General features: G+C 51.0%; 19 protein-coding genes and 1 long non-coding RNA gene across 34 annotated transcripts; 6 read left to right on the top strand and 14 right to left on the bottom strand.

Moving 5' to 3' along the window:
- Positions 1-13,153: 13,153 nt before the first annotated feature.
- Positions 13,154-105,280, bottom strand: AHNAK (AHNAK nucleoprotein). 3 transcript variants are annotated; one of them, XM_082659421.1, is made up of 6 exons: positions 96,427-96,563; positions 86,607-86,710; positions 86,184-86,340; positions 85,577-85,764; positions 48,389-48,488; positions 13,154-13,600 (listed from the first exon to the last, which is right to left on the bottom strand). In XM_082659421.1, exons 3-6 carry the CDS (start codon positions 86,338-86,340, stop codon positions 13,593-13,595), a joined length of 453 nt encoding a protein of 150 aa, XP_082515547.1. In that variant the 5' UTR covers positions 86,607-86,710; positions 96,427-96,563; the 3' UTR covers positions 13,154-13,592. The 3 variants fall into 3 exon arrangements, with proteins under 3 accessions (XP_082515547.1, XP_082515546.1, XP_082515545.1); XM_082659420.1 differs by lacking the exons at positions 13,154-13,600; positions 48,389-48,488; positions 96,427-96,563 and adding exons at positions 67,084-84,643; positions 105,263-105,280; XM_082659419.1 differs by lacking the exons at positions 13,154-13,600; positions 48,389-48,488 and adding an exon at positions 67,084-84,643.
- Positions 105,281-106,874: 1,594 nt separating this feature from the next.
- Positions 106,875-116,929, bottom strand: EEF1G (eukaryotic translation elongation factor 1 gamma). Its single transcript, XM_082659426.1, has 10 exons — positions 116,816-116,929; positions 115,555-115,713; positions 114,806-114,869; positions 114,507-114,649; positions 113,854-113,997; positions 112,064-112,193; positions 111,472-111,676; positions 107,570-107,742; positions 107,352-107,476; positions 106,875-107,112 (listed from the first exon to the last, which is right to left on the bottom strand). The coding sequence occupies exons 1-10, from the start codon at positions 116,825-116,827 to the stop codon at positions 106,954-106,956; spliced, it is 1,314 nt and encodes a 437-aa protein (XP_082515552.1). The 5' UTR covers positions 116,828-116,929; the 3' UTR covers positions 106,875-106,953.
- Positions 116,930-117,838: 909 nt separating this feature from the next.
- On the bottom strand, positions 117,839-132,761 carry TUT1 (terminal uridylyl transferase 1, U6 snRNA-specific). Of its 2 annotated transcripts, XM_082659424.1 has the most exons (10): positions 132,606-132,718; positions 131,066-131,473; positions 130,798-130,988; positions 122,514-122,829; positions 122,229-122,329; positions 120,706-121,175; positions 120,029-120,138; positions 119,750-119,860; positions 119,474-119,566; positions 117,839-119,104 (listed from the first exon to the last, which is right to left on the bottom strand). In XM_082659424.1, the coding sequence occupies exons 3-10, from the start codon at positions 130,810-130,812 to the stop codon at positions 117,960-117,962; spliced, it is 2,361 nt and encodes a 786-aa protein (XP_082515550.1). In that variant the 5' UTR covers positions 130,813-130,988; positions 131,066-131,473; positions 132,606-132,718; the 3' UTR covers positions 117,839-117,959. The 2 variants fall into 2 exon arrangements, with proteins under 2 accessions (XP_082515550.1, XP_082515549.1); XM_082659423.1 differs by lacking the exon at positions 131,066-131,473 and having other exon boundaries at positions 117,840-119,104; positions 132,606-132,761.
- Positions 132,762-132,837: 76 nt separating this feature from the next.
- Positions 132,838-138,905, top strand: LOC309825749. Its single transcript, XR_014297059.1, has 3 exons — positions 132,838-132,928; positions 137,468-137,535; positions 138,792-138,905. It is a non-coding gene; the product is annotated as an uncharacterized lncRNA (long non-coding RNA).
- On the bottom strand, positions 134,354-142,760 carry MTA2 (metastasis associated 1 family member 2). Its single transcript, XM_082659425.1, has 18 exons — positions 142,319-142,760; positions 141,499-141,566; positions 140,982-141,075; positions 139,281-139,398; positions 139,084-139,147; positions 138,782-138,899; positions 138,403-138,505; positions 138,122-138,221; positions 137,759-137,947; positions 137,581-137,655; positions 137,403-137,461; positions 137,143-137,240; positions 136,887-137,026; positions 136,391-136,619; positions 136,105-136,194; positions 135,652-135,770; positions 135,409-135,551; positions 134,354-135,180 (listed from the first exon to the last, which is right to left on the bottom strand). The coding sequence occupies exons 1-18, from the start codon at positions 142,344-142,346 to the stop codon at positions 135,015-135,017; spliced, it is 2,001 nt and encodes a 666-aa protein (XP_082515551.1). The 5' UTR covers positions 142,347-142,760; the 3' UTR covers positions 134,354-135,014.
- A 407-nt stretch (positions 142,761-143,167) lies between these two features.
- On the bottom strand, positions 143,168-152,423 carry EML3 (EMAP like 3). The gene is made up of 22 exons (XM_082661217.1): positions 152,141-152,423; positions 151,139-151,310; positions 150,797-151,054; positions 150,585-150,698; positions 149,487-149,554; positions 149,194-149,317; positions 148,806-148,976; positions 148,572-148,641; positions 148,376-148,486; positions 148,039-148,134; positions 147,517-147,672; positions 147,222-147,363; positions 146,654-146,805; positions 146,446-146,571; positions 146,228-146,359; positions 145,709-145,776; positions 145,067-145,155; positions 144,897-144,994; positions 144,690-144,777; positions 144,060-144,158; positions 143,646-143,776; positions 143,168-143,559 (listed from the first exon to the last, which is right to left on the bottom strand). Exons 1-22 carry the CDS (start codon positions 152,160-152,162, stop codon positions 143,356-143,358), a joined length of 2,691 nt encoding a protein of 896 aa, XP_082517343.1. The 5' UTR covers positions 152,163-152,423; the 3' UTR covers positions 143,168-143,355.
- A 133-nt stretch (positions 152,424-152,556) lies between these two features.
- On the top strand, positions 152,557-154,809 carry ROM1 (retinal outer segment membrane protein 1). Its single transcript, XM_082661218.1, has 3 exons — positions 152,557-153,589; positions 153,978-154,224; positions 154,339-154,809. Exons 1-3 carry the CDS (start codon positions 153,000-153,002, stop codon positions 154,555-154,557), a joined length of 1,056 nt encoding a protein of 351 aa, XP_082517344.1. The 5' UTR covers positions 152,557-152,999; the 3' UTR covers positions 154,558-154,809.
- Positions 154,810-155,009: 200 nt separating this feature from the next.
- Positions 155,010-159,506, bottom strand: B3GAT3 (beta-1,3-glucuronyltransferase 3). 3 transcript variants are annotated; one of them, XM_082660459.1, is made up of 5 exons: positions 159,373-159,506; positions 158,068-158,203; positions 156,368-156,728; positions 155,908-156,198; positions 155,010-155,506 (listed from the first exon to the last, which is right to left on the bottom strand). In XM_082660459.1, exons 1-5 carry the CDS (start codon positions 159,452-159,454, stop codon positions 155,408-155,410), a joined length of 969 nt encoding a protein of 322 aa, XP_082516585.1. In that variant the 5' UTR covers positions 159,455-159,506; the 3' UTR covers positions 155,010-155,407. The 3 variants fall into 3 exon arrangements, with proteins under 3 accessions (XP_082516585.1, XP_082516584.1, XP_082516583.1); XM_082660458.1 differs by having other exon boundaries at positions 158,068-158,206; positions 159,373-159,504; XM_082660457.1 differs by having other exon boundaries at positions 158,068-158,242; positions 159,373-159,504.
- Positions 159,507-161,962: 2,456 nt separating this feature from the next.
- GANAB (glucosidase II alpha subunit) lies at positions 161,963-178,836 on the bottom strand. Of its 2 annotated transcripts, XM_082660270.1 has the most exons (25): positions 178,787-178,836; positions 175,336-175,440; positions 175,077-175,185; positions 174,699-174,826; positions 170,829-171,008; positions 170,287-170,352; positions 169,407-169,476; positions 169,145-169,232; positions 168,961-169,057; positions 168,527-168,707; positions 167,788-167,941; positions 167,347-167,582; positions 167,138-167,264; positions 166,955-167,034; positions 166,570-166,713; positions 166,376-166,472; positions 165,995-166,096; positions 165,576-165,819; positions 164,413-164,477; positions 164,142-164,218; positions 163,957-164,031; positions 163,666-163,779; positions 163,430-163,542; positions 163,187-163,287; positions 161,963-163,069 (listed from the first exon to the last, which is right to left on the bottom strand). In XM_082660270.1, the coding sequence occupies exons 1-25, from the start codon at positions 178,822-178,824 to the stop codon at positions 162,960-162,962; spliced, it is 2,901 nt and encodes a 966-aa protein (XP_082516396.1). In that variant the 5' UTR covers positions 178,825-178,836; the 3' UTR covers positions 161,963-162,959. The 2 variants fall into 2 exon arrangements, with proteins under 2 accessions (XP_082516396.1, XP_082516397.1); XM_082660271.1 differs by lacking the exon at positions 170,287-170,352.
- Positions 178,837-179,104: 268 nt separating this feature from the next.
- Positions 179,105-183,710, bottom strand: INTS5 (integrator complex subunit 5). Its single transcript, XM_082660366.1, has 2 exons — positions 183,588-183,710; positions 179,105-182,241 (listed from the first exon to the last, which is right to left on the bottom strand). The coding sequence occupies exons 1-2, from the start codon at positions 183,665-183,667 to the stop codon at positions 179,262-179,264; spliced, it is 3,060 nt and encodes a 1,019-aa protein (XP_082516492.1). The 5' UTR covers positions 183,668-183,710; the 3' UTR covers positions 179,105-179,261.
- A 2,762-nt stretch (positions 183,711-186,472) lies between these two features.
- Positions 186,473-190,141, bottom strand: LOC309825710 (uncharacterized protein C11orf98). Its single transcript, XM_082659353.1, has 4 exons — positions 190,070-190,141; positions 189,793-189,917; positions 187,987-188,084; positions 186,473-187,902 (listed from the first exon to the last, which is right to left on the bottom strand). The coding sequence occupies exons 1-4, from the start codon at positions 190,106-190,108 to the stop codon at positions 187,793-187,795; spliced, it is 372 nt and encodes a 123-aa protein (XP_082515479.1). The 5' UTR covers positions 190,109-190,141; the 3' UTR covers positions 186,473-187,792.
- CSKMT (citrate synthase lysine methyltransferase) lies at positions 189,800-191,719 on the top strand. Of its 2 annotated transcripts, none has more exons than XM_082659351.1 (4): positions 189,800-190,017; positions 190,570-190,657; positions 190,761-190,891; positions 191,055-191,719. In XM_082659351.1, the coding sequence occupies exons 3-4, from the start codon at positions 190,828-190,830 to the stop codon at positions 191,708-191,710; spliced, it is 720 nt and encodes a 239-aa protein (XP_082515477.1). In that variant the 5' UTR covers positions 189,800-190,017; positions 190,570-190,657; positions 190,761-190,827; the 3' UTR covers positions 191,711-191,719. The 2 variants fall into 2 exon arrangements, with proteins under 2 accessions (XP_082515477.1, XP_082515476.1); XM_082659350.1 differs by lacking the exon at positions 189,800-190,017 and adding an exon at positions 190,269-190,278.
- Positions 191,720-194,597: 2,878 nt separating this feature from the next.
- On the top strand, positions 194,598-196,341 carry UQCC3 (ubiquinol-cytochrome c reductase complex assembly factor 3). The gene is made up of 2 exons (XM_082659352.1): positions 194,598-194,898; positions 194,989-196,341. Exons 1-2 carry the CDS (start codon positions 194,671-194,673, stop codon positions 195,136-195,138), a joined length of 378 nt encoding a protein of 125 aa, XP_082515478.1. The 5' UTR covers positions 194,598-194,670; the 3' UTR covers positions 195,139-196,341.
- A 1,149-nt stretch (positions 196,342-197,490) lies between these two features.
- UBXN1 (UBX domain protein 1) lies at positions 197,491-200,059 on the bottom strand. Its single transcript, XM_082660705.1, has 10 exons — positions 199,989-200,059; positions 199,801-199,888; positions 199,608-199,661; positions 199,425-199,519; positions 199,257-199,326; positions 198,904-199,095; positions 198,758-198,809; positions 198,525-198,641; positions 197,801-197,993; positions 197,491-197,627 (listed from the first exon to the last, which is right to left on the bottom strand). Exons 2-10 carry the CDS (start codon positions 199,857-199,859, stop codon positions 197,578-197,580), a joined length of 882 nt encoding a protein of 293 aa, XP_082516831.1. The 5' UTR covers positions 199,860-199,888; positions 199,989-200,059; the 3' UTR covers positions 197,491-197,577.
- A 2,189-nt stretch (positions 200,060-202,248) lies between these two features.
- Positions 202,249-204,881, bottom strand: LRRN4CL (LRRN4 C-terminal like). The gene is made up of 2 exons (XM_082660054.1): positions 204,212-204,881; positions 202,249-203,667 (listed from the first exon to the last, which is right to left on the bottom strand). The coding sequence occupies exon 2, from the start codon at positions 203,660-203,662 to the stop codon at positions 202,970-202,972; it is 693 nt and encodes a 230-aa protein (XP_082516180.1). The 5' UTR covers positions 203,663-203,667; positions 204,212-204,881; the 3' UTR covers positions 202,249-202,969.
- Positions 204,882-205,031: 150 nt separating this feature from the next.
- Positions 205,032-214,675, bottom strand: BSCL2 (BSCL2 lipid droplet biogenesis associated, seipin). 5 transcript variants are annotated; one of them, XM_082659264.1, is made up of 11 exons: positions 214,639-214,675; positions 212,826-213,142; positions 210,900-210,981; positions 207,871-208,014; positions 206,929-207,063; positions 206,642-206,739; positions 206,047-206,188; positions 205,838-205,904; positions 205,578-205,664; positions 205,402-205,482; positions 205,032-205,258 (listed from the first exon to the last, which is right to left on the bottom strand). In XM_082659264.1, the coding sequence occupies exons 2-11, from the start codon at positions 213,035-213,037 to the stop codon at positions 205,116-205,118; spliced, it is 1,191 nt and encodes a 396-aa protein (XP_082515390.1). In that variant the 5' UTR covers positions 213,038-213,142; positions 214,639-214,675; the 3' UTR covers positions 205,032-205,115. The 5 variants fall into 5 exon arrangements, with proteins under 5 accessions (XP_082515390.1, XP_082515391.1, XP_082515388.1 ...); XM_082659265.1 differs by lacking the exon at positions 214,639-214,675 and adding an exon at positions 213,793-213,849 and having other exon boundaries at positions 205,578-205,658; XM_082659262.1 differs by lacking the exon at positions 214,639-214,675 and adding an exon at positions 213,793-213,849.
- On the top strand, positions 214,171-216,366 carry GNG3 (G protein subunit gamma 3; the record flags this gene model as incomplete). Its single annotated transcript, XM_082660055.1, has 4 exons — positions 214,171-214,277; positions 215,264-215,464; positions 215,863-215,962; positions 216,238-216,366. The coding sequence occupies exons 3-4, from the start codon at positions 215,864-215,866 to the stop codon at positions 216,364-216,366; spliced, it is 228 nt and encodes a 75-aa protein (XP_082516181.1). The 5' UTR covers positions 214,171-214,277; positions 215,264-215,464; position 215,863.
- A 5,747-nt stretch (positions 216,367-222,113) lies between these two features.
- HNRNPUL2 (heterogeneous nuclear ribonucleoprotein U like 2) lies at positions 222,114-232,004 on the bottom strand. Its single transcript, XM_082660788.1, has 14 exons — positions 230,966-232,004; positions 228,941-229,076; positions 228,571-228,647; positions 228,241-228,380; positions 227,841-227,931; positions 227,641-227,753; positions 227,156-227,419; positions 226,860-226,982; positions 226,352-226,480; positions 225,485-225,653; positions 223,941-224,141; positions 222,813-222,886; positions 222,441-222,548; positions 222,114-222,322 (listed from the first exon to the last, which is right to left on the bottom strand). Exons 1-14 carry the CDS (start codon positions 231,504-231,506, stop codon positions 222,242-222,244), a joined length of 2,247 nt encoding a protein of 748 aa, XP_082516914.1. The 5' UTR covers positions 231,507-232,004; the 3' UTR covers positions 222,114-222,241.
- Positions 232,005-232,520: 516 nt separating this feature from the next.
- Positions 232,521-239,726, top strand: TTC9C (tetratricopeptide repeat domain 9C). 4 transcript variants are annotated; one of them, XM_082660273.1, is made up of 4 exons: positions 232,521-232,588; positions 233,201-233,493; positions 236,919-237,101; positions 238,035-239,726. In XM_082660273.1, the coding sequence occupies exons 2-4, from the start codon at positions 233,256-233,258 to the stop codon at positions 238,127-238,129; spliced, it is 516 nt and encodes a 171-aa protein (XP_082516399.1). In that variant the 5' UTR covers positions 232,521-232,588; positions 233,201-233,255; the 3' UTR covers positions 238,130-239,726. The 4 variants fall into 4 exon arrangements, with proteins under 4 accessions (XP_082516399.1, XP_082516400.1, XP_082516398.1 ...); XM_082660274.1 differs by adding an exon at positions 237,549-237,645 and having other exon boundaries at positions 232,538-233,493; XM_082660272.1 differs by having other exon boundaries at positions 232,538-233,493.
- A 3,619-nt stretch (positions 239,727-243,345) lies between these two features.
- ZBTB3 (zinc finger and BTB domain containing 3) lies at positions 243,346-245,149 on the bottom strand. The gene has a single exon (XM_082660507.1). The coding sequence runs from the start codon at positions 245,132-245,134 to the stop codon at positions 243,578-243,580; it is 1,557 nt and encodes a 518-aa protein (XP_082516633.1). The 5' UTR covers positions 245,135-245,149; the 3' UTR covers positions 243,346-243,577.
- Positions 245,150-249,075: the final 3,926 nt, after the last annotated feature.

Genomic DNA, 249,075 nt, shown 5'->3' on the forward strand with positions numbered 1-249,075 from the left:
GCCTCCCGATTTGGGGTCAACACACCACTCTGGCAGCCAAAGGGGCTGGAAGGAGCCTCATGGGTTCCAAAGAAACCCAACCCAAGGCAAGGTCTCCCATCCTGCACAGAGAGGAATATTCTAGAAAGGGCTCTTCCCTTTGGGAAACTGCCAACTCAGAACGGAGGTTTCTAAACATTTTCTGTCCTCTGCAAAACAAGGGTTAGGAGTCTCTGAAGAGTTGCAGCTGTCACTGAGAGGAATGGGGGTGGGGTGAATCACACCTCCCCGGAAACCCCCTGATCTCTTGGGAGCTGGGTTACTGAACTGTTTTTTACTCTGTATCAGCCTCTTCTACTCCTTCTACAACAAAAAATTTTAAACAAATTCCCGATAGTTCACTTTCAAAGTTTCCTGACAACCGTGGAGATAAGTTTTATGACCTTGGCGAGACGGGGGAGTTAGTTAGAAAACCGAGACCAAGAGGCAGTGGGAACAACTATGGTGCAGAGATGTCTATTTTAAAGGGGAAATAACATCATTTGGACTGAAACGTATGTTAATTAGAAGATCTCAATGCCAGGTACAGAGGCGGGTGGCTCAGCAAGACAGGACTGAAATATGTTAGGAGGTGGGGCCGGGATGTGTTGGTACGTTCCTGTGGGCGCACATATGATAATACCAATAATAAGGTCTAACATTTATTTAGCCCTTACAATGTGCCCATCACGGTGCTGAACCCCGTTCACAACAACCCTATGAAGTGGGGACATTATCCCCATTTTACAGATGAGAAAACTGAGCTAAAGAAAGATAAAGTAACGTGGCTGGTGACACAGTAAGTTGCAAAGCAGGGATCTAAGTTCTGGAGAGGGTCTGACTTGGAGTGGCCACTTTGAGTGGGGCCTTGGAGCCCAGGCAGGGGAGTTCGCACACCAGGCAGCAAATTCAAGGACGGGGATTTGACACTCAGTAGGAAGATGGGCCAGCAGGGAGTAGGGGATGGTGACTCTCCCCACATTCCTGGGGGCAGGGAGCTAAAAAGGAGCACAACCGGAGGCGGGGTAGGGAGAACTCTGGTGAAGGAAACACGGCGGGGCCAGGAATAGAGGCAGAGACGTGTCTGTGTGTGGATGAGCCCACAAGGCCTGGTGCCCACAGTGGATTCCTCTTCTGGGCCAGGCTCTGGGGCTCATGATTGGCTGGCACAAGTGCCTCTTCCTGCCAGAGCCTGCCTTTGTCACGTGTGGCTCAGACCATCACTAACCAACGGTAAGAGGCATGTTTCCGGTGGGAGCCAAAACCCTCGACGGCCTCTTCCCAGCCCCCGCACGGCACACCAAACAAATGAGATCAGCAGCTTCTAGTCTCAGAGCCCTGCCTAGAACTCTATCAGAAAGAGCCAGTAGCACCTTGCCGCCGCAACCCAGGAAGTACAAGGGAGGCTCCGGCAAGCCACGAAAAGCTGGCCACAGCCCAGAAGGCATCCACATGGCGTCAAAGAGCCGACTGCTTGGAGCGCCACCAGGTCTCCCATTCAAGGCCGTCGACGAAAGGGCCGCTATGTCTTGCTGACAGGCGCAGCTGTGTGCATCTGGGCCAGGCCCAGGCAGGAAGCTGGCCAGTGTAGACAAGGGCCTGGATACACGCGCTCTCTCTTTTCTGTGCTCCAGCAACTACAGAGGTCTGCCTGAACTTTCTACATGTCATCGAAAACCTCTTCATGGGCACGCTTCCCAGCTATGAGGCTGCCCTTGCACCCTTCAGCCCTGAGGAAGACATGAAAAATGCAGGGGCCCAGTTGAAGATGCTGGTGGACACCCTCCCCCAGAAGGCCCAGGACAGCATGACAAAGCTCACGGTACACGGCTCCCTCCACTCCCACTGCCCAGCGGAGGATTTCCCACATCCCTCAGCTGCAGTGTCAACTCCCTTGGGGGACCCTTTTCTAATCCAGAGAGGAGAGTCACAGTGCAAATGTCCCCAGGGAGCAGGCACAGCCATCTTATCTTTTTTTTTGGCTGTGTTGGGTCTTCGTTCCTGTGCGAGGGCTTTCTGTAGTTGTGGCAAGCGGGGACCACTCTTCATCGCGGTGCGGGGGCCTCTCACTATCGCAGCCTCTCTTGTTGCGGAGCACAGGCTCCAGACGCGCAGGCTCAGTAGTTGTGGCTCACGGGCCTAGTTGCTCCGCGGCATGTGGGATCTTTCCAGACCAGGGCTCGAACCCGTGTCCCCTGCATTAGCAGGCAGATTCTCAACCACTGCGCCACGAGGGAAGCCCCATCTTACCTTTTTTATTTTTTATTTTTATTTTTTATTTTTTTTTTTTTGCCGTACGCAGGGCCTCTCACTGTTGTGGCCTCTCCCGTTGCGGAGCACAGGCTCCAGACGCGCAGGCTCAGCGGCCATGGCTCACGGGCCCAGCCGCTCCGCAGCATGTGGGATCTTCCCGGACCAGGGCACGAACCTGTGTCCCCTGCATCGGCTGGTGGACTCTCAACCACCGCGCCACCAGGGAAGCCCTATCTTACCTTTTTTAAAGAAGCTACTGAGAGACTTTCCTGGCGGCCCAGTGGTTAAGACTCGGCGTTTTCACTGCAGGCGGTGTGGGTTCGATCCCTGGTCAGGGAATTAAGATCCTGCATGCCGTGCGGCCAAAAAGTTAAAAAATTAATAAATAAATAAATAAAATAAGAAAATAAAAATAAAGAAGCTTCTGAGAAATAGTCTAAGCTTAGCTCCTCCCAGAAACACCGAACCTCTTAGGTGACATTAAAGTCTCTGGGTCTGACTTTGATGTTCATTCACTATTGTATTGGGTTTTTTGTTTGTTTGCTTTAGGACAAAATAATCCAAAGCCCACACTGTGCTTAGGATTTAGAAGCTGAAGATCTCCACCTGCCGAGACTCCTGCCACTCCCCGGATGTTTCCTTCACTCCGTCCCCACCAGCCCTGCCTGTCTCCCTGCAATAAAGGACAAGCATCACATCTCTGTGTCCCCATCTCTTTTTTATTCACCTGCTAGAGTGAGAAGGTGTGCCGCTGCTGGGGTAGGTTTAGAGCAAAACAAAGCAGTGGCCATGGAAACACATCCCCAAGGGGCCCAGACCCTGTCTCACTTCTGGTCCACAGGTGGCAGACCAGCTTCTAGCATATACTCCCTTCCACGGGCAGACAGCTGGCCTGGAAACGTTCCCAGGGCCTTGCTCAAACTTGACCTATGGGGGAAGGCGGGGGGAGGTTAGACAGGGTGGCAGCTGACCTGAGGCTGACCCCCCTAACACCCATTTAATAATGAAGTTAAGTGTTCTGTTTCTTCCAGACCCTTTGGAATCCCACTCTTGGGTGGAAAAAAATATGTCAGGTGATTATGCTACCCAGACATGCCTGCACACAAAGATGGAGCTTTCCAGAGAGTTCTGTCTCCCAAAGCTAAATGGTGGACGTTTCAAGCATTTTGACAGGGCAGTAGGGTGCTATGAGGGGCTGAGTGGCCCTGTGACAGTCCTGCAAATCACACCCAGCACACGACTGATGCCCTCCACCTACAGAAGGAGCAAATTCCTAAGAAACTTAGGAAACAAAGGCTGGAGGGAGGAACAGACTCGATTCCTTGATTAGGAATCCCGGGTCCTTGGGGCTGATTTCAAGGAGCAATAGACTCTGAGGGGCACTCCCAGAGAAGGCAGGCTGTTTCGTTCACTTCTTATTTGCTACACGAAATTATTTGTCGAACTATTTTTTAAAGCAAAAACCCTCTACTCATGCATTTTCTAGATCCTTTATCAGTCATCATTGTTAGGCCATCCTATTTCCAGGCTGAAATTGCAGAGGCCTACGTGTCAAACTGTCCATTCACGTCAGTCACTGCCCAGAAGAGGAGTCTGGGGGGTGGGTGGGTCGGGACCAGGCTGGTCAGCACCTAATTACTGCCGTCCACCGGCGATGGTGCTCTTGTTAGACCCCGAAGCCCCCCTCGGACCTGCCCCCACCTCCCGCCGTTCCCTGAGTCCCCTCCCAGCCAACTTTCACGCCACCCCCATTTTTTCTTGCGGCAAAGGAGTCTTCGGGCGTGAAATCAATCCCTGGGTATTTACCAGCACTTTCCATGTGTTCATAGTGGTGCTGGGCGCTCTGAGGAACCCGGGAGCAGATTTCATAACCCAACAAATATGCATGAAGCCCTTGCTCGGCGCCAGAACCACACTGAGGCCCAAGTAGAGCGGAGTGAAGAAAACAATGGCCTCTGCTCTCAAGGAGCTGGCAAGCTAGCAGGGAAGATGGTCGGCGCCCTGCAAATCAACAAGGACACAAATAGACAGATGATAGAGCTCTGATTAAAGCATAAAAGAAATGCAGGGAGTGAAGTGACCAAGAGCAGCACGGACAGGCCAGCCCGGGAGTCCCCCCCGCTCAGGGTCTGAGCAGGGATGGGAGGAATTCAACGAGATGGGGGGAGGCGGACAGAGCATTGCAGGCAGAGGGCGAAGCAAGAGGGAAGAGGGGAGGCTGCCTGGGCTTCTTCCCAAGCCCCTGCCCTTCTTGAGGCCCCACTGAGCCCTGCCCTTGGACCCCAGGAGAAAATTCAGAACCTTCTAAAGGGAGTTCCCTGGTTGCCTAGTGGTTAGGGTTCTGGGCTTTCACTGACAGGGCCCAGGTTCAACCCCTGTTGGGGAACTGAGATCCTGCAAGCTGTGTGGTGCAGCGAAAATAAAAATAAAAAAGGAAAGAAAGGGCTTCCCTGGTGGCGCGGTGGTTGAGAGTCCGCCTGCCGATGCAGGGGACACGGGTTCGTGCCCCGGTCCGGGAAGATCCCACGTGCCGCGGAGCGGCTGGGCCCGTGAGCCATGGCCGCTGAGCCTGCGCGTCCGGAGCCTGTGCTCCGCAACGGGAGAGGCCACAAGAGGGAGAGGCCCGTGTACCGCAAAAAAAACAAAACAAAAAGGAAAGAAAGAACTTTACCTCCAGGTTTCTATCACCGCCACCAGAACAGTCCACACCTCTTCCCCTTAGATCCTACCGTCTACCCAGCATCTCAAACTCCTCTTGTCCAACAGAAGTCTGATTCCCCCCCGCCCCACCCCATCTCCTTCCAATCTCTGTAAATTCTATCCCTAGCCGCCCGGTTGCTCTGGCCTGAAGTCCAAGGGGCATCCCCAGCCCTTCCCTCTCCAGCACTGTCACGTCCAGCCAAGCAGGTTACCTCCAAAGCACCTCTGGGAACCGTCTCCGTGTCCACAGAGCCACCCTGGGCCACACTACACATTCCTCTGCCGCACAACCCCGGGGGGGGGAGCCTCCTCCTGGCTCCCAGCTCACACGCTAGCACCCCTGCAGTCCACACGCCACACTGAGGCCAAAGTAGTGTTTTGTTCTGTTTTGTTTTGTTTTTAGCGGTACGCGGGCCTCTCACTGCTGTGGCCTCTCCCCTTGCGGAGCACAGGTTCCCGACACGCAGGCTCAGCGGCCATGGCTCACGGGCCCAGCCGCTCCGCGGCATATGGGATCTTCCCGGACCGGGGCACGAACCTGTGTCCCCTGCATCGGCCGGCGGACTCTCAACCACGGCGCCACCAGGGAAGCCCCAAAGTAGTTTTTATCAAATGAAAACCCCCTTCCTGGGCCACTTCCCCCACCCCAACCGAGTAAAGCCCTTCAAAGCTTCCTAGCACTCTTCTTATAAACTTCAAATGCAGAACGTGCTCATCGCTGGCTCTCATCTCCCACCCTCCTTCCCACTGCTCACTCCATCTCTGCAGTCCACCCCTCCGGCCTTTAGTATTTTTAAGAACCAAGCCACCAAGCCCCTTCCTACCTCAGGGCCTTTACACAGGCCACACAGCATAAGTTGCTCAAAAACTATCGATGATTGCTGTAAAAATTCCCCCTAGGGACTTCCCTGGAGGTCCAGTGGTTAAGACTCTGCGCTTCCAATGAAGGGGGTGCGGGTCGCATCCCTTAGTTCCATCCCCTTAGGGGGAACTAAGATCCCATATGCTTCCTCGTGCGGGGGAGGGGGGGATTCGTCCTAGAGCGAAATGGGCAAAGGCTAGAACTCGTCCTAAAGATGGGTCCCATGTGGATATAAATATCCCCCAAACATCCCCTGTCCCTGTGGCAAATGGTCCCTGTCCAAGCCACACCATCCCGAGCAATTGAATGAAAGTGGAGGACGCGCACAGGGGAAGCGGGAATGGAGAGGGCATAAGCAGAGAGCACGCAAGGTGAGGTCTGAAGAGAGAGAGAAACCTCTTCCGTCCGGATTTTTCCAAGAAGCAACGTGGTCCCACGGGGACGCGCCTTCCCCGCCCTCAGCGGCCGGTGCCGCCGAGGCCACTGGGGGGCAGTGTCGACCAAGGCGTCCAGGAGCGGACGCGCTGGTCCGGCCCTGGAGCTTCTGAGCCCTGCGGCTCCACCCAGTCCGGCTCACTCCGCGGGACAGATGATGAAGCACAGTTCCTTTCTAGGGATCTTTTATCATCTTTGATTGCTTTCATTTGATTTTTCAGGGGGTTTTTCATCAGAATTCTGAGGAAGAGCAAGGGCAGTCACACCAAGTTGCCGCCCGCTGAACGCTGCCAGTGATGTGTCAGCACTTTGGGAATTAGTAATGATTCCATTCCCGAACAATTCCAAGGGCGCGTCCAACGGAATCTACAACGATGGCCCCCGGAGGTACAGAGGACCACGGGGCGCTGGTGGAGCTGACCTTTGACCTCCATCCACTCCATTTTTAAAGTCTCAAGTAACCTAACAATTTCTTTTATTGATCGCTTACTCGCTGGCAGGCATTTTTGCAATTTCTTGTTTATTCCTCACACAACCCGGATTCCAGAGCCCACGCCCCAACCCCTGCCCTACAGAGAGTAGGATCCCAGACGCAGGAATTTCCTGAGCTAATAACTGAAGTGATACTGATGAGAAATGTCCACCCACCAAGTGATACCGATGAGAAATGTCCACCCACCCTGCCCCAAACACACAGGTGTGCGCACGCTTGTGCAGACACACACACACAAACCATAAAGCCATTGCGCCGCTCCCTCATTGTCTGCCACAAAAGAGGGCCTGTGACTGTAAAAATTCCAGTGCAGGTCAGGGGGATTGGCAATTCCAGAAGGTTCTTGGTAGAGGGTGGGGCGCCTCCTGCCTCCCCCTCCTCCCCAACTTCCTCACTGCGGACTCCCCGGGGGCTCCTCTGAGCCATCCACCTAGATGAGTGTTGTTCAAACAGATAAGGATCCAGGGTCATAAAGGTTCAGAATTTTAATTACCTAGTCACAACGGGGGAAATATTTACCTAGGGCAAATACAACAGGTATCTGCGGATAAAAGGGAGTCTCCACCTCAAGGGAGCTGCAGAGGTAGGCGAGCCAAAGAATGTGAGCTGTCAGCACACAGAAATGTACATTTAGTTTTAAAAGAGCAGAAGGCAAGATGAACTGATCACAGCCACAGAAAGAGCACGTATCTGTGTGACGCATGTTGCCAGAAAGCAAAAGGAGATTAGAGAAATGAAGGTATGTCTCTGGGTTCTTTTTTGTCTTTTTTTTTTTTTTTTCCCCCTGGCCTACGTTATAGCACGACTCTGCAAACTATGGCTGGCAGGCCACACTCAAGCCATGGCTTATTTTTGAACAGACCTCAAGCTAAGAATGATTTGTACATTTGAAGAAGGAGGAGGAGGAGAAAAAGCGTGTCCAGCCCTGGATCATATAAATATATAATTATATAATCAGCCTTTTTCACTATGAATCTGCCGAACTCTAGAACACAAGGAGGCCAATGTATGAATATAAGCTTCCTGCATTTGAGAAGTATTACGCACAAACTGTGTAAAGAAAAAAATGTAAAATGCGTCTCAGTAAAGCCAAAAAAAAAAAAGATTAAAAACAAGAAATGTATTTTTAGCACTATATTACTTTTAGCATTTTTTAGCATTCATACCTCTGAGGAGCCCAGGGGAAAGACCACATTTTTTCTTGATCACGTTGTCAATGAAACCGTGAATCTGGGTGAAATTGATCTTTGAAAAGTATATTACTCCCGCAGTCTGCCACCAAAGGGACATTTACTCCTTTTTTTTTAATAAATTATTTATTTAGTTTTATTTGTTTACTTTTGGCTGCACTGGGTCTCCGTTGCTGTACACGGGCTTTCTCTAGTTGCGGCGAACAGGGGCTACTCTTCGTTGCGGCGTGCGGGCTTCTCATTGCGGTGTCTTCTCTTGTCGCAGAGCACGGGCTCTAGGCACGTGGGCTTCAGTAGTTGGGGCACGCAGGCTCAGTAGTTGCGGTTCGCGGGCTCTAGAGTGCAGGCTCAGTAGTTGTGGCACACGGGCTTAGTTGCTCCGCGGCATGTGGGATCTTCCGGGACCAGGGCTCGAACCCGTGTCCCCTGCATTGGCAGGCAGATTCTTAACTGCTGTGCCACCAGGGAAGCCCGGAACGTTTACTCTTGAAGAAAGCTAAAGATATATGTATGCATATAGCTGATTCACTTTGTTATACAGCAGAAACTAACACAACATTGTAAAGCAATTATACTCCAATAAAGATGGTAAAAAAAAAAAAAAGCTAAAGAGGAGTGGTCATTACCAAACACTGCCACCACGTTGCGAAATGCAAACACTCGCCCTTGCTGTGTCAATGCCTAAATTGATGGATCCGTAGGAGAGCTGTAGTTTTACACCCTCAACATGGGGGTGGATTGATGTTAGCCAGGCAGAAAAATCTATAAATGATTCACAGAGCAGGAAGAGGAAGTGAGACCAGCCCTTACCAACTTTATGTAGATGATGTGGATAAAACGATGCCTAGTTTATGGCTAATGCCAGCGTGCTGTTTGCGAATGCCAGGGGATTTGTGGGTAGTAATTCACCGTAGGGTGACTGCTGTTCAGAATGGCTTCAGACGCATGCTAAAGAAAACCTTGATTGATGAGGAAGCGGCCACACAAACAATGCCTTCTGCAACGTGTCATTAGGGAACGTTCCTCCCAGGCACTTACGGAACGCACCAGCGGGCACGTGGAAACAATGTGAGCATGAATCATTAGGAGTTAGCCACCCAACGGATTTCTGTGAGCAAACTAAAATTATAAAGCTGTACTACGTGCAAATATAAATAAATCTGAAAATAGATTCAGCTTAGCATGCACGGTCGCATCAGAATGGATAAACCAGGCGTTTGGAACTCAGATTCGTCCCCCATCAAGTGAACGGATTCCTAGCCTATGACAGTAGCCTAGATAACTCCTAAAATATCTAAAGGTATGTGCCTGCCGCACCCAAGCATCCTGTGTGACTGCGAGACATGGAGCTACAGAGAGTCCTTTAAAATTCCCTCTTATGGCCCTGGTGACACACGTAGATAGTCCTTCAGCTCTGGGACAGGATGGAGATGCTGGTCAGGGACTCCCTGGGAGAAAGAAGATGAGGGCCAGGCCTCAGGGCACTGGGGCCAGAGGAAGGATCTCTTGACCTCTGACCCTATGTGTCCATTGGTCTCTGAGTCCGTCTCTTCTCAGTTTACCTTGAATGTGTCCCCTTCTCCCTACTCTGATTCCAGTAGCAGGGCTTTACCATCTGCGGCCTGGAGTATGGCAAATAGCCTCTAACCTAGTTTCCTATGGCTCCTGTAACTAATCACCACAAACTTAATGGCTTTTTTTTAAAATTCACATTTATTATCTTACAGATCTGGAGGTCAGAAATTCAAAATGATTTCACTGAACTAAAAATCAAAGTGTTGGCAGCCTGTGTTCCTTCCGGAGGCTCTAAGGGAGAGTCTGTTTCCTTGTTTTTTCAGTTTCTAGAGGCCCCCTTCATTCGTTGGCTCGTGGCCCCTTCTCTCACCTTCAAAGTCGGCAGTGCAGCCTCCTCTTCTGCCTCTGGCCTCCTCTTCCGCCTCCTTCTCCCATGCGGAAGGACCCTTGTGACTGCACTGGGCCCACCCCAGTAATCCAAGATGGTCTCAGCATCAGCTGATTAGCAACCTTAATTCCATCTGCAGCCTTCATTTCCCTTTGCTAACAGGCTCCTACAGGATAAATTCCAGACTCTTCGCCTGGCCCAGGAGGCCCTCCTGAGAGCCTGGTCCTCCCCGGCGCTCTGGACTCAAATCCTGCTGCTTCCCCCACCTACGCTGGGGGTACAGCAGTGGACAAGGTTTGGAAATAAGATTGCCCTCCAGGAAATGCAAATCAAAACTACAATGAGGTATCATCTCACACCAGTCAGAATGGCCATCATCAAAAAATCTACAAACAATAAATGCTGGAGAGGGTGTGGAGAAAAGGGAAGCCTCTTGCACTGTTGGTGGGATTATAAATTGATACAGCCACTATGGAGAACAGTATGGAGGTTCCTTAAAAAACTAAAAATAGAACTACCATACGACCCAGCAATCCCACTACTGGGCATATACCCTGAGAAAACCATAATTCAAAGAGAGTCATGTAGGGCTTCCCTGGTGGCGCAGTGGTTGAGAGTCCGCCTGCCGATGCAGGGGACACGGGTTCGTGCCCCGGTCCGGGAAGATCCCACGTGCCGCAGAGCGGCTGGGCCCGTGAGCCATGGCCACTGAGCCTGTGCATCCGGAGCCTGTGCTCCGCAACGGGAGAGGCCACAACAGTGAGAGGCCCGCTAACCGCAAAAAAAAAAAAAAAAAGAGTCACGTACCACAATGTTCATTGCAGCTCCATTTACAATAGCCAGGACATGGAAGCAACCTAAGTGTCCATCAACAGATGAATGGATAAAGAAGATGTGGCACATATATACAAAGGAATATTACTCAGCCATAAAAAGAAACAAAATTGAGTTATTTGTAGTGAGGTGAATGGACCTAGAGTCTGTCATACAGATTGAAGTAAGTCAGAAAGAGAAAAACCAATACCATATGCTAACACATATATATGGAATCTAAAAAAAAAAAAAGGTTCTGAAGAACCTAGGGGCAGGACAGGAATAAAGAAGTAGACGTTGAGAATGGACTTGAGGACACAGGGAGGGTGAAGGGTAAGCGGGAACGAAGTGAGAGAGTGGCGTGGACATATATACACTACCAAATGTAAAATAGATAGCTAGTGGGAAGCAGCCGCATAGCACAGGGAGATCAGCTCGGTGCTTTGTAACCGCCTAGAGGGGTGGGGTAGGGAGGGTGGGAGGGAGGCAAGAAGAAGGAGATATGGGGATATATGTATATGTATAGCTGATTCACTTTGTTATAAAGCAGAAACTAACACACCATTGTAAAGCAATTATACTCCAATAAAGATGTTAAAAAAAAAAGATTGCCCTTCAGGTTAGGCTGGTAAATTCACAGATGGTAGATGGGGTGAGCTATCTATGGGGATGAAACAAGAGGTTGTCTCTAACTAGGAGAAAAGAATGCAGCCACACCCTACACTCCAGCAAGGTGATGAGGGAGGCATCTGGGGGGCAGGACCAGAACCTGAGTGTCGTGTAGGACGTGGAAATCTAACCTGATATCCTGTGCCAAAGAGGAGGGGATGGATAGCAGTGCGAGGGAGGCACAGAGGTCCTGAGCAGGGAGAAAAAGCAATGGAAGAACGCTTACTGGTTCTAAGTCTGTGCTCACTTCCCGACCTTCCTGACGCCCGTCCACAGGGGAGGATACGCCGTCTGGTCCACTAGCCTCTGATTGATTAATCCACCAACGTGCTTCTCATTGAAGCTCTCGGGTGTGGAGGCTCAGTTAGTGTGCAGCCGCCTTCGGGACATGGAGCCCTTCTCATCGTGTCCCTCAGGCAGGTCCTGATGCCACAGAACCACAAGGCAGACCCGGGCAGTGCTATCTAGGGACAACCAGGACCCACTTCTCATCTGTCTCCCGCCAGCCCAGAGAAGGGAGAGCAAAGGGTCAATCTCCTGATGCCACCAGCCCAGAACAGACCATCTTCCTGGCGGGCAGACCTCCTTCCTCGGGTGACACTTCCCTGCATTACCATGAGGCACACACATGAATATTTAAACAGGCAACAAACCCATGCTCTTCCCACCTCCACAGACTATAATGTCTCCCCTTCCCAAAGTCACTTGAAGACCCAAGCTCCATCCTCCGTGCCCTATGCAATGTTTGGGACATAGCTATACCAAAAAAAAAAAAAAAAAATTCATTATTTAACTAAAATTCAAATTTAGGGACTTCCCTGTGGTCCAGCAGTTAAGACTCTGATCTCCCAAGCAGGGGGCCTGGGTTCGATCCCTGGTCAGGGAACTAGATTCCACATCCCACAACTAAAGATCCCGCATGCCACGACGAAGACCCAGTGCAGTCAAATAAATATATATATTTTTAAAAACCTAAAAAAAAAATTCAAATTTAACCTGACATCTTGTATTATCATCTGCTAAATCTGGCAACCTTAAGATTCCTTCAAGACTCAGCTCCTAGGCTCTTCCTCTAGTGGCCAAGTTAAGACCCATCTGGAAACTAAGACAGTAGACTAAGTACATTACGGGACTGGAGAGCCTTTTTATTCCATCTCTACTTCCCGGTGGGACCTGCCATCACTCTCTGGCCAACCCATTGGAGGAAGGCAAGCACTTCATGGGCAGGAAGTTCTAACCAAAGTCAACACTTTCCCAAAAGTTAGAAGCTCATTGTTTCCCATTGCTCCCTTCTTCGTTCTTGTTTCTCATAGAGATGAGATAAGCTTAGGAAACTGGATTCTTTGAAACCACAAATCCATCTGAAATGTATTCGTTTCACGATCAATAAATTTCAAGACCTGATTATTTTGCAATTATATTGATGCTGAAAATGTTAAATATTAACCAGATAACCAAAAATTTATCTTTCGATATCTTACACCACAGACAAGAATTTCAGACTGTACCCCAGTGACCGGAAACTTTGAAAAATCCTTTGCCTGGGAATTCCCTCGCTGTCCAGTAGTTAGACTGCAGGGAGTACGGGTTCCATCCCTGGTTGGGGAAACTTAAGATCCCGCCTGCCATGCGGCGCGGCCAAAAAAAAACAAAAGAAAAGAAAAATCCTTTGCCTAAAGAAGTGTATTGACTGACATGTTGAAAATAGCGGTTTTACTTCTGTAACTAAGGAAGAGAAAGGAGGGAGAGAGGAAGGGGAGGAAGAAAGGAGAGGAAGGAGAGAAGTTGGTGTTCTCTCTGGTACCTCATCATCTGGGGGCAGAAGTCAAACACTGACTCTGAAAAACAGTGTCAGAAAGTCGCTGCCCGTAGCCAACGCTCCCAGTAATTTTAACAACGCCAGGGAAGGGAGTAGTGAAAACCACCAAGACTGACCCAGCACAGATGCTTGATAGATGTTTACTGAGTGAATAAGTGAAGGACCACCACCCGAGCCCCATCGTTGCCAAAGCCCACTCTGGTTACAAACCCGATTCCCTTAGAAGTGAAGAAACGCACCAAAAAGAACTGGTGCAGCAGCCCTTCGTCCAGAGCCGGCCGGGACTCTAAAAGCCACCGCGTGGAAGGTATTCCTTTAATTGCAGGTGTTTGTTTCCTTTGGCACAGTGATATGTAATTTCCCATTTTTAGAACAATGCTCCCAAGAACAGTCACAAAAACAGCCTTCAGAGGGGGCGGATTTCTTCCTGGCCGCGGCTACAGCTCTGTAAAACAACAATAACAAAGGGATTTTTATTCAAAACACTGTTTGCATCTCTCCATAAAATCGGGAGGCCTTTTGTTAACTTTTCACAGGCTGAACAAAAAAGGTCCCCCCACCCCTTGGAAGAGCACCTCAACAAACTCTTACTTTGGGGAGGGGCCTATAGGGAAACGATTCCGCTGTGGGATCTGTTTGGGTTTTGACACGCCTCCCTCTGTGGGTTCCCGTGTGGCAAGGGTGGAAAGGAAGCTTGTAGAAGGCCAGTGTCTGTCCTTCGGGTGCCCTGTGCAAGTCTGAGGCCAGAAGAGGACAGTGTGTTCTTGAGAATGTGCCAATAGCAGGCCGAAGGAGGTGCGGAACCAGGGCGGGATGAGATGCACGCCCTCTGGTCTTAGCCATTAAGGAATCCCTTTCATCATCTCCAAACTGACTTTCTCCCTGCCTCGTAAACTCAGAAGAGTGGCTCCCAGATTTGAGGACTCCTTCACCCTCTTCCCCATCTACCTGCACCTTCCTTCCATCCCACCACCTCCACCCTGAGGTGCACCCAACTCATTTCCACCTGGACCCGCACGTTTCTCTCCTCACTGGCCTCCTGACCGAGTCGATTTCCCTCCCACGTGGGTGTGCACGTCCGGGCTTCCTCGTACACCTCCCTACTCAAAAATGTTCCACGGGGGTTTCCCTGGTGGCGCAGTGGTTGAGAGTCCGCTTGCCGATGCAGGGGACACGGGTTCGTGCCCCGGTCCGGGAGAATCCCACATGCCGCGGAGCGGCTGGGCCCGCGAGCCATGGCCGCTGAGCCTGCGCGTCCGGAGCCTGTGCTCCGCAACGGGAGAGGCCACAGCAGTGAGAGGCCCGCGTACCGCAAAAAAAAAAAAAAAAAAAAAAGAAGGTAGAGGGATTTGAGCTCCTGGAATATCAGGATACACGATGAAGTTCTCTTTAAAATATGGTATCTAAGGCTTCTGTGTTTGGGAGGAGTAGCAGGTGAAACAGAGAGCTTTGATGGTGAACCAAGAATCACTCTGAGGGCTTCCCTGGTGGCGCAGTGGTTGAGTCCGCCTGCCGATGCAGAGGACGCGGGTTCGTGCCCCGGTCCGGGAGGATCCCACATGCCGCGGAGCGGCTGGGCCCGTGAGCCATGGCCGCTGAGCCTGCGCGTCCGGAGCCTGTGCTCCGCAACGGGAGAGGCCACAGCAGTGAGAGGCCCGCGTACCGGAAAAAAAAAAAAAAAAAAAGAATCACGCTGAGGTCCCAAGCCGAGTGGCAAGAGCTTGGATTGTGGAGCTCGAGCCCCGGCCCCGGCACCTACTAGCTGTGAGTCTCAGACAAGCTAGTGAACGTCTCGAAGCCTCAGTTTCCTCACGTGTAAAATGAGAATAATCCCTGGCCGACAGGTGAGCTTGGCTGGATGAAGGGGAATAATCTGTGTAAAGCACCTGGCACATAGGAGGCGTTCAATACATTATTACTGTTGTTATTACTTCACTTGGACATAAGAATCTGCGTCTTTTCATAGAAGGTATTCAATACATTATTACTGTTGTTATTACTTCACTTGGACATAAGAATCTGCGTCTTTTCATAGAAGGTATTCAATACATTATTACTGTTGTTATTACTTCACTTGGACATAAGAATCTGCGTCTTTTCATAGAAGGTATTCAATACATTATTACTGTTGTTATTACTTCACTTGGACATAAGAATCTGCGTCTTTTCATTGTTTTTAATCGAAGCATAACATATATAAAGTACATAAAACTCACTCATCTTAAATGGACAGCTTGATAATTATTTACGTTTATATGCACGTGTATACCCACCACCCCAGTCCAGAGACAGACTATTTCTGCAGCCCAGAAAGTTCCCCCTTGCACATCTCAATCCATATGCCCACCAGCTACGACCATGATTTGACCCATATCTTTGCTTTGCCTCTTCTTGAATTTCATACGAATGGACTCAGACAATGTGTCTTCTGTCATGGTTGTGTGTGTAGCACTCCCTTGTATGAATGTACCACAACCTATGTCCCATCTTCTGTTGATGGGATTTGGAGACAACTCCTTTGAACATTCTTTTTTTTTTTTTTAATCTTTTGTCCACACCACGTGGCATGTAGGATCTTAGGTCCCCGACTAGGGATCGAACCTGTACCCCCTGCCGCGGAAGCACGGAGTCCTAACCACTGGACCGCCAGGGAATTTCTCCTTTGAACACTCTGTACGTATCCTTTTGTCAGCTCAGGCACTGGGTTTGTGTACCTGGGAGTGGAATTACTGGGTTCTAGCCTGGGAAAGGTTTAGCTTTACTAGAATCTGCCCAACAATTTTCCTAAGCGGCTGTGCCGTTCCTACACCCCGCACAGCAATGCGTGAGGGTCCCAGTGGCCCCTTGTCTTCAGTGACGCCTGGGGCTCGCTCTCAGTTTTGCCATTCTGGTGGCTGTGTAGTGGGAGCTTCCTGTGGTTTTAATTTGCATTTTCCTGATGAGTAATGATGTTGAGCACCTTTTCATAGTTTCTTTGACCATCTGGATACGCTCTTTTGTGAGTGTCCGTGAGGTTTTTGCCCAGTTTTTATTGGGTCATTCGCCTTTTTCTTACTGATTTATAGTGGCTCTTCATTTCCTCTGGAAATGACTACTGTGCCAGTTACATGTACTGCAGACATCTTCTTCTGAGACTGAGACTTGCCTTCTCATGTTTTTAATGGTGCCTTTTAAAATTTATTTTTTATTGAAGTATAGTTGATTTACAATGCTGTGTTCGTTTCAGGTGTACAGCAAAGTGATTCAGACACACACACACACACACACACACACACATATACACACATATATATTCTCTTTCAGACTCTTTTCCAGTCTACGTTATTACAAGATATTGAATATAGTTCCCTGTGCTATATAGTAGAGCTTTATTGTTTATCTATTTTATACATAGTAGCGTTTATCTGTCAATCCCAAACTCCTAATTTATCCCTCCCCTCCCTTTCCCCTTTGGTAACCACAAGTGTGTTCTCCATGTCTGTGAGTCTATTTCCATTTTGTAAATAAGTTCGTTTGTATCATTTTTTTAGATTCCACATATGAGCGACATCATATGATGTTTACCTTTCTTTGTCTGACTCACTTCATTTAGTATGATGATCTCTAGGTCCATCCATGTATGTGCAAATGGCATTATTTCATTCTTTTTTATGGCTGAGTAACATTCCATTGTAAATACATGCATATATACCCACATCTTCTTTACCCATTCCTCTGTCGGTGGACATTGAGGTGCTTCCATGTCTTGGCTGTTGCGAATAGTGATGCAATGAACGTTGGGGTGCATGTATCTTTTTGAATTAGCGTTTTCGTCTTTTCATGTTTTTCATGGTACCTTATTATGAAGAGAGCCTCCTAATTTTGATACAGTCCAATGTAGCCATTTTTCTTCTATAGTTAGAAGTGCTTTTGGTGTTCTCTTTTAGAAATGTTTACCTACCCCCGCGGTCATGAATACACTCTATGCTAATTTCTTTTCATCGTGTGTTCGTGGTGTCTTCCTCTCGAGCTGGAGAGAACTGAGTGGTTGTTAGTTCAATGAGGAGCAAAGGTCTCACAGAAAAAATGAAGCATGATAACGCTCACACGGTAACGACTGCCTAAGTCTTCGGACCATCCAACCTGTTACCTTAAAGCCACTCGGTGGCATTAACAGGCACCATTGCTGACTGGCTGCACTGCTGAAATTCCATAGGAGGAGCTGCAGAGGAGCGGCATCTTCCAGAGTGACCAAGGAAGGGGGATGGCAATCCCCCCAGCGCTGGTTTATACTCTCAGGCCAGCAGCTCGCTTTCACAACCCACACCGTGATCACCTTACAAACACATCCTTCTCCACCCTAGCGATGTTTTCTCTCCCCATTTATACACCTTTCTCCCATGCATTTCCTGTGCTCCCTGAATTTTCCCTTTCATCATCATTTGTCTAATCACTTATCATCTCGGGCGCGTTTGTTATACATTTGCCTTTTAAATCATTTCTTTCCTTCTGGCTCTCCTTCCCTAAAGCAGGGTTTCTCAGCCTCAGTACTACTGACATTTTGGACCGGATACTTCTGTGTCGTGGGGGCCGGTGCCTACACTGTAGGATGCACGGCTCTCCCTGTTTCTCTCTTTTCCTTCCTACCTTTCTTCTCAGTGTCAATCAGGAGGCCCGCGGGAAAAGTGAGGGGGTGGCTGAGAGGTGAATCATAGCTTTCTCAAGCTCAAAGGGGCCTCAGATACGATCTAGCGCAACCTCCACTTTTACAGATGAGGAAACGGATTCGAGAGGGGGAGGGAGAGGATGCAACCGAGACGAATATGTGGCGGGCTGGGGGAGGGGAGGACGAGTGCCAGGCCAAACAGGAAAGTAAAATTCCAGGGCCTGAAGCAGTATTTCCAGTCCCACCGAGGAACCTGGGATTGCTTCCCACAGCTCGTTTCTTTCTCCAAGCTGTGAGTCCCATTCCAGAAACAACACGGGGCTGCTCAGATGGAGGTGCAGACCCAGATCCACCACGAGTGCCTGTCCCCGGGAGCCATGCCAGAGCCTCCAGTGGACACAGATGACCACCAGTTCCAACGGGGATGTTTCATGCTGACTAATGCCATGACTGCATCCTAACTTAATCCTATAATCATGAGGTAAATGATGGTCAGGCCACCCGGCCACACCTGTCCCAGTGGAGAAGTTACAGAGCAAGAGACCATGAGAGGGGGAGGGAACCCCAAGACCATGTCAGTCCTGGCCCTGTCTCCAGGAAGACAGGCGATGGGATGCCCAGGGCAGCCGAGAGCCGTCAGCCAGCATCTCTCAAGTCACGGTGGGCGTTAACACTTGTCGAGCCCTTACTGTGCACTGGACGCTGTTCTAAATACCTTGCAAATACATGAATTCAGTCCATCCTCCCCCGGAGACACTGTCATTCTCCCATGTTGGAGATGCGGGTATGGGGCCTGGGGAAACCTTGGTCAAGCAGCAGTTGCTCTCCTGGAGCATCTTTATGGGGTCACAAGTCAACACAAATCACCCTGCTCCTTACTTGTAGCTAATGTCAACCTCACCCCCCTCAGACACGCGTGGACCCCCTGGTGTGTAAAAGCCTGGTGTGTAAAAACCAAGATATATATACAGTGGAATACTCCTCAGCCATAAAGAAAAGAATGAAATAATGCCATTTGAAGCAAAATGGATGGACCTAGAGGTTATCATACTAAGTGAAGTAAGTCAGACAGAGAATGACAAATATATGATATCTCTTACATGTGGAATCTAAAATATGATACAAATGAACTTATTTACAAAACAGAAACAGACTCACAGACATGGAGAACAAACCTATGGTTACCAAAGGGGGGAGGGGGGAGAGGGATAAATTAAGAGTATGGGATTAACAAGTACAAAACAGATATAAAATAGATAAACAACAAGGTCCTACTGTACAGCACAGAAAACTATATTCAATATCCTGTAATAAACCATAATGGAAAAGAATCTGAAAAAGTATATATATATATGTATATATATTTGACAAAGAATCTGAAAAATTATATATATATATATATAACTGAATCACTTTGCTGTACACCAGAAACTAACAGAATACTGTAAATCAACTATATTTCAATTAAAAAATTGTTAAATAAAAATAAATTTCAAAAAGAAAGCCTACACCAAGAACTTACGCAAAGCTCTGGGTGGCAGTCAAAATTTTAGTGGTACATGACGAATATTTTGTTTCGTTGTTTGTCTGGTTTTTTTTGCAGTACACGGGCCTCTCACTGTTGTGGCCTCTTCCGTTGCGGAGCACAGGCTCCGGACGCGCAGGCTCAGCGGCCATGGCTCACGGGCCCAGCCGCTCCGCGGCATGTGGCATCTTCCCGGACCGGGGCACGAACCCGTGTCCCCTGCATCAGCAGGCGGACTCCCAACCACTGCGCCACCAGGGAAGCCCGATGACGAATATTTTTACTTTAACAGTTATGAACTTGTTTCAGTGCTTATTAGAAAAATTCTGGGTTTCATTTATGGTAATTACATAAAGATTTTTTTTTCTAATTAAATGTAAGGTTTTTTTTTTAAGTACGGTTCTTAAAATAAATCTATTTAAAGACAGTTATTAAACAAATAGTATACGATGGCATGTGGATGTGGCAGAAATTGTGATGATGGCACTGGAGTGACTTAAGCTTGGGCAACCCTGCCCTGGTCTTGTCACATCTTGAAGACAGCTGACCCCTGCCCGAGCCCCTGCAGGGCTGTGCCTCCCCCTCCCTCCTCTTACGCTGACCTGCCGTCCTCAGAGCCTCTTTCTCAATAGACTTGAAGATCGTAATCCAGTGGCCCTCCGGCTGTCTCTGCCCCTTTCCACATGTGGGTCAGTCACTTTTGGATTCTCTCTGCTTTCTGGTGATGAAAGAGTAATCCAGCAAGGCCGCTAAATGAACTAAAATCCACAAATAAGAGGCCAAGTGTGATGACAGAGAGGAATGAGGAAACCCCACCCCATTCTTTGGACACAGTCCTCGGCCTTCTGCCCCCAGCTGGCCTTACGAGGCACCAGCTGGGGAAACGCCAGCCCCGGGGTCCTCCGCTGAGGACCCCTCCCAGGCGCTGGTCTGTGGGCTGGACGATGTGCTCGAGGACCCTGCACTCTCCACCTCCCGCTGGGGACACAGTGGCAGGGAGCAACCTCGTGGCTCCAAAATCAAGAGCCCACAGGGAGTCCCATGTGTTCGACGGCCCCCTCTGCTCACTCAGCCTCTGACGGTACTGCCTTCCTGGTGGTACAGGAAGGACTGCTCTTCCTTGTCAAATAGAGAAAGTTTTAAAAGAATACTCGTAAATGAGATTGAGAGGACTCACTCAAAGCCCCCGGGATATAATGATTAATAATAGGCTGGGATTTGAACCAGCCACCAAAACCCGGTGTCCCCAGAGATTCTCAGGAGACGGGAATGAAACGCTACCCGCCTGCGAGTGCCCGGCTGGCTGCTGCCTCCTTCTGGGCGCTGCCTCCCCCAGAGCTTGGCGGGTACCTGGCCAAGGAAGCCTGAGCCTCTGGGGCCATTGTTCTCCCTCAGAAGAGGATCTCAAAAGCAGAAGGAAATCAGAAACAGCCACACAATGAATACCAGATTCTCCTTTCTCCCTGCCTCGGCTGCCAAGAGATTAAGCAGGGCTGGCTGACAGCGCACCCCACCCAGCAGCTGTTCACCCTCCAGGACGTCCTCGCTACAGGAAAGGCTGTTCCCCCGGGCCTCACTGTTCTCTATTGATGTCCACAGTGTCCAATTTTCCTTCTCCAGATAGATGCTGGTTCCTCGAGGGCATAGACGCATCTGGGGTTTCCTTCCCACAGGGCACAACAGGGACAAGTTACAGGCGCTCTGTGTTTGTTGATTGAGTCGCTGATTGCCTCTGGGCACCCTCCTAAACACTTCACAGGTATAAACTCATTGACTCTCCACAGCCATCCCGTGCCGGAGAAACTATCGTTAGTCCCACTTTAGAGATGACGGAGTGGGGTCCAGGCGACCCAGCCAATGCGCAGGACTGATCCAATCATGGCAGCTTTCATGGGATCAAATGATTCTGTTCCTCACTTCTTACCAGCATCAGCCTCCCCCAGCGACTCCGTGAACGTGTGTGGAGCCCAAAGTCCTACCCCCACGGGCTGGTAAAGAGGGTGACCACACGGCAGACATGTCCCCTTCAGAACCCACACCCCGAGGCAGCATGTGATGGGGATGGACAGGAAGGAGATTCTGAAGAGGAGACACACAGAACTAGTGTCAGTCTTACCAACTCAGCATCTGAACATTCCTGCTAAGAATTTTTTCTTAAAAATGCATTCTTTTTTCTGTTGGGGCTATTAGTCACTTCAACATAATATTGTGTGCTATGCCTCCTACGTAAGCAGACACGAGCTTCTGAGGCTGTGGAATATTGAGTTCATGCATCTAGTCAAACTGCTGTTTGCTTTTTGCTGCAGCCATAGCTACGATCTGAGTAAACAGAGGAGAAGGTTTGGCTCCCAGTTCTACGAGCTGGGCGCTGCGCCATCATCCCGTGAAACACAAGGGGAAGGATTTCAGAAGTGACAGGCCAGGGCTAATGGGGAAGAAAGTACCATCCTATTCCAGGGGCTACTGAGCAGGGTCCAAACTCCCCATAGAGGGGCGGTGACGGGGCAAGAAGGCATTCCCTTAATCCCTGTGAGAAGCCAGCACGTTTTATAACTGTGGGCAGCGGAGGGAGGAGACAAGCACCGTAACCCACCCCCCAGCAGATAAGCTCAGGCTTGGAAGATGCCCGCGAACCCCAGCTTGTAAGTGGGGGACCCTGACCTGGCTCCCAAATCCTCTGTGTGCAGCCCAGGACTCTCCCTCTCCGCCCTGCTGCCCGTCGGCTACAGGATCTGGCAGCTCCATGCTGTGTGTGAAGTGACCTCCACCCTCTGGATTGCATCATGCAATAGCCATGCCCCTGACCACATCCTGGGTGGCTGCGTCCATCTGAACAAGAAAACTCAGGGATAGGCTTTGTCCTTGGACCTTCCGGTGTACGACCACAGGAACGTGATCTGTCTCTTTAGAGTCTATTATATCAGATGTTAAAATGATGGGTTGATGGAAAGATCAATATCATGAATTCAATCTCTAAGTGAGCCCATTGTCACATCAAGAAAAATAAGGAATCTCTGTCTCTCCTGGGAGTCTTCACCATCCTCCCCACTTCCCTCCTCCTTCCCCCCAGTCTCAGAAGGCATCTGAGTCTCTTCAGAAAAGCCTCCCCACTTGTTCCAGTAACAGCCACCACCTCTTGTGCACTGATCCCATTCCCATACTTCTTTCAGAGCACAGGAATCAACGACCCCATCTTGCTTCAAAATCCCTACCCTCCCTCTCCTGCTGGCTTCTTTTGCTCCGCCTGTAAACATCTTCAAGTCTGTCCCGGATGAAAAGTCAGACCTCCTGTGTCTGCCTCCTGTGCCCAGAGACCGTCCCATCCCTCCTCTTCGCTTTAACTCCAAACTTCCTGGTAGCCCACTTTCATCTCCTGAGCTTCTCCCAGGGATTCCTAAGCCCCTGCCGGGTGCAGCCCAGCCCGGCTACTCGATGGGAACTGCCTCTCAAGGGCCACAAATAGTCTACAAGCATCGAATCCAGCGGCCACTTCTCAACACCCATCCCATTTGACCTCTCCGTAGCAGTGAAGCCAACGGAAAAGACTCTTCCTTGTGAGATGTACTTGGGGCCAGCACTGCTTGTTGCTGACTCAAAGCCATTTCCCTTCTCCTTCGCTGGCAGAATCCCAGCTTAGTTCAAGGACAGGAAAGAGATTCTTTTATTTCAGCAAGATGGGCACAGCTTCTGGTCCAAGGGCAGCATGGGTCCTTTCTGACCAGCGGGATATAGGGGGAGATAAATGGGGGTCTTCTGGGGACAACCCCTCTACCACCACCCACCCCCACCAATACGAGGGAGCCGTGAGGACAATGTCTGCCCAGGTTGCTCCCTTTTCTGTCTTTGAACTCAGTCGTGTGAGGATGTGATGCCTGAAGCTGAGGGGAGATCAAAAGGACCTCAGTGGCACTGACCGGAGATTTGCTACTGACCATCTCAACCATGAGAAAAAGAATCCCTCTTACTCACAGACACAGAAAACAAACTAATGGTTACCAAAGGGGAAAGGGGGTGGGGGGAAGGATAAATTGAGAGGTTGGGATTAACATATACACACTATGTATAAAATAGATAACCAACAAGGACCTACTGTATAGCATAGGGAACTACACTCAATATTATGTAATAACTTATAAGGGAAAAGAACCTGAAAAAGAATATATATATTCTGAATTGCTGTGCTGTGTACCTGAAACTTACACGATATTGTAAATCAACTATACTTTAATTTTTTAATTTTTAAAAATAATCCCTCTTGTCTACATCACCACTGGACACTTTTGCTGTTACCTGCAGCCAAAAGTATACCCTACCAATGTGGTACTCCTCTCTTTTTACTGACACTACCTCCCTATCCCTTGGTCTCAAGTCCCCTTGACAGCCCCTCTGCCACCCCTTGACTATCAGCGTTCTCCTGGCCCCCTGTGCTCCTTAAGCGCATAGCCCCATCAGCCACCTGTTCATCGATTCAACAAATGCCTGTTGGCACCTTCTCTGTGCCAGGCTGCCCTATAGGCTTGCCACTCCAGTGGGGGAGACAAATGAACAAGATGAACAAGTGAAAATGTCAAGTTGTGAACAGTGAGCGCTCTGAGTGAAATGATTGGCTAAAGAGGACGATGAGGGGCTTCCCTGGTGGCGCAGTGGTTGGGAGTCCGCCTGCCAATGCAGGGGACACGGGTTCGATCCCTGGTCCGGGAGGATCCCACGTGCCTCAGAGCCGCGAAGCCCATGCACCACAACTACTGAGCCTGCGCTCTAGCGCTCTCGAGCCGCAACTGCTGAGCCCACGCGCCTAGAGCCCGTGCTCCGCAACAGGAGGGGCCCCCGCAATGAGAAGCCTGCGCACCACAACGAAGGGTAGCCCCCGCTCGCCGCAACTAGAGAAAGGTCCGCATGCAGCAACGAAGACCCAGCGCTGCCATAAATAAATAAAAATAAATAAAGAGGACGATGAGAAGGATGTTGGGCCTCCTTAGGTCTTGGGCAGTGAGCTGAGAGGGAACACTTAGGCTGAAGTTTGAAGGATGAAAAGAAGCTGGCCATGCAAAGATGAGGCAGAGCATTCCAGACAGTGGGAACCACGATGGACCCAAAGAAGGAACGTCACGGGGACCCCAAGGAAGCCAGTGAGGCCAAAGAAGAGTGATGGGAGGCGGGAAGTCAGATGAAGGTGAGATCCAGGACAGAAAAGTGTGAGCCATGGGATGGTGGTGATTGTCATGCTAAGTACAGTTGGAAATCACTGGGTAAGAGGATGAACAGTCAAATTTGTGTTCCTAAAACAAATGGCTGGAATTTGGAGCCAGAGTGGAAGCAGGAGCCCAATGTGGACTCACAGTCTCCCAGGTGAGAGAGGGTGGTGGCTTGGCCTTGGATGGTGGCAGTAGAGATGGAGAGAGGTGGTATGTTTCCTTTGTGATGTAGTCCCAAGATGCACATGATGGGACTTGCTGGTGAGTGGGATACAAGGGATGGGGAAAAGGGAGGCATGGAGGATGACACTCATATGTTCTACCTTGGACACAAGGGAGAGTAGCGCAATTTACTGAGATGGAGAAAAGAATGTGGGAGTGAGGGAGGCAAGCCATTTTTGGAGTTTCATTTTGGAAATGCTGAGTTTGAAATGCCTCCAGAGACATCCAAGTGAAGGGGGCAAGGCTGGAGCTCAAGGAATTGAGAATTCGGAGATTATCAGCCTAGAAACGGTCTTTAAAGTCACAGGAATTGATGCGATCCATTGAGTAAAGCATAGAAAGAATAGAATAGGGCTTTTCAAGTTAGAAGCATCATTTATTTTTCACTTCCTCTCTTCTCTTCATGTGTTAGAATGCCACATCCTATTAGTTCTAAATTCAGAACACTTCTTAAAGCTGTCCTCTCTCCCTTGCCATGGCTCGTGCCCTTCCAGCCTTCACCGTGCCTCCCCTGGAGATTTTCAACCAACACCTGGCCTTTGGTCCCTCCAGTTCACCCTTCACTCTGTCACCTGTGGGGTCTGCCTCTGCTCAGCTGGAGCAAAACTGAAACCAGAGCGTCCAGGAGGGGACCGCAGAGAAGCAGTCATGGAACGACACCAGGCTGGAATGGCATCACCTAGACCTGAGCTGGAGAGGCACCAGCAACAGAGAGAGAACCAGGTGCCCAGGTCAGTAACCACGGCAACCGGGGAGGGCGCGGCAGATGCTGGCCATACATCCTATTAAGCATCCATCTCTGGCCGGGGTTGGCTTTATTGGCACAGTTCACTCGCACCAGCCAATACCCAGCATGCCAGGGGGCCCTCTCTAAAGCAGACAATAGCAACAGTAACAAAAATAGCAATGGCTAACGTTTATTGAGCACTTACAACGTGCCAGGCACCGTGCCAAACACTTCACGTATGATCCCTCATTTAATAACACAACCCTATCTACAAGGCAAGGGGAAAACTGAGGCTAAGGAAGAACAGCTTGTAGGGGGTGGGGGGGCTGGAACTGGATGCAGGCAGCCCCTCTCTGGAGCCAGAGGTCCTACCCACGATGCTGCACAGCCTGTTCCTTTGCATTGTCTGCAGAAGGGGTTAGTGGATTAAGGGTCTGTTAGATTCCTGTAGTTTCTTGCTAGTTGCTATTATTTGAGGGGTGGGGAAGGTGGGAAGGAACTGGCAGAACAGTCTCCTAGCGACTGCCTCATTAGAACCATCACAGTCCCTGCCATGTTTTTATCTTGGAGACCCAGCTAGTCAATAGCAGAGCCAGAATTTGAACCCAGGACTTGAACTTGGCACTGCACCACTGTCTTCCAAGAAGGTCACAGTCTGGTGTCCACAGGAGGGGAGAGAGCCCTCAGGGGGGTTTCAGCTCACCCAGAGGAGTGGGGACTGGAGGAGACTGGAAGCAGGAGCTGGAGTTTGAATTGTAGGTCCGGATGTAGGGGCGCTGCTCCTGGAACACATCTCAGCAAGAGGACTGTGTCTAAACGCACTGCCATGTGCCCAGTCAGAAGCTCTAAGTTAACTCTGAGGCCACCAAAGGGTTTGGAAAGGATACCATCTTCCACCACCAGGCAGCACCCTCAGAATGACCATGGACAGAGAGACTGTGGAAAACCAAACCATCGAAATGACAACGCGAGGCGTGAATAAGAAGACATCAGGAACTATGCTCAGTATTTAGTAATAAACTATAAGGGAAAAGAATCTGAAAAAAAGAAAAAATATATATATATATATATATCTGAGTCACTTTGCTGTACACCTGAAACTAACACAACATTGTAAGTTAACTATACTTCAATTAGAAAAAGAAAAAAAAAGGACATCTCTGCCACTTTATCCTTTGGCATCAGGGACAAGGGAGCATCCCCGAACCCAGAGGATAAGTGAGCCCTTTACGGCTACCCGACCTCCAGGTCCTGTTCCACCAACCCTATCACTAAGGGCCCTTGAGGACACCAGAGCATCACTTCACCTTAGAATAAGGCTTAGTTTGTAAGCGACAGCAGTGACAGCTGCCCACCAAGAATAAGGACAGGGCTACTTCCTCACCGCCCGGGGCCAGAACATCAGAGCCGCAAGGGGCTTTAGTGATGGTCCCCCTCAGTCCCCTCACCAGAGGGGTCACCCGGTGCAGGGGTGTTTTGAGACAGGAGAGTCTGATGCGAGCCTCAGGCGATGGCCATTTCTGGCAACTAACCCACCCTCTGTGCAGACCCCCTGCCAAAGCATGCCACGTCAGCCCTCATAATGAACAAAGCCAAGCTTTGTAAGCACTGAATGACTTTGGAGGGTGGGAGGAGGGAAAAACATTGGCCAGTACTCACGTTACTCACTTTACAGCTCTGATTTCGTTCCCCTGCGTATCAGAGGGAGTTCTGGCTCTACCTGGCTCCTGCCTGTGTCAGAAGAGCAGGAGCTGACTCTGTCTCCTCCATTTCCCCAAGCCTAGCAGGTGTGGAACCTGAACCACCTGCCCCAGACCCACCTGGGGGCCTGATCACATCAAATTCCTGCCCCCCCCTTCAGATCTACTGACTCAGACCCTCCAGGATGGGGCCCAGGAATCTGTATGTGTCCAGAACCCCAGCTGATTCTGAGACTCACTGCCCTGCTGACTCCTTTATTTAACCGTGGCCCGTCCCACTGGGGAAATCAGCCAGGCCCTGATGGGGACCACAGGGAGGGGAACCAACCACCCTGGTGTGGACTGAGGGGTTTCCTGGGACATGCGACTTCCAGGGCTAAAGCCAGGACAGTCCAGGGCAAGCCGGGATGCCTGGTTATCCTATAGCCCCTTCAAAACCCCACGCAAGGACGCATCTCCAAATCACTCGTACTTGGGATTGGAATGGCGTTGGGATGCTCTCAGAGCCGAACGTGAGCGTGGGTGATATGCTGAGATTTCACAACGCTTCAAAGGAAAAAAGGAAGTCAGAGCATGAGGAACTGACTCAGGGGCTCTAGAAAAGGGCCCATCTTCCCCAGACTGTCCCCTCCCCAAAACCTACCATTGCCACTGTGTGCTGAAAGAAGCAAACACCTACGCTGAGCTGACTGTTCCCTCAGGATCAGAGGGGTCACCCTGGGCAGGAGGAGGTCATGAGAATCATGGGGTTCAGAGGAGAACCAGAACGTCTCCTGGAGATCAGACAGCCCTAGTCCCCCATTTCTCAGATGAGAAAACTAAGGTCCAGAGGACCACATGATTGGCAGGGTCACACAGCTAACAGCCCAAAGGTGACCTCAGTCTTCCTGTTCTCCACACTCCTCCACAAGCCCTTCTGCTGGGCAAAAAAAATGACCCGTGCAGGAAGGGAAACTAGAAATATTAATTGAGGAGGGGGCTGGACGCATAGACTGATCAGAGCGAAAGAGTGTGTGAGGGATCATGGTGCTCTAAACCACGTTACAGATGAGGAAACTGAGGCACACAGAGGTCCAAGGTAGTTCCCACGGTTACATACAGGAAACCTGTCTTGCAGGTCACTTAATGCCTGTCCACAGTGGCTATAGAAGTGGATTCGCCAGCAGATCTTAAGGTTTGCTGTACCTGAAATGAGGGACTCACGTGACAGTGTCCAGCAGAAATGTGGGCTGGACCACAAAGAGCTGGACACTTGGATCCAGAGACCCTGTCCCGAAGCCTTCAGCCTGGGAGAGCTTTCCAGAAAGAGTGCATACCCAGGCCAAGTGGGGCTTACCTTGGAGAGGGCATCGGGGGTGACGCCCACTTTTCCCTTTCAACAGTTTTGAGTTGTCTGAAATAATTGGTAAAAACTTGGCTTTTTTGTCATATCTTTAAAAAATGATCATACAGCCCAGGGAACAGTATTCACTATCTTGTAATAAACTATAATGGAAAAGAATTTTTTTTAATATATATGTGTATATATGTAACCAAATCACTTTGCTGTACACCTGAACCTAACACAGTATTGTAAACCAACTATCCTTCAATAAAAAAAGAAAAAAATGATTCAAGGGAAAATAAGCCTTTCTTTAGTGGATAGAGAAGAGCAGGAAGCTAAGCCCTGAGCTTTGGAAGCAGAGAGGTGAGGACAGTGGGATTTTAAGGTTGAGGATGAGATTACAGAAAGAAGATCAGGGCTTCCCTGGCGGCGCAGTGGCTGAGAATCCGTCTGCCAATGCAAGGGACACGGGTTCGAGCCCTGGTCCGGGAAGATCCCACATGCCGCGGAGCAACTAAGCCCGTGCACCACAACTATTGAGCCTGCGCTCTAGAGCCCGCAGGCCACAACTACTGAGCCAGTGTGCCACAACTACTGAAGCTTGTGCACCTGGACCCCGAGCTCCAAAACAACAGAAGCCACGACAATGAGAAGCCCGCGCACCGCGATGAAGAGTAGCCTCTGCTCACTGCAACTAGAGAAAGCCCACGCACAGCAGTAAAGACGCAACACAGCCAAAAATAAAAAGTAAATAAATAAATAAATTTATTAAAAAAAAAAAAGAAAGAAAGAAGATCAAAGGATCCCCCACTAACTGGAGGGAAGGTGGTTGGGATGTCCTGGAGAGGGGGTGTCTGTATCGCAGTAGGGTTGGAATCTAAATTGCCTTTTAAAGCACATTAAGATTATTTAATCTGGAGAGCATAAGACATTTCCAATTTTCATACTCAAGAGTAAGAGAAGGACAATACCTAAGGATTTTAGAACTAATTTCTAAAAAAGTGTTTTGAGTTCTCCATAATTGAGAATTCAAAAATATTCCCTCCAAGTCCATGACAAAATGGGAACAATCTTCCAGGAATGGACGTCTCTGTGGTTGGCCCAGTAAAACCTTGGCGTTGTGGAACCCTCGGGGAATGAATGAGTCACTTTATAGAGTAGAATTTCCTGAATGGCTGAAGATGAAACCTTTAAGGGATAGACATTTAAACTTTTAAATAGAAGTCTTTCTAAAACGGCCTCTTGGCCTCCTGCATTCTAAAACAGGGTAGCTGGGACCTCGTCTCAGCAACCCCATTGCTAGGTGGCACCCTAGGGCTTAAGAGGGCCTGAAACTACTCCACTTTCATTACATGCAGAACTTTCCCTCTATAACCCTCCTACACTGCTGGTAGGAATGTAAGTTGGTGCAGCCACTATGGAAAACAGTGTGGAGCTTCCTCAGAAAACTAAAAATAGAATTAACATATGATTCAGCAATATTCCCGGACAAAACTATAATTCAAAAAGATACACGCACGCTTATGTTCATAGCAGCACTATTCACAATAGCCAAGACATGGAAACAACCTAAATGTCCATCGACAGATGAATGGATGAAGAAGATGTGGTACATACACACAATGAAATACTACTCAGCCATAAAAAAGAACGAAATAATGCCACTTGCAGCTACATGGATGCAACTAGAGATTATCATGCTAAGTTAAGTAAGTCAGAAAGACAAATACCATATGATATCACTTATATGTGGAATCTAAAACATGGCACAAATGAACCTATCTACAAAACAGAAACAGACTCACAGACATAGAGAACAGACTTGTGGTTGCCAAGGGGGAGGTTGGTGGGGGAGGGAAGTGTGGGATTAGCAGATATAAACTATTATATATAAGATGGATAAAAAACAAGGACCTACTGTATAGCACAGGGAACTATATTCTATATCCTGGGATAAACCATCATGGAAAAGAATATTGAAAAAAGAATGTGTGTGTGTGTATAACTGAGTCACTTTTCTGTACAGCTGAGATTGCCACAACATGGTAAATCAATTATACTTCAATAAAATAATTAACAACAACAACAAAAAAAGAACTTTCCCTCTATAACCACAGACCCCCGCCCAGCCACCGGCTGTTCCTCACTCCCACCACACCTGCCCTCCCCTCTCATTTCATCTCTGGTCTCTAGCCCTACACCTCATCCCTCCTTAGGACTAACAGTTATTGAAAACTCAGCTGCCACGCCCAGCGGGTCAGCAGTTTTCTCTGTCCCTATTTATTAAAGCTACAGAACTGAAAACTACTGAAGAAAGTCATGGAAGTGTGTTATAAATTATCATAGCAACGGCCCATGTTCATTCAACATGGGACACTTTCATTTATAAATTATTATAAATCACTTACACCCCCGAAGTAACCAGCACAGGCAGTTTTAGCCACATTTTTATGGTGAAACTAAGGTCTACAGGTTAGAGGAGCTTCATAAGGTCACCTGACCAATAAATGGCGGGTGGATAACGTGAATCCAGGCCCTCTCACTCCAAATCCATATATTTTGCTACTTTTCGAATCACCAACTCTGAAAATATCTGCTCTCTAAAATCTGCCAAAAGAATGGGCAGAATAAGTAAAAACTGGCAATCCGGCTGAGCTCCTCTGATATGAAGGTCAGTGGAATCAAGCCTGAAAATGACTTTTTACTCCCATGAGTGTTGAATCGTTGCTCGTGCAAATCACTGTAATTGTTAATTGCAAAGAAGTGTTGGGTATAAACAAGCCACCAGCGCATTTCTGCGGATGAACCAAAGGGTGATGTGGTTTTGCACTATAAGTGTGAGCAGTCCCTAATGGGAGAAATCCAAGGTGAGGGTGAAGGTGTCATTCTCTCTGATTTTATCTCCAAGCCCTATAGACCAGGAATGTGTTTCTAATGATGTATCCATCTTTAGCTATTCCAGGACAACACAAAAGTGCCTTACGTTGAAACAAGTTAATTATACAGAATAGTAGCCATCTGGATTTTTGCAACCCTTATCACGCCTCGCCTCACTAGAATGTTCCAAGAAGACAAGGACTTGATTTTGCTCATTGCTATGCCCAGGGTCTGGAACATAATGGGCTTTCAATAAATACTGGTTAGATCAATGAATGAAACAAAAACGTATCAGTTCAAACATGCCGGGACTTCCCTTGTGGCGCAGCGGTTAAGAATCCGCCTGCCAATGCAGGGGACATGGGTCCGAGCCCTGGTCCGGGAAGACCCCACATGCCACGGAGCAGCTAAGCCCGTGCGCTACAACTACTGAGCCTGTGCTCTAAAGCCCGCATGCCGCAAGTACTGAAGCCCGTGCGCCTAGAGTCCGTGCTCCGCAACAAGAGAAGCCACTGCAATGAGAAGCCCGCGCACCGCAACGAAGAGTAGCCCCCGTTCACCGCAACTAGAGAAAGCCCGCACGCAGCAACAAAGACCCAACGCAGCCAAAAATAAATAAAATAAAAAATAAAAAAATTTTAAATATCCCTGATCCAGTATTTGTGATCGTTTAAACAGAGGCTATTAAGCAAATTGATCGTATATCTAAAATGAGGAAGCATTTAAACTATGTGGGATAATAAACTATTTACAAACAACATGCCTGCTAATTATGAATCACTTGTATACTCATTAAGGTCCCCAAGTTTCTCTTCTAAAAGACCTAGTTTACTTGGTGGTTATGCAAAGCCTAGGTCCTTCCTCTCAGCTTAGTTCAATTACACTTAGTACAGTCTTCAAAGTAATATAGTTGCATTTCTTTAAAAGAAAATTCATATTCTAGAATTCAAACTTTTGCAGTGATCTCACCAGAAAGCATATCCTGTAAACATCTTAAATTCTCGATGGCTAGCCCAGCATTCCAAAAATGCATCTTGAAACACTCAAGCCTTTTGACGCTGAGGAATGCATGCTAGCAGCTGTAGTTGGTTGGAAAAAGAAAGATGGACGCGCTCTCAGGCAGTTTCCACGCACCCTGCTAGAACTTGCTGCAGTGTCTTTCTTTCCTCCATGTATATATCGAGTGGCCCAGATCTGCCATTTTCACCATCAAATTGTTGCACACGCTTTACTCTTTTGAAGTTCAGTTCAGCTCAGTAAACATTTCCTGCAGCCTGATCCTGGGTCAGACCCAGCCCCGGTACTGAGGGCTCAAGGATGAGAAAACATGTAGTCCCTCCCCTCCAGAATCTTCTTCCATTGGGGAGAATTATGTGAGTTATATTCCTTATATTGGGATTATATTGACATAACCAGACTATAATGAGAGCTATGGGCTCTCACAGCATAACGGGCTGTGTGGGTACAAGTAAAGGAACAGGTCATTCCACAAGAGGGAGAGGTGTCAGGGACAGAGAAGGTGACACGTGAAACCATTCAAGTTTACAAAGTGGACAACACGGGGAAAGCAGAAAGTACAGCTCATCCACGTATGAGCGCTGGATCATAAACCGAAAATTACACGGAAAAACCCCATAGAGATTAGAAAACACTCCTGTTACTAGGGCTCTGGTTCCTAGCCACCAAAACCACAAAAGTTGAGAAGTTTAAAACTCATCGCATCATCCAATTGCTTTGTCATGCAGCCACGGAGTGAGGCTTGAGTGCTGAGTCAAGGGTCCAATGAGTGGCCATCGCAGGTGGGCAGGTCAATAACTTTGTGAATGACCATTTGCAGCAGATCATCATCTCCTGACAATCTTCAACTCATCTCTGTTCTTTCCGGGTGGGGGAGGGGGGAGCAGTGGGACTTCTAAACAGCCCAGTTATCCACAGTAACCCTGTGCTAACCCAGTTGGTGAATGTCAATTCAATACATAGATAATACGAGATGATGGGTCTGTTGCAACCCCTCGGGCCTAACCCTCCCTGCCACGCCCCAGATGCCGGCTCCACCAGTGGTCTACCACTGCAAGTTAAAGAACTTCTGAGCTTATTTGCACCACTACGGGAGAAGTTGGGCATGAGCGTCAGCCTCCTGCAGCCATAGGGATGAGGACAAAAGGGTCACCATCTGGAACTATGGGGATGCCGGCAGTCCTTGCAGGAGTGCTTTCTGGCTGCAAGCACAGTTCGAGCTACCCTAGAGCAGGACTTCCCTGGTGGTTAAGTGGTCCAGTGGTTAAGACTCCACGCTCCCAATGCAGGGGGCCCAGGTTCGATCAGGGAACTAGATCCCACATGCCGCAACTAAAGATCCTGTGTGCCGCAACTAAGACTCGGTGCAGCCAAATAAATAAATATTTAAAAAAAAAAAAAAAAGCTACCATTGAGCAGAGTGTCTCGAAGCGACATTTCAGACATTTCGTGCTGGGACTTCCCTGGTGGTCCAGTGGGTAAGACTCCGCGCTCCCGATGCAGGGGGCCTGGACCCGGTTTCGATCCCTGGTCGGGAATCTAGATTCCATATGCTACAACTAAGAAGTCCGCATGCTGCAACTACAGACCCCTCGTGCCACAACTAAGACCTGGCGCAGCCAAAATAAAATAAAATAAACATTTTGCGCTGGATAATTCTTCGCTGTCGGAGACGGGTCTGTGCACTGTAGGATGTTTAGCCCCATCCCTTGTGTCTCAGTCGGTTTAGGCTGCTATGACAAACACTGTATATCATAGACGGGGTGGCTTAAACGACAGTAATTTGTCTCACAGCTGTGGAAGCTGAAAGTCTGAGATCAGAGTGCCAGCATGGTAGGGTTCTGGTAAGAACCCTCTTCCCGGTTTGCCGACGACCTCTTAGTCATATGGCTGAGAGAAAGAGAGGCTGAAACCAAGCAGAAGACGTGGCACGGGCTCAGGCTGGCAAGGGGACCACCCACCAGCGCCCACCCTCACTACCCGTGTTATCAGTACACCCTGCGGCTACAAGTCCTCCACCTCCTCTCCGAGTCTGTATTTACGTTACTATGAAAAAAACAAACAGTCGGGGCAAATCACAGCCCCACCAGAAACCTCTGCGTTATGCTGGGTATTGATTGGCCGCTTAATCTGTGCCAAGCACTGTTCTAAGCTCTTGCAGGAATTCTCTCATTTAATCCTTACGACACACCTATGCGATTGGTACTGTAACTATAAATGTCATAAATGGGGAAAGAGAGGTACAGAGATGGAGGGAGACCGGCCCGGGGCCAGGCAACCAATAGGAGGCCAGGCAGACAGCAGCCAGGTCGAGGGGGGGGGGGGTTGGGGGGCGGGAGAGTGCGATGCGTGCGCAGGCGCAGTGTATGCGCGCCTCACCTCCATCCTCCTTAGCAGTTAGGAGAAAGAGAAGCTAAGAAGAAACGGGGAGCCTTCCCTGAACTGACCAGTCCACACAATTGTCCCTCCCGTCCTCCCGCCCTGAGCTCGTAGGCCTTGGTCAACACCCTACCCTAAGCAATGCCTGCCAGAAACCAGCCACTGCCCACCCCAGGGTCCCTCTGACACCATACCGTCACCTCCCGCTTCCTACCTCTCCACCAGCGCTCCCTGACTCATCCCAGCCCTCCCATGCATATAAACTCAGCCAGCAAAGCCTGTGCCAGGAAGGCATTTCCCCTCACCCGCCTCCCAGCCTCGGCCAGAATTCCTCAGAGAGGTCCAGACCCCTACATGAGGATTGCCAGGGGCCCTTGTTTAAAATACTGTGACAGTGAAATAAGCCAGACACAAAAGGACACAGACTACACGATTCCACTTACAGAGGTCCCTAGAGTAGTCAAATTCAGAGACGGAAAGTAGAGCGGAGGTCACCAGGGACTGGGGGAGGGGGAGGGGCGTGGTTGTTTAATGGGGGCAGAGTTTCAGTTTGGGGAGATGAAAAAAGTTCTGGAGATGGTTGGTGGTGATGGTTGCAGAGCCATGCGAATGTACTTAATGCCACTGAACGATACACTCAAAATGGTTAAACGGTAAATTTTCTATTCTGTGTATTTTACCACAGTTTTAAAAAAATGCTATGACAAAATCAGAATCTTGAGTGGTGCGGGGAAACCCACGTTTTTAACCAGCTCCCCAGTGGTTCTTATGCCCCCTCAGCATGAGAGCCGGGAATGTCACGGCCTCTTAGCTGTGTGACCTCAGTCAAGTCACAGAACGTGCGGATCCCAAAGTCCCCTGTCTGGAAATGGACATGAGACTTTCCTCACCTGTTCTTGTGCGGATTACACTAGAGGAGGAATGCAATGTGCCAGGAGTGTGGGAGCTGCCCAACAAACGTGAACTTGACAGTCGGTCCACAAACACTTCCCGAGCAGCCTGGGTACCAAGCTGAGCCGGGACCTGCCCTCCGTCATCCCTCAAGTCCCTGCGCCTGCACACCGCAGGGCTCTCCCTTCCCCCATGCTCAGGCCTCCCAAGAGTTACCTGCCAGAAACAACATCTGGCAATAGGTAAGGAGGGTCCTGACTTCTCAGAGGCCTCGGCTTGGCAGGTCCGGTCCGCACACATATTCCATTCCTCTCAGCAAGAGCCCAGGGGCTGGGAGGGGGGTGGGGCAGGCCCCAAGGCCGCCTCACACCAAAACTCGACCCCTCCGGCCCTGCCAGTGCCCCTCCCAGCCTCCGCCACCGACCCAGGGCCCTTGGTTCAGCTCTCACTCAGGCCATTTCTACCAGCTTCTAGACCTCCGGAGAGCGCTGGTAGGAAAGTGTCTCTTCTTTTCCTTTTTTCTCCTCTTCTACTTTTCCCAAACTGACCACTCTAGCCATGTTTAGAAAAGAAGAAAGTCTACACTAGTACAAAAATAGCTTTAAAATAATACCTCCCAGGCCTTTTGGGATAAAAGTGTTTCACTAATGTGACAGCTAAGATTACAAAGTGCATCTCCTTCAGCACTTACCGTAATAAGATAGTTGGATGTTTTTAATACCTTTATCTTTTTAAAAGAGGTCCACTTACTTGCGTAGTTTGGGGTCTGTAAAGGGGTAAATGTGTTAGGAAGCTACTAAAGAGTCACTTCAGGCTAACACTTTTGTCTTGGGTACCAGGAGGGTCAGAAGGCTGCCAGGCTGCTCGCGACCCCTTTATTAAGGTGTCTCCCCAAGGGCCTGTCACGTACCAAGGAGGACACCCTGGAGAAGGGCCAGGCCTCCAGCCCTCCAACCCAACCCTCCCGCTCCCTTCCTTCCCTCTACGTGAGGCCGTAGCATCAAATCAAAGTCCTCTTTCTAGAACCGGCTCTCCAAGTGGGTCATCCAGCCCTGCGTGCAATCTTGTCCTTTTCCCTGTTTTGCCTAAGAAACTATTCTTGAAAAATTTCCAAAATGGCTTTGGAGAATATTCATATCTCGAATATTTCACTTCAGTGAAGTGTTTTTCACTTTAATAAAAAGCGATGGCAACTTTGGCCGGTGCCTGGGAGCTGGAATCTAGAGAAGAGGGAGGAAGATGCCCGGTGCCCTTGTGGCTCGATTCTGCCGGATCTGTAGAAGGCTGTCACCCGCTCCCTCCCCACTTCCAGCAGGAGGACAGTAGGCAGGGCCTGGAAAGCCTCACCTCGCCCAGACCCCCACCTCCTGCCAGGCGGGCAGCCCTCTGGCCCCCACGGGTGCCCGCTGGGAGAGCAGACTGGACCCAGTGACCTGTCCTGGACCCTGAGAGCCACAGAACCCTCCCCTTTGCCAATCTTGCCTCTCTACTCCTTTCTAGATCCCCCAGTGACTGGTACTCTAAGGGTGGGGGGAAAAAAAGCTCAAGGGTTACATTAAATCATTGGTTGTGACAAAGTGCGTCATTCTAGGTACATCAATTCAGAGGCTAATGGAGCAAACAGGATTAGTGAGAGGAGGGCCTAACGCTTTCTCAGAGGGGTAAGCCTCCAAAGCCTTGATCTCTGGCCCCAAACAGGGCCTTCCTCCCTGAGCTCTCTGCTATGCCAGGAATTCTGCACACAGTAAAAAAAAAAAAAAAAAATCTCCCCTGGATTTACTACTTTCGGATCTGACCAAGTTGGAATGCCTGCGTGGAGAAAGCTCCTGGCCTGGAGAAGGACGACACTGCGACGACACTGCGTAGGAAACCGGGCCTCAGTAAATAACGCCCTTCACAGAAAAGCCCAGAGGCTGTCCCTCATGAAGGACTGGATGTAAGAACAGCGCAGCCTGGGTAGTTGCTGGGCTGACCCTTCACCCTGAGGTAACTTGCACGAGAAGGAAGGTGTTATGGGCTGAATTGTGGCCCCTGCCCCCCAAATTCACATGTAGAAGTACCTCCAGTACCTCAGAAAGTGACTGCATTTGAAGATGGTCTTTAAAGAAGCAGCTAAGTTAAAATCAGATCACTAGGGTGGGCCCTAACCCCATATGACCCCGGTGTGCTTATAACAAGAGGAAATAAGGTCACAGACAGTTACAGAGGGACGACCGCGTGGAGACAGGAAAAGACCGTCATTTATAAGCCAAGGAGAGGGGCCTCGAGAAACCCACCCTGCCACACCTCGATCTTGGACTTCTAGCCTCCAGGTTCGTGAAAAACAAATGTCTGCTGCTCAGCCATCTGGTCCTGGAGGCCCAAGCAAACTCGTACAGAAGATGCAGCTGTAGAAAACCACGTGCCCCGGATGGGAGTGGCACAGATGAAACTTCAGGAAGTTCAGAGAAGAGGTGAGATTTATTACGAACTTGCAGGGAGGGTGGGAGATCCTCAGATATGATGTTTGGCTACAACTGATTCGCTGAGAAAATTTATGCTGCATCTGTGGAAGCCCTTTCAGTCAAATCGCTGAGGAGGGAAAGAGAAGAGTGAAAGAAAAGTGAATCTGCTCTGTATGTGGAATTTCCAGAATTGCCCTCCCTGTGGGGTCCTAGGTTGGGGTGGCCACGAGAAAGGTGTGCAGGACTTGGAGGGTGCAGGGGAAGCGCAGCCCTTTTGTGCTCTGAGGGTGGAGCAGGGCAGACAGATGCAGGGCAGTTCAGGCATACTTCTTAGTGCTGGGGCAGCCACCTGGCCCACTCCTGGGCCAGGTGTGTGCAGCTCTGGGGTGCGGGGCCCCTGCTTGCCCAGAATGTCACTGCATCATGGTGATCTCAGGTGGTGAGAGCCCTTCCGGTCTGTCCCCTGTCTCTCCCACTCTGCATGCATCTTCCCTCCCAAGCTGGCCCAGCTGAGACCAGCATTCTAGGCTCGACCCTCCGGCGCCTCATTCCTGCCTCCGCACCTCCTACCCTCAGACCTACCACTGCCACCAAAAAAACCTCCCCAAACCTCTGCTTCTAGCAAGTCATCCTTCAGCACACTTCAAAGGCTGGGTCCTTCCAGATCAAGTCTAAACCCTCTGACTAGATGCTAAGACCTTTTATAATCTGTTCCCAACTTACTGCCCCGCCGTCTTCCCTGCTGCTCCCCAGTACATGCACTCTGCCGAGTGAGGCCAGTCCCTTCCTCCCTGTTGGGGTCTGCCATGCCCACTCCATCACTCAGATAGGTCCCCACGCTGTCAGACCTTTCCTTCTTCAAGGTCCAGCTCAAGTCTCATCTCCTTCACAAAGCCTCCATCAAGGCCATTAGGTGCAGTATTTAAGGGAAAAGACGCTGGAGCCAGGCTGTCTGGATTCAAATCCTGGCTTTGCACTTCCAGCTCTGTATGACTTTGAACAAATTACTCAGTCTTTCTGTGCCTCAGTTTCCTCCACTGGAAAATGGAGATGAACAGGGTTCGCAGGGTTATTGAGAAGATTAAAAGAGTTCAAGTCACGTAAAACATTTGTATTGTGTCCGACACATAGAAAGCACTTGATAAGGGTTAGTTCTTATTTCATTTTTATTATTACGTGACCATTTCATCCCTCTCCAAGACTCTTTCCCCTGAATTTCTACAGCTGGTATAATAGAGACCACATCACTCAAGTACTTAATTATAGTCAGTCTTGTACTGTTCACTGCAATTTCATGTGTAACAAACAGGAACAAGAACATTTTTTCTGTGATCAGAACATCAATAAGCAATAGCTTATTCATGAACAGAAACTATTCCTCATTCTTTACTTTCAGCATAAGGGGGAGAACTTGCCCTGTTTCTTCCTGGTAGCATTTAACCCCTAAGAGACCCAGGAGGGAAAAGATAGGGATAACATGTCAGGAACAGGAAGACATGAAAATGCCCACAGAATGGTCCTGAAACCCATCCTCCTGGAACATTTGAACACCAAGAAGATGACATTTTGACAGACATGGTTTTCACATCAAGAAGCACTGTCTGGGGGGGTGGTCTGACCAGAGGCAGGGCCCTCAGCCAGTGTCTGCTCCCTGGAAACTGAACAGCACCCAAGTAACAGAAGACCCCGAAGGCCCAGGGCCCAAGGGGCCAGCAGATGGCCATAGTATCAAGGTGGGGTGGGCCCCTGACACTGTGCAGGCTCCCAGCTTTGCTGCCAAGGGCCTTCTGGTTTACCACCCAGACCACTGAAAGCTCATGAATCAGTCCATAGATCAAGACAATACAGGAGTTATGTGGCACTCAGCTGTTTTAGGTCTCCGTTTCTTCCACTTTAAAATGAAGGGATTGGTGGAACCAGAGGATAGCTAACAAACCACCCAGTTCTGCAATTCTGCACAGTGAGTTCTTTGCGCAGTCAGAGCAAGCAAAGGCAGTCAAGGAGGACTCTGAGAGTTTGATTTCCATCAATACTACCCAAAGCACTCTATAGATTCAAAGCAATCCCCATCAAAATTCCAAAGGCATTTTTCACAGAAATAGAAAAAGAAAATCCCAAAATTTTTATGGAATCACAAAAGTCTCCAAATAACCAAAGAAATCTTGAGAAGGAAGAAAGCTGGAGGCACCCCACATCCTGATTTTAAACTATATTACAAAGCTGTAGTAATCAAAACAGTATGGCATTGGCATAAAACAGACACATAGATCAATGGAACAGAATAGAGAGCCCAGAAATTAAACCATGCATTTATGGTTAATTAACTTACAACAAAGGAGCCAAGACTATACAATGGGAAAAAGACAGTCTCTTCAATAAATGAGAGTTTAATTTCCCCTTCCCTGTACACAGAGCTGCACAAAAGAAGGAAAAAAACCGGAGCCACAGAATAGCCCCTCTGTGCTTCATGCATTTGGCACTAGAGCCCTCCTGGCTGAGAGGTGCCAAAGCTAAGGATGAATACAACAAGGTGTGCAACTTACCCAGGTTTAAGTTTCAGCTGTGACACTTACAGGCAAGTTACCTGATTTTTGTGAAGCCTCAGTTTTCTCAGCCAATACACAAGGCTAATAATAATACTTACTTCATGCACTTATTGATTAAAATGTAAAGCACCTTGCACAGGACCCAAAGCAGAGGAGGTGCCCAAATCATTCAGAAAATGTTGATCAGGTACCCAGTAAGGGACAGACACCATTCCAAGGCACTGGAGCACAGTCTTGCACAAAAAAAAAAAAAACTCTCCCTTATAGAGTTTAATTTTAGAAGGAGAAGACAGATAATAAGAAATAACCTTAATAAAGGTCAGATTTCCTCAAAAGCACAGGAGAAGAATATGAAGAAAAATCAACTAGGGTAAAAAGGATAGAGATGGAGGTGGGATTTCTAGGTAGAATCCTCAGCAAAGTCCACTCAGAGAAGACGAGCCTTGAATGGACACCTCAGTAAGTGTCACTATTATCCTCATGGCCAGTCCTGGTGGCGCCAGGGTTTGGTGCCAACAATGTATTTTTCCTGGTGTCCAAATGGGCATTTCTCCCCAACATATCTCACAAAAGAGACTGTCAGGGTTGGAAGAGACTCAGATTCTCTGGTTCATTTTATAGAGGAAGAATGAAACCCACAAAGGTGGGCCAACAAACCCAGGGTCACACGGTTAGTTCAGAGACCGAGATTGGTGCCACCTCCAGTCTCCTGACTCTAAGACCAATATTCTTGCCTCTGCTTCATACCCCGTTGCCCTAGGCTGACTCAGACCCACGTAAAATCGAGGCCTGGAGCCTGGAAGATTTCTAGCCTGGTGTTGTATTTCAGCCTGCACAGTAGCTCAGGGTTATTAGCTGTGCAGTCTGAATACATATCTTTCAGACACATTTACAGGGGAAAAAAAATTATCATGGATTTGCAAGAAGACATTCACGAACCAGCGACCCCAGTTTGAACAAATAAAAATGAAAGACCATCACTTCAGGGCATCCCTGGGCACCAAGAATACCACACACACAAATGCAACCACCCTGGAACCACTCATATGACACTCCTCAGCTGTAAGGCAGTCATCGAAAGACCAAGAATTTGTTGACTTTTTTTCCCTCAGATTGTCATCAAAATGTAAAAACACTATTTGATTTGTGTAGACTCCTTGAGCCCCTGAGAAGATGCCCACAGAGTCCAGTTTGGGGAACTCAGATACGACACAGGTTTGTTTTTTGTTTTGTTTTGGGTTTTTTTGGCACAGGTTTTTGAAGGGCTGTTTGTTATAGGATAAATCCTTGCAGTGATCAGGGGCATTTACAAGAACTACTAAGGCTAAAGGGGGCTGCAAAAAGTGATCAACCCAGTTTGCTTCATTTTGAAGCTGCCCTGGGCCAGAAGGATGAGACTGGAGCCTGGTAGCCATGGGACTTTCATACGTCTGCATGACTCTCAGAGACTAGGAACATCTGTGGGCCGTTAAGGTGGGGACCTCAGAGCACCATCCATCCATTCATTGAACAGATACTAACTGAGCACCTAGTGTGTGCCTGGCACTGTTACAGGCACTGAGGATATGACAGGAAACCAAACAAAGCCCCTGACATCATGAAGCTTACATTCTAGTGAGGAGGAAGGAAAGGAACAGATTAGGGAGGGCGTATGTGTCAGACTGTGATAAGTAAGTGAGTAAAAGGCATGGGTGACGCCTGGAATCAGGAGAGCAAGGGCTTGTTACTTTAAGTTTTCAGAGAAGGGCTCTCTAGAGACGTGACATTGGAAGGCGAAGAGTTTGTCAAGGGAAGAACATTCTAGGCATAGTTCTCCACAAACTCAGAAGCCCTGAGGCGGCACAGCAAGGGGACACTTGTGGCCTGAGCTGATGAGGGAAGGAGAGGTGGGGTCAGATGAGCAGTGAGGGCCAACAGACCTTTGCAAGCACTTAAATTTTGCCTCGAGTGAGATGGGGAGTGAGATGCTGGAATGAGGAATGACATTATTTGACTAATGTTTTTCACGGGTTGAACTTATTGCTGTGCTCAGAAGAGACCAGAGGGGGACCAAGACTGAAACAGGGAGGCCAGTTAGGAAACAATTGTCATAATGCAGACGAGCGGTGTGGTGGCCTGGATCCGGCAGCAATGTTCGGGATGGTGAGAAATGACTCGATTCTGGGTACAGAGGATGGAGCCGATGGGAATTGCTCATTGGCTAAACATGAGTTGTAAGAGAATTCGAGAAGTCCAAGATGACTCGAGTTTTAGCCTGAAGCACCTGAGGGTAGAGTTGACATTGATGGAGATAAAGTCCGTGGGAGGGCCTGGGGTGGGTGGGGGTCGGGGAGAAGGGAGGTAAAGAGAGAATTTTCCCACCAGGTGTTCAAGCTCTGATCTTGATTTATAAAGTCAACCTTGCATAAGAGATGGACCATATGATCCCACAATTCCGCCACAGGGCATAACACTCAAAAGAATTGAAAGCAGGGACTCATACTTGTACACCAATGTTCGCGGCAGTGCCATTCACAATAGCCAAAAAGTGGAAACAACTCAAATGTCCATTGACAGATGACTGGATAAGCAAAATGTGACCTATACATAAAATTCAGCCTATAGAAGAAAGGAGGTTCTGACACATGCTACAGAATGGACGTACCCTGAAGACATTATGCTACGTGAAGTAAGCCAGCCATCAAAGGACAAATGTATGGGGCTTCCCCGGTGGCGCAGTGGTTAAGAATCCGCCTGCCAATGCAGGGGACACGGGTTCAAGCCCTGGTCCGGGAAGATCCCACATGCCGCGGAGCAACTAAGCCCGTGCGCCGCAACTACTGAGCCTGCGCTCTAGAGCCCGCAAGCCACAACTACTGAAGCCTGTGCGCCTAGAGCCCGTGCTCTGCAACAAGAGAAGCCACTGCAATGAGAAGCCCTCACACCGCAACAAAGAGTAGGCCCCACTCTCTGCAACTAGAGAAAGCCCGCGTGCAGCAATGAAGACCCAACGCAGCCAAAACTAATAAATAAATAAATATTTTTTAAAAAGGACAAATGTATGACTCCACCAATATGAGGCACGTTATGTAGTTAAATTCACAGAGACAGAAAACAGAATCGTGGTTGCCAGGAACTGGAGGGAGAAAAGGGGAAGTTATTGTTTAATGGGTACAGAGCTTCTGTTTGGGAAGATGACAGTGTTCTGGGGACAGAGAATGGTGATGAGTGCCCAACAATGTGAATGTACTTAATGCCACTGCACTGTACACCTAAAAATGGTTAAAACGCTAAATCTTATGTATATTTTACAATTAAAAAAAAATTAGATGGCAATCTCACAGGTTAGTCCACTGGCAAGGGCTCTCTAAGGCTTTAGAGGAACTTCCCTGGCGGTCCAGTGGTTAAGACTCCACACTTCCACTGCAGGGGCCACAGGTTTGATCCCTGATCAGGGAACTAAGATCCCGAATGTGCAATAAATAAATAAATAAATAAAGGCTTTAGAGATTTATAAATACAAACTCAAAAAAAAAAACAAAAAAAAATCATCCTAGAGTTTCCCCATGGTTAGTGGTGGTTGCAGGAATATCTGCACGTAATCCGCCAAGAGGGCTTCCACAGAGAGAGACAGAACGCGGGGGGAGGGGCAGAGGTGAAACAGAAGCCTATTCCAGGCAGAAAGAACATATGAAAGAGATACGACTGGGAATTCCCTGGTGGTCCAGCAGTTAGGACTTGGTGCTCTCACTGCCAGGGGCCCAGGTTGGATCCCCGATCAGGGAACTAAGATCCCACAAGCCATGCAGCACAGCCAATAAAAGAGAGAGAGAGAGAGAGAGAGAGAGAGGACTTGAATAAGACGGCCAGAGAAGGAAAGAGGATTGAAACAACGGGAGCAGGGATGCTGTGGACCAGCAAAGGTGGGGAGATCTGATGACGGCTCTGGTGACCCAGAGAAAGTCATTGTGTTTAACATCCTGTGTGGAGCTGATAAAGGGGCATAATTACAAGAGGTCACGTTACTGAGTGCTTACTCTGTGTCTAAGCCCTGCTCGGCTACTAACTGGCTTAATCCTCACAACCACCACACAAGGGAAATACTCTAATCATCCTGATTTCACAAATGGGGAAACAAGAACCTGTCCCATCAGAAGGTTAGAGTAGCAGAAACAGGATTGAAACCCCGGCAGTCCAGTTCCGGAGCGGAGCTCTTAACCACGAGGCTACCCAGCTTTCAATGCCAGACAGTGTGACGTGCAAACATTGTGACTTTGGGGGTGGACATTTATAGATTCAACTTCCCAGCATTTCATCTTTCAAAACCCTCTTAGCCACTTAAGACACCACGTGGCCAGATAGAGGTCTGGAGCAAAAGCCCCACTGGTCTGAACCTCACGGTCTTATCTCAAAGTCCAGCCACGGCTCTCTGATCAAACACACTGATTTTCTGCTTATTTACCAAAATGACTCTTTATGACAACAGCTGACAGCAGTGCTGCTGTGAGAAAGCCGACCCCAAGCTCTGTTCTGTTTTTAACTATTAAGGGACACGGCAGAAACCTCTTGAGAAGCTGAAGTAGAGAAAGCCCGAGGCCAATGGCGGGGGGCAGGAAATGTTCGTTTCAGCTGAAGTCAGGTTTACATGAAATTCCGACTTCAAAGTCCATGAAAGTGAGGGCCGTGAAAGCAGGTTTCAAAGGAAACGTTTGTGATCAGGGAAAAGCCTGTAACCTGGCCAGTAGAGGAGTCCCAGCAAGGACAGCTGTCATCTTTCTCCTGTCGTTGAAAGCAAAGCTCGCGAAGATGAAAAGCCCCAGCGAGTTCTTCTAAGCTCCGCAGACTTTATGTGAATCCCCGTGCCTGGCTGCATGAATTCTACCTCCTTCTGTGCTGGCTGCCGGTAAATGCTTACTGAGTGAATAGATGTGATGCATCCGGTGTATAACAGGTCCTTTGGGGAAAGGGGTCAAATCCCAATCGTCTTTAAATCTTGAGACACTTAATAAATGTTGAAGTACATCGTACTAGAAAAAAGTGCTGCGTTGGAAACGCAAACACTGTGAGAGTCTAAGCTGCTCCCAAAAGGACGAGGAGTATGCAGCCACGTGAGAGCTGGGAAGCCAGTCAGAAGCTCCTGCCGTCATCTCTCTATTGTATGTGCCAGGCATACTGTGCAGGGGACCTTCCCGGGTCCCCAGGGGATGTGAAGTCTAGCAGAAGCCCAGTACTGTGGGAGTTGAAATGGGGGTGCCCGGCACCGCAGGAGGGCACTGAGCCCAGACCCAGAGGCTCAGGGTGTCTGAGGTAGTGACTCAAAGGCCCAGAAAAACGGGGGGCAGAAAGAGTGTTGGGGAGAATTGTGAAGACAGGAGCAGGGACCAACATCATGAATTTGGGTACCAGCAAGCGCTCTGGTATGCGTGGGGCGACAGGTGCACATGGGAAAGCCGTGGGTGCTGAAATGTCAGCAGGTCATGGCAGCCTTGGGTGCTAAGACAAAGACATGAACTTCACCCTGAAAGCCAAGAGGAGCCTCTGAAGAATTATAAGCAGGGGAGTAACATGATCCGATTTTTCTTTTAGACTGGCCTCTACTTAAAGCTCACTCCCTCTGTGGAGGAAAAGGTCTAAGACAGGCGGACCCGTAAATAATGGTGGCAACTGCAGTCAATAATGGAAACCTAAGATGTCAGGGATGTTAAGGAGGGGGGTGCTGGTGTGGCGACCAGATGGTTACAGAGCTGATCAGAGGCAGAGAAAACTCGACGGGGGTCCGGTTGGCAGGGTGAGGGGAGGCGCAGGTGGGCCCAGTGCTGGAAAGCAGGCTTGAGAATCAGCAGCCCCAAGAGGTTGCCCAGAGAGTCCAGAACGAGAAAAATAAAGAGCCCAGGACAGGTCCTCGGGAAATTCTGCCACTTGTGAGCTCGCAGGAAGAGACAAGGCCATAAGGGGCCTGGGAAGGTCGTCCTAACCATGCAGACAGAAGAGAAATCACTAGGGAATTCCCTAGCGGTCCAGTGGTTAGGACTTGGCACTTTCACGGCTGCGGTCTGGGTTCAGTCCCTGGTCGGGGAACTGAGATCCCGCAAGCTGTGCAGTGAGGTCAGAAAAAAAGAAAAAGAGGGCTTCCCTGGTGGCGCAGTGGTTGGGAGTCCGCCTGCCAGTGCAGGGGACACGGGTTTGGGCCCTGGTCCGGGAGGATCCCACATGCCGCGGAGCAACTAGGCCTGTGCGCCACAGCTGCTGAGCCCGCGTGCCACAACTACTGAGCCCGTGTGCCACAACTGCTGAGCCCGCGTGCCACAACTGCTGAGCCCGCGCGCCTAGAGCCCGTGCTCCGCAGCGGGAGGGGCCACCACAGTGAGAGGCCCGAACACGGCGGTGAGGAGGGGCCCCCACTCACTGCAGCTAGAGAGAGTCTGCGTGCAGCAACGAAGACCCAACGCCTCCAAAAAACAAACAAACAAACAAATAAATAAATCTCAAAAAAAATAAGTCTTTTAAAAAAAAAAGAAAGAAAGAAAAAGAAAAAAGAGAGAAATCACTAAGCCAGGGGAGGAGGGGGATTCCAGGAGGGAGAGGACACAGCACCAAATGCCCTGAGACTACCCTGGGCAGAATGAAGGATGAGCAAGAACCCCTCTGGGTGGAGACGGGGGAAGCCCCATAGCAGTGGGTGGGGCACTGGCATGAGTGGGACACGAGGAAGAGGTGATAGAGAAAGCAGGTGACCTTTCCAAGCAGGTTGGCTCTACAAGGACAACACCACAGCAAGGGCGGGAGGGGCTGAAGGAGGGTTGCTTTAAAGGGGGAAGGGCGAGAGCGTATCTATTTGCCGAAAGGAGATGCCAAGATAGAGGTGGGGTGCTGAGGAGAGCAGGGGTGACTGAGGGAGGTGAGGGAAGGGTATGCACAGAACCCCTGGAGGGATAAGGCTAATGCCGGGATGGAGGAGGTGGGGGGGCGGCGTCTGTGGGGGCGAAGGGACAGGAAACCCCAATACTCCCCAGTGACGAACAGTGACTGCTCCAGCTGGTGGTGCCACGTGAGATGCAGGCTCGGTGGCGAGTTTAACATTTCAGGAGAAGCTAGGCTATTCCTCTTGACCACGTTCCCGATTCTCTGGAAATCTCCTGATTTTTAAATGTTCGCAACTACCTCAAATACAGTGAGCCCCAACCCTGACTATGGCCCAAATTAAGATCCCCATGACCAGGATTTCCACTTCCCACAGTTACTTCCTCTCATCTCCCCCTTCACGTGGGCGTCTCCCCTCTGGAGAAAGCATTTCCGTTACAGGATCCAAAATACTTTTTCCTCAACTCTGCGGATCTTCACTAGAAGTAGCTACTAATCCTTAAGTTCTAAGTCTCTGGTCTCTGCCCCGCCCTGAATTCAACAGATACTGTCCTGTAAGCCGTGTGAATGTTCCTCATATGCCACACATGTTAACAGCCTTACATACAAAGAAACCCTTGAGACTCCTTTAGAAGGAGTCAATTATATTCTTCTAATTCTTCTGTGTTTTCCACAGGCTTTTCAAACAGCTGAAAGGAGAGAGGAAGACTTGAATTTCTAGGTCCTAGAGAGGAAGGTGGGGGGGCCCTGGTGCTCCGAGCCAGCTCTCTCCTGAGTGTGGCTTCTGGTCCAGGGAGGCATGGTCATCTGCACAGGCTCCCATGAGCCTCATGTCTGGATGGAGGTATCATTATTACAATTAAAGTTATCATTCTTTCGGGGCCCACGAAACTTCTCTCACCTGTGTTTGGGGTGGAGACTAACTCTGCCCGGGCTTGGCTGGTGGCTTCCTCAAGTTTATTCTGGTCTTTGCATTCCAGGGCTGATGGCTGTGGTGCATTCTAACAACAAGGACAAGGGTTGTTACCAGTAGCACATCAAATCACCCAACCAATTAACGTTTCTCAAATGCCTAATATATAAAAAAAACGAGGAGCCCCACGTTTACGCCCCACCGCATCTCAGTCCAGCCTACCCATCACTAGGAAGCTCTGCCTGTAGGAGAGATAACAGGATCTTAAGAAGGGAGCTGGCATCAGCTGAAAGACATCCTTCTGTGAAAGTCCAGTGACCCTCATAGAAAGGGGACAATGCCATCTCAGGTTCATCAGTACAGCAGACCCAGTCCCTGGCCTCAAGGGTTTGGCGGTGGCAGAAGAAAAGAGATAAGGTGCAATTCAATACTGAGGAACAAGATGTTGTCAAGTGAGGAACGTGTAGAAAGGAGGGTGTGTTACTGTCCACTCTGCATCTTTTCTCTGTACCACAACTGACCCGGATGCCATGCGGCAGGAGCTCTAACCAGTGGATTGAATTCCACTAAGAGTTCCTGAAGCCTATGTGGTAGATCTCCAACGCAAGGGTCACCACCATCTCAGAGTAGGGGGTCCCCTGAGGAAGGAAAGCCTACCTGAGCACGGAATTCCCTGGCCAATGCCAGAATCCTGACTGGCAACAACATGGAAACCAGTTTGTGGAGAACAGAGTTACTATCAGTAGCTTCCACAGGCTGTTCCTTTCAGGTGTTTGCTCAAGTTGAACATCAGCCCAAGAAATTACTCTTTCTTGGGAGAAAGTAACTTGGAGATTGATGAAAGAATGAGTCTGGATCTTCAACTTCAAATTGGTCAATTTTCTTATTCATGCTTTCCTCTTCCAGGTGATCTATCCTCACCATAAGTAACAAGCACATCCCTCATTAGACTTTCCTAAGGGCCGAGACCATGGATTATTTGTCTTTGTATCCCTGTTTATAGAGCCTAGCACATTGTCCCAGGCACTCTGGAAAAGTTTGTGGCTTGAATAGATGACTGACAAAGGAAGGAAGGAAGGAAGGAAGGAAGGAAGGAAGGAAGGAAGGAAGGAAGGAAGGGAGGGAGGGAGGGAGGGAGGGAGGGAGGGAGGGAGGGAGGAGGAAGGAAGGAAGGAATATTTTTTTGACTGAATGATACTTGCATTTCTTTAACAACCACTGACATGAAAACTGAGACACAGAGAGCTTAAGTAACTTGCCCAAGGTCACACAGCTAGGAAGTCGCAGAGCTGGGATTTGAACCCAGGCCACCTGGTTCATGAACCCACACGCAAAACTATTAAACCATCCACTTATGTTTCCCAGCATATACTAGAAAATATGAAAGAAAAACAAAGTCCAAGGCAAAGTGACCAAAATATCCAAAAGAAGAAGTTATCCTGAAGAAAATATGGTTCTTTGCTAATTATATCGATTGCCTCGCACTGTCCTGTTGGCAGAACTCATAGCCTGAACTAGAGCACTTTAGAAACGAGAGAATAATATTACTGCACTGGCAAAACAAAGGTTCTGTGGTAGCTGGACTGGATAAAGGGGTAAAAACCAAATTCGGTCTCAATTGACTTTAGGAAAGGAGATAATCAAATCAGCAAGCAAACGGTTTTCTGATACAAATAGGAAATTAATCTGATACAAATAGGAAATTAACCTGAAACCATCAGAACAAGTCCCCCTGCCTTAAAATCCTATGATCCCTCTAAAAATGTAAGCCTCGGAAGGAAGCCACTATTAAATACAGCCGTACTGAGTGGTGAGTCCAATTCAATCCCCAGAGATTAATATTAAGGCACTAAGTGGTTCTAAGGTGTGTCTTGTTAGTAACAGAGAACAGTGTCCAGAGGAAACTTTCAGGGAGAAAAATCCTTTCACAGCCACCATTTTGGTGTCTTCCTGAGTACAGAGGATGAGAAAAATAGAACAAGGAACCCAAGACATCGAGGTGGAGATGGGGAAGAGAAAGAGTCATGAAATTAAATGGTGTAAAAATTTAAATGCTCTTAAAGCTTTTCCTTTTCAAAGGGACTCTCCGGGCTTCCCTGGTGGCGCAGTGGTTGAGATCCCGCCTGCCGATGCAGGGCACGCGGGTTCTTGCCCCGCTCCGGGAAGATCCCACATGCCGCGGAGCGGCTGGGCCCGTGAGCCATGGCCGCTGAGCCTGCGCGTCCGGAGCCTGTGCTCCACAACGGGAGAGGCTACAACATTGAGAGGCCCGCGTACCGCAAAAAACAAACGAACAAAAACAAACAAACAAAAGGGACTCCCCGGCACTTCCCTGGCGGTCCAGTGGTTAAGACTCCACGCTTCCACTGCAGGGGGCGCAGGGTTCCATCACTGCTCAGAGAACTAAGATCCCGCATGCTGCACAGTGTGGCCAAAACAAATAAAAAATAAATAAAAGGGACTCCTCTGTGGAAAACATTGTACTAGATGACGTGTGAGCTTGGAAAAGATTAAGGCAGGATCCAGCTGGTGGTACAGCTTCTGATGTACCAGAAGATAAGCCTGGCATCATCTAAGTCAAGCAAGGGACAAAACCAACGACTGCTGCTGACGTGTCCCACGCTGATCAAAGGAGAAACCCAGAGGCCGGGAGCAGAGAATGCACTGCTGTGTCAGACCAGACAATTGGCATCATCATTCCAGGGCATGACCACTGTGTGGCAGGAACGGACGTGAAGGAAGGGCAGGCTGTGGCCAAAGAACTCTTTGGAGCCATTCCAGAGAAGAGAGGATGGGGGACTGGGTGGGGCATTCCCCAGAGGCCCTCCAAGACCCCAGACGCTGGCGTTTTACATCTAAAAGGTACAGTGAAGTGTGTGGAGAAAACTGATACATAACGAGATTCCCCTGCAAAAGGGTAGAGACCGGCTTAGTTACTCACTCCCTGTAAAATAGTAACAAAGCACACAGTGGTTAAATAGTGTTATTACTGTACATGTTATTATGTTACTAATGTGAATCGCTCACAGTTTCCTGGCCAGGAAGATTGAACTGAAGTTTTTATTTTAACAAGGAAATCATGTTTTTTTGACCAACACATTGGTAAAAAATAAAAGAGCTCAATAAAAACAAATAAGGGTATAGAGAAAGCAGGGGCTTTCATACCCAGAATGTACATAGATACTGCCTTTTGGGAGGGCGATTGGGAGCAGCTATTAAAATGTTAAATGCATGTGCTCCTTCGCCCAGCAATTCCATTGCTAGGTATCTGAGTGAAATCCTTGTACATGTGCTCAAAATGGCGTGTGCTGGGGTGTTCCTAGACACGGGAAACAACATGCAACATACAATATTTCATCTAGGCTATGCAATATTTCACAACAGTGAAGGAGAATGAAGCAGATCTGTATTTACCTACACAGAACATCTCCAAAACATATTGTTAAGGGGAAAAAAGCAAATTGCAAAACAATACGCTATGGTCTTTTTTTTTTTTTTATGGCTGCGTTGGGTCTTCGTTGCTGCGCGCGTGTCTCTGGGAGAGAAGCTGGGGGGTTGATAAAATATGCCCAGAGGCAGGGTCAGCTCTCCTAGGCCAGGGAAAAAGGAAGAGGTGTCTGCAGTTGGGCAGCTCCAGTGCCACTCCCCAGGCCTTGAGAAGGGATTGAGAACCAAGTACGGAAGGAGGGAAGGGGACAGCCAAGCTCTGGTCTGGCTTCGGAGGCCTGGGTCCTCAGGGCTACCAAGGAGAGTTCCCTTCCTGCACGGGGCCACTTAGAATGATGATGGCTGAGAGCCAACAAGTAGGGTGACAGAGGGACAGAGAGTAAGAGGAAAGTGAGTGGAAGGAAGGAAGATTAGAGAGGAAAGGAGCTCGTGGAGGAGCAGACGTTGCTCCACCTTGGCCAAAAGCGGGGAGCCCGTCTCTCCCTTCAAGTGTCCTCTGGCGCCAGAGCAAGGCCCAGCAGCCCTGACTGTGCTGGGAGCTATGTGAGAGCCTGCCCTTCCTCAGCATCCTCACTTCCCCTCCTTCTGCCCCTCTGTCCCCGACACCAGGGCACCTGATTTCTGCTTTGCTTCCGGTCTGAGCTGAACGGAATAGGGAATAGGACAGGTGAAGTGACTCCAGAGAGGTCTAACCTGAAAAAGCAGCACTGAGACGAAGCTTACCATAGTCATCATTTTACAGTATACACATAGATCAAATCATTACCTTGTACACCTAAAGCTAACGCAACATTACATGTCAATTGCATGTCAATAAAACTGGAAAAAGAAAAAGTGGAACTGAATTTGTGGTTTACTCAAGAGATTAAACATACAGTTTAAGGAGAGAGGGTTAAGGGAATCCTGTAACCCAGAACAGCCTGCCTCCACAGAATGATGGCAAGGAGCGGGCCCTGGGGTACACACAGAGGAATGACTCAATAATAGTGAAATGGCGGACACCCTTAAAAAGCCAGTAAGGGAGAGATTTCAGGCTCGGGCAGCCTCTCCTGAGGCTTTCAGATCATCCCTCAGAGGCCCCAGGGATGCCCCAGCTGACCCTGAGCCAGCCAGCGTCATGTGATGCCAGTTCACACGGGTGCTGGGAGGCAAAGGTAATCTAATTATTCTGGAAAGTCATGTTTGCTAGGGAAGACTGGCTCTGTTAAAGATCAGTGTCAGGTTTGAACCTGTTCTTCCCAGACCCACGTGCTGTACCTCAGAGAGCAAGACAGGGAGAAACGCAGGGCGGTGTGAGCAGCTTTGCAGAGGTCTGATGACTTATAACATCCAAGTGGGTTTAAAACCACCATTGCCCAGTTGATGGACTGGACCTCAAGCTAAAGAATCACCTCCACTTCATTTCTTTTCCACTTTGAACTCAGAGAATCAACGGGGAGATTCCTGACCCACCACTTCACATAGTAAATAATCCTTTCAATAGAGAATGGATAAACAACAAGGTCCTACCGTATAGCACAGGGAACTATATTCAATATCCTGTGATAAACCATAATGGAAAAGAATATGAAAAAGAACGTACATATATGGGGCTTCCCTGGTGGCACAGTGGTTAAGAATCTGCCTGCCAATGCAGGGGACACGGGTTCAAGCCCTGATCTGGGAAGATCCCACATGCCACAGAGCAAATAAGCCCGTGTGCCACAACTACTGAGCCTGAGCTCTAGAGTCTGCGAGCCACAACTACTGAGCCCGTGTGCCACAACTACTGAAGCCCGCGCGCCTAGAGCCTGTGCTCTGCAACAAGAGAAGCCACCGCAATGAGAAGCCCGTGCACCGCAACGAAGAGTAGCCCCCGCTCGCCGCAACTAGAGAAAGGCTGCATGCAGCAATGAAGACCCAATGCAGCCATAAATAAATAAATAAATTTATTTTTTTTAAAAGAATGTGTGTGTATATATATATATATATGTATAACCGAATCACTTTGCTGTACAGCAGAAATTAACACATTGTAAATCAACTATACTTGAATAAAAAAAAATTTTAATTATTAAAATAATAATGCTTTCTTCTCGCTCTCGGCTGGCAAGTCCTTCCCAGCTCAGGAGCCTGCTCTGTGAACAAGGAACCAGCATAAGGCACCTGGGTCAGCTACCATTTGCACAAGTCTGCATGGGGCTGGCAATGGTGTTTCTCTCTTGGCAACTCGAGGTGTACATTGCTTAAACACATGGCATTGCTTTAAAATACACAATTCCCCAGGAGATTTCTGATCTCAATGCCTCCAAATCTTTCTTTTTCTTTCTTTTTTCTTTTTTCAAATCTACTTTCTAGAAGGACTTTGCCCAAACCTGAGAAGATAAACACATTTGGCAAACCCCAGCCTCACTGTCCTCAACAGAGACTTGGAAACGCCCTGAAAGGCGTGGATGTGAGTGCCATGTGCTCAGACACCACATGTGCTCCCCTGCTCACATGTCACTATTTCACAGCCAAGTGCTTCCCAGCAAAATACACAAGGGCTTTGTCTCAATCTGCAACAGTCTGCACTGGCATCGGAGCCACTGTCCCTGTGTCTGTCCAGCTCAGAAAGAACAGCTGGGTGGAGGGTGGCAGTGAGCTGCCATGGAGAGAGGGTCAGCCCCACCTTGCTTCAGGGGGAAAACACAACTCTGCACACCCTGGCTGGGATTTCTGGTCACAAATCTCACTAGGAAGGAAGGGATGGGGGAGAAAAATGACGGTGATTTTTTTTTGTATTGCTCCCTTAATAAAACAAAGCCTAGGGACTTCTCTGGTGGCTCAGTGGTTAAGAATCCTCCTGCCAATGCAGGCGACACAGGTTCGAGCCCTGGTCCAGGAAGATCCCACATGCCACAAAGAAACTAAGCCTGTGTGCCACAACTAACTGAAGCCCGCGCGCCTAGAGCCTGTGCTCCGCAACAAGAGAAGCCACAACAAAGCGTAAACCCCGCTCGACACAACTAGAGAAAGCCCGCGCGCAGCAAGGAAGATGCAATGCAGCCAAATAAATAAATAAATAAATAATAAATAACAAAGCCTGGTCAGGGCATCAGAATCTCACCCGAGGGACTTCCCTGGTGGTCCAATGGTTAAGACTCTGTGCTCCCAGTGCAGGGGGCCCAGGTTCGATCCCTGGTCAGGGAACTAGATCCCTCATGCCACAACTAAAAGAGTCTGAATGCCACAACTAAAGATCCCACTTGCTGTAACAAAGATCCCACGTGCCCCAACTAAGACCCGGTGCAGCCAAATAAATAAATATATTTTTTAAAGATTTATTTATTATTTATTTATTTTTGGTTTTGGCTGTGTCGGGTCTTAGTTGCGGCACGCGGGCACTTCGTTGCAGCGCGCAGGCTTCTCTCTAGTTGTGGCCCACAGGCTCCAGGGCATGTGGGCTCTGTAGTTGTGACGCGCAGGTTCCAGAGTGCGTGGGCCCTATAGTTTGCAGCTCGCAGGCTCTCTAGTTGAGGTGTGCAAGCTCAGTAGTTGTGGCACGCGGGCTTAGTTGTCCTGCGGCATGTGGTATCTTAGTTCCCTGACCAGGGATCAAACTGGCCTCCCCTGCATTGTAAGGCGGATTCTCTACCACCAGACCACCAGGTAAGTCCCTAAATAAATATTAAAAAAAAAAAAAAGAATCGCATCCGAAAGATGCATTTTGTAATACAAACAAAATAATCAATTGGGAACAGAATAATCAAAGGTCACACTTTCCAGACTTAACTGACATTTCAGGTGTCCGTCACCGGTACTGGACCAAACTGACCAGATTTGGGGACCCTCCTCCTCCTTCACACCCCAGCTTTCTTCCCCTCCCCCTTCATCAACTGCAATTCTTGGCCATCAAATCTCTGCTGTAATTCTGGTGGGGGCCATCTCCAACCCACCCGTGACCTACCTGCATCTCCCACCAAAGCCCCACAGGTCTCTTCCCCACTCAGCACCCCCTCTGAAGCAGCCACCCCACATTTCTTAGATCAGTTCTTCACTTTTTCAGTCTCCAAGCCTTTTTTTTTAATTGAAGTATCGTTGATTTATAATGTTGTGTTAGTTTCAGATGTATAGCTAAGTGATTCCATTACATATATAAATATATATATATATACATTTCTTTTTCAGATTCTTTTCCATTATAGGTTATTACAAGATTGAGTCTCCAAGCTTTTGCTTTACCTCCTTTTCCACCCCAACAAGGCAGTCCCACATGCTGGAAAAGTGTGGATTTTGAAGTTTGCTGACTTTCCATCCTTTACTGAAGTTAGGTCAGGCCCATGAACAGCTCAAGGAGAGCAGCTGATTTGCACAACTTGCGTAATAACTTGTTAGGGAATCATTTCTGGTGTTTGTTTCTTTGGTTTGCTTTTGGATTTCATTTTGTTTGTTTTCGTTGGATTGTTTTCACCCAAAGTCTAAGAGAATGCATTGGAGATCAGGGAAATATGCGGTAATGGACAGAAGGAAAATAGGAGTCCGTGTCGCTAAGGGGAAGGGTATTAAGTGATAAGACAGTGACAGGAGGGCTGATGGAGTTTCTGCCACAAGCTGTGCACCATTTGCCTGGCACTGCGCTGGCGATATGATGGTGGATGAGCTGACCGCCTCCCTCCCTCACGGAGCTGACAGTCTGATGCGGAGGCAGCTAGACAAGCAACCAGTTACTGATGATCTAATGTGAACAGTGCTGAGAACAGGAAAGTACAGAGCAACGCGGGTGCACAGACTGTGGGGGGAGGACGGGGGGCGCTGTTTGTGTGTCAGGGGAAGAAGACTTCCAGGAGGAAGTGCTCCCTAAGCTGAAACCCAAAGGATTGCGGAAGAGAAGCTTGTTGAAAGCCAGGGGGCCAGAGAGCAGGAGATGAAAGAGCTGGGTGTGGCTGGAGAGGCCGGCTTGAGGCTGCAGGGGCGGACAAGGACCAGAGTTAAAAAGAGGGGAGTGCCAAACTGGAAATAACCCAAATGTGTTTCAACAGTTTAATGGATAAACAAACTAGGGTACATTCATACAATGGAATAATACTCAGCAATAAAAAGGAATGAATTATCAATATACACAACTTGGATAAAGTTCAAGTTCATTATGCTGAATGAAATAAACCAGTCTTAGGTTACCGACCACATGATCTGTGCGATTCCTTTAATATGACATTCTCAAAAAGACAAAACTATACTGAGGGAGAACAGATTTGTGGTTGCCAGGGAATCGAGGGATGGTGTGACTATAAAGGGAGAGCTAAGGGTTTCAGGGCGTGGGGAGGTTTTCCTGATTGTGGTGGTAATTACGTGAATCGATACAGGTGTTATTGAATAAAATTCATAAAAGTATAAAAAAAATAGGGGAGTGCTCGAGGACTCCCTGGGGCCTTGGGTGGAGCCCGAAAGGCTGAGACACGCCCAGAGCCACCTCCAAGACCTTATCTTCCCTCTGTGAACCTACATGCTGTCTCTATAAAGCATCCCTGGCCAACTCTTCACTCACTTAGTGAGAAGGGGCCCATCCACATCAGAGCAAAGGGAGCGGCAGACACGCCCCACCCCCCGTGTTTTTTCCTGTACTTATTTCAGCCACCAGAAAAGCCCTATCAGTTCTCCACGATTACATAACAAGAACAGGGCAAGCAATCTTTGGGGGACGCACGGATTCCAGACGTTTCCCCTTTAAAAAATCGCAAAACACCGAAAGTGTGTGTGAGCAAAACATGCAGTGCAGGCTGTTTCCCTGGGTTGCTGGCAAGGTCTGGAATCACCATCCAGTGGCAAGAATCCTGTTAGCCCAAGGTGTTTATTTCCTTTTGATAAACAGTAACGTGTAATTTCCCATTTTTAGGGACAATAATTACTTCAAACAAAGGGCAGTTACCAAAGGGCAGTTACATTATTTGGAGGGACTGGTTCTCCTCCGTAAGAGAACTGTAGCTCAGTTTTTTCAAATAATATAATTTTTTTAAACTTTAGCTAAAAGCATTCATTTGTCTCTTAGATAAGATTCAAGAAACAAGTACTTTTTGGAACACAGGGTGTTTAAATAGAAGAAGGAAAGAAAAACACCACCTCTCCCCCTCCAGGCCTCCTGGAGCAGCAGCTCCAACCCCAGCCACGCGTGGCACCGACAGTGCCCACCTGACACTTCTCCCTCCCGCAGCTAAATTCCTAGAATTTATTTTCTAGGAATTTAGTCAATCCACACCGAATGCCTCCACTCTCTCACTTAACATCCCTAATCTGCCTGAAGGGCCCACTTGAAATTCAAGTTGTGAGCGAACTTGCACTCTTACAAGCAGAAAAAGCCCTGGCATTATTCTCTCCCGCCTGTTCACATTCCAGCCCTCCCCACGGCCCGGCCACCGAGCCAGAGGATGGAGGCCAGGATGGTGGCCCTGCGCCCTGGTGGAGACCACACCCCCAGGTAAAACCCCAAACCCAGGCCACAGGGCACTGGCTGGAAAGCCAGGGGGTGTCAAAAGCCTCCTCCCTCACCTGGCCTGGAGTGGGGGACCTTAAGACAGGCAGGGGACGGGAATTCCCTGGCGATCCAGTGGTAAAGACTCTGGACTTCCACTGCAGGGGGCATGGGTTAGATCCCTGGTCGGGGAACTAAGATCCCATAAGCCGCCCAGCGTGGCCATACGAAACAAAAACAAAAAGGCAAGAGTCTGAATGCCGGGCTACAGGCGAGGGGCCATGTCAGGCCCCCAGAGGGGAAAGCAAGGTGGGCACCTACCCATGCTGTTTGTGAGGCTTTGCTGAGAGGCTTTCCAGGCCCAAAATACCAGGGCCGGCCTGCCCAAAGGCCTGAAACAACCACCAGGAGGGACCCACATCTCAGGGCCCCAAAGTCCTCTTTTTAAATGTAAATATCCCAAAGAATTAACATACAGGGCCCCGGCACCCTCCAGCACAGCAGATTCTCAGAGGACAAAGCTGTCGATCGACTAAGGGAAAAGCTCGTGTCCCTGCAAGGCTTAGGACTTAGGGACCCACCGGGGTAAGGTGGCTAGCTCCCGCGGCCGCGCCCTCCCTGGGCGCTGTGAACCTGGCCTCCAGCAACTTCCCGACGCACCACGCCCCTCACCCACACCCACCCCCGGTCTTCCTTCCCCTCTTTCCTCCCCGCTGTGCCCCGCGCCCTACCCCACTCTGCCAAAGCTGGGCTGGTGGCTCGCAGCAGCCCAGAGGTGGATAGAAATTTGCCTGGCAACGAGTCACGGGGACCTGGATGCGGCCTGGCAATTGGCAGTTCGGCCGAACGGGGCGCGGCGTCAGATGCTCCCTAGAGACTGTCCTGTGCGCCCCCCCACCCCACCCCGTCCCTCCCTCCCATGCTGCCTCTCACTTCTCCGGGACCGCGAGTCTCCGGAAGGCTCTCTTACTCCCTGGAAAATGGCGGCCCCATGATTACATTATGGGGGGCTTAAGGGTGTCACCTGGTTTCTGGTTGGAGCGGAAGAACTTGAAGTTGCAAGAATGCTGTTTTATTTAGGTGGTAAATTCATTTGGGGCGCTAGGAGGGACTTAGATAGGGAGCGGGGCTAAAGTCCCCTCAAAGCCCTTCGGCGCAGTCCCTGCTCCCTGGAGGTCCTCTCTTCTTTCCTTCCCTCCGCACCCCCTGACACGCTCCCAGCTGCTCGTTCCAAATCGTCCCCCTTCCTGGGGCTTTGCTCCTCCCCTGCTGCCTTCTCCCTCCCGGCACCGGCCACGCCGCATCCACCTCTGCCCTGTCCCGGGCTCGCTTTTTGGTTTTCCCCATAGATTGCTTTTTACTTCCTTCTTCCCTCGGGCCCCCATAATCTCCGGAGGAAAGAGCCAGTGGTCCAAACTCGTGGAGGCCTCAGTTCCTTCCCCTTGGGCGGGGCGCCGCTGGTGGGTGGGACAGAGCAAGTGCTCCGCTCACAGGGCTCATGGTTAGCGAGTTCTCGCTCCAGCTGGGCTCCAATTAGCCTCAGCTTTGGAGCCCAGGAGGCCTGCAGGCGAAGGGATGAGGGAGACTGTCCACGGTTGGGACCAACTCTCCTGCCCAAAACTCCTCTCTGGAGCCCCCTCACATTCCCAGGTCCTCCCCAAGAGAGGATCCCCAGAGGCCTCAGCTGGCCTGCATTCCGAAGCTGGGGGGCAGCCAGTCCACTGGATGGGGTGGTGGAAGGGGCCTCCAGGCTTCCCGGACAGCCGTCAGGGACAGTGGGTGAGGCAGTTATAATGCACATGCTTTGATTGTCGTTTCTCCCTTGTTTATCATCATCCTGGAAAAGTGAATACTCAGGAGGGGAAAAAACCCAGGGTAACACTGGGGAGGAGGGGCTGGCAGCAGCTGACAAGGTTGAACCTGGGCCAAGGGTTCACTTCACTTGAGGCCTGGAGCCTACCCCTACCCCCCAAATGGGCAAATGAATAAGAGCCTTTTCTAGGCTGGACCAGAAACCAGCCAAGTTGCCGGGGTTTCCAGTTTCTGCTACTTACTAGCTGTGTGACCCTGAACATAATTGCTTAACCTCTCTGAGCCTCAGTTTCTATGTCTGAGGAAAGTAATACCCACCTCATAGGGTTATAGAAATCAAAAGAGATAAAGTGTGTACAATATATATACAATGCCTAACACAAAGTAAGTATTCAATAGAAATGGCTAACACTTCCGGTACTTACTATATGCCAAATACATTATACTGTATGTGTTAACTTACATCCTCCTCACAAAACTGCTATGAGAGAGGTAATGTATCATCACTATTTTATAGATAAGGGAAGTGAGGCACAGAGAGGTTCAATAACTTGCCCAAGATCACACAGCTAGGAAGTGGCAGAACTGATAGCTACCATCATCATTATCATCATCATGATTATTCCCTTATTATTCCCTTACTTATTCCCTTGTAGTCTCCTTGAGGAAACGGGCTTTGCCCATAAGTATTTAATAACTGCTTCAGTTCTCAAAAGGTCAAGGCCTTACAAATTTTGAAAGACAGCTTCCATTTCCTAAAACCTCCACAGAAAAAAATTCCCGGGTTCCTCAGGGAAACAGCAATGGCATCAGGGGAAAGGGGGAAAAATGCTTTTTTAAATTTTAAAAAAATTCTTTTTTTTCTGGACACACCCTGACATGCGGGATCTTAGTTCCCCAACCAAGGATGGAACCCCTGCAGTAGAAGCATGGAGTCCTAACCACTGGACCACCAGAGAAGTCCCAAAATGCTTTTTTTTTAATTAGTAAGCTTGGATTGACCTAGACAGAGTCACCTCTTCCAGCTCTAAGGGTGGAGACGGATTGCTTCACTTCTCTGAACCTCACTTTTCTATAGCCTTCTGGCCAGGGGCCGAGTGAGAACTCAGCATGAGATCTCAAGAGATGGGCACCTTGTGGACCACCAGTCCCTGTCCCGAGAGAAGCTCTTCGTTCTTAACCCTTTCCGATCCTCAGCCCCGCTGCTGGGAGGTTTTCCATTAAGGCCAGGTCTCAAGTTTGTGGTGGAAAATAACAGAGATTTTTAAAGGGAATTGAAACCACTGGCCTCAGCAGAATGTTCCACACACATTTGCTCTGGCCCATTCACGGCAGCACCTCTGCTGGCATCAGTCAGCCTTGGGAAGCTCTAGCAAATGCCTGACTCCACGGGGCGATTCAGAGGCCGGTAAACAGCTCTGGCATTCCCAACCAGTGGCAAGCATTCATGCACTGAATTCTTTGTCCTGATGAGGACGGACAGAGAGCTGCTCTGTGGTGCAAAGCCCAAAGCCAGAACTCCAGTTTCCAAACAGCAGCCGGAAAGCACGCCAAGGCCGAGGCATGCAGGCCAGCAGCCCTTTCAGCCCTATTTTGCTTGCAAAATAAACTTGCCCAAACTTGGACTTCTTTCTTGAAAACTTGGGTTTACTTGTTAATTCCAAAGGGGGAAAAGACTTGGTGCTGTTACAATGGAGAAACTTGGCGATCTCCTCCTTCACCGAGGGCTCCAAGTCATGAGGGTCCTGAGCAGTGACCCCACTCCACTTCTGTGGGATCGCTGCCCCAGAACACATAACCTGAACCCAAGCATGAGGAAATATCCTCAGACAAACCCACACCGAGGGACGTTGCTGCAAAACAACTGGCCCTGTACACTTCAAAAATCTCAGTGTCACAAATGACAACAAAAAGCAAAGGAACTGTTCCAAACTGAAGAAGCTAAAGAGACCATGACAATTAAAGGTCACGTGGGATCACAGGTGGTTGAAGCCTAAATGGGAAAAAAGACATTGCTACAAGGAAATTGTAGTTACTGGGGCAATTGGTAAAATTTAAATATGGGCAATGTGTCAGATAATAATAACAATATTAAGTTTCCTGAATTTGGCTCTTATCTTGTGGTTATATAAGAGAATGTCCATACATGCTGAAGGATTTAGGAGTAAAGGGTCATGATGTTTGCAATTCACTTTCAAATGATTCAGCAGATATAATGATAATTATAACATCGAGAGAGAGAGAGAAAGAGAGAGAGAGAGAGAGAGAGAGATTAAAACCAACAAGGTAAAACTGGGAAATCTAAGTGAAAGTTATATGGTTATTCACTGTGTCATTCTTGCAACTTCTCTGTGGGTCTGAATTCAAAATAAATACACTGTAGGGCTTCCCTGGTGGCGCAGTGGTTGAGAGTCCACCTGCCGATGCAGGGGACGCGGGTTCGTGCCCTGGTCCGGGAAGATCCCACATGCCGCGGAGCGGCTGGGCCCGTGAGCCATGGCCGCTGAGCCTGCGTGTCCGGAGCCTGTGCTCCGCAACAGGAGAGGCCACAGCAGTGAGAGGCCCACGTACCACAAAAATAAATAAATACACTGTCAAAAAAACAGGAACGTCAGTTACAAGCTGAGCAGCATCTCTCACGTCACAGCTAACACGCAATGCCAGAGAGCTAAGATGGGACTTGAGAAATGAGACGCACGTGCCAGCAACGTGCAAAGTCCTGGGGGTGCAGTGCCTTGGCTTTGGGCCACTAGAGACATAGCAGTATTTCAACAGTGCTGTTGCTCAAAACATTTGAGTTGGTTTACCAGCCACATGGGAAAATTAGTTGCGCTACATTATAATCATGCCTTGTTTTTGACCCCAAACAGCCCCATCCACCTAATTAACCAGCCTTGCTTCTGAAAAGATCATAGACTATTGGAACTGGCAAGGGCCTTAGAGAATGCCTGCCTTATCCATGTTACAAATGAGTAAACCGAGGCTCAAAGAGGGGCCTTCACTTGTTCAAGGTCATGGCGAATCCCACTTACTCCCAGGCTAGTGGTCTTTTCAGAGTTTTGTCCTGGGAACCCTGGAGGATCTTCCAGGCCCTTTGGCCATTTGCAGGCCTCAAGAGAGGAAGATTTGTGCTTCCCCAAGGAAATTGTTCCTTTTTTAAATGCACAAGTGATGTTGAGAGCAGTTCCAAAAGAGAGGGGACAAAAATATTCTTAACAGTAAAATTTTCACAGAAGTGTAGCACCTCCCGAGTATAAGTGTGTTTGTTTAAAACAAAAATTGTCGTATTACTTTATGATCATACCTTAGCTACATCCCACGTAACCATGGCTATTTTAAGAAACCTCAATACATAGAAAGTCACACTTGCCAAACAGAAAAATGAGGATGAGGGCATTGTCCCGGTCGTTCTCTATCTCGCCATCCACCCTGAGACCCCTTCTCCGTGCTTCTCTGCCCTGCTCTGTGCCTGCGGAAGGCCGATCCCTCTACCCGCAAGTTCTGGGCTCGGGACTTCCCCGGTGGTGCAGCGAGTAAGACTCAGAATGCAGGGGGCCCGTGTTCGACCCCTGGTCAGGGAACTAGAGCCAACATGCATGCCGCAACTAAGTTCACATGCCACAACTAAGGAGCCCGCCTACCGCAGCTAAGACCCGGCGCAACCAAATAAATAAACTTTTTTTTTAAAAGAAAAGACCTGGGCTCGCTTGCCCTCCAGCGCAAGGCACCATCAGAAGGAAAGGTCAGGAAGCTTCTTCCTGCTTCTCATGGCAGGCAGGCAGTCCTGGCAGATGCTGTGGCCCCTCGTGGCTAGATTCCAGGAATACCATCTCTTCCCAGGCCCCTTCAGGCCCAGGGGTAGCACCAGCCTCCCGCTGTCCCTGGGGGTCTCACCACCCCTTGTTGGCTGCTTGGTCCTGGCCCACTACTGCGTGAACAGCCGCCATTAAATTCTCCGTGGCTGAGTTGTCTTCACGAACGTTTCCTGTAGGGACCCTGACACGTACAGAAATGAGTTTGAGCTGGTGAAAAACATACACTGCCTTTTGTGAGCATGGGGTGCATTTCAACATAATTGAATTGGGGACTTCCCTGGCGGTCCAGTGGTTAAGACTGCACTCCCAGTGCAGGGGGCTCAGGTTCGATCCCTGGTCGGGGAACTAAGATCTCACATGCCGTGGGGTGTGGCCAAAAAAAGTAAAAAAAAAAAAAAAAAGAATTGAATTTGCCAAACGTCCCCTTAGCCACGCCCACAGTCAGTCACACTGCTTAAAGCAAGGTGCACTGTCAGGCTGCACGCCCTGCTGTGGCCCCGTGCTGGAACTCCAAGGAAGGACACAGAGGAGCCCAGCCCAGCCCCCTCCAGGTCTCCTGAGACCACTCCCGCCCTCAAATGCAGGAACTGGGACCTCAGAGTATTAAGACCTCCTGAATCTGGGCCCTGCAGGACTTTGGGGAATAACTTGGACCATCCCCATCAGGTAGGCGGTGAGAAGGCGTCAGGAAGAACGGAGGAAGGGGGGGACTGAGAGTGGGTGGGCAGAACAAGCGAAGGAAAGCTCGCTGGGATGGGCCCTCCATATGCGTCTCCACCCCCTGGCACCTCCTCCATGTTCCCCCTTCCGGTGGTAACAGTCACTGCAGCAGGGAGGGCTCCTGTCCTGTGGTCACTGCCTCCAGCCTGGGCCTGATGTGGGAGGAGGGCAGCTGGGAAGTTTCTCACATTTGAATGGCCCGTTGCCATGTTCCTGATCCATCTGACCCACTACTCCTGACTGTCCCAGCCAATGAGATCTCACCCTGAGAGTCCAGGGAAACATCACCATCATCCTCATCATCCCTGGTAGAAGCGTCACTTACACGTGTGTATTTCCAGTGTTCCAGTGTCCCACATCCATCACATCATTCGGTCTGTGGAGGTCAGCAGAGGAGGATTCTGAGACCAGGGGGGCAGGGACAGCATCTAACCACATGATGCTCTAAAAATACTTGCTGAATGAATGGACGCTGAGGGCCACACTAGTGTACATCACCCCTTCCTCAAGCTAAAAAAATTTTTTTTTAATTGCCATATTATTGGACAATCTGGGTAGTTCTGCCTGGGAGATCTTTCCAGCGTCCCAGTGGGCATCCCCCTGGCTGTGTACACAAGTGCACCGCACTGTCACCCACTTATCCCCCCTCCAGACGCCAGGACCACACATCTGCACACTCCGTCCCACTCCACACTCATCAGCTTCAGAACGGAGAACTGGGATTTGGGCCGTGGTTGAAAGCAGCACACTTGTGGGGTGCCCAGACCTGGTTAGGACGGAAGGCAGCTGCGTGTAGGCACGTGCGCCAGTGGGCGTGTGCACACTCTAGCTTTTCAGTGTGTGTGCAGGGGCTCACACCCACCTCCCTAGGACTCCATGCCCACCCTCATGCTCTCAATAAACAAACAAATGGCTGTGACATGAATGCTATACCCTTAAATGCGACACCCTTGCACAGCAGACAACCCAAACACCTGAACAGACAGACTCTGGGCCTGTGGATGCTACCCCTAGTTTATGGGTGAGGAAACTCTTGCCCAATTCACAAAATCAGCTTTTAAAAAGCCACGGGGGCTGGGGGAGGGATAAATTAGGAGTATGGGATTAACAGATACACACTACTATATATAAAATAGATAACCAACAAGGACCTACTGTATAGCACAGGGAACTATGTTCAATATTTTGTAATAACTTATAAGGGAAAAGAATCTGGAAAAGAATATATATATATATATATTTATTTATATAAAACCGAATTACTTTGCTGTACTCCTGAAGCTAATATAACATTGTAAATCAACTATACTTCAATACATAAATAAAATTTTTAAAAAATATTTTAAAAAGCCACAGGGGATCAAGCACCTCCCTTGCTACCTATCTTTCCGAAAGCAAGAGCCACCCGTGAGCTCCAAAGCCCCCCAAGGACACAGGCTCTGCTGGCTGACGCGGGAGTGGATGAAGCTGGCAAGGGCCCGTCTGAAATCCAAGCGAGGGCAGGTGGATTTCACGCTGGGCAGGAGATCCCACTGCTCTGCGCTGAGACCCGCAGATAAGCTGGCTCTGGAGAGGGCAGGAGGGGGTTGGAGCTGGTATCTCCACTCCAGGGCTGATGGGAGAGGTACAGAGCTGCTTCCACTGGCAGAAAGGAAGCAGCTCTGGGGAATGGCAAGGGGGATGAGCTTGGTTCGATCATTTTGGCCTAAGAAGGCGCTGCCCTCTGCCCAGCAATGACCAACATCAGAAGCCAGTTTCTAGAAGGTCCCCCCACTCTGTATTGTCTACAGAGCTGTAAATCAGAAGGGGACTTTTGGACTTCCCTGCGGTCCAGTGGTTAAGACTCCGTGCTCCCAATGCAGGGGGCATGGGTTCGATCCCTGGTCGGGGAACTAAGATCCTGCGTGCCTCAAGGGAAGGCCAGAAAAAAGGGGGTGGGGGAGGGGACTTCTGTCAGAAGAGATTTTTCATAAAGTTTAGCGCTCACGTGGACTAGAAGGAAGCATAAGGACATGTGATTCGAGATCAGCACCCTTATTTCGAAGGGGAAACTGAGGCCCAGAAGGGCAGGTAACGAGGCCAGCCAGCAAACCTACAGCCAAGTTTGGAACAGCTGGCAGGCCTGTGGCCCACGGTCAGATCCCTTTCTGCCATTCCATAGGCCTTTTCTTCCATTCATGTCTGAACCATCTCTGAATCGTATACTCCTATCTGAGGATGCCGAGTTGGTGGGCAGGTCCCGGGGCTCGGGCTGCCAGCGTGCCCAGCCTCTCTTGATATCTCAGCAATGGTACAACCAGCCTCACCATGAGAATCGAGAAGCAAAGAACCCCTCCCATCACCCACTAATGCAACTAGCAATGCCACTGAGGGGACCCAGTCTGACCTGTCAGGGCTGGGTATGCAGCCTCCCTAGGCCTCATCCTCCCATTACAGAATATAAAAGGCACAGGACATCCGGGTTAACATCCGGGTTAATAAACAGCTTTATTTGCCCTTGACAGCATCCATTTTCTTACATTCTCAATTAATTTGCCATTAAAGTGCTGGAAATTTCCTTAATCACGATAACATTTGTTAAAAGAAATCAGAATTAATATCAGGAACGTGGCGATCACAAAGAAAACATTTCTCTTACAACACACAGAATGGAAGGCCCTCGTGTCGAGTCGGTGGGTTGGCTAATTTGCAAACACACTCTAAATTCCCTCTCATGGTGAGCCCCAAACGGGCTGGGACCGCCACCCCTGGGGAAGAAAAAGCAACGCTAAAGAGTTCTAGAAACACCCACACGCCCTGCCTGGCGGCTCCTCTCAGCCATCTTTGGATGTTTCCTGTTTGAGTAGATCCGAACGGCAGGAGAAATGAAGGTCTGGCCCCCCTCTACTGCCTTCTCCACCCCCCACCCTGACTAACAGAAGCCCCAAAAGTCATTACAATGAAAAAGTGGGTTTCCATGACCCCAACGCTAACAATGTTCAGTAAAAATGAGGATAATAAACACAAAAGCTTGCTTAGTAAACAGGAGCTCTCAGCGTTCAATGCAAAAACAAAAACCTGAAATCTTAAGGCAAATACTGTTGACTTTGCACACGGGCTGGACGAAGAACTTAGAACTCTTTACCTATCTGTAAAGCTCCAGGAGGAGCCTATAGGCGCTTGTCTTTTCAGCGCTCGCCCCTGCCAGAGGCCAGGTGTTTGCGTTACTGCTGAGGCTGTCAGCGGGCTTCTCTTTGGAGTTTATATACAAACTCACCCAAGGCTGATGTATTTTTATACATATATGTACACACACACAGAGGCCTGCTACTCTTTCTTTGTGGAAACTGTCAGCTCCACCTCGGGAAGCTGGATGCCAACTTTAGTCCCACTGTCACTGCTAGAAGATGTCAGTTGGGACTTCTTAGAGGCCAAGGACACTCCACTCCCCTGTAACTTGCCTGCCTCATCATCACTCCCAGTCACCTCATAATGACCTTTGCTCTTTGACCCCAATCCACCAAAGGTACCAAATTTCAGCTTCCCATGTTTCCCTTTGACTTTCCCGCCTTCCAGCAACACTTCCCCACCTTCGAACTCCAAAGTTCCCGGAGGGGTAGAAGATGCAGAATGCTCCCTTTCTTCACTGAAGGAATTTGAGCGGTGCTGTGCCTTCTTGCTTTTGAATAAGGAGAATTTGCCTTTGGGCGAAGACGTTTCGACTTCTGCCTCTCCTTCCAGAGAGCCTAGGCTGGCCTTGGAGCTCTTCAGGTCACCTTTGGACCCTGGAATGGACGCTTCCGGTGAGCCGGTGACACCAGGTTTCCCTTTAGGTTTGGAAAAGTTGAACTTGGGCATTTTGACTTTGGACTTTTTAAGTTTTACATCAGACTCTTCCCACTCGGCCTCTCCGGCACCAGACTGGACAGTGGCCTCCGCTTTAGGGAAGTTAATATCCACCCCTACTTCTCTGCCAACCAGCTCACGGCCAGAGAAGGTGAACTTGGGGATCTTCATCTTGGGGAATGTTACTTTTCCAGATCCGCTTTCCAAGTGACCTTGAGGCCCAGACACGCTCAGCCCAGGACCCTGAAGTCCCATCTGGTCTCCTTTGACACCTCCTTCTATCTTTGGTCCTGAGAAATGAAGTCCTCCGGCAAACTTAGGTGCATCCAGGTTGACAGCAGAGGAGACCTGGGGTCCTTTCCACTCCCCGCCGGAACCTTTGACGCTCACATGCCCCTCACCCAGGCTGATATCTGGGGCACTGACACCCCCTGAAACATCCATGCCTCCTTTGATTTTCGGGCCTTTCAAGCTGACACCAAAATCTGACTCAGGAGATGCCACGTTAAAGGAAGGCCCTTTCATGCCAATGTCAGGAAGGGCCCCGTGGAAACCTATTCCTGAACCTTTCAGATCACCTTTGATTTCAGGACCAGAAATATGCCCGGTTGGGAGTTTCACATTCACACCTGGCAGCTCCACCTCACATCTGGATGACTTAAGTCCAGGCGTCTGGAGGTTTCCTTCTAGGTCTTGAACACTGATGCCTGGAAGACCTCCTCCAACCGTGGGGCCTTTCATGTCACCACTGGCCCCGAGGCTGCCTTTTGCTTTTGGTCCTTCCAAGTTCAAGTCCACATCTGGTGCTGAGATTTGAGGGCCAGAGATCTGAGGCCCTTTCAGGTTCGGGCCTCTGAGGTTCAAATCTATGCCGGGCCCCTTTAGTTCTCCAGCGACTTGTGGCCCCTTGACGCCGATGTCCAAGTCGGACCCTGGAGCAGAGATGCCAAACTGGGGCAGCTTCATCTTAGGAAGTTTGATACCACCTTCAGGTGCCTCCAAGCTTAGGTCAGGAGCACCTACTGATACTTCAGGACACTTGATGTCACCAGAGACAGCCAGGTCTCCCTGCAGGCTTGGTCCCTTCAGGGTCACATCTGGCGCACCGACATCAAGCATCGCTGTGGCATCAGTTCCAGGCACTTTCATACCATCACCTTCCACCTTCACCTTTCCACTGACACCTCTGAGGTCAAGCCCAGGAGCGTGCACCTTCATGCTGGGAACAGATACATCCAGGCCTCCCTTCAAACTTGGTCCTTTCGAGTTCAGGTCAAGGTCAGGTCCAGAGACTTTTGGCGCAGAGAGGTTCACTGAAGGCAAGTCTATTTTTGGCCCTTTCAGAGACACATCGGGCCCTTCAAGCTTAACATCTGGTGCGCTCAAGCCTCCTTCTAGAGAGGGCAGCTGGACCTCAGCTCCCCCACCCTCCATCTTCACACCAGGGACGCCGATCTTGGGCATCGAAAACTTGGGGAACTTAATTTTCGATTCTGGACCTTGCAGATCTACATCTGGTCCTTCCAGTCCCACACTGGGGACATCACCCTTTATCTTTGGTCCTTTCAAGTTAACATTCACATCAGGGATGGAGACTTGAGGGGCAGAAATGCTGAATGACGGTGCTTTGACTTTAGCATCTGGGCCTTCAATGTTGATGTCAGATGCATCCAAGTTTGCCCGCACCCTGGGGCCTTTCAAGTCGCCCTCTATTTTTGGCCCTGAGACATCCACACCTGGCACCTTGAACTTGGGAGCTTTCAGCTTGATGTCAGGACCTTCCACGTTAATCTCTGGTGAGGAAACATCCAGGTCAGGTGCCTGGATTTCACCCCCCATTTTGGGGCCAGGGAGGGAAGCTTCCGCTTTAAATTTAGGTGACTTAATGTCAAATTCGACATCTGGAAAGTACATTTTTCCAAACATAGGTTTCTTGGTCTTGGGAGATTTCGCGTCGACTTTAAGTGAGGCATCCGGCCCTGCAACGTTGACATCTGCATCAGGAGACTTGAGGCTGGCATCAATCTCACCCCCAGGAGCATTCACATCAAATCCTTGTTTTTTGGCCTTAATTTTAGGACCACTCATGTGAATTTTAGGCATTTTAAACTTACTCTTCTTGCCCTTGCCACCAACACCAATTTCAGGAGCCTCAACATTCAGCTCTGCCTCAGGAACTGTCACATCGAGGGAAGGTGATTTGAAGTCAGCTTTGGGGCTTTTGGCCCCAAACCCAAACTTGGGCTTCTTAAATTTGGGAATTTTCACATCTGGCCCCTCAGTGTTAATATCTGGGCTCTCCACGTGTACATCTAAGCTTGGAGCTTCGAAATCAACTTTGGGTCCCTTGAGGTCCAGTTCACCGCCTTCTAATTTGGGACCAGAAACTCCAATTTTGGGTGCCTTGAGATGCAAATCAGTATCAGGCGCAGTTACTTTAGGGGCAGATATATCCAGTGAGGGCATCTTCAAATGTGGGCCACTGAGTTTGGCATCAGGGCCTTCAAGATCCAGACCTGGACCTTTAAGGTCTACTTTGGGGCCTTTGAGAGTCCCTTCAATCTTAGGGACAGACACATCGAAATCTCCTTTGCCTGTGGATCCTTTCAAATCCAGGTCGACATCAGGCACGGAGATTTTGGGAGCTTTGATGTTCATCTCCGGCATCTTGAACTTGGGGCCTTTCAGTTTCGCATCTGGACCTTCAATATCCACATCTGGAACATCAACGTCCACCTTGGGTCCTGAAACGTCAATGTCAGCCTTGGGCAGGTTCACATCCACTTCGGGGCCCTCTCCTTTGAAGCCAGGCATGCTGAACTTGGGCATTTTCACCTTAGGCATCTTCAGGTGCCAGTCTGGGCCATGAACGTCCACATCTGGAACATCAATGTCCACTTTGGGGCCCTTGACATCAACTTCGGGGCCCTTGAGGTCACCTTCCATCTTAGGCAGAGAAACATCCACATCTCCCTTTACTTTGGGTCCTTTCAGGTTTAAGTCAATGCCAGGCATGGGGATCTTAGGGGCTTTGATGTTCACCTCTGGCATCTTGAACTTGGGGCCCTTCAGTTTCGCATCTGGACCTTCAATATCCACATCTGGAACATCAATGTCCACCTTGGGTCCTGACACGTCAATGTCAGCCTTGGGCAGGGTCACATCCACTTCAGGGCCCTCTCCTTTGAAGCCAGGCACACCGATCCTGGGCGCCTTGAGATGCAGGTCAGGCATTTTAAACTTGGGGCCCTTCAGTTTCCCTTCTGGACCATTAATGTCAAAATCAGGAGTGTCTATGTCCAGCGTAGGGCCTTTAACATCTATTTTGGGGCCTTTCAGATCTCCTTCCAGTTTAGGGATGGAAGTGTCCAAATCTCCTTTTATCTTAGGTCCTTTCAAGTTCAAATCAATGTCACTCATGGAGATTTGTGGGGTTTTAAAATGGACATCAGGCATCTTAAATTTGGGTCCTTTGAGTTTCCCTTCAGGACCTTCAATGTCCACCTCTGGCCCTTTCAGATCACCTTCTACCTTAGGCAGTGAAAAGTCCACATCCCCCTTTACCTTTGGCCCTTTCAGACTTAAGTCAAAGTCAGGCATGGAGATCTTGGGGGCTTTAATGTTCATCTCTGGCATCTTAAATTTAGGCCCCTTCAGTTTTCCATCTGGACCTTCAATACTGATATCAGGAGTGTCAGTGTCCAGTTTGGGGCTCTTGATGTCCACCTCAGGGGACTTGAGATCACCCTCAACTTTGGGCAGAGAGATATCAACATCACCCTTCATTTTGGGGCCCTTCAGGTTAAAGTCAAGGTCAGGCATGGAGATTTTAGGGGCTTTTATGTTCATCTCCGGCATCTTGAATTTAGGGCCCTTCAGTTTTGCATCTGGACCTTCAATATTTACATCTGGAACATCAACGTCCACCTTGGGTCCTGAGACGTCAATGTCAGCCTTAGGCAGGTTCACATCCACTTCGGGGCCCTCTCCTTTGAAACCAGGCATGCTGAACTTGGGCATTTTCACCTTAGGCATCTTCAGATGCCAGTCTGGGCCATGAACGTCCACATCTGGAACATCAATGTCCACTCTGGGGCCCTTGACGTCAACTTCGGGGCCCTTGAGGTCACCTTCCACCTTAGGCAGAGAAACATCCACATCTCCCTTTACTTTGGGTCCTTTCAGGTTTAAGTCAATGCCAGGCATGGGGATCTTAGGAGCTTTGATGTTCACCTCTGGCATCTTGAACTTGGGGCCCTTCAGTTTTGCATCTGGACCTTCTGTATTCACGTCTGGAACATCAATGTCAATCTTGGGTCCTGAGACATCAATGTCAGCTTTAGGCAGGTTCACATCCACTTCTGGGCCCTCTCCTTTGAAGCCAGGCATGCTGATCTTGGGCATTTTCACCTTAGGCATCTTCAGGTGCCAGTCTGGGCCTTGAACATCCACATCTGGGACATCAATGTCCACTTTGGGACCTTTGACGTCAACTTCAGGGCTCTTGAGGTCACCTTCAACTTTGGGCAGAGTAACACCCACATCACCCTTTACGTTGGGGCCCTCCAGATTCAGGTCAACGTTAGGCATGGAGATCTTGGGTGCCTTGAGGTGCAGGTCAGGCATTTTAAACTTGGGGCCCTTCAGTTTCCCTTCTGGACCATGAACATCAATGTCAGGAGTGTCTATGTCCACCTTGGGTGCTGAGACATCAATGTCGGCCTTGGGCAGGTTCACATCCACTTCAGGCCCCTCTCCCTTGAAGCCAGGCATGCTGATCTTGGGCATTTTTATCTTGGGCATCTTCAGGTGCCAGTCTGGGCCATGAACGTCCACATCTGGGGCATCAATGTCCACTTTGGGACCTCTGATGTCAACTTCAGGGGCCTTTAGGTCACCTTCCACCTTAGGCACAGAAACATCCACATCTCCCTTCACCTTAGGACCTTTCAGGTGCAAATCAAAGTCAGGCATGGAGATCTTGGGGGCTTTGATGTTCATCTCAGGCATCTTGAACTTGGGGCCCTTCAGTTTCACATCTGGACCTTCAATATCCATATCTGGAACATCAACGTCCACCTTGGGTCCTGAGACATCAACGTCAGCCTTGGGCAGATTCACATCCACTTCTGGGCCCTCTCCTCTGAAGCCAGGCATGCTGAACTTGGGCATTTTCATCTTGGGCATCTTCGGGTGCCAGTCTGGGCCATGCATGTCCACATCTGGGACATCAATATCCACTTTGGGGCCTTTGAGGTCAACGTCAGGGGCGTTTAGTTCACCTTCCACCTTAGGCACAGAAACATCCACATCTCCTTTCACCTTAGGACCTTTCAGGTGCAAATCAATGTCAGGCATGGAGATCTTGGGGGCTTTGATGTTCATCTCTGGCATCTTGAACTTAGGACCTTTCAACTTTCCCTCAGGTCCTTCAATGTTAACATCAGGGCCTTCAATGTCCACCTTGGGTCCTGACATGTCAATGTTGGTCTTGGGTAGGTTCACATCCACTTCTGGCCCCTCTCCTTTGAAGCCGGGCATGCTGATCTTGGGCATTTTTAGCTTGGGCATCTTCAGGTGCCAATCAGGGCCTTGAACATCCACATCTGGAGCATCAATATCCACTTTGGGACCTTTGATGTCGATCTCAGGGCCTTTCAGATCTCCTTCAGTCTTGGGAAGGGTAACATCTATATCACCCTTCACCTTGGGCCCCTTCAGGTTTAAGTCAATGTTAGGCATGGAGATCTTGGGCGCCTTCAGGTGCATCTCTGGCATCTTGAATTTGGGCCCCTTCAATTTCCCCTCTGGGCCTTCAATGTTAATATCAGGAGTTTCAATGTCCACTTTGGGGCCCTTGATGTCCACCTCAGGGGCCTTGAGGTCACCTTCCACTTTTGGCAAAGACACATCCACATCACCCTTTAGTTTGGGGCCCTTCAGGTTAAAGTCAAGGTCAGGCATGGACATTTTGGGAGCTTTGATATTCATCTCTGGCATTTTGAATTTGGGGCCCTTCAGTTTCGCATCTGGACCTTCAATATTCACATCTGGGGCATCAATGTCCACTTTGGGGCCAGAAATACCAATGTCAGCCTTGGGCAGGTTCACATCCACTTCGGGGCCCTCTCCTTTGAAGCCAGGCATGCTGAACTTGGGCATTTTCACCTTGGGCATCTTCAGGTGCCAGTCAGGGCCTTGAACATCCACATCTGGGACATCAACGTCCACTTTGGGCCCTCTGATGTCCACACCTGGCACGTTCATTTCACCTTCTATCTTGGGCACCGACACATCCACATCCCCTTTGACTTTGGGGCCTTTCAAGTGTAAGTCCACATCAGGCATGGAGACCTTGGGAGCTTTGATATTCATATCAGGCATCTTGAATTTGGGACCTTTTAAGCCTCCCTCTAGACCTTCCACATTGATTTCTGGGCCCTCAATGTCCACTCTGGGACCCTCTATGTTGATGTCTCCTTTTGGCAGATCCATAGCCATATCTGGCCCTTCTGCTTTTAAGCCGGGCACACTGAACTTGGGCATTTTCATCTTGGGCATTTTCAAATTCCAGTCTGGACCATGAACATCCACATCAGGTGCATCAAGATGAACTTCTGGTGCCTTAATGTCCACTTTGGGTCCTTTAAAATCACCTTCTAAATTAGGACCTGCAACATCTAAGTCTCCTTTGACTTTAGGACCTTTCAGGTTTAACTCCACATCAGGCATAGACACTTTAGGAGACGAAATACTCAAGAAAGGCATTTTGAACTTGGATCCTTTCACTTTTCCTTGGACCTCAATATCGGGAGCATTAAGGTCAACTTTTGGACCTGTTACATCCATATCTGGCTTTTTGACTTTGACATCTACCTCAGGTGTCTGAACTTTGGAGCCTGAAAAATTAAATTTGGGAAGCTTAAAACGAGATTTCTTTGACTTGCCTTCAACATTGAGCTTAGGACCAGAAATGTCCACTTCTGGGCCCTTTACATCTAACTTGGGAGCTTTAATGTCACCTTCCAATTTGGGTCCAGAAACATCAACATCTCCCTTAAGTTTTGAGCCTTTCAAATTCAGGTCAATTTCTGGCATGGAGATCTTGGGCATGTTTACATGCACATCAGGCATCTTCAGCTTTGGACCTTTTAATTTGCCTTCTGGGCCATGAATATCAATATCTGGTGCATCTACATCTATCTTCGGGCCTTTGATGTCAAGAGAAGGCCCTTTCAAATCACCTTCTACATTTGGAAGTGAAATATCCACCTCTCCTTTCATTTTAGGGCCTTTAAGATCAAGGTCCAAATCTGGCATTGATATCTTAGGAGTTTTGATATTCATCTCTGGCATCTTGAACTTGGGACCCTTCAGTTTCGCATCTGGACCTTCAATATTCACATCTGGGGCATCAATGTCCACCTTGGGTCCTGAGATGTCTATGTCAGCCTTGGGCAGGTTCACATCCACTTCTGGCCCCTCTCCTCTGAAGCCAGGCATGCTGATCTTGGGCATTTTTATCTTGGGCATCTTCAGGTGCCAGTCTGGGCCATGAACGTCCACATCTGGAGCATCAATGTCCACTTTGGGGCCTTTCATGTCAACTTCAGGAACTTTAAGCTCACCTTCCACTTTTGGTAAGGACACATCCACATCACCCTTCACTTTGGGGCCCTTCAGATTAAAATCAATGTCAGGCATGGAGATCTTGGGGGCTTTGATGTTCATCTCTGGCATCTTGAACTTAGGACCTTTCAACTTTCCCTCTGGTCCTTCAATATTAACATCAGGGCCTTCGATGTCCACCTTGGGTCCTGACACATCAATGTCAGCTTTGGGCAGATTCACATCCACTTCTGGGCCTTCTCCTTTGAAGCCAGGCATGCTGAACTTGGGCATTTTCATCTTAGGCATCTTCATGTGCCAGTCTGGGCCTTGAACATCCACATCAGGGACATCAATGTCCACTTTGGGGCCTTTGACATCAACTTCGGGGCCCTTGAGGTCACCTTCCACTTTAGGCACAGAAACATCCACATCTCCTTTCACCTTAGGACCTTTCAGGTGCAAATCAAAGTCAGGCATGGAGATCTTGGGGGCTTTGATGTTCATCTCAGGCATCTTGAACTTAGGACCCTTCAACTTTCCTTCTGGCCCTTCAATGTTAACAACAGGGCCTTCAATGTCCACTTTGGGTCCTGACACATCAATGTCGGCCTTGGGCAGGTTCACATCCACTTCGGGGCCCTCTCCTTTGAAGCCAGGCATGCTGAACTTGGGCATTTTCATCTTAGGCATCTTTAGGTGCCAGTCTGGGCCTTGAACATCCACATCAGGGACATCAATGTCCACTTTGGGGCCTTTGAGGTCAACTTCAGGTCCTTTAAAATCTCCCTCTACCTTGGGGCATGTGATATCCACATCTCCTTTCATCTTTGGACCTGTTAGATTAAGATCAATATCTGGCATGGGTATCTTTGGAGTCTTAAAATGCATTTCAGGCATTTTAAACTTTGGACTTTTCCACTTTTCTTCTGGTCCTTCAATGTTAACAACAGGGGCTTCAATGTCCACTTTGGGTCCTGACACATCAATGTTGGCCTTGGGCAGGTTCACATCCACTTCTGGGCCCTCTCCTCTGAAGCCAGGCATGCTGATCTTGGGCATTTTTATCTTGGGCATCTTCGGGTGCCAGTCTGGGCCATGCATGTCCACATCTGGGACATCAATATCCACTTTGGGGCCTTTGAGGTCAACGTCAGGGGCCCTCAGGTCACCTTCCACCTTAGGCACAGAAACATCCACATCTCCTTTCACCTTAGGACCTTTCAGGTGCAAATCAAAGTCAGGCATGGAGATCTTGGGGGCTTTGATGTTCATCTCTGGCATCTTGAACTTAGGACCTTTCAACTTTCCCTCTGGTCCTTCAATATTAACATCAGGGCCTTCAATGTCCACCTTGGGTCCTGACACATCAATGTCAGCCTTGTGCAGGTTCACATCCACTTCAGGGCCCTCTCCTTTGAAGCCAGGCATGCTGAACTTGGGCATTTTCATCTTGGGCATCTTCAGGTGCCAATCAGGGCCTTGAACATCCACATCTGGGACATCAACATCCACTCTGGGGCCTCTGATGTCCACATCTGGCACATTCATTTCACCTTCTATCTTGGGCACAGACACATCCACATCCCCTTTGACTTTGGGGCCTTTCAAGTGTAAGTCTACATCAGGCATGGAGATCTTGGGGGCCTTGAAGTGCATCTCAGGCATCTTAAACTTGGGACCCTTAAGCTTTCCTTCTGGCCCCTCCAGGCTCACATCTGGGGTTTCAATGTCCACCTTGGGTCCTGAGACGTCTATGTCAGCTTTGGGCAGGTTCACATCCATTTCAGGGCCCTCGCCTCTGAAGCCAGGCATGCTGAATTTGGGCATTTTCATCTTGGGCATCTTCAGGTGCCAGTCGGGGCCTTGAACATCAACATCTGGGAGATCAACGTCCACTTTGGGGCCTTTAATGTCCACATCGGGCACTTTCATTTCACCTTCTATCTTGGGCACTGACACATCCACATCCCCTTTGACTTTGGGGCCTTTCAAGTTTAAGTCCACATCAGGCATGGAGATCTTGGGGGCCTTGAAGTGCATCTCAGGCATCTTAAACTTGGGACCCTTAAGCTTTCCTTCCGGCCCCTCCAGGCTCACATCTGGGGTTTCAATGTCCACCTTGGGTCCTGAGACATCAATGTCTGCCTTGGGCAGGTTCACATCCACATCTGGGCCTTGGCCTTTGAAGCCAGGCATGCTGAATTTAGGCATTTTCATCTTGGGCATCTTCAGGTGCCAGTCTGGGCCCTGGACGTCCACATCTGGGACATCAACGTCCACTTTGGGCCCTCTGATGTCCACACCTGGCACGTTCATTTCACCTTCTATCTTGGGCACAGACACATCCACATCCCCTTTGACTTTGGGGCCTTTCAAGTGTAAGTCCACATCTGGCATGGAGATCTTGGGGGCCTTGAAGTGTATCTCAGGCATCTTAAACTTAGGTCCTTTCAACTTTGCATCAGGACATTCTTGATCAACATCAGGAACCTCCACATCCACATAGGGACCTTTCAAATCTCCCTCCCATTTTGGCACAGACACATCCACATCCCCTTTGACTTTGGGGCCTTTCAAGTGTAAGTCTACATCAGGCATGGAAATCTTGGGGGCTTTGAAGTGCATGTCTGGCATCTTAAACTTAGGGCCTTTCAACTTTGCATCAGGACCTTCCAGATCAACGTCAGGCACCTCCACATCCACACTAGGACCTTTGATATCAACTTGCGGACCTTTGAGATCACCTTCTAGTTCTGGCACAGAAGCATCCATCTCTCCTTTCAGTTTGGGTCCCTTCAAATTCAAGTCCACATCTGGCATGGATATCTTGGGAGCTTTGATATTCAACTTAGGCATCTTAAATTTAGAACCTTTTAATTTTCCTTCTGGTCCCTCAATATCCAAATCAGGAGTATCAATGTCCACTTTGGGGCCAGAAACATTAATGTCAGCCTTTGGTAGATTCACATCTACATCGGGGCCCTCTCCTTTGAAGCCAGGCATGCTGAATTTGGGCATTTTCATCTTGGGCATCTTCAGGTGCCAGTCGGGGCCTTGAACGTCCACATCTGGGACCTCAACGTCCACTTTGGGGCCTTTGATGTCCACATCTGGCACTTTCATTTCACCTTCTATCTTGGGCCCAGACACATCCACATCCCCCTTGACTTTGGGGCCTTTCAAGTTTAAGTCCACATCAGGCATGGAGATCTTGGGGGCTTTGAAGTGCATCTCAGGCATCTTAAACTTGGGACCCTTAAGTTTTCCTTCTGGACATTCAACATCTATATCACCAACATCCACATCCATTTTAGGGGATTTTATGTCAATTCCAGGACCTTTCAAGTCTCCTTCCACTTTGGGAAGAGAAACATCTACATCAGTTTTCAGTTTAGGGGCTTTCAGGTTAAGTCCAACATCAGGCATAGAGATTTTGTGTGTTTGTATATGCATGCTTGGCATCTTGAACTTGGAACCCTTTAGTTTCCCCTCTGGACCTTCAATATTCACATCTGGAACATCAATGTCCACCTTGGGTCCTGAGACATCAATGTCAGCCTTGGGTAGGTTCACATCTACATCGGGGCCCTCTCCTTTGAAGCCAGGCATGCTGATCTTGGGCATTTTTATCTTGGGCATCTTCAGGTGCCAGTCTGGGCCATGAACTCCCACATCTGGTGCATTAATGTCTACTTTTGCACCTTCGGTGTCAATGTCAGGAGCTTTAATCTCTCCTTCTACTTTTGGAACCGTAACATCATAATCTCCTTTCATTTTATGGCCTTTCAAATGCAGACTAACATCAGGCATGGATATCTTCTGAGGCTTTATGTTCATTTCTGGCAACTTAAATTTAGGACCTTTTAGTTTTGCATCTGGACCTTCAATATTCACATTTGGAACTTCAACATCCACCTTGGGTCCTGAGACATCAATGTCAGCCTTGGGCAGGTTCACATCCACTTCTGGCCCCTCTCCTTTGAAGCCAGGCATGCTGATCTTGGGCATTTTTATCTTGGGCATCTTCAGGTGCCAGTCTGGGCCATGAACATCCACGTCGGGGACGTCAATGTCCACTTTGGGACCTTTGATGTCAACCTCTGGCCCTTTCAGACCGCCTTCACCTTTGGGCAGAGAAACATCCACATCCCCTTTCACCTTGGGGGTTTTGAGGTTTAAATCAACGTCTGGCATAGAGCTCTTCAGAGGCTTGAAGGGCATCTCAGGCATCTTGAACTTAGGACCCTTGAGCTTCCCTTCTGCACCTTCAAGGCTCACATCTGGGGCTTCAATCTCAACTTTGGGTGCAGAGACATCAACGTCAGCTTTAGGCAGGTTCACATCCACTTCTGGGCCCTCTCCTTTGAAGCCAGGCATGCTGAACTTGGGCATTTTCATCTTGGGCATCTTCACATGCCAGTCAGGGCCTTGAACATCCACATCTGGAACATCAACATCCACTTTGGGGCCTTTGATGTCCACATCTGGCACTTTCATTTCACCTTCTATCTTGGGCACAGACACACCCACATCCCCTTTGACTCTGGGGCCTTTCAAGTGTAAGTCCACATCAGGCATGGAGACTTTGGGGCCCTTGAATGGCATCTCAGGCATCTTAAACTTGGGACCCTTAAGCTTTCCTTCTGGCCCCTCAAAGTTCACATCTGGGGCTTCAATGTCCACCTTGGGTCCTGAGACGTCAATGTCAGCCTTGTGCAGGTTCACATCCACTTCAGGGCCCTCTCCTTTGAAGCCAGGCATGCTGAACTTGGGCATTTTCATCTTGGGCATCTTCAGGTGCCAGTCGGGGCCTTGAACGTCCACATCCGGAACATCAACATCCACTTTGGGGCCTTTGATGTCCACATCTGGCACGTTCATTTCACCTTCTATCTTGGGCACAGACACATCCACATCCCCTTTGACTTTGGGGCCTTTCAAGTGTAAGTCCACATCAGGCATGGAGATCTTGGGGGCCTTGAAGTGCATCTCAGGCATCTTAAACTTGGGACCCTTAAGCTTTCCTTCTGGCCCCTCAAGGCTCACATCTGGGGCTTCAATGTCCACCTTGGGTCCTGAGACATCAATGTCTGCCTTGGGTAGGTTCACATCCACATCTGGGCCTTGGCCTTTGAAGCCAGGCATGCTGAATTTAGGCATTTTCATCTTGGGCATCTTCAGGTGCCAGTCTGGGCCCTGGACGTCCACATCTGGGACATCAACATCCACTCTGGGGCCTCTGATGTCCACATCTGGCACTTTCATTTCACCTTCTATCTTGGGCACCGACACATCCACATCCCCTTTGACTTTGGGGCCTTTCAAGTTTAAGTCCACATCAGGCATGGAGATCTTGGGGCCCTTGAAGTGCATCTCAGGCATCTTAAACTTGGGACCCTTAAGCTTTCCTTCTGGCCCCTCCAGGCTCACATCTGGGGCTTCAATGTCCACCTTGGGTCCTGAGACCTCAATGTCAGCCTTGGGCTGTTTCATGTCCACATCTGGGCCCTCGCCTTTGAAGCCTGGCATGCTGAATTTAGGCATTTTCATCTTGGGCATCTTCAGACTCCAGTCTGCATCCTGAACTTCCACATCTGGTGCTTTAACATCTACTTTGGGACCTTTGATGTCCCCATGTGGAGCTTTCATCTCACCTTCTATTTTTGGTGCAGACATATCTAGATTCCCTTTCATTTTGGGTCCTTTAAAATCCATGTCAACATCTGGCAGGGTCATCTTGGGAGCTCTGAAGTGCATCTCAGGCATCTTAAACTTAGGGCCTTTCAACTTCCCTTCTGGTCCTTCAAGGCTCAGATCTGGGGCACTAATATCTACCTTGTGTGCAGAAATGTCAACATCAGCCTTGGGCAGGTTCACATCCAATTCTGGGCCCTCTCCTTTAAGGCTGGGCCTGGTGAATCTGGGCATTTTCATCTTTGGCATCTTTAGGTTCCAATCAGGACTGTGAACTCCAACATCTGGGGCACTGACGTCTACCTTTGGCCCCTTCAGGTCCCCTTCCAGTTTTGGCACTGTAACATCATATTCCCCTTTTACCTTGGGACCTTTCATATGCAAATCTACATCAGGCATGGAGATCTTGGGGGCCTTGATATTCACGTCAGGCATCTTAAACTTGGGACCCTTCAGCTTTCCTTCAGGTCCTTCAATATTCACATCTGGAAGTTCAACATCCACCTTGGGTCCAGCGATGTCAATGTCAGTCTTGGGCAGGTTCACATCCACTTCTGGGACCTCTGCTTTGAGGCCGGGCATGCTGAACTTGGGCATTTTCATTTTGGGCATCTTCAGGTGCCAGTCTGGGCCTTGAATGTCCACATCTGGAGCATCAATGTCCAGTTTGGCACTTTTAAGTTCAACATCAGGAACTTTAATCTCACCTTCCACCTGCGGCACTGTGACATCATGTTCTCCTTTTACACTAGGGCCTTTCAAATGTAAGTCCACGTCTGGTATGGAGATCTTCGGGGCTTTGATATTCATCTCAGGCATCTTAAACTTGGGTCTTTTCAATTTCCCCTCTGGTCCCTCAATACTCACATCTGGAGCACAGACATCTACCTTGGGCCCAGAAATGTCCACATCAGGCTCAGGCAGGTTTACATTCACTTCGGGGCCCTCTGCTTTGAACCCTGGCACAGTGAATTTGGGCATTTTCATCTTGGGCATCTTCAGGTGCCAGTCTGGGCCATGAACGTCCACATTAGGGGTATCGATGTCCACTTTGGGGCCTCTCATCTCTCCTTCAAGTTTTGTTGCTGTTACATCATACTGTCCTTTTACCTTTGGGCCTTTCACATGCAAATCCACATCAGGCATGGTGATCTTTGGTGTCTTGACACTCACTTCAGGCAGCTGAACATCAGGACCTTTAAGGTTGCCCACCAGGCCCCCTATGTTGACCTTTGGGGCTTCCACACTGACCTTGGGCCCTGAAATACTGACATCACCTTTGGGGAGATTCACATCTACATCTGGCCCTTCCCCTTTAACTCCTGGAGTGCTGAACTTGGGCATTTTCATCTTGGGCATTTTCAGGTTCCAGTCCGGACCATGAATGTCCACATCTGGGGCACTGACATCCACTTTGGGGCCTCTGACATCAACTTCAGGGACACTGACTTTCCCCTCTACTTTTGGAAGCGTGACATCCACACCCCCTTTCACCTTTGGTGCGGCAACATTTAAGTCTACGTCTGCCATAGAGATCTTGCAGGTTCCTTCTTTCCCAGAAGGACCACTAAACTTGGGGCCAGTCACGGTCCCCTCTAGGCTGGGTGTCTCTATGTCCACTTTGGCGCCTTTAACTGCCACTTGAGGGCCTTTAACATCACCTTGAAGCCCAGGAGCAGAAACCTTAATGTCTCCTTTCAGTTTAGGGGACCTGAGGCTCAGATCCACATCCTGCATGGAGATATTAGGTGTCTGAACAATCACTTCAGGAGTCTTGATTTTAGGACCTTTCACCTTCCCTTCCAGTCCCCCAGAAGCAACCTCAGGTAGGCCAACATCCCCAGAGACCCCAGGAAGTGTCACATCAATGCCAGCTCCCTCTCCCTTAGAACCTGATACAGAGAATTTGGGGGCCTTCACCTTGGGCATATTCAGTTTGCCCCCTGGCCCGTGAATATCAATGTTAGGAGTTTGAACTTCCACCCTGGAGCCAGCGATGCTGCCCTCGATTTTGGGCACAGAGATGTCCACCCTTGAACTCCCCTGTGGCTTGGTACCTTTCAGGCCCAGGTCACCCTCAAGGGATGGCCCAGTGATCTGGGGGCCCTTCAGCTTCCCCTCAAGCCCCTTAATACTGGCAGAGGGACCACTGACTTCTAGCTGAGGGGTCTGGATGTTCCCGCCAATGGTCAAGCCTGGCTTGCCACCCTTGTGCCCCACAGAGAATTCAGGGGCAGAAACACTCAACCCTGCCTCTGGGGCCTGACCCTCAAGCCCTGTTGAGACACCAAATTTTGGGAGCTTCATGGAGGGAAATTTAATTTTCCCATCGTTGCCACTCTCAAGAGCTGGGCCCTGCCACTCTGCTGCCCCACCCCCAGGAGAAGACAGAACGTCCACCCCTGGGACTTGGACCCCTCCTTTGCTACCTAAGTCCAAGCCCTTTGCACTGACACTGACACCCGGGCTTCCCACCTTTATCCCAGGCCCGGTGACCTGGACCTTCGAGTGGCCAGCACCTTGGAGCTCTGGTCCTGAAGTGGAAATGGACCCTGCTTGGATGTCCACAGTGGAGCCTGTGGTGGGGGACAGTGCCCCCGAGCCCGAGGGCAGTCTGATCACTGTCTTCCCAGGCTGGGTGTCCACATCCACGGTGGAGATTTCAGTCAGTTCGTGCCGTGGAATCTTGATCTTGAACTCAGGGCTGCTGATGTCGATGTCCTTGGCTCCTTCGCGGCTTGTCACGTCCACAGTGTAGGCTGTGACCCTCCTAGTCACCGTGATGGTGCGGCTCTGGGTCTCCCCAGGCTCCCCTTCCACTCCATCCTCCGGCTTCAGCCGAGGCTTGATCTTCGTGGTGTAGATGCGCTGGTACTCCTCGTCATCCCCGCTCTGCAGAAACACATGCCCCCCACAGGTTGCAGCAGCGTCTGCGTGAGTGACAGCCGCCTGGCCGCAGCCCAGCCCACAGCATGGTTGCCTGTTTCCCAAAGAAGCCGGGACCGTAAGGGAGGCCCACGGAGCCTCCTGGGACACAGCACAGGGGACTGAAGAGAGGGGCTGACGGCCACACCACAGGAGGAGAACAGAAATTACTTGGGGAATCTCTGGTAAGCAAAAGCCATGGGGAGTGGGGACAGGTAGACTCCCAGACAGTGGAGTCTGGGAGAAGGATTTACAATCAATTCTAGATTCGAATCGGCCCAGCAGGTCTCAGGGACACCTCCCGGTGACTAGCTCCGTGTTGACTGGACCTTCAGCTCTCACCTCTCGCCTCTCACCTGCCTGGCTTGTTTGTTTAATCTGCAGGGGAATCCTCCCAGGGACCCTTCGGAAAGCATTTGTTGAGCCTGGTTGTGCCAGGGTTAACATTTCCACTTTGAGGACTCATTATTTGTTAAATAAACAAGCCATCAGAAGCAGCAGAGAACTGTCCCTCAGGCACTCTGCTGCCCAGCCTCTGACTCACAGATGAGTCCAGGCCTCTGGAAGTAGAAAAATGATGTCTGTGAGGCAGAACTGGGCACCTGTGAAATCATTTCAAAGATGCCTGCAAAGCAGCCAACTTCCTCCTGGCACCGAGGAATAGACCAACGCGTGGGTCCCCAGGCGGGGACCCTCGGAAGAGACTGACAGAAGACTTTTAGCGGCAGCCACACGTGAAAAGGAGAAACAGGCTGGCTCTACAGAGAGCAGAGGGTGAGAGCAGGAGAGAAGCCAGGAAGGACAAGCTGCCCAGCGGGCGGACAGAGGCTCAGGAAGGGGCACCAGCCCGTCGGCGTGGTCGGGGGAGCTAAGGGCACGGCCAGCCGGCCAGGCACTCACCAGAACCACGTCAGGGCTGTGGGAGCTGAAGACATCGTAGGTCCGGGTCTGGCCGGGCTCAGGGGAACGGTCCCCCTTGCGATGCAGCTTCAGGCCCACGGCGTGGTGCCCCATGGTGCTCAGCAGCTGGGCCACCTCTCCGGACTGCAGGTTGTCAAAGTAGATGGTAGCACCCACGATCTGGTCCCCTGAGCAGGGAGGAGCGGGAAGCGGGTAAGACCACCCAGGGTCTCGGGGACACAACACACAACCACTCTGTGCCGGGCCCTCAGACTGACGTGCAGGTGTGGTAACACCCATTGTAGAGATGAGGAAACTGAGGCAGAGAGGCCATCTAATTTGCCCAAAGTGGCAGAGCTCATGGGTGGTGGAGTCGAAACAGAGGACGGCGCGTCCACCAGTCCTCAGGACCACCTCCCGCGAGGACTGTGAGGGAACCGAGGATAGAGAGCGGGCAGGGGAGGGCAGGGCTTAGGTACCGGCCATCCCGATGCCACTGGGACCCAGCCCTCCACAACCACCCACCCACTTGTGCTGCCCCTGCCTTTCCCTCCAGCACCCTCCCCCTCCCCGCCCCAGCAGCAGCCCGCACCCCGAGGTAACTCACCCTCCTTGACCACCCCAGTGCGGGCCGCAGGGGAGTTCTGCATCACCTCCTGCACAAAGACGCCATCGTCCCTCTGGGTGATGGTCAGCCCATGGGAGCCGCTGCCCTGCCAGTTGGGCAGCAGCAGCTCCCGGGTCGTCTCTTCCTCCTTCTCCATCTGGATGAGGTAAGGAAACGGGGCAGTGGGGGCATGAGGGGATGGGGAAGCCAGGGATCCCCCTGGGCGTGGGGCACTGTCTCCGAGGTGCCTGCCTCCACTGTGGGCGGGCTCCCAAGGTGGACGGTGGACACAGCCGCAGCGGAGGCAACCGGCCCCTCGTCCTGTCCCCCCCGGCCCTGCCTCCCGATAGCACGTGCCTCCCGGGTCTCTGCCCTCCCCATCCTCTCACCTCCACCGCCCTCGTCACCCTCCCTCCTACTGACCTTGGCAGGACTTGGTTCAGGAGCGGATGCCTTGCCAGAAGCCCGCCCCTCCTTCCTCTCCTCTTCTCGGAGTGTCTCTCTCTTGGGAATCTCGGTCACACAGCCTAGGGAGAAGGTCACATTCGGGCTCACACTCAGCACTTGGCTTGTCGAAACCCCGACCAGCTGCTGTGCAAGAGACGGCCGGTTGTTTTGCCCACCCCCCCGGGCCAAACCAAATCCCCAACCCCGCTACTGTCATCAGCTCCATTCACACAAGACTCTGCAGCCTGGGATCACAGGAAGGGGGTTTGGAAGAGGCCAGACTCAGATTCAAATCCTGGCTCTGCATCTTCCCGGCTGTGTGACCCGGGCCAAGTCACTTAACTTCTCTGAACTTCCATTTCCTCATCTGAGAAAATGGAGACGATAAAGAATTCCCATGAGGACTGAAGGAGCAAGAGAAAGCATGTGAGAAAAGCTCTGGCCCATCGGAGCCTCCCAACAACCCCATTCTCATTAGGTCCCTTGTAACAGCTTCAGCCCCCATAGTGCAGGTGGGGAAATCGAGATTCGGAGAGGCCAGCCGGCCGGGGGTGCACCGTGAGAGAGCAGCTACGATCGGGCTCTGAGCCTGTAACTCTTCCTCCGATGCCATATCAGGCCTGCAGCTCTAACCTGTGCGAGACCCCTCCTCAGACTCTCCGGCACTGGGGGCCACTGGCAACCTGCAAGCAGGGCTGGCTGGTGGTGCCCTCCCTCCGCCAGTGGCCGACAGTGAGTGACTCCGGGTCACCCTAACCCCAGCCTCAGAACCAGGGGGACGCTCGCCAGCTGGGAGCTCCAGGAGCCCTGCCACAGGCAGAGGCCAAACAATGGAAGCCCCAGGCCCCCCAGCACCGGCCCAAGCCCAAGAGGCTGCGGTCCAGCTGTGCTGCCTCAAGGACGTGGTGAGTCAGGGCCCATCTGGCTACACCTGCTGGGCCCTGAAACCAGGCCCCCATAGGTGCGGGCACTGAGGGAGCAAAGACACCCTCCAGCCACGGGATGAACTGTCGGCTGCAGAGGCGCCGGGGAAGACACCAGGCAGGCCTCCAGCCTCCAGACACCCAGAAGTACGCCTGTGAAACCGTGCGGGGGGTGCTATAAATCGTGGAGAACCTCGCCCAAAGCTCCTCCCTAAATCTGCTGACACCCAGAAATTAGCCAACCAATCAATAAATACATGCATACTGATCGTCTCCTGTATGTCCAACATTGTACAGGACACTGCCGAGAAGTCTAGCAAGGGACAGACACAGCTCAGCCCAGCACTGAACTCTACACTGCATCAGGCTATCACCTAACTTCACTCATGCGTCCTCCAAACGTTTACTGAATGCACTCCACGTGCCAGCTATGGAGAGTTAAAAGACTTAGCTTCTGTCCCGGATATAAGTTATGAGCAAGGTGCTCTGGGCATGACCAATTTCGCCTCTGAATGTTCCGGAAGGCTTGGGAGCCTTCTGGGGGAATGAAATCTAAATGGAGTCTTAAAGGTGCTGAGTTTGCCTCTGAGGACGGGATTCATGGAAATTCATAGGCACTAAGGACTTCCAGTGTCAGGCAGATCACAACACCGGAGAAAACAGCCACAGACACCCGGTTCGCCAACCACCTGCACTCGCTCACGTGGTAGTTACGTCAGCACAGGTGCCGGCTAGGAGGCCAGCGGCAGCCAGTTGGCACAGGTGTGAGCTGAGGAACTCACCTCCTTCCTTCCTACCGGAAGTCCCGCTGACCCTACCCATAGTGAAACAGCAAGCTGGAGCTTAAATGGTGCCTTCCCCCGGCATCCAGCACTGAGAAGCCAGCCCTGCAGACAAGGAGTCAGGCAGGGCAGGGAAGGAAAGGGCTTCCACCCGAGGGCTTCTCAGATCCCCGAAGCCACCGCCTGCACTGGCACGCCCCTCTTCCTCCTTGAGCAGGGCCCCTTTTTTCAGCCCAGCATCTGGTGCTGAGCCAGCAGGCGGCGATGGGGCAGCAAGCCAGACAGCTCACCCTCGCCCACGTCTCAGCCCCACCTTCCCTCCTTCCCCAGTGAGTCACTGCGGCCGCAGTAGCTCCAGACACGCCAAGGGTCACACCTAAAACCCGATCGACCAAGTGCTTCACGGGCCAGACCCCCGGGGGCCAGAGGGGCTGGGGCCCGGTGAGAGGCAGGGGGCTTCCCTGCCAGCTGCTCGGCACAGAGCCCCAGGCCCGGAGTCCAGGGAAGCACAGCTGGGAGGCTCAGGAGGGATGTACCACATGCCTCAACCCCTGGGGCTAGCGAGGAGGCCATCCTGAGCAGAGAAAGGGCCACAGTCCGTGAGAAGAGGAGGCGCTGGACCCAAGGCTGCAGGTTGGCCCTGGCAGGGCACCCGCTGGCTTCCCGGCCAGGCAGGGCTGCCAACCACCACGCCTGCTCTGGCTCAGGCCTCACCTCCTGGCACAGCCAGGAAAGACTCCCCTCCTCTTTCATCTGACCTGGCCGGGCACGGGGGTGCTGATAGGAGATTCGAGGCCACGGTGGCAAGGGCCTATTTTCTGCACTTGGGTCCCAGCCCTCCATCTCGCCCACCCCTGGGGCCTGTACCGAGCCCAGATGGGCCTTCCTTCTCCTCCCGCACAAGTCAGGTGAAGCCAGCTACGCGGGGGGCTGGGGCTCCACCTTGCTGCTGCCCAAAGCAGGGTCTCTGGAGCTTTGGGGAATTCCACACATTCAGTCAAGTGGCATAAGCCCTCGGAGTGGAAGAAACCTTAGGCCACATGTGGCTATTTAAATGTAAGTTAATTTAACTTAAACATTTAGTCCATTGGTTATAGTAGCCGCACTTCAAGAGCTCAACAGCCACGCAGGGCGACCATATTAGAAGCGCAAGTACAGAACATTTCTACCGCTGCAAAGTCCTGTGGGACAGCACCACCTGCTATTTACAGATGGGGATAGTGAGGTCCAGAGCCCTGAGAATGGCGGAGTGTTGGGGCCCTAGAACCCAGGACTGCTAGCTCCCTGCCCGCAGTCCACCCGACACTGGCTCACAGTAACCTTCGTGATGGGATGGGCTGGACTGGAGACCCTCTAAGACACAGGGCTGCCTGGAGGGCAAAAAAGGAGTGATTTGGTGAGGCCACTCCAGCTTCAAGGTAGAGAGGATACACAACTGAGGCTGCAGGGACAGAGTGTAATTCAGGCCAGAAGCGGCTAGAGAAGAGCGAAGCTGCCCTGACAGTTCAAAACCACAAAGGAGGATGTGCAGAGCAGCAGGGCTCTGCCCATGCCACCTCTGCAGACTGGGGGCAACACCCAGGCAAATCCGGGACAAGGCCCAGGAGACAGACTCTTTGCCCCAGGAAGATGGTCTCCGCCAGGTGTTACCTCCAGAGGAACATGTTCTCCCACTGCTCCCAGGAAACAGAGCCCCTTCTGCCCAAGATCCAGTATGAAAACAGCCAGGGAGGGGACCCAGCCTAACGGCTGCAGCAGCCAAAGACAACCTCGCAGCCAGCGTCAGCGTCAAGATGACAGGAACTGATACACACACACACCCGAGAGTCAGGCCCACGGGCCTCAAGGCCTCCACGCACCAACCCCGGAGTCAAGATACACAGCAGAGGGACAGAAGTTTGTCCATATGCCCAGCACAGGCGGGACACAGGAGGTGACACTCCAAGGCAGAAGGGAGCACACCCACCCACGGTGGGGAGGACGCTGACAGCAATGAAACTTCCACCCAGCACACGAGCAAACCGGGCCACCGTACACACAGGCCAGGGGGAAGCAAGCTCAGAACTCAAGCTCAGAACCCAAGCTCAGAACAATGAGGTGACTCACACCAGAGCCACAGACTCCCACCAGCGGGAAAGCTGTGAACACTTATAACCAGGACCAGGGGCTGAGACATTCGGAGAAAAGAGAGACACGCCCGGAGAGGCCGTCTACGCTCACGAACACTCCCCAGGCAGTCACAAGGACGAGAAAGCTCCGCATTAAAAGAAAACGCCACCGCCACCCCCACCCCGGCCCTGGCCCTGCCCCCGGACCCGCCCCAGGGGGAGAGAAAGAGAACTTTGCAGAGCTCCTATGGTGCCCCAGGACACCAAGGGGTCCCCTTCCTTCCCCAAACAACCCTATGTGATTAAGAATTAATATCCTGATTTTAGAGTGCAGAAATAGGCCCCAAGGTAAAATGACTTGCCCGAGTATGAGACAGAGTTGAAATACAAGCCCGGGGTTCTCTGACTCCAAGGCCTCTCTACCCACGGACAGCGACAAAGGCACAAATAAACACACAAGAGAGGATGAGAAACCACAGAGAAAGATGCACAAGGGAGATACACGGGAGGGAGAGACCGAGAGACCTATACTGGAGGGGGGCAGAGTGAGAGCTGGAGAGGCACGTCCACAGGAAGGCGGAGAGGCCTCCACGCTCATCCAGAGGGAGCAGACGTGGTGGGAGGAGGATGTCTCGGAGGGACAGAAACACACAGAAAGAGAGGGGCTGAGATTCGGGTAGGGGCGCGGGTAGAGACCCCAGGAAGCAGTGATGCCCGTCAAGGTGCACCAGCACACGGGGAAGGGGGAGTGGCCATCAGCTTCTTGCCCACACACCAGCCTTGTCCTGGCCCAGCTTGGGGACAGCTAGCACAGAATGGGCAGGGTCCCAGGCACCCCAGAGCCCAGGATCCGAGGGCCCTTTTGGTTCTGAGTCATCAACGCTGTGTTCCCAGGAGCCAGAGATCCTGAGCCACCCGGAACCCAGCTCACCTGCAGACTCTCTGGACCCCAGCCGGTGAAGACCAAGAGAATCATCCCCTTCTGGGCTTGGCAGGCACCAGACCCACTCTAGAGACGGGCACCCGCAGGGCAAGGCAAACATTTCCACTCACTGGGAAATCCCAGGTCCAGAGGAACAAGGAGGAATACAGGGGCGCCTCTCTTCCAGCGCCGAAGCCTCCAAACGGACCTCCACATAGGCAGCCGCCAGACCTTGGTCTGGAAAACAACCGGCCCCATTCTAACTGGAGTAGCACCGCGTTCCATTCAGGGTCTACGCTGGAACCAGAAACTCTGAGGTCAGCTGATTCTGGACGGCACACCCCCAGGGGGCACTTTCAACTTGAATGGGGTATGTGTGTTGGGGAGGGCGAATCATCAGGGAGAATTTGACGAACATGTTGCAAGACACAGGCAACATGGGCACTGGAGAAACAATCAAAGAAAGACACACAGGGAAGCACACACAACCCGGGCACGCAGACACACTCCTCAGTCCCCCCTCCTCACAGCCCAGAGCAGGCCCACAGCCCCTGCCTCCCCCAGCTCACCACAGACACCTGTCTGCGCGGCCCCAGGCCCTGCGCATCATGGAGGGAGCCTCTACCTGTTAACCTGGTGCCCAGATTCCGTGCCTCCCTCTAGCGCGTGCGCCCGCCTAGCTCCTCCCTGGCTACCGGGGCTGCTGGTCCCGCCCACACTTCCCACTTGGAGCAAGTTTTTCCAGCCTCATCACTCCAGCCCTCTCCTCCACGTCAGCCCCTTCCCCTGGCCCCTCACCATCACACTAGAGTTTCCTGCCCCTCGACTTCCAGAGCAGCCCCCCACCCCCACTCCAGCCAGCCAGCCGCTTTCAGGGCTCCACCCAGCCACCTTTCTCCATCTCTGTCCCCTGGCCCCTCCCACTCCCGCAGCCCCAGTGCTCCAAGTTCAAGCTTCCAACAGGGAGAGAGATTCCTTCTTCCTCCCCTGACCAAGACGGACTCCCCTCTCCTTCTGGCAGGGACTGGGGACAGCTTCCATTCTCCAGCGGGCAGTCCCCACACCTGGCCACCTCGCCAGGGAAGAGTGGGCCTTGACCCTGGACGGCTGGGATTAAGACAGCAGCTGGGGGATGGGGGGGTCCTCCTGACTGGGGCAAGGGGTGAAGAAGAGCTCGCTGTCTCACCGGGTCTCGCCCCGGGGGTAGATTACAGTTTGGGAACTGCCCCCGGACAAGACCAAGGCGGATCTCTCCGCCCAGAGGTTGGGTCACGCTAGTGCAGGGGCTCGGGGCCAGGCCACTCGGCTCAGCTGCCAAAGAGCCACCCCCCCCAGCCCGGCCAGGACGCAAAACCAGGCGCTTCCCCTTCCCTAGAACCTCCGCTCCAGCCCCCGGGGACCGGGCAGGATGCCCCTCCCTGACCGGCCCTGTGCGGCGCCTCGCTCAGCCTGGATCGGCGCAGCCTCACTCCCACGGCTGTGCTCACCCTCCCTGGGGCCTCTGGACACAAACTCCAGGGCCTGGAACCTGTCCAGGATGGAGAAACTTACTTGAGCCCTTACCTACAGCCCCTGAAGCCCCCATGAAACCTCCACCACTGGGACAGAGTCCCACTGTTGTCCCCTGCTCTATAAACCCCAGACGCAAGCAGAGGTGACACATCCAGGACCAGTGAGCACAGCCAGAGACACCCTCTCACAGGTAATAACACATATCTCTCTGCTGTGACACAGCGGTCACAGGGACTCAAGGCCACAGTGAAACAGGAACCCCGGACCCAAGACCTCCAGTACAACAGCCCAGCGGGCCCCCAGATGTGAACTGAGGCCAGCCGGGAGGAAGAGGGGCTCAATCAAAACACACGTTCCTGCTGAGCCCGCTGTGCCCCCTCCCCCCAGCGTGGTCCTCACCACTCCTCGGGCTCGCCCAGGCCTGGAGGAAACCGCTTGTTCTCAGGAAGGCCTGGGAGCCCAGCGGGATGGTCGCAGCCCAGGGAAATGGCAGCTCCCTAGGAGCCTGGATAAAGCCCATGGGGGTCAGAGGGAGAACAGAAGGCCCCAGACACCCACCAGCTGAAACGTCCCATTCTCACCGCTCTCCAGGGGCCACCTCGTTTCCTCGTGTGCACACGTACCTGATCAGCCCAGCTCCAGGGAGAGAAGCTTGGGGCTTCCAGGTGTGGTGGGGAGGACAGAGCCGGCATGGGAGAGTTCCCAGCAGGAGTCAGACTAGCTCTCCCAGTCTGCCTCTCTGTCCGTCCCCCAGTGGTTCCCAGGTTCTGAGGAAGGTGACAGCCACACCCCAGAGCCCCACACACTCCTCCACTCCCACAGCTTTGCCCCAACCCCTCAAACAAGCTCCTCAGGCTCTGGGTGGCGTGCTCTGCCAGGGCCAGCCAGCCAATTCCAAGTGAGCCTAAGAATCCAGCCCAGCAGTGCCCGGGCACCTCCACCCACGGCCTTCCTGGGACTAGGGTGACCCTGGGGACCCCCGGCCCATACCCTGCCCTTGGCTGATCCTGGCTTTCTCCTTCCACAAGTCCCCCATGGTTTACTCTATTGGGTCCCACTTTGAGCCCTGGACCTGTAGACGCATGCCCTTCAACCAAGTCTGGCTGGTACAAGTTCTCAGCTCTGTGAGGTTAGCTCTGCAAGAAGTTGCCCAAACCAGGACCCCTGACTCACTGCTGTGGGCCCACAGCTGCAGCTCTAAGCCCCAATGACTTCTGTGGCTCCCTCTGTGTCCTGGTTCTCTGAACAACGTCCCTGCATATAACCTTTAAAGACAGGGCTTTGAAGAGGGGCTCAGACACCCTCCAATCTGCATTGCCAATACTCCAGACCCTTTGACTTCTGCTAGCCCAGCTCTCATGGTCCCAGGTCCTCTCCCTGCTACCTCATCCCACAGTTCCCAGCTCAGAGCAAGGAGGTACCCCCTCAGCCTGGGGCTCCCTTCTACTCCCCACTCTGCACACACACCAACCAAGTGCTGGCCCAACCCGTCACCCCTGGGTGCCAAGGTGAAGGCAGCTGCCCCGCTCAGCCTCGGAAAGGAAGTGAGAGCCACACCCTGCCCCACAGATTTCCCTCATGGGGGGCAGGGGAAGAGGGGCGGAATGAAAGCAGAATCTGCTCCCTGAATTTAGACCCATTACAGGTGAGGAGGCCCTAAAATGCCTTCCAAGGCATCTTCAGTCTCTCCCTCCTTTCCCCGAAATCCCTCACCGTCACCTGTCACCGCAACCCTCCAATGCGTCACTGTGTCCCACAGAATCAACCCAATCCCTATCGTGTGCTAGGCTGTGCACAGGGCATGCGACCCCTGCAGTCAGAGGTTGGATTCTAATAAACTGTTTCCAAACCAATTATTGGCAGCCCAGCACTGTGCTGGGGACCCAGAGGTAAATATCTGGGTCCCTTTTCCTCCCGAAAGTCCAGGTCATTCTCTAAGGACCTCACTGCCATGGGAAGATCCCACTTTGCCTTTCCACAAATCCACTCCACAGAGCAGGGCACCCAGCGGCAGGCTCCCTGGGGGCACCTCACCTCCTCCTCGGTGGCAGCCACGCCCTGTGAAAGGCACACACACGAGGCACACAATTCTCCGTGGCCACAACGTGCAGAGGCGCCAGAGCTGCCCCCACGTGGTGCTGGGGCCCAGCTAGTGCCGTGAGATGCCCCATCTGCCCATTCGGCTCCCCTCCCACGCATGGGGCACAGTCAGCCCTGCTCAGACCCCACGTGTCCCTCGTGGCCAGAGACGCCAAAGGGCTGCGCCCCCGCCTCCCAAGGCCCTGGCACTGCAGGGGGCGCCGAGCCCGCCAGCGGAGGGCCGGCCCTCGCACACTGCACACCCTCTCCCTGCATGGGAAAGCCTTACATAACACAGTTCTCTGAACACACCCTAAGGCCAGTGCCTTTCCAACTCCACGGCAGGACCTCGCCCCCCAGCCGCCTCTCCAGGAGCGCGTCTCTGGAGAGGAGGGCTCCAGCCAGGGAGGGCAGCTGAGCCCTCCTCCCACGCCAGCCGGGCTCCTGCCCCCGCCTCCCTAACCAGCCCCTTCGCCGCCCTCCCCTTTGCCCCTCACCACTCCTCCCCGAATTCTGGTTTGAATTAGTCACCGGCTCCAACCACCACATTCCTCAGGCTGCTGGCGCCGAGCCAGGCGCTGGGGCGGGGGCCGTCCCACCCGGCCGGGTTTGGGAGTGGGGTTGGGGAGAGAGCGCCGCTTCGGAAGGGGAAGGGGCGGTCCCGAGGGCTATGCCGCGGCACAGCCCCCCTCCTCGCCCACCCCAGCGCAGGCATCTCTCCAGTTATGTCCCCCACCCCCACTCCCACCCGTCCCGCTGCCGGGCGAGCTGCAAACTCCTAGGCTCAGCGACCCCAGCGGAAGAAGGGAGTTTTCTGGAGCTGGGAACACAGAGGGGCAAGACTAGGGCGGGGCAGCTGGAGGGAGGCTGAGGGGCCGCTCGGAGCAAGAAAAGGAGAGGCTGGTGGTGCAGAACTGGGTGGGGCCGGGAGGACCCGGGACGCGAAGTCAGGGGCGGAGGTGTGGGGCGCGGGGAGGGACGGCGGAGGGGGTGCGCGGCGCGGGGCCGCTGGGGCGCCGGGCGGGGCCGAGGGGCCGCGCCGCGATCTCGGAAACTTCTCCAGTAAACATGGAATAGGAACGAAGCAGCGCGCTCAGCCACCGCCCCACGGAGAAGGAGGGGGTGGGACAGGGGCCACCAGGCCAAGAACGGGCGCCCGGCCGTGCAGCAGGGACCACAGCCAGCCCTCGAGAGAAAGACAGACTGGAGCAAACCGCGTCTCGGAGCGATTTTCCAACTTTGCCCAACTTGCGCCCCTACCAGCGCCCCAACTCCGGAGGCAGAGCTCGGCTCCCAGGACGCGACGCGTCGCCTCCCCGTGCGGCCCGGGGCTGCCCACCTTGCGCCGAACTGAATCTTCCCAGTGACACCCGCCCAAGGCGCCTCGCCCAAGCCCTGCCACCCACCTCCCCTCGCGCGTTCCCGGAGTCCCGTTCCCCGATTGGGCCGAGGTGCGCCCGGCGCCCCTACCTGCGTGCTCAGCCCCAGGGCACAGCCATAGCAAGCGCAGGGCCCGAGGTCGCGGTGCTGCGGCTGCTGCGGGCGGCGAGCCCCGGTCGGGGCGGGTCCGGCAGGGCGGGCGGTGCAGTCCCCGCGGCGGAGCTGCTCCGAGTGGCCCGGCCCCCGTGCGCGGAGGCGGCTCTTGTAACTCCGGCTGGGGCGGGCGGGCGGGTCTGCCCTGAGCGGTGGGGAGAGGGCGGGGCCGGGCGAGGCCGAAGCGGGGCTGGGACTGGTGAGCGGGGCCAACCCTGAAGGCACCAGGGAACGCGCTGTTGGGAGGGCACTGGGGGCCGCGGGGACCCGGGGACGCCGCACGTCCGAGGTGCTGCCTTCCCCTCCCCCCATCCACTGCCCCCCGTCCTGGCCCGGGCCTGGATCTACCCCCAAAGGATGCGCTATGTGGCTTCTTCGGCAAGAAACTCCTCGAAGCTCCCTGAGGTTCATCCTCACAGCTGGAACTGCGAATCAGCCCATTTTTCAGGAAGGACCAAGGGGTTCAGGCTGCGGCTGGGGGACTTGGGTGATTCAGCCGCGACCGCCAGCCTGACGCGGACCTTTGAGTTTTCTCTCAACACGGGCAGCTACCCTTCAAATCCTCGGCCCCAGGCTCCTCACTCGGTTCCCAGGCTCCACGCAGCCGCGCGCATTTCTCACCTTCCCTCTTTCTGGGGGCCCTCCCCCCACAGAACCAGCCTGGAGACGCTCGCCCCACCTGCTGGAGTCAGGGTCACCAGTGCCCCCCGTGCCACCGTGCTGCTCCGGCCGCTGCAGCGACACCGGAGTCAGGCCTGCACCCCTTGGAGGAGCAGAGCCCGCTGTCTACCTCCCTGACCCCCGCTTTTCTCTTCCTACCTATTTCTTCTCCGACCCCCTCCCTCCACCACCCCACTGGCTGGACGCAGAGTTTCCAAATTTAAGCCATTTCCCACAGGCACTTCTAACTACACGGAGATTTTATTAAACGCTTAATGACGGGGTGCAGGGGCCTTCTGACTACACCCTCATTCGCTTCTACCCCGTGAGTTCTCTTATCCTCCTTCCTGGATGGCCACCCACTACCCACGCGAAGCCAGTTTTCCTTCCTTCTGGAATGCTGCGTGCAGAAGGGAGACCCCAGGCTGGGGACCTGAGAAGACCTGGCCCCGGCAGGGAGCGCCCTCCTCGCTGTATGATCATGAGTGGGCTGGGGCTGAGACCAGCGGCCCTGTCCTCTGAAATGGCAAGCATGTTTACAGGCTAAAAATACCCAGCAGCCAACTCTGCTGCCAGCCCTGGGGGCTGTGTCCCAGGTCCAGTTACCAGCACAGGGTACAGGCATGGGGGAGGGAAGAGATAGCCAAAGGAGCCACAGACAGGCAGACACTCAGATAATGAACACAGAAAGGTGGAGACACATGTGTAGACATTCAGACAAGCATAGACATGCAGAGACACATAGTCAAAGCACAGACTTGGGCACCAGCATTCTCTCATTCCCTCTCTCTCTCTCTCTCTCTCTCTCTCTCTCTCTCTCTCTCTCACACACACACACACACACACACACACACACACACACACACACACACAGTGACTCAAACCCGCAGCAGAGTCGGTTCCACCACCCATATCACAAACACACAATCAGAAACGCAGACTTTCTGAAGAATCACCTCCACCTCCATTGTGGTCTGCACCCCTTTCCCAGCACCTACTTTATTTAAAGAAAAAATCTAAACTTTTCAACTTTGGGATGCTTTAAAAAATAAAAATAGAGACCAAGAGCTAATTATTTCCTATACCAATGGCTTTTTAAATTTTATCTCATTTTAAATAACATTTACTCAGTTTTTAAATATGAACCAAGAATACAGACAAAGTGGCCTGTGATCCTACAAGTCAGATAATCCTTGTTGCTGTTTCTGAAACAAAATCAATACCTCCATAGGGTGAAGAATGTCAGTACAGAAAAGTAGAACAATAAAAAGTAGACATCTCGGGCTTCCCTGGTGGCGCAGTGGTTGAGAGTCCGCCTGCCGATGCAGGGGACACGGGTTCGTGCCCTGGTCCGGGAAGATCCCACATGCCGCGGAGCGGCTGGGCCCGTGAGCCGTGGCCACTGAGCCTGCGCGTCCGGAGCCTGTGCTCCGCAACGGGAGAGGCCACAACAGTGAGAGGTCTGCGTACCGCAAAAAAAGAAAAAAAAAAAAAAAAAAGTAGACATCTCCCCACCCACCCAGTCCCTCTCCCCAAAAGTAATCACTGTTAACAGTTTACCGGAGGATTTTAACTTTACAAAATGAATCATTTGGCTCCTTGAAAGTACAAGGGTTTCCAGTGCATATTAAGACGGGAGCTGATTTGCAGGTAGGTTTTTCAGAAAGATAGCTCTGGAAAGATGGCCATGGGATTTCGGAGGGAGGTGGCTGGAGCAGGAAAGGAAGAGTGGGGAACGGTGTGGATATTGTCCCCTCACCTCAGCTTGGGCGCCATCAGCCCCCCAGGAGTGAAAGAGCAGAGGCTAGTGTCCTGGGCTCAGAGCCAACTTATCGGCTCCATTGTTTGTCCCGGCCACCCTCTTGGTCAACAGAGAAAAAGGAGGGAGAGGATGGTCGGGGAGCAGCCGCAGAGCAGGGATTACTGTCCAGGTACTTCATTCAGCGGTAGGAGGGTCAGGATACCTGCTGGGAGGTGGTCCTGGGGACTGGCTCCTGCCGCATTCTAGGCTAGGAGGGTAGATAAGGGGTAACCTAGACGCTGCCCTCTAAAAAGCCAGACCAAAGCTGGGGTTTCCTAGGTCAGCCTCCTCAGCCCAGGCGAAGGGAATATCTTCAACAGTTGGCAATGGTGCAACTGGAGACACACACTTTTAGAAATTTCTGCCGACCCTGTTCCTTCCGCCCACTGCTGTAGCCCCCAGCTTTCACTCCCCGAAGCTACCTCAGTGGGGATTGTGCCTGACACTGCTGCAGGCACTTGACGTGTCAGCTCGTTTAATCCTCACATGCAGGAAGGAAAGGGTCTCAGAGAGCGGCAGTGATTTACCTAAAATCACACAACCCTCAGAAACAGGAGTCAAAGCTCCCACCAGCATCTAAGCTCCACGAGGGCAGGAATTCTTTGTTCTCTGCTGTATACGCCACGCCTAGAGCAGTAGTTAGCACCAAGCAATCACTCCAGAACACTTGGTTAAATGTGTGAATGAGTGAATGAACTACAGGTATAAATGGCCCCAAAGCCCTTGTTCTTTATACAACAGCATCCTGTACCCCGTGATTCCCATGAGGGGAAGTCAGCTTCCCCTTGCTCTCAGCCTCAGGGAGCACTTCCCCCACGTGTAGGTCTTTCATGCAGCTGCACAAACATTCACTGTGTCCAGCACTGGGTCAGGGGCCGCTGGGGGTGGTGGTGCTGGTGGTGCTTGTGCAGGTAATGGGGTACTTGGCAAGATGGAATCCCTGCCCTCAAGGTGCTCACTCCAGAAGGATCTATCCTCTGATGCCACCTTACCTTGTACTCTGAGTCCTATGCTTTGGAAAAACTGGACATTATCTTTTCTTACATATCTTTTACACCCCTACCTTACTTCCCCCCACACAGACACACTATTTTTTAGTTATGAGTTCCCTCAGTTGGCTCCAACATCGCAAAGAAAACCTTTGCTTCAGACTTTCCTGTCAAAATAAGGGCTACCCAGGGATCTGAGAGGACGTGAGCCCTCCCCTGCCACTACACCATCCTTCAGAAGCATCCCACACCAGTCCTCCAGACTCACTGGAAAAGCTAGGTAAGCTCTAGGACTCCTCATCACTGGGATACCCTAGCTTCCCCAGAAGTGTCACGCCCTCCCTGGGGGTTCCCTGATATGTATGTAGTATGTGTGTGATGAACCCTGGGCTCCTTTGTTGCCAGGCAACGTGCCTCTGTTTTGTTCTTATTATGCCTGTTTCCATAGCAACCACAAAGGGGAGCTCCGTGGGCAGGCCCCATGCCAGGGGATTCCCCTTCCCCTCCCTTCCCTCCACAGTCCCCTTCTCTGAAATCAGTGTGTTACGAGGAAGAAAAGAAGCCAACTGCTCAAAGAGTCATCATGGCTTTTAAACTCTGATCCCAGAAAGGAAGAGAAGTGTGCAGTCTGCTTGCAGTCTCTTTGAAAGCAGACTTTTTCCCCGGAGGAGGGCCCTTTGGCATGTCAGCCTTAGAAGCACAGAAATTACTGTTACCCCTTCTTCGAGCCATCTGGGATCTCCCAGACCCCACCTCTACCCCATACCCACACCAGCCCAGAGATGAGCATCCCTGCCAAGCACCAGGTCCTTCTCCATTCACTGTCATTGATTCTAATCTATCATCTTCCCTAGTGGAACAGCAAAATTATTGGGCGATTCTGGGACCCAAACATTATTTTCTAAGCAATTCTCAAACCCCAAACTCCTAACCCAAACCCAAAATAGGAAGCCAAGTCAAACCATCCTTCTCCAGCTCAATTCAAATCCCAGCCTGTGTTAAACCTCAGGCTTCAAATAAGGAGTTCCTGAATTACGCAGATCAGACAGCTAGGATACCGGAAACCCTCCCATTACACTCAGTCCTAACTGAAATCTTCAGGCCCAAGCAGAACCCAAGTGAAAGCTGATTAGAGAACGAGAGATGAGACACAGGGCCCTGAGTAGAGACTCTGGGATGTAAGAAAGCAAAGAAAGGCTGTCTAGGCAAGAGACGGGGAACAGATGTGAGCAGGGAGAGTGGGGCAGGCGGCCACATCAAGACAGCTGGATCCCCAGCGGCAGAGAGAGATGGCCGAGAGGCACCTGAGCTGTGGGTGCCGGGATGCTGGGGGAGCAAAAAGATAATGGGAAATGGAGACCCAAGATTAAGGAAAAGAAGTGGCAAAACAGGACTGAATGAGGCTATACAGGGAGGGAGGGAGAGAGAGAAAAAAAGAGCCCAGAGCTGAGCCAGGGACTGGGCGGATGGACTTGTAAACAGGAGCCGAGGGAGGGAGCTGGAATGGACAGAGCAGCCAACGCCCCAGGCAGCTCCCCTCCGCAGCAGGGAGCGGGCAGCAGGGAGGGAGGGGCTGGGAGAGGGGAACACCAGCCTCCTCTCTCCTTTTTTGGGATCTGCCTTTCTGCCGTCCTTTCCAAATTCCTCTGCTTTTCCCTCAGTTCCCCAGGGAAGGGAAGACCAGCCCAGGGTTTCTCTCCCTCCTGTGCCCATACTTCTCAAGTCCAGTTTAAGGAGAAGCAGGCTGAGCAGGGAAGGAAGGGCCTAGGCTGCCCAGAGCCTGAGTCACCACATAGTTGAGGCTCCTGTCACTCGAAGCCCCGCCTCTGCTACACCCTGTGCCCTCTGCCCACCCCGGACTTGCATTGCTGGGCCTGCCCCTGCCCCGGGACCTGCTCCACTTCCATAATCCTTTCCCGGGTCAGGGCTGCCTACTCGGGCTGCTGGCAGCCTTAGATACAACCCTCTCCTCGCTTCCAGAACTACTGTACTTTGTCCACAGCTTTTTTTTTTTTTAATTTTTAAAATTGTATTTACTTTTTGGCTGCATTGGGTCTTCATTGCTGCCCGCGGGCTTTCTATAGTTGCGGCGAGCGGGAGCTACTCTGGTGCGGTGTGTGGGCTTCTCTTGTTGTGGAACATGGGCTCTAGGAGCACAGGCTTCAGTAGTTGTGGCGCACGGGCTCAGTAGTTGTGGCTCATGGGCTCTAGAGCGCAGGCTCAGGAGCTGTGGCGCACCGGCTTAGTCGCTTGTGACATGTGGGATCATCCCAGACCAGGGATCGAACCCGTGTCCCCTGCACTGGCAGGCAGATTCTTAACCACTGCGCCACCAGGGAAGCCCCTGTCCATAGCTTTTGAGGGACACGTCCTCCTGCTCTTCTTAGGAGCAAAAGTGACTCGGTGAGCGGCTGCAAAAACTGTGGCAAGAGAAGCATGCACCCTTGATGAGTCACTTCCCCTCTCTGGGCTCTAGTTTTCTCTTGGGTAAAAGAAAGGGACTACTTGCTGTGGTCTCCCCGAGGTACATTCTGTAAGACTGAGTCAAAGAGATGGAAAGTTGCTATTGAAGACAGCGGGATAAAAGGGGCGTGTTTGCTAACCCCTGTCCTAACAGTAGGAGTGGATGGGGTGTGGGCACAGGAACCACACAGGAACCGCCACTATAGGACAGCCAACACTCTAGGCAACTCGGTGACTCAGGTCCTGAATACAGGCCAATGGGCAGGAAAGCACCCCGTGGCTCTCCTGTGAATCAGGGGAAATGCAGATCTCCCTGGAGAATGACTGGCCAGGGTCCCGCTATAACCAACTCTCCCTTACACCTAGAAAGCTTCCGATCCCAGTGTGGGCCCCACGTCTTTCGATGAGCACCCTAACCTCCCTGGTCTAGCTTCCACTCCTCCTGCCTGGCCTTGGCAACCCCTCTGCCCTCAACTCCGTAGCCCTCCCTACCCTCCAATGGCTCCCCTGCCCTGCCGTGTCCCCTCGTTTACCCCTTGGCTCTGACCATCCTCACTATCCACCCCCATCCAGGCAGAGCCAGCCAAACGATTGCAAAAGGGCTGAGCCAGCGGGAGAGGCCCTCACATGACAGCTGTTCCTGCTGCGGAGGGGAGGGGGCAGCTGGAAGTAGAGGGAGGCACATTCCATGGGAGATCTGATCAGAAATAGCCCCAAACCCTTAATGACCATCCAGCTCCCGCTCAGCGCAAGGCCTGCCTATCGTGTAAAACAAAGTAAGGTCAACAGGCTCCCCTTGGAATCCTGAGGAAATCAGCAAAACAAAAGGGGGCGGCCACATGAGGGGAGAGGGCTACAAGAATGAAAAAAATCCAGGAACACGTAGAGATCCAGGGTCACCAAGGATACCTTTGCCACTGAACCAGCCCCACCTGCCCAAGGCATTCTCTCTCTTACAAGAGATTCAAATGAATACAGAGCTACTCCCCAGCAACCGCCATTACCCCCACTTCACCCACCCCTTGCGTGCTGAGGCACTGGGACACCCCAGTCATTCCACTGGAGTAAAACAACAGCCTTCTCTGGGAGCCATGCCAGCCTGATTAGAGCAAACAGACAAGAGCAGGTGGCACAGTTTCTCTTAACCTTTCTGGAGCACCAATATTTTAGCTCCATAGCATTAGGGGAAGAATAAATAAGGTGGGTGCCCCAGAATTACATTCAAACATACAGAGAGGGGACTTCCCTGCTGGTACAGTGGTTAAGAATCCGCCTGCCAATGCAGGGGACACGGGTTCCAGCCCTGGTCCGGGAAGATCCCACATGCCGCGGAGCAACGAAGCCCGTGCGCCACAACTCCTGAGCCTGCGCTCTAGAGCCCACGAGCCACAACTACTGAGCCCATTCGCCACAGCTACTGAAGCCCACGCACCTAGAGCCCGTGCTTCGCAACAAGAGAAGCCACTGCAATGAGAGGCACGCGCACCGCACAAAGAGTAGCCCCCCTTGCCGCAACTAGAGTAAGCCTGCGCACAGCAGCGAAGACCCAATGCAGCCAAAAATAAATATTTATTTTAAAAACCTAAAAACCAAAAAACATAGAGGACCAAAGCAAGTTGGGGAAGTTACAGTGTCCTGCAGGTACCACTGATGGGGTGAGCCGGGTAAGCCACAGTCACCCAGGAACACCCACCTGATGTGTGGAGGGAAAGTTCGGGTTCTGAGGACATGCCATGAAAGGTTGCCATGAAAATCACGGTATTAATTTCAGAAATGACTGGGTGGAGTCTTCAAAGCGCTTCACTCCTCTCCCTTCAACATTCTAGACCCTTCCCCCACCCTTCAAAAGGGGAAGTGGCACATTTGGGGCATGTGGGCAGCTGGTGGGATGGATGGGACTGACCCAGTGTGAGCAGCAGATGTCCAGCTCCAACCAGGACGTGAAGAAAAGACAACCTAGGTGTTTCTTGGAAGAACTTTAAAGGCTTTTGACTTTTTAATAAGTGACTTAAGCAGAAACGCCAACAAAGCTAAAATAAACAGCCGCTTATAACCAGTTTATAACTGGTTTATCTACGAGCTAAACCAAGTCTCAGCCTCCCATTCACACTCCAGCCACTGTAGATTGTATCTGCAGTCAAACGCACGTCTGAGCCCCGGCCCCCTCTCCAGTTTCTCACCCTCCCTTTCTGGAGGCTCTGAGATTTTGCTCCGTAAGTGGGTGAAATAGCCTCCTCCTCCCCCCATCCTATCCCATTTCTCCAAGATCCTGCCCTGTCCTCAGCTCTCCACCCACTCGCAGCAGCCCCTTCCCTTTCCGCCCCGCGACCCCAGCCCCTGCCGGCCTGAGCAGCACCGTGGGCGCGGGGACGCCAGCTGCACGGTGAGTCTCCCCGGCACGTCTGGAAAACGACCCCACCACGGGAGACGTCCCCACGGCGCAGGCTCACTGGCTGTGGCTAGCGAGCCGGGCGGGGCCGAGAGCGCCCCCACCCCGCACTGGGAGGAGCGGGGGGCGGGGCTCTAGCGCAGCACGGAGGGCGGGGCGGGCACCCGGTGGGATCCTGGAGAGATCCCGAGTCCTCAGGCGGTGCGGTGGTGACTCAGGGCTCCCCGGGGCAGGGCGGGGACCGACCTAACTACAGCTGTACTCCCCCTTTCCCCGCCCCACATCTGCCCTAGAATCTCCTGATATTAATCTTTCCTGCCCACCCCGGCAGGGTAGAGGCCCCCCCACCCTTTGGAGGCCAACAGCAAACCTTCCTGAGGCCACACAACCCCCTCTCCTCTGGGCCTCCCACCCCACCTCCTGCTTGTGGGTCCTGGCCCTCCCCCAAGCGCAGGCCTGGCCTCAACCAACCTGGCCACACTCCTCGGCACCAACCGCCAGAGCTACAGGCACAAGAAGAAGGACGTGTGGATGAGTCACTCTTCCTGCAGTCTGAGGGAGGCTAGGAGGCGGTCCAGCCCCCCCCCCACAGGCCAGAACCGCCCCCCATGCACGTGGGCTGCCAGGCCCGCCGCTGCCCAAGCCGCCCCCTTTTCCCCAGGCCTCTCGGGCGTAACCCTGCAAACCTACTTGCACAGCTCCATCTCTCCTGCCTCCATCTTCAGGTCCTGGGAAGATTAAGGATACCAGGAAGGTCGTGAAAATTACACAAGCCAAGGAGCAGAGGGTGTGGAGGGAAATGGAACCCGGAAGGGGAGTCTGACTGGTTCTGTGAGGCGCAGGCAACCAGCTCAGGGCACACCCTGGCCAGCACCTAGCACTTCTAGCTCCTATCCTCCAGGAGCCCAGAATGCTCAGAAGCAAGACAGGTGGCAAGTCTGGAACCAACTCACAACTACCAAGGTGCAAATTCTGAGCAAGAATCAACCCATCCTCACCCAACTGGATTCCAAACCACCACTCTCCCCCGCCCATTTGTTCACAGAACCCCAACTGCAGTTAAGGTACCAGCGAGATTACAGCCCTACTCCCTCAAAAGCTAGCAGCCCCCACCTGTACCGGGAAAGATTACCTTCTTCCCCTCCCAAGCCAAGACCCCCTGCCCTTGCTTTGTGCTTGGACTTAAGGGATGGGAAAAAATAACCACTCAGAAAACCACAACCTGGAGACCAAAGCCTCAAAATGTGAATCAAACCAGGTTTCCGACTTCACCTGAGCTGTTAAATTTACAGAGAGATCCTTAATGCTCTTCAGAAGACACAGAAAAGACAATCAGAGTAGGGGCAAGTTATCCCTGAAAAGGGTATAACAAAAAATTAAGCTCAAAGGAGAAAAAATAGCAACCACTGGTCTGAGCAGGGTTGTTAAAAGACATTTATGACTGCTCTACATTGCAGGAAGCGCTAGGGCGTTTTTAGGGTACAGGCTCCAGGGACACCCACTGGGTTCAAAATCCTGTCTCCACCACCTAAGATGTGTGATCACAGGCAAGTTGCTTAAATCTCTGAACCCCACTTCCTTGTTAGAAAGTAGGGATACCCCAGAGATGATCCGCAGCCAGGTTAGGGGCCACAGGCCAGTATCTGTTCCAAGGAGTCTCTTCTCGCTGTTTGTCTGAAGTGTTGAAACTATTGACTCTTGGGATACGGCTGCTGCCCCACCTCACAGGGCAGTTGCGGGAAGTAGTGGTAAGTCGCTCTGCATGCTGTGCTCTCACCCCATCGGCAGGTATTCTCCCCCTTCACGCGGGAAGGTCTCCAGTTAGGTAGTTGCAAAAGCCCCGTGTCACCACCTCCTAACTACATCCAGTCTCTCCCAGCTAGGCTAGAAGATGGTCATCACAGGAGAGGCAAGGCAATTAAAAAAAAAAAATCAAAACTGAGGAGAGGCCTCTCTTTCTGCTCTTCTGAACACTTCTCTCCTACACAGGGAGGTCCTGCAGGTATACACAACACCCTGCTTCAACATATCTACTCCCCTTTGAAGAAGCCATCACCCACAAAGGAGGCAGGGCAGGAGAGGGTTCGATGTTCAGTTTCCTTTAATGACCCCCATTCTCCCTGAAGGGCAGGTGCGGGCAGCTAGGTGATGGCAGGAGATGTTCACTTGAAGATCTTGCCCTGATTGAAGGCTTTGCCCACATGCTGGAAGGCCCCATCCCAGGAAAAGTATTCTCGAACCAGCGTCTGGGTCTCCTCGCTGCTGGGATCCAGTTTCCGCCATGTGTATGACTCATAGTCCACCTGCCAATCTGGACTCAGCTGGGGAGGAAAAGCCAGGTAGAAGCATGTGGTCAGGCTATTGGCCGCTGCCCCACACCTGCTATTTCCAGCTCAGACACCCGTCATCAGACCCCAGGACTCCTGCGAACATGACAGCTCCTTCGTGGACACATTCCTTGAACTCTCCGGAATGCCCAACGGCTCAGGAATACGAGTGCACTTCCCAAACCCTCGCCCCGCCCTAAAGAGACAAGACCCCTCCCCTGCACCTTCCTCACCGGAAAGGCAAGCTCCTGGCCTCGGAAGACCCAGACTCCGGAAATGGAGCTGCTATTGTTGGTTCCAAACAGAATGACACTGGCAAAGGCATTCTTCCTCAGTTTGTCCAATCGCTGGAACATTCCTGAAGGGCAAGGAAGAACATTCAGCCTTTGAAATCATGTCACCCACTACCTTGTCTCCTCCCTTCCTCTTCCCAGAGCTACCCTCTGCTCACCAGTGATGAGGTTGCAGCTCATGAAGGTCTGGGTGAGCTCTTCAGGGAAGCGGTACTCGGAGTACCACAGGGACCAGCCATCTTTATCAAAGTGCTCCCAAAAGTATGGCAGCGCCACGGAGAGTGTGTCCTCGTTGGAGTACTTGCGCTTAAATTCATCCAACACAAAGGTACTGAATGAAGGAAAAAAAGCAAGGAGATCAAGGTGGAGAAGGTCCTACTGCGGCAACGTTGCCATGCTAAGAGAAACTAAGGGCATTTCCACTCAAACATACTGCTTTAAAGGTAGGGTCACTGGATTGGCAGACGTGTATCACCTTCCAAGGGAGGAGAGCTGGGGGGTATGAAAGGCGCCCAGGGCATTCTCGTATCCCCCCACCCCCAGCCTAAATATGCTTGGCACGTGGAGGGTGGGGCCCAGGATCTGCCCGAAGAAAGACACGGCGAGCTGCTGCCCCCTGGTGGAGACTCACAGCGAGGACTCCTTTTTTTTTTTTTTCCCCTGGCCGGCCCCTCCCCGGGCTCTTATCCAAGAGTCACCCTCAAGTTCCTGACTCACCCAAGTCGCTGCCCCCACCCCTCCCCATCACACAGGCCTCTTCAGGTTACACACACTATAATATGATGGCAATGTAAGTGAATGTTTGCAAAGGGCCTCCACCCCAAATCCTACACCCGTGTCCTTTAGTTACTCTGCTCAGAAACAAGTTCAGGTGATCTTTGAAGCAATCTGGCACACCGAGCCAAGGATGCCAGCTTCAGAAGAGGAGAGGTGCCTCCCCCCATGGTAGGGCTTCTGTTTTTTTTTCTTTCCTTCCAATTATAAAAACACATACTGACTGAAGAAAATCACTCACTATGCCAGCAAACAAGATAACTAATATTTTAATGTACTTCCCACTAGCAATTTTCCAAAGATGATGCATGTAATTCTGTGCCTTACACAATTTGCTTACTTAATACTGCCTGGCTATCAAGAATGTTTTGCAGATGTTTTAATGGCTAAATAATCTTCTGCATGAATGTGCCATAAATCTATTAAACCCCCTTATACTGAATGTTTAATTGGTTCAATTATTCATTAGTATATAATTAATGTCAACAAACCCTGGAGTCAGAGAATGTTACCATCCCTCCCTTTACCAATAAGGTTAAGTGGTGTGACTTGCTCACTGCTGCAATGTAGCAAAGCAGAGAATCTGTCCTTTAACCCGAGGTCCCAGGTTCCTTCCCAAATGCACATCAGAGACCTCATCTGAGGTGCTTTACTTCCTCAACCACCCAAAAAGTAGGGCTGGGGGGGACTTCCCTGGTGGTCCAGTGGTTAAGACCTCACCCTCCAATGCAGGGGGTGTGGGTTCGATCCCTGGTTGGGGAGCTAAGATCCCACATACCTCAGGGCCAAAAAACCAAAACATAAAACAGAAGCAATATTGTAACAAATTCAGTAAAAAAAAAAAAAAAAAATTAGGGCTGGGGAGTTTTTCTTCACTCTCTCCTGAGCTGTTTGAACTTTATTATTTATGACCATGTGTCCATTTTTCTCCCCAAACTGACCACAGTTGGAAGACTGGGATTGATATATGTATAAAATGGATAACTAATAAGAACCTGCTGTATAAAAAAATAAATAAAATTTAAAAAAAACCAAACAAATGACCACAGGGTTAGGGTAGCTGGAAGGTCTTAAAAGGACTAAAATTAACTCTGGACAAATGAGTCTTGTCTTTGAAGACATCACTTTTGAGTCATTAAGAATCCTGGGGAAAATCATCTTGGCAGCCCAGGAGTACACCATGGTAATGTAACGAATAAGTACTAATAAGCACTCCCAAATGATACGAAAGAAAACAAACAAAGTGCTGGGGCTTCCCTGGTGGCGCAGTGGTTAAAAATCCGCCTGCCAGTGAACTTTTGTAGTGTTGGAAATGTTTTAAAATTTAATTTTTGTGGTTACACAGATCTATAAATTTAGTTAAAGGCACTGAACTATATACTTATAATGACGGAATTTTATTTTATTTTTTTTCCTTTGCGGTACGCGGGCCTCTGTTGTGGCCTCTCCTGTTGCGGAGCACAGGCTCCGGACGCACAGTCTCAGCGGCCATGGCTCATGGGCCCAGCTGCTCCGCGGCATGTGGGATCCTCCCGGCCGGGGCACGAACTCGTGTCCCCTGCATCGGCAGGCGGACTCTCAACCACTGCACCACCAGGGAAGCCTTAACGACTGAATTTTATATGGAAAATTATACTTCGTAATGGAAATTATACTTCATAATGGAAATTATACTTCAATAAAACTGTTAAAAAAAAAAAAAGAATCCACCTGCCAATGCAGGGGTCACGGGTTCAAGCCCTGGTCCAGGAAGATACCACATGCCGCGGAGCAACTAAGCCCGTGAGTCACAACTACTGAGCCTGCGTGCCACAACTACTGAAACCCACGCGCCTAGAGCCTGTGCTCTGCAACAAGAGAAGCCACCGCACTGCAACAAGAGTAGCCCCCGCTTGCTGCAACTAGAGAAAGCCCGTGAGCAGCAACGAAAACCCAACGCGGCCAAAAAATTTAAAAAATTATTTTTTTAAAAAATGCTGTTTATTAAAGATTTTAAGTTTACTGCCTGATTTTCTGCCCAGTGTACAGACCCAATATACGTGAGTATCTCTAGCTATTAGCAGTACATATGTTACAAGGGTGTACATAATTTGGGTTGGTTATCATAGCTTACTTACAGATACCAAAAATCCTGCTCACTCCTGACCTGCCCCTGTGCTAGATTCAGAAAGGAATATATCCTTAAAAAGCAGCTGCGTTAGGAGCCGCCTTGTATGAAGTGCCTGGGAGTAAGAGCTCTCAGCTACACCCCAAGTTGCTCCCCAAATGGGGAAGCAGCGGTTCCTAATGGTAACCATCCAGTACTAGGTCGCTTACAACTCCACATACTTCTTCTCATGCCTACCACCAGTGCGTGCTCCTTCATCGCAAATACAAACCACTACAAAACGGGGAGGTCAAACACTGTTGCACCCCAACAAACCAACTAGTGAAAGGATAGATGGCTTTAGGAAAGGCAGAATGGGCAAGAAAAACAGAAAAGCGAACTAAGTCACGTGACCATGGAAAAGACATTTCTCATATTGCTTGAAATTCTAATAAGATGACCCGGAGCAGTGACTGAAGAAAGATTTGATGGTAAACAACTGGGCAAGTACTGGCTGTCCCACTTTTTTCACACTAAAAATCCCCCCTTTACTGTATTCCTTCTTCCAGGAACCCCTATGGTGACTGAGAAGAGGACACAGACGACCACCCCATATACGTCCTTCTCCTTGTGGGGTTTAACTCCCCCACGCTGGGAAACAATAAACCAGACAGACACTACGTAGCCATGGTCATCATCCTTTCTCTTAAAGTGAGCAATTTTTATATAGGCTGATGCATCAGAACAGCAAAAAGACAGAGGACACTGACATGGTGTCCGCTGCCTCAGCAAAGCCAGCAGAGCAGGGCAGATGGAGGCTCTCTGCATTTTCTTCCTTCCTGCGCCCCTCAGTGTATTAGTTCCGAGCGTTCTCAATCTCAAATCCTAACGTGCGCACGCAAGACCAATCAATTCACCTCCACACCGGATTCTGGGCCCTGGGCCCATGTGCTTTCTTTGCTAGAAAGGGAGTTCTGATATCCTCAAATACCAGATGCATTAGGAACTTGTTTGCTACTTTCAAAAGTCACCCAACTCTTGACGGTAAAGTCTGGAAGCTGCTTTATTTGCAACTAAAATACATCTTTCAATTTTGTACGGACAACCTAAAATCCTAGGCCCTAGCAGTATGAGGGGGATGCACAGAGGTGAGCACAGGCCCTCCTGGGCCCCATGCCCCCTACCCTCCACCATCCATACCTCTTGGGCAGGTGAGCAAAGGGATCCTTGGCCTTCGGCTCAGCAGCCAGCGCCTGCTCACATTCATCCAGCTCCTCCTCGGGAGCAGGGGCAGCTGCCTTCTTCTCCTCTTTCCGCTCGGCCTGGGGCTTCTGCTTCTCTTCTCGAGAAGCTTTCTCTTTCCGTGGGGTGTCCTTTTTAGGCTGGCTCTCTGCAAACTTTTTAGCTGGTGCAAACGGAAGGAGAAAAGTCAACGTCTGGTCTCTTTCCACAACCCTCCCAAGCCAGGCACAAGCAAAGTAACGGAGGAAAGCTGCTGGGCGGGAGCTAAGGGATCTGACGCTACACTGCCGCCACCTCACAGTACATCCTGAGCAAGAATGCAACCCTCAGCAACACATACACGTGCATCATGATTCTACACATTAACACAAATGAGCGGGAGCATGTGTGTGCAGAAGACAACTATCACAAAATACTAGCTGCTACGTGCGATGCCCTACGTTCTGTGGGTCCACAAAACCCAAAAGCTAGACAGGAAGTCAATGGGTTAAGACTGAGCAAACCAGTCCCCTGACCCTGCCGGCACGCTCCCCTACCTCCTCAGACTTACCATCAAATTGGGCCATTTTCTCACAGAGTTTCACCTCCCCCAAGACCGCCCGGAACTGGGGCTGGTTAATGCAGGTGAGGAACCAGCGGTTTGTATTAGGGAAGGCCTGGCGGAAAGAAGGCTCCAGAACCTGCCAGGATGCAAGAGTGGACATAAACTCAGCGGAGGGAAAAATCCTGACGAGTTTCCAGTCAGAGCCCCTTGTTTCTTTCCACACCAAAGCTCCAGCTTCCTTTCAGCCCCCAGAACACCAGCTTTCCCTGGAGGGCTACTGCCCACTTACTTTACTAATCTCCCTCCTGCAGTCCAATCCAACTTAATGGATGCTTCGTCCCACCCTCTATTCACTGCGAATCTACCCGGTAGGAATATTTATACTGTGCCTTACTCCTTTTACAAAGCCATTTCACGTGTCAATAGAACTTAAAAGGCTGGGGACCAACAGAGAACTACGAACTATTCACTTTGCCAAGCAAATAATGAAAACTCTCTATGTGAACTATGTGATATGTGAGAGATATACACATGCATCATCAAACTTCAGAAAGTAAACAGTCAACAGCAAAACAGTTTATTTCAGAGCAACAGGGTGCTTAAACTTAGCTTCAGGAAAAATCCATCTACCATTTTTTCGGTTTGCCAAGATCAGAGGGAAAATAATCCTGTCAAGGATGCGTCGCAGTCAGCTCTGTAGTGCCGACTCTGCAGCACTTGGGTTCAAATCCTGCTCCACAACTTCCAGGCTACATTTCGTTCACCCACACAACAAGCACAGACTCACTAAGGCTGTCCTTGTTATGCCCTGGCACAGGCTCTGACACGTAGTAGGTGCTTTTTTCTTTGCTGTTATCACATTACTATTCTGGTCCAGCAACAGTCCAAGAGCTGCTGTTTAGGAACCAGCAATATGCCATCTTTAACCCAATAACCTCAACAGTGATTATTCCTACCTTGGTTTTATGGCTTCCACAGGGGGGAAAAAGAGGACTAAATGAATCCACACACACCCTCCCGCCAACAACCAGTAAGTACTGAAGCCAAGAACTGATCCTAGTTCTGCCTCCAAAGATCTTGATGCTGAAGCTATCACCTCTACCTCTGTCTTCACAACTAAGCACAACCGGGCAACCTGAGAAACACGGGAACAAACTAAACGTACTAGCTGCCAAACAGAAATTAAGGGCAACAGAACAGGATCAAACTTCTCAGGAGGGAAAGCAGTCGTGGTGTGAGAAGACAGGGTAGAGGGTCTGTGGAAAAAGAGAACCAGGCACTTTCTTGACATAAGAGAAGCCATTTTTGGCCTAAGCCATTTTGTGATCTGAACCTGCCTGTAATACTTGTCCTTGAACAGGTCTTTGTAATTAATGATCTTAAGGGAACAAAAGAATGCAGAAACTGGGAATTCCCTGGTGGTCGGGTGGTTAGGACTCCGCACTTCCACTGCAGGGGGCACGAGTTCGATCCCTAGTCGGGGAACTAAGATCCTGCATGCTGCATGACGTAGCAAAAAAAAAACAAACCAGGGCTTCCCTGGTGGCGCAGTGGTTGAGAGTCCGCCTGCCGATGCAGGGGACATGGGTTCGTGGCCCAGTCCAGGAAGATCCCACATGCCGCGGAGCGGCGCCCAGTTTTCCGTTAACAGTGGTACTCAACCCTGGAATTCCTAAAGACTACCTGTTGCCTCAGACTCCCTCACATCAGCAGGATACAGATAACCTGGCAAGCCTGTCACTCTGTTTCTAATCCCCACCTACCCTCTGTCAACCCAGATTCTTTACAAACTTCACCTGTTTATAAAGCCACAACAGGGTGCAGACAAGTGTGATGTCAGCCAGCGTCACACGTTCGCCCACCAGAAAAGTCCTCGTCTTCAGGTGAGCATCCAGCAGCCCCAGGATTCGCCTCACCTCCTCCTTTGCATTCTCTGTGGCCTATTGATTTAAAATGATCAGACTCGGCAGTGGGTACCAACCCTCGTCCCTGCCCTTCTCCCCCAATAATAGAACTAAGGTAGCTATTCCACTGAGTCCTGGCTCCTTCCAAATGTATCGCAAATGAAGCTCTCAACGTTAAATTTCTTCATGGCGCAGTCTGGCTTCATTTCCCACTGCATTGATCGTAGGCATATATCTTTGAATTTTAGAAAGAACCTTAGAGGTCATCTGGTCTAACCACTCCCTTACCATTTGGTACAACCTTTCTAGAGCAGAGGCCTCTCCTCTGGCCACTCAGACCTCCCACCTCCACTGGGTCTGTCTGACAAAGAATCCATATACCATCAACAGCCCAGCGCTCCCAACTGAAAGCTCAAAGATTAGGTATTTATTATCCACATATTCTTGGCATCACCCTTCCTCAATCTTTTTTATTTCTTCCTCCCTGATACTGAGGAGCTGACGCCACCCCTGCTCTTGGTTTCTTCCCAAGTTCCAAGGCTCACCTGCTTGCTGTGGTGCATGATGCCCAAGGTGGGGAACACCCAGGTACTGGCTGGGGGAACTATGTCGCTATCAGCAAAGCTCACCCACTGCACCACCTGGGCTGCTGCTTCGGGAGTACTTCCCCGCAGCTCCTCGTTGCTCACTGCAGAGGCAGAACATAAAGGTCAGAGCTTTGGGGCTGTGTCAAAGCCAGTGCAGGTCCCTGAAAATTCCTCTCCTTGCCCGCTCCAGCTCCCCTCACCCTCTCCTGCACCCCATCACCTCCAGACCTTCCCATTCCCCAGCCACTGCAGATTACCATAGTAGGCAATGGCATTGCTCTCGAACACACAGAATCCATCGTCACCCTCAAAGGCTGGAACCTGGGGACAAAGCAGTCATAAGTAAATACACAGCAGTTTCTCACTAGTCATGCCCAGGGACTCAATCGTTTTGAATAAAGTTTTTTATATAAGGCTGAGAACCCTTGCTGACCAAACTCTTGACACTATCTGAAACTCAAGAACCAAAACTGTATGAGTAACTTGCCATCCCCTACAATCTGAACTCACATAAGAGACCCCCAAATTTTAGATATTAGATATTTGTATATAATCTCAGTCAAATAAGCAAAAGGCAAGAAACCCGAGTCTGATATTTCTGTCTATATTATCCCAAGTATTATAGTACTCCCCCACTGCACTTGATCTCTTCTACATGTAGCATGGTTATTTATCTATCTCTGTAAGCCTCTTGGGGCAAGAATTCTACTCATAGCAAACATTTGATCTATTTGCACTGAAATCAGTCAAAACTGATCCTCTCTCCCACAAATAAAAAGAAGCCTGTGAATTTCACAGGAAATGACTGAACAGCTCTGTACTATTTTTAACAACAAATAAATCACAACTGTCTCAAAATAAAAGTTTTTAACTCTCTGAAGCGTGAAAAAAAAAAAAGTAACATGGAAAGCTCCCTTTTAAAGATGGAGGTCATCTTCAGAGTGATGGAATCTCAGTTCTCCTTGGGTTCTCAGGACCAAAGCCCCCTCTCCACTTCCCTACTCACCTTGCCAGCAGGAAATTTACGGAGAAACTCGGGGGTACGGTTGGTTTGGCCAAAATGGAAGTGGGGTGGTGCGGACAGCACGCGGACCTGAGCCCCGCTGTACTGAGCGGCAATGAGGGCCTTGAAGGCCCTCCAGTTTTCAGGATATGTGTACAGGGTCTGTGGGGAAAAGGCGGGGAATAAGCCATTAATGACTAGAAGGGTCCCAGTCCTAAGTGTTACCCGGGAACAACTTCCCCGAGTAATCCCAATCTGTTTCGACTCACTCTTTTACTCCCTTTGGTGAACCAAGTTAGTTCTTCAGTATCTGCAGTCTTGTGTAATCAGAGTCCTCCAAAATACGAGGACAGAACTACACACCAACTGCTAAATAAAGCTTGTTGACAGATGTGACCTTCCGTAAGGACGTCTCTGGAAGCGTTCTCTTCCCCTCAAATACACCTCTAAGAAATGCACAACTTCTAGCTCCCTCAGATTCCATCTGCCGACAAATACACACCCCTCCCTTCCCAGAGCCCTTGTTCATTCATTGATGGTCACTGAGCGCCTGCTTACTCTACTGAGCCGCTCACCCTTCAAAAGCATCACCCTTGTTTCCAAGACACACACACCAACCAAGACATTTCCAAGTCCCCCTCCGAACAGCCACAAAGAGACCGAATGGCATCTTCTCTTCCTAAGCCAACTCGGTCTCCCTAAAAAACCTTTCATTCCTTGTCACGCGTACCATCCCTCCGGTCCTGTCCCGCAGTGAGTTCCCAGGGGTTTCCTTCTCTCCTTCTATTAACGTGGCCAGCGGGGTCCAACTGGTCTGACTCCAGCGTCCGGAGACTCCTCTCGCTGCCAAACCTCCCCGCAGGACGACCCTTAACCGTGGCCCGCCGTACGTGCCCACAAAGACCCTCCTATTCCCCTGTCCCTCCTGTTGCCCCACAAAACGGTCGCAAAAGTTCTGTCAACCTGCCCGGATCCCACGTCTCGAGAAGGCAACGAACCGAACTCCGTTCTCAGGTCCCAGACTGCCAGGATCTGGCATCCCTTTTCTCTTCTACCCCAGACCCTTCCACCTCTTTGGCCTTCCAGAGCCCCAGCCTCAGTTCCCCTCCGGGGCCTGGAAGCCCTACTCTCCAACAGTACGATCTCTAGACCCCGGATCAGTTCCCCACTCGGCTCCAGAAACCCTCTGACGCCGGCTGGACCCACTCCGGCAGAGGATGGCGTCGGATAGGGTGACCTGGATTGCCAGAGCCGGCAAACTTACCCCAGCCGCCATGGTGATTCCGCAGAGAAAGGGGGTGGGGCCCTCCGCGCTGCCGCAAAGTAAGCCGTCAGGGAGAGAACGGTGGGGGTGGGGGGGAGGGGAGAGCCGTGGAGAAACAGCAGCCGGAAAGCGAGGACGGCATAGAAGGCTTACGCACGACAGTTCGGTATCCCACGGCAGCTAAAAGGAAACACGAGGTGGGGCCTGGGGCCTGCGCGGAAAAAGCTCGCGCCTGCGCGGTGAGGGGGGGGCCCAATCCGAGTCCCGACATGGAGGTAGAAGGCGCGGAGGGTGGGGAGACTGTGAGAACTAGCTGGAAAGCCGGCCCTCTGTAGCTACGTGGCAGAGCTGCCAGCCCGGCATCGCGCCGGGCCCCAGAGGCGTTTTCCTCCGGGTCGCGGGGCCCGCGGTGATTTGTTGGAGGTCCTGCCAGACCCCCGAACATCGTGGTTGTGTGACACTCATAGGAGCGGAAGCAACTGCGTGGAGGTGGCGAGGTGCCACGTTCCTTTTGTTCCGGCTCTTTCTAGAGGAGAGCTTGTACATCTAACCCGAGCCCAAGTCCGAAGCCCTCTGTAAAAGAGGTTTTTTGCCATTAAACGACCTTGCAGCTCAAGGATGCTGTTACTGCTTAGAAGAGGAGCTAGTCCTCGGGCCTGCAACAAGGGAGGGGCTGAGGGAGAACCCAGCCACGTCCTGTCACCCGGGAAGGGCTGACAATTCAATGGATGGGTCGCCCTTTACCCATGCTCAGATCTGAACCCAATTTAAGAACAGGATGAATTCTATTAAGTGAGAGAATGAAGAACCCTGAATCCAAATTTCAAGCCCTGTCACCATTCACAACTCTGGGCAGTAAGGTAAATGTGGAAGCAAACTTGGTACTTCTCAGGTGCTGCTCAAGCCACCCACCCAGCACTCCATCTTTCCAGAACTCTACTGAGTGGGTCCAGGTGCCAAACACACACTCCTCCTGGGCTCTGAAGGAAACATACTGAGAGACCTATCTTAGGGTGGCGAGAGAGGGTACCTGGGAGAGGCTGCATTAAGCACTGGGGGGAAGGAGGATTATTACCAGGTGGAAATTAGCAGAAACTAGCGTTTATTAAACTAGCAGCTTTATTGCCCTTTACGGTCCCCATCTTCACTTGAGCAGGTTTCGAAGTGCTTGAGGGAGGAAAACCTGTAAGAAATGATGGAGATCAGGGAACAGGCCTTGAGAATCCCGGAGTGGGGTCACAGTGAGAGCCTGGTCAGCCTGGGAGACAGACACCACGAAGGTCAGGAGTGGCTCGGCCCCTGGTGTCTGTTCAGTACCGCTCAGGCCTCGCAGCTGCCGGGTGACCCGAGCCTCAGTTGCCAGCCACTCTGCTCCTGTGCCAGCACCAGCTCCACCTCCTTCCTTGATTTGCTGCAAGCGTCTTCGGGCACGCCGCCGCCCCTGCCACACTCGGTGGCACAAGGCACAGCGCCAGCCCACTGAGGAGAGCAACGCCCCCTTCCCTGCCTCGGCCTGAGACCCTTCTTGGGCTGCCTCAGGTCCTCTGGGCCCCTGCTCAGCCAGCGCTGCGGGGCCTGACCGCCCCTCTTCTCCAGTGCCTAGATGCTTTCCGGTCATCGGGGCCAGCTCCCCTGGCTGCCCAGGGCTCCTCATGGCCCAGTCTTGCACTGACTCTCCAGCCTCTATCGCCATTTCTTCCACCCCATCTTCACTGTGGCCCCCTGCACGTCCCTGCTGTTCCTCCTGCCCCCCCTCACAGCTTTTCTGTCCCTCTAGTTTCAATCTTTTGCTTGTCCCTCCCTGGGAAGGCTCCCCAGTCCCACCTCCCTCTGACCGCAGTCTCTTGGTTCCCTGTTCTATATGGCACCCCAAAGCCTCCTGTAACACCTGGGCCAGGGCAGCAGTGAGCTGGGTGAAGGGAGCGGGGGGTAAGGGGATGGGTGTTGCAGACAGCAGGGAGCTAGGGGAGCTGGGCTGCAGAAGGGGAAGCAGCCCCCAGTCCCGACCCCGGGAGGAACGGCACTGGTACTGGAGGCTTCGGCAGTAACTGGCTGCCGCCTGGCAGCAGTTCTGTAGCCGCCCGACCACCCGGCTGGTCACGTTGGCTGCCACGTTGTGACTCAGGTCAAAGGGGTCCTGGAGATTCATGGGACCGAGGCGCAGACCCTCCCAGAGATTAGAGGGCAGGCCCCCTGCCACAGGCAGTGCCTGACCCTCCCGCAGGGACAGCAGTGAGCCACGAAGATCCCAACCAGAGACGCAGGAGAAGAACTGGGCCAGCAGGGAACCTGGAGGAACAGAAAACCCAGGGAAAAGGGGTCACCTGGAGGCCAGAAGTGAGATCAGCCCTGTGCCAGAGCCATTCCCTTAGCTGGACTTTCTTTTTCCCTCCCAAGTGGCTCAGAAGAGTGCCAGGGCCAGGCTCCTCTGATCCCTATAAACAGGAGGTCACACCTCTCTCCCGTGGCGCTCCCAGATACGCCCCTTCCCCTCGCCAGCAGCATGGCCTCGGGCAAGCCACTCAATTACTCCAAGGCATGGTTTCTTCATCTGTTAAGTAGCAATAACAATATTAGCTATCCCACGAGGTTGCTGTGTGCCAGTAACTGTGTCATTAGCACCATTTATTAGTCCTCTCCCAGGCTCCCCAAACTCACTCGGGGGCTCCTTATTGGTGCTGGGCTCCAGTCTCGAGGCATCCCTGGGAAAACTACAGTCCCAGCCATCAACCTCCACCTGTTCGCCCTCACCTATGAAAGTAAAAAAAGGTGAGGGTGAGCCTGGAAGCACGAAGATTAAGGGGGGGCGGGGGAGGCTGGATATGGGAGTGATAGCAGAGATCTCATTCCCAGGGAAGCTCAATATGTCTAAGTGAGATGAAGAAGAGAGATGAAGCTCACGAGACAGAGCGGGTGGAGGCCGGGCTACTGTACCTGCTTTCTGGGTGAGCTGGGACACAGTGGGCAACACAGGAGGGTCCCTGGTCTGAAGGAAATAGATCACGAGCAAGGTCAGGGCGTAGTTATTGAGAAGTGGGCCACTCCCTGGGTAAATAATCAATTAATTCCGGTTAGATTAGAGGCGGTTCTGATCCCCTCCTTGGCAGTTTTCGCAACCCTGGTTCCTGTACCTGCCACCTTCCTTCTCTCCCTGAGTCCCTGCCTCTGCCCCGACACGAACACAGCCCCAAGTCTGTCCTGATTCATTCTCACCTGACAGCCCTCGACCCTGAGCCCAGCAGCGCAGAGTGTACACAAGGGGCCGTACTCGCCCATCCAGCTCAGAGCAGAGGCTCAGGAAGCGGGAGTTATGCAGGGCCAGCCTGGGACAGAGGGGGGGACAAGGGTGTTAGGGCTCAGGAACCTATCACCCCCAGCTCTTATTCCAGGCTTGTGTAATGGGGGCCAGCTGGAAGAAGGCCAACAGAGGGTTTCCCGAGTTTTCTGACATGGTCTGGAGAGAGTATGTACAAAAGAACATCAAACGTGTCTGGGAAACACTACATCCTATAAATGTCTTAGTTACAGAGCATGTTATTGTAAGACTGATCAGAGCCTTTACTATGCAAAGAAAGATAGGAAGGGAGGGAGAGGGAGGAAAGAGGAAGTGGGGGAGAGGGAGGGAAGGGAGAAACCTGCCTGTGTTTAACTCAGCATTTCCCAATGCTAAAACTTATTCAACCATGGAACTCTTTCCTAAATCCTTAAAAACAGTATCCCAAGAAACACACTTTCCAAACATTGAAATGAAAGCCAGACATGAGATGAGCATCAGAAAGACAGACAGGACCAAATAAGGACAACCAAAGGCTCAGCTGGTGCAGGGCACCCTCCTCAACCTCCCCAGAGTGCCCATCCGGCCTTCCCCGCCACCCCCCAAACAAAGGTACCGGTTACTGAGGGAGACGTCACCGTGGAGACCTGAAGGCCGATGGCAGAACTTGACCACAGGGCGTCGGGCAGATGGCACAGTTTGGACTCGGTACACTCCAGGGACACAGCGCCGAAGAATGGATCCCACCAGCTCCAGCATGGCTCCCCCTTCTGCTTTCTCTCCCTTCAGGGCCTCTGCCAGTTCCATGGCCTTCCCCAGGTCCCCCTCTCCCAGGTCCTCCTGCAGTGGCGAGGATGGAGGCAGGGACTGGGGAGAGGCGAGGGTCTCAGAGGCCAAAGCAGAGTCTGGAGTCCGGGGTGCCAGAGAGGAGGAAGGGACTTCACAGTCCAGGGCTTCCGAGTCTTGGGGAGAAGCTGGAGGCTGTGAGTCTGGAGGGGAGGCTGGGATGCAGGCCAGGGCTTGAGGATCCAGTGGGGATGCAAGGGCCGAGTCCAGGGATGGAGATTCTGCAGCCTTTGGGGCTGGCTGTGGATGGAAACGAGCTGAGTAACTGCCTCACCTGCGGTCCCCTAACCAGGGAACATTCCATCCCTAAGATATACCTATTACTGCTTATTATGTGCCAGGCTCTATTCTAAAGGCTTTATAAATATCAACTCATTTAACCTTCACAAGCTTTTTTTTTTTTTTTTTTTTTTTTTTGCAGTACGTGGGCCTCTCATTGTTGTGGCCTCTTCCGTTGTGGAGCAAAGGCTCTGGACGCGCAGGCTCAGCGGCCATGGCCCACGGGCCCAGCCGCTCCGCGGCATGTGGGATCTTCCCGGACCGGGGCACGAACCCGTGTCCCCTGCATTGGCAGGCGGACTCTCAACCACTGCGCCACCAGTGAAACCCTCACAAGCCTTTTTAAAAATTAACCTTTTAATGCCATAAAATAAACGGTCAGTATTTTAGAAAAACGTTATTGTCATGAAAAACAAAAAAAGGCAGAGGAACTGTTCCAGATTAAATAAGACTAAAAAGGGAATTCCCTGGTGGTCCAGTGGTTAGGAATCCAGTGCGTTTCCACTGCAGGGGGCACGGGTTCAATCCCTGGTGGGGGAACTAAGATCTGTAAGCTGTGAGGTGCAGCAAAAAAAAAAACCTTCTGTGGGTGAGAGGTATATGGGAACTCTGTACTTTCTGCTCAATTTTGTTATGAACCTAAAACAGCTCTAAAAAATAGTCTATTTAAAAAATAATGACCCTTTCCTATTCCCAAGGCAGGATCTGTACATTACATGTTAGAAAACACAGATAAGCAAAAACATAACCCATTATCTCCCCAAATAAGATATTATACATGCTATTTTGAAATCTGTTTTTTTCCCTGTTACAAATGCCATTTATCCCATGTTGATTCATCTTATCCTATCCAATATCCATACACATTCACATTTCTCCAATTATAATAACCCTTTCAGGCAGGTCCTATTACCCCCATTTTATAGATGAGGAATTAAGGCACGAGAGGTCAAGTGTTTGCCCAGACATGACCATTTCCACTGACTCTTCACAGCTGCCTCCATGGTCACATACCTGGGGCTCGTCCAAGTCCCCCAGATCCAGGAAGAGGTCAAGATCACAGCCATGGACGTCAAAGCTGTTTATGGAAGAGCCAAAAGGATGGACCACACAGCCTGGGTGCCAAGCAGAGAATAAAGGTCAAGAGACACTGCAGGGAGTAAGTGGTGGAAGAACAAAATGGGGCACAAAGATGGAAAAGCAGGCAAATGAACACCACTAGCTGAGGGAGGACTGGAGATGCAAACACAGGGGAGGAAGGACAGGGAGGGCTCAGACACAGTGAGGGAGGTGACGCACCAGGGAAGAACTCTGTGAAGACCTCCTGTACCAGGGCCACCACGAGGCTCCGAAGCTGCCGCTCAGCCTCAGACAGCTCCCTCAGCCCCACGAGCTTCGCCATTTGTGCCTCCACGTCCGGGGCCTCCGCTAGTGCTTTTGCCAGCTGGTGACTGTCGGGGGCCACTCCTTTGGGGGACTTGGAGGCTGGGCTCTGGAACTCTTTCTGCTCCCGTGGCCGGACCCTCAGGCGATGTCCTCCCAAGCTGTGCTGGGGCTGTGAGAGAACAGCTTCCCGGGCACCCACGTCCCCCATCTCCACAATAGCAAACACTCCCTGTCAAACCACAAGAGGGACAATGATGATGGTTTTAGAACCTAGAATCCAAACACATGGTCTGACAGTGGGTGAGAATCTTTAAAATGGGGACCACCATATAAATTGGGAAATTTGTTTGCTGTTTCCATAACATCAGAGAACATATTTATTTATTTATTTAGGCCACGCCTCGAGGCTTATGGGATCTTAGTTCCCCGACCAGGGATTGAACCCACGCCCTTGGCAGCGAAAGCGTGGAGTCCTAACCACTGGACCGCCAGGGAATTCCCACCAGGGAACATATTTAGAAAAGCAATTATCTCCTTCACTCAAATCGCATACATTTTATTCTCACCCAAGCCTGCCTCTGAAAAACCTCATTTTACCTATTTTATAAAACCCCCGTCTTCCCAATGACATTTCACTGGTAATACTGTGACTCACCCCCTAACTTTTCCTGCTTTAATTAGACTCTTTTAATATTAAGAATCCATGTAGGGTCTTCCCTGGTGGTGCAGTGGTTGGGAGTCCACCTGCCGATGCGGGGGACGCGGGTTCGTGCCCCGGTCCGGGAGGATCCCACATGCCACGGAGCGGCTGGGCCCGTGAGCCACGGCCGCTGGGCCTGCGCGTCCGGAGCCTGTGCTCCGCAGTGGGAGGGGCCGCAGCGGTTGAGAGGCCCGTGTACCACAAAAAAAAAAAAAAAAAAAAAGAATCCATGTAATGATCACTGTGTTAGGCATAAATATAAACATATAAACCCTATCTTCAACAAACTTACCAGCAATATGACAGCACTGCTGCTATGATTTGGTTGAGTTTAATGATATTCATTGGGTCATTTTTTTTTTTAAGGTAAAACGTTAGCAGGAGCAGAAAAAATATAACTGCTCTGGCAAAAGGCCATATTTTTTTATATTTTCTTCACTGGTAAAGCTAGAACCTCATCCTGCTTATACAAAGGTACTGTCTACAGTAATCAAGACAGTGTGGTACTAGTGACAGAACTTTAGCTAAACTCACTAAGAAAAAAAAGAGAGAAGCCTCTGATAAATAAAATCAGAAATGAAAGAGGAGAAATAATAACGGATACCACAGAAATACAAAGGGTAAGAGAATATTATGAATATGAAAAGCTATACACCAACAAACCTACAAAGGGACAACCTAGAAGAAAGGGACAAATTCTTAGAATCACACAACCTTCAAAGACTGAATCATGAAGAAATGGAAAACCTGAATAGACTGATCACGAGTAAGGAGAATGAAACAGTAATCAAAAAGTTTCCCAAAAAACAAAAGTCCAGGACCATCAAAGACTTAATACCTATCCTTCTCAAACTATTCCAAAATATTGAAGAGGAGGGAACGCTTCCTAACCTTTTTTTTTTTGGTGGGGGGGTACATGGGCCTCTCACTGTTGTGGCCTCTCCCGTCGTTGCGGAGCACAGGCTCCGGACGCACAGGCTCAGTGGCCATGGCTCACGGGCCCAGCCGCTCCACAGCATGTGGGATCTTCCCGGACCAGGGCACGAACCCATGTCCCCTGCATCGGCAGGCGGACTCTCAACCACTGCACCACCAGGAAAGCCCCCTAACTTATTTTTACAAGGCCAACATCACCGATACCAAAACCATACAAAGACAACACAAAAAAAGAAAACTACAGGCTAATATCTCTTGGGAACATAGATGCAAAAATGCTCAACAAAGTATTAGCAAATACAATACAATAATACCTTAAAAGGATCATACACACCATCAAGCGGGACGCAGGGATGGTTCAACAACCATGAATCAATCAACAAGACACATACTTTAACAAACTGAAGAATAAAAATAGGATCATCTCAGTAGATGCAGAAAAAGCATTTGACAAGATTCATTACCCATTTATGATAGAAACTCTCAATAAAATGGGTAGAGAAGGAATGCACCTCAATATAATAAAAGTCATATATGACAAACCCATAGCTAACATCATACTCAATGGTGAAAATCTGAAAGCTATCAGGAACAAGACAAGGATGCCCACTCTCACCACTCTTATTCAAAACAGTATTGAAGTCCTAGCCAGATCAATTAGACAAGAAAAAGAAATAAAAGGCATCAAATTGGGAAGGAGAAGCAAAACCATCACGATTTGCAGTTGACATGACTTTATATATAGAAAACCTTAAAGACTCTACCAAAACCCACTAGAAATAATAAATGAATACAGCAAAGTTGCAGGGTACAAAAATCTGTTCTCTTTCTATATGCTAACAATCAGCCAGCAGAAAGAAAAATTAAGAAAACTATTTACGATCACAACAGAAATAATAAAATACCTAGGAATAAACTTAAAGGAGGTGAAAGACATATACACTGAAAACTATAAGACATTGTTGAAAAAAACTGAAAAAGACACAAATAAATAGAAAAACATTCCATGTTCATGGATTGGAAGAATTAACATTGTCAAAATGTCCTAAGGCAATCTACAGATTCAATGCAATCCCTATCAAAATCCCAAGGAGGGCTTCCCTGGTGGTGCAGTGGTTGAGAGTCCACCTGCTGATGCAGGGGACATGGGTTCGTGCCCTGGTCCAGGAAGATCCCACATGCCGTGGAGCGGCTAGGCCCATGAGCCATGGCCGCTGAGCCTGCGCGTCTGGAGCCTGTGCTCTGCAACGGGAGAGGCCACAACAGTGAGAGGCCTACGTACCTCAAAAAAAAAAAAAAAAAAAAATCCCAAGGACATTTTTCACAAAAATAGAACAAAAAATTCTAAAATTTATAGGAACCACAAAAGACCCCAAATAGCCAAAGCAATCCTGAGAAAAAAGAACAAAACTGGAGGTATCACACGCCCTGATTTCAAACTATATTACAAAATCATAATAAGCAAAACAGCATGGTACTGGCAGAAAAACAGACACACAGATCAATGGAACAGAACTGAGAGCCCAGAAATAAACCCACATGTATATGGACAATTAATTTACAACAAGGAGCAAAGAACATACAATGGAGTAAGAACAGTCTCCTCAATAAACAGAGTTCAGAAAACTTGACAGCCACATGCAAAAAATGAAACTAGATCACTATCTCACACCACACACAAAAATAAACTCAAAATAGATTAAAGACTTGAATGTAACACTTGAAACCATAAAACTCCTAGAAGAAAACACTGGCAGTAAGCTCTTTGATACTGTTCTTAATATCTTCCTAGATATGTCTCCTCAAGCAAGAGAAACAAAAGCAAAAATAAACAAATGGGACGACATCAAACTAAAAAGCTTCTGCACAACAAAGGAAACCATCAATAAAATAAAAAGACAACCCACCAAATGGGAGAAGATATTTGCAAATGATATATCTGATAATGGGCTGATATCCAAAATACATAAAGAACTTATACAACTCAACCAAAATTTTAAAAACAAAGAGACTGGACTTCCCTGGTGGCGCAGTGGTTAAGAATCCGCCTGTCAAGGCAAGGGACATGGATTTGAGCCCTGGTCCGGGAAGATCCTACATGCCGCAGAGCAACTAAGCCCACGCGCCACAACTACTGAGCCTGTGTTCTAGAGCCCGCGAGCCACAACTACTGAGCCCACGTGCCACAACTAATGAAGCCAGCGTGCCTAGAGCCCATGCTCCACAACAAGAGAAGCCACCGCAAGGGAGAGTAGCCCCCGCCTGCCACAACTAGAGAAAGCCCGTGCACAGCAATGAAGCCCCAACACAGCCAAAAAAAAAAAGATTAAAAAAAAAAAAAACTACAATGAGATATCACCTCATGCCTATTAGAATGGGTATTATCAAAAAGGCAAGAAATAAGTCTTGGTGAGGATGTGGAGAAAAGGGAACCCTCGTGCACTGTTGGGAATATAAAGTGGTTCAGCCGCTATGGAAAACAGTATGGAGATTCCTCAAAAAAATTAATACTAAAATTACCATTCAATCCAGCAATTCCACTCCTGGGTTATTATACAAAGAAAATGAAAACGCTAATTTGAAAAGATATATGAGGGCTTCCCTGGTGGCGCAGTGGTTGAGAGCCCGCCTGCCGATGCAGGGGACATGGGTTCGTGCCCCGGTCTGGTAAGATCCCACGTGCCACGGAGCGGCTGGGCCCGTGAGCCATGGCCGCTGAGCCTGCGTGTCCGGAGCCTGTGCTCCACAACGGGAGAGGCCACAACAGTGAGAGGCCCGTGTACAGGGAAAAAAAAAAAAAAGATATATGCACCCCTATGTTCACTGCGGCATTATTTACAATAGCCAAGGTATGGAAACAACCTAAGTGCCCCTGAATGGATGAATGGATAAAGAAGATGAGGTGTATATATACAATAGAATATTAGAGTATTACTCATCCTGCATGCATGCCACAACTAAGAAGTCCGCATGCTGCAACTAAAAGATCCCACGTGCCTCAACAAAGATCCTGCATGCTGCAACTAAGACCCAGCGCAGCCAAAATAAATACGTAAATAAATAAAGTTTTTAAAAAAATAAAGTACTATATGTACCATAAAAACATCTATTAAATAGATAAATAAATAAATGAACAAACCAAACAAAAACAAACACATAGATACAGAGAGGAGTAGTGATTATCAGAGGGGAAGAAGCAGAGCAAAATGCGTAAAGGGGATCAACTGTATGGTGATGGATGGAAACTAAATTTTTGGTGGTGACCATACTGTAGGGTATACAGAAATAGAAATATAATGTTGTACACATAAAATTTATATAATGTTACAAACCAACGTTACCTCAATTAAAAAAAACTTTTTTTTTTGGCCATGCCGCACAGCTCACGGGATCTTAGTCCCCTGACTAGGGATTGAACCCAGGCCCTGACAGCCAAAGCGCTGAGTCCTAACCACGGTACCACCAGGAAGTTCCCAAACAATTTTTTAATTAAAAAAAAAAAAAAAAAGACAGTGTGGTACTGGCATAGAGATAGACATTCACAACTTCCCTGGTGGTGCAGTGGTTAAGAATCCACCTGCCAAGGCAGGGGACACAGGTTCGAGCCCTGGTCCAGGAAGATCCCACATGCTGCAGTGCAACTATGCCCACGAGCCACAACTACTGAAGCCCACGCTCCCGAGCCCATGCTCTGCAACAAAGAGAAGCCACCGCAATGAGATGCCTGTGCACCACAACAAAGGGTTAGCCCCTGCTCGCCACAACTAGAGAAAGCCCGCATGCAGCAATGAAGACCCAATGCAGCCAAAAATTATTTTTAAAAAAAAAAAGACAGACATTCAGATGAAGAGAATGTAATTGAGACTCCAGAAATAAACTCGTACATCTATGACCAACTGATTTTCAACAAAGGTGTTAAGACCATTCAATGGGAAAAGAACAGTCTTCTCAACTGGGATAACTGGATAACCACATGTAAAAGAATGATGTTGGACCCCTACCTCACGCCATATACAAAAATTAACCAGAGGGATGGCTTCACCAGCACACAGGCCTGAATCACAATTGGAGAATGACAGATAATAGATTCACAGTTTCTTTTTGGGGTGATAAAAAACATTCTGGAATTAGATCATATGATGGTTGCAGAATGTTCCAAATATACTAACAAACAGTGAATTATATATCTTAATAATATATAATATCAATTGACAATACAAGGAGGGGAAAAAGAAAAGGGGGTCCCCCATCTACCCTCACTTCTACCCTATGTCAAACAGCACAAAGAACCAAAGTGAAACTAAGGAGAAAGGCAGCCACTTGGGCCTGCCCAAGTGAATCTTCTGATTCTGAGGAATCACACAGCTCAACAGACTGCAGTGCAACACCAAGTTTGCAGCCGAAGCCCCAGCTAGCAATTAGGTGTCTCTTTGCTTGGCCTTGTCTGTGTGCACATATTTCTCTCAAGAACGGCACAAAAGGCATCAGGGAGGGTGGGATAAGCAGATTCAGAAGGATGTATCCCGGCCATTTTTCTCCTCTCAATACCAGCATCCCCAACTACAGCCACTATTTACTGAGGTCTTTATTTTTTTTTTTTGCAAGTTGTTTTTTTTTTTTTTTAGGCCGCGCTGTGTGGTATGCAAGATCTTAGTTCCACGACCAGGGACTGAACCCGTGCCCCCTGAGGGCTTATTATTAACCGAACAGTTCACGTAAGCTATCTCAAAGTCTCATAAGATTCCTACAACAAGGTATGTGTTATTATTCCCTTTTTACAAATTAAGCAGCTGAAACTCAGAGAGGTTAAGTAACTCGTGACTGCCTCCCAAGTAGGGACTCCCTCAAATCTCCAACTTCCCCAGTGATGATCTCAAGGAAATGTTGTGGAGATTAAATAAGATATACAGTACTTAGGGCTTCCCTGGTGGCGCAGTGGTTGAGAGTCCGCCTGCCGAAGCAGGGGACACGGGTTCGTGCCCCGGTCCGGGAAGATCCCACATGCCGCGGAGCGGCTGGGCCCGTGAGCCATGGCCGCTGGGCCTGCGCGTCCAGAGCCTGTGCTCCGCAACGGGAGAGGCCACAACAGTGAGAGGCCCGCGTACCGAAAAAAAAAAAAAAAGATATACGGTACTTAGCATATAATTGGTGCATAATAATTGCTCCATAAAAATTTTAGTCATTATTGTTATAATTATTGATAGAAGCCTCAAAAACTTGAGGTTTAAATTCAGGAAAAGATCTTTCTTTACAATTGAAATAAATATGAACAAAAATGGTGGCATTGAGCTTTCTGAAGAGTTCACCTGGGACAGACACTGCCAATTGCCCACCCAATATACATTCTCCCAACTTCCTTACTAACAGAACCCTGCTTTTTGCTCAGAGGGGCAAAGTGCCCAGCTAAGAAAACTTCATTTCCCAGGCTTCCCTGTAGCTAGGAGTAACCAGGCAATAGACAGAGTTCTGGACAATGAAATATAAGGAGATGTCTGCTGAAGAGGCCTCTGAGAAATATTTTCCTGGGAAATAAAGAAAGCGGGGGAAGGGATCAGACTCAGATGACCCTAGCCTTTGATAGTCTGCCCTTCAACCTGCTGCTGCTTCTTGTCGGAAGATGTGGAACCAGCATAATCACAACTATGAAGTGAGAGCCATATGCCCATAATGACAGAGCAGGAAAACAGTAAAATCTTGGACGGCCCAGGTCTGGACTTCTTGTTATAAGAGAACAACTGAACCCTGTTTGTTTAAACCATTGTGAGTCGGTTGCTGAATGCAATTTCTAAGAAAAACAGACCCCACGGCGTGGTAAAAGAAGACCTGAGCTGCTAAGTAGATTTGGGATCATCTAAGCCCACAAAACCAGAGTGTAGCCTCAGAGCTACAATATGACCACGGAGCACATCACCACAACGGCAGACTTTTTCCAGGGGACTAGAGAGACTCTGACAAAAGGTCGGCATGGAAGCAAGACAAAAAGGACCACAAAGAACAAGTCTGTTTGTCTTGCATTGTCCAGACGACAGGGTATTCTGACCGGATGACCTCAGTACCTTTCAGCATAAGTTAATAAACTGCTAGCTGGTTTATCAACCAGTTTCTTGAAGGGTTAGGATAGATCTCCCAATGGTGTGGTCTTAAAGCACCCACTTCACTGTAGTAGTTACTCATTTAATTGTCTACTTCCTCCACTAGACTGTAAGGTCTGTGCAAGCAGGGACCATGACTAACCTATGCACTACTCAGAATGCAGTTCTAAGCAGTGCCTAGTACAAAGTTAGCAGCTAATAAATATTTGGCAAATGAAAGACTGACTGAATAAATAAATGACCAACAAGTTCCCCAGTGACTAATTCTGACGAACTGATAAAATCCAAGCAGGGGTGGGGGGCCGAGGGTGAGAGACTCACAAAGCTGGACTAGCCCAAGTACTGGAGTGTCCACCAAGGGCAAGCCACATTAGGAACCAGCAGGAACAGGCTGCTGGTCTCCCGCCCCATTTCTTTTGGTGTGCAGGACACCTGACTCATTCTTTACCCCCAGAGCCACTCACTCTACCTTGTCCTTGTCCATGACAACACTGGCCACAGGTCCAAATGCCTGGAAGTACTCAGAGAGCTGAGCAGAACCCACATCCCGGGGAAAGCCACTGACAAACACGCTTCGAAGTCCCTGGGCCTTTCGAGCAGCTCGTAGTTCTACCAGGTGCCGGTGCTTTCGGCCTCCCAGGTGGGCCTCTAGGCTGGGTCCTGCAAAGACAAACGTGAGGACAAAAACATCCGAATTGCTCTTCAGTGTACCTACCCCGACTTTTTTCTCGGCATACCTAGATCCTACTGATTCTTCCAAGCCATAGAAAATGTGGCATTTGAATGACAAAGTCCTGGCTCCTTGCAGCTTCCTCTCTCGTCCATTTGTCTATATAAAGCATTTTAAGTGGTTCCCAGGAGAACTGGCTGTACACAAGTATTTCTTTTTTTTTTTTCAATTTCTTTTTTTTTTTTTTTTTTGGCTGCATTGGGTCTTCGTTGCAGTGTGAGGGCTTCTCATTGCAGTGGCTTCTCTTGTTGTGGAGCGCGGGCTCTAGGCGCACGGGTTTCAGTAGTTGTGGCACATGGGTTCAGTAGCTGTGGCTCGCAGGCTCTAGAGTGCAGGCTCAGTAGTTGTGGTGCACGGGCTTAGTTGCTCTACATCGTGTGGGATCTTCCCGGACCAGGGCTGGAACCTGTGTCCCCTGCATTGGCAGGCGGATTCTTAACCAGTGCGCCACCGGGGAAGCCCCACAAGTATTTCTTAAACCATCTACAAGTGCTAGGTAGAGCAACACCTGCACACTGTAAAGAAATTAACAGGTAACTTATCTAGGTCATTTATAGAAGAACCAAATAAATCAGGACCCTAGACTATTTATCATTTCTGGGTATATTATAGAGATTACAAGTGCAGGATCAGAAGTCACACTACCCAGAATCAAATCCCAGCTCTGTCAAGCTGTGCGAAATCTTGGGCAACTTACTTAACCTCGCTGTTCATGTCTCCTCAGGTATAAAATGGAGATAATAATAGTACCTACCACATTGATATTATTCATATATAGCACTTGCCTGAGAGTCTGGTACATGGTGAATGCGGGAAAACTTAGCTGATTTTTAAATTTTTATTACATTTTGAGTCAGCTGCTTGATGTCACCAGTGTATATGTGGGGCCAGAGAAGACTATCCTGGATTTCTGGCTTGCCCTACTGGACAAGTGGTAGTGCCATTCACAAAGGAAAAGAATGAAAGATCATGTTTAGGGGAGATTATGATTCCAGACTTCAAAAGTGGAATATGAGGTTTCATTGAGCTTCTCACGCTGTCATAAAAGGACCTTGTCTCCTTTTCCAAACCCACGTTCCAAACATGCATACCATACTACTTCACCCATCTCTGCCTTTGGGAAGCTCCTCTGTAGGGCTTCCCTCACTTAATTACTACCTTCTCTGTGACCGGGCAGCTTTCCAAACACATCTATAAGGTACTGAAATTGTTTCCATCTCTAGGTGGTGAGCTCCTTCATCTCTAAATCCCCTCTCCCCGCTCTAGAACCCAGCGGAGTAGCAGGCACAAAGGGAATATCCAATAGATGACGGTTAAAGAGGAAATAAAATAACGAAACTTCTGTCGTCGAGATTTCGGATACTGGGAAGCTGGGGTGTAAGATGGTGGGACTCTCCCCCGCTCTGTAATCCCTTCGGACAGCGGAGAGAAAACGGAGGTGAGACCCTACCAACCGACTTGGCAAGAACTATGACCTATAACCCTAACTTTCGCTAGGACCCAAAGACGAAAGCCCATAAACACCCCCCTCACTAGCCACCGCTTACGGTTGGCCGTAGTGACGTGGCAGAGGCAGCAGCGGAAACCCCCGCGAGGCAGCGGTTCAACATCCGAATCCACCGCAGCCATCCCAACTGTCCGGTACTAACAAAATGCAACCACTTCGGCCACGACCGGAACTCACTTCTACAAATTGCACCATGCTGGGAAGCAACTTCCGCCCGTCCGATAGGAAGTGACGTAGCCGTCGCCCAATCGCGCGGTACACTCCTCCGAAAACCGAGCTCTTTCCGCTCAAGGTTCCGTTTCCAGCCCGACTTAAGCCTCTACCAGCTTTAGGAATACCATCTACGATGCTTATCTGCATGCGGTAAGCCAATTGGCGTGCTCTGAGCTGTTCAGACGTTGATTGGCCCAAAGGTCATGAATATTCATAAGGCAGCCACAGCGTGTGCCGGGTTTCTTGCCGGGCCCGCTGCTTGACGGCAGGCGGTTTCCCTGCTGGGTGGTCGAGAGCAGGCTGTGTCCTCCTTCAAGGGGCAGTAGAGACTGTATCCTCAACCCCATATTTACCTAGTGAATAAAGGCGGATCCTCCACAAAGCCCGCACTGTCCCTAGACTCCCAACCTCCTCAGGGCTGTTACCCTCTCCCTCTGCCGTCGGTCCTCTCCCAGAATGGGAGTTCTGCAACCTCTCCCTAACCCTGGTTGGGGAGCTCTGCCCCCACCGGGCACCTTCCGCACTCCACGGGCTACAGCCAGATCGCCTCTCTTCCGCGTAAGCGGGCTGCGTGGAGTGCACCCACCAGGAGCCAGAGCCACCGGCCCACTTAAAGGCATTTAGCAGAACCTGCTATGGTGGCAGCTGAGTGAAGACACTGGAGGGTGCTGCTTCCCCCTAGAATGTTATAGTGGTCAGTTCCTCCCTACACTACCAAGGTGTTGGCTCAGGGCAGGGAGGGAGGAAGAGAGCTAGGGAGGCCCCAGGGACAAGGACCATGAGATGGAGGGGCCTATCAGCTGGGCTAAGCAGCTCCTGCTGTGTTTGATCAACCCACAGCTTTCCACAGCTTCCGGCTGTGGAAAGAGCAGCGGACCTGAGGCAGACATCTCAGGATCTAACCTTGAGCAAGTCACAACTGCTGAGGCTTTTCCCCATCTCTAAAGAAAGTGCTCAAGGAGCACACAGTAGGCGTAACTTCTCGTTCTCTCTCCTAAGGTGCTCCTCTTGTTGGGACCAGCTCAAATGTCTAATCTGTCTCCCAAACTTAAAAAGGGAGGAAACAGCACTAGAGTGGGCCCCAATATCAAGGCAGTTGCTGAGGCTGCCCTTGGGGATCCTTGAAGCAGCAGTCTGTGCAAATACACCACAGACCTAGGTGATATGATCCTACAGTACACCCCACAGTGGGCTACATCCTGCTCTGGCCTCTAACAACTCCCAGAATCCTCTAAGTAAAAAGGAGAGGGGAGGGCTTCCCTGGTGGCGCAGTGGTTGAGAGTCCGCCTGCCGATGCAGGGGACGCAGGTTCGTGCCCCGGTCTGGGAAGATCCCACATGCCGCAGAGCGGCTGGGCCCGTGAGCCACGGCCGCTGAGCCTGCGCGTCCGGAGCCTGTGCTCCGCAAGGGGAGAGGCCACAACAGTGAGAGGCCCGCGTATCGCAAAAAAAAAAAAAAAGGAAAGGGGATTAAGAGTTAGGAAATAAAGAAGCACCTTCACACTCTCACACACACACACACACACACACACACACACGCATGCACACGGCAGAGAATAGCTGAGCCAGGAGGAGCTGAAGAAAACAGCTTTTTATTTGTTACTATAAGAACCAATTACAGAATCCGAGGTTAAAAAAACAGACAAAAGGTCTTTATTTCTGAGAACTGGCGTACAAAAGGCAGAGGGGACAAGGGGAGGGAAGGAAAGAGCGAGCATAGGCTGGGGTTATGGGACCTCAAACTCCAATTAGGAAAGTCCGGACACCGGACAGGAAGAGAAACCCTCAATTAGGAGAAAAAAAAAAAAAAAAAAAGACATGGCAGTCATGGCAGTGCACGCCCCCCACCCCCAACCAGATACCACCACCTGATATCTGTTTACTCTTCCCCTCCCCCATCCCCTTTCACAAAGGGAGGCAAAATTTTTAAAAAATTTAAAAACCCTCCCCCCAAAACTGTCCAAGACAACTGTGGGTCCTACCCCCCAAAACAGGCTAGGTTCCCACAATGGGCCAGTTCCTGCAGTCTGCCCTCCACCACCAGGCACAGAGAAGCACTGGAAGGGGACAAGCCTCCAAGTGCTAACACCAGAGGGCGTCCAACCCCTCCAAGGACACGCTCACTTGCTCCCTCCCTCCTTCACTCCTCATTCCCTTTGATACTAAAGGGAAGGGAGGCTAGGTGCCCTGTGCACCCACCCTCTAGCTTTCAGCCCACCTCCCTTCCCCACAGATGCTCAATCTTCCAGGACAATGGGCTCACTGGTGCTGGCAGGATGTGAGGATGGAGGAAGAGGGACTGGGGGCCGCACTGCAATCAGTGGTGGCTTCACCTTCAGGGGCAAGTTGGGCCGGCGGGCAGCTCGCCGCATTTCCAGGTGGGTCAGAGCCTTCCGCAGGGCTCTGGCCAAGAAGAGAAGGGGGCAATAAAAAAGGCAAAGACCTTCAAGATGAAACCCCACATTCCACTACAATTCCACCTTCCAGCCCATTCCTTCCTAACATCCCCACCCACCCTGCACCCAGTCTTCGTGGAGCTGGTCTTGCTCAGATACTCCTTCCTACTTCCTTTCCCATATCCACCAATCTAGGTTGTCAACCTCTCAGCCCCTCCCATGGAGGGCTCCCTACCTGGTATCTTTTGTGGCCACAAACACCACAGGATTGGGTGCATCAGCTGGGTTTAGTTTCTGACGCTTGGCTGCTGGCTGTGAGCTTGAGCGAATCCCTGAGGCCAGAGGCCTTCCATTGGCAGAGAAGGGGACTCCTGCCATCTGGAAAAGAATGGGGCAGCACAATGAGAGAGGAGACTCTCAGACACCTATCAGATACAAAAGCCCACCCAACTCGGCCCACTCCAGTCTGTCAACTCACAGTCTCATAGGCCCGTTTCACCATGATGCCCCCCAGTCCCCGGTTCTGGGTCAGCTGGTTTCTGTTGATCGGCGTCTTGGTACCCCGAGGTGTTTTTGGTTTCAGAGGTGCCTGGGCCACTGTCAGGGAAAAAAAAGAAAGGAAACCTTAGAGGACGTTCACACTTCCTCTTCTGTATGCATCCCCAAAAGCAGTGACGGGGGAGGGGTCTGGAGAGTAATCACCAGTATTTCAAAAGTCACACATGAGTATGATCTTATCAATCAATATATAGTTATACTGGATAGCATGTGAAAAGTAACATTTTTAACCTACAAAAGTACAATCTGTTAGAGTAAACCTTTTTGGACTCAGTGGGAAAGAAAAAAGCAGGGGAAGAGAAGGATCTTGATGATAAAAGGACCGGGAGCCAGACACCACCCTAAAGGTTCCCCATCCTATACCCACCCTTACCCAGATCTTTGACAATAGTTGCCAGGGGGAGCCGCACCAAAGGGTGAATCTTCAGTGGAGTCTTGGCGGCCTTAGGGAGTCGAATGGAGCCTGGAGAACAAAGATGAACGCTTTTGAAGGCGCTTCACTATTCAGGCCTCCTCTGGGGCCAGGAACCATGCCTAACCTCGTAACAAATCCTTGTGGCCTACTATCCCTACTACTGTCCTTAAACACCCAGAGAAACACTGGTCTCTGGCCAGAGCAACCCCGAACCTGCCACCAGCCCCAGCACTCCTGCCCTTACACTCTGCCTTGATGGCATTGGCATTGATGGGGGCATAAGGTCGTCGGGCAGCCCTCCTCGGTTGTAACAGGTCCCTGCACATGCGTCTGGCAAGACGGGTCAGCTTCGTGGTCTGCAGCAGGAATGTTTGCCTGTTCTTAGCCAGCAGCTTGGCCCGGTTGGCGCTGGTCGTATAGGGGGAGAGACTTTGGGCTTCGGGTCTGGATAAATGACCCCTCGAGTGTGGCTCCTGGAAGAAGGACATAGGAAAAGGGGAGAACACAGTCAGTCGCCAAGGCTCCCTTCTTCCATTCTTGATGGAGTGTCTTTTATTCCCGCCTGATCTCTTTGCTGCCATCCTGACCTGCCTGGCTCCCCAACCACTGTCCAGTACCACCCCACCCCCACCCCAGTCAAGCCATAACCTTACTGGAGCTGGGTGTTCTGGCCTTCACTTAAAGCTCACATCAATTAGCTTACTGCTCTCCCCAACCTGTCCCTCATCGTCCATCCTTACTGTGGTGCCCCGAGCAGCCCCCTCAAGCTGGGTTGGGGTCTTCAGTCCCCCGTACTTCTTCCAGTAGATCCAACAGGAAGCACAGAGGCGGCACTGCATGTTGGGTGGGCCCCAGGCATACCACTGGGCAGATTGTGTGGCTGCAGGAACATGGAGAGGAGGGAATGGTCCGGAGGCTACCTGAGCCTCTCAGGTTGCTGGGCCAGAGCAAACGCCCGGCTCACCCCCCACATCCCTATCCCTTCCTGGAACTCACTGTGGCAACTCTCACAAGTCAGGCCCTTCTGGAATCCAGCCCCATTCATGCCAGGTTTTGAGCCCACAGAGATGATCTGGTTAGGGTTTGGTTTGGTGCTAATGGAGGAGAAACCAGGAACTGGTCAAGGAAAAGAATCCACTTCCACTTTGTCTCTGTAATTGGACAGCGTCTCCGAGCCACCCCCCAACCACTCAGGAGAGCACAGGTTAGGGGCTGAGAAGGGAAACGTGCCCGTCTCCCCTATCCGTCGCACTTACTAGGTGGGGATGTAGACTTGTTTTAGTTTGCTGTCTGCTTCAGCAGCTTTCAATCTTTTCTGCAGGAAGGAGAAAAAGTAAAAAGGATCAGAGCATCTCAGCAGGGAGGATGTCACCAACTTCAAAGGCAGAGGTGAGCAGGAGGCCTCTGGTCCAGCCTCCCCAGCCCAGACCTCACCTGCTGAATGTATCGGTCTGTGGTTTTCCACATGTAATAAAATTGAACTATGCTGGCCAGTGACTTCCAGGGTAGCTGAGGAGGCACAAGGAAGAAGGATGAGCTGCTATCTGGCCCCTGGTCCTGGTTCCCTCACCTGTCACCTCTTCCACCTCTCCTCCTAGTCCCATCCACTTACAAAGTCCTGGCGAATATCATTGAAATCCTTCCCGTACTTCTCCAGGGCCTCCTCAAATAGCATGGCCTCTGAGGCTGACCATTCCTCCATCTCATCCCGACACAGCACCGGGCCCCCCTGGGGCACCAGGGTCGACATGGCCTTAGCCAGGTCGTAGCCGTTCCTTTGCAATGTATCCATGGCGTGAAACTACAGGAAAGGTGGGAAACAATGCTGACGACCTGAAACCCTCAGCACCACTCCTCTGTTGCTCTTTAAATACTCCCACTCCCTCAGAGATACCCTCCTCCCTGCAGAGTCCCAAGGCTCTGCAGGTCCCCACAAAGCCCAGCCTACCCAACTACCCACCAACTTCTTGCTCACCAGGGTGATATCTCGGGAGGCGGCGGCGGCACTCATGTGCAAGCTTGGCTGCCGAATGGAGCTGCTGCAATCTAGGGCTCTCGCGAAGGTCCCCACAGCGCTAAGGGAGAGAGTGAGGAGTCAGGGAAAGCAGAAAGCGCGAGTGGGCTGAGGAACCAAGCCAGATGAGAAAAAAGGACAACACCCAGGCCAAAAATAAATAAAGTCCATCTCTACGAACATGAATCAGAACTATGTCCACACCACCCCCAGCCCATCTGCCCCATCCACCCACCCCTCACCGGGCCACCACGAGAAACTGATCAATCTGCCGGTCTGTGAGAGGGTTGTCTGGATCCCAGACTTTCATCTCCATCTTCTGTTGGTTCCGATTATCAGATTCTCCTGGGGAATGGGGAAATGGTATCATCGGGGAGGATAATAGATGTCTTGACAAAGTAACACCTCGTCTCCTCCTTGGATTCTGTCAGCCACCTCAACTCTCAGACTTCTCTTCCCAATGTGCCCATTTGCCCCTTTCCGGTTCCTAAGGTCCCATTCTGCTACGTTCACAACACAGAGCCAGGCAGACTGTGCACCACACAACGCCAGGGCACACCATTCAGAGACTCTGATGTTACACAACCCCGTAGCCATAATACAGTGTCTCCTGCTGCATACCCTCTGCCAGGCGATCTGGGATCTCAGCTTGGTATTTGCAACCAACTCGAATCTCCCCCTGATCAGCTAGAAGTGTCTTCTGCACAGGATCAAACACCAGTGAGTAAAAAAAGCAGTCCTGGAGATGGAAAGAGAGAAGGTAAGCAGGGCAGCAGTCCTCATAGGCAGGGGGCAGTGGGGTGTATCCAGAGTTCCCAAGACAGGCAGCCCGTCAACCTGCACCTCATCCCAGTCAGACTTTCTTCTTGCCTTTCGGGGCAATACCTACTTCCCTCCCTCTTCTCCCGACACCTCTTTCTCACCTCCTTTTCCAGGTACTGGCTCAAGATATCTGTCTCATTCAAGAGGGTCACACTGCATTTCCCCCTACAGGAGGGAGGTCAGAAAACCCTGGGTGAGTTCCTCATTTCCTCTGTACAGCAGCTCCAATACACTAGTCCCTCCTTTCCACCTTCTAAATAAGTGCATGCAGGCCACAGTGGCCCTGATTGTCCCATACCTTATGTGGGTGGCTGGTAACGATTCGAATTGCCGAGAAAGAAAAAGCTCCCGGTGCTTCAGTTGATGTCGCTGCTGTTCCGATACCCCTGGCTGCTTTGATTCCTCCTCAAACTCCCCTGGGAGATTTAGGAGGAAGACGCCGAGTCAGAAACTAATTCAGAAAGAAGCCACCTTAGAAGCTCTAACCCAGGGAAAATATTTCCTGTCTCACTTGTTTTTCTCACATTCCCTAGGTACCTGCCTCTCACACCACCAGCTTTCCCTCTTAGCTTCCCCACCCCCACCCCCCTTACAAATACTCCCAACTCTCCATCACTCTTTAGGGAAGAGCTGCTGAGAGTACAAAGACTGCCACAGAAATACATCACAGACCCAGGTGCCATGGCTCAGACACCACTCACACAGCACAAATCTGCTCACATGAGACCCAGCAAGAAGATCCCACCTGTCTCTTGCTAAACTAGCCTGGGGTCCAGAAATCCAAATTAAATAAATGAGTAAAAGCCCCACACAGGAGTGTGTTTACCAGTTCCTCTTTGCAAATTTCAGGAGACTTTGCTCTTAAATGTCACGTGCGACCCTAACTATCCCTTGTTTTCTACTTGGCTAACAATCGTTTGTTGTGGGGCTTTCAAGGACAGTACCTCTCAAGCCAGTGCCAACACATTCCTCCCCAAGGAGCTGCAACTTGCCCTGAAACCTTGGTGGAAAGGGTTAATTTGGCTGGGTGCCAACCAAACAGGGAGAGGGCAAAGGAGCCACAGGCCCAGGCTCATTGGTACATTGTTCCCAGCCTCAGGGAGAAAGGGGGGTGTGCGGTAGGCTCCACCCCCTCGCCTGTGTGCTCCGGAAACCCTGCCCTAAGGCAAGGGGGACCACACCCCCCACGCCCTTTCTGATTGGACAAGGCCAAGGTCAGCCCCTGCCAGAAGGGACTGGAAACCCCAAAGGGCCGGAGAACTTGGTAGGCCCAGGTCCTCATTAACCCCTTCATGTCCAAGGCCCAAAAAAGCCTAAAATGAGAAAAATAATTTAGGAAAAACAAGAGGAAGGGAAAAGAAAGCCAAAGCAGAAAAAAGAAAAAGAAACTAAGGGAAATGGAAGAATATGTATCTGAAAAGATGATGAAAGCATAAAGAGACGTAGGATAGGGCAAAAAGAAAAGGGAAAGATGTAAAGTGGAGTAAAGGGGAAGTCAGGATAGGTGAGAAAGAGGAAAAGTGCAAGAAAACTCCTGGCTTCCTATTTATTCCCTCCCACCCATGTATCCTTACCACCTCATGACCACAAAAAAAAAAAAAAAAAACCTGCTTCCCTGTTACACAGGCTTCTAAGTACGATCTCTTCCTCTTCACCTGAACTTCACAGTCACCACCCATTGTCCCAACATAACCAAAACTGTCCCCCAAGAGTCCTGCTTCTCTAAAGCTCCTCCTCATCCCCTAAATACTATCATCTCGTAAATACACGCTCACACACAAGCCAAATTCTGGCTTTCCTTATCATGGCCTCTCCACCCTGCTTCCAACCCAACGTGTAAAAACAGGCCTCCCTCTGCAGGCCAGGCATTTACCACCCCCAAACTCACACCCCTGCCTTGGGCATGCTACCAAGAGAAACACCTGCAGAGACATGCGCAGACTTCAGATCATGGGCAGGGGGAGACGGGGGGCCGGGGGTGGGGTACAAAGACACTTACTGGCATTACTATCAGCCAGGCTGTTGAGGCTACTAGAAATGTCCCTTCGCCGGAAAAGGCACACAACCTTTGCCTCCACATTTCCATTTGCAGTCTAAGGAGAGAAAAAATGGTGGTGAAAAGTAGTCATTTGAAAGTGGAAATGCATAAAGAGACTAACAACAGTGAGCAAGTCTAAAGGATGTAAGAAAAGCCCAAGAAATTATGACTCAAGAGATTTACATTTAAGGACAGACTTCCAAATCCCTTTCCTTGGCCCCCAAGAAACAGAATAGCAAAGTTCCCACTAAGCTCTCAATAGCCTTTCCTGAATGTGTGGAATGAATGAATAAATGAATGAATGAATATGAATGGGTACTTAGGATAGGGTTTGTGTTTTCTCTCTTTCTCTCTCCCTCTCTCTCTCTCTCTCTCTCTCTCTCTCTCTCTCATTCACCTGAAGTTAGAGACCTCAGAAGAAAGAGGAGGTTGGGGGGGGGGGGTTGGTGGCGAGGTGGCGGGACTCTGCTCCACTCACCTTGTTGAGCTCTTCAATCCTTCTAACCAGGTAAGGATTGCTGGAGGAGTTCTCAAAATAGACGTAATCTGTAGGAGGGGGTGGGGAAGAACCGGCAAGATCAGAGGAGTAGATGGGAGAGCCGAGCACCAGGGTGGGAGGAGCGAAAGCAGGCCCGAGTAGACCAAAAGGAGATAAGGGTCGAGGTAGAGAGGACGCTTAAATGTGGAAGTGGAGAAACTAACAGAAAATAAGGAAAGGATGCCCCACCCTCCACCCCTTATCACTTAGTTCTAAAATCAGATCCTTCACTCAAAAGTGAGCCTTCAGGGGGAGACAAGAAGCAGGGGGTTCCCCAGCAGTCCCCACCACTCAGCGACGGAGTTGCATCCCAGTCTGGGCCAAGCGACTAATTGTTCACTCCTGCGCAGGGCCCCCACCTTTGCGAACCGAGGCGCACAATAACGCCTGGGAAGAGGAAACCTCCCAACGGCTCCCCCGCAGGTGGCAAAGCGGTCGCCCCGGCCCTCCGCATCCCCTGCCTGCCCTGTCAATTCCTTCAGAACCACTTTCCCAAGCCCACTCCGCGACACCGGCGACCCCAGACTCAGCCCCGCGAGTGCCGTCGGGCCGCCCGAAGCCTCTCCGGGAGTCTCGGTGCTCAGTCGAGTCGCGATCCCCGCGCCCTCCCTCCCCTCCCTCCCGGTTCCGGTTCCGGTCCGCGTTCTGGACCATGCCGCCCCAAACGCGGCTCCCCGCGCCACTGGGTGCCAAGCCTCTCCGATCCTGGCCCCCAGCCTCTCCCGCCCCGGGCCCCGCAGCCCCTACGCCCGGTACTTACCCCCCACTCGGTACATGTTGGCCGCCATGGCCGTTCCCGCCGCCGCCTCCGGCCGCACAAAGGGGTCCGGGAGGCTCACTGGGGCAGGGCTCGAAGCGAAGCCCGGAGCGCGGGGCTGGTGCTTCACAGAAGTCTCAGTCGGGCCCGCGCAGCCGGCACCTCCGCCGCCTCAGCCGTCGCGGTTCATCCCGGCCCGCGCTGTCGCCGCCGCCTCTACCGCCTCTAGCCCGGGACGCCGAGGCCGGCGCCGGCCCGCTCGGCTTCTTCCGGAAGGAGCTCGGCTCCCGCCGGACCGGATCCAGGCTGCTGCTCCCCCCGCGCTCGCCGAGCCCCGCCAGACGTTGGACTCGGAGGGCCGCCGCGAAGGCTTGCCCTGCCCGCCTCGGGGTTCGCCTCCTTCCGGAACACCTTCGGCGGATCCGCAGAACAAGGCCCAGCGCTCGGCTCTGGTCGGAGAACTAGACCTCAAAGCTCGGCTACTTCCGGAAGAAGTTCGGCTCCCCCCGGCCAACCGCGGCCCGGCGCTCGGTTATTTCCGTTGCGGCTCGGCCCCTCCCCCGAGGGCGGGGAGAGGAGTTGGGCTTAACTCTTTCCTCGCCCCGGAGTGCTGCAGCTCCGCATGCGGCCGCGAAAGACTCGAAGCGCCCTTTGCACTTCTCGGAGTTATTTGCAAGCGGCTTTGCCCGTTATTTGCATGAAAGGTCGACGCTCCGTCACCCTTTCCGCATTCCCCTTTTCCTTGCTCCCCATCCCCACAAAGGCCCTAGGCGCCCAGCCGCACCCCACAAAAGGACCGGGAGGCGACTTTGCTTTTGGTTTATTGCCCCTCAGCAGGCAGCGGGAGTCAGGGCCCCGGCTGGGGCTGCCCGGCTCAGCCAGCGGGTCTATACAGTGTGTGCAGGGGTGCCGTTCGCCCCCTCCAGGGAAATGCGCTTTTGGGAATGTCTCGAAGTCGAGGACAGGGTCGGCCCCGGTAATGGGGAATTTGGGTGGGGCGGGGCCACGCTGCAGGGCCTGTGGGTCCCGTAGGACAGCGGTCAGACGTCGAGAGAGGAGGCGGGGGACAGGGAGGGGGTTCGAGAGGGCGTTGCAGGCGCCGGCCCCGCGCCCCCAGGGCCCAGCACTCGCCACTGGAAGATGCTGGCGTCCTTGCCGCCCAGCGAGACGAGGTGCGAGTCGTCGTGCGTGAACCGGACGCTGGTCACGTGGCTGCCGTGACCACCGTACACGAGGCTCGGCGCCTGGGCAGGAAGGAAGGTCGGGCTACAGCGGCCGCGGAGCCCTGGGACCCCTCCCGCCCGGCCCCGGAGGCCCCGGGAGGCCTTACCTTGGCGCGGGCGCACGGGTACTGGAAGAGGTGCACTTTGCAGAAGTCGTCGGCCACAGCCACCACGCGCTCGTTGTGGGAGCGGCACAGGGAGTTGATGTCGGTTCCATCCGAGCCGTCAGGCCACACGCCTAGCACAGGGGCCAGCCTCAGCCCAGCCTCCCGGCCGCCACCCACGGTCCAGAGCGGCACCATTTCCGGCGCTCAGGCGGCCCGGCCACCCACCCACCGGCCGCGCGTTCCAGGCAATCCTTCCCGGTCCCGAGGGCCGGCCGGAGGGGCCTCCTGGGCTGGATTTGCCAGTTTCTTGACGCCCACCCCTCTACACCTGTCCAGCATTGCGAGCCCGGGACGGGCTGCACCTTGTCCCCGCACCTCTCCCACAGGGTTCCGCGGCCCTGGGCCCCTGCTCACCGTAGACATGGAAGCCCAGCACGCAGGTGTAGGTGGCCCACTCCCGGTCTCGGCTCTCATAACGATTCCTCAGCAGCTTACAGCCTCCAGCCACGTCCCCTGGGGAGAGGGAGCCCACCCAGCTCAGCTCTCACCCTGCCCTCAGTGGGGAAGATGCCATGGAAGGGTTGGAAAGACTGGCTTGAGGCGGTGGCACGTGATCTGGTCAGGGTGGTAGCCCTCAGCCCAGGGCAACACCCAGCCCCATGTGCTTCCTGAGTTCTCAGCTGAAGTTGTCCTGTTTCTCATCAGTTCCTCCTCCCTTGATAATCAATCCCTCCACACCTGTCCTGAGAAACTTTTCCAAAACAATCTTTTCTTGGTGCGTTTTTCAACTCCCCCAAGGCCTTGTGGGAACAAGACATGGTGCAAAACTGTGTGTGTGGTTTTTTTGTCCAAATGACAACATTTCTCCTATGTGTATAATTCTGACTCCACTTCAAACCCATCTCCACCTCCCTGTCTGACTGCCCCTCCACCTGGAGTTCCCCCACATCTTCTCCTTCATCCCCTCCCAACCAGGAGCCCCCTCACATAAATAAAACCCACCCCTATTACCCTCTCCCCATGCCCTCCCCTACTGTCACTCACAGTAAAGGATCTCATAGTCCCCAGAATTGGACATGATGAAGTTCCCATCCTTGGACCAGTCAAGGTGAGTGATGAAGCTGGAGTGACCCTGGGAGCAAGGGTCAAGAGACTAACAATGTAGCCACCGTTTCCCATCCCCTCACCCTCCTAAAGGACATTAGTTTACCTGCTATGGCAATGCCCCGCCCTCCACCCCAGCTTCCTCACCACACAGCGGCCAAAGCGGCTGGACTTGGCACCATCACTGGAAACGCTATAGATGTAGATCATGTTGTCATGGGAACCGATGGCCAGGTACAACCCATCTACAAAGACAGTCACTCAGAGAGGGAAGGGCCAGGGATGAGTCTAGGTTCCGGGGTGGGGGTGGCTCCCACCTGGGCTGTACCGGACCACTGAGAGCTGCTCATTGCCATCAGTGATGTCGGACACGATCTCTCTGGTCTCTGTGTCCAAAACTAGCCACCTAGAAGGGAGGGGGGTGGAAAGCAGGTGTGAGGATACCTGTCCTGAGCAGGGTAGGGGTTGGCAAGTCAGAGAGCCTCAGAGACACCAAAAGAAAGGCTGTGATGTAGACAGAGAGGTTATCTATCATTGTGGTCTTATGCTGGGAAGTGGGAAGGGGCTATGGGCAGATAAAAGCTGAGGGGCTCCTGATGCCATCTGAAAGGGAGAACAGGGGCCCAACTACCAGGGCCTTGTGGAGTCTGTTAAGCTTGTCACTTCCCTGTGTTAGTCTCCCCTATGCCCCTCCCATCCCCGCTGCTTCTCTAGCCTGAGCTGCCACCTCCTCCACTCCCAGGCTTGCTTGGAGGGGAGAATGGATGGGGGAGGGTGTGATGACAGCTGCCATAGGAGAGCAGGGGAGACCCTGGCTGCAGGGAAAAGCACTGAGAAGAGGGAGGGTGCAGTTGGGGCTCCTGAGCAGGCAGCGATCACACTCCTCCACCCCCGCCATTACCAGAAACCCTTCCCATACCTCCTGCTTTCCCCTCCCAGGAGTCCTGGCTCCCTCTCACCTCCCTGTGTTCAGTCCTACGGCCACAACTGCCCCACTGGGGTGGAAGTCAGCACAGAGACCAGTCTCCTGGGAGGGGGGAAAGGTGAATTCAAGAAGATGCCTTTCTAGTGAGGGAACTAAGATGGATACCTTGTCATCTTGATAACAATGTCAAAGCCCCCTCCTCTCAAGGATGAGAGGGACAGGAAACCTGGGATGGAGGCAGGGTATCACCGGAGCCTAAGCAGAGGTGCTACTCAAAACACTTAACAACCAGAAGTGACACCCCACAGCTGTGCTGGAGATTAACCGTCAGTTGCTGGATCAAGAGGACGTCTAAGGGCTGGGGGGAGGGCAGTGCTCAGGGGCACTGGAGGCATCAGTACAGAAGAATGAATATTTTACCAGCCAGTACAGCCACACCAGTACAAACGGGCTGCCTCTAGGAGCAAAAGGGAAGGGGGTGTTGGGGAAGGAGTGGTGGCCACAGGAGTCATGGTGGGCGTGACACTGAGGATCCGGGGACACAGAGCTCTACCTTGAGGTCGATGCTCCAGGCCAGCGCATGGCCCTCCCCATCCCACAGGCAGAGCTGCCGGTCATGGCCACAGGTGAGGAAACGGTTCTGGAAGGGATGTGTGCAGAGCCCCCAGAGCTCATCCGTGTGACCCTGCGGCAGAGCGTGCGCTGTCACCTCTGCCCCTCCCCAACAGCCCTTCCCTTCCTGCTCGCTCGAACCCTTGGCGCCCCCCCAACCTGGATTACAGGGGAGAAGCCCCGGTCCAGATCTCCCCGCAGCAATGCGTTCTTCGTGGTTCCCACCAGCAGCTCAGAGCCAAGCCCCTCTGCAATGGCCCGCACGGCCCCGAAGCGTTCAGGAATCTGCAGAGCGGTGGCAGAGAGTCAGGGGCCCGCTGGCCATTCCTCTTCCCTCTCCTTCCCTCGACCCCAGCCCAGCCCTCACCTCAGCTTCCTGGAGGGCCACCAACCCAGGCCCCCACTGGACCAGCCGGCGGTCCCGCCCACCACCACTCAGCACGGTCCCGTCCCGCCGGAGACACAGGGCGAAGATAGAACCCTCGTGAGCGTGCGCCTGGGCCACAATCCCGTAGGTCTCTGTTGGCAAAGTCCTGGGTGGGTCATGCTTTTGGGGTGCAGGGAAGTAGGGAACAGGAGCAGCCGAGGCCGTCACAATAGAGCAATGACTGCCGGGTGCTGAGTGCCTAGTCTGGTCCTCGGCTTCTCCCCAGTTTACAGACTGGACGACCAAGGTTCCGAGAAGTGAGGTAACTTCCTAAGGGCCAGGCAACTAGGGGCGAAACTGGGATTTGAACCCAGGGTCTGGCACACTCCAAAGCCCCAGCCCTCTCTGCCGTGCTGCCCCCTGCCCTCCTAGACTAGCCCCCCAGAGGGCCCCACCCTCGGACAGAGCACGATCAATTCTCAAGGGCAAAGGATGGGAAATCCTCTCCTCTGTTTTCACAGACCGTCTGGGGAACTAGCCTTCCCAGATGCCACCCCCAATCACATACCTTTGGCCCCGCCCCTGCCTGGGGTCCTGGAATCTGAGAGGCTCCGCCCCCAGGTGAGAATGTTCCCCTCGGAGTCCCCTGTGAGAATGTCTCCGTCCGGAAGGAGCACAAAGCAGGGGATAAACTTGGGTTTCTTGTATTTCTAGGGGCCAGGCGAGCAGAGAGTAGAGGTCAAAGACGCTACAAGTCTCGGGACAGCTGGGAGTTGGGTAGCGTCAGGGTCTACAGTACTCAGACCAATACTTCCATCGCCACTCTGCCCTCCCCCACCACCCTGCACCCATCCACACCTCACCCCAAAGACACCCTGTTTCCTGGTGAGGGTCCCGTTCCCAGGAACCCCTGCTCCACCACTCCAGTTCCAGAAGTGGACGTGGGATTTCCCGCTGGTGACAATGCAGCTGCTGTCGCGAGGGTTGAAGCCAACGGCCAGAACTGAGTCATTTGTACTCTGAAGGGAAGATACTAGATTCAACCACTCCAAGCCCTGTGCACCTTCGTTCTACCAGACTCTCTTCAACTGGCATCCTGACAACTGGTCTGCAGCAGCCCAGGACCCTCAGGACAACCCTTCCTCCAAGGCCCTGGTCCCCTAAGAGCACTACTGGCAGTCACTCACTAGTGCCTAACACGGTGTCCCTCACGAGGTCAGAACCTCCGTGGTCCCCACTTCACAGCCTCAGAGAGGCTAGGAGGCTTGCTCCAGGGGACCAGGCCAGAAAGGAGGTACACGTACGGGGAAGTCTGGAGGTCTCTGCACTCCACCACTCCCAGCACCTCAACCTCAGCGCCCCACCAGGCCACCAGGATACCTCACCTTGATCTCAGCCAGCTTCGTTCCCCGGCTGCAGTCCCACACAGACAGCATGTGCTCGTTGGAATCATCCACCACACAGAGGAAAGCACCCAGATCCTGAAGATGGGGGACACATCAGAGGGGCCGAGTAAGGCCTGGAGGTCTCAGGATTCATGGTCCAAATTAGGCCAGAGGTGCCACAACAGGCTGAGAGGCAGAAGGGGCCACACTGTCTCTTAGGAGAACCGGCTGGGTGGGGCTTAGGAAGGCCAGGACTTCTGAGGCTTCCTGGTGAAGTACAAGGAGGGGGTTCCCGGACAGGGAAGATGGGGGCCTCGAGGCGCCGGGGCCAGCTCACCGCAACTGAAAAGGCCAGGGCCCCCACACCCCGCTCGAAGGCCCCCAGTCCGATCTCCTGCAGCTTCAGCAGCGTCTCTGAGTCCCAGACATGAACCACAGGCTGCAGGGGCTGGTGGGAGAGAAGGGGTCAGGGGTGTGAAGGGCAGCTGGGCTGGAATTTCATCCTGTCTGCCTGGCGTTGACTGTGGCCTTACCTTTCCATCCTTATCCACTCCGGCTGTCTGTCCTGAGGCTACACGCACACCATCAGGGTGAACAGCCAGGCTAAGTGGGGGAGGAGACACTCTAGGGAAGGGGGTCGGTAGTCTCTCAAGACCACCCAGGCCACTCTCCTCTCCTGTTCCTCCACACCCACCCAGACCCTCTTCCTGCCAAGCCCACCATCCCCATGCCTAGAGCTGCCCACTCCCAAGCCCTAGGACCCTCACCATCGAACGCAGTCCGTGTGCCCCCGGTAATGTCTCTGGCCGCCACCTCCAGGACCCCCTGGGCCTCCCCCGGGCCGGTACAGCACCACCACACAGGCGATAAAGTAGACCACCTCCCCAGAGCGCAGCACAAACAGATTAGAGCGGGAGTCACGACCCCGGTACCCGTAACTGGAGTGGGGATCATGGTCAAGGAAAGGGTCAGATCAAGGGCACCACGAGGAAAAGGAGAGGAAGACAGAGCTCTGGCTATAGCAGCGCCACTGGCAGAGGATGGAAGCGGAGGATTCAGAGGTCTCACTCTCCTTGCAGACCCAGGAGGTGCAAGGGGGGGGGACATTCCAGGATGGGAAGGGTGGTTCCCATGGGACTGGAAGGGGCAGGATACACCCAGTCAAGGCTGAGGGTCTCCGGGGGTGGGCCGCTGGGCAGCTCCTCGAGGCTGCGGATGCCAGACGGGATGTACATGGTAATGGGGCGGCCGCGAAGGAACATCTTCACTGAGATGCCTTCTACAAAAAAAGAAGGGGGTGTCAATCACGACCCTGTAGCTTCCCTTCCAGGAAAGCCAGAGCAGAACTCAACCCACCATACCTCACAGGTCCCCCAAAATAGCTCCTGGGGCTGCAGCCCAAACCCTAACCCCATCATCCAAGTTCTTCCGGATCCCTCTATACATACCTAAATTATAATTGCTCCTCCGAGATCCAGGACCCCCAGGGCTGGAGAGGGCGTCTTTTCCCCCACGGCTGTTGCGAAGGAAGAAAAGCACAGGGATTGGGGTCAGGTCCCAAGACATAATTGTGGAGGGGCAGGACGTAAGAAAGGAGGCTACCCTAGAGATGACAGTCACCTCTGCAGAATTTCAGTTTGCATCGTGTGCATTCAGAGCTCAGGTGGGGACTTTTAGCTCCATTTAAGGCATGAGAAGACTGAGGCTAAAGAGGCTGAGTAAGCCTGTAAGAGGCAGGGTGGGGTGACACTTTCCTCCAGACCACCAGGCCTCTGGCTATTAACCGCTTCATTTTCCCATCTGTAAAATGGGCCTTTAGTGAATCCAGAATGTACATCAGCCCTGCCTTTAAGGGATCTGAGAGGTAAGCAAGAATAGTCCTTCTCTCTCAAGGGGAAAGTGACAGGTGAATTCCAGAGATCACTGTCCTTAGATAATAAGGTGACCATCTCTCTTCAAAGAATAAAAGAGAGGCCAAGGATCGGGCTAGAATGAACACTCAGGCGTCCCGGGGCCTGTACACACTCTGAGACAACTATGCTCAGCCACCAGGATTTCCCCTTGCTCTCTAGAAGTAAAGCTTGGTACGCTGGGGTGTGGGAGGAGGCTGAGACTCTGAGGACCGTCACCATGAAAATCATGGGTGCTTTTGGAAAACCCTCTTGGAATCTTGGAAGGTATGTTGTGATATGGTGGAAACGGCAGGGGAACTGGAGTCAGGAAGAGTGGGGTTGGAATCCTGGCTCTAGCTGTGTGACCCCAGACAAATGACTTACCCTCTCTGAGCCTGCTTCTTCACCTGGACAATGATCAGCATGAGACCACCTACCCCCCAAGGATGTCATGGGGACTGAATGAGACGGAGGAGGTCGAGGGTTTAGCACAGTGCCAGGTACACGGCAGGCACCCCAGGAGTGCTTGTTCCTTTCTTCCTGTTGGGCAATGAGGTCCCCCCACCCCACCCAGGGAAGTGAGGTGAGGGATGTGAAAAGTCAAGAACCTGAGCCTGGGGTGGGGCGGGCTGGGGGGAGGGGAGCCTCGCCCACCTCTCTGTGCTCCCTGACCGCAGCAACAGGTTGGCCGAGGAAGCTGCCTTCCGGGAGAGTTTCTGGCGAGGCCGCTCTGAGGGGGACGAGGAGGAGGAAGAATTTCTCCGGGGCCTGGTCGGACGGAGCACAGTGAGCAGGTGAAAGTCATTCCCTCGGATCGTGCTCCCCACTCCTCCCTCCCCTCCCAGCCTCTGCCGCAGGACACTCACGTGTCAGTACGCTGTGGGGGCTGCACCAGCCTGAGGAGCCCTGGGGGGCCGGGCGAGCCAGTGCCACTGCTGCTGCTGCCCCCTCCTTCGGACTGGGTCCCACCGGGCTCTTCACCGCCCCCATGCGGGGCCGCGGGCCCGTTGATCAGGCCAGGGGGGCCAGGTGATGACTCCGTCTCCACCTCTGTCTCTGTCTGGGTGCCTCGGCTCACCGAGGAGGGGCTGTGTGTGGGTGGCAGTCCCGGGGGAGCTGCAGGGCTGCTGGGGAGCCAGTGCATCAGCCCGATGCGCCTGGGGCAGGCCCCAGCAAGGGGGAGGAAGAAGGTTTGACAACATGCATACCTGTCCCTTGTAGGGCCTGGTGCGCCAGGGTCCTGCAGGGAGGTGGGAGGCGCCTGCAGCCGCAGCAGGCGAAGAGCTTCTGCCAAGGCTGCCTTTACCAGCTCCATCTCCTTCTCCTGCACCTGAAGCCGCCGGCTCAGGGACTGCAGGGCCTCCTGAGCAGGGCCCTCACCTGGGAAAGGGGCAAGAAGCAGTCAGAATGTACCCACCACCTGGGGAAAGGCTTGAGGGGATTCTCTCTGCCCCCAGCTGTGCATTTGTCCAATAGGACCTGCACCCTTCGAGCAGCTCCAGGCTTGGATGCGCTCCCAGAGGGGAGGAGACGGGTAGTAAAGGATCAAGGGCCTCCTTGTGGCAGGGCAGGCGAGGAACCTGGCAAAGCTCCCTTCCTGCTGCCGTCCCAGCCTCCGCAAAGACAGGGAGTACCATGGAGTACCCGGGGAAAAAATGGAGTACTGGCGAGGAACGTGGGAACCACAGGCTGAAGCGCAGTGCTGGTGAGGGACGACAGGGCCCAGCCCAGAGCAAGCTCAGGTCTCCAGAGAAGGCAGAGAAACTCAGAGGGAGCACCCGGAGAAAAGTGGGGGGGACACAACAGTACAGTCATCCTGAGGACTCAGAGAAGAAGACGACATCTAGAGTGACAGGAGAGGGTATGAGTGGAGAGAAGAGTCATAGCGAAGGTCCCAGGGTAACAGTGGGGGTCCGAAGTAAAAAGACCCAAAATCCCAGGAAAAGAGGCCCAGAGTAACACAGGAGGTAAGGAAATTTTCGAGGGGCCCAAAGTAACACGGGAGGTAGGATGACGTTGGGGAAGTCCGAAATGACAGTTGGAGGACCCAAGTAACTAGGGAGAGCGACCTGAGGTACAGTGGAGGATGCTCAGAGCCCCCGGAGCCGAGGAGCACGCGGGGACGCCCCGAACAGCCGTCGGGCAATGGCAGCGCCCGACCGGCCGGCGCTCCGGGAAGGGGCACGCCGCCCGCCCCGCCCCGTACTCACCGGGCCCCCCGGCCCCGTCCATCCGGCCCCCGGCTTGCTCCGAGCGGCGGCGGCGGCGGAGGAGGCGTCTAAGCCGCCGGGGCCATGGCCAGAGAGAGGGGAAGGGGAAGCACCCCGGGGCGCGCGCGCAAGGGAGCCGAGCCACCCCCCGGGGGCGCTGTCGGGCGCGGGGAAAGGGCCTGGAGGGGGCGCTGTGGGGCGGGGGCCGCAGGCTCCGGGGCCCGCCGGGGCCTCGGACTCTCCCGGGACCGCTCTTGGCTCCCGGGGGTGGGGTGGCGGGGCCGTCCTGGGCCCCAGCGCCGCAGCACAAACAGGCGCCGGACGCGAGGCCGCCAGGAAGCGCGGGAGGTGGGGGGGCGGGACGAGGGGGGGGCCGGGCCGCCTGGTAACCCCTCCCTGTCCGGGCCTCGCAGCTCGCTTCGGGGGCGGGGCCAACCCGTTGACCCCCCGGCCCCCTCCGGCCACCGCCCTCCAGGCCCTTCCGGGATCCTGGCCCTCGGACTCCCTGGGGACCTGGGAAGGAGCGCGGGCCGTGAGGTCTCCCGCCCCCAGCCCCTAGCCTGTCGAGGCAGAACCGACCAGCCCCTCCCCACTTCCGCGAAGGGACAGGGGCGGGGTCACGAAATAGGCCTTTTGCCCGGGGGCGGGGCTTTTCCTAAGGGGCAAGGCCAAGGCATCCCGAATTGGGACTGGCAGGGGACAGGGCAGAGGGTTATTAAGGCTGTGGCGGGAGGATGCCCAGGGTATTGGGGTCAGGGTGGCATTAGCCCAGCTCAAGCCAGGCTGGGCTGACGCAGCATCCTGCCGCGGCCAACCCCTGTCCCTGACAGCTCTGCTGTCCCTTGGGCAGAGATGGGAGATGGCGCCGGTGCTGCCCCTGGTGCTGCTCCTCCAGCCCCGCATCCGTCTGGCGCAGGGCCTCTGGCTCCTCTCCTGGCTGCTGGCGGTGGTCGGTGGCCTCACCCTCCTCTGTAGCGGGCATCTCCTGGTCCAGCTGTGGCACCTTGGCACCTTCTTGGCTCCCTCCTGCCCGGTCGCTGCCCTGCCCCAGGTTGCCTTGGCAGCCAGTGCAGTGGCTCTGGGCACAGGACTGGTGGGTTCAGGAGCCAGCAGGGCCAGTCTGGATGCAGCTCAATACCCTCCCTGGCGAGGGGTCCTGGGCCCGCTGCTGGTGGCTGGCACAGCTGGTGGCGGGGGGCTCCTGGTTCTTGCCCTGGGGCTAGCCCTGGCTTTGCCTGGGACTCTGGACACAGGACTGGAGGAGGGCCTGGGGACTGCCTTGGCTAACTACAAGGACACAGAGGTCCCCGGACGCTGTCAAGCCAAACGGCTGTTGGACGAGCTGCAGCTGAGGCACCACTGCTGCGGGCGCCATGGGTACAAGGATTGGTTTGGGATCCAGTGGGTCAGCAACCGTTACCTGGATCCCAATGACCAGGACGTGGCTGAGTGAGTGATTTGCTTCTCCTCCTCCCTCTTCCTTCTTCTCCTCCTCTTCCTCCTTCCTTGCAACCCCACCTCACCCAGACAGGCAATGAGTAGAGTCTAGTGACTGAGAGAATGGAGCACAGCTCTGCCATGTTTTAGCTGTGTGACCCAGGGCATGTTACCAAACTGCTCTGGGCCCATTTGCTTGTCTGTAAACTGGAGATGATAAAAGTCCCACCTTACAGAGTTGTCGTAAGGATGAACGAATGATGTCTGCATGCCTGGCACATAGTAAAGCAGTCAGTACATGTCTCACTCGTCTTTTCCCTTCTCAACTCCTGTGCCCTGCAGCTTCTCCCCCAGGCCTCTATCTCCAGACATCCTAACACCCCTGCCCCTCCCTTTGCAGCCGGATCCAGAGCAATGTGGAAGGCCTATATCTGATTGATGGGGTCCCTTTCTCCTGCTGTAATCCCCACTCACCCAGACCTTGCCTGCAAAGCCAGCTCTCAGACCCCCACGCCCACCCCCTCTTTGATCCCCGACAGCCCAACCTAAACCTCTGGGCCCAAGGATGCCATGAGGTGCTGCTGGGGCACCTGCAGGGGCTGGCGAGCACACTGGGCAACATGCTGGCTGTTACCTTCCTGCTGCAGGTGAGTCAGCAAAGTGTCTGAGGCCTCCTCTGGGCCTCCTCACCGCCTCCAACCCAGGGGCCCCTGAAACTGCTGTGACCCTCATTGACCTCTTGCCCCTTGCTTTCCCCACAGACTCTGGTACTCTTGGGCCTGCGGTACCTGCAAACGGCACTGGAGGGGCTCGGAGGAGTCATCGATGGGGAGGGAGAGGCCCAGGGCTATCTCTTTCCTGCTGGGCTGAAAGACATGCTGAAAACAGCATGGCTACAGGGAGGGGTGGCCCGCAGGCCAGCACCTGAGGAGGCCCCACCAGAAGAGGAACCTCCCAAGGAGGGTCTACCTGAGGCCTAGTGGCCTGGAGCTTGGGGTGGGGATGAGGGGTGGGGGGAAGGGGAGAGATGGACAAGACTGGAAACCTCACAACTCCTTATAGGCTCCAGGTGGGGGAGGAGGGATCTCTGGGATTAGAGGGTTAAGGATAGTCAGTGAGCTGGACTGGGGTAGGAGAGAAAACCAGGTGTCCTAGGGCCTAGCCCATGGCCAGAACCACCAGGGAAGAACAGAAAAAAAAACCAGGGTGGTGGGAAAGTGACATGGGAAGGACTGGAGGCTGCTTCTGGTGCACAGACTCAATAAAGCTTTTGGACTGAAGCCACTGATCTTTCTCTTCAAGGGGGTGGGGGCCCTGAGAGAACTGATTTCCGTCTGATGGAGAAGCCAGGACTCCAGGGGTTTGACCTGGTAAGGATCAAATGCAAGAACCTGACATGGGAAGTGAAGGAAAACAGAAGCCCCTCCAAGTTGAGAGTTTTTATTCTGGAGGTTGGGGCGGGGGGGGGTCAGCATGCTCAGGTGGGGAGGGTCCAGCCCAGCTCCTCCAGCCCCGCAGTGCATGCCCAGCCCCAATAAGTTACCCAGTCACTCAGCCGCCCTCCCGCCCGAGACTCTCTGTTTTCTGCTCCGCCCCAGACAAGCCCATCTGGCTCAACACAAGGGCTGCTTGTCCCTAGCCTGTGAGCAGTGCCACAAGGCAAGCTGGGGGAGGGGAGAAGCAGCTCGGCCACGCCCTGGGGTTGAAGGGGCAGAAGGGCCGCCCCTGGCTCTGAGGGCTCAGGACTTGGAAAACCACATCCTGGGCAGGCCAGGGATCCAGTCCCATAGATCTGTGTCTGATGAGGTGGTGGGCAGTGGAGGGCCGCCATCACACCTCGACAGCTGGGTCTGAGCCTCGGCCCTGCCGCTGCAGCTGCTCCTCCTGCTTCGTCTTGGGCTTCTCTGTCCGCGTATGCCACACCAGAACCTGTCCCGAGAGCTTTCAGTTAGAGCCGGGCCCAGCCACAGCCCAGCCTCTGGGGCACGCAGTGTAGAACGGATTCTCCAACCCCCTCGACACACACTGGGTTGGCTGCCAAGTATGAAGAGTGGGTGGGGGGAGCCTTTAGTGCCTCTAAAATGGGGCTTAATCCCTTTCCCTCTCTGTGTCACACGGGTGCCAGGAGACAGAGTGGCAGGAAGACCACTTTCCTTCCCTGCCTCCCAGCTTCCCCTTCAGGAGAGCAAGCAAGGTTGAATCTGAGCCCTGGAGGGTCTCTCCTGGTTCAAACACCCATCCCTGATCCTACTCCCCAGGGCCTCATTCCACTTCTCCCATCACCCGTCCATCCCACAGTCAGATTTCCGTGCCCCCCTCCATCCCCTTACCCGAGTGCAGTTGGCAGCCCGTGGCTCCAGGTCCTTGGGATCAACAAGGTGGCTCAGGAGGCTGCTCTCCAGGTGGCCCCGAGGAGCAGTAGCATCAAACCGGGCATTGGGTTTCGCCAACAGCAGGGGCAGGGAGACGGCAAATCCCGCCATATCCAGTGGGAAGGGCCTATTGGGCTCCCACGCGGTGTGGAAGCCCACGACCCGGCCATCCTGTACGCGAGGGCCCTCGAATCGCAGGCCGCCCACCAGCCCCACTGGCCACACTGAGACGCCACGGGTCCAGCGCATCTACCGGAAGTCAGGAAAGAAGAAACAGACAGGAGGTGGCCCAGAGGAACGGGAGCAGCGGGAAGGACCACTTGAGTCACTCTGCCCCACCGCTCCCCACTCCTCACCTAGGGAAAAAGATGAAGCGGGCCCACCTGGCCTGTTTCCCCAGCCCCATCTCAGTGCTCACCTCCTCAAAGAGTTCCCGGCTGTAGGTGTTGTCATCATCAGCAAAGTACACGACTCCCCGGGTGCCTGGTGGGGGTGGATCCTTCTCTCCCGCCACAGCACCCCCTCTGCTCCGGAGCCAGTCCAGGGCCCTGTTCCGTTGCTCAACACCTCGGGGCCGAACCCAGCCTGGCTCGCCCTCCCGGAGTCGCTGGGCCTTGGGGGTGAGGACCGCCAGGTGGGTGAAGAGGAGGCCAGAGGCAGCCAGCAGCCCCGAGACCAACGGGGTGGGGCCCTCAGCATCCTCTACCAGCAGCCAGTGCAGCCGGGGCACCAGGCTTAGGGTCTGGGACAGCCGCACCAGCTCCGCCTTCTGCACCAGCCTGCAGGGGGAAAGATGCAGGAGGGAAAGGGATAGGCACCATTTGCCCACTCCAGAGGGTATATATGGCTTCTCCTGGGCCACTCCTAGCACCGCCCACCCTCCCCACCCCCCCGTGACCTTTCCCCGACCAGCACCCAAATGCCCTGTTCTTTTCTTTGTCTTGTTTTGTTTTTTGACCCAGCCACTCAGCTTGCAGGATCTTAGTTCCCTGACCAGGGATGGAACCCATGCCCACTGCAGTGGAAGCGCTGAGTCCTAACCACTGGACCGCCAGGGAATTGATTCACCTGCCCTGTTCTTAATGTCCATGTCTGTCACTCACCTCAACCCCAGGGCTCTGACTATAAATTAAGGGCACAGTCTTTGAAATCAGATCTGGGTTTGAACGCCAGTTTTGTAACTTACTAGGTGAGATATCTGGGGAAATGGCTCCATCTCCCCAAGGCTCAGTTTCCTTTAAATAACTTTAAAATAACAGTACTTTACAACAATGTTGTTTTAAGGATTAAATAAGATCATGACGTTTTAGAATACCAGTAGGACCATGTTCTTTGCCGCCTATGCTTGGATTTCCAGGTAGAAGAGTTTAGAGGAGCCCTTTGGCTCATTCCTCTTCAGGGGACGAAGATTTATCCGAGTTTAGACAAGAAACTGGGAAGGTAGGGGCCCAGTCTCTTGCAGGCTTCTTTACCCTTCAGATGGGCCTGCCCGCCCCAGGCTTGATGGTGTGTGTAGGGAGGTGGAGAGGGTCTAGAGATGCCCTGGCGTAGGTGGGTCAGCCATCTGATTCCAGGCAGATGTCAGCAAGCCCTTTTGGCTACAGATTCAAAACCACATTTCCCAGTTGGTTTGTGTCACCAATAACGCTACGTTTTATTAAAAAAAAAAAAAAAAAAAGGAACACACTTAGCACAGTGTGGGGCAGAGAGTAAACACACTGCAAATAATAGCTGGTGTAACTATTTCTAGACCCCCGTATGACTGCAGGGCCAAGTCCTTTTCTACTTCGATTTAGTCAAGGGCTTCCCAAACTTTCTCACCAAAGGCTCCCTAAGGAGAGAGAGTGAACTCACTGGCAAGTTCAGAATTTCTTTGCAACTTTATTGTTCTATCTTAAAACTTCTCAGGAATATTGTATTCTACTTCACAGCACATCCCTGTCTATTTTAATAGAAAAACATTTTCCCACAAATCTTAGAGTAATGATGTGGTTCATTTAGCCTGTCATTTGTCATGCCTTAGCTTGAGGAACATCCCCTGGCCCAGCGCCTCCCGAAACTCATCAGCGACCCCAGCCTCTTGGTCCATGCAGATGTGGGGTGCATCACAGCCCATACCTGGCATAGGTGGGGGTAACAACATAGATAGTAGGCAGAGCCTCAGGTTCAGGGGGCTGGGCGGGGGCAGGGGGTGGACGGCGGAGATCGGCTTGCAGCTGGGAAATCCTCAGATCCTTCTGCCGAAGCTGCTCTGCTGCTGCCCGCAGGGGAGAGAGGCAGTCACATGGCTGGCCTGGTCCCAGGAAGCAGGGATGGGGGCAGAGAACCACAGTATGTTCAGCATCCCAAAGGGCCATAACCTTCTGTTCAACTAGCCAGTGCAGGGCTCTCTTTACAACTTCTCTAACAGCTTTTCTATGCCTTGGGTGGTGGGGAGCTCACTGCCTCAATTAGCAGCCCCTCTCCAACTTTACCAATTCCATCCATTACAGTTTTCATTTGGCTATTGAGCTGATTACCTGCCTCCATCCTTTCTACCTTCTGGTCCTAATTCTGCCTTCTGGAACCATAAAGAACAAGTTGATCTCCTAAAACAGGACAGTCTTTCAAATACCTGAGGATCATGCAGTGGCCCAGTCTCTAAATCCCTGCATAAGAGGCAGGGTTCAATCTGTTCCACTGGCTGTGTGACCAAAGACTCATTAAATTCATTGATTCCATCATTGGATAAATATTTATTGAATGCTCCTCCTGGGAGGCACTGCCTTAGGTGCCCGGGATGCAGCTTAGGAAAGCAAACAGACATGGTCCCTGCCCTCATGGAGGTTTCAGTTTAGTGGAGGAGCTGGACACTAAGCAAAGAAACAAATTAATAAAATTATTAGAAACCGTGGTAAGGGCCATGAAGGAAACAAATAGGATAGAGACTTAAAGAGAATCCAGATTGAGAAGAGGTACTTTAGCTAAGGTGGTCAAGGAAGGCCTGTGAGGCGGTGACATGTGAGCTGAAACCTGAAGGATGAGAGAGGGAGCTGGGAAAGAGCTGGGCGAAGAGCACCACAGGCAGCGGGGACAGGTTAAGTGCTTGGAAGCAATGAGTGTGGGGTTTTCAAGAAACTGTCATGAAGCCAGTGTGGCCGGAGCAGAGCGAGCGAGAGGGTTAGGAAATGGGGTTAGAGAGGCAGACCAAGGCAGGATCATGCGGGGCCTTGCAGGCTCTGGGAAGGAGTCTGATTTCACCCGAGGTGCGGCGGGCAGCCGCGGTGCGTTCTAGAGAGGGGAGTGCGCCCGGCGGCCGCAGAGGGCTGTAGAAGGGCCGAGCCGGATGAATGGGGTCTGCGCGGGGGTTCATCCCCAGGGCGGGACGCTCGGCGACGGGTGCCCGAGGGCCGACCCGCCGCGCCCCCGCCCCGCCCCGCTCACCGAGCTGCACCAGCGCGTAGAGGAGGCCGGCGATCGACACCAGGAAGTAGGCGAGGAACACGTTCTTCAGCTTCAGCTTCATGGCCGCGCCACCGCCGGCGCCTGGGCAGGCGGGGTCCTGCAGGCACGAAGTTCCCCGCCCCCAGCCCGCCAGCCTGCAAGCCCCGCCCCTGAAGCGGCCCCGCCCCTTGACCCGCCCTCCTCACCCTCCTCTCGACCTGCTCCCAGGAGCTGGAGCTGGCAGTAAACGTCGCGGCCCACTTCCGGTCAGTCTGCCCACTCCCTCCCTCCGGGTTAATTTCCGCTCCCACCGCCTAGTTCTGGGAACCACGGTAGTGGGTGACGTCATATCCGGCGTATCAAGAGCGCGCGGCCGGCGGTCAAAAGCCAGGTAGGGTACTTGGGAGTGGCTTTGGGACCCTCCCCTTGATCTCTAGTCCCTCTGCGCAGATTTTCTCCATATAGTCATTCATTCATCCATCAGTCACTGCAGGTAGTAACAGTACCTCAGTACATACTTGTTACATGAATGAGTGAAATCTAGGGCCTATCATGTACCAAGCCTGTGCCCTGGGTGTCTCATACAATCCTCACTATAATCCTTTGATTATAATTTTAATACAATTTAGGATATTAAAACTCTAAAGATTGATGTTGCAGAATTTTGATATTTAACAAGGTACTCTTGGCAAAAATGCAAAAAATACATAGTAATCTAATAAATTAAACCAAAAAATAGTAAAGGGGTATTTTTGATATTTCATTAATTAATCAACCTCTCATATTCTAATATTTCTTGGATTTTTTTTTTGAATTTCTAGTATGACTTGGAATCAGGTCCCTTTCTGGGATGAAGAGTTTATATCCATAGTGTTTTTCCAGCACATCTGGCAGTAGTTCAGGAGCAAACTGCTCTTCTTCAGGGTTGTCACAGTATCTTGGTCCACTTTTGTGTGAGAGATAGGTATTGTCCCCATTTTACAGATAAGTAACTAAAATTGCGCCAAATCATGTAATTCCCATCGTACAATTTTCTATGTCCCTTCTAGATACCTGACTCCAGGAGCTGTACTGTCTCCTCTGACCCACACTGAAACAGGTGACAGAAGGGGTGGGGGTAAAATGTCAAGGCAATGAGCTATCTCCCAGAGAATTAACTGGAAATTTCTCTTTTTAAAATAAATTTATTTATTTGTTTACTTTTGGCTGCACTGGGTCTTCGTTGCTGCTCGTAGGCTTTCTCTATTTGCGGCCAGCGGGGGCTACTCTTCATTGCGGCGCGTGGGCTTCTCATTGCAGTGGCTTCTCTCGTTGTGGAGCATGGGCTCTAGGCACGTGGGCTTCAGTAGTTGTGGCACGTGGGCTCAGTAGTTGTGGCTCACAGGCTCTAGAGTGCAGGCTCAGTAGTTGTGGCTCACGGGCTTAGCTGCTCCGCGGCATGTGGGATCTTCCCAGACCAGGGCTCGAACCCATATCCCCTGCATTGGCAGGCGGATTCTTAACCACTGCACCACCCAGGAAGCCCCTGGAAATATTTCTTGAGCTGAGGAATTCCAGAAACACAACCCCTAACTCCTCACAGGCATAAACCATCCTGAGCAGTAATTTTTCCAAATAAAACCTAGTTTCTTGTTAAAATAATCTCTAAGACTTGTGGTCAGTCTACAAAATGGAGGAAACTATTTCCTGTCACTAAAACAATGGGAAATTTTTAAAAATGCTGCTAGCTAAAGAGAAGCAGTCTTTAGTATGAGAACATCTGACATATAGCTATTTCTATTCAAGAGGGACCCCATTAGCTCTGGTCACCACTATTAACTAGGCCTACCAAAATCTGATGACCTTGCTGGGCTCCTCTATGAAAATACTGGCATCAGGGACTTCCTTGTGGCGCAGTGGTTAAGAGTCCGCCTGCCAGGGGCTTCCCTGGTGGTGCAGTGGTTGAGAGTCCACCTGCCGATGCAGGGGACACAGGTTCGTGCCCCGGTCCAGGAAGATCTCATGTGCCGCGGAGTGGCTGGGCCCGTGAGCCATGGCCGCTGAGCCTGCGCGTCTGGAGCCTGTGCTCCACAACGGGAGAGGCCACAACAGCGACAGGCCTGTGTACCACAAAAAAAAAAAAAAAAAGAATCCGCCTGCCAATGCAGGGGACATGGGTTCCAGCCCTGGTCCGGGAAGATCCCACATGCCACGGAGCAACTAAGCCCGTGCGCAACTACTGAGCCTGCGCTCTAGAGCCTGCGAGCCACAACTACAGAGCCCACGTACCACAACTACTGAAGTCCATGCGCCTAGAGCCCATGCTCCGCCACAAAGAGAAGCCACCACAATGAGAAGCCCGCGCACCACAACGAAGAGTAGCCCCCACTCGCTGCAACTAGAGAAAGCCCGCGTGCAGCAACGAGGACCCAATGCAGCCAAAAATAAATTAATTAAAAAAAAAATTGGCATCAAGCAAGCTGAAGGAGGCTTGCACTCACTCATTTTGCTCAACCAATGAGGCTTATGCTGAAGCTAAATGAAAATGTCAGGTCCTCGGGCTTTTAGGGGTCTGTGGTTCAGGCCAGAACTGGAATCCAGACGCCAACAGTTATTTATGGTTTCTCTCTTTATTGTTTCTCCTTTTATCAAAACCTGTCACAGCTGGGGGCCAAAAGGAAGTAAAAAAAATTCCCACAAACATTCCCCATCGTCCCCAGTTAGTCCTCCCCCACCCCCCACCCAGGGCCCTGGGCCAACCCTGAGCGCACATGATCATCTCCCCCACCCTCAGCCTTCCCCCAGCAATAAATACAGGTGACCATGATTCCATGAAACCGCAACTGATTTCTCCATCTGGAATGCCCCTCAAGGGGACAAAATTTTAGGAGGCAAAAGAAGTCTCGCTCATCCCCTCTTAAGGAGTGGAAACTTCTTTCCCCCAAGGGACAGGGGAGGTAGAACTGCCCCTGTCAGAACCGCAGCTGCTCTAGATAGAAGCAGGGAGAGGAAAGGCTGGGATGCCAGGGAAGAGGATGTTTTCCAGCAACCTCACTCCTTTGATCCATTCATCCCTTATCAGGGTAAGGGGTGGACCCTGTGCATCAATGGGCCATAAAACAGAGAGGCCTGATAGAGAAGAGCCAGGAGGAAGAAATAAAAAGGAGGGAGAACAGTTTGGTGGGGAGGGAAGGGGAAGGAGAAAAGGAGCCCTAAAGCTCACTGCCCTCATCTTCTTCCAAGAAATGGCATCAACACACAAGAGACATGAACAGAGAGGGTATGGAGGAGATTCAGGGCCCCCAGAAGAAAGAAAAGAGAAGGGAAAGCAAGGGCCCTGTGGTCCCCAGGTCTTCACAGGTGAATGTGCTCCAGTCAGAGCAACAGAATATTTGGGGATGAAGGGAGATGTGGTGTCAATGGGGTGGGAGAGGTCAGGAGATCACAAAATGAATTCAGAGCCCAGGGAAAGCCCTCTCATCCTGCCCAGATGTTGGCAGAATGTAGATCTTGAGATAAGAAAGGTGAAGTCTGGGGAAGGTCAAACTCCAGGGCAGAAGGAAGAGTAACTATCAAGACCATCACACCCCACCCCAACATCCCTTGGGTTATCGCAGGTGAATACTCCAGTCGGATACCACACTGACGCCAGGCTTGCGCAGGATCAACACAGAGGTCTCAGGGTCATGCTGGAAGGACAGGCGGCTTTCAGGAGATCCTGGTGGAGGAAAGAGAAAGAGTGCCAGAGTCAATAGCAACTACTTTCCTATACGCAGGGGGTCCCCAACCCTGCCCTGCTTCTTCTCTTTCCCCACCTGGGGGCCAGATCACTCACCTTTTGTCTGGAGTACCACGGTTGCTGGCTTTCCAGCCCCTATTATCACCACCCGCTCAATCCAAATTGGTGTCTCAAAGTGGCCTTTGGGGTCTGCTGAGCTGGAGGAAGCAAAAATGGATACCCATCAGAAAAAAAACTGTCAGAGCAGAGAGGAGGAGAGCAGAGCAAGGCCATGATGTAAGAGCACAGTGAGCTGTAAGCATCCCAGAGGCTGCCAAGGAAGAAAGGGTACCTCCTTACCTGGAGACAAGGGTGTTGCCAGAGAATGAGAATCGACGCAGCAGGAACTCATGGCGAGTCTGATAGTTGAACGTGTGCCCATCATCTAGAAAGAGCTCTCCTTGGGCCGTACCCTGAGCAGGAAGTGGGGTAGGCGAGAGCCTGAGCCCAAGAGGGAGTGAGGGGCACATCCCCAGGGGACTGAATCCTAGGAAGGTAGGCAGATGGTTGAGGAGGCTCCCTGCTTATGCGCTTACCTGGAGGCTGAGTGCAACGAAAAGAGTGATGGGGTCATCCTTCATGCAGTCTGAAGAACGCCGCACCCGCATCCATCGGGGCACAATTGTCCCTCCACGCTGGAACACAGGGATCTAGAGCAAGAGCAGTGCTGGGATGAAGTAGCCCTGTTGTTCAACCCTGGGCCCTGCAATATCTTTTGCTTGTGTATATCTGCGTCCCCTTAGGAACTGGACTCCAAAGTATACACTCTCTCCCCTTCTGGAAACCTACAGGCAGATGGAGCTGGCAGCTGGGCCAGGCATACTCACACTGCTTAGAGTTACAGGCAGATACAGGGTCTGGGGACCATGATGCTTCTGGTAGCTATGAACGTCATACCACACCTGTGGGTGCAGAAGATATACTCGGTCACTCACTGCACAGAGGACCCCCCACTCTATTTACCCTCTCTGACCTCCACCACCTTTCCCCACCACACCCTTCCTTAACTCACCTCCCCTTGGCCAGGAAGATAGACCTGCACGCCATGAGCCTCAGAGTCTGATACAGGGTGAACCAGCAATGCATCCCCTAAGACACAGCAGAATCAACTCTGAATTGGGGAGATCAGTTCCCAAAGAGGGAGCCCTAGAGCACCCACCCCCTTGCACCCCTGGCCTCGTTCACTCCTCCCTCCCTGCACATCCACAGACGTATCTATCACAGTGCTTGCTTCTTCTCAGCCCTATCCCAACCCACCACTAACTGTCCCCCTTGTTTCTCACCAAGCAGGAACTGATCATCTATACTGAAGGTGGTCACATCCTGAGGATAATGCACCCACAGGGGCCTAGGAAGGAAGCAGGACAAGAAAGGAAGACACTTGCTGTTTGGCAGAAGTCAAAGATGCTACCCCAGGCACTGGCAAAAAGAAGAGCACAGGGGAAAGACCCGCGAGCTGGCAGCCAGACAGCCCAGCAGGCTTAAGGACTCAGCTATGCACTCTAACCTTGGTCTAGACATTTAACTTCCTAACGTGTCTCCCTGCCTCCTCCCACCCTGCTCCCTCTGGAAACTGCTCTGCACAGCTACCCCCCAGCGGCCACTTCATTATCCTGGCCTGAAAAGCCCTCTAGTTCAGGTTGAATTTTCCACTCCACCTCATCTACCTCTCCCTCTGGTTCTTTACCCCTGAGACACACTGGTTTGTTCCTACTCCTGGAACATAACAAACTCATTTCCATTTCATAATTTTTGCACTTGCAGTCTCCCCTGCTTGGAACATTCTTCCTCTGCGTCACAAAAGCCTGTCTTACTCATCAGTCAGGGCTCATCTTTACGTGGCCTGTTTTTTGTTTTTTGTTTTTTTTTGCGGTACGCAGGCTTCTCACTGCTGTGGCCTCTCCCGTTGAGGAGCACAGGCTCTGGACGCGCAGGCTCAGCGGCCATGGCTCACGGGCCCAGCTGCTCCGCAGCATGTGGGATCTTCCCGGACCGGGGCACGAACCCGCTTCCCCTGCATCGGCAGGCGGACTCTCAACCACTGCGCCACCAGGGAAGCCCTACGTGGCCTGTTTGTGGAACTTAACTCCGTTACCCTGTTCTATTTTTTTCAAAAACCTTGTCAGTTTTGGCAGTTTTCCTATTTCCATATTTGTTTACATGTCTCTCTGTCTTCCTCCCAAGAATGTAAGTTCCACAAGGGTACGACACTTGTCTGACTTGTTTCTGGCTCTGGGGATAGTGATGAGTAATGCCTAGCATGTCATAAGCACTCAGTAACGTTCACTGCTCTTCATCTCCCCACTGGTCTCTTCTTACTCTTGACCTTGCAGTCAGATTTCCCTCCTTTACAAGGCCCTCGTAAATGAAGAAAGAGGCCCAGAGATGGAACCCAGTCTCCCAGCCATCTCAGTCCATTCTACACAGACCCAACTGAATGCCTCACCTCATGATAGGAATCCCTTCACGATGGGCCTGATAGAAGAGGGTATACCAGAAGGGCAGTAGGGAGTATCGCTGACCCAAGGCGTCTCGGATTATGTCATGGTACTGAGACGGTAACAACCACGGCTCTCGCCGACCAGTGTCCAAGTGGGCATGTGCTCGGAAGAACGGCTGGTAGGCACCCATCTGGTACCAGCGCACAAGCAGCTCTGGCTCTGGATTTTTGAAGAAGCCGCCCACATCCGCTAGAGAGGGGAGGGAGGAAACCGGTTGGAAAAGAGGGTGAGGGAGGGCTGCTGCCTAAGGAGCCCCCCAAGGCCCCATCGTGGACTGTCAGTTCTCTGCACAGGCCTAGGTTTTATGCCCTCTACCTTGCCCCTCTCCCGCCAAAGCAAGGCTCCAAGTTCCTCCCCCTCTCACCTCCACAGAAGGAAAGTCCCACCAGCCCCAAGCTGAGACACATAGGAATAGAGATCTTCAAATGGTCCCATTCGGCAGCATTGTCGCCTGTCCACACGGCTCCTGAGGAAGAAAAGAGGGAGGGAACTTGCAAACAGTGAAGGGGCTCAGCCTTTTATACAGCTGACCTCTCTAACCTGCCACATCTCCTCTGGGGCCCCCAGAGTCCTGCTGAAGATGGCGGAGTTCACAAGAGCACTTCAACATGGACTGGCCCTCCCACTCCCTGCCTCGCTTTTAGTGAACAGCTGGAAGGAAATACGTAACTCTCAGAGGATGGACAGACTTCTCCAAGAACCAGGCCCAGGTCCCTCTGCCACAGCTTTATTCTCCAAATCTTACCAAAGCGCTGGGAGCCAGCAAAGAAAGCCCTGCTCAGGACAAAGGGGCGTTCTATGCCCCCGGAGCGCAGCACCAGCCCGTCAGCAGTCGCCATGTGCTGCGTGGGAACAGGAAAGAAGGGTAGTGAGGAGCAAAAGCCAGCTGTCATCGGTGCAAGTTCTCGGTCCTTGGTCTCTCCTCTCTCAGTCCCTTACCACGTAGAAGCCATAGATGTTATGCACGTCTCGGTGCTCCCAGCCCCCATAATGCTGGGCATCCTTGAGCATGGTGACCTCAGGACCATTGAACACGGACGGTTCATTCATGTCATTCCAGACATAGAGGTTGGGAGATGAGCCCTGAGAACACAAGGCAGAGAATGGGGACAGACGACAGAGGGGAGGGAGAAGACAAAACAGTGTCTGAGCAGAGAGCTCCTAGGAATCCAGAAAGATGCATTTCTCAGGGCCCCCCCCAGGATCATCAAGGCCCCGATATCTTATGAGCAACCAACCATAGCAGGGATAGCAGGCAGAGAATGACTGATTCCAAGAGGTAGAGTGGGAAAGACAGAGGCAGGTCGGGGAGGGGCTGCCATACCTCATAATTGTCAAAGCGAAACATGTTAGCCCACCAGGCCCTCATCTTGGGATTGGTGAAATCAGGGTAACCGGCTGCGCCTAGAAGAAATCAAGGATGGCTTTCAACCCCTGAGGGGTAAAATAGCCTCCACTCTAGCTCCCTGGCCTCCCAATAGCCTCCTTTAATTCCGGGCCCACCTACCTGGCCAGCACCAGCCTTCGTAGTCAGAGCCATCCCGGGTTTTAACGTACAGACCCAGGTTCTGCAACTCTTCATGTACGCGGTAGCCAGAGTCCACCTTGATGTGGGGGTCCACGATGGCCACCAGCTGGGGGCACGGAACACGGGTAGTGAGAGTTCTCCAGGGCTATCATGCCTGAGAAAACCAACCATGGCTGCGGCCCTCTTACCTTCCGCCTCTTGGAGGCCAAATGCTCAAGCATGGTGAGGGGCTGGGGGAAACGGCTGGGGTCCCAGGTGAAATACCGCTTGCCATCAGCATGCTCAATGTCCAGCCAGATGACATCGCAAGGCAGGTTGTGATCATCGAAGCCCTGATCGACTTCCAGAACGTCAGCCTCATCCCGATAGTTCCAGCGGCTCTGGTGGTAGCCGAGGGAGAAGAGCGGGGGCAAAACCTGGGTCCCTGCAGGTTCAGTGAGGGATGGGTGTCACAATGGGGTCAGGCTCAACCTGGGGCCAATGGGGATGCCCAGAAATTGAGGGAGATGAAAGGGCACCGGGCTAGAGAATAGGCCAAGGCACAGGATTTCTGAAAATGCAGTCATCCCTCAAGAAGCCAAGGACCAGAAAGGGAGGCTGCAGGCTGACAGAGTAGGGACACTGCGTACCTGTGAGACTAGCGTACTGCCGGAAGACATCAAAGACAGACGGCCCAAGTAGCAGGAAGACATCAATGATGCCACTCTCCGATATCCAGCGAACATCTGTCTGTGGGGTCTCCCCAGAGCCCTGCAGGTAGTCCAGCATCTTCCCAAACAGGGTCTGCAGAGGGGACCAGAGAGAGGTCTGACACCACCCTCTTGCTTCCCAACCCAAAGACAAAGCAGCAGTGTTTTCCTCAGAGTCCTCACACAGCTGGCTCCTTGAGTCACTTCGGGCTGAGATTAAACGTCACCTCCTCAGTGAGGCTTCCCTGGGCCCCATCATAAGCAGCACCGCCCATCCCCATCACATGACCACTGCATTTCTTTCTTAGAACTTACCACCACTGAACTCATCTTCCCTCTGTTACCTGTTTAATCTGTCTTCCTCCTTTCCTAACTCAGTGAGCAATATATCCCCAGCACCTAGAAAAGGGTCTGAAGCTCCTAACGCATACTCAATAACAAATGTATTAATAAATGCAGAAAAGGAAATACCTTCCCCATGAGTCTGTGTCTTCTGGGAGTGTCTGGGGAACTCATATGCTGCCCAGAAGGCCCAGGGCCTGTCTCTCATCCAGTCCCCAAACAGGTATCCAAATAGGCCACTCTACCAGCCTCTTCAAAGCAAATGCCCCTAACAAACCCATCTGTCTCAAGGCCTGACGATTCCCTCCCTTATTGCTCCCCACGCCTGTGCTCTCACCTTGCCTGCAGTGTTGGAGGATATGTCAACCCAGGTCTCCGCGGCGTTGAGCCAGAAGATGCCCAGGTCCCGATGAGGGCTGTGTGCTAGGAGCACGGGCACAGACCCATATAGGGCCATGCGGTTGTACAGCTCATACTGGAACACGTCCAAATTGTAGAGGCGATACGGCTCCCCACCCCTGCAGGCAGGCAGACAGACAGACTGGCCCCGGGCCATGGCATGCACAGCCCCAGCCCCATAGACACAGATGAGGGATAAAAACTGGCCCCTCTGCCCTTTCTCAAAGCAGCATTTTCTGATGGCCCAAGGTTCTCTGGCACAGGAAGTGAGCCACGCTCGTCTGGAGTGTCTAATCTGTGTGCACATCTCCCACAGCCCTGGCCTCTGCCCCCTTCCCTCCCCCCATATCCTGATGTCACTGTAGGACTCACTCAGTGACTTTCAGCCTCAGGTTGTCTGCATGCTCGGGGATCCCATACACATGCTCCATGCCTGGCAGAGAGAAGTCCAAACTCACAGACGTGGGGCCTGGAAGAAAAGCAAAAGATGAGCTCCAGAGCTTCTGCTTGGCAAGGACTCCCTGTCCTCTTGCCCAAGGCTCCCCCAGCCCCTCACCAAAGGGCTTGCTGTCAGTGTGAGTTTTAAATGTCTCTTCCCAGGCTCCTGGCTCATCGTGCTCTGCCTTCCCCTGGGTCTCATCTGGCTGGAAGGAGAAAGCAGACCACTACTCAATCACACACCAGGTCCTCTCTCTTCCCTTGCCCATTTTCTAAATCCCATCCGCGATGGCAAGACTAAGCTCAAATTTCTTGTGGGCCTTTCCCCTCCAACCTCCCAGCCAGCCCTGTGCTCCAACCACCCACCCCCACCAACTTGCCTTGTCACCATCCCCAGGTGTTTCCTCGGGCTGGGCCCCATCGCCCTCAGCTGGGTCTTTTGATCCTTGCCTGGAAGGTAGGAGAGCTGTCTGCTCCAATCCAGAGGGGGCAGGGACGAGGGGCTAGTGGAAGGAGGGGTGAGGGAATAGAGAGCCAAGGGTCCAAAGGAACGAAGGCACTGGAGGAAGGGACTGAATGTTAAAGCTTGGAAAGGGACCCCCAGTGAGCAGGTAAGTGTGCAAAGGACAGGGAGAGAAATGAGAAAGGGAAATGAGAAGTAAATGCCACCAAGGGGTGCCTTCCAAACACAGGCCCAAACCATCAGCCTCTGCCAGCGTTCCAGAAGAGACAGGCAGACAGGTTCAAGGGCCTGGGTTCGGAATGCCAGTCCTAGCCCTGCTGCCTCTACCAAGAGACTCTGGCCCCAACTTCCCTCACTGGGCCTCAGCCTCTTGGCGTGACACAGGGTTTTGCAAAGGCAAGTGAGTCATAACCATGGTCAAGCCTCTACACAGGGACTCAAACAAGAGATTCTGCCAAAGGATGCTTTCAAGGGCAGCTGGCAAGCAGCTCTGCCCAGAGCCTCAGTGCAAGCCAGCTGAGAGGCAGGAACCCCAGCAACAGGCAGCATCTCTCCACCCCCTGGCAAAGCAAGAAGCTCCCTACATTCCTCAAGGATATCCAACATTTCATCTTCCTTCTCCCAGGGGGCTCCTAGCCAAGGGAATGGGGAACGGGAACCAGAGACCATATAGCTGGGGAAAAAGAGGTGAGTGAAGGACAGGGTATGGAAGGGTCTGGGGCACCTTCCCGGGGGGCCAGAGTGAAGGGGGGGTAAGGGCAGAGGAACAGATACAGTACCAGTGGTCATGGATTTACCTAGAGAAAAGGTTCTTGATCTTATCCCAAATGCTACCGAGCGTGAGACTAACTTTATCCGAGAAACTGGGGCAGGAGGAGATGGGTAGGAAAGGGGAAAAGGAGGCACAAAACCAACACAAAAACAGAAACATAAAAGTGAGTTTCAGTCGACAAACTTCCAGAGATGGGGTGGGGGAAGAAATTAAAAACAAAAAACAAAACAAAACAAAACAAAAAAAAGGAAGAAAATAAATCTGGGAAGTGTGATGGTGTGAGAGGGGGAAGAGGGAAAGGCAGACCCAGGCAGGCCTCTGAGGGAGGAGGTGCCCAGGGTACAGCTCATGGACAAAAGTGACTGCCTCCTGGTCTGTACAGGAAATGGAGAAAACTTCAACCCAGGTCTGCTTCCTACCCTCCCTGATGGTCAGCTTCGCCCAGCCCCCAGCCCCGACCTGGCTCTACTACCACCCTGTCTCCTCCCAGGGACCCAGTGCCAGACCCTACGACACCCCTAGGTTCCTTCACACTAGGTCCCCTTCACTCCTGATCCCTGTACTCACGAGACCCTGGGAGCCCTCTGGTGCTCAAAATTTAAGAGTCCTCGGGCATTGACACTGAGCAGAAGGCTGCGGTCCTCCAGTAGGTCGAGGCGGAATGGCCGTGCCGTCAAGATGATTTTATAGGGCCCCTCAGCCATGGTTAGCTCTACGCTGTTGGCATCCCGGCCAGAGACAGAAAGCCTGGGAAAAAGATCAAAAGGGATATAAGGAAGTGCAAAGTGCCAGGAGCAGTCATGACACTTAGAAGACGGGGGACCTGCTAAGAGCTATACAGGCAGTGTGGTAACAGTACAGGGACAGATAAGTTGACCAAAGGAATCAAATAAAGAGCCTGGAAACAGACCCAAGCATCTTAGAATGTTGAAATGTAACAGATGGCATGGCAGTTCAGTGAGGTCTGGAGGACTATTCAATAACAGAGCGGAAAAACACATTTTCTGTATAGAAAAGAAATGGTATCACACTCCTACCTCATACCAGATACAAGTATCAACTCCAGACAGATTATGACTTAAAATTTTAGAGTAAAACCTTTAGAAGAAAATATTAAAAAATATTTTCTGACTCTGAGGTAGATAAGGATTATTTAAACACAACTTAGAAAACACTAACACCAAAAGGTAAGAGACTTATCTACCTGACAACAAAATTCAGAATTTCTATTTATTGAAAGATACGTTAAGGGTAATCAAAAACAAGAAAAGTCTGAGGAACTGTCCCAGTCTAGAGGAGCCTCAGGAGACATGACAACTAAATATAAAACAGTATCCTGGATTGGATCGTGAAGCAGAAGAAGGACATTAGGTAAAAACTAAGGAAATCTGGGACTTCCCTGGTGGCGTGGTGGTTAAGAATCCACCTGCCAATGCAGGGGACTTGGATTCAATCCCTGGTCCGGGAAGATCCCACATGCTGCGGGGCAAATAAGCCCGTGCACCACAACTACTGAAGCCCACGCGCCTAAAGCCCATGCTCCGCAACAGAAGAAGCCACTGCAATGAGAAGCCCGCTTGCCGCAACTAGAGAAAGCCTGCACGCAGCAACGAAGACCCAATGCAGCCATAAGTAAATAAATAAATAACAAAAAAACTAAGGAAATCTGAAAAAAATATGGACTTTAAGCTACAAGGATATATCGTACAACACAAGGAGTGTAGCTGATATTTTATAATAGCTATTAATGGAGTACGACCTTTAAAAATTGTGAATCACTATATTGTACACCTATAACTTTTGTAATATTGTACATCAACTACACTTCAATTAAAAATAAATGAAATGGTGGCGCAGTGGTTAAGAATCCGCCTGCCAACGCAGGGGACACGGGTTTGATCCCCGGTCTGGGAAGATCTCACATGCCTTGGAGCAGCTAAGCTCGTGCACCACAACTATTGAGCCAGAGCACCACAACTACTGAAGCCCACGCACCTAGAGCCCGTGCTCCGCAACAAGAGGAGCCACCGCAATGAGAAGCCCGTGCACCACAATGAAGAGCAGCCCCTGCTCGCCGCAACTAGAGAAAGCCCGCACGCAGCAATGAAGACCCAACACAGCCAAAATAAATAAATAAATAAAATTTAAAAAAAAATAGGGCTTCCCTGATGGCGCAGTGGTTGAGAGTCCACCTGCTGATGCAGGGGACGCGGGTTCGCGCTCCGGTCCAGGAAGATCCCACATGCCACGGAGTGGCTAGGCCCATACGTCCGGAGCCTGTGCTCCGCAACGGGAGAGGCCACAACAGTGAGAGGCCCGCGTACCGCAAAAAAAAAAAAAAAAAAAAAAAACACTTTAAAAAAAGGAATGAAAAAAGAAAAAAAAATATGAACTTTAGTTAACAATAATGATATCAATTCATTATGTATGACAAATATATCACAATAATGTTAACAGGGGAAAACAAGAGTACAGGGTATACAGGAACTCTCGTAATATTCTTGAAACTTTCCTATAAATCTAAAACTATTCTAAAATTAAAAAATCGTTGGGACTTCCCTGGTGGCGCAGTGGTTAAGAATCCGCCTGCCAGTGCAGGGGACACAGGTTCGATCCTTGGTCTGGGAAGATCCCACAGGCCGCGGAGCAACTAAGCCCTCGAGCCACAACTACTGAGCCTGCGCACCTAGAGCTTGTGCTCCGCAAAGAGAAGCCCGCACGCTGCAATGAAGAGTAGCCTGCACGCAGCAACAAAAGACCCAATGCAGCCAAAAATAAATAAATAAAATTTTCTAAAAAATAAAATTAAAAAATCTTCTTTTTTCAAGGCACCTTTAGAAAAGTAAAAAGATAAGCTACTATCTGGGAAAACATAACTGCAATACATGTAAGTAATAAAGAACTGGTATCATGACGAATGAATTTCCACAAATCAGTGATGACAAACAACATAAAAGGAAAATGAGCAGAGCAGTGAACTTCCATTTCACAGAACAGAATGACAGATAAATACATGAAGACATGCTCAATATCAGTAATAAACTGGGAAAGACAAGCAAGCCAAGACCACCACATGGTATCATCCTACAGCCATTCCACGGACAAACATTAAGTCCAATAGTTCCAAGGGCTGGAGAAGATGCAGTTCAATAAGCCTCTTATATATTGCTGGTGGAAGTGTAAATTGGTAAGCCACTTTGGCTTTATCTTGGAAAGTTGATGATTTCCATATTCTACAACTCTGCAGTTCTTCTCTTAGCTATACACCAAAGAGAAACTCCTGCACAGGGAGACAGGAGACATGGACAAGAATGTTCACGCCAACACTGGAAACAACCCAAATGCCCATCAACACAGAAATGGAGAAGTAAATCGGGATGTATTCATATAACATAACATTATACAGCAGTAAAAATGAGTTTCTGGAGCTACATGCAACAAAGTTAAATCCAGTTAAGTGAAAAAAGGAAATCCCAAAAGACCACATTCACTAAGATACTTTCCCTATAAAACTCAAAAACAAAATCACATAATTTATTGCTTAGGCAAATGTACGAAAGTGTGTATATGTATATACGTACCCACGATATAACTGTGAGAACAAAAAAACAAGGGAATAATAAACTTCAGAACAACAATCATCTCCGAAGGAGTCAGGGGTACAGGACAGTGAGATGTATATGTTTGGGTTAGGTGAAGGGTTTATCATGTTATTTTCTAAGTTAAATACTTAACAGAGAGCCATGCGTGGAATAATGACGACGATGTGTCATGACCCGAGTATTTGAATAATCCTATCCTGAATATCTGAGGAGAAATTGAGGAGGGAGGAAGGGAAGGAGGGAAAGAGGGAAGGAAGGGAGGAAGGGAGGAAGGAAGGAAGGGGAGAAAGAAAAGAGAGCGAAAAGAGAAAAAAAGAAAGAGAAGAAAAGAACAGACGAGACAAGACAGGGGGACAGGACAGGAAGGGAAGGGAAGGGAGGAACCAACCACAGAGACACTGTATTCCTGGAAGGCGAGCTCCATGGCCTTGCTGACTCCCTCTTGTATCTCCAGCACCTAGGCCAGGCCTGGCACAGAAGAGGAAGCAGTATTTCTTTGCTGACTGAATGAAGATAAAGGGTGAAAGAGAAAACAAGTGAGGGAATTCCCTGGCAGTCCAGTGATTAAGACCCTGTGCTTTCACTGCACAGTGCGCAGGTTCAATCCCTGGCTGGGGAACTAAGATTCCGCAAGCCAAGCAGCTCGGCCAATCAATCAATCAATCAGTTGAGAAAACAAGTGAAACAGAAGAACAGATGAGGGAAGGCTGAGGAGAGTGGCCGGGTGCTATTCAGCTATTACCCCAATGTGGAAGAGAAAGTCAGCTGCCAAATAAAGGCTCATTAGGAAGGGAAAGGGCCATGGAGATGGAGATGTTCCTCAGGAAAAACTTACCCAGCTGTGGGGGGATCAGCCACCAACACGTCTGGCACACGGTATCGGGGCCGCCGGGGCTCTAGTTCATCAATTCTGATCCGAGTCATGTTCCTTCGAAGCCCCTGGAGCTCCAGCACAAGCAACACCTGTGGAGGCAGAGGTCTGGGTCTGGAGAAAGGAATGGGCTATACCAGGAAATGCCCTCTGAACCCATTTCTCTCCCGAGGGGGTCTCCTCCTTCTAGCCCTTTGCTTAAGGGATCTGAAATCTGAATTCCTCACAAAGTACAAGTCCCAAGGTTAGATAGCACAGGATGTTGGCTATAGGATTCCCCTTCCCGAATTACCCCTTAGCCATTTCTCCACCCCCACCAGACTCTTCCTTTTCTCCCCTGACCTTAGTGACTTCGTTGATCAGATGGACCGTGAGGGCATCAGGACCAAGCTGCAGAGAGTCCAGCAAGGCTCGGTATGGAGAATGGCCTGGCCGTATGCTTCGTTGCCTCCTGCCAATGTGAAATGACTGAGAACGGGGGAGGGTTCCCCAAGGCCCCCAAGTCCTTCTATCAGCTGCAGTGCCCCCAGGCTACCTCATCTGCCACAGACACCTCCCACATTACCCTACTTTCCATTCTTGTCTCCCAGAAATATCATACTTGCAGAAGGAACTCTCTTCGCAGGTCTTAAAGTTGCTTCTATCCACAGCCAGGGTAATTCCCAGGCAGACGCCTAAACAAGCCAGTACCAAACCAGTCCAAGACCTAGGGGGGAAAAGGACAAAGAGGGCACGATCAGCACAGGGTCAGAAAGGGCCCCACCTTCTGAGGTAAAGGCCTCTTCCCACCACAACCCTAAAAGGGGAGAAAGATAGAGTCCCATTAAACAGAAAACACGGCAGAGTGGACAGGGCTTAAGTGTCAGGCCTGAGGAGCTGGCTCACGCACACCTTTCCTTCAAAAGGCAGAGGAAGTGGACAAAGGATCCTTGGCCTTCAGAGGCCTGGTATTGACTCAGGTTACATCAGCCTCTCAGAGGAAAGGAACAGTAACAGCCAGTCCCAGGGGAAGTGGTGGTACCTTATGTGTGGAACAGAGAAACACAGTAAGCCATGCCTTTTCACTGGAAAGACACTGGGGGGACCTACAGTGAAAAAGTTCAAGATGTACCCTCAGCTGGCCAGCTGGTCACAGGTTCCTAGGGTCCTAACATCCCTAACACTCTAGGCATCCTGTTCCTCTGATCTCCACTGCTATATCTTTGACATAAGTCACCACTGTCACCACGTAAGCTTGAAAAGAATAACAACAGCTAACCTGTGTTGAGTCCTAATAGGCACCCGGGGGCCTGGCTAACCGCCTTATACTAGTTTTTTTGTGTTTCTTTTTTTTGCGGTACGCGGGCCTCTCACTGCTGTGGCCTCTCCCGTTGCGGAGCACAGGCTCCGGACGCGCAGGCTCAGCAGCCATGGCTCACGGGCCCAGCCGCTCCGCGGCATGTGCGATCTTCCAGGACCGGGGCACGAACCCGTGTCCCCCGCATCAGCAGGCGGACTCCCAACCACTGAGCCACCAGGGAAGCCCTATACTAGTTTTTAACTCTCCCTGCAGTTTTTAGTAGTGTCTATGCCCAGGTCTCACCCTGAGATTTCAATCTAATTGGCCTGAAGCGGAACCTGGGCATCAGATTTTAAACTCCCCTAAACAATTCTAATAGGCAACCAGTGTTCAGAACCAATTCTTTATACACACTAATAACTCTTTTCCCTTTCTTTCACTGTTTTCTTGGTGAATGTAGGATTGGGATTTTTCCGAGATGGGAGCACTGAGGCATAAAAGGTTCAATAATTTGGGGCTTCCCTGGTGGCGCAGTGGTTGAGAGTCCGCCTGCTGATGCGGGGGACGCGGGCTCGTGCCCCGGTCCGGGAAGATCCCACATGCCGCGGAGCGGCTGGGCCCGTGAGCCATGGCCGCTGAGCCTGTGCGTCCGGAGCCTGTGCTCCGCAAGGGGAGAGGCCACAGCAGTGAGCGGCCCACGTACCGCAAAAAAAAAAAAGAAAAAGGTTCAATAATTCATCCAAGATTTAACAGCCAGTATGAGGTGACACTGGTGAACTCAGCTCTGCCTAACTCCAGGGCCCGGGCACTTCATTATGCACAGCACATTGCACTAACCACCAGCAGGGCCTGCCTCATTGAGGACCATCACCAGGGTTTCCACAAACTTGTCACTTCCCCAACATGCTATCAAATGACAGACAAGGGTGCTCGCTTCGGCAGCACATATACTAAAATGGAATGAAACAGAGAAGACTAGCATGGCCCCTGCGCAAGGATGACACGCAAATTCGTGAAGCGTTCCATATTTTTGGGAGACCCAAGAGGGAAGAGATATGGGATCATATGTATAACTGATTCACTTTGTTATAAAGCAGAAACTAACACACCATTGTAAAGCAATTATACTCTAATAAAGATGTAAAAAAAAAATAATAACAGACAAGGGACTAACAGGCTTATCTGAACAAGTTAGTTTGTTAAGGATATATCCATCCATTCTGAGTAAACCCTAAATAGGGATTCTCACACTTTAGCGTCTGTTAAGAGTTACGTGCAGTGCTTACTAAATGAAGATTCCCGGGTCCCAGGGAATCTGCAGTTTAAACATGCTCTCCCAGTGGCTGATTAGGAGCACACTCTGAGAAAGTGTTCCAAATAAGGGAGAACAAACAAAAACACACATTTCTCCTCAGCATTAAAACTTTGCTACCTGCTAACAGGGTAACCAAAGAGTAGGGCCTACAAACACATTGTATCCAGCATATCCTCAGTATCTGCTTGAAAGCTAAAGGTAAAGAAAATCACTAGAAAGGAGATCACAGAACACAGTAAGCCCTCCAGTTCCAGAAGAATGTGCAAGGCAAGCCAGGCCACACAGAAAGATGAGGAAAACACCAGGCTTTGTGGTTTAATAGGTCAAGCAGGAACAAATAGTAGCAAAACAAGCAGAAGAAATGCTACCAGAAAACTCAAAAGCAAGGCATGTGGCCCAGGTCCTGAGGAGTGACTGCAGCGGACACCCTGAGCAACTGACCCCGTGTCCACCAGCCCAAAGCAGCAGTAATCAGAAGTACAGTGAATTAAATACTCTCTGGAGTCCTACTTGCACAATCTATAAAATGGGTTTGGAGAGACGCCAATGGGGATAGAATTTCTGAAAGATTTTTCAGATGTAACCTGTTGGAAGGCCCTGAGAACTCAGGAATGCCTTGAACGCCCCTGGGCAAGAGGTGGTCACAAGCCAAGGTCAGGAATGAGTCGCAAGGAAAGGTGCACTCATTTATTGTTTCAGGTCACAGGCTTCTGGAGTCAAATTTACGATCCACGCTTTTTTCACCGCTGCCGACAGTACGTGCCTCTCCCACCCCGATACATCCGTTAGGTCCTGGTAAACACTCTGTGGCGCTGATGATTGTTTCGAACCGTCTTTTCAGTAATATAAATGCAGAACAAACCACTGTTGTGTTTGAGCAACGTCATCCAGGTCGACTGTGAACTTACGGGATCCTGCCCCAGCCGTGCCCAACGACCGTGGACACCAAACAAGCCAGGGCTGGTGTCCACGTGAAGACAAGGGCAGGGCAGGGTCCGGGGCTCTCGAGGGGAGGGCGGAAAGGGCAGTGGAAGCAAGACTGCCGGCCGCGGTGCTTCCAGCGCGGCTGAGGGGCCGCAGGGCAGCAGGCTGCATTCCCGGAGGCCGGGCCGCATCTCTTCCTCTGCCCCGATGGCCCCGCGCATTGCAGGAAAGAGGCGGCAGCGTTAACCGCCGCAAGCCGCCAGGGGAGGGCGGCGGCTGAGAGCGGCCAAGGCCAAGAAGAACACAAGGCTGCGGCCTTCTAGAGCCACCGGGCCGGAGCGGAGAGCCCCAGAAACAAGGGCCCCCCGACGCGGCGAGGAGGCTGGGGGCACCCGAGGCCGCCTCCAGAGAGACAAAGAGTCCTCACGAGGCTGCGGGTGGCGGAGTCTCAGGAGAACATACAGGAAGGAGAGACACGGGATTTGGGGGTCTGGGGGCGTCCCGGGCGCGTTCCCCGGGATCCGGGCTCCTCACCGCCTCCTACGCGCCGCCACTGCCGCTACCGCCGCCATCTTGTGCCGGGTTTGCTCCTTGACCCGGAGCTTCCCCTCCCCCAGCGCGCGTTGAGCCACGTATCTTAGCGCCCGCCCCTTCCGGCTTCCTGATTGGCCGGGCCACACTGAAGGCTGGCGTCTGTCCCATTGGCCGAGAGCGTACTCTAGATGCTGGTGGGGGCGGGGCCAGGGCGGGGCTTGAGGGAGGGGGCGGGATTGTTCAGAGACAGGAGCTGTCCGAATTTGCCGGCTCTCCACATCAGACAGAGGCACCGGACTCTTGTTTTTCTCAACTCGGCAAATTTTATTTAGAAAAAAAGGTGGGGGAGGAAGAAAGTGACAGCGCTCTTTTAGGCCAAGGTCTTAGAAGAGAAACCTCCACATTTCTGCAGCACCTTAGCCCCCTGTCTGTCTCTCCTGGCTCAACCTCCCTCGGCTTCTGGAGCATGGAAAGGCTATGTCCCCTGCCGAAGGAGATTGGACGGTGAAGGTGCCTGGAAACGGCCAGAGAAAAGGCCCAGGCGGTCAATGTTGCGGTGGAGGACACTGTGCAGCACAGCCAGATGGGCTCCACCTTCACCCCCACCCTCCCTGGAGAAGTCCCGGATGAAGCGGCCACGCTCTGACTGGAAGATGAACTTCTGGGGCAAGGGCCCGTGCTCCCGGAGAAAGCCCCAGACACTGAGCAGCAGCAGACGCACTTCAAAAGGTGCCAGTTGGCTAAATACCTCGTGCATATTCCCCAGGGCTGGTGGCAGGAGGCTTCCCTCAGCCATGACAGCCACCAGGGTGCAGGATGCCTCCAGGTGCCAGGGGGAGTGGGCTGTATCAGGGTGGCGAGAGGCTTCCCAATGGCCCAAGAGGGCGGCCAGCAGCCCCCGCAGCAACACGGAACAGTAGCACAGGGCTGGGGGAGCAGCTGCTACCAACTTTAACAGCTCAAAGAGCAGAGGCTGTTCCCGGAAGCGCCGGCCAATGCGGAGATCCCGCTCCACGGTGGCCCGGGCATGCTCCTCAGGAGGCCAGGCTAGCTCAGCACCGGCTGCATCGGGACACACACTCTCCACCAAGGTCACTGCCACTGCTTTGGCTGCCTCCGGGCTCAGGGTGGGAGCCCCCCAGCAGCCCACACATTCAGTCCCCCCAGGGGCACTGCAGCAGTGCACCAGGAGGCTGAGGAGGCTCTGGGTGTTATACATCACTTCTTGCTGATTGCGTGACTGGGCAAACTTGGGTGGCTTTAGGCCACGGCCGATGACTCCAGCGTGGAAAACAGACCAAATCCCTCCAGGGCCCGGCACAGCTGCAGTGTGCCGCCGGTTTGTGTCCAACAGGGAGGCCGAAGCCAAAGGAGCTGAAACAACTGAGAGAGTCTCATTATCCCCATCCACTTCCCCACCAAACAGTTCTGTGTTGCCCCGATGTAAGGCTCCCTCAACTAGCAGCTGCAGGACAGCCTTGAGCCCAGCCGGGGAGGTCTGGGAGAGGCGGGTAAGAAGCTGGGAGGCGGAAGCCACCCCTGGGGGACCGTGCAGCCTGAGAGAGGCAAAGAAGCGATGCACTCCAGCTCTCACCAGTCCCAGGAGTTGGGAAGGGCACAGGGCTTCCGGAGGAAAGGGACAAATGGCCAGGAGGGAGGCAGAGGCTTCGGCTACTTCCTCCTCAGGATGGAGCAGGAGAGGAGCCAGGTCAGACAGATGAGCTGAGGCCGACTCCCCAAACCGGGCCCCTAGGGCTGCAGGGCCCTCACCACCCTGCTGTTCCCACCCCACTAGCAGTGCCAAGTTACGCAGGAACCGAGCCGTGAAGGGAGGTTGCAAAGTCCCTGCATGTACCCTAGCCAGGCAGCTTCGGAAGGCCAGGGGCAGGAGGCCAGAGAGACTGACCACCAGCCCTGCGTATAACTGAGTGGCCAGACTCAACTCTTCAGGGCTTCGGGCCCGGCTCAGGAGATGGCCCAAGGCCTCAGGTCCGCAGCTAGGCCGGGTATAAACAGAGAGCAGGCCAAGGAGCTGGTGTTGCCAGAGGAAGCGTTTTCGTTCCAAACGTAACGTCTCTCCACACAGCTCTCCAACGTGGTTTCTTAGCGCATCTAGAAAGGGCACAGGGCGGGGGGGCGGGGGGGGGCCCAGCACCCCTTCCCCAGGAGACCCTCCCCGGTGATGAACCAGCTTTTGCAGGTGCAGCAGCAATAGCTGGATCAGCCGGTCACAGGCCTCACGCACGGTGTCTGGCACAGCCAGGTCCTGGGTGGTAATGACTGAGGCAGGCATGGCTGTGTCCACCAGGAACTGCAACAGGCGGTAGGCACCTGCCCCAGAGGCCTGGCTCACCAGGTGCACGGCCAGGTTCAGCATGTTGTCCAGCTCCTCTCGGGGGAATCCCTGCAGGTGTTGCTGCAGCTGACTCAGCACAGCTGGGGGCTTAAGGCAATCCACCAGCTCTCCAGAGACTGTGCCCAGCAAAGCTGGTGACATGACTGCCAGCTGCAGGAGGAAGGGAACTGTGGCCTGAAGGGAGGGATCCCCACTCCGGCCGCCAGTGCCCCCTGCCAGACTGTCATGAAACATTCGCAGGAGCTCCCGTCGGATGCTGTCTCCATGGCGGGAGGCCAGGTGCCCTAGGATGCCTACAACTGAGGCAATCTTGGGCACCCGTTTCTCCCCAGGGATGGCAGGAGATCCAGGGAAGGGGTCTGTAGAGGGGGTCTGAGAAGAGCCTCCACCACTGCCACCAGCTCCACCTCCAGCCCCACTGTGAACACAGAAGTCCTTAAGGCCACAGGAGAGAACTCGGGAGATGATGGTGCCGGGAAAAGAGGAGCCAATATGCGCCACAACCCAGTCGAAGTGTGGGGAATGCTGGACAGAGGTATCCAGCAAGGCATCCACGCAAGCATCTGGGCAACTACCAATGAGAGCCGAGAGGCACTGAACATAGATGTCCATTAATGTGCGTGTGGCCCGACAGCCCATCCACAGCTGCAGCAATTCGTTGAGAGAGCCAGTGGCATGGGGCACACGCTGGTGCTGGCCCGAGTAAGTGCTGCTCAGTTGCCCCATGAGGTCAATGGACCATGCACTAATCACAGGTGCCCACGCCTTCGGGTTGGCCCGGATAAACTCAGACAGCACCTGCTGCACTTCCTGCACCACATCCTCTAGACCAGGTCCCCCAGCAGGGACATGGGAGGGTGGCGGTGGACGGAGGTGAGGTGGACCAGCCACAGGGCTTTCATCCAGGGCAGCCAGGTGGGCCCGGACACTCTCATCAAAGACACCTCGCAAGTGGTCAAGCACAGCAGCCCGCGCAGGTGGCAAAGAGCGGAGCAAAAGAAGGCCACAGCGAGCATGTTCCCGAGCAGAGAGTTGGTGGCCCAGAACAGGGTCTACACCAGTCAGAAAGGCCTTGATTTCCTGCGACAGCTCCTGAGCACTGTAAGGAAGCAAAAGAAGCAGAGTTAGAGTGTTGGGAGCTGTTGAGCAAGTTACATTCCCTCTGTGAGCTTCAGTTTCTTTCTATGTAGAATAGGGATAACTGTACCTCCCTCAAAAGATAATATTCATAAAGCACGTAAGCACCATATCTAGGTCACACTAGTTACTCAGTAAATGCTCGCTATTTTTCTTTTAATAAATAACAATAGTATCAATATTAGATAACTCTTGTAGTACATCAAGTTCTCTTTTAAGTACTTTACTTGTATTATTTCAATACAGATAACAGCCCAATAAGGTAGGTACCATTATGATCCCATTTTACAGGGAAGGAAACCAAGGTAAGTAATCAGACTATAAAGTCCAAGAGGGTAGTTAACAGTTCTCTGCTTTTCAACAGTGGATCCTCTTCTACTGGGGTGCCTGGAACATGGGAAATACTCAATAAATATTTGTTGAATTGAGTAAGTATAGTTTGTGTTCCTGTAACATCTGCTTTAAACACACCTTTCTAGCTTTACTGCACTCCCCCCTACATACAAACGAGAACGCTGGATTTTGCTCTTAATGGAACGAAAATTCTAAGCCCAAATTTGCCCCTTAGTAAGAGCTCTCCCTCCCCAAACCTGCTTCTTCCCATATTCTGCAAGCATCCTAACCACCAACCACTTGGACTCCACCACATCAACAGCCACCACCTTCCCAGAACCCTCAGTATGCCCCAGCAATCAAGGTGCCCCAGGGCAGAGACAAGCTAATGCCCTTCAACCCTTCCCCTCCTGAAACATATGGGTTCAGTCTTAGAGGTTCAGAAGCCAGTGTTACTTCCTCTTATTGCATTTTCTGACAGCATCCTCTAGAGGTTGATAAGGCTCTGACTGTGCCATTCATCTCTGGTTCCTCCAAAAAAAACACTCTACGGTGAGGGGAGTGTCTCCGTTGGAGAGCAAGGGAAAGGCTAGAAGAAAGCATTCTGTGGGTTTCTGGGCCTGGGTGCTCAGGGAGTCTCCATGAAGTCAGGGGACCCTGGGTTCCCTCGGGTCTAAGGGACAGGGCACCTGGTTTCCCAAGAGTTCTGATATTCCCAATTCTTGGAAGAGCAAGGCCAGGATCCGGGGTAACTGGGCATTGGGGTTTAGGGGTAGGCAGTACCGAGATCTTGGGAGTGCGGGCACTGGAGCCCAGAGTTTTAGTGAGGCAGTCCCTGAGTTCTGGGAAGACCCGTCCGGGAATCTCTGAGAACCCGGACGCGAGTTCTCGAGGTGGGATCCGGGTTTCCGCCGAGAAGGCTGGTTATCGGCGCGGGACCCCGCGGTAGGGAAAGATGCCAGGGGCTCTGACTACCTGAGCGGCGCGGGACCGTGGGAGACCGGGGCAGGCCCGGGAGGCCCTGGGGCCCCGGGAGGGTCGCACAACGCGGACATCCCGGAGCCCTAGCCCGAGCCCGAAGCGGGAGCGGCGGAGCGCAGGAGGCGCATGCGCGCTGCCGGGAAACCCGAAAGGAACCAGCGACAAAGCCTCTCAGGAAAACCAATCCGGCGACGTCCGTGACCCTCACACATTGGTTCCGAGATGAGTCGGCGTCCCAGAACGGGACTGCACCCGAGAGCGGGAAGCCGACCCACCCTCAACGCAACCACTTTTTTCCCCCGAGAGGGCTATTTACACAGACTAAGGCTAGCTGCGACCACTTAATTGGATTTAATTAATCTTTTCTGGAAATCGGGATGTTAATAGTACAATTACCTCACGGGCTTGTGAAAATTTAAACCAGGTAATATGTTTACTGTATAGCACTTGGTGCCTGCAATGGTAGGTAAGCACTATATAAGCAACAGCTGTTTTTATTATATTTGTTGAATGAACTCCAGCTCTTTGACAACAGGGATGTTGCCAGTTTTGTTAAAGGCATTATCATCATCACATACAACAGTGTCTTCCTGGCATGTAGCAGGCTCTTAATAGTTGGTTGGATGAATGAAAAGGAAGGTAGGTTCTGAGGCCTGTATTAACCAGAGGGCTTATTGTTCTCAGTGGAAATGTGAGTTAGAATAACACCAGATGGTAGGTTCTAAAGATACCTTTGAAGTGACGGTGTTTTAAAAGCTAAATGATTAATTATGGTGGTTCTATATTTATCCTTAAATTTTAGAAGTTCGATCACTCATGAAGCGTATATGCTCTAGGACAGTAAATGAGACAATTTCTGCTCCTAGCTCTGCTTCAAACTTGGACCCAACACTTCCCTTCTCTGGGCCTTGACTTTTGATCTATGAAAAGTGGCTTTTGGGGACTTCCCTGGTAGTCCAGTGGTTAAGACTCTGCATTTCCACTGCAGGGGGCATGCGTTAGATCCCTGGTGGGGGAACTAAGATCCGCATGCCTCACGACATGGCCAAAAAAAAAAGTGCCTTTTGAACCCGATAAATTCTTCCAGCTATGAGACTATTATGTGGTCCTTGCCCTTAAAGATTTCACAATCTAAGGGTGCTTGTTTTGGAGTTAGACAGATCAGGATTCATGTCTGCTATTAATTAGCAATGTAACCCTGAGCAAGTGACTCAGCTGCTCGGAGCCCCTTTCCTTAACTGTAAAATGGCGCATGTTGTATCGTATCTCACAAACTTTTTGCAAAGATCACTTCAGATTATTCACCTATTTCTTTCTCTCTCTCTTTTTTTTTTCTTTTTCTTTATTTGGCCATGCCATGCAGTATGCAGGATCTTAGTTCTCCGACCAGGGATCAAACCCATGCCCCCGCAGTGGAAGCATGGAGTCCTAACCACTGGACTGCCAGGAAATTCCCACTTCAGATTATTTGTGTAAAGAATTTAGCACAATACCAGGTACAGAAACTCTTCTTTGAACACAGCAAGCTCCTTTCTGCCTTAGGCACAGGGGGTAGAACAAAATTATGAAAGGAGATGAGAATCCCAAGATGTTGAAATTCCTTCTCCCTGCAGCTTCTCCCCTCCTCTCCTTACCGCCTCTGAATATATTTCAGTTTCACACAAGTACTTTTTCCTTTCTGTGTTCAAAACTGGACATAATACTGTCTCCATAGAAAAATAGCTGATACCAAGTTTTAGCCCAGGGGAAGTAGCAGGTGAGCCTGGAACATTGTGCCAGACAGCAAGGGATTGCTCAGATACTGGTGGTGCTGTGTCAAAAGGACACAGGACCAGAACTTTCTTGGTGGTCCAGTGGTTAAGACTGTGCCTCCATTGCAGGGGGCACAGGTTCAATCCGTGGTTGGGGAACCAAGATGCTATATCCTGTGTGCCCCCCCGGAACCCCCCCTCAAAAAAAAGACACAGGCTTTGGCTGGCCAGTTTGGTATGATTTGGAGCATGAAAAAGTGATAGTAACAGATGTTTAACAACCAAAATGAGATTTTAAAAAGGAAGTAGGGGTTTCCTTTACAGAATATGTAAAATGAGTAACATGGATGAATGAATGATACAATTAGAAAAATCACCATTTTGCAGCACTAACTAATTCAGGTATGGATCATCATGGATGCTAAAACCATTGTTGAGAGGTCATTGGGGAACAGGGTATTCATACAATCTCAAAGTATCACTCCATAGATTGCTTATTAATTACAAAGGGAAAGAATACCTTAACCGTGGAGAAATCTGACAGACACCCACTTAACACTAGGAATCACCGATAATGAGACAAACTAATATTATATGTGTGGACGAAAAATTCGCCTGCCTGGTGTATCAGAAAACAAACAATGTTGCGGCCATCAAGCAATCAGCCACTATGACCGTCTCCGACGGTCTCCAAACAGGCTGCCCTCCATCAAACCATCAACCACTGCAGCCATCCCCAGCGGTGATTCAGGAGGAGATTCAGGAGGAAAAAGAACAGGATACTGGCCATAGGTAGTTAAGGAGCATATCAAAGAGCCGAGACTCTTGCATCTTCCCATACATAGAAAAGCACTAAATTAATTAACTTGAGAAGTCTGATTTTTTTTAATTAACAATAATCTTTGATGTTCCAACTACCTGGTTTTTGTTGCAAAAACACCTCTATATCCTGGCTCCTCCCTTACCTCAGAGCTATCTGACAGGCTGTCTTCCAGGTTTAAGTTTTCAGCAAGTCTGCTGAATCAAACATAATTCTCAACCTTTAGGTTGTGTATTTTTTTTTTCAGTCAACACTTACTTCCTGATGAAATGCAATGGGAAGTACACAATATCCTCTATGTAGAATTTTTCCCAGAAATGCTTAACCTACATCTATTGATGAGGAAACATATGGAAACACTCAGACAAACCCAGGCTGTGAGATATTCTTTAATTAATTAATTTAGGCTAGACTCTTCGAAGACACCGAGTCACCTAAGACAAGGTAGGGGTACTGTTCTGGATTGAAGGAGACTAAAGGGACATGACAATTAAATGCTATGCGTGATCCTTAACGGTGTCTGGATTGAGGAAACAATAAACAGCTATAAAAAATATTATCCACAGCTGAGGAAATGTGAATATGAAAACCTGAATTTTAGCTATTCCACCAATGTTAAATGTCGTAGGTGTTTTGGCTATATAGAAGCATGTACTAAGGGATAAAATCTCATCTGCAACTGACTTTCAAATGAGTCAGCAAAGACAACAATTATACATACTTGAACACACACATATATATGCAAGCGGGTAAGGAGATCAAGTATAGCCGAATGTTAAAAACTGGTAAATCCAAGTAGAGTGCATATTTAAGGGCTCAGTGTGCTAATTTCTTAACTTTACCGAAGGTTTGAAAATGTTCAAAATATAAACTTGAGGAGGGCGGAGTACAACACTGTACCCAAACCCTCCCTCTTCCAGGAAGCCTGCACTGATTAACAGAGCAAGGAGAGAATATGCTTTTCCCCAGTTGACCACATCTCTGCACACATAGCTTCTCACTTTAATTAACCACCCCAGCCCTGGCTTCCAACAAACAGAATTTCTGAACGTTAAAAGGGAAAAATAATGTTCACTTTATAAAAATATAATCCAGCAAAGGAAGCAGAGACAACCACGGTCACTTGTCCACCCTGGTCACACAGAGGAGGTGGTAGGGCCAGTATCAAGACCATTACCTCCTCTGCTATCTCTACAGAACACCTTATTTTTGTCAGAAATGGAAAGATGGAGTGTCACTCATCGGGGAGACAGGGCCATCATGGAGGGTAGCTTCTTGTTGCCTTTGGTCAAGTAAGAGCTGTGGGTCCTGTTTCCTAATTGTCTTGTTTCCACACTCACAGCCCCTTTTCATGGCCTATCCCCATTCCTACATTTAATCACACACATCTCAGTGAGAATGCTAGGGCTTTTTTACAAACGGAGTTGACTGCTTAGGACCCCCTCTCCAATCTTTCTTTTCTACCCTCTACCTCTCAATATATCCCTCCAGGGCAGGTCACTAGGCCATTAGGGAAGAGGAATCTGGGGACAGTGAAAAGGAGCAACGCTTTCTCCAAAGTCCTCTGAAATAACCATCGAGTCCTCCTGGCTCCAGCTGAGAATCTTCTGGTGGAAGGGGTGTGACATTTAGCTCTTATCTTCAAGGTCCTCCATGTCTACATCCTGGGGGACTTTTGTCTTCTTTTTTGATTTGGGCTGTGGTTCACTAGTCTTGGCTGACTTGAGGGGGGCTTCCACTGAGCAAAGGGAAAGAGGAAGCATTAAAGAACCCAAATGAACCCAGCTGCCCCCTCACCCCAGCTTCTGTGCCCTCGCCTCACCTTCCATGGCTGCTTTCTCTTTCTGGGCAAGCCGGATCTGCTGGAGGAGTTTTCTGCGCTTCTTCCCAGACAGAGTAATGTTGGCACGTGCACTGGACCTGAAGGATTGGTAAGAGCAAAAATATCCAGGTTAACCTGAACCAATACAGACCACACAGTGGTCCTGGTTACTGAAAAGGTCTTTGGATCCAAGTCAAAGAACTGTTACTTTACCTAAAACTAGTCTTAACACATACATAAAGTAACATTAATTGCTAAAATTTAGTACATAATAGAAACGTTTCCTCCTATTTTATAAATATATATAAATATATAAATACATATATATATATATATATGTATACACATTTTTTTTTTTTCTGGCCATTCAACATGCAGGATCTTAGTTCCCATGACCAGGGATCGAACTCATGCCCCCTGTATTGGAAGCGCAATTGGTCTTAACCACTGGACCGCCAGGGAAGTCCCTTATTCTTGATACTTCTAACAGCAGATGTGGTGGGTGGGGGAGGTTTCCCACATCAAGTAATTCTCCAAATTCTCAATGGACGTTGACTGGGTGTCCTACAAATTTAACTCCATTTGGACACTATCTACCAGGACATAGCAACAGATACCAAAGGTTAAGTTTTCCCCCACTTTAAATGCCAATCACATATCCAGGTTGTTACCTGTACTTCTGATTGACCAGTCATAAATTGGGGTTCTCATGATCCCCTTCTCAGACTCGATAATTTGCTAGAACAGCTCACAGAACTCAGGGAAACATGTATTTGCATTTACTGATTTATTATAAAACGATACAACTTAGGAACAGTCAGATGGAAGAGAAGCATAGGGTAAGGTATGGAAGGGGCCAGAGGTTCCATGCTCTCTCCAGGTGAGCCAGCCTCCCAGTAACTCCACCAGTTGACCAATCAGGAGCTGGTTCAAGAGGTTGTGTAGAGCTTAATCTACAGCACCCACCCACCCCCTTCCCACAGGCAGTGAGAGGGAATTAAATTTCCAATCCTCTAATCACTTCATCTTTCTGATGACCAGCCCCACGCTAAGTCACCATTTGCATAAATTTAGGTGTGCTCAAAAGGGGATCCTTATGAACAAAAAGTCACTCTTATCACTCAGGAAATTTAGCTCTGCCAGAAAGCAGAGACAAGGACCAAATATATTTATTATGCCGCTTTATAAACTAAATATTTATAATAAACAAGTCAGTGAAAGAATGGGGTGGGAACTCTGCCCCAAGACTCAGATTATATGCAAAATCTCACATGTGCCCTTGTGAAAATTCATCGAATGATTCGCCGCACACTTATGTGTGTGCTTTTAAATGTACTTATAAAAAAATCTGTGTGGGGCTTCCCTGGTGGCGCAGTGGTTGAGAGTCCGCCTGCCGATGCAGGGGACACGGGTTCGTGCCCCGGTCCGGGAAGATCCCACATGCTGCGGAGCGGCTGGGCGTCCGGAGCCTGTACTCCGCAACGGGAGAGGCCACAACGGTGAGAGGCCCGCGTACCGCAAAATAAATAAATAAATAAATAAATAATCTGTGCGAGTGAATAATGTTACTTGGGGAGGTGGGGGAGTCCACAGCTCTCCTTAGATTCTCATCAGAGTCCAAGAACCAAAGAAAGGCTGTGAGCTACAGGTACAGTGAGAGACTAGCAGAGTTTAGGCACAAACGTTCCTTGCATAAACGTGAGTACACAAGGAAAGCAAAAAGGTGTTAGCTGCTCCGGAGCTCGACAAGGAGGAGGGAAGGAGGCATGGTGGGGAGGACCAAAAGGGAGAGGGTCTGGCACTCACGCCCGCTTCTTGAGGTGGTGCCTCGTGATCAGCCCTTCGTCTATCACAGCCCCGACCACCTGGTGCTTCAGTCGCCGCTCCCGGTTCAACACCCGCCGTCGCTTGAACAGCTTCTTCTTCAGATCCTAAGGGGGAGGAAGATGCTTAATCAGAGGGGTGCCGTGCACCGCGACCCGGGACCCCGCACCCGGCGACACTGGCCCATCGAGTCCATCTCGGGCGAGGGTAAAGGGCTCCAGGACGCTTGGGAAACAGGGTTGGGCTCCCACACAGTCACCGTTCGCGGCCGGTTGATCTTCCCCCCCGGAGCACCCATTGCTGCGTTGCGAAACCAGCTCAGGGTCCAGCGTTTCAGCTCTGCGCAGGGTCCGTGTGCGCCCCACCCCTCAGTCCTCCGCTAGCCAATCGCAGCTGGGAGGGGGCGGGTCCTGGTGCTATATAAAGGAGCCCGGCCGGTGCTTGGGCCTTTCCGAGGACAGCGACTGAGTGAGTGTCGGTTCTAGTGGTTTCACCGGCTGGCCGTGCGGGGTTTCTGGGTGGGGCCTGTTGACCCTCCTTTTCTTGGCGGGGATCGGGCGTGCGATCCCGGTCCGCGTAATGTACGGAGGTAGAGGGAAAGGGCTCCGGCCCCCTCGGCGTCATGTCTTCGGTACCGGCGGCTTCCATTCCGCGGGTTCTATCCTCAAGCGCCGGGACACAGGGCTCCAAGGAGCAGGGCAGAACCGAGGTTCAGCAGACTCCTCCCCGGGGTGCTCACACCTTCTCCTTTGATTTCAGGTCTGTGGAGCCGCCCCAGGAGCCGGAGCTGTCGCATCCCCTCCTCTTCCACTTCCCGTTGCAAACAATAAAAGCCGTTCGTACCGTAGTAAGTTTGTGTCCGCGTTCCTTTTCTCCGAGGCTGCAGAGTTAGGGAGGCTGTACGCGTGATTCCTCACAGCGTATTTTGCAAATCTTCCTTTGGACCTCAGGCCCCTGCCGGAGTACGGGCGACATTTTCGCAGAAGTTTCTCCGGCCGACCTTGCCGTCACCTCCGGATGGCAGCCCTGCGCCGAACCCTCCACCTGGCGAGCCTGGCGGCGGCCCGTCGCGCCGTGGCGGGTAGGGAAGGTGGACAGAGGAAGGGCAAGTTGGGTTCTTTCTTACACAGGAGTCTAGTCCCTGAAATTGTGCCGCTTAAAGCCCCAGGCCATATTGGTGTGGGTTTTGTCGCGTTTTGCTAGAACTGGGCGCTGGGTGACGCAAGTCCTCCACTCGTCCACAGGCTCCCTGGCTGGTAGCTGCCTGGCGGACCGCCGCCTCTGGGATAAGCTCCCCGCCCAGCCCCGTCAGGGCAGCGCGGGCACCTTCGACTGGTTCTTTGGATACGAGGAAGCCCAGGGGCTCCTACTGCCGCTGCTGCAGGAGGCACCAGCTGCCTGTCCACCGCGGGTGTTGGACGTGGGCTGTGGCACCTCCAGCTTGTGCACGGGCCTCTACACCAAATGCCCGCACCCAGTGGGCGTGCTGGGGGTGGACTCCTCTCCTGTGGCTGTGGCCCACATGAACAGCCTCCTGGAAGGTGGCCAAGGCCAAACACCCCTGTGCCCGGGGCACCCTGCCTCACGCCTCCACTTCATGCAAGCTAATGCCCTCAACCTGCAGCCAGTGGCTTCCTCAGGCTCTTTCCATCTAGTGCTAGACAAGGGTACCTGGGATGCTCTTGCCCAGGCTGGTCTGCCTGGGGCTTACCAGCTGCTGTCAGAGTGCCTGAGGGTCCTAAGCCCTGGGGGGACCCTGATTCAGTTCTCAGATGAGGACCCTGATGTGCGGCTGCCCTGCCTGGAGCAAGGGTCCCAAGGCTGCACTGTGTCTGTGCAGGAGCTGGGCCCTTTCGGGGGCATCACCTACTTTGCTTACTTGGTTCAAGGCTCCAATTAAAGACTTAAAACCTGACCCTAGTGTTTCTGTTGGGTGAGGAGTTGGAGAAAGCTTTTGTCTTGGCAAGATGACCGGAAAATGAGGATTTGGATGCGGGCTTTCATATTTATTAGCTGTGTGCACACAGTATTGAATATTTCTGTGCCCCAGTTTACTCATCTGCAAGGTTGGAATAATACCTGGAGTTATGTGGATTCCATACAACAACAGGTGAAACACTTAGCAGTGCCAGGCACAAGATGAGTGCTGAATAAAGAAGGTACAAGTGGGTCATTCCCCATCCCAGTTAACCGAACTCCTAAAGGCACAGATAGGAATTCTTAATCCAAATTCCTTGGATATGACTTGTGTGTGACCCAGGGGCCTAACCTGTAAGCCTTCATTTTTCTCAGCTTGTAAAAGGGGAAGACTGTGAAAGGATAGGTAGAAGGGCTTCATAAACCTAGGTAAAATGTTTGAGAGTGATACTTACCCTCAAAGCTCCTGGGAGGCAGGAAATGGGAATATTCCACAAAGCAGCTTCTGCACACATGGGAACCTGATGCCGAGTCCCAGAGAGGACAGGGATTGGGGGCTTCCTGACAATCTGTCTCCTCTGGAATCCAGTAGGCATCTTGATCTACCTGTTCCTGCCCCCAGCTGAGTTCTGGGTTAAAGGTTCTTAAGGGAGATTTGGGGTCCAGTGAGCTCCAAGTCCAGCCTGGGGGGTGGGAGGGAGGGAGTTAGAGCCCATTAACAGTGAAAAATATACCTGATATATTACTGGATTTTTTTTTAAGATAAAACAAATGCATGTAATTTTTGCTTATAAAAATAATACAGCAATTATAATGAAGAGCCTAACTTAACAGCTTCAGTTTCCTCATGAGGGAGAAAGTATCCTTCCTCACTGGGTCCTGAAAAATATATGTAAAAGTGTTCAGCACAGTGCCTGGCATATAGTAAAAGTAGCTTCTGCAACAGTATATAGACATGAAGAAAAATCTGGAGGAGAAGGCATCCAAAATGTTAATCTCTGGGTAGTCGGATTTGGGGTGATTTTATTCTTTCCCCCATGACAAAAATATCTTAAAGTATTAAAAATACATATTAAAAGGTGTCACCTATCTGACATCACAACTGCCTTTTAAAGTTCATCAACTTTGCCAACCACCTTGACTTTTTTTTTTTTTTTTTTGTGGTACGCGAGCCTCTCACTGTTGTGGCCTCTCCCGTTGCGGAGCACAGGCTCCGGACACGCAGGCTCAGAGGCCATGGCTCACGGGCCCAGCTGCTCTGCGGCATCTTCCCGGCCCGGGGCACGAACCTGTGTCCCCTGCATAGGCAGGCGGACCCTCAACCACTGCACCACCAGGGAAGCCCCACCTTGACTTTTATCTCCCACCTCTACATTTTTCTTCACTGTGTTTACTGAGCACCTACTGTGTGCTGCTTAATGCAAGAGACACAACTAAGTTGTCCTGCTTAGACCATCCCATTCACAACAGCTTCATTTGAACCAGCCACCTCCCTCACCTGGTTCTTCACTTTGGTCCTGGAAGACCTCAACCTCCTCTTCCTCATCATCAGTGAGCAGCTGCAGCTCCTTGTGTGGCCACCGGAGCTCCCCACTCTCTTCACTCCCTTCAGCCTCAGCGGCTTCCACCACGATGGAGGGGAGGCGGGTCTTTTGACAGACAACCTGGATGGGCACAGCAGGGGGCTTGGGCCAAATTAGAATGAGCCAACAGCAAGACACAAGGTGGGGAAGTACTAACCTGAACATCCTGGTGACCTTCAACCTGGCCAATTTCTCCTCTGTCGTCCCAGAGAGGGTTGGTGAGTCTAGGACTTTCCGGTTGCTGGGAGGAGCCTGGGCTATCTCTAGGCCAAGGCCCATCCTCGCTGCTCCCTGGCACAAGGGCCATGGGTGCTGATTCTTGGAGTGCAGGGTGGTTGAACTCAGTAGAGTATCCCTGCCCAGAGCACCCCACAGACTGTTCTTCTAATCTGCTTTGGCGCCTGGCCCCTTAATCACTTCTGAGGAGAAGAGGCTGACATGCAAGGAGATTATGGGCCTTTCAGGGGAGGGGACAATCCCAAGAGGTGGGATAGGAGCTTTATTTCTACTCACTCCCTGGTGACACTGGGAAAGGCGTTAGTAGGAGTTAACGAGGGCATCTGGATTAAAGCCCTGTGAGTGAAGAGCTTTGATAACAAACTTGGAATTTTCTGGTTCTTACTGGGTCTCCCTCATTGACATGTTTCTTTGTATCTTATTTAATGAATATTTTTATGGTGTATGCTATTTGCCAGGAACTGTTTTAAATGCTTTTCATATAAACTTATTTAATTATCCTAAAACTATGAGATAAATACTGTTATTAGCCTCATTTTCCGATGCAGAAACCGAGAAACAAAGAACTTAAACGATTTGCCCGGGGTCACACAACTAAGAGGTGTTTTCTTCTCCAAACTAGAATTCGGTATGTTACACAAAATCCATGGTTTAAAAAAAAAAAAAAAAGGTTATATACCGTGAAGAGAAAGGTAACGTTTACTTTCAACAAGTAAAATAAAAAGAAAACATAAATATACCCTTCCCCCCACCCGGTACACTTGGCTTTGAGTTTTTGTTCAGGAGTTGAAGGGATTGAAGGCAGTCAATAGATTGATGTTTATAAGTATCTGAATGTCCTTATGTAGTGTATTGGAAAAGCACAGAGCACAGCCTTGACCCTCTATTGATCAGGACATTCCGGAGCTGGGCAATTGTAAAACTCACAGCAACAATGAAGACACTTACACTCCCCTTAGCAATCCTCCTCGGGATTTCATGACAAGGGGCCCCACGCTCGGCCCTGGGTGCCAACACCTCTTGACGTGGTCAACCTCCTCAGCTGAACCTAGTCTTAACACCCAGGCGCTCTAGCTTCGAAACGTTTCTCTGGCCGGGCCCTCTCTAGCCCGGCCCCGTCTCTATGGTTTCCTGTGTGAGGCGTTCTAGCCTGCGCAGATTGAGACGTCGCGGCGGCCTTGCTAGGCTACTGGAGGCTCCGGAGTGCGTCTCGCTGGTCGCGCGGTCGGCCATGGAGACCCTGCGCAAAGCGTTGATCGTGGGCGCAGTGCTGGGCGTGGGGGCTGGCGTGGGCACCGCGCTCTTTGTCCTCGTGACCCCGGGAGAGCAGCAGAAGCAGGCGATGCTAAAGGTGTGAGCAGCTGGGAGGCCGAGATGGGGCGAGCGGGCGGAGAACCGCAGGCTGGTAGCCCGGACTACGAACCTCCCTTTCTGCCCGCAGGAGATGCCGGAGCAGGACCCGCAGCGCAGGGACGAGGTGGCCGGGACCAAAGAGCTACTTCTGGCCACTCTGCAGGAGGCCGTGGCCACGCAAGAGAACGTCGCCTGGAGAAAGAACTGGATGAGTGGCGGCGGCGGGAAGTCAGCCTGAGGCCAGACCTGCCCCCGTGCGCGCCGGGACCTCCGCTGCAGCGCAGGAGCCCGAGCCGGCCTTACTCCTCTGTGGGCCGGCGGGGAGTCCAGACACGCGCAGACCTCTTCGGGACCTGGGAAGCTGCCGCCGGGTGAGCACGTTCCCCCCCAAACCCTGCACTGACAGTGTTTTAACGTCCACGTCTTGGGCCAGGGCATCGGATGTGGCTAACTGAAGGAACCAATAAATCATGTTCCTCCATCCAGAGAGTGAGCACTGCGGTTGGACGCCCATAAAAGCCTAGAGTGTTATGGGGGTCAGTGCTGCGGGCGAGCTTGAGTGCAGCTCCCGCCTGCCCCGCCCTTCATGTGACGCTGAAGCCCTATAGGCAGAGCGACCACGTTTTCAAAACACACGTCAGGTCACGTGGTTTGCGTGAGTGTACTTTCAGGGATAACCAAGTGATGTTCTTGAAATCGTTATCCTGGAAACTCTTGTGCAGTAAATACGCATAGAGGACACTCTGGGTGCCTGTCCTTCGAATGAGGTTGGAGAGGGGCTTCTAGCAATTAACATGTGCCATAATGCCTTCTGTGACCTTAATTCGTGGTAGGAACGGTAAAAGGGGTGTGCTTTGAGTCAGATCTTGTTTCAACTCCATGTTTTTAACCTCTGAGCCTTAGTCCTGTTCCATAAAAGGTGATAATGGGGACTTTCCTGGTGGTCCAGTGGCTAAGACTCTGTGCTCCCAATGCAGGGGGCCCTGGTTCGATCCCTGGTCAGGGAACTAGATCCCAGGTACTGCAACAAGAGTTTGCATGCCGCAACTAAGAGATCCCACATGTTGCAACGAAGATCCAGAGTGCTGCAACTAAGACCTGGTGCAGATAAATACATAAATAAATAAATGGTGACAATTATCTTGAGAGTTGTAAAAAGGTGAACTTAGGAATGTAAAGTGCAGTGCCAGGCACAGGGCAGCCTCTCACTAAATGCACTGGGGTTTTCCTCCCACAAGGCGTTCACTGCAGTGGCTTTCAATTTCTGAATCCGTCACAGGATCCATTGGCGATGCCACTGATGGGATGAGATAAAGCTATCAGTGGGGTGGCCGCCCTACAGCGAAGTCAACCATTTCACTCCCCTTTTGTCTATTTTATGTCCCGTGGTTCCAAACAAGATTGCAATTGATGGGGGATGGGGGGGGCTGCTTGTATTAAATAAAGCCGGAACACACTAAATAAAGCTTGGTAACACTGAGGTGTAAACCCAGATATGAGCATTGGTGCAGTTTTCAGCTACTAGATGGTGAAGTCGTAAGCTGAGCACATTTGTCATGTGCGACCTTTACAGTTTACTTGTGGCCTCTTTCCTAGTCGGGGTATGAGAGGAGGGAGGTCAGCAGCTGTCTGAGGGAGCACGAGGATGAGGTGAGCAGCAGCAGCGCAAGGGGAGCTCGGCAGTTCAGAGCCTGAGCCCTAGAGTCACGCTCCCCAGAGATGTGTCCAGGTTCTGCTACTTGCTAGCTCTGTCAGTTTGGACAAGTCATGTGCTTTGGCGTCCCAATCTCTAAAATGGGATCATTGTACCTACAGCTAGATAATACTGCCTTCACATCTCAGTTAATACATACAAAGCACTTAAAACTGCGTGGTATATATTAAGTACTCATGCTTTTTAGTGCAGAAGAGATGCAGTTGTGAAGGTCACACTATGGCTCCTCTCACTGTGAATGGCCACTTTTTTCTTTTTTTCTTCGGTACGCGGGCCTCTCACTGTTGTGGCCTCTCCCGTTGCGGAGCACAGGCTCCGGACGCACAGGCTCAGCGGCCATGGCTCACGGACCCAGCCGCTCAGCGGCATGTGGCATCTTCCCGGACCGGGCCACAAACCCGTGTCCCCTGCATCGGCAGGCGGACTCTCAACCACTGCGCCACCAGGGAAGCCCGAATGGCCACATTTTAAAAACTACCCTTCTAGTAGCTAATACTTAATTGGGGACTTAGCAGGTGCCAGGCACGGTGCCAAAGCACCTTACGTCAGCATTACGTAAGCCCCCACAACCCCAATTAACAGGCACTATTATCCCTGTTTACTAAAGAAGAAACTAGGCTTAATTAAAGAAGTCAAGGCACATAGCTACTAAGGATTTCAGGCTTAGGTACTGCCTTACCCATAGGAGCAAAAGATGCTATCCAACGTACACCCCCCACTCCAGCACCTCTCCCCTTCAACCTCCCAAGCAACTCATCAGACCCAGAGATTAGAAACAAGTCTCCCGTGGAAATTTAAGAGGAAGCATAGGGTCTGTTCTAAAAGCCTTCCTTTTGTCCCTCCCGGCCATTCAGGAAGGAGTCAGTCGCATACACAACTCAGAGGGTCTATTTATTAGGAAGGTAATGTCAGTGCTTTATCAAAGATGGAGAGATCAGAGAAGGGTGGTGGGATAAAGGCCTCTCAGCCGGGACATTTCTTGGCCACAATGAGGACAGCAGAAGGCACAAGTCCTGAAGATGGAACAAAACAGGTTTGAACCAAAAGATCTACTTTTTGCCCACCCTCCCCGGCCCCCCCAAATTCCTGGCCTCACACTATCTCCACAAAGTCCCTTCTTTGCATCCCTTCCTTTCTCGGGCATGTCCCCTATCCCCCTCCTGGTTTCAGGTCCCACGTGTCATACCCAGCTCCTGCAGAGGCCGCTCCATGTCAGCCTCTGAGAAGGCCCGCCGGGGGAAGCCACTAAGCAACTGCACAGGATCCTGGCCCCCTCCTAGCTCCTCCCCACGGTGGAGCTCCACATAGAGCCTCACAGCTGCCAGCTGTTCCCGTGCCCGGAATGTCTGGGTCAGTGAGCTCCCATCTGGCAGCCTGACCTGGAAGGCAAGACAGAAATACAGAATTGTGAGTGTCAAAACTGAGTGAAGTGCCCAGGTAAGGAAAAGGAAAAGAACAAAGTTGGTTTCTCCTTCCTCTTAGAGAGACTGAAGCAGCATAATTACTATTTAAAGCAGCTAATGAACAAGCACTTAGGCTTGGCTTTACTGAACACTGAAGAGAGACTCCTAGCTCCCTCACAATTTAAGGAAAACAAAGACCAGATTACACAAAATATCTGGATAGGTACCACATCGTGCAAATAGCTGTATAATAAGCCAAAGGAAAATACGGTGAACAAGTAAGAAGTTAACTGCTGAATATGAAAGAGAGATAGATTTATATAAGACTAGGGCAAGTAAAATTTGATATCTTTCCTAAGAGCAGAGCAGGTAGGATTTCAAAAGTCATTTACAAAGATGGAAGAGGTTTGGCAAAGGGTACATAACTGAAAAAAGCTCTGGGCTGGGCTGGGTGCCTTACAAGCCAACAAAGGGTCCCAGGAGCAAGACAGAAATCAGAATCAGTACCTGTATGCGACACTGGTCATACTCTCGCTTCGTGGGAGGCTCCTTGCCGGGAGAGGAGGGAACGGGGCCTGGCTCTGTTGGTGGTGGGCATGGCTGAGAACCCCCATGACCACCATACTGGAGGATAAAGTTAAACAATCAGGCACTAAGCCCAACCCCTCCCTCTGAAGCTAGAAAAGGGGATTTACTAGTCCCCCTACTTCATGACCCTCAGTATGTACCCAATCACCTACCTTCTTGGCTCTCTCTGCTTTGTCCCTTTCGATCTTTTCTCGGACTCTTTGTCTGGAATGCAGACAGAACGAAAGTAGGTCAGACACTGACAAAGCAAATCTTGATTCCTTTCTCATCTCTTGGCCAACACCCCCAGCACCCAGACCTGGCTGCTAACTCTTCAGCCTTTTCCCTCCTCCGCTCCTCAGCAGCCCGGCGCATCTCATCTTCCTGTAGCCGCTGTCGGGCAGCTGACAACTCTTGCCCTTGTCTCCTGCGCTGCCGTTCCCGTTCCAGTGCCTCCCGCTCCTCTCTTTCTTCACGCTCCCGCTGCTTTTGGGCCACCAGCTCCAACATCCTGTATTGCAGAGAGGAAAGAGTTCAAGAGAAATGGACATAAATTGGGAGAGTGTGTTTATTAACAAGGGATTCAGAAAACAGAATCCGGGAACACAGGCCCAAACACCTCTGGGGAGAGGTGGAGGAGGAGCCTCAGAAATGGGAGCTTGTTCTTCATACCTCTTAGTCTGTTCCTGTCTTTCCTCTTCAGTCAAAACGGGTTTGCTTTCTCCCACAACAGACTCAGGTCCTACAGACAAACAATCAGTATTATCACCCGTTCATCCTCCTCCTCAGGCCCTCCTGAATAATCACAGTGGGTCCCTCGATCAGGACTTTCAGGGCCACCTTGCTCAGTGGGTGTGGGTTCCCGTCCCAGGATATGTCCAAGGGGGGTCGCTAGTGGCTCGTCCACGTCTGGGTCGTCTTCATGCTCCATCAACCTGACAGGGAAAGTCAGGAGGGAAGTTAATGTTCAGGCTGCCCCTCGTAGGAGTCCCCAGCCACCTGCTACCCGGTCTGAGCGCTCACCAGTCCATCGCAGCCTCGATGCCCTGGTTCCCTGTGAGGGCCAGAGCCTTCTCCCTGGGGGCAGAAACACCGTGAATAGCGCCCACGAGCCATGGCGATGGTCAGGCTGGGGCGTAGAGCCTGAGGCCAGGCTGGGGTAAAGGCCTGGACAGGTCGGCGACCCCCGCGGACGGGTGTTAGGGGGCTCCCTTACGCGCGTCCCCTGGGGAAGCCCATCTCGATGAGACTCTCCAGAGCCGTCAGCTCCGCCATGACGCCGCCACCGCCGCTTCCGCGGGGACCTGGAAGGGACGAGAAGGCCGGAGAGGGTCAACGCGGGGCGTCCCCCGCCGGCGCGGAAACCCGCCCCCTACGGCCCCAACCGGACGCTCGCTCACTCACTGGCTCCAGACCGGCCCTGGACACCGACGAGAAGAAAGCCTAGAGGAAGCGGAAGTGCCCGAATCTGTTTGGGTCACGTGGAGGCGGACGTGGACGGGTGCCGCAGAGAGCCAGAAAACACAGGCCTGGCCCGGCTGCCAGGACCTGGCGCTGAGGGGACAGGCGGGGCGTAGGAGCAGCGGCCCGGGAGGCAGCTCACACTCCCCCGCCCAAGCCCGGGTGCCCCGCAGCGGTGTAGAAGGGCGATGCCGCCCTGAAACCCTTGGGCGAATCAAGACAGCTCTCGATATGGCCCCTTAGCGCAACCGGTTGGAAAATTATTTATCAGTGTTTATCAGGAGCCATAGAAATGTGCGCACCCTTTGACCTGCTCATCCTGTCCGGCAATTGAGCTATCCTCCGCGCTACTGCCAAAGGGATCTTTGCAAAACACAATAACTGATCCTTTCATCAGCTCCCTGATTAAGATTTCTCCATGACACCTCAGTCACCGAGGACGAAACTTAAATGCTGGTAGTCTGGCTTCCTCCTACCCTTTCTTTTGTTAATGTCCCATCTGTAAAGTGAGGACAACAATAGCGCCAACCTTAGGTGTCTGGCAAGACTACACTGTGTACATGTTGGTAGTCGGTGCGGGGTTCATCTCTCACCACTTGAGGGTAACTTGTGCAGACTGCAAGACTCTCCCTCCTCCCGGCCTTTGCACATACCCGTCCCTCTGTGTCTGGGATGTCCTGCCTTTTCTGTGGGCTTGGTTAACTCCCAGTCGTTTTTTCGGACTGGACCCTGGGTTTGCTTTCTTTTTTTTCTTTCCTTTTTTTTTTTTTTTTGGCCGCACGCATGTGGGATCTTAGGTCCCCAGGGATCAAACCTGCGCCCCCTGCTGTGGAAGCGCGGAATCTTAACCACTGGACCACCAGGGAAGTCCCTGGGTGTGCTTTCTAAGGGAAGCCTGCCTTGACCACCCCCTCTCCATCTCCCAGCCCCGGTATTTACTCCATTAGCATTTGTCCCCGTAGTGTGTAGTCTTGTTGATTACTTAGCCCGCCGCCACTACCTAGGCTGTTAGGTCCCTTAAGTTAAAGCTCACTTTAAATGTTTTTTAGGAGGCAGAATAATAATAAGTTGCTGATATTGATAATATATGCACTAGAGAATTTTATATGGTTAATTCATATTTAATCATCACAACAATCCATATGATGTAGATACTATTATTAGTCACAGAAAACAGACACAGAAAGATGAGATAATTTACCGAAGGTCGCAGAGCTAGGATTCAAACCCATGCAGTGTGCGTGCTGGAACTGCTAGGCTGTGCTGCCTCTCTGCGGTGGAATGATCATCAGCTATGGAGTTGGGCAACTTGTATCGAGAAGTCCTGACTCACCTCCTTATTTGTACTGAATAGCTTCAAACCATTTAGAACCTCAAACTTCTCATCTGTGAAAAGGTGACACCATCTCTTAGAACGACTGTGATAGAGATTAAGTACGAAAGCATGTAAAGCGTGTCTTTAATATTAAGACAGTAGGGAAGAAAAAGTACGGGGAAAAAAAAACAACAAAAAAGTGAGGTAGTAGGCCCTCATTATTTGTAAATGAATAAATGCTGAGAAATACAGGAATCAGATTAAAAAGACAAAGTATTCACGGCAATGTGGTGAGTGTATTCAAAATAACAAATGTGTTCTAAATTTATTCTAGAGTTCCAATAATAGAAGAATGATTAAATTGTATAGTACTACCTCTCTCACCTACTTCCAAGTAAGTACCCTATGGAAGTACACAAACATGTGAGGATACACAAACAAACAAGGATGTCCATAGCAAACGCTGAAGACAAATGTTCTAACAAAGAGCAAAGGCTATTGCCAGTTAAGGAGCATCCTCCAGTGGAAAGTTATGCCTTTCACATAACTAAGGAGGCTGTGATTTACCAACAGGGAACATTGTCCATAATATATTGAATGAAAAAAATATATTTGCATTGCTTAGGGAAAAATTTGCTCTGCTACAGGCAATTACCTCTTGAGGAGGACGGGAACTTTCATTTTATCCTCTTCAGTACTGAAATTTGTATGTGTTACTTTTATAATTTGAGAAAAGGTTATAAGATCAGTAAAAGTGAGGAATAAACTGTGTAGCAACTTCGACTTTTCTACATCCAGTTAATTTAAAAATAAACTCGAAAGTATGTATACTACTCCGAAAAATCGGTGTGTGGACGAGGAACTGAAAAGGATCATGAAAATTGAAAATGTTTTCCTTTTACATCTCCTTTAATGTTGTTACAGTGAATATACAATAAACACAAATGCGGGAGGGGGAATCCTTTGCTATTATTGTATTATTATTATTATAATTTTACTAGCAAAACCGCAAGCTTGTCCCAGACAGCAGCTTGGGCAGTCCTTCTCTTCTCCACCCCATGTCAGTCATTTATTTCCACCCGCCTCAGACACAGGTAGATTCTAACTCAGTGCGCATCCTCACTATCTAAACAAAAAGGCAGAAGGAGAAGGAGTGGTCTCTAGCCCCAAACTCCCATACCACAGCAGCTTATTCTCAAAACCCCACGGAAGCCACCCATAGTGGCAGGGCCCTTTTGAGGCTGTACGACAGAAGTAGACTAACCGTAGCCAACGGGCCGAATCTGGCCAGGGCCTGACTTGTAAGGCCCAAGAGCTAAGAATGATGTTTACATTTTTAAATGGTTACATGGTTGTGTAAGAACTACATGATATCTTCCATTTTATCCCCTGGAACCACAAAGCCTAAATTATTCTGGTCCCTTAAGAAAAAATTTGCCGACCTTCTCTACTCCTAAACCTAAGCTCGGGGCAGAGTGGAAAGTCTGGGGCCTGAACCGACTCAGTGGGGGCCCAGCGCCCGGCCTTCCATCCCGCCATCTGTCGGGGGCCGCCACCTCCCCCGGAGCGGCGCCGGGCTTAGCTTGGCCGGAGAGGCCCCCAGGCGGCCTCAGAGTCCCGCGCCGCTCGGGCGGCCTCGGCGGGGGCAGCCCCAGCGCTCGCGCAGGCAGAAGTGCCAGACCAGGGCGGAGCAGCTGAGCAGGGCCAGCGCCGAGCCCACGCCCACGGCCCCGTGCAGCAGCGTGAGTGGCCTCGGCAGCACAGTCAGCCGGCCGCAGGGCCCGAAGGCGGGGCCGCCCGCGCCGTCGAGGCCCTCGGCCCCGGGCACGCTGCTCTCCCCGGCCGCGTTGGCGGCCACCACGCAGACGACGTATGCGCCCCCGGGCTTCAGGCCCTTCAGCTCCGCTCGGCGGACCGTCGAGTTGAGGGGAGGCCCCTTCTGCGGAGCCCCGGCGCCTTCCCAAAGCAGCAGCCAGTACTGGTGGACCGGGGAGAAGGGGGCGCACCAGTGCACCACGGCGCGGCCCGCCTCGGCCTCCATGCGCACTTCCCCCAGGCGTGGCGGGTCGGGCGGCTGTGTGGCGCTGGAGAGGCCAGGACACAGGCACGTCGTCGGGCCGGCCCTCTGCAGCTCCTGGCAGGGCACCTGCAGGTGGCGGCAGCGGTCGTAGTCGCAGGGGACAGCCGGCAGAGGTGTCTCATCTTGCTCCTCTTCTTCCGCGTCTCCCGCCAAGGGCTGCGCTCTGGGAACCAAGGAGAAGGTGACAGCCAGGAGCCACAGAAGGCGGGGATTTCCCGGCATGGGGTCTGGAAGGGAAGGAGGGGGAAGGGTGAAGGCCGGCCAGCCCTCACACCTTGCAGGCCCCCCTCCCTCAACAAAAGCTCTAGAGACAGGGAAACACGACCGAACCGGGACCGAGAGGAGAACAGGAAAGAGGTGGAAATGAGACGATACACCCCTTTGTCATCCAACTTCTGAACAGCCTATGTGCTTGGTTTTGGGCGAAAAAGAATAAAATGTCGTCTGACCCGACAGAGAAGTGTGTGACCAGCAATGCGTGAAGCACGAGAAACAGTTAATGAATAAACTGAGTGCTGAGGGGAGAAGAGGAGTAAATGATTCACGCAGCCTGGGGAAGGAAGGTGGGATAGTTCCCAGCTGCCACCCAGGGAAACCATCTAAGTAAAATAAGTATCAATCAGTCAGTGACACATGCAGAAACCCAGAAAGGAGATGGAGGTGAGAAAGGAGAAGAGATGGGACACAGAGGCCCTGGAACCCTCCCTCCCCACCTATCAGTCCTTGTCCCTGCCTGCCCCCCACCTCCCTGGCTCACAAGCAGCGCCTTACCAGTGGGTAGGCCTTGATGCAGTGAGTAGCAGGCCGGGGGTCCTAAGAGGTCCCCAGGAGCACACGCTGCGCAGTCAGGTTTTCTCAGTGTCTTCAATTTCAATTCTGTTTTGGCTCAAAGCTTTTATACCCCTCAACTGTGATGTCACCACCTGGCCCCCCTTCCCCTGCCCCCCTCCCCAGTGAGTGCCAAGAAGAGGGCTGGTCCCTTCAGAGGGCCTGAGTCACGGGGCCAGGGGTGGGGGAAGCCACATGCAGCGGTTTCAGCTGGAGGCCAGGATGCCTGGGTTCTGAAAGAGCAGTGGAATGTGGAAAGCAGCCAGGAGCTGAGAATCCAAAGGCTGAAGTCATGTGAGGGGGTGAGGAGGGGAACACAAAGGACGGGGCCACCTGGCTGGTATCAGAGAGAAAAACAGCTGTGGACAGCATGGGGCCTGGGCTACAAAATGCTGTTTCAGTAAAAAATCATACCACATTCATGGCAGTCATTTCCTGTCTTCTGCCTCCCAATGGACTGAGGAAGGGAGGGGTACGGAGGCCAGAATGATGTATCCCAGCTTTCCAGACCCGCCCTATGCTATCCCCCTCCCCAGAGGGAGATGAGAGTCACGTGGATGGAGTGGGCAGGTTTTCGCTCCTTGGACGTCCTAGGCTGATGAATGGAAACAGCTGTGCCTGAAATAGTCCGGGGTCTGGAGGTCTTCCCCATCGGTAGCCCCTGACAAGACAACCTCCTCCAATGGAGGTGCGGGATGCCTGGGGAACATCACGTTTTCAAATGGCCCTGAATCCAGTTCAGAGTCAGGGAGGCAGCTGGCATGAAAAGAGTTTATTGGGGGAGCCCCGGAAAGGGAAAGGGATGGGGGGGGGAGGGCTGGAGTGTGGGGACTCTGCCCTATTCTCTTCAGGAACTAGAGCAAATGGGGCGCTGTCGGACAGTGCCTGTGGAGGGTTCAGAGCTGCCCACGGTTTCCGGGGCAAGGGCAGGGGCAGAAACAGGCAGGTTGGCCTCCGTCAGCAGAGCTGCATCTTCCCAGGAGCCTGAACCTGGGCCAGGGGAAGGAGAAACGAAATCCCAAATGGGAAATTCCAGACCAGGGGCTCCTGCCCCCACCCAACCCAACGTGGCCTTCTCCCCAGCCACAGGCCAACCCCAGTCCACCCAGGTCCCGCTGCAGAGTGCCCCTCACCGTCACTGGCCTCGGGCTCTAGCTCCTCCTCGCCACTCAGGGGCTGTTGATCTGGTTTCTCCTCCTCAGACAGCTGGCCTTCTGCAGCCCCAGGGGGAGGGCAGAGGTCAGTCTGGAGGAGGCTGAAGGGGAGGGCTGAGAGGAGTCAGGAAGGAGGTCGGGCTGCTGCGCCTTACCTGGCTCCGAGGGATCTGCACGGCTCTCACTATCCTCTGTAATGGGTGACAGCTGAGTGGACTCCTCCTGGCCTTGGGGCCCTGTGCCTCCAAAGGGGGTAGAGGACAGGGCAGGGCTAGGGCAGCTGCGCCTGGATGGCAGTGCCAATTTCACCCCATTCAGCCTTTGCCTTGACCTTCAGCTTGGTATGTGAGCACCTAAAGCCTCATACTGGACGGCGCAGGAGCCTCCTCACCCAGCCCCCAGCCATCACCTTTACCTGGCTGATGGGCAGAGATCCTCCGCTGGACTTCCTTGTGGGACCTTTCTCTGTTTCGGATGTTTACCTGTAGCGGGGGAAACTCCTGAGCAGCAAGGACTGCCTTCCCTCACCAGTGATCAGGGCCCTTCAGCCCCAGCCCCCAACATGCTCCTGCCCACTCCCCAAAGAAGGATCGTGACGGGGAGAGGAAAGGGGTCCTTTGCGACCTGCAGAGAGAGGCGGTGTCGGGGCCAGATGCCCCGCCACACCCACTGCATGTAGCTGAACAGCACGATGACGCTGAGGAAGGTGAAGTTGCTGGCGACGCCAACGAAAGCGCAGGTCATCGGGAAGTTGTACAGCAGGTACCTGAAGCAGGAAGCAGAGACAGGAGGGGAGTAGCAGGTACCAGGGAGTACCAGCCTTCTCATCTCCCAGAAGTAACTTCTAGGGCGATTCGCCAGTTTGGCTAGAGCTGGGCTGCATCCCCTGCCTCCCACCCACTGAGCCGACGTGTTCAAGAGAGCAGTTCCCAAAAAAAAAGAGAGCAGTTCTCAACACTGACTGCACATGACCTTTCCCTGGGGTGCTTTCAAAAGGTCTGACGGCCTGGTATGACCCTAACAAATCCTGGTCTTGGGGTGGGGCCCAGGCATCAGTGTCTTTTAAAGTTCCCCAGGGACCTGATACGCTGACGTGCAGCCAGGGTTGAGAGTCTGTGGCCTAAGTAAAACCCGTAAGAGCCGGCGCCTCTGCTTAGGACCCTCTTCACTTAAGGACGGCCCCGCGAGAGCTGCCCAGGTCACGGCGGCGCTTCCCCACCTGAGCCCAGTGAAGTGGGCGTGGATGCGGAGGTAGGCTCCGTACAGCTGGACGCGCCTGCTGTGGATCTCGATGACGGCTCCGGTGGTCGGCACATACTGCGGGCGGGTGGGCAGTGGTGGCAGCACATCAGGCCAGGATCCTGCCGCTGTCACTCTTTTACCAGGCCAACCTGAGGCCCGCTTCCAGCCTCTACTGCTGTCCCTCCTGACCGAGCCCAGAAGCTCCTCAGGTAAAATCCTGGGCTCGTGGGGAGGGCTGTGTCCTAGTCCTCCTTCCCCCCTTACCGAGTTCTCCCTGTATTCTGGGTACAGCTCCACCTCCAGGACCTGCTTCTGCTCTGCAAAGCCAAACAGCAGGAGGCTAGAGAAGACCAGTGTGTCAAGCATCTGGAGCAGGTTTGAACGGTAATGCAGCATCACCTGCCAGGGCCAGGAGGGAGAGGCTGGGGACGGGGGCCCGCCCCTCCACCACCCCTGAGCAGGCCAGGAAGGCTGCTGCTTCCCCGGTCCCTGCTCCCTCACTTTCACTTCCTACCACGCCCCCAAAACCCAAGTCTTGACCCAACCGTCGCAAACACTTGAATGACATCCCTGCCCTGCCCTAGCCGGCTGCGTGTCCCTATTCCAATACAACAAAGCCCCCTTTTCTAAGAAACCCTCCTAGGTGAAGCCCCACACTGTCTCTGATCTACCTTCCCCCCCAATGGTTCTATAATCCAGAACAGACTGTATGTTCCAGTGTACCATCTGAAGCTTTTCCCGCATGTGGACATTCAGGGATTTGCTTCATGATATGGTTCTGTTGATAACTAAGAATGGAGTCTAACATTTACTGAACACCCACTATTTCCTCATTGAATCCAAACTAGTCTTGTCATGAGGGAGTTACTACTATATTCACTTATAGTACTTCATAACTAAGGGGTTAAGTAAATTGCCCCTCAGCTGGCATGTTTCTGAGTGAGGATTTGAGGCCAGGCTTGCCTGGCTCCACAGAAGCCCCCGTTTTCAGGGTGGCTCTACTCTTCAGACTTTACCCCAAAGCTGGCCATGCTCATCAGATGTTAGGGGGTGTTTGTCTGGTGTGGTAAACTGACACCTCTTGCCTATCTTGATGTGTCTGTGACTTCAGAGCTAGGATGTTTTCTCCTGAAGCCCTACCCAGACAGTCTGACATCTGTCATCGTTCTCCACACCCTCCTAGACAGGCCAGGAAGGAACACTCACGGAGCGTGAAGAGGTGGAGATGATTCGGCCGCCTCTGGTGTAGCATGAAATGGTGACCAAGAACATGCCCAAATCTTGATTCACAGGAGACTCTGGCAGCTCAAGCTCTAAGGTAACGCGGTACGGCTGTCCATACATCAGCACCTGCCCAAGGTAGCCCCATCTCTTTAAAAAAAGTTTTTTTAAATTGCACTGCCCCTGTACCACCTCCCCCCCTTCCCCTCGAAACACTCTGCCACAACCCTCCGCTCTCAAAACAGGCCTCTCAATCTCTCTGGTCCCAAGAAAGTGCTGCCCCCTTCTGGTGGCTGGATCCCTCCCACTTCTGAGATCTTCAGTATCCTGTCTGCTCTACCGAATCGCTCTATTCGAGAAAGGCTGTGTCACATTTCTCTTCCAAAAGTGAACCGTCACGTTGCCAACTGGGCCATCTGTGACTCAGGTCTCTCTGTCCCCGTGAGGCCATCCCCCCGGACCCAGCCTACCTTCACTTACATTATTAATTAACCGAGTGCCAGAAGTGCTCACCATCTCCCTAGCCAGCTGTCGCACAGTCACTGTCACTCAAGACCATCTTACGTCATTCTGGGTCCTTTATCTTGGTTCTGTTGGTAGAACCCTGAGACTCACACAGGAAGGCTTCTTCACTGGGACTAACCTCAAGAGGTTGAAGATGTGCCACCAAACATACCCTAGTTTTCCTGACTGTTCCTATGTTCCTCGAATCCTACATTCAGCTATGCTTGTCCTACGCGTGACCCCCTCAGGGTGATACATAAGGATCACAGCGGTGATGGTAAAGCTTCTGGTTTTAACCAAAGAGGGAGTGGATTAAAAAAAAAAAGAAGTTGAAAAAAACTTTCCCCTAACCCTAATAGTATACTAGCTCCAAAATCTAGATATGGCTATGAGGGTACTTTGAGCATTTTATCCGTAGGGTAATAGCTGAAAAACCACTGATCGAAGTCTTTCTTTATACAGATTCTTATTTTCGGTCTGAATTACGTCTTGACAAAAATGGATTCCATGAGATTCCTACCCCCCTGTAGAGGCCAGATGAATCTAAGCCAGTTGCTTCACTGAATTCTTTGAAACATTAAAATAGGTAGTTCTCTGAGTGGGCAGGACGGAAACGGGGAGGGACTGCTAGGTAGTGGGTATGGGTTTCTTTCTGCGGTGATGAACATGTTCTAAAATTGATTGTGGTGATGGTTGCTCATCTCTGAATATACTAAAAACGACTGAATTGTACATTTTGAAGGGCGACTTGTACACTATGTGAATTATATCTCAATAAAGATTTATATATATATTTTTTTTCTTTTTAAACCAGTAATTATGTCATCTCCTCCAAGGGCATCCACAAAATCTAATACCAGAATCTTGTGAATGAGTCCTGCCTTTGTTCGCATTTGTCTGCCTGATGGGCAGGTTCTCCCTCTCCTCCATTCCCACGCAGCATTCACCCTTCCTTAAAAGGCCCACTTTGAGCCTCACCATCTCCATAGTCTCACACCTGTCTAATTCTTCACAAACTCTTCTGAAATGCAGAATCTGCATCTTTGCTACTTAATGCAATGTATAGATTTCTGTCAATCCTGTGAGCTCCTTGAAAGCAGGACCACATCTTCTATTTCTAAACAAGGTGTTACACACAGAGAAGACCCATTATTTCATGCATTCACTCAAAAATGCTCACTAGAAATGAATGAAATGATCAATCTGGCCTCACCCTTCATCTTTCCATTCCTTCCTCATCCAGCAGCCTGGTACCCGATTGTTTTAGGCTCCCTGCGTCACCAACCATTATGATCTACTACGGGCAGCCACACAAATGCATGCAGCATCCCAGGTGCAAATGTACTGTGGCTTTGTTTCTATTCCCCTCTCAATATATTCCATTTATCATTATTATTAAGCCACAAAAACACATTGAACCAATGTTTTTACAGAACATTCTATAATAATCTCCAAGTTACTTTCCTGAGTAGCAGAACTAAAATGATAATCCTGTCTTGCAATGCCCAACATTCCACTTCACCAGTTTTTTTTTTTTTTTGGCCACACTGTGAAGCTGCCCCAGGGATTGAACCTGGACTCTCGGCAGTCAAAGTGTGGAGTCCTAACGACTGGACCGCCAGGGAATTCCCTTCCCCACTTCACCACTTTGAAATCTCCATTTGGGATCCACTCATCCCACCTGGTAAGCTTTCTGGATAGTGTTACCCTGGCAGTAAACTGGAAGATGTCACAGGAGACAGGATACACAGTCTCCTAGGTTATTTGTATTGTCAACCCCAGGGGGCCCCAGACTCTACAGCTTACACTCCTCCCTTCAGAGTGACCATTTATTTCTATCCTGTGTTTATCTTTAGGTCAGTATCCTCCCAAGTACAATTTTTGAAAAATCATTTTCAAATGGTGTTTAAACTCTTAATAAGTCTGATTTCTGATGACTTCTTATTACATTGCTGACAACTCAGAAAACTCTGGTGATCAGAAATGCTCCTGATCCTCCAGGATCCTTCTGAAGTGTTCTGGGATCCTACCCTTTTTCAGAGCCTCCAGCAGCTTGCCTAATAGAGAAGGATGCATTCCCATTCTGCATTCCCCAGGGTTTCCAGGTTTGTTGAAGGCATACTGGCATTTGGCCAGTCCTCTGGCACCGTACCCTTTGTAATGGCAGGTTACACATATCTGTCAACGGTTTCATAATTTAACATACTTACAAAACTCTTGGGTAGATCCCATCCTAGTTCTGTGAGATAGCTGATCTGTTAATTTAGGTTCATTTAGATCTAAAATACACCTTATCTAGTAGATATGGCCTGGCTGAAACAATTTAAGAAGGAGGAAAGAATAATCCACACAATTCATTTGGACTTTAATTTTTCTTTAACCTCCCTTTTCCCTGAAAGCCTTCCTTTTAGTCTCTATTACTCGGTCCCTGACATCCAGGTCTTCCTCAAGCCTTCCCGTTTCAAGTCATCAAAGCTCTAATGAAACCTCTCTTCAGCTCCCATACTCACCCGATCACGTCCACCCTTAGCCAGTGAGACATTGGCAACAGGGAAGGAGCAGAGTAAGGAGGCGGAGGAATCACAGTCGGTCCTAAATGAGAATGGGGATGATACTCTGCTAAGTTACAGAGTCTGCCTTACTTGTCCACACACCTCCTTGGCCCCTAGGGCTCCCTTTCCTATCCCCCATCCCTTCTCCCAGAATGGGCACGCTTCTCTGTTATAGAGACAGACGGAGAAGAAATGCAGCCAGGAGATTCAAGACAACAGATTGAGTCTTTAATTCTCTTCCTGCTACTTCCATTTATTTCCTTTCATTAGAGCAGACATTCTTAAATGGGAACCTATGGACACTTAGTTGAATAGTTTCGGACTTAAGTCTTTCTAAAGACTCACCTGGGGAGCTGATAAAAATGCAAATCCCTGGGTCCCACTCCTCCAAATTCTGATTTAGGAATTCTGGTCTGGGGCCTAGTTTGAGAAAACTCCTCCAAAGGGAGCCACAGATGATCTTTAAGAGGCTCACGAACCCTTTGAATTGTAGGCAAAATTGCACATGGGCATATATATAGGTTTTTATGGCAGGAAGGGCCATAGCTTTCATAAGCTGAACCTGGGCCAGGGGCCAGGCCATCATGCCTCTTAAAAGTTTAAGCACGGCTTCCCTGGTGGCGCAGTGGTTAGGAGTCCGCCTGCTAATGCAGGGGACACGGGTTCGAGCCCTGGTCCGGGAGGATCCCACATGCCGCGGAGCAACTGAGCCCGTGTGCCACAACTCCTGAGCCTGCGCTCTTGAGCCTGTGAGCCACAACTACTGAAGCCCGTGTGCCACAACTACTGAGGCTTGCGTGCCTAGATCTTGTGCTCCACAACAAGAGAAGCCACTGCAGTGAAAAGCCCTCGCACCGCAACGAAGAGTGGCCCCCGCTCGCTGCAATTAGAGAAAGCCAGCACACAGCAACGGAAGACCCAACGCAGCCAATAAATAAATTAATTAATTAAATAAAATAAAATAAATAAAAGTTTAAGCAGCTCTGCCTTAGAAACTACAGCTCATGACCACGGACTCAGGACAGGGAAAAAAAAAAAAAAAAACTTTGGACCACTGATAATAGTGCCCTTGTCAGCACCTCTTGATTGGTCCTGTAGTCATTGTTAAAAGAAGGGGAGACGGGCTTCCCTGGTGGCGCAGTGGTTGAGAGTCCGCCTGCCAATGCAGGGGACGCGGGTTTGTGCCCCGGTCCGGGAAGATCCCACATGCCGCGGAGTGGCTGGGCCCGTGAGCCATGGCCGCTGAGCCTGTGCGTCCAGAGCCTGTGCTCCGCAACGGGAGAGGCCACAATGGGGAGAGGCCTGCGTACCGCAAAAAAAAAAAATAAAAAAGAAGGGGAGGGAATTTGGCAGGGTTTGTAAAATGGGAAGGAATTGAGGCCCCAGGCAAGAAGTAGGGAAGTAGGACTCTGGGAGTTTATGCACCCAGACACCCTGTGTTTCCATAAATTCTCTTGCAGCAGACTATCCGGGAGTGGGAAGAAGTCATGTAAAAGGCAAACTACTGCTTTCCTAATACCTCCTCTACTGAAGGCCAGATTAGTTCTGAGATGACCCAAGGAGTTGGATTGGCTCAAAAGTCTACAGTGGCCCTGAGAGAGGTCTGATCCAGCCTAAATTGAACTGACCCTCATAATGACAATCTAGGAGAGGGATTTTTTTTTTTCTTCTTTTTAACCAGATTCCAGTAACCAGAGACAGGACTAGGACCCTAGAGCTCTACAAGCCCAGACCTGCCCCAACCTTGGGCTATAAATCAGTATAAGCACACTGGGCTCAAGTGTCCTCCTCCGTAAATAAGGGGGTTGACCTGAATAAGCTCCGAGGGTCCTTGCAGCAATTCTCTCACTGGATTCGTCTACTTTGATAGAAGACCCCTCTCACCTGTAGTAGAAATGCACGGGGCTGAGGTGGCTGACTGTCGGCATGTAGGAATAGTAGAAGGAGCCATAGAGGAAGACAGACACCCAGAGCAGGAGCAGGATGGTACAGAAGAGCACCCCAAACTGCAGTAGCAGCTTGCGGGCACGGCCTGCCAGGACGTGGCCCATCTCCTGGGCCCACAGTAAGGCAGGTACTGGTGGGTCATTGACCATGATGGGGAGTGCAGGGGGTCTGGCCCCGGGTTCAGGCCTTGAGTTCCTAGGTGCTCTGCCACCTGGACGCCACCCCTGGCCATGGGATGAAGCAGCTGGTGGTTCCTGGAAAAAGACAGAGAAGGGGAAAGAATGGCTCTTTTCACGGGGGAGGTGGGGACAAAAAGGACAAGCTTACCGGACTGGCTTTGAGGAACCAGAGATAGCAAGACATAGCAAAGTCTTTGTTTCATATGGCCTTTCTCCAATTGATTGCGTTTCTCAGCCAATTATCCCTTCCTTTCCTCCACTGTGCTCTCTCCACCACCTGTGCTAGAGTTCCTCAGCTGAACCCATCCTCGGGTCACCTGATTCTGGGACAGCCACCTTGACGGGCATTCATAGTAATACGTAACATACAGAGGATGAACACCTTAAAATTCTTCCAAGGCGGTTTTACACACACGATGACACGATTCCACACTGCGAGGTGGCTGCACGGAGAGCACGCGCGACTTGCCTAAGGTCGCACAGCCGGACTCAAAGCCAGCAACCTCAGCGCAGCCACAATTCCGTACCGAGCTTCTCCTCTCCTCCTGGAGCTGCAGTCGCTCTCAGACAGGGCCGCGCCCCACTCCGGGCAGGGCGTCCTACAGCCAACGGCCGCTCCCCGCCAGCTCCCTCTGGCTCAGCGGTGGGCGCAGCGCCCGGAGCCCCCACCCAACCGCAGCAACACAGAAACCTGCCAGCGAACCGCCACAGGGATGCAGACTCACCAGCCGCGCACCGCCCGGGCAACCGCGAGAAAGCACTTCCGCCTCCCGGGGAAGTCCCTCCCCCTCCCGGGGAAGTCCCTCCCCCTTTCGTCGGCCCCCTTTGTGGCACTGGGGGCGGGGCTCGTCTGGGGCGGGGCCCGGTACAGGAGGCGGGGCCTTCCGGGCCGCCAAGTTCCTACCTCCTCGCACCCGGCACTGTCCGTTCCTGCGGTCCGTTACCCTCCGGATACCAAAACCAAAGGGGACAGGCGCCTCCCTCCAGGCCCCAAGATATGCTCCAGATATGAGTCAGCAGGATCCCTCAGCCCGCCCCTCGAGGCCGCAATCACGGCCCTCCGCCCACACCTTCACTATCCGCCATTTAACCCCCGAAGAGGGGGAGAGGCGGGCATCCAGCTGGCGCTGATTTTCATTGCCCACAGCTCCTTGGATCCGTGGGCTTCCAAGGCAGAGAGCATTCGCCCCGAGAACGTTGCAATCTGCGGGTACCTGTGCATCTTGCGCGTTGCGCCAGCGGGCTGGCTGTCCCCTATTCACAAGAGCGGTAGCATTTCAGGCCCGTGTTTTGTCTCCAGCTTTTACGATGCGTGATCGACCTCCTCCGACCCTAACTAGACTTTCCCTCAGAGTCCCCACAGCGCATTATCTAGACTAGGTTTTGGCGGGTGGCATTTCTATTTTGTACATGTCTATTCACCCCAAATAAGATCCCTCAGAAGGATCAGTGTTGTGTACATCTTTGCGTACATCTCACAGCACCAAGCACAACACTGCAGACGTGGGAGGCAATCTCAAGCCAATACACACACACACCCAGGAATCCCATCTATTTCCAGAAACACCCACCGACTCTCCCCTCTACCTCGTCTTTGTCCGATTCTTTGATCTGATCTCTGCATGCCACTCTTTCCCCAGCTGCTCCTTCTTCTCTTTGGTCTGCCATTTCTTTAGACATCTTCCTGATGGACCTCGCTGCCCCTGGATCTTCTGCTCGAGTACTTGTAGCTAGAACGTTAAAGTGGTGATCTAGAAGCTGATACCTGTAGCTCATCACATTTTCCAGGATATGGGGAATGGAGGGTCCCTGGGAGAGAAGTGAAGATTCAGGTGTTAAATGCTGTGTCAGAGTAGAGGGAGGAGGGATGGAGGGGGCGACTGCCCAGCTGATGTCAGATTTTCAAATGAGCAGGGTCTCACGCAGTCAGTACTGACTCCACTGCAGGGGCTGTCACAGGTCCAGACCACCCCATTTGAGGGGGGAATCTACCTGGGACTCAGCTACTTCCAGCTCCTTTGGGGAGGTCTCTAGCCCAGACTCTGAATGCCTGCAATGGGGGAGGGGCAGGTAGTGAGACAGTAACAGTGGGGGCGTGCACAGGGGCTGCAGGCAGCAGCCAGGCTCCCCCACTGGCCAGACAGTTGGTATGTGCCAGGATCTGAGCAGCTCCTTCTAGCATCCTTCATCTTTCAGGTAACAGCCAGTGCTGGAGCTGCAAAAACTGGGACCAGCCCTCCACTGGCCTCTGACTTGACCCTCCCCAGTGGCCTTGTGCTGCTGCGTCAGATATTCTCAGCTGCAACTCCCTGCAAGGTGGGGCACCCATCTCAGGCAGAAGGTTTTGGTGCACCCCACGATCCTTCTCCCCAGGACTGTCGCTGCCCGTGGCCTCAGGTGAGTAGCGAGCATCCTGCTTTTCTCCCTTTGGGGCTCAAGGGGGCAGGTGGGGGTTCAGTACTCTCCTCATTAGGGCGGGCCTCTTTCTAGTTGTGGTTTTCAGAGCTGGGAACACACATAACTTGAGGGCTCGGAAGCCTTAAATCATTTATATGTTTAATGATCTGTGGCCCAGACCATGTAGGAGTTTGGGGAGCATCTCATCCCACTTCTCCATTTCCTTAGCTGAGGAAGACAGGAATGGGAAAGACCACGGAGGTTGGGGATAAGAGGGGAATAAAATATTGGGGCATATGACCCGGCCTTGTAAAGGTTGATGAGGAGTAAGCACAGAGGGGGGCCTTCAGCTGAGATTGTGCAGGGCCCCCTATCATGCTCTGAGCTCTCTTCTCCAGGATGAAAGGGGAGACCCCTGTGAACAGCACTATGAGTATTGGGCAAGCCCGCAAGATGGTGGAACAGCTTAAGATTGAAGCCAGCTTGTGCCGGATAAAGGTGGGTGGGGCCCTGGATCCCATTAGTTGGCAGCCTGTATCGTAGGTTCCCAAACCTCAGGATAAGAGATGCTTTCTTTCATTGACTCCTTGAGATCACAGGAGGAGTCTTGGGATCTGTAAGGAGAGCTGGCCCCAGGTCTCTGTGGGTGATGAGGGAAGAGAAGACTGTCTTAAGGAGCCCTAGAGATGGCAAAAGATTTTCCATTTGGGGAGGGAGGCTGCAGTCCATTTCAGGGTTTCTGGCTAACAGTTCCCCTCCTGGCTGTGCCCCAGGTGTCCAAGGCAGCAGCAGACCTGATGACTTATTGTGATGCCCACGCCTGTGAGGATCCCCTCATCACCCCTGTGCCCACTTCGGAGAACCCTTTCCGGGAGAAGAAATTCTTCTGTGCCCTCCTCTGAGCTGCCCTGTCCCTCCTCACAACTCTTCACCTTTCCCTCTCCCGGGCCCTTCCTCATTTATGTCAGGAACTGTGGTGAGCCCACTAGGGTCCCTGCATCCCATCCGTAGCCCTTTCCCAACCCTGTGAGGTTAGCTGAAGCACAAGGCCCTCCCTCACCTATCTGCCGACCCCATTTCCTCGCCCACTGAGGCGGACCCAAAGCACCCCGTGACTCGGGGCACCCTTAGCTCCACCCACAGAAGGGCTGTCAGACTCTGCCAGCGTCCTGCCCGCTTCCCTCTGTGACCCGCTCAGACAATGGAGAGAGGGATGGGCTGGGTGCTGGCTCTCAGTCTCACCTGGAACTATTGGAAGTGTAAAGCCATTTGAAGAATAAAGTCATCCAGAGTCTCAGAGGACAGTTCCTGTGTTACCGTTCTTGGGGGATAGGATCAGTCAATAGATTTGGGAGTGGGTGCGGCAGGTGGAAAAGCTTGCCATAACCAGGGAACAGGGCCAGTCAAAGCGGGTTAGACATTGTCTAGGATCGGAGATCCACCGGGTTAGGGTGGATGGCGGGCATGAGAGAACGTCTCAAGTGGAAGAATTAAGTTACAGACAGACACTCAGAGGCTACGGAGAGCATACACACACACACACACGAGTGCAATGAAGACAAGTGAAAATGAAAACAGACCTAACGGGGTGGACTTAGGGAGGGCTTCCGAAGGGCACTCACAGACAGGAGGTACCCAGTGAGAGGGGAGGAGCTTGGTTCCAGTTCCTGGGAAGGGGCCGTTTTACTTCTAAGATGGCGACGCCCACAGCAGGTCTCCGTTCAAGATGGCCGCCGCCAAGGGGATCCGCACCAATATGGCCGCCGCATGTCACAGCGTTTCACCGTACAGGGCTTCTCGGCTGGGCCCATACTTAAAATGGCGGCCCCAGGCATCCAGAGTTCTCAATATGGTCCCTTCCGTGCTCATCTGTCTCAAAATGGCTGCTCCTTCCCTCGTCAACTCGATACCCACTCCTACCCACCCCGGAGGCCGGAAGCCGACGTCCACCCGATCCAGGTGAAGGCACACTGGTGGCTATAGCCAAGGATCATGGGACAAGGGGGTCCCAGCAAGCACGCCTGCAGTAGGCGCCGGTCGCGTGGAACTTATGAGAGAACCTAGGTCTCTGTTATCTTGCCTAGTAGAGACTCCCTTGGAGCGGAAACATAAGTGTGAGGACAATGCCCGGCGCCGTTCGGCTCGGGGCGCTGTTCCTTGGTCGCTTCCTGTTCTCCCTAGGAGTTGGATAAGCCCTTAGTTGTTCAGTTTGGGCTTCCTGTTAGAACTGGGGCTTGCTGTTCTCCCACTTCCCATTCAGGCCCCTTCTGTCACATCCGCCAGGAGCAGTGTCCCCGCCCCTGGTGCGCCTACCACCCCTAGTAGTGGTCCAGCAAGCTGCCCGGCCAGAGGTTTGTCTCACGAGCGCCTCCCGGACTCAAACTTGGCGGAGGTTTATAAAGCCCCAGCATACCTTTCCAGAAGCCGTTACCTTCCAAGGGAAAGAAAGACACATACGGAGGTGGGACCAGGGCCAAGGCAGAGAAAGTCAGTCTCAGGAGGTCTGCTCCTCATGGGTTGTCAAGATTCCCCACCCCCTACCCAGTGACACATGCTTCCCGGGGCAAGCCTGGGTCATGCTTTGTCCTGGGATACGCTTGCGGGTAGGGTCGGCTGCCGGAGGCTGCCTTGCAGAAGGGGGTGACCTATATTAGAGACAGCACATCGCCCCCAGCTTCCCCACACCTTCACACAGGAAGACAGCCGGGGAGGGGGACAAAGAGGAAACCAAAGGAATAAAGGGGGTTCTACCAGGAACTGAACTTAAGTTTCCTATGGACGTCTCCACAGGCTCCAGGAGTACCCAGTGAACTTGAGGCACCTTCAGGAATAGCAGCTTCCCCGCTGTTGATGAATTCCTGAGCCCTAATAGGCCCTGGAGATATTTAATTCCCTCATCCTGGAGAGGAAGAAACCAAGGAAAGTAACCTGGCTGCCCTCCTGAAGTGGGGACCTACCCCCATTCTGTTCAGGAGCCTGCTTAGTTCTTAGTGCCCGTTGACTCCTCTAAGGATCAAGTCTGTTTAATCCCTGCATCCTGTCAGTGTCTGGCATATGACAGGCATTCAGATATCCAACGATTGTACTATACATGCTTAAATGGCAAGCAGGGCATAGAAGGCACTAAAAGAATCTTTCTCTTTTCCTAAGGTATTACAGTGTTGGGCAAATTCCAGAGGGGTAAGTGAAAATGCCCACATCAGCTCAGACTTGGTAAGAAGTCAGAAGTGCTCAATAAGTGTAATCTTGATATTAGGTTATTTAAAAAAAAAAAAAAAAAGCAACCTCTGCTCAGTTTTTCTACACATTCAATTTTCATACTCATCAGATTAGGGGTGAATGGCTGCAGCCCTTGCTGGGGGCAAAGCCGGGGGGTCTAGAGGTTACTAGAGACAAGGCATGAGCTATAAATAACCATTTTAAATTATTAGCTGTAACACTGAGTAACTTTAAATACCCTAGAGAATGGGCAGACACTGAAATCAAGGATAGCCTTTGGGCCCAAAGCTGTAAGCCCCTGGGGTGGGAATCTCTATCATGTACAGTGGGAAGAGTTAGAGCAGTAACTATACCTGTATCACGACTACTTCAAAACACTAGATGTCATAAGCCTGTGGGAGCCCAGCCTTAATAAGTCCTTGACCATTTATCAGAAGTTACAATCAACATCCGTTCGGTGCTAGTAATGCAGTAGTGCTTTTGTCAAAGTTACCTTCTCATTCTACATAGTCACTAGGGAAGAATCCCCATCAAACATCTTCTGTTGAATAAGTAGGCTTTTCCTCTTAAGTGGTAATTACGAATAAACTTAATCTGGCTCCTAAATGGAACCCTACATTTAACTTCAAGCATCCAACTCGTTTTAGTATAGGCCAAATACACAGAGGTCATGGTTATCATTTATTTTCTTCTACTCCAACGGCTCAAGCAAGCACGTAAGTAAGCCAACAAACCCCGAGTGACCCCGAGTGAAGGTATGGCTGGTTCCCAAGTGAAAGCATGGCAGAATAGGAAGGGAGAAAAGCCATGAAAGAGGAAAGCCAACCTTGGTTGGAACCCAGTACAACTTGAGGAGCAGCATCAGAAATAAAGCCCCCAATGACACACTCTACCCAGTCAGTGCAGCGACAGGAGAGAGGGTGAATTCAATCCAAATGGTTATTTATTCTAAAACTGGAAGCTACCGTGCCTACATTTTTGCCATAATGTTGTAATGAGAACAGGGGAGGAAAAAGTTACAGATGTAAACAATGACACAGTTACATTTTTTTTAAATGGTAAAACCCTTTTTTACTGGCCACTTCCAAGAATGCTTTACAGGTTGTGCAATAACATTTACAGGCTCCATGTGGTGTTTGTTTTTCTCACAAGCTTTTCCATCTACAACTACAACAGACGTCTGATAAAACACTAAACAAGTCTTCTAAGGAAAACAAGGGTAGGGATCCCGCCTGTTAATCCACATTTTCCCCCTTAACATTGTTTTTTCATAATAAAAAAAGACAGAAACAAAACCCAGACATCTACTGTTGTTGCGAGTGATCTCTTGGACTAAACCGACAAGGACGTGGCAGTTTCACTCTCAACCCACCTAGAAAAAGCTTTTTTTTTAAAAAAAAATGACTTTCTAGTGTCAAAAATTAACAGCAAGTACCTCCCCTCCCCCCAAAAAAACCCAAAGCGGCTTAAGCTTTGTTCCCCTGGTCCTGAGGGCCTAGCATCCCCGAACTGTGTTGTAGACAATAAAAAGATGCTATTTGCTGGAGAACTAAACGTTTGAATAGGGGTGGCAGCTTCTGCCTCAGAGTCAATTTTCTGTTATAATCTTGCCCTAAGGGAATCTCTTTGGGCTCCAGTTTCTACCTCCTCCTTTTTACCTCCCTGACACTATGAGCAAAACTTTCTCAAAAACTCCCCTTAATGATAATAAAAAGTTAGTGGGTTACAGAAAAATTCATGCAATCACTTCACCCACTGCCACACACAAATCCATTTGACGGCACCACAGAAAAAGCAGGTGCCCAGAGAAAGGACATCATTTTGAGCAAGCAAACGTATTGCCTACCAGCCCCCATTCCAGCCTCCGGGTCAGAGGTCCTTGTGGAGCAGAAGGGCGACTAGAGGGCCAGGACGAGGGCCTGCGCACCCTCCTGGGCACGGCAGTAACCGTGGGAGAGGGGGAGAGAGGTCAAATCTCAGCACAAAATTTTCAACAGAGGACTGCCCAGGTAAGGAAATGGAAGTGAAGTACCTTCTAGTAGCACAACCCAGGGCTCCCCTCGCCAGGAAGTGCGGCAATGTGCGGTGTTCGCTGAGTGAGCTCTTGGCTGACACAATGCTGAGCAGGAGGGTGGATGAAAACTGAAGCTCCGTATTGAAGAGCGTTCCCATAATCCACCTGTATTCTTGAACCCACAACCTGAAGCTGTCTGTCAAGAACTGGGAGGGTGCTGGTGAAGTTACAAAACAATAACTCTCCCGACTGAAGTCTCTTGGCTAGAGGCCTCTCTGGGACACACAGGGAAGGCACCCCAGGAGGAATCCTGTTTCAGCAAGTCGGGAAGGGGTGTCTCTTTCATGCACACGCTGCACACGCTCACATTCATGCTCTTCCCAAGTTCCAGCAGCCCCACGGAGCTGCCTCCCACCCCCCACCCTCCCCTTTTCTATTCACTCTCTATCTGTGTATCAAAAAAGCCAGCAGGGCCCCGGCCCTCCACACTGTAGAAAATAGCTGCTATTCTCAGCGCCTGGGCCTGGTAGCCCACACCACAGGATTCACCTATATACATATCCTGCTGCAGTGAAAAGAATCCTGCTTCGTTTCTGTGTGAGCTGAAACCCTGAGAAACGTTCCTTCTCTTGAACTATAAGAGGACAGATTCTCTAACAGAGATGATTTCAGAGACTTCCCACCTGTCTCAACCTTGGAAGACAGAGAGTAGAGACTGGCAAATCACAGTCTTCAGGCTGAGGGCTGCAACCCCAACTCTTCCCCCGGATTTTACGGAAATCCATTAACAGACAAAGAGAGGCTGCAAGCTATTCTGCTCTGCAATCAGGAACAGTCCCCACGCCTCTTGGCGTGGGGATCCTATAACAGAACCGCCCAACTGGTGGTCTCCATGCCTCAGCCAAACAGCACAAAGGCACAGGAACGTGGAGACAGGGACACTATGGCCTCCCAGCCCACCAGACCAGATATCCCAAGAGGGAAAGGTCGGTAAAGAAAATACAAACGGTTAGTTGGTGCAAGTGATTGATAAGAGCTGATCGTTTATTTTCACTGCCCCAGTCACAAGCTCTCCCTCTGTCCCCGCTCCTGCCTGTATGGAGAGTGCCCTCACACGCCTCCCCACCCGCTCCGCACTACCTCGCCATCACTCTCCCTTACTTGGCTGCCAGTCCAGCTGCCTCAGAATGTCAGAAGGGTGACATTTTCAGTTCTTTTCCTGTCTGACTGCAGGGTATAGGACAGGCAGCCCTAAGTGCTGCTTTCTGAGCAAATGGTTTTTTGATTACAAATATCTAACTAGGTTTGAAATGTTTTATAGAATAAGACAATATTCTTTTCAACAAACTTTAAAAAAAAATGTACAGTTTTGTTGTTTGTTTCCACCCCCTCCCCCCCCCGCTTGCGCACCCTCCCCCCACCGCCCCTCCCCGGCAGCTCAGCCCCACCCCGGCAGCCCCTGTTTTCCTTGGTTGTGTTTTGGGGGGTGCTTGGCACCCCCAGAGATTCAGCTTCATGGCTGACAGGCGACAATGGCAGGGGCTTCACCGATACCCTTGGTAACCGTAGTAGTTCCTGTAGTATCGGTCTCTGTCCTGGGGATGGTGGTAGTAGTAATTCTGCCACTAGAAGAAAGGGGAAACTCCATCACCTGGAGCCACAGCTGGCTAAGGATGGAGAGGCACGACACTCATCCCTTTGGCCCTGCCCCCCTTCATCTCTCTATCCCCAGATGATACTTACATCCCGACTGTATTGTCTGTAATAGTCTCTGTATCTGTTGTACTCATAATCTCGCCCATAGAACCGATCGTAGTCTCCCCTGTATCGATCGTAGAAGTTACGGTAACCCTGAGAAAGGAGAAGGAGAAAGAGCGAAGATGTATGGGCTTTCAGCATCACAAGCCACTGCTATCCCCCGTCTTAAATGAGACACATCTTCACTTGATATTATAAACAAGCTTAACCTTCCCAGGATAAAGTCTTCCAGAGGAACAAATTAAATGGGCAAAACCCTAAGCCCTGAGAAAACAGCCCAAACCACTCTGCTCCCCCAAGCCAATAGGAATGGCTATCACGGCCCAGAGGGAGGAGCAGAAGGAGAGCTGCACTCACCCCTCTGTTTCCAGACTGCCCCCAGTACTGCTGCCCGTAGGCCCGGTTGTCGTAGCCTCGGCGCTGCCCGCCCACTGGAAGAGAAATGGAGAGCGCGCTCAGACAGCTGGCATGGGGTCCTGGCTCCACATCTGAGTGGAAATCAAAAAGTCGGAGCCAAAGGCAATTCTGGGGGAATAGGAGGCCTGCTTCTGCCAGGCTCACACAATGTTAATTAAAGCACCAGCCAGGATCTTTTAAAAAGTCTGAGGTGGGGGAGGGCAGAGGAATAGAGACACAAGAAAACCAAGCCACCTTGGTTTCACCTTTTGAAGCTCCCCAATTCCTGCAAAACATTTAAGATGCCAAAAGGATACATGGCAGAGTTAGAAACATGAGTAAAAACTGCCATTCGTAGAGCCACAGACTTTCAGCCCTGGAAGGGATCCTGGATATCATATAACCCAGACCCATCATTTTATACAAATGAACGAAGTCTAAATGATGAGCTCTTCCAGGGTAGGAACTGTTGGTATTCCCACTGCCCAGCACAGAGCAGGCACTCAAAAAGTTTGTTGACTTACACTTATAATTACACACACACACACACACACACACACATTTTTAATGCACAGTGAATGCACACTGTGGCGGGGGGTAACTGACAAACTAGACATTCAGGAGGGAAATTAATTCCACTAATAAGCTAACTTACTGTCTAACACCCCCCCCCAGATTACTGAATAATGCATTCACTTTCTGCTCTATACAGTTGGGTTGATCCAATAGACAAAGTAGCAAGGAAAAAGATAAGAATCTGATTTCACTGCACAAATCCTTCAAATAAACTACAATAGTGAATGGGGAGTCCACATGTAAAAATGAAAACTAGATAAATGAACAGGCTCAAGCATTGCTTTTCAAGGAAACAAATATTTTTGTTGAAAAATAACTACCTTTTGTTGAAGGATTATGGAAAAAGCACAAGAAGCTGGGAGTAAAGATCACAGGAAGAAATAAGCTCCGTAAGAAGGGGCTTCCTTATTGTTGGTGACCTGACTTGGTTTGCCTGCCCTTTCCTTGTGGGTCCTGCTGCACTCAGCACAGAGAACAGACTGAGGCTCGGGCTGGCAGGTCCCCAGGACTCACCGTAGCCTTGGCCTCTGCTTCGGTTCTGCCGGTTTCGCTTGTTTCGATTGTTTCGGCGGTTTGTCCGCTTCTCGGAGGGCGGCAGCAGCTTCCTTGCCTCCTCCCTGTACTTAGTGACAATGGGCTGAGCTTCCTCCTTCTCCAGCTCCCCGTATGTCACCTCATCCATATAGTCGCATTTTTCAGGCAGAGAGAAGTTGGCTGTAAGAGTAAGAGAGAAGCTTGTGGACCTCCAAGTACGCAGACGGGTAAGATCTCATGATGAAAGCCCCACTACAAGAATAGGATTTTCGAGGCCTCATGTACTAATGCACAGAAGTGTGCTGGGTTCACTCTATGGGTTTTCCCTAAACTGTAACAGCCCCAGGCAAAGGGCTATCTGCAAACTGTAGATTTACGAGTTCTCAAGTGATCCATAATAAATTAAGAGTGAACTGGGTTAAGGTTTCTTATCAGGACAGAAGCAGGCAGCCAGAGGCTAAAAGTAACTGAGAAACTTTTGGTGTTGGTTAGATAAGAAATACACTTTTAAAGAGACTCAAGAAGAAACTGACCCCAGCCTAAAGGCACTTACTCATCTATACAAGAAAAACAGTTAACAAGAGTACGGGGTCCTCATTAAAACCACCTGTGTATGATGGGCCAGCACACTTGCCAGTCTCTAGACATCAAGTTCAGAGGCTGAGTCCCCGCAGAATTCAGTTCAATGAGGCTCTCCTGATTCTGAGATGAATCCAGTTAGCCCTCCGTTTTATAAAACTGAACTAAGTTCCTCCAAGTGCTTGAGTACCGGTATGGACTGGCCTAGTTCATTCTAAGTAAACTTGGAGAATCCAGCTCTTAAATGTGTAACCAGCTCCCATGCCTGGGCATTATCAGAATTCAAAGAGCCAGTAGTTGACAGCTCAGGTGGGATGTCAGGCGCCGAAGGCAGCAAGGGGAAAAACCAAACTCTGAGGTGAACAGCACAAAACTAGATCAATCAAGATAGTTAATTTTGCCTTCTAGGGAACCTTGCTGTAAGGCTTTGTACCACGCGTATCAAAAACCAAAACAAACAAACAACAAAAATAAAAAACAGGCCTAATGTGATACTAGAAATCAAAATATACTGATGAGATCATTCACTCCAACCACTACCATTTTAATTTGAACCACAAGCATGGCCCATCTCTAGAATATAAATTCGGTGAAGGCAGAGCTTCATTTCATTCATTCTTTCCCTATGTCTAGAACAGTACTGGACAAATAGTAGACACTTTAAGTACTTACCAAATGAATAACTGACTCGTTGAAGCCTCTGCCTTAAGGCTATCATCCTGTGATCTATCACCATTTCTCTTTTTGTATTTTATCAGAATGAATCAAGGAGTTATTGCTTCACCATTCACTCTGCTCATTCATTAATCTTCAAGTGATCACACCCATTAATTTATTCCAGAGATTTACACTTTACATGTGGAGAATCCTCCAGGTGCTAAGAGGCTCCAGTGAGGTGTGCATGGACCAAGGACAGGACCCCTAACTTGTAGAGTTTAGCCCACCTTTCATCTCCAGCATTATAGACTCAGGCACATCATCTCCCTCCACTTCCTTCCTTAGCTCCAGCCTCTTCTTCCAGTCCTCCTCATTAGGGACGACCACCACCACTTTCCGAGAGAAAGTCTTAAACAGCAATAGCTTCCGCCGTTGGCCAGAGTTGTACACGTTACACTAGGAACAAGAGGAGTAATAGACGTTTTAGGAATAAAAATTAAACACTAATTCAACCAACAATTACTGAGCATCTTTCACAAGTGAGGCACTAGATTAGGGGTCTTATTTACACAATCTCTTTGAATTCTTCAAAAGCTACATGATGTTATCCTGTTTTACACAACATGAAAATTGAGACTCAGAGAGGCCAAGACTTGTCCAAGGTCACAAACCTAGTAAGTGGTGGAGCCATGAATCCAAAGCTCCAACGCTCTTTCCATTGCCTCTAGAATGTGTTTTACAGTCTGGGTCCATACACTCTCTGGTAAAAACACTAAGAGTTGTATCTCTGAGTTCAAAACACATTACAACCGTAACACAACCACTTAGTCATAATCAGGTAACCTGATTCTGTTACTTAATTCAGTCTTTCTCTATATATGCACCCTATTTTGACTCTGAGCAATTTTTTTTTAAAGGGATTTAAAAAAATATTATTTATTTTGGCTGTGCCGGGTCTTAGTTGCAGCATGCACGCGGGATCTAGTTCCCTGACTAGGGATTGAACCCAGGCCCCCTGCATTGGGAGCACGGAGTCTTACCCACTGGACCACCAGCAAAGTCCCTGAGCAATTTTATCAGATTAAATGGATACCAAATCTTTTATCTTTGGACCTATTGTTAAATTAGGTTTCTTTTGAATGTTTGAACAATACCTGATCAAGAATGAAGTTCCTCTTTGTCCGGGAAGCAATCTGGACCAGCTTACTAAGGCACTGGGAGGCTTGCTGAACTAAAAGGTCTCGGCTTTTGGGGTCCATCTGTGGCTCCTCGAGCCCCTTCATCTAATGAGTTTGAGAAGAAGAGAAACACAAGGAGTTACACACTAAGTTAAAGCCCAAGAATCACTGGTAAATGCCACACCACCACCAGATCAGTTCACTGACATTGCTCAGTGCTGTGAATGTTGTCCATTTCCTACAGAACTCATTTCCAGTCTCAATCTGGATAAACTCCAGACTTTACCAGCTTTCACATTTGACAACACAGCAAAGGAAAAGAAAAAAATCTACCATAAACACATACTGAGAACGCATTTCTTTATTTGTGGGGCCCTTGTTCTCAGACACCTGAAAGACCAACTCCACTGGGAAAAGATTATATCAATTTCTTGGTACCTCAAGAGCTAACATCACAGCTGACTAACCCCTCCCAGCAACTCACCCTCATTTGATTGAGCACAGTCTCAGCTCCCAGGACATTGTATCTTTTCTCAGGGTTTTCTTTTGCGTATTTCAGTGCCCACTGGGTCTTTCCAGATCCAGGCAGTCCCACCATCAGAATCACCTGCAAGTAAACAGAACCAGGAATGCTATAAAAAATAAGTGAGGGTCATGTTTACAAAGCCCAATTTAAGAACATCCTCCCCTTCCCCCAGCTGGGTAAAGTTTTCAGAAGAAAAGCGACCCACCCACCATTCCAAGCATGAGCACCAAGGTTCTGCACACTCTCCAGCATACCTCACACTCCTCTATGGTCTTGGGAGGGACCGCAGTGCGCACGCGCTCCTCCACAGGCACGGCATGGATGAACACAAACTCTTCTGGCGGTGGGAAGAAGGGCTCCTCCTTCTGACCAAAATTTAATTCTACAACACAATTTTTGCAGAGGACATGGGGTAGGAGGGCCCGGTCAGCCAGGGATTCCTTGTTGATACGGAATGCCACGCCAAGGTCTTCTCCATTCTTGGAAAAGGAAAGTTCTACTTCTTCAGCCTCAAAATTCTACAACGACGAAAGACAAGAGCATTTATGGGCACACAGAGCTTGAGGTTGATTAATCTTACAATTTAATCTTTTTTTTCTCTACTCCAACTGCTGTACTAAACAACTATGTGAGCAATGCATCAAAGGCAGAAAAGACAGCAGTCGATGGGAAGCAAATTGATCCCTAGTGCCCTCTATTTACTCCTTGCTACAAATCTACAACTTTCAGGAGCACTTACAGCAAAGCAGCCAATGACATCACTCTCCCCAAAAGTCTGGCCAAATTCCTCAAACTGCCCATTCTCTGCCTTGAGTCCTCGTCCATCGAAACCATACGAGAATTCATCCTCACCTAGAATAATCAGCAAATTAGTTACCTACACACAAACCTCCCACAGAGCAGCAAACATTAAAATGATTATGTTAAAAATAACTTTACCAAGCTGTGGATGGGAAAAATCAACAGACCATCCAACTCGAAGGAGAGAAACCTCTGTGCAGCCTTCTTTCATTGGGAGATTCTGGGTTACCTGGCCAAGTCAGAAAAGGAACTTTCAGATACTCGAGCAAAGTCTGAGTTAGACAAGATTTTGATACAAACCGAAAACAACAACTATCACAACTCAACGTCAGAAAAACAACTGTCAATAAACTTAAACCAAAGCCATGAGGGTCAATTTCTCGGTTACTGGCGCTACGGTTGTCATTCAAGCGTGGTGCCTTTTTCTGCACTAATAAAATACTGGTGGGCAGTAAACTACTATGTACTGGAGCCCACTACATAGTAGTCTAATGACTAATTTAATAAATGAACGGTCCTAATGAGCTGTACACACTACCTTGGCCTCAAAGCAGACTTTCCCCTTTGTCACTCCATAAGTACTTCTTGCCCCGGACCAAAGGGTGGGGAACTTCTCTGAGAAAAGCGGCTGCCCTCCATAGCGGTCTTTGCTCACTTGAAAATGGAGATCCGAGGTATCTGTTAAGAAAGAAGCGATCTGTTTACTCCAATGCCCAACACTTGAAGCCACCAATAGAACACAAGTATAACCAGTTCTCAAGAATGGATACAAAGTTTAAATCTTTTCAAAGCTGCAGGCCATGAAGTTTTAATCTCCAAAATCACTTTTGATTGGTTTAAAACCTCAACCTGTCTGCCTTATACATACACGTGTCCAGGTTCACAAGAGTCTGATCCTCTTCCTCATCTTTTGCCTCTTCTTCCGGGGGTGGTGGAGACTTTGAACTATACATATGAGAGAAAAGCAAATACAGTGTAACCAAAGTCCTCTAATTGGAGAGGTGTCTGCATGACATCAGGTCTGTTTATCAGCAAATATAAACTTCCAGCAGACAGCTTCTTTCAACAAATGTGAAAAGGGCAACAGGAGCTCTCAGGGTAGATTTAATCTAAAACTTAGGCCTGTAAAAACCTATTCCATTTTTAATCCACCCCTCTTTCCAAACTCTCCAATCAACATCAGGTATACCAAAATCAGAGCAGACACTCCCTTCAATGAAAGGGACTATTTCCCTCACCGGCTGTGGTAAGCCTCCTCTCGGAATTCATAGTAAGCTCGGCCATGTTCATCCTTCTCATCCCGCTGTCTCTTTACCCCCCGCCGCTCACCATCTGAGCCTGCCGGTTTTGACTTTTCACTATCTTGGTCATCTCCTACAAAAAGGAGGGAAAGAAAATCAGCAGTTTTCATACTGGAGTGTAGAATAAGCTCAGAACCAACAGAAACTAAAGGAGGACCTGCATATCTGTCTAGTCAGAAGAGTCAGGTTTTTCCCATGGCATTCACAGAATGTTTTATTTCCAAAGATGATCATCTTCCTGTCGTTGGCTGGGATTTTATTTTTTTTTTAAAAAAAAGGGACATTATGGGCTAATTACAGTCAAGCAGTAGATTAAAAATTCGGCAATTTTTGCATTCTAAATTTATCTGCTTAAATCAGGTCAAACTTGCAGATTTTCCCACCAATATGACATAAAAGAAACATCCCATGAGTTTTTTAAAAACTTCATAGCTTAACTTCGATTCCTGACTATCAGATTTGGATTTAAGCTGGACACTTAATATATGTTTTCCAACACTTTTCCACAGGTTCATGTTACAGAAGCCTCAATTTTTTTTTTTTTAAGGGTTTGCCTTTCCAGCTTTGAAACGCACAGCCATCCACAGCTTTACTTACATAGCTAATGGACTATGGTGTATATACAGAGCTGTATTTTTATCACAGATTTTTACTGAAACTTGCAGGAGCAAACCATTAAGTCACAAGAGACCCACAAATAATACTGCATCTTTACTGCACATAATTTGGGGCAGAAAAGTGTTGTCATATATTTCGCAACATTCTTCACAAAAGGAGAAGAAAAGCAATTTTTCCTTGGACTTTTTTGGTTTGTAACACTAAAGTTTTTAATAATAACTTCTTTAAAGAAGTCCTTTATCCCTCAACCTTTTTTATCTGCTATCTGGCGGTACACGTTAAGTCAAAGGTTATGTAATGGGATTTTTGTTCCAGAACATAGGACAATCTGCAAGTTGCATGTGACTGTTGTAGAATGGGTTCCAATTATACCATCATACCAAGCAGCAGCCTAAAAAATGTATTATAAAAGGAACTAAAGCAAGCCACTTCATATTAAGAATGGGAAGCAGCTCTAGTTTTCCTCCCTACTCTGACAAGACAGTTATGGATCAGCTCCAACCATCCAATTACTTCAAAGAGAGAAAGGTCACTAACTCCCTAGGGCAACTCTATACAGTCTCTTCCACAAGGTTACTCAATGGACCCACCAACAGCCCAACCATTTCAATTCAGGAAGTCAAGGACCCGAAATGTAAAAAGCTAGCTAAGTGTACAGCAAATATACAAATTTGCCCAACCATCTACTCAGATGAAAGATTAAAATTTAGTTGTAAGAATTCAGGCAAGGTTAAACCCCTAGCCAAATAACGTTGATTAACGTTCTAAATGCTGTAGATTAAAATTTTTTCTTCCGTAGTTAACGATTAAACTTGACACCCTCACACCACAGGCTGCTGAAGCAGGAGCTGCTGCTAAAGCAGGAGCAACGTTAGATTTCCAGATTTTCGGTGTGGCTCAAACTCTAATATTGAGCTTTCGATGGAGCGAACTTTGACGAACTGAGCTTATTGCTTAATTTTATGGCGAAAAAGTCAACAGTCGGGCCGAAGCCTCCAACAGTTGGTCTGGCTGTCCGTGTAATCAACAATTCCTCAGTGCATTCTCGGTTTAGGAAAGGATAACCAGCACCGCGGAAGGCTGCTCCAACAGGTAGCTCATAAGCAGTTCGCAAGCAACATCGCTTACTTCCATCCACTACCACCAAGCAACCGAGTTAGGCAGGAACCTCCCGCCTGCAGAGAGTGGGGCCACCAGAGGTAGTCAAACCCCCCAAAAAGGTGGGTAGAGGACGAAAGCCACCTCCCCTGGGGAGTCCCACCGAATGGCGATGGGAATCGAACCCCGCGATGCAGGGCTTGGTGCTAGGTCAGGGGCGCACCCGCTCCGCTGCCAGCTCCTCACCCTGTTCCTCTGCGGCCTTGTCACCCGGCGCCTCGGATCCCGGCGTCTCGTCTCCGCTCCGATCCTCCGGCTCATCTTCCTCCCCCTTGTCGGTGCCCTGCTCTTCGCCACCGTTCACCCCACCTGACTCGGCTGTGGCCTCCTCCGCTGGTTTCTCGGAAGCATCGGGCTCGGCCGCGGCCTCCACGGCTGCCGCCTCCGGGGGCTCCGGCGGCGGCTGTGCGGCCTGGCCCGAGGCCTCGGCAGGGGGTGGCTCTTCGTCTTCGTCCTCAAGCAGCGCCTCCTCGTCCTCCTCCTCCTCCTCTTCGTCCTCCTCCTCGTCCCCGCCCGGGCCGCCGCCCGACGCGGCCACAGGCCGAGGCTCCGCCTTGCAGGCCCCGCCGGGCCCGGCCCCGCCACCGCCGGCCTCGTCCTCGAGCATCTCGGCGTCCAGCGCCTCCTGCAGCCGCTGCGCCAGATCCACCTTGAGGCCGCGCGAGTCCAGGCCGCGCCGCTGCAGCTCCGACCGCAGCTCGGTCACTTTCAGCCGCTTCACCTCCATCGCCGCCGCCGCCTCCTCCGCCTCCCGCCGCCTCCTCCCCTGAGAGCCGTCGACCGAGCCCGACCGCGCAGGCGCCGCCGCCGCCCGCCTCCGCCTCACGCGCCAGCACTGAGCCCGCGCGAGCGAGCGCACGCACGTAGGCACGCAGGCAGAAGGCTGCACGCAGCCTCCGCTACGTAGTGTTTGTTTCTCGCCCTTCCTCCCTCCCCCTTTCGGCCCTCGGAGCCCAAAACAACGCAGCAGGGAGCTGCTTCCTCTCCAGCCCCCTTGGTTCCCCTGCCGCGGGCGGGTGGGCGCGCGCCGAGGACGGTGGACTTCCCTCTCTTTACCTCCCGCCCCCTCTCACCCCCTGGGCCAATCGCCGCCAGCGGCTTCACGGCGCAGTCGCACCGGAGCCGGAGACGGGAAAGGCTGGCTTCAGCTCAAGTGCCTCGTAGTACCGAGGTGTGTGCGCACCCGTCCCTCCGTACTTCCAGCCGGGGCTCCGCGCAGCCGCCCGGACCTCCCTCGCCACACGCCCCTCCCACCCCGTCACCACCCTTACTTCCGTCTGACCCGATCACACTGTTGTCGTAGGGCTTGCTCGCTAATCTCTGTTCCCTAGTGTCTATTCGTGCAGCCACTTCTTGAGAGAGAAAAAAGCCAGAAGGAAAGCAGGGAAGCTCTTGCAACGTGAACGCCTACTGGCAATTGTCTTTCTCGTTAGTCAACAAAAGGGCTCTCTAAAACCTTGCAAGGACTGCAGTAACTAACCCCGGCCCTCTTTTTTCCCCTCAATCCTTCAACTTCTACCCAGCAACAGACACCCTGGCCTCGCCGTATTGGCCAACTTGAATCGTCATCTGCAATTCTGATTGGTCCCTCAAGAGCTTTCGGTTTTTTTTTTTCAATTGGCGAAGCTGCCAGAGGATTTCCGCCCACCCCACGGTTGGTCCACTGGGGAGGCTGGAGAGGCGGGGTCGTTTCTGCGGGATTACTTTTCCGGGGCCGCTTCTGATTGGGCGGCGTGGAGCAATGCGCGCCACCATTTAGACACCAAGCTGTCGGGAGGCCTGACCCTGCACTCTCCCTACTCCCCGCCGGTAAATCGAAGCCCAGCGGGGAGACTTCGGGTTCGGCCACTTGCTGGGGGCGAGGGGCTGGCCGCGGGGCATGCGAGGCTTGCATGAGCGGCGCTGCGGCCGCGTCACCCTCGGGCTGTTTGGGGTGCACGGACCGCATTCACCTCGGTTCCCCAACTCCTGGCCCGGAGGTCAACAAATGCTGGTTGAATAAGTGCGAACAAAGAGCTGGGATGGAGGCAAGCCCTCTAGACCTCGTTTAGCAGTTGTCCCCGCCTTACTCCCTTTCATTTCCAGGTCAGGGAAGTGTGTCCGAAGGAAAGGAGGAAGCAAATTCCGCTGGCGTTTGCACGCCGGCCACAATTTTATAGTACGGCCTTAGCTTTTTCGTGCAGTCTCCTCCCCCCGGAGTCGCCGCTTTAGGAAATAAATTAATCTCTGGCTTTACTCTTCCCACGTCCTCTCTCTGATCAATGCCCTGCACTTCTAGAGATTGAAAAATAACTGCAGAGAAGAAAGGAAGGGGCTGTAGTAGAATCAAGGAAACATTCCCTGAGAGGCCTCCTGGAGAAGGAGAATTTCCTGCTTTTTTAAGTCGGCTACCAAAATCGGTTATTTCGCTCCTATCCCCAGAGCTTCGGTTGCTCTTTCATTTCCCAATTCCTCAAGAGCACTGGGCGACAAAGTTATGGAGAAGCGCCTGCAGGAGGCCCAGCTGTACAAGGAGAAAGGGAACCAATGTTACCGGGAAGGGAAGTACCGAGATGCTGTGAGTGGGTACCATCGAGCTCTGCTGCAGCTGCGGGGTCTGGATCCAAGTCTGCCCTCCCCGATACCTAATCTGGGACCCCAGGGCCCGGCCCTCACACCTGAACAAGAAAACGTACTGCGCACCACCCAGACAGACTGCTACAACAACCTAGCTGGTAAGAACAGGGCTGAAGGGTGGGTAGAGTGTCAAGGCCGGGACATGAAAGTCTGAGAACATTGGGGAAAACTGACGTGCTTCTCTGCCGTCATCTAGTTATTCTGCCATGAATTGAAATTTATTTTCAATCTGTAGGGTCTAATTGAGTTTCTGTAGAGCAGTGCTTCTCAGACTTCACTTGGAGAGTTTGTTAAACTCAACTTCTTGAGCCCTGTTCCCACGATTCCGATTTAATGGGTCGGAGGTTTGTGTGTTGGGCGATATGTGTACCAATTTGCATTTCTAACAAACTCCCGGGTGATGCTGATAGGTTTAGGGAATTTCGCACGCTATAGGGAAAATACTGAACCTACGTTTAGAGTGTTGTTTCTTTAATATTTAAAATATAGGAAAGAAGGCACTTGCTTTAACTGGTGGTGTAAGTTATCCATCTTAGATATTTTGGATAGCTTTTCCTCATTTTCCTTCTTCCTATAAATCAGCTAGATGGTAACCTGGGTAACCAATATCTTCCTTATCCAGCTGGCCTTGAATGAAGAGGTGGATTCCAGAGTTAGTATCGCTAGGATTAATCTGCTAAAAGAAGGGAGACTTCTTAGGTCTGTTTTATGGCAGGCAAAATAACCATAGAGCTAATTAAGTTATTTTGAAGTATATTAAAGTATTCTAATGGTTCCAGTTGAGGCCATAGAAATTATTAGGAGTAGTTTTTTTGTTGTTTTTTTTTTGCGGTACGCGGGCCTCTCACTGTTGTGGCCTCTCCCGTTGCGGAGCACAGGCTCCGGACGCGCAGGCTCAGCGGCCATGGCTCACGGGCCCAGCCGCTCCGCGGCATGGGTTCTTCCCAGACCGGGCCACGAACCTGTGTCCCCTGCATCGGCAGGCGGACTCTCAACCACTGCGCCACCAGGGAAGCCCAGGGATAGTTTTTATACTTTGTAATAGTTGTTTAAATGATTTTTTTTTTTTTTTTTGCTTTCTACAACACTCATCAGCTGTGATTTGGTGAAAATCTAGCTTTTTTACAGTGTGTGTCCAGAGCTCCTCTTAGACTCAAGTAACAGTAACTAGAGGAGCTAATATTTCAGTTCATTCAACAATTATTTATTGGGTACTGAGGATACTGCAGTATTATAAAACAGATAAAGATCCCTGCTTTCATGGGGAGATGGACAATTAACAGAAGAGGTAACATATATTAGAAGATGATGAGTAATGTGGAAAAGAATAAAGCAGAAAATGGGGATAGGGACTGCCCTGGCGGTCCAGTGGTTAAGACTCCATGCTTCCAATGCAGGGGGTGCAGGTTCCATCCCCGGTCAGGGAACTAAGATCATACATACTGTGTGGAGTGGCCCAAAAAAAGAAAATGGGGAAAGTGAGTGCCATAGGCATGGAAGTGTTAGGTAGGGGTCAGGGAAGGCTCGTTAAGGTGACATTTATGAAATACCGTGTTTAGGCCCTTTGTACACATATACATATAAACCTATTTAAGTGTCACAGCAATCCTTTGAGGTAGATTTAAGGAAACATCTAATAAGTGCTGGAGCTAAAATTAAACATGGGAAGTCTTAATTGCAGAGCTTAAGCTCTTATTGCAGAATACTGTGCATTATTAGAGAAGAGAATACACATTGGGGAATTGACCAGAAATCAAGGAAATGAGATAGGTACTTGTAAATATCGTGACTCTCCAGGTGGACTTGAAGGCAGAGACTGTAGCTTATCCATCTATAGACCCTCTGCTTGGGGGTGCTTGGTAGATGTTCTATAAAGACTCACTAAAATTAAATTTCACTTACATGTGAGTGAAGTTTACGTGTTGGGCAGTTTATTTATAGTATCTCTCATCTTTATAAAAATTCTGCAAGGTATTTATGATTTTCCCCATTTTACAGATAAGGAAATCAGACCATGTCACTGTCTAAAACTGTCCAATGGCATCACATTACACTTAGGAAAATATTCAAACTCTGACCTTCCCCGGCACCGCCTGACCTGATCTGGCTCCGCCATAGACCAAATTCACAAAGCATGCGTCCACCTTCCAGCTTTGTAGGATCTCTTCTGTCAGGTAGAATGCCCTGTCCCTTGAATGACCCTTGTCATTCAGATCTTGGCCCAAAAGTCACTTTCTCAGGGAGGCCTTCTGTAATCAAACATCACTCTGACCTCATTCACTCTCTGTCCCAGCACAGTTCTGTTTTCCTCAAAGCACTAATAAATAAGTGAATTTCTTAGTGCATTCCTCCTACCTGGGAACTGGGATGCAAGCTCTATTTACTCGTCAAGGTGTCTGTCTCGTTCCTCTCCTCTCCTGCTCCTAACTCCGCCTAGCACATGGTCAGTGTTCCATAACTAGTTGTCGAATGAATGAATGAAGCTACAGTGATGGGTTAGCTGACCGCCTGGGAGTACCGAAGTATTGATATAAACCATATGGCCACTTGGTGGGGATGTTGTAGAAGGGTTGCAGACATCAGCCCTGATTCTCCTTCCTTCTCAGCACCGTGATTTAATAATGCTATGTTTAATTCCCACAGTTATGAAACAGGGAATGCATTTCCCTTCTTACTTATAGCAAGGCAGAACACTGACCTGAACATTGCCTCCTAAACAGATTTGTGGTTTGAGGTCCCATCTTTCATCCAAGGGAATAGTGAAGTAATATATCATCATTGAGAATGGTGGTAATTTTTGAGTTAGAGAGTCCTTGGTTCAGATTTCTTATTCATTCCACCTAGAAGCTGTGGGATCTTGGACAACTTACTTGACCCTTGTGAGCCTTGATTTCTTCATCCATTAAATGGAGATGGTAACACATACTGACTTCAGAGGGTGGATGAGAAGATTAAAGAAGCACATGGCACAGCGCTTACTATTTCCTCACACAATTAATGGCAACGGTTGTTGTTAACAGAGCTTCAGTACAAGCATTGTGGTGAAATGGGAGATTCAAGACAGAGAGCCTTGGGTAGAAGAGATACAATGAAGAGTTTTAAATAATTTTTTTTCTTTTTTTGGCTGTGCCATGCAGCATGCAACATCCCAGTTCCCCGACCAGGGATCGAACCCACACCCCCTGCAGTGGATGCGTGAAGTCCCAACCACTGGACCACCAGAGAAGTCCCCATAAATAAATTTTAAAATATGTTCTTATCAACTTTTATAGCTGGGCCTGACCCACACTAGGTACGTGCTAGGCATTTGGTAGATAGTGAAGTAAACTGTGAGGTATGTAAAGCTTATATTCACTGCTGTATCCCCAATGGCTAGAAGAATGTCTGGCATATGGTGGGCACTTAAATGTATTTGTTGGATGAGTGAATGTTGTTGACGTCATCCTAGGTTTGGTACTGCCTTGAGTTGGGCAATGGAACTTAGTGTTCCCTCTTCTCTCTTCCTTCCATTTGGCCCCATTAGCCTGTCTTCTTCAGATGGAGCCAGTAAACTACGAACGGGTGAAAGAATACAGTCAGAAAGTCCTGGAGCGACAGCCTGATAATGCCAAGGCCTTGTATCGGGCTGGAGTGGCCTTTTTCCACCTGCAGGACTATGACCAGGCTCGGCATTACCTCATGGCCGCTGTCAACAGGCAACCAAAAGGTGAGAGAAGGGGATTGAAGTAGTAAGTACAAAAAATTGTTCCACTGAGGTAGTATCTGTGGGAGTGTTTTAGCTTTCCATTTATTGAATTTTGAAAATACATTCACATGTTCAAAATTCAAAAAGTGTAAAAAGATATATGATAAACAGGCCTTCTACTCCTGTATTCTTGCCTCCACAGGAAAGCAATATTGTATGTGCTCCAGAAATAATCTTAAAATGTTGTTTTTCAAGTTTCAGTTCCTAGATGGGGACAAAAATAGGATCTGGATTCCAATGAATAAACATGATAATCCTCATTTCTACCAGTTCTCCAGCTGGGGTCTGGCCTTTGCTTAACTACCCATTCATCCTTTAGCTCAGCTAACCCCAGGTATGACCTAGAAGAAGGACAGGCCTCCTGACAGAAAATTTGAGGCTTGTTTCCCTTGTTTCCGAGGGAAAAAGAATATTGTGAAGAGAATGACAGACTCATTCCTGTGTTGGTGGTTCAGCACTGAACATTGTCTCCCGTTTTGCATTCTGGCTTAGAGCGGCTACTAAAGTAAGAGGGTCCCCAAACTTACAAAAATTCAGCAAAATCTCTCTAATTGAACGGGAAAGCCATTATGAATTAATAAAGATATATGAGCCGTTGTTCACATTTCTTACCTTCAAGTACATAGATTAACTGCCAGCCATGTATAGTAGCTTTAGAGACTTGCTCTGACAAAAACTATTTCTCCAAGCTCCTTTTCATTATTAAGTTAGCATCCCTGTACAAGATTTTTTAATAATGCACATAATTAATGAATGACATTTACTATTGCATAGAATTGTTGTGATATATGCAAATGGAAAGATTTTAGGAAATGGAAGTGTGTTCATAATCCCCTTCTGTCCAGAGGTACGGTTATGGCCTGTCTCTAATTGCCTTCTTTGCCCTGTTCTAAGACGCCAGTGTCCGGCGGTACCTTCAGCTAACGCAGTCGGAACTCAGCAGCTACCATCGGAAAGAGAAGCAGCTCTACCTGGGCATGTTTGGTTAGCAAAGAAGAAAGATACCCCTCCACTGGAACTTCGGTGAACTAATAAGGACCCATCAAGGGGAAACCTGAGCCTCAGCAAGAGAAATTAACCCCATACCTCTGACTGAGGTGAACTTGTATTTTGTTTCTAGTTCTGCACGAACTCTTTATTGCCTACATGGTCTGTGTCTGTTTTTGTTTCTCCATCTATGTATTTATATGGCTTTTAATATGTGGTATTATTAGGGATATTTGCCTTGAGAAATACAACCAGAAAACATTCGTCAGTTATGGGTGGAATTAATCATATCTTTGGCATAGATTTTAATGATAGGTGTTGGTAGATGTAGTCCTATACAAAGGAGAAGGCTAGCAGAGGATGAAGTAATAAGGAAGGCAGAAAGGAGTTTCTTCCTTCGTTTCCTCAGATGCCCAAAGCCAAACTTACACAGGCCACAAACTGGCAAATATATATACTGTGAAACTAGACAATTATAAATTGGGCCCACACGGCTCAGAATGAAAGATTTGAAATTAACCATCTTGACTAAAATAATTCCTTTGTCTTAATGTTCCACATACATTCAGATTCTTTTTCCCCCACAAAAGTATCTAGTTCCTCTTGTTTCTCTTGGTAATTTCTAGTCCTTGCTATTGTTCACACTCAGATCATTAATATAGTATACTTATTTATTTTTTTATTAAACCCTTCTGTCTTAAAACTTCTGGAGTCAAGCATTTAAGTATATATTTTGTAATCTTTTAAAAGCTCTCATGCCAAAAAAACACTTGTAAACATTTTAATTTTTAATAGGTGCATATCTATAGTATGCTCATTTCTCTAAAAAAACATAGGAAATACAGTTTACCAAGTCTTCTAGAAACAATACCATAAAAGAACAGGATAAAAACATAGATCTGTTCTTTACTTGTTACCCGCCCCCTTGTATTTCGCAGGAGCTCACTTCCTTAAAGAGGAGGGAAACAGTGAGAAAAGGTTCTCTTCCCTTAGGGCCTTTTAAGCACCAACGAACTTTCTGGAAGATTTTTTGGACATGGGTGCAGGCGCAGATCTGGTGCAGTCATGGCTCAGTAGGAGGCTTCATCAACCGGGAGCTCTTTTGTCATTCTGCTAATGTCCACAATGTATGAGTTGTACAGAGTAGATAAGACCATAATAGCACTGCTTCTACCTTTATGAGTGAAGGTAATAAGCATGTATCATTAGCCATCATACACAGACAGATTTCAGACAAAAACCCCTTAGTCTTGCCAAGTGTACACAAGCTCTTCTCCCCTTATCAGTAATGCCTCTCTCTCAACGAGCTAGGCTCCTCTTTGAGTCTCCCTGTACCCTTAAATAATACAGCCACCAACTTACAAACAAAAAGTTTTCATACCAAATAATCTTTTAAGTCCAAGGACAGAACTAACAAAAGTTGAATATTTTATTCCTCTTCCAAGTTTCTTAAATTTCTAAGCCTAGACTGTTGCCCGATTATGTCATGCATGGTTGTGTGTTATGTTTGTTTGGGGTTGGTTTTGCTTTCTGATTTTCTTTTTTTCCCCTAAGACTTGATGTTACAGTAAGCTATGTTCTGCATCAATGAGGAAAAAATAAAACTGATATTTAAAAATGTACTGTACAAATTTATTGCACTAACCCTTTTTAGCACTTCTAAGACACAAAATGGTCAGACTTACATTTCGCCTTTAATTTGAAGGCCAGCTCCTAACAGAGATGTTAACGAACGGGAAAGTGGACAAAGATAGGCAGTCAGATGTGGGTCTGGAGGAGGTCTGGCCAGCCCACATCCTGAAGGAATCAGCCAGAGGTACCTCAATCTCTGTACTCAGAAGTTTGTGGAGGGGGGAGGCTGCTCACCTTACCAATCCTTAATGGTTTCCACACAGGATTTGAGGGTTTGATTGAAGAGAAAGCATTCATGGTGATGTGAGGATTCATACTGCACATAAGGGACAGTTTAGAACAGTGTTTCCCTCCAAACCAATACCCATCATCTTTACAGTTTTGCCAAAATCACATACTACCTATACTACTTTTTAGTCAATATTTTAAATATATATTTTGAAAGGAATTTTTGGACAGAGGAATATGTTAAATGATACCATGGGGACGTAATCAGCAAATCCCAGGCTGAAACCGTAAGATGAATAAACCAATTTCTTCTATAAATTGCAAGGAAAAAGAGAGGGGAACCTATAAATTAAAAGAAGTTTAAGAGCCACCAACCAAATAAATGTGACTCTATTAGAAGAAAACAACTAAAAGTTTTTATGAGACTGTGTGAATTAAGAAAAAATATATATATTGGTCTCTTCCCAGGTCCTGGCACAGATCTCCTAAAACCCTTGGAATTTGGATTCTGATTTGAAAAAACAACTAAAAGTTTGCGAGACAATCAGGGAAATTTGAACAAGAATTATTAACAGTTTTGCTGGGTGTGATCATGGTATTTGGTCTTTTTAAGAGTTCTTTTAGAGGTGCATGCTGAAATTGCTTACTGATAAAATTGGGGAGGGGACTTTAGAGCACTTCATATCATTTGCCAAAAAACACACAAAAAAAACCCCAAAACAAAACAACCAATCAACCATAAAAATAAATGTATTTTACAGTAAAAAAAAAAAAAGTATTAGTATATATTGAAGTAAACCATCTTTGGAAACACTGGCTTTGGAGAAAGTGAAATCTAATGTGAAGGGCTAAAATGGTGAGTTTTGTGAAGCTAAGAGCAAATGAAGGCATGCACTTAAAAATACCAATTAAGAAATGAAATCCTAAACTAGGAAGAGGTCTCTAAAACTGGAGAGCAAAGGGTGGTCGTCTGAAAACTAAATCAGCTTGTAGCTCAAAAGCAAATAACTTCTCAGGGTTAAACTCTTAATAGCCTGGGACCTGGCCCATCCCACCATAAAAGGAGGCCGATTTTGGCTCAGTAGAAGGAATAATTATCCAACAATTAGGGTTGTCCAACAGTAGAATATGTTTCCTTTGGGAATAGTGAGTTCTCTTTCAACACCTGGCAAAAGGAGGATCCAGTGTTGGACTAGAGGTTAGATGAGCTGGCCTACGGTTCATTGAATCCATGGATGGGACTGTCAAGAGTAGTGGAAACCAGAGAAAGTTCTCTTGATCACACCTCTACAGACAGGCCTAAACTGTTCTTGGTGTCCAGCAGATAGATAAAGTGAGGCAACTGTGGCCGTAATTGTGTTGGCTGCTGCTTTAAACATCTTGCAAATTCTTGGCTGCCACCTCCAATGAAGAAAGCATTCCATGCTGGGAACTAAAGGCAAATGCTTGCTCTTCAGGAGAATCTCACCAAGTTAATACATCCTCTTTAGTTAAGTATTGCACTTGGCCGAGACAGTAACAAGGTTCCTGTGTTCCCCAGATGGTCCAGAGAAATTATATACATTATATATACATGTACACATATTTATGCCTTGCTTTTAGGAACTGATGTTCTGAGGCAACCGATTTCTTTTTTCGCCCCTCCTTTTTAAAAAAATTGATAGATAATTCACATACCATAAATTTCACTCTTTTAAAGGCAACTGATTCTTATAGGCATTTTGATGTGATACTTACTCCAGGAAAAAGGTGCTCCAGTCAGCTAAAATAGCTCTTACTGTATGTATGTATATCTTGCCTTGTTTCACCAAGGAGTTAAGGCAGTAATGTATTTGCATAAATAAAATCAGCCATTTGAAAAATAAAATAAAAGATTATTCCAACACAAGGAAAATGAAAAGCAGAATTCAGTCTCTCAGCCATGGAAATGTTAAGCGTCAACTTTTGCTTCCCATCATACCCCAAGTAAGGAGCTTTCTTTGGCCAAATCTTTGATGCTCAGCTCTGTCTCCTTCCTATGACTCAAAAACAGCTTGCTAGTGTGAGTTCACAGGGCTGAATGTGACAAATCCAAAAAGAGAGAGAAGAAATTCAGAAAATTCACTCATATTTTCATCTTTTTCTAAATACTCCTTCCTGCTTTTTTTGCATTCAGTTCCTTATGTGCCAAAGAGAGAGAGTTTGTGGGGAGCCCTCTGGTCCATCCTACAAACACCACTCTTCACCACAGGCAGGGGCAGACCCTTCTCTTACATTCCTAGAATGCTTTTTCCCCCCATGCCACACCAACACCCCAAATTCCCATTTCTTTGCTATCTCTACTGTCAGTAACCACCTGTATGACCGTACCTGAGTAATCTGACCTGTCTAGGCCGTCATCACAACTTTTAAGTGAGGGAGTTAGACCAGATGAACTCTAAGATTGTCTCATCTAGAGTTTCTTGCTTTAGTTTTCCCAAGCGCCCATCGTTTCCATTTCACAAGTCCTCAGTCTGCCCCCACACGCCTACCACCGTGGAGCTTAGTGTTTTCTGCCTTCCAGTTTGTCATCTTCAGAGACCTCAATGCACATTTAAGACATGCAGGCAAAAATTTCAAGTCATCAATATGGTATCTGTTGTTGAAACAGTCAATCAAAGGCCTTTCTACATGGAAAGCAGAGGGAAAGGGGTAAGGCAACAAAAGGGGTAAGGCAACACTCAAAAAAAAAGGCAACAAAACCAAACACTCAAAAGGTATCTGTTGTTGAAACAGTCAATCAAAGGCCTTTCTACATGGAAAGCAGAGGGAAAGGGGTAAGGCAACAAAACCAAACACTCAAAAGGTCAAAAAAGAAAACAACTTCCAGTTCAAAGTTAACCATCTTCAACAGTGTTTTAAACCAGCATGGTATCTGAAGTCATAAGCCAGGGTTCAAATTCTGGCTTGCCCCTTAACTAGCTCTGTGACCCAGAACAAGTTAACGTTGATTGTTCAGTCTCAAGTTTCCTTGTCTGTAGGGAAAAAAGCGGGGAGAGGGATAATACCTCATAAACTTGTTGAGGATTAAATGAGTATTTATGTGAAGTCCCCAGTACAGCCCGGGACACAGGAGGAGCTCAACTACAACAATAAACCGTAATTGTGTGAAATTCCCTAATTTGTACACTTTTCCTAAGTAAAGTCTACACTGCCCTCTGCCTCTCCCACTTTTTTCCTCATAAACAACCTGACCCCCACCCCTACCCCAAGTATAGGTATCAGATTCCTAGGTCTGGAGGAGAGCTGTGAAAGAATCAGCAGGTGTGCAGTTTTGTGGAAGAAACCAGGCAAGTCCAGTTCAGAGAGATACTTTTCACTGCTAGCTTTATGGGTCCAAACGCAGAATGAGAAGCGATTACACCTCAGGAAAATTCCCAGTGCCCTTGGTGAGGAGTTGACTGAGATGCGATGCCCCATAAAGTCCTGCTATCTGGCTGGGAAAAGAAAAGGGTAGGAAACTACAGCCTGGGCAGAATCTTCATTCTGTCCCCAGCAAGGGAAATGAGATGCTTCCCACCTTCCGTGCTGCCCCCTAACGGGGGCAAGAGCCAGCCTGGCATCAGGGCGTGTTAGTTTTTGGGGCCAAGTACAAAATCTTTGTGTGGCCCTCCAGCACTGCTGTTCTGTCTGTCTGCTGTCGGGGAGCCGGGGATGGGCTGCACTCCCAGGAGGGGGCCAGCCTCTGGATCCGGTTTGCTGCGTTTGGCCAGGTCCTCATTGTGAGCCTTGCGGATGTGGCGGTACAGGTCCCCTGACTGCGTGTAGCTGCGCAGGCAGTAGCGGCACTCGTAGGGTCGCTCACGCGTGTGCACTGTGGCATGGCGCCGTAGTGTGTAAGAACATGAGAAGGTCTTCCCGCATGTCTTGCAAGTGGGAACATCCTCCGTAAAAACCCCAAAGCTTCCCGGGGCTGCTTCATACTCGGAAGGCAGGTAGAGTGGCTCGTGCAGGGCGGGCGGAGCAGGCAGGGGTGAGGTCACCAGTCCTCGATGATACTGCCCTGGACCTGGCAGCAAATGGTAGGGTAGGTGAGGATCTGGCGGCAGGAAGTGGTCACTGGCCCCCACCTCCTCCAGTCCTGCTGCCCTTGGCTCTTCAAAGGCCTCTGGCTGGGGGGGCTGTTCACCATACACTGCTCCTCCAGGTGGGAACAGTCCCTCAGGACCCCGAGGCTGTTCCTCCGAGGCATCGGGCTCCTCATCGGAAATCACGATAGCTTCTACTTTCACCTGGACCAGCTCCGCTTCTGCTGGGGCTGGAGCCTGGGATGGAACTGGGGCTGGGACTGGGACTGCAGCCGAAGCTGGGGGATAGAAGCCTTGCAGTGGGCCTCCAGTTCCCCTTGGTTCCACCACCCTCAGATTCTCAGAAACCACATCAAGGGGAGCCAGTGGCTCCACTGAAACCGTTGGGAGGCCCGAAGAGAAGTAGTTTGCAGGGTTGGTTTCTGTGGAGCTACTGGGGCTGGCAAGAGAGACATCAGCCACTGGTGGAGGAGGTGCCCGCAGATGCGGTGAGTCAACCTCCACGCCAGGCTGTGTAGTATCAGCCCCAGCCGGCATCGGTGGCTCATCTGGAGGACAGACAGTAGGTGAGGGAGCTGCTGAGCCTTTCCATTCCCCTTTGCCCCAGTGGCCTGATGTCTCTGCAGATGCCAACGAAGGCTGGGGGCCACGGGAAGTGCTGGACAAAAACTCCAAATTAGGGTGCTGTGAGTTGGTTTCTTCCTCCTTCTTGGTACTATCCGCCTCTGCCAGGGCCCGGGCTTGCAGCCGCCGCTTACACACCTTGACAATATCATTCATGTGCAAGTAGCTGGCAGCTGCCAGCACATCCTCCACAGGGGTATCCCCCCTCAGGACCAGCTGGCCGGCATACATAAAGTCCAGAAGCAGCCCAAAGGCTGGAGCTGTGACAATCTCGTTGTGGATACACACCAGATCCCTCTTGTCCAGTTCCCGCTCTTTGTAGAAAAGCTGGAAAAACGGGCTGCAGGAGGCCAGCACAGCCCGATGGGCCAAGAACTGGGTGCTACCCACCATCACCGTGCAGTCACAAAGGAAACCCTGGGACCGCTGCTCTCGGAGGCTCTGCAGCAGCTGCTGGCTGTGTTCTGGGAACTCCATAGCACCCCACGAAGGGAAAGGGACCCTAGGAAGGTCGCCACCAGTGGCTCCCTGGGAAAAGAGGACAGGGGGTTAGGGCAGGTGACCCTCCCATAAACCATAACGTCACCTCTGAGCTATTACTTGCCACCCCAAAGCCTCTGGCAGCACCGTCCTGACCCCAAGACGCTCGCTTAAATTACTACCCTTCGTTCTCCCAGGTCACACCCAGTGGTCTACTTTTAGCCCCGCCCCTTCGGCCTAACCTTAGCAGCAGGCCCCGCCCTGTCGACAAAGCCCCTCCCCGGAAGTCCCGCCTCCTAAGCAGCCTCCGCTTCCTCGATGCCCACCCGGTAGCTTCCAGCACCTCCTTCAACAAGAAGTCTCGCCCCCAGGCCTTTGCGGGCGATACCTCTACGCCCCACTCCGGGAACTCCCTGAGCCTCTCTCGCATTCCAGGGGCTAAGAAGTCCGAGGGTGGGAACTAGCAGAGAAAGCTGATCTCTTCACTCACCACCGACCAGCCACCGGGAGAGCTCCGCCCCTTCCCACCTTCTCAGTTGTCATTGGCTCAAATTTGCCTTCCCTCGTCAGGGATTGGTTCACTCTCCCCTAACCATCCCCCCAGCTCGGGGCGGCTTCTCCAAGTGGGTGCTGGTGGACGTCACTCAGGCAGGAGGGCGCCCGATTGGTTAGCGCTCCTGTCCTAAACTTTTCCTTTTCTAACCTCCTTCTTTGCCTCAGAGCCCTCTGGATTGGTTGAGCTTTTCCAGCTACCTGAGGCAGTAGGAGTGCGACGTCCTCCAGGCGGGCCACGAGGCCCGCCACGGCGCAGAGCGTTGTGTCTTAGCGGACAGCACGTCACCCTCGCTGCTGGGTGACCGGGAAAAGGAGAACCTACAAGCTGGTGTGGTACCCCGGAGGCCCGAGTCTTAGACCCGGCTCTGCTATAACCGTGGGCGATAGCTGCACCTCTGAACTGCAGTTGTTTCTTGTAGGGCCCTTACTCTCTCAAAAACTCCAAGATGTCCTGCTGCCTCACTCCCTCCAGTCTGATGGTTCTGGGCTCCTGGCTCAGCAGTGGTGGTGTCAGAGAACTAGCAGCTGTGCGAATGCGGTCGTAGTGTCCCTAGCCTAAACTCTATAGCCAACTTACAGTAGAAGAGATGAGTGTCCTTCTCTGTCTGGAGCGTAGTGGGCAGTAGCTGGTAGGAAAGGAGGGAGTGGGCCAAGGCCCTAAAATGTCCCTGGGCGGGAGAATAAAGAGCGTGACTACTTCTGAAGAGATCTTCCAGAGTTCCTAGACAACAGCGAGTTGTCTAGACACAACTACTGAGCCCGCGTGCTGCAACTCCTGAAGCCGGCATGCATAGAGCCTGTGCTCTGCAACGAGAAGCCCGTGCACCGCAACGAAGACCCAATGCAGCCAAAAATAATTAATTAATTTAAAAAAAACCCGACATAAGTAACATTTTCATTTTCTAGGAAAAATAACTATTTTCCAAAGTCAAAAAAATATGTAGTGAAAATAGTGGCATTGTTTTACATTTTTCCCAATTTCTTTAATGTCTGGCTTAATATAAGACAGCTGGAGTCTCACATCTGTTTCTGTTTTCAAACTATTATGAGATATTGTTTTGATTATATGAAGATTAAAATCTGACCTCACACAAATGGGTGGGTGTGGGATTTCATTGGCCATGGTGAGCAGTTTGCATTCTATTCTGAGTATAATCGGGAGCCATTGGTAGGTTTTAAGCAGGGGAGTGTTCTGATACGATTCTTGCTTTTAAAGGCTTATCCTGCCTAGTCTGGAGAAAGGAACATAGGGGATCAAAGTGGGGGCAGGGAGAGAGCTGTGCAAATTGTTCTGCAAGAGATGATGGTGGCTAGATAAAGGTAGTGATGGTGGAGCTGGGGAGAAGTGCTGGGTCAACAGAATTTGCTAAAATTAAGATAGGAGATGAGAGTCAAGAGGAAAAAGGAGTCAAGGATGGCTAAAATCTTTGCATGAGCAATGGTGTGGCTGGCAGCCATTTTCTGAGTTGGGGACAATGGGATAGGAAAATGGAGAGTTCTGTTTTGACGCTTTAGGTAGAGCTTCCCCTCAGCCGGTTAGACTTGTGAGCTTGAAGATCAGGGGAAACACTGGGGCTGGAGATATACATTGGGAGTGTCATCAGCGTCATATGGATGGTATTTAAAGCCAGGGAACTGGAGGGAAAACCCTTGTAGGAGACAGGGCTGTGGAGCTGCTAAGCAGTGAGGAGCACAGGCTGTTCAGGAAGCTTAAGCGATCATGTTTCTACAGGTTCAGAAGAGATCAGAATGAAGATGAATCTGAGATTGGGCACAAAGACTGTGTGCTTGACACACTCTGGGGTTGCTAAACATACTGGACCTAGGTTTTTAAAATTATAGTTATTTGGGGACTTCCCTGGCGGTCCGGTGGTTAGGACTCCATGCTTCCACTACAGAGGACACAGGTTCCATCCCTGGTCGGGGAACTAAGATCCTATATGCCATGCGGCACAGCCAAAAAAAAAAAAGATAACATTTATTTTAACCTCTGTATAAATCCCTTTGGTCAACACAGACTAGTGGCCACTGTGGCTTAATAAGCCTAGTGTGTGCTAGATTATAGCCTCTCTCACACCCAGGCGCACCATTAAGCAGGGCACAACTTGTTGGTTTTGCTTCTCAAAATTGGAATATACAGGGCTTGCTTCCCTGGTGGCGCAGTGGTTGAGAATCTGCCTGCCAGTGCAGGGGACACGGGTTCGAGCCCTGGTCTGGGAAGATCCCACATGCCGCGGAGCAACTGGGTCCGTGAGCCACAACTACTGAGCCTGTGCGTCTGGAGCCTGTGCTCCGCAACAAGAGAGGTCCGCGATAGCGAGAGGCCCGCGCACCGCGATGAAGAGGGGCCCCCGCTTGCCACAACTAGAGAAAGCCCTCGCACAGAAACGAAGACCCAACACAGTCATAAATTTTTAAAAAAAAAAGTGTCTTCAATTTAAACAAATCTTCTCATTAAAAAACAAAACAAAACAAAAACAGAACAAACAAAAAAACTGGAATATACATACCCCCACCCTGGGGTACACAGAGCTACAGGGTGCCAGGAAACATCTTTCAAGAGCACCATTCAGTCAGATTTTTTTGATAAAAGTTTTTATCTGGGGAATAGGCATATTAAACTGGCATAGATAGACTATGGCACGTGAAAAAAAAGTATGTACATTTTAAAGCTAAAACAAAAGAAATTTCATACTTATTGCAGTAACTTTCCCCCAAGGAAAAAGGTTGAAAAGCTTTCTTCTATGCGTTTTTGTATTAGTAGAAATTAGAAAAATACCTACCGTCTATTTAGTAGTTGTTAACTGCTAGCAATGTGCTAAACATATGATCTCTAATTCCATTATAGCCTTTCTTATCCCCATTAGACAGAAGAAGAGACTGAGGTTCTTGTGAGTCTTGGTTAAGTAACTTGGCCAAGGTCACAAAGCTAATAAAAGGCAGAGCTGAAATTGAATCTAGGTCTACCTATCTTCAAAGTCACACCCTTAACCAGTTTGGAGATTTGTCTTCCTGGAGTGTCCCCCAGGTGGTCCTCAGAGTTGTTGTACCCATGGCCAGAGGATTCAGACTCAACTGGGGGCAGGATTATCCTAGCTGTTGGATGAACTGGTGGCACAGAAGCAGGAACCTAGAACCAGCGAGAGGGGCAGCTAGGATGGATGATCCTTGCTCAGAGATTGCCCTCCAGGGGCTGGACCTGCTGCTTGTGTATAAATCTTTGGGAGACAAGTGACAGACATCATCACAAGGGCTCCTCTCTACTACTCTGTAGGTTGGTAAGACCTATCCTTGCGGCAGATTGTGTTCTCCAAAGTGGCCTTAACAAGATCTTCCCTCCCACATGCTCCTTTTACAATAGGACATTGATGCTCCTTCCATCC

The sequence above is a fragment of the Grampus griseus genome (genome assembly GCF_964374135.1).
Source record: "Grampus griseus genome assembly, chromosome: 8".
In the NCBI taxonomy this organism is placed as follows: Eukaryota; Metazoa; Chordata; class Mammalia; order Artiodactyla; family Delphinidae; genus Grampus; species Grampus griseus.

Coding starts and splice junctions, on each gene's coding strand:
- BSCL2 (XM_082659264.1), bottom strand. CDS start 213,037: ATGGTCAATGACCCACCAGTACCTGCCTTACTGTGGGCCCAGGAGATG. Junction 205,665..205,837: donor GATCTCTGCCCATCAGCCAG/GTAAAGGTGATG, acceptor CCCCCTTTGGAG/GCACAGGGCCCCAAGGCCAG. Junction 205,259..205,401: donor AGAGCCCGAGGCCAGTGACG/GTGAGGGGCACT, acceptor CCCCTGGCCCAG/GTTCAGGCTCCTGGGAAGAT.
- GANAB (XM_082660270.1), bottom strand. CDS start 178,824: ATGGCGGCGGTAGCGGCAGTGGCGGCGCGTAGGAGGCG. Junction 170,353..170,828: donor CAGAGGGCTCCCAGGGTCTC/GTGAGTACAGGG, acceptor CTCCTGCCCCAG/TTTCTCGGATAAAGTTAGTC. Junction 167,265..167,346: donor TGGCCTCCAAGAGGCGGAAG/GTAAGAGGGCCG, acceptor CCGTGCCCCCAG/CTGGTGGCCATCGTGGACCC.
- EML3 (XM_082661217.1), bottom strand. CDS start 152,162: ATGGACGGGGCCGGGGGGCCCG. Junction 151,311..152,140: donor GGACGGGGCCGGGGGGCCCG/GTGAGTACGGGG, acceptor CCCCTTTCCCAG/GTGAGGGCCCTGCTCAGGAG. Junction 144,159..144,689: donor GGACTATGAGATCCTTTACT/GTGAGTGACAGT, acceptor CCCTCTCCCCAG/GGGACGTGGCTGGAGGCTGT.
- UQCC3 (XM_082659352.1), top strand. CDS start 194,671: ATGGTTTCCTGTGTGAGGCGTTCTAGCCTGCGCAGATTGAGACGTCGC. Junction 194,899..194,988: donor AGAAGCAGGCGATGCTAAAG/GTGTGAGCAGCT, acceptor TTCTGCCCGCAG/GAGATGCCGGAGCAGGACCC.
- INTS5 (XM_082660366.1), bottom strand. CDS start 183,667: ATGTCCGCGTTGTGCGACCCTCCCGGGGCCCCAGGGCCTCCCGGGCCT. Junction 182,242..183,587: donor CACGGTCCCGCGCCGCTCAG/GTAGTCAGAGCC, acceptor GCTTCCTTACAG/TGCTCAGGAGCTGTCGCAGG.
- LRRN4CL (XM_082660054.1), bottom strand. CDS start 203,662: ATGCCGGGAAATCCCCGCCTTCTGTGGCTCCTGGCTGTCACCTTCTCC.
- ROM1 (XM_082661218.1), top strand. CDS start 153,000: ATGGCGCCGGTGCTGCCCCTGGTGCTGCTCCTCCAGCCCCGCATCCGT. Junction 153,590..153,977: donor AATGACCAGGACGTGGCTGA/GTGAGTGATTTG, acceptor CTCCCTTTGCAG/CCGGATCCAGAGCAATGTGG. Junction 154,225..154,338: donor CTGTTACCTTCCTGCTGCAG/GTGAGTCAGCAA, acceptor CTTTCCCCACAG/ACTCTGGTACTCTTGGGCCT.
- TUT1 (XM_082659423.1), bottom strand. CDS start 132,687: ATGGCTGCGGTGGATTCGGATGTTGAACCGCTGCCTCGCGGGGGTTTC. Junction 122,830..130,797: donor TTGTCATGGACAAGGACAAG/GTAGAGTGAGTG, acceptor GTGGTTTGACAG/GGAGTGTTTGCTATTGTGGA. Junction 120,139..120,705: donor GACGTCTCCCTCAGTAACCG/GTACCTTTGTTT, acceptor CCTCTGTCCCAG/GCTGGCCCTGCATAACTCCC.
- ZBTB3 (XM_082660507.1), bottom strand. CDS start 245,134: ATGGAGTTCCCAGAACACAGCCAGCAGCTGCTGCAGAGCCTCCGAGAG.
- B3GAT3 (XM_082660457.1), bottom strand. CDS start 159,454: ATGAAGCTGAAGCTGAAGAACGTGTTCCTCGCCTACTTCCTGGTGTCG. Junction 156,729..158,067: donor GTTACCCCCACCTATGCCAG/GTATGGGCTGTG, acceptor TTCCCCCTGCAG/GCTGGTGCAGAAGGCGGAGC. Junction 156,199..156,367: donor GCCGGGAACTCTTTGAGGAG/GTGAGCACTGAG, acceptor GACTTCCGGTAG/ATGCGCTGGACCCGTGGCGT.
- CSKMT (XM_082659351.1), top strand. CDS start 190,828: ATGGCAGCCCTGCGCCGAACCCTCCACCTGGCGAGCCTGGCGGCGGCC. Junction 190,892..191,054: donor GGCCCGTCGCGCCGTGGCGG/GTAGGGAAGGTG, acceptor ACTCGTCCACAG/GCTCCCTGGCTGGTAGCTGC.
- MTA2 (XM_082659425.1), bottom strand. CDS start 142,346: ATGGCGGCCAACATGTACCGAGTGGGGG. Junction 138,222..138,402: donor CAGTTTCTCGTGGTGGCCCG/GTGAGGGGTGGG, acceptor TCTCTCCCTTAG/CGCTGTGGGGACCTTCGCGA. Junction 137,027..137,142: donor GACTTGTGAGAGTTGCCACA/GTGAGTTCCAGG, acceptor ATGTTCCTGCAG/CCACACAATCTGCCCAGTGG.
- AHNAK (XM_082659420.1), bottom strand. CDS start 86,340: ATGGAGAAGGAGGAAGAGACGACCCGGGAGCTGCTGCTGCCCAACTGG. Junction 85,765..86,183: donor CACTGGGGTGGTCAAGGAGG/GTGAGTTACCTC, acceptor CTCCCTGCTCAG/GGGACCAGATCGTGGGTGCT. Junction 84,644..85,576: donor ACAGCCCTGACGTGGTTCTG/GTGAGTGCCTGG, acceptor GTGTTTCTGCAG/AGCGGGGATGACGAGGAGTA.
- EEF1G (XM_082659426.1), bottom strand. Junction 113,998..114,506: donor TCATGCACCACAGCAAGCAG/GTGAGCCTTGGA, acceptor TTAAATCAATAG/GCCACAGAGAATGCAAAGGA. Junction 112,194..113,853: donor TGTTGTGGCTTTATAAACAG/GTGAAGTTTGTA, acceptor GCATCCTGGCAG/GTTCTGGAGCCTTCTTTCCG.
- HNRNPUL2 (XM_082660788.1), bottom strand. CDS start 231,506: ATGGAGGTGAAGCGGCTGAAAGTGACCGAGCTGCGGTCGGAGCTGCAG. Junction 227,754..227,840: donor TTTTTCCCATCCACAGCTTG/GTAAAGTTATTT, acceptor TGATTATTCTAG/GTGAGGATGAATTCTCGTAT. Junction 226,481..226,859: donor CTGTGCTCAATCAAATGAGG/GTGAGTTGCTGG, acceptor CAAACTCATTAG/ATGAAGGGGCTCGAGGAGCC.
- LOC309825710 (XM_082659353.1), bottom strand. CDS start 190,108: ATGGGTGCTCCGGGGGGGAAGATCAACCGGCCGCGAACG. Junction 189,918..190,069: donor AGATCAACCGGCCGCGAACG/GTGACTGTGTGG, acceptor CCTCCCCCTTAG/GATCTGAAGAAGAAGCTGTT. Junction 188,085..189,792: donor CACCACCTCAAGAAGCGGGC/GTGAGTGCCAGA, acceptor CCAATCCTTCAG/GTCCAGTGCACGTGCCAACA.
- UBXN1 (XM_082660705.1), bottom strand. CDS start 199,859: ATGGCGGAGCTGACGGCTCTGGAGAGTCTCATCGAGATGGGCTTCCCC. Junction 199,327..199,424: donor ACCCACACCCACTGAGCAAG/GTGGCCCTGAAA, acceptor GTTTGTCTGTAG/GACCTGAGTCTGTTGTGGGA. Junction 198,810..198,903: donor GCTGAAGAGTTAGCAGCCAG/GTCTGGGTGCTG, acceptor TCTGCATTCCAG/ACAAAGAGTCCGAGAAAAGA.
- TTC9C (XM_082660273.1), top strand. CDS start 233,256: ATGGAGAAGCGCCTGCAGGAGGCCCAGCTGTACAAGGAGAAAGGGAAC. Junction 233,494..236,918: donor CTGCTACAACAACCTAGCTG/GTAAGAACAGGG, acceptor TGGCCCCATTAG/CCTGTCTTCTTCAGATGGAG. Junction 237,102..238,034: donor TGTCAACAGGCAACCAAAAG/GTGAGAGAAGGG, acceptor CCCTGTTCTAAG/ACGCCAGTGTCCGGCGGTAC.